This window comes from Danio rerio, chromosome 7 (genome assembly GCF_049306965.1).
Source record: "Danio rerio strain Tuebingen ecotype United States chromosome 7, GRCz12tu, whole genome shotgun sequence".
NCBI classification, from domain to species: domain Eukaryota; kingdom Metazoa; phylum Chordata; class Actinopteri; order Cypriniformes; family Danionidae; genus Danio; species Danio rerio.
In genome coordinates this window covers 29516966-29805323 of record NC_133182.1, presented here as the reverse complement: position 1 = coordinate 29805323, position 288358 = coordinate 29516966, and the positions used below count along the sequence as shown (strand labels likewise).

At 35.9% G+C, this 288358-nt stretch overlaps 10 protein-coding genes and 1 long non-coding RNA gene across 43 annotated transcripts in view; 4 read left to right on the top strand and 7 right to left on the bottom strand.

Moving 5' to 3' along the window:
* The window catches only part of LOC137496078 (serine/threonine-protein kinase pim-2-like), a 7140-nt gene extending 1825 nt beyond the window's left edge, over positions 1-5315 (bottom strand). The window contains exons 1-9 of the mRNA XM_068222443.2: positions 2929-5315; positions 2635-2787; positions 2230-2421; positions 1973-2064; positions 1717-1767; positions 1196-1574; positions 919-1095; positions 695-783; positions 1-612 (exon numbers count right to left, since the gene is read on the bottom strand). The exon at positions 1-612 is cut by the window's left edge and continues 1825 nt beyond it. Of these exons, the coding sequence (XP_068078544.2) occupies positions 538-612; positions 695-783; positions 919-1095; positions 1196-1574; positions 1717-1767; positions 1973-2064; positions 2230-2421; positions 2635-2787; positions 2929-3247 (1527 nt within the window). The 5' untranslated portion in view covers positions 3248-5315 and the 3' untranslated portion in view covers positions 1-537. The remainder of the gene's footprint in view (positions 613-694; positions 784-918; positions 1096-1195; positions 1575-1716; positions 1768-1972; positions 2065-2229; positions 2422-2634; positions 2788-2928) is intronic.
* Positions 5316-14865: 9550 nt separating this feature from the next.
* LOC137496096 (serine/threonine-protein kinase pim-2-like) lies at positions 14866-19664 on the bottom strand. Its single transcript, XM_073908576.1, has 9 exons — positions 17422-19664; positions 17109-17261; positions 16704-16895; positions 16447-16538; positions 16191-16241; positions 15663-16041; positions 15386-15562; positions 15162-15250; positions 14866-15079 (listed from the first exon to the last, which is right to left on the bottom strand). Exons 1-9 carry the CDS (start codon positions 17738-17740, stop codon positions 15005-15007), a joined length of 1527 nt encoding a protein of 508 aa, XP_073764677.1. The 5' UTR covers positions 17741-19664; the 3' UTR covers positions 14866-15004.
* A 13139-nt stretch (positions 19665-32803) lies between these two features.
* LOC137490286 (serine/threonine-protein kinase pim-2-like) lies at positions 32804-37945 on the bottom strand. Its single transcript, XM_068218410.2, has 9 exons — positions 35379-37945; positions 35055-35207; positions 34650-34841; positions 34393-34484; positions 34137-34187; positions 33609-33987; positions 33332-33508; positions 33101-33189; positions 32804-33017 (listed from the first exon to the last, which is right to left on the bottom strand). Exons 1-9 carry the CDS (start codon positions 35692-35694, stop codon positions 32943-32945), a joined length of 1524 nt encoding a protein of 507 aa, XP_068074511.2. The 5' UTR covers positions 35695-37945; the 3' UTR covers positions 32804-32942.
* Positions 37946-47953: 10008 nt separating this feature from the next.
* On the bottom strand, positions 47954-53047 carry LOC100538327 (serine/threonine-protein kinase pim-2-like). The gene is made up of 9 exons (XM_068222628.2): positions 51101-53047; positions 50784-50936; positions 50379-50570; positions 50122-50213; positions 49866-49916; positions 49338-49716; positions 49061-49237; positions 48830-48918; positions 47954-48746 (listed from the first exon to the last, which is right to left on the bottom strand). Exons 1-9 carry the CDS (start codon positions 51414-51416, stop codon positions 48672-48674), a joined length of 1524 nt encoding a protein of 507 aa, XP_068078729.2. The 5' UTR covers positions 51417-53047; the 3' UTR covers positions 47954-48671.
* A 4070-nt stretch (positions 53048-57117) lies between these two features.
* vps13c (vacuolar protein sorting 13 homolog C) lies at positions 57118-153371 on the top strand. Of its 24 annotated transcripts, none has more exons than XM_021477840.3 (86): positions 57118-57351; positions 62189-62232; positions 62558-62600; positions 65960-66055; positions 69096-69197; positions 74281-74343; positions 74580-74648; positions 74815-74924; positions 75056-75115; positions 75210-75269; positions 75357-75437; positions 79204-79261; positions 80110-80237; positions 81279-81385; positions 81463-81637; positions 82657-82719; positions 82816-82945; positions 84055-84149; positions 85706-85848; positions 86705-86897; positions 87218-87332; positions 87430-87566; positions 88566-88698; positions 88775-88892; positions 90039-90174; positions 91740-91821; positions 91939-92039; positions 92751-92904; positions 92990-93069; positions 93179-93238; positions 93932-94082; positions 94398-94514; positions 95558-95661; positions 95750-95917; positions 96136-96171; positions 98999-99303; positions 101975-102122; positions 102217-102325; positions 103131-103258; positions 103353-103509; positions 103981-104060; positions 104568-104627; positions 105290-105443; positions 105544-105663; positions 105957-106060; positions 107926-108093; positions 108175-108479; positions 108684-108831; positions 112596-112728; positions 112825-112952; positions 113062-113222; positions 114743-114996; positions 116051-116289; positions 116937-117029; positions 117831-118286; positions 118587-118742; positions 119769-120027; positions 120444-120604; positions 120748-120869; positions 121823-122120; positions 123729-124118; positions 124986-125090; positions 125273-125434; positions 125533-125658; positions 126030-126163; positions 127419-127545; positions 127630-127865; positions 127997-128138; positions 129737-129877; positions 129976-130057; positions 130150-130219; positions 131103-131214; positions 131341-131454; positions 133946-134079; positions 134199-134280; positions 134434-134547; positions 136507-136582; positions 136682-136845; positions 136964-137009; positions 138278-138401; positions 145531-145542; positions 145788-145902; positions 148840-148931; positions 149024-149147; positions 150021-150104; positions 150419-153371. In XM_021477840.3, exons 1-86 carry the CDS (start codon positions 57252-57254, stop codon positions 150515-150517), a joined length of 11265 nt encoding a protein of 3754 aa, XP_021333515.2. In that variant the 5' UTR covers positions 57118-57251; the 3' UTR covers positions 150518-153371. The 24 variants fall into 24 exon arrangements, with proteins under 24 accessions (XP_021333515.2, XP_021333517.2, XP_021327607.2 ...); XM_021477842.3 differs by having other exon boundaries at positions 91737-91821; positions 116066-116289; XM_021471932.3 differs by having other exon boundaries at positions 91737-91821.
* A 2876-nt stretch (positions 153372-156247) lies between these two features.
* rorab (RAR-related orphan receptor A, paralog b) lies at positions 156248-242556 on the top strand. 3 transcript variants are annotated; one of them, XM_009303216.5, is made up of 11 exons: positions 156248-156545; positions 199764-199793; positions 221183-221268; positions 223363-223504; positions 226611-227027; positions 229882-230003; positions 233150-233282; positions 233398-233505; positions 234776-234886; positions 237145-237257; positions 239775-242556. In XM_009303216.5, exons 1-11 carry the CDS (start codon positions 156392-156394, stop codon positions 239937-239939), a joined length of 1581 nt encoding a protein of 526 aa, XP_009301491.2. In that variant the 5' UTR covers positions 156248-156391; the 3' UTR covers positions 239940-242556.
* LOC141375378 (uncharacterized) lies at positions 195284-219542 on the bottom strand. The gene is made up of 4 exons (XR_012383324.1): positions 219396-219542; positions 199004-199084; positions 197084-198859; positions 195284-196859 (listed from the first exon to the last, which is right to left on the bottom strand). It is a non-coding gene; the product is annotated as an uncharacterized lncRNA (long non-coding RNA).
* Positions 242557-247331: 4775 nt separating the features above from the next.
* On the top strand, positions 247332-256716 carry anxa2b (annexin A2b). The gene is given in 13 exon segments (NM_001105600.1): positions 247332-247339; positions 248237-248291; positions 248621-248714; positions 249569-249663; positions 249797-249910; positions 251127-251217; positions 251293-251372; positions 253227-253286; positions 253462-253555; positions 253630-253725; positions 256075-256133; positions 256242-256364; positions 256442-256716. Coding segments are annotated over 12 exon segments (1017 nt in total). The 5' UTR covers positions 247332-247339; positions 248237-248240; the 3' UTR covers positions 256502-256716.
* A 2083-nt stretch (positions 256717-258799) lies between these two features.
* itln4 (intelectin 4) lies at positions 258800-263198 on the bottom strand. Its single transcript, XM_073908896.1, has 9 exons — positions 263144-263198; positions 262047-262994; positions 261792-261884; positions 261568-261702; positions 261105-261352; positions 260556-260714; positions 260349-260469; positions 260099-260202; positions 258800-259841 (listed from the first exon to the last, which is right to left on the bottom strand). Exons 3-9 carry the CDS (start codon positions 261859-261861, stop codon positions 259689-259691), a joined length of 990 nt encoding a protein of 329 aa, XP_073764997.1. The 5' UTR covers positions 261862-261884; positions 262047-262994; positions 263144-263198; the 3' UTR covers positions 258800-259688.
* Positions 263199-265431: 2233 nt separating this feature from the next.
* On the top strand, positions 265432-267659 carry LOC141375458 (uncharacterized). The gene is made up of 2 exons (XM_073908915.1): positions 265432-265593; positions 265713-267659. Exons 1-2 carry the CDS (start codon positions 265432-265434, stop codon positions 267657-267659), a joined length of 2109 nt encoding a protein of 702 aa, XP_073765016.1.
* A 14760-nt stretch (positions 267660-282419) lies between these two features.
* The window catches only part of LOC799640 (intelectin-like), a 6355-nt gene continuing 416 nt past the window's right edge, over positions 282420-288358 (bottom strand). For 2 of the 8 annotated variants that reach the window (XM_073908551.1, XM_073908548.1), the window contains exons 2-9: positions 285866-285988; positions 285625-285714; positions 285385-285540; positions 284494-284741; positions 283942-284100; positions 283719-283839; positions 283488-283591; positions 282420-282887 (exon numbers count right to left, since the gene is read on the bottom strand). In XM_073908551.1, coding sequence (XP_073764652.1) covers positions 282735-282887; positions 283488-283591; positions 283719-283839; positions 283942-284100; positions 284494-284741; positions 285385-285540; positions 285625-285694 — 1011 coding nt within the window. In that variant the 5' untranslated portion in view covers positions 285695-285714; positions 285866-285988 and the 3' untranslated portion in view covers positions 282420-282734. Of the gene's footprint in view, positions 282888-283487; positions 283592-283718; positions 283840-283941; positions 284101-284493; positions 284742-285384; positions 285541-285624; positions 285715-285865; positions 286056-287758; positions 287870-288087; positions 288146-288358 lie in introns of those variants that run through there. The other 6 variants (XM_073908550.1, XM_073908555.1, XM_073908553.1 and 3 more) reach the window with 5 other exon arrangements.

Below are 288358 nucleotides of genomic sequence, written 5' to 3'. Positions count from 1 at the left end.
AGACATAACAATTCAACAATGTTCATAAAGAGAGCCATTAAAGCAAAACTATAAACATTGTATTAATCAATTCTGTGTAGGTGTAAAATTTAACAGTCTTTACCAGTCCATTATATTTCCATGCTGTCATACAACAGACAAAGTTGTCACAGGTCTCTCAAGTACACTGGTTTTAGACGAGACGGTCAAAAACTGTGCTTCCTACCAACACTGTCCTACTCCATGCAGTGAAGCCACAGTTACAAAGTCTTCTACTGACACCTTGTGGCCAATAGCCAAAATACAATGTATGGCTCCTACACCTGTACTAGTTATTAATCATGGTCTTACTAGGCTTAATGCAAACTCCAATTCTAATTCAGCAAATAAATGGACAAAAACATGACAAACACAACTGTTCAATTGACACAATTTTATTTCAATTCAACAATACATTTTAGGCAGCAACACCGCAAGATGCAAATATTGCTGCCGCAAGCTCTGACACCAGACATTAGCAAGAAGCAAAGGACTGGAGAGGTGGTGAGGCCACTGGTGTTAGCATGCCTGGCTAATCAGCTCTTCCTGCGTGACCAGGACCGGGCGCTCATCCTCCATGTCTGATGGTGAGATCTAAAGCAAAACAAAAACAAAATCAGGTTTATTGTCCCCCAAAAAACTGACATTTTGAAAAGTTTTTGTAGATCATAGGTACCGTAAACCAGTCGTGGAGAAGAATCTGCTCCAGTGGTATCCTCTCGCTGGGATCGGGATGCAGACAGGCATTTATGAGATGACTGCATTCTGAAAGACAGGATTAATGTTTTACTATTACTTTAAACATCCTTTACATCTCCTGATGGCATTTTGAACAGCTGAGCCAAGTGGCTTTGTCAGACACTTTTTTGTATGATTGTAACAATTTTTTCAAGTTCTTACCACAAGACAAAGACGGCAGATACCAGAGCCAGTGCTGCATCTTTTCCCGATCTGTGTAGTCTGGCATATATCCGCACACCATAGTGTATAGCAGCACTCCAAGCGAATACACAGTTGCTGGCCGTGCCAAGTATTTGCCCGTTTCGAAAAATTCCGGAGGGCAGTACATCTCTGTGCCTGGAGGAAAGAGATTTGCATGTCTGAGTTACAACAGTTTGTTTTTACTGTATTCAGCAGCTTGTGTGTCATGACACTAAAGTTTTAATACTGTACATACCACTAAAAGTGTGGTACTCTGTTTCATGGAACAGGTTCCCACAGCCGAAGTCAATCAGTGTGACATCCATGGTGTGTGTGTTGATGATCAAGTTCTCCAACTTGATATCTCTGTGGAATACTCCTCGCCGGCAGCAGGTCTCAGCTGCCTCGATAACCTGGCGCATCACATACCGAGCAAACCTTTCTTCAAAGATGTTGCCACAGCTCTCCAAAAGCTTGAACACACTCAGGCATGGTGAAGGACGCTGCAGGACCATTATATAATGGTCTGGAAAGTCCTGCCAATCCAGCAGATCGATTATGTTGGGTGAGCTGGGACCCTTGTTTGCCATAAGTGTGAGGCCGATTTCAAGTGGTACAAGTTCTGGAAGGCCAGGCTAGTGGAAAGAGTTTTTAGGATGGTTAAATTAAGGTGGTTTGCACAACATGTTTATAATTTGTTTATTGAGAGATAGTTTGCTGTCTATGATTAACACTGTTGAAAATAAAAACAGAGTTAGAGGAGATGAGTCTACTTACAACGTAGAGATATTCCATGCCCTCCATTTTTTTGGCAAACTTGATTGCCACCTGATCAACAAAACAGAATTTAACAGTTAGCACTGGATTTCTTCAGGCCATTCTTTAATCCTTGTTGAAATTCTAGTCATGAATTTGTAGCATGTTTGGTGAAGTTGACCATTTATCAAGCACTCTAATTGTGTTACAAACGACAAAGCATAACACATAAATATAGTTTGTTAGGTTGATCATGCAAAAATATATGTAAATTTACCGGAAGACCATCATGGGCACGGACACCAGCATATACGGCACCAAATCCTCCTTCTCCCAGTAGCTCACCCATGTTGTAGGTCCAGCACATGCCTGTTCAAATATAATTAGTTTTAGAGACAGATTCATATTCTACAATGTAAGATTAAAACTTTATTACCACTTTATACACCATTACGTCACTAATACATAATGCAGAAACATCTAATCCTTTCAAAAAGTGAAAGCATCAAGCAGCCATAATTAATATGAACTTACTCCCAATAATCAAGACCATGTCTTGGCTTGGGTTTTCTGCCAGAGGACACACAGTTTCTTCCTCTGACAGATCATCTGGAAACTCCTGGATTTGCTCGTCAACAGTGAAGAGAGGAATCTCAAAACTACTGTTGGGAGTGTTCTGAGGACCATAACTCTCTACAGAAGATATGGTCTCCACTGAAGTTGGATCTAAAGAGAAAAATTTAACAATTATATATAAACACACAAACATTTCAATACTGCTACAAATAATACATTTATAGTATTTACAAAGACAAAACTGAAGAGTTCAGATACACAAACATCTGCACATCTGAACATTTGAACTCTGCAAATGTTTAAAGCTATGATGATCTTCTTTAATGATTAAGTTCAGTACAAACAAAATATGAAGAGATTTACCATCAGTAGACGTTTCTTCCTCCTGCTCCACATTCTCACACTGTTCCTGTATTTGCAGGTCAATGATGGAGGAAGGAACCTCAAGGCTGTTAGGAGCTTGCTGGTAGTCATGATGCTCAACAATTCTTGAGATGTTTCCTACTGAGGTTTGATCTAAAGAGGGGAACATACATACAACGTTTCAATCTTTTTACAAATACATTTGCAGAGACAATATTTTAAAGCTATCATTTTTAAAGTGATCATTTTTATAAAAAAAAAATTTCCAGTCACAGAAAAAATAAAGGGATTTACCATCAGTAGAAGGTTCTGCTTCGGTGACTGGCTTCACCCTCTCACTGTCCACCTGCTCCACCTTTTCACTCGTTCCAGTTCTTGGACGTGAAAAGCGGAACAGCTTTCTCCAAAAACTCGATTTTTTCTTCACTTTCTTTTTCTCCTTTACCAAACTCCCTACTCCATCTTCCTCACAAGGAACAACACGGCTCTCATCAAGCTGATGGTTTTCTTGACGAGGCGTGTCATTATTTAACTGAAGTGGTGTACTAGGATGTAAACTGTACACACACTCAGACTCTGTCGCTATATTCAGACAAGAAATTCGCTGACCCATGATAAAACAAACGCACTGTCTCACTCCAAACTACCCACTAAAACTAAATTACCGTCAAGCCTTAACATTCCACTTTGAAGTTCTAATTATGACATCAAATAGAATGTCCTTGAGATCGATTTGTTTTGTTTTAAAATTTGCTGAATTACATATTGCATACATAATACCTGACAATTATTATAGTAATGCCTAAAATAAAGCTAAAATAAATATTAAATCATATTATAAATGTAAATCTACTTGTGTTAATACTTGTTCAAACACTTATATAAATATTTAATTCCGTACTTCTGCAGTATAATGCTGCATCGCTAATACTTTCTTATTGGTTGAATTCTCTTTCTCAACCACTTGAGGGCGGCAAATATCATGGTATCTGAACAGAACTGATAGTCCACATTACTTCATGATCTCAGTGGGAGTAGTCTTCTTGAAGAGTTTCTTTTCTTTTTGTATGTATATTTAATATATAAAGAATTAAAGTCAGAAATGAATTAGAGTAAAGATGTGTGGATGGGATTTAAAAACATAATAATGTGAATCTACTAGTATTTTCCTTTCTTTTTCCTTATAGGTTAGAGGACGTGTGTTTTTCAGGAAACAATTTTAATTAAATAAAATATATTTCAAAATGTTTGTTTAAATTATGAAGCTCGGCCTGGTTTTGATCTAACTTGTAACGGGTGTCAACAATCTCCAGCCACTCTTTTTCACACTTTCTGGCTTTGTCCAGCACTAAGCACTTTTTGGGCATCAATTTTTAAATCAATTTCTGAATGTTTTCTTTTATAAGACCATGATTGCATATAGCCCATTTTTTCAAACTCTACCGAAAACACACACCAAGTCCACAGAGCACACTCTCTCTCATATATATTCACTCGAATATATGATTTCATCTCAAAACACTATGGATTTGAGTGTGTCATTTTTTTTTAGTTATCAAGTGACCTTGAATTTCATGTTTCATATGATTAACTAGGCTTGAAACTACACTCTACAGCAGTTTAAGTTAAAAATTCTGCTGTATTTAAGCAGCGTTTATACCCAAAACCAAAAATCCTGTCATAATGTATTCACCCTTTACTAGCTGCAGACCTGTTTGACTTCTTCTGTTGAGCAGAAAGGAGGATATTTTGAAGAAAGCAGGAAACTTGTAACCCTTAATTCCATGTTTTTTTTGCTATGGAAGTCCATGTGCACAGGTTTTCATTTATTCATTCCTTTGGCTTAGTTTTTTTTATTTATCAGGGGTCACCACAGCAGAATGAGCCAACTATTACAGTATATGTTTTACACTGCGAATGCCCTTCCAGGTGCAACGCTGTACTGAGAAACACCCATACACACTCATTCTCACACACTCACATACACCAAGGTCTATTTAGTTCATCCAATTCACCTAGAGCACACGTCCTTGGTACCCAGAGGAAACCCACGCGAACCCACGCGAACACGGGGAGAGCATGCAAACACCACACAGAAATGCCAACTGGCTCAGCCGGGACTCGAACCAACAACCTTCTTGCTGTGAGGCAACAGTGCTAACCACTGAGCCACCGTGCCACCCTATAGGTTTTCATCTTTCTTCAAAATAGTCTGTAGTGTTCAATAGAAAAAAGAAACTTGTCAATGTTTGAAACCACTTGAGGGTGAGTAAATAGAGTGTAAATTATAATTTATGTGTGAACTATCCCTTTAAAGGTTATTCTATCTAGAGGATCAGAACAAAAAATAAAAACATTGTGCCACTGAAAAATAACGTATTAGAAGAATTACATCTTATAACACAAACAGATGTTTCAACATTATATTTTTATGAATAAATTAATGGTTAGGATGCTCACATTGCTTGAGCTGAACACCAGACAATTGCATCCATTATGTGGCCAATAGGCTATGAACAGCTAGTGTTTTTCAGCCTTTTTTATTGCATAACAAGAACAATAGCATACAAAAATGAGGAATACAATACTTATATTTTTTCACATCAAAGGAACAAATCAGTAGAGCAGGGGTCACCAATCTCGGTCCTGGGGTGCCGGTGTCCCTGCAGGGTTTAGCTCCCACTTGCCTCAAAACACCTGCCTGGATGTTTCAAGTGTACCTAAGACCTTGATTAGCTTGTTCAGGTGTGTTTGATTAGGGTTGAAGCTAACATCTGCAGGACACCGGCCCTCCAGGAACAAGTTTGCAGACCACTGCAGTAGAGAATAAAAAAACAAACAAAATAAATTACAGGTATATATAAACCACAAAAAAATTTTCATAAGAAAATGAATCCATAATTGCACACATCCTTGAAGCTTTTTTATGTTTTTATGACTTTTAGGGTTTCAATATAATGCTGAAAATAGTTTTTTTAAACAAATCAATATCAGGCCTATCATTGGACCATTTTTGTTTGTGTACATGGTACTTTGTATATATTATCATTAAATTAATAAACAAATTTTGCTCCAAAGTTTTGTTATTATTATTATTGCATATAAAAAAATATATATATTTACAAGAAAACTGAATTTTTAATTTTGTAAGTTTAGACACAAAATATTCAACATCAAACCAAAACATTCGGGTATATGTGCATTTAAAAAAAGTCTCAAAAAAAATTGTAACAACTTGTTTCATTGGATAAATTAGATGTATTAGTTTATATGTCACTTCTTTAACTTTATTGGTGAGACTGTATTTACTAGGTAAGTTTTAAACTTTTTTTCCACTCAATTTGCTCAAATAAGGAATTTTAAAAAGGTTTGCATTTAGGCAACAATGTAGTTCTGCAAAACCTTTTGATGTAACAGTTATTCAATTTATTGTCTATAATTTTCACACCATTGATACTTAACTGATTACTAAGTAAAAGATTTGATTCAGTGAATAAATTACAGAATAAGAGCTGAACAAGTCCACTAGAAATTGCATCAAATACTATTGCAAATTCTTTAGCAGTTATGGGGATCTTGTAATTGAAATAAATTCACAATAATTAAAAGTTTTCTATTACTTTTGAATAACTGTATCATCAATATAATATCATTATTTTGTTTTATTAAAAAAAGCATTTTAAGGTCAAAATTATCAGCCCCTTTAGGCTATATTTTTCAATAGTTTACAGAATAAACCATAGTTATACAATAAAAATAAACAGCGGGGCTAATAATTCATTCATGGGGGCTAATAATTCTGACTTTAACAGTTTATACTAAACGTGACGAAACTTGTTTTTGCTAATAATGTTTTTCTTTTAATTGACAAATCTCTCATTAACCATAAGTTTAATGTTTGTTTTGTTTTCTTAATAATTGGTGTAAAATTCAGATTACTTCTCTCTTTTTGATCTTTACAATTTTTTTTTTACTGGAATACCATATATATTAGTATCATTGCATATTTTCAGAGAGAACACCACACATTTTTAAATATTTAAACATAAACCAGATGCAGATGAAAAAAGATTGAGGCAATCAATAGCAGTTTTAATTTTAATTTCATTATTTAGAAAAATGTCAGTGTTGTCAGTTAACTGAGAACCTTTTACTTCTGTCTCTAAAATTCTATTACCTCAAAATCTATCTCTTTTGATATGCAGGGCCATAGTTTGTGTTAACAGTAAGAAAAGAAAGGGTGAAATATAGGACAACCTTGACGTACTGTATGCTCCTCTTGATTTCAAATCTTGATGTTTTTCCATTTGATAATTTAATTTAGTTTAAATAAAGCCTTTATAAAATAATCTTCAAAGCCAAAAAATAAGAGTCTTAAACATAAAACTATGATCAATTGTATCAAATGCAACAAATAAAATAAAACTATTATCCAAAAATTAATTCATTGTAATCAATCAAATCTAAAATGAGTCTTATATTACTGGAAATGTGTCGCCCTTTCATAAATCCTGATTGACATACATCATTAATAGGGTCTTTCTGCAAATACAAGCAAATATTTTTGGGAGATTATCATTTATTTGCGGGCATCCGGGAGTGTCTATGCATTTCAGGGATACTCCCGCAACTTCCGGGAGACTTGGGATGTCTGAATTACTCACCTGCTGTTCTAAGTCTTTGTCTACCTATATACTCCTCCAAACCCACACTCCACCCAGTGGTCAAAAACAGCATTTTAACAAACATAATGGCTCTTACACCCCGGCCCCTAATTGTACATGGCAGGTAGACATAACAATTCAACAATGTTCATACAGAGAGCCATTAAAGCAACACTATAAACATTGTATTAATCAATTCTGTGTAGATGTAAAATTTAACAGTCTTTACCATCAGTCCAATATATTTCCATGCTGTCATACAACAGACAAAGTTTTGTCACAGGTCTCTCAAGTACACTGGTTTTAGTTTGTATTCGCACAGAACGAACAAGTCCATTTTTATCTGGAAAAACCTCCAGAATTCGCCCCATTAACCAAGACCCTCGAGGGGCAGACGAGTCCACAATGACAGCAATGTCAGCAGGAACAAAGTTTCTCCTTTCCTTATTCCATTTCTGCCAATCTTGAAGCAAAGGCAAATATTCATTTGTCCATCTTTTCCAGAATAAGTCAGACATATACTGGACCTGTTTCCATCTCCTCTTGCTGTATAATTCAGATTTATCAAATAATCCAGGTGGTAATACGTTTACCTTTCATCTGAAGAAGATGGTTTGGAGTAAGTGGCTCCAAATCATTAGCGTCATCTGACAACTTAGTTATTGGGCGATCATTTAGAATGGCCTCAATTTCACATAGGACAGTATGGAATCCTTCATCATCCAAAATCTGCTGATGTAGGATGGAATTCAAAATTCATTTGACCATTCTAATTACACGTTCCCAGATTACACCATAATGCGAACCTCCTGGAGGATTGAAACTCCACTGGACACCTTTCTGGAGCATTGCCCTTTGAATCTTGTTTTGATTCCATGATCTCAGTGATTCCTTTAATTCCTTTTCTGCGCCAACAAAGATGGTACCATTATCTGATCTTATTTGAGTTACTTGCCCTCGTCTGCAGATAAATCTTCGAAAAGTGTTGATGCATGAATCAGTGTCCAACGAGTAGGCGACTACCATATAAACTGCTCGACTTGCCATGCAAGTAAAGATGACTCCGTAACGTTTTACAATAAAGCGTCCTCTTTTAACTTCCACAGGACCAAAATAATCCACCCCAACATTCGAAAATGGAGGCAAATTGGGAAGGAGTCGTTCCTGCGGCAAGTCTGCCATCTTCTGCTCACATTTCTCAATCGTCCTCCTACTCTCAAAATACAGTCTTGATAGACAGGATCCAATTTATACAGCTTGCTGTCTCGGCTTATTTTTAAAACAGGTAAAACTTACAGTTTTTTTTTTAAACTGTTGCCTTTGACTGAACACAATAATAGCTACTTCAGCTTCGTTCAAATCCTGCTTATGGCTATGATTTAGTAATAATTTTTATTTATTTTTATTATGTTTTTAATGAAATTGGTCTTACAGTTCATATTTTCTGTAGTATATTTATTAATTCTGGTACTTTTACCATAAACCAACATCTCAACCATTTGGTAGAGGCTGATATTTTAGAAATAATGTGATGTGTTGAATAAAAATGCACGGATTGTGTTAACTAGTGACATTAGGAGTTGCAATCAAAAAAAATTCTATTGCTTTTGTCTTGGTGTGACAGTTAAAGGGCTTTTTGTAATAAAATTTTGTCCTTTAATACAGCAGTCAGATATACGAACTGTGCCCTTAATTTGACCTGCTCAAAGAAAACACTATTCCTGGATGTATCAAACAAAACTCATGCACAGAAGACAGCACGAGCATTTACAGCTAATAAACTCATGTAAATATTTTCCGCCTACTTTTTGAGAGATGACAGGCGGGTCTTACACGGCTATGATTGGTTATTGTCCTCAACAGAAAGGGCTTTAGAAATATAAGCGCTGTTCACCCATGGCGGGAAGAATACGCGATTATCACAGGTAATAGACACAGTGGAGAAAACTTGGCACGCTCATGTCTGGATCCACAGCTTTAACAGCTAAGAAGAGAGGAAAAGTTACCTTACAAACTGGCCAGCGGGTCAAATGTCCAAAGTGAGAGAGCGAGAGAAAGGCAGAGGTGAAGTTTTACAACATTTCTCCCTAATAGTGAACTAGCGGCTGGTATGCTGTGCCGCCTCGCCCTCGCACCTCCGTCCTCCGCCATAGTATTGCGACATCGCTCATAGGAGATAAATGACGTCATCACGTAATAACTGGGTATGACCTATTACTGAACTGATATCAATCATTTTGACACCCCTAGTAACGAGTAACGATGCAGCACATAAAAAATCTATCGGAGTAAAAGTATTAAACTCATGTAAAATATGTACTTAAGTAAAAGTGGAAGTAGGAGAAAAAAATAATACTCCAGTAAAGTACAGATACTGCCTTTTAGTACTTAAGTACAGTAGTGAAGTAGTTCTACTTCGTTACTATACATCTCTGCATGAGTGCTATTTACACACATGTTCCTCTTGACTTCAGGATCATCTGCTTTGAGAGTAGAATCAAATATTTGTGCTGGCCATTATTCCACTGGTTTCCACAGATAACTTGGTCCATTGATCTATTCTCTGTTTGTTACCAGCTGGTCTGCTTTCAGACCTCTGGAGCAACAGTCTGCTGGATTTTGAGACGTATGTAAGTATCGCCACTGTAACGGTGTTGTAATTTCTCTTATTGCAGAGATCCTGTTGGCGACAAAGGTAAGAAAACGTTTGTCCTCATTTTTTATTTATTTGAACACGGACATACTGTCTGTCCAGAATACTGAATCCACCAATGGAAACTGCAACTCTGCCCTTAACATTTTGTCCACTCGAGCAGCAAGCACTCTTTTAACCATAAAGACCACTGCCTTTGGAGATTTGAGGGTAGCAGATCATCCTATCCACATCTTATCCTACATAACTCTTGCAGGAGAATTTTTGCCTTAAGAGTGAATGGTGCCAAAAATCCTTAAGGATCATAAACAGAGCATACCTTTGACAGAACACCACACCTGGTGCAAGGATGATCTTTGCTAGTTATTTTAAAATTGAAAGTGTCGGATTCAACACACCACCACAAACCAAGAGCTCTTTCCATTGGCAACTGGTCCTCGTCCAGATCCATCATTTTTATGCCCTGGGCTCTTTGTTCTTCAGGAACACTTTGTAGCACAATATGGCTATTGCTGATCCATTTTGTTAACTGGAAACCTCCTGCTAAGCAGACATCTGTGAGATCCTTGATCATCAAGATGGCCTCTTCCTCAGAAGGTACACTTTTCAAACAATCATCCATGTAGAAGTTTGTGTGAATTGTGTCAATTACCTTTTCAGGAAAGTCAACTTTTTGTCAACTGCAGTACGTAAAGCATAGCAAGCACAACTTGGGGACGACACAGCACCAAACAAATGCACTTTCATCCTGTATTCCACAGAGTCCTGATTGATATCACCATCTGGCCACCATAGGAAACGAAGAAAGTCAGTATCTTCTGCTGCAACTTTAACCTGGTGAAACATTGCTTTTACATCAGCCATAAATGCAATTGCCTCTTGTCGAAACCTCACAAGAACTCCCAACAGTGAATTTGTCAGATTAGGACCCTGCAGAAGCTGATCATTCAATGATGTACCTTTAAAGGCAGCTGCAAATTCAAACACCACTCTTAATGTTTGCTTCTTGGGGTGATAAACCCCATGGTGAGGGATATACCAAACTTTCCCTTCATCCTGTTTTAACTGATGTAACGGTACTATTTCAGCATAACCGTGTTGAATTACCTCATCCATGAAATCTTTATATTCTTGATGGAAAATCTTGTTTATTTAAAAGTTTCTTTTCAATCCAATTAAGCGCTGTTTAGCCACACAAAGGTTGTTTGGCAACATGGGAGTTTCCATCCTAAAAGGAAGATTCAATTTATAATGTCCATCTTGAAACTCAATTGACTTGCTTACCTTTTCCATAAATGCATGCTCTTCTCTTGACATTTCCTTCTTTTCAACAGCATTCTCATTAAAGTCATGATTGTATTGTTTACTGAGCATATCCTCCAATTTTCTTACAGAAATCCTGTTAACAGTCACACCTGAACATTTGACCTTATTCCTGCTTCCTTGGAGTGGTCCATTTACAACCCATCCCAATAGGGTTCAAACTGCATAAGGTCCATCTCCATTTCTGTTTATAACCTCCCAGGGCTCCATTACCCTGGAAGCATTTGCTCCAATTAGCAAATCCACATCAGCAGGAATTTGAGGAATCTCAACACCTTTCAGATATGGCCAATTTTCCAAATCCCTTTGAGTGATAGTGTTGTCTCTGGATACAGGCATTCTTTCTTGAGTGAAGACTTCTCGAAGACTATAAAAGGTGTCATCAAGAAGGTTAGACACTTCCAATCCAGTCAAAACCGTGCTATTAACAGCCATTTGATTGCCCATTGTTTTCAAAACAATATTAGTTTGCTTTCCCTTTAATTTCAAACTGTGCATTAAGCGTTCTGAACAAAATGTGGCAGAACTGCCAGGATCCTAAAATGCATAGGTTTAAATTACCGTTTGTCCCTTACTGGATTTGACTTGAACTGGTACAATTGATAATGCACAGACTCCATCGTCACTGGCCACTGTTTGACCACATGTTGTAAGTGCAACATGTGCACTACTTTAAGATAAATGACGTTGTTCTTGAGTGCACACTTTTGGCTTGCTTACCTTTTCCTAATGAACGATCGACATGAGGAGATGTTGGAAACGCTATCATCTGGATTAACATCCTCTTGACATACCCTTTCATCAACACCAGAACACGAAACTTGACTTTCAGCGCTCAACCATTTCTCAACATCATCTACAAACTCATCGAAAATCAACATTTTTCCATTGAACCATGTTTGTTGTTTTTCCTTTTCTTCACTGGGCAAAAGAACCATCACGGAATTGTGCATTTCCTTTGTTTCGTCTCTCAATTTGATGAATTTCTCAAAGGAACACTGCACCTTTTCAAATTCTTGGTTGGACATAAAATCCTTTATAATAGCCATTAAGTTCTTTGCCTTGCTTAGTTTACACTTTTTTGTCTTTTGCAGAGTTTCCAATTTTTCCAATAATGCCTAAGAAGTGAGCCTAAGGAGCCGCTTTTCCCTCACATGCTCTGTTTCAACCTTCTCAAACAGCACAATAGTCTCTGTCTGTTCACAGGTAGCCGCACCATCATCATCACAATTCATTAAACTCATATTTACAAATTAAAATCATTTGCCTCCTTAGCAACTTTAAAACTTAAGCAACCAATGCATTGGATTTACGCTATTGTGTGCACACAAAGTCATTCATTAAGTAGCGCTACACATACCTTTGTTTCATTCATTCAGTTCATCACGGCTGCTCCTCGAGAAAGTCCATAAATGATGCATGATGATCCACAAAGAAGCCATTTTTTTTGACAAATGTAGTGACACAAATGACCATTTTGTCACTTGAGGTGTTGTAGGGTTGTTTCTGACGCGTGAGATCTCAACAAACGAATAATCTTCCAAATACTGCTTATCAGGTTTATTTTTTTTAACAAACAGTTCTTACTGTTCCACTCACAGTTTGGTACATAAATGCTCATAAAAATTACATTGAATGCCTCCACAAAGATCTTTCACGGTCAAAAAATGTTGTGCTTCCCTCTAATTACACACCTGCTGTTCTAAGTCTATGTCTACCTATATACTCCTCCAAACCCACACTCCACCCAGTGGTCAAAAACAGCATTACAACAAACATAATGGGTCTTACAGACCTGAATGGTGTATTTTTGTCTGAACAATTTTCCCTTTGAATGAACCTGTAACGAGGAGTCTGACACAGAGGGATCCATTTGCAGTATATTTATTAAACACAGTATAATAACAAGCACACAGTAAGTACTGGTGTGCAAACTCACATCAAACGTAGTAATACTGGGTCGATAGGCTGGCGGCTGGCTGTCAAAGATAGTGATAGCAGGCATGGGTCAGAGGCAGGCGGCGTGGATCAAAGTCGAGGTAAAAGGCAGGGTTAAGGGCAGTCAGCAGGCAAGGCAAGGCAAGGCAAGGACAAGAAACAGTCCAGGTAATAATGGGGAGGTCAGGCAAGGAGATGAATGCTCAGTAATGTCAGCAAGGCAGAACAAGACTTCGCACTAAAGTGATTGTTTGGGCTGCTTATATGTGTGTGCGTGGGTAATCAGTGAGATGTGCTGCTGGTGTGTTGCAATCAGTGTTTGAGGATGACGTAATGTTAGAAGTCCGGTGATGGTGACCTCTGCTGGCCAGCCACGGGAATGACTGGGACCAAGTCGGTGACAGAACCTCTCAAAATTGCAGCACCTGCTGCGCGATTACTCCCATATGACATCCATATATCATCCCCTCACTGGCTTTTCCAAGTTATAGTCTGACAAGGATGCAAGTGTTTCTTGAATAAAATAAAAATAACATTTAAATTTCCGAAAAACAAAACAAAAAAATGGCTTTCGTTTTTTAAAACTGACAAAACTAGCAACATGCTGTAATATCAACACCTAAAACTTGCCAAAAAAAAGCAACCACGTTTCCTGCACCTCATAATATAACTATTTCTCAAACCAGCCAACACTAGTTACTTAAATACAGATAATCAAATAATAAACAAAGATCAATATTCATAAACTAAATTTTGTGTTAAATGTATAAAGCAAATGACGACTGCATTTAGAAATCAGATCTTAAACGCAGTGATTTTGTATGGGATGACAATTAACCGGAAACCCTGGGGCTGGCTGACTGAAATTAAAAGTCTGTGTGCTTATAGCCCATTTGTTAACTGACCTTTGTGTTAAACATTTTCAACTAAAAACTTGAGATTATAATGAATGTTTTATTTTATGAGAGACGTCTCTACCACATACAATCTTTTAGAAGGACTCATCCCTATGGCTTAATCAGCTTGTTCTCAACCACATTCCTTTTTATTTTAAAATAATTTTTATTATTCTGCTAATACTTCCAAACATGCTTTTTTGTTGTTGTTGTGTTGATGCAGATATTGAATTATCTATAGATCAATGCTTCCATCATTTTAAAGACTGATATGTCTCTTTCAGTGACACAAGTCAGCAACCAGGGCATCATGTAGAATGCAGTTTCTCACTTGTATATATTCATAGTGCAGAAATATCACAACCACAGCCATATCACCCTGCAGCCCAAGACCAGTTATTCACTGAAGCTCCACCAAAAGCTGGTGTGCGGTGAGCGAACTAGCACCATTGTCCTGTGGCTGCCATCGCATCATCCAAGTGTATGCTGCACACTGGTGGAGGTGAGGAGAGACCCCCCTCATGATTGTGAAGCTCTTTGGGTCTATGGTCATACACAATAAATGTGCAATATAAATACACATTCCTTACTGCTTACTATGTCCAATCCAGCTCCTGGAGGACCACAATATTCTTTTTTTAGCTTCTTTCATAATAAAATACACCTGTACTAGTTAATCATGGTCTTACTAGGCTTAATGCAAACTCCAATTCTAATTCAGCAAATAAATGGACAAAAACATGACAAACACAACAGTTCAATTGACACAATTTTATTTCAGTTCAACAAAACATTTTTGGCAGCAACACTGCAAGACACAAATATTGCTGCCTCAAGCTCTGACACTAGACATTAGTAAGAAGCAAAGGACTGGAGAGGTGGTGAGGCCACTGGTGTTAGCATGCCTGGCTAATCAGCTCTTCCTGCATGACCAGGACCGGGCGCTCATCCTCCATATCTGATGCTGTGATCTAAAGCAAAACAAAAACAAAATCAGGTTTATTGTCCTCAAAAAAACTGACATTTTGAAAAGTTTTTGTAGATCATAGGTACCGTAAACCAGTCGTGGAGGAGAATCTGCTCCAGTTGTATCCTCTCGCTGGGATCGGGATGCAGACAGGCATTTATGAGATGACTGCATTCTGAAAGACAGGATTATTGTTTGACTATTACTTTAAACATCCTTTACATCTCCTGATGGCATTTTGGACAGCTGAGCCAAGTGGCTTTGTCAGACAATTTTTTGTATGATTGTTACAATTTTTTCAAGTTCTTACCACACGACAAGGACGGCAGATACCAGAGCCAGTGCTGCATCTTTTCCCGATCCGTGTAGTCTGGCATATATCCACACACCATAGTGTATAGCAGCACTCCAAGCGAATACACGGTTGCTGGCCGTGCCAAGTATTTGCCCGTTTCGAAAAACTCCGGAGGGCAGTACATCTCTGTGCCTGGAGGAAAGAGATTTGCATGTCTGAGTTACAACAGTTTGTTTTTACTGTATTCTGCAGCTTGTGTGTCATGACACTAAAGTTTTAATATTGTACATACCACTAAATGTGTGGTACTCTGTTTCGTGGAACAGGTTCCCACAGCCGAAGTCAATCAAGGTGACATCCATGGTGTGTGTGTTGATTATTAAGTTCTCCAACTTTATATCTCTGTGGAATACTCCGCGCCGGCAGCAGGTCTCAGCTGCCTCGATAACCTGGCGCATCACATACCGAGCAAACCTTTCTTCAAAGATGTTGCCACAGCTCTCCAACAGCTTGAACACACTCAGGCATGGTGAAGGGCGCTGCAGGACCATTATATAATGGTCTGGAAAGTCCTGCCAATCCAGCAGATCGATTATGTTGGGTGAGCTGGGACCCTTGTTTGCCATAAGTGTGAGGCCGATTTCAAGCGGTACAAGTTCTGGAAGGCCAGGCTAGTGGAAAGAGTTTTTAGGATGGTTAAATTAAGGTGGTGTGCACAACATGTTTATAATTTGTTTATTGAGAGATAGTTTGCTGTCTATGATTAACACTGTTGAAAAAATAAAATAAAAACAGAGTTAGAGGAGATGAGTCTACTTACAACGTAGAGATATTCCATGCCCTCCATTTTTTTGGCAAACTTGATTGCCACCTGATCAACAAAACAGAATATAACAGTTAGCACTGGATTACATCAGGCTATTCAATAATCCTTGTTGAAATTCTAGTCATGAATTTGTAGCATGTTTGGTCAAGTTGACCATTTATCAAGCACTCTAATTGTGTTACAAAAGACAAAGCATAACACATAAATATAGTTTGTTAGGTTAATCATGCAAAAATATATATAAATTTACCGGAAGACCATCATGGGCACGGACACCAGCATATACGGCACCAAATCCTCCTTCTCCCAGTAGCTCACCCATGTTGTAGGTCCAGCACATGCCTGTTCAAATATAATTAGTTTTAGAGACAGATTCATATTCTACAATGCAAAAGTAAAACTTTATTACCACTTTATACACCATTACGTCACTAATACATAATGCAGAAACATCTAATCCTTTCAAAAAGTGAAAGCATCAAGCAGCCATAATTAATATGAACTTACTCCCAATAACCAAGACCATGTCTTGGCTTGGGTTTTCTGCCAGAGGACACGCAGTTTCTTCCTCTGACAGATCATCTGGAAACTCCTGGATTTGCTCGTCAACAGTGAAGAGAGGAATTTCAAAACTACTGTTGGGAGTGTTCTGAGGACCATAACTCTCTACAGAAGATATGGTCTCCACTGAAGTTTGATCTAAAGAGGAAAATACAACAATTATATATAAACACACAAACATTTCAATACTGCTACAAATAATACATTTATAGTATTTACAAAGACAAAACTGAAGAGTTCAGATACACAAACATCTGCACATCTGAACATTTGAACTCTGCAAATGTTTAAAGCTATGATGATCTTCTTTAATGATTAAGTTCAGTAAACACAAAATATGAAGAGATTTACCATCAGTAGACGTTTCTTCCTCCAGCTCCACATTCTCACACTGTTCCTGTATTTGCAGGTCAATGATGGAGGAAGGAACCTCAAGGCTGTTAGGAGCTTGCTGGTAGTCATGATGCTCAACAGCGTTTGGGATGTTTCCTACTGAGGTTTGATCTAAAGAGGGGTACATACATTCAACATTTACTTTAATTAAAACACACAGAAACGTTTCAATCCTTTTACAAATACATTTGCAGAGACAATATTTTAAAGCTATGGTGATCATTTTTATAAAAAAAAAATTTCCAGTCACAGAAAAAATAAAGGGATTTACCATCAGTAGAAGGTTCTGCTTCGGTGACTGGCTTCACCTTCTCACTGTCCACCTGCTCCACCTTTTCACCCCTTCCAGTTCTTGGACGTGAAAAGCGGAACAGCTTTCTCCAAAAACTCGATTTTTTCTTCTCTTTCTTTTTCTCCTTTACCAAACTCCCTACTCCATCTTTCTCACAAGGAACAACACGGCTCTCATCAAGCTGATGGTTTTCGTGACGAGGCGTGTCATTATTTAACTGAAGTGGTATACTAGGATGTAAACTGTACACACACTCCGACTCTGTCGCTATATTCAGACAAGAAATTCGCTGACCCATGATAAAACAAACGCACTGTCTCACTGCAAACTACCCACTAAAACTAAATTAACATTTCACTTTGACGTTCTAATTATGACATCAAATAAAATGTCCTTGAGATCAATTTGTTTTGTTTTAAAATTTGCTGAACTACATATTGCATACATAATACCTGACAATTCTTATAGTAATGCCTAAAATAAAGCTAAAATAAATATTAAATCATATTATAAAGGTAAATCTACTTGTTTTAATACTTGTTCAAACACTTATATAAATATTTAATTCCGTACTTCTGCAGTATAATGCTGCGTCGCTAATACTTTCTTATTGGTTGTATTCTCTTTCTCAACCACTTGAGGGCGGCAAATATCATGGTATCTGAACAGAACTGATAGTCCACATTACTTCATGATCTCAGTGGGAGTAGTCTACTTGAAGAGTTTTATTTCTTTTTATATGTATATTTAAAGTATAAGAAATGAAGTCAGAAATGAATTAGAGTAAAGATGTGTGGATGGGATTTAATAACATAATAATTTGAATCTACTGAATAAAGTATTGAAAACATGGTATTTTCCTTTCATTTTCCTTATAGGTTAGAGGTAGGGTTGTAACGGTATGAATTTTTCACGGTATGATAATCGTCTAAAACAATACCACGGTTTGACGGTTTCGCGGTATACGGTATGTTACAAATGTTACAAAATAATAGAACAGTGAAGCAAATTTGACTTTTTCCAAATAATATATTTTTAGTTACTATAAACAACACCACTTACAATGAACAAATAAAAAAATAAGAAAATAATAAATAATGTGTCAAAGTCCAAATAAAGTCCAAATAAACATGGTGCAAATCCTCAGTAAAAAATAGATATAAATATTTACTATACTATAAATAGTTACATAACGAAACTAGATTCAATATGGAACATCCTTAGGTTTTATGTGCCAGCATGGATATGGTTGTCTATCGATATGGATTTGGATATGGTTGTCTGCAATGCAGACAAACAGCTGCATCTTCATTTGCGTCTTTTGAAAACAGCAAGAGCAGCAGTTCGTCTTTGCTGTGTCACTGTTTTGTCATGTTTCTGTGCTGCTGTGCATGCAAAAGTACTTAGTATGAGAATTATTTCATGCAAAACTTTTTTTTTTTGCGTTTTATTTAGCCGCGCATAAATGTATGCCTATCTCTCATTCCGTGTTGTTCAAAAAGCTTGGTCCACAAACAAAAGCGAAACCTACGCTTATTGGTTGTGATATAGCGAGTTTGAACCAATCTGGGCATGGAGGAGGGACAATGCATCAATGTATCATGTCTGATTTGTCGGGAGACACAGTGACGAGCGTTTCTTTGTCAAATCAGCGTTGTCAAATGTTGATGACGTAACCGCACTGATTCCGGAGCCTCTGAAAGTCCGCGAATGTTATGTGATACAGCACTGGAAAGCTGAGATTCTCTTCTTTATGCCAATCTTTGAATTGTATGAATCGGATCAGCGGATCAAAAGTTATTAAACATTTAAGAGCAATACTTATTTTTAGCCGCGGGCGGCTGTCTCGGTCTTTAAGGGTTAAAACCGTTGATATGCAATTGTTCATGGTATGATAATCGTGCACGTTCAAATCGTGGTAAACCGTCATACCGGTATATTGTTACAACCCTAGTTAGAGGTCGTGTGTTTTTCAGGAAACAATTTTAATTAAATATAATATATTTCAAAATGTTTGTTTGAATTATGAAGCTCGGCCTGGTTTTGATCTAACTTGTAATGGGTGTTGTTATGTATGTGTGTCTTAGCATCAAATATTAATTTATAGATCGCACATACTTCTGAATTAAATCAGCCACGCATGTTAACATTTTACCACCACTCTTTACTTCTCTTGTGTGTATAAACTCCATAACATTACAAAACTTCCCATCTTGCCACCTGTTTCCCGTTTTAAAGACACAGATGCAATTATAGTACATGACATCCCCCCCCAAAGTTGAATAAAGACTATCAATCTAAGTTGTCTTACTCTTACTCAAACACAACATATTTAAACATTTAACTAGTAAACACTAGTTTTTTGGTAAAAACACTTTTTTTGGTAATCTTCATTCCTTTTTGGGCTTCTCATATGAGGCATTTTGTTCACACTCTGTTGTAGACACAGGTCTAACTGATCCCTCTAGCAGTTTCTTTTGATTTGTGTCCCCAGAACAGCCGGCATCTTCTGCTTTTTTGTTACCCTGGCTGTCTTCTGTTTCTTTCTCCACATATCTCTTCACAAATGTTGTATTGCGGCTATATTGATCTCCAGTTGGTGATTCGACAGTTATTTGGTTTCCAGCTCTTCTGATTACTGTGTGAGGTGTTGCACTGAATGGTGTGGTAAATTTATCAGTCTTGTCCTGTCTGATCAAAACTCGATCTCCAACCTCTACACATGATTGTTGTGCTTTGCTGCGTTCATCTGCGTACAGTTTGTATTTTCCTTTTTTCTCAGCATCATAGTCATGAACTTCGAGATCTGTATCCACAGATGTGAGTTCAGGTAGCTTGCCTCTCATTTTCCTTTTAAACAAGAGTTCAGCTAGACTTTTTCCTGTTGTGTTGTGTACAATTCCTCTGTATACTGTAACATACCTCCTGAGTTCCTTTTGCCAGTCCAGTCCCTCAGACTGCGCAATTCGAATACGTTTCATGATAGAGGCATTTTGACGCTCAACTTCACCGTTAGCCTGGGCCCATTTAGGTGTTGTTTTCAGGTGTTTAATTCCATTCCCTTCACAGAAAGCTTTGAATTCGTCTGACCTGAACTGAGGTCCATTGTCTGATTTGAGTGTTAAGGGAAGTCCATGTCGGCTAAATATGCCCTCTAGGCTGTCAATCACGTTTGAAGTTGTGGTGGAGGTCATTAAATCATACTCATAATACCTGCTATAATAATCCACAACAACCAAAATTGAATGTTTCTAAGGAAAGGGCCCCAGCAGATCCACTGCTAAATCTTGCCACGGTCCATCAGGTAATGGTAAAGGTCGTAGTGGCTCTGGAGCATTAGGACGAGAGACAGTTTGACAGCCATGACATGATTTACAGTGTTTCTCAGCAGCTCTGTCCATGCCAGGCCACCATACTTTGGTTTTGAGATGCTGCTTAGTTCCAACTATACCTAGATGTCCCTCATGGGCAAGTGCTAGTGCTCGTGCTTGTAATGCTTTTGGAAGTACAATACGTGTTCCATGTGTGATGGTGTAGTGCAGCTGATTGATATGAGTAACCAAAATGTGATGGTGCTGTGCAGCTGATTGGCATTGACATCGGCCAATCGGCACGTAGCACCGCCTTTTTAAACCTGATTGGTCGGTGCTTGGGATACGTCACGTCCGACTCCGACGCACTGGTTTGGGTGTCTGTAGCCGCGGCTACAGGTAGAGGCTCTGCGCTCGTTCTGAATTTTGTAAGTTGTTTGAATCGACCCACGTTAAGCTCTCTTTTGGCATTGTTCTAGTGCATCGTGTGGCGGTGGCTTTTCCCTTGGCTGTGGTGGCTGGATGACTGTTCAGTTGCAGGTATGTGATGGCTTTGAACTGGCTGAGTAATGGGGTTTAGCCGCATTTTAACCTGCGTGTTTCATGCTGTACAGCTATTAATTCCGGCACCTCGCTGTATTGTATCGACCAACGCGTGATTAGAACGTGTCTGAGTGTGCGCCCATTGGTAAGTGAAGCACGTATGATATGTTGTGATCATTTAAAGGACCATGTTAATGGGCTTGTTTGCGCTTTTCCTCCTTAGGATCCTCCCTTTTCCCCTTTCTTTCTCTCTTACATCGGATCTTCCTCTGGTATCATTTGCTTACTAGCTCCCGTGTTCATCGCTATTGCCGTGGTTACCGGAGACCGTCTGCAACTGCTGCTAATGCTAACGGCGGCGTATTGGCTGCCGCTTGGACACCACCAATGCAGCTGCTAGCAGGGACTGCCTGCAATAACTCTTAGCGTGCTGCTTTGTGCTCCCCTTCATTCTTTCATTTGTTTATTTGTGTTGGATAATTGATTTGTCAACATAAGCATTCTTCTGTTTTTTTTTGTTGTGTCTTTATTTATGCAAAGTATTGATTTTTGTTTTTCGTTATTAAGAGTATTCTTTTGTGAGTTTAGTCTTATTTCTAGTAACAGTTAATGTTGGGTCTAGTGTAGGTCAGATGGTGTAAATACAGCTGCAGCTATCTTTCAATTAGATCATGTAAAGTAGGTGTTGACCTGATTGACCCACTTATTTGTGTTTTGTTGGTTATTGATTTTTATTTTTATTTATTTCAGGAACTGAGGTTTCCCCCGGTGGATGACGGGTCACTTTCCACTGGTGGTGGTGTTTCTCTATCGTGTGCTGTGGACACTGAGTGCGTGATAGCGTGATTTTTGAGTGCACTGTGGTGTGTGCGTGTGCTGGGGTAAAGTCTGTCCACTCGTACCCAGTCAGTGGGAACCTCCAATCCTGGTTTGGTTTTGTTTATTTATTGTTTCTTGTGTTTAATAATGAAGTGGGAGTTTTTGATGTGTTTTTAAGAACCGTTTTATTCCAAATAAATATTTTTGTACTTTTTCATTAACTCACGTCTCTGTGCCTTTCTGGGAGAAACGAACCTGTGTCCTTTTTCTAATAGTTGTTTCCCTGGGTAACTCCTGGGGTGGCGTAGTCGGTTATTTTTATTTAAAAAGATTTAAACCCTACTCTATACCCTCGTCACATTCTGGCGTAGTCGGCAGGACTCCCCCTCATTGTGTGCAGAGACGTGTGTTTGTTTTTGTATATTTTCATTTTTGTAGGAATTGAATTGCGGCAGTCTCCCTCCCCTATTCTTTTTGGTGAGTCAACAAACGTTGACTTTTCGCTTGTACGTTGTAGCAATGGAAGATGAATTGCGTGAGTTAAGGGAGTTGGTAACTCAATTAAAAGCTGATAATGAGCGACTACGGCAAGAGCAGGTGCCAGCTGCACTGCCGGGTCCATCTAATATTTCTATTCCTGTTGTTTCAGATCCTCCCCTCATTGATGCTGGTCCCTCGTCAACCGAACGATTTGTTTTCGTTCCTCGAGACCGTAAATGTCCAAAATTCAGTGGCCGGTCCGGAATTGACATCAATGAGTGGGTGGAAGAAGCAGAGGCTTGTATGCGTCTTCGCCATTTGTCTTCAGCTGATCGGGCATTTTTCTTGTTTGATCACCTGGAGGGAGAGGCAAGAGAGGAAATTCGTTATAGGCCACAGAGTGAAAGGGAGGATCCAAAGCGGGTGATTCAGGTATTGCGCGATCTATATGGCTGTACTAAGTCTTATGTAGCTCTTCAGGAGTCATTCTTTTCCAGAAGACAGCAGGAAGGGGAGACTTTGGTGGAGTTTTCCTTAGCCCTGATGAGCCTTCTGGAAAAGGTTAAAGGTCAGTCACCTCATGGCATGCCTAATGCAGAAATTTTACTGCGAGATCAGTTTGTGGAAAACGTTAATGATTGCACCCTTCGTCGTGAACTTAAGCAGTTTGTTCGGCGTCAACCTACTGCCACATTGGTTGACGTACGTGGTGAAGCACTTCGGTGGGAAAGAGAGGGCATGCCTGGGGGAGCGCGGGGCCGAAGTCAGTCTGTTCCATCAGTTTATGGTATTCAGTATGGGGTGCAGGGGAATCGAAGTGTTAGTAGTGGGGCAAAGTCTGAAATGACTGAATTGCGGGACATGTTGCTGAAGCAGCAGCAACAATTAAATCAACTAGTTCAAAGTATGTCTCTGCTTCAGAGTTGTTCACCCAGTTTGCCGCCACCTAAAGTTAACCCTGTTATTTGCAGAAGATGTCGTCAGCCAGGCCATTTTGCGAGAAATTGCGATGGTGGGCGGATGTCGGTCCGTGCACTATCAGCCCAAATAACTTCTGCTTTAACAAGACGCGAACAGTCATCCTCCAGCCAGCCGTCGGAAAACTAGTTCCCACCAAGTTACAGGGCCATAACTTGGTTGGGAAAAGGGTAGGCTCTAATAATCATATGCCGTGTTTAATGTCTACATGTCCGAAGCTCGTTGTAACTATAGGTGGGGTTCAGGTCCCTTGTTTGGTTGACACCGGCTCCATGGTGTCCACCATTACTGAGAGTTGTTTCATGACTAATTTTGGGCTGTGGGGTCAAGAACAGCTTAGATCATGTCATTGGTTACAGCTTAGAGCTGCAAATGGTCTTTCAATTCCTTATATTGGTTATTTGGAATTAGATATAGAGCTTTGTGGGCGAGTAGTTTCAGGCTGTGGCGTGCTGGTTGTTAAAGATCCTCCTGGGGGCATGTGTGCACAAACACCTGGTGTATTGGGTATGAATGTGTTGAGCCGCTGCTACCAGGAGCTATTCGGCCAGCATGGTACAGGCCTTTTTGATTTACCGGCAGTATCACAGGCCCCTAGTTTTATCTTTCAGGCCTTACAAAATTGTCATCAAGCTGGAGTTCAGCCAGTTAAAGATGCAGAAGGACAAGTCAGAGTGCGTGGACGTCGGGCGTGTCGCATCCCAGGTGGCACTGTAAAATTTGTTGCTACAACTTGTTCGGTGCAGTATTCTGGTAATGCTGTACTGTTTGAACCTCCAATTTCTGGTCTCCCTGCAGGTTTGCTGGCCTCTCCTGCGCTCCTAAAGGTGGATGGTGGTACGGTCTATGTGCCCATAGTCAACGTGGGCACTATAGATGTGGTATTGTACGCCAGAACTATTGTGGGCCTTGTGAGTAAGGTTGATGTAGTTACGTTACCCCCAGAGGTCGCAGAGGTAAACATGGTGGCCGCTAGGGTAAGTGCACAGTCTTCTCCTTCTGTGCAGGAGCAAATAGCCACTTTAGACCTGTCAAAACTGCCTGAGGTAGAGCAGGGTAAAGTTAGGGCATTGCTGTTGAAGTATTTGCCTGTGTTTTCCAGTTACGATGGTGATTTGGGTTGTACAAACCTGATATCTCACGATATACCATTGTTAGATGAGATCCCTGTCAGGCAGCGGTTCAGGCGCATCCCTCCGTCTGAGTATGAGGTGGTAAAGGCACATATCAACCAACTGCTAGAGACCCAGGTGATAAGAGAAAGTTCCAGTCCTTATGCTTCGCCCATTGTCCTGGTTAGGAAAAAAGACGGTGGTCTGCGCATGTGTGTAGACTACCGTCGTTTGAATGCGAAAACCAGAAAGGATGCATTCCCTCTACCACGTATTGAGGAAACTTTGGACTCGCTGGCTGGGGCCTGTTGGTTTTCCACCATGGACCTAGCCAGTGGGTATAACCAGGTGCCTGTAACTGAGAAGGACAAGCCTAAGACTGCCTTCTGTACCCCTTTTGGCCTTTTTGAGTGGAATAGGATGGCGTTTGGACTGTGTAATGCCCCAAGCACCTTCCAACGATTGATGGAACGGTTGTTTGGGGATCAACAGTGCCAATCCCTCCTCCTGTATTTGGATGATATTATTGTCTTTTCCTCCTCTATAGATGAACATATGGCACGGATGGAGGTTGTCCTGAGCCGTCTGCAGAGGGAAGGGTTGAAGGCCAAGTTATCCAAGTGTGCTTTCTTTCAAAGGGAAGTGCGTTATTTGGGTCACGTTATTTCGTCAGAGGGGGTCTCTACCGATCCAGGTAAAGTGGAGGCAGTGGCCAATTGGCCTTGCCCGACCAGCGTTACCGAGTTGCGCTCATTTTTGGGGTTTGCTAGCTACTACCGTCGTTTTGTGGAGGGGTTTTCCAAATTGGCTGCCCCCCTCCATAGGCTGGTGGCTCAGCTTGCAAACCCAAAACAGCGAAAGGGCAATGCCCATGACTTTGCGGCTTCTTGGTCCACAGAATGTCAAAGTAGCTTTGAGGGGTTGAAAATTAAGCTAACTAGTGCTCCAGTGTTGGCCTATGCTGATTTTTCTCTGCCTTTTATTTTAGAGATCGATGCCAGTCAGGGAGGCTTGGGGGCAGTCCTCTCACAGGAACAACAAGGCAAGGTGCGACCGATAGCATATGGCAGCCGCAGTCTTAGGCCCACCGAGCGTAATCCATCTAATTATAGTTCAATGAAATTGGAGTTTTTGGCACTCAAGTGGTCCATGACTGAAAAGTTCAGGGAGTATTTGTTAGGCCAAAAATGTATAGTCTTTACTGATAACAACCCCCTTAGCTACCTGAATTCTGCCAAGTTAGGTGCAATGGAGCATCGTTGGGCTGCTCAATTGTCCGCATTTGACTTTGAAATAAAGTATAGATCGGGTAGGAGCAATCGTAACGCAGACGCTTTGTCCCGGCAGAACTTTTCCAGTACAGGAGAAGTTCAAGGCCTGTGTCCAGGGGTGGCTGTTCCAGCTGTGTTGCAGCAAGTGGCCCCAGATGGATTGGTGACCCAGGTCAATCAAGTTACCGCCTTTCCCTGCCCCTCTGGCAGTGACATGGGTGCTCTGCAGGAAGCAGACACAGTCATTGGTGAGGTGTTGGTGTTTTGGAGGCGTAAGTTGCTCCCTACCTCGGAGGAGCGTAAGCAGCTCTCTCGCTTGGCAGTCATCTTGCTTCGCCAATGGGGCCGCCTTGTGGAAATTGAAGGGGTGCTCTATCGGCGTGTGTCACGGCCGGATGGCGGAGAGGAAGTTCTCCAGGTGTTACTACCAGCCGTCATGAAGACTGAGGTCTTGACCCAGCTGCATCAGCAGCATGGACATCAGGGGGTTGAGCGTACTTCCCAGCTGGTTCGTCAGAGATGTTACTGGCCGGGTATGTTTGCTGACATTGCACGCTGGTGCCAGGAGTGTGAGCGCTGCCAGTGTGCTAAAGGCACCCCCTCTGCTCCCAGTAGTTTTATGGGACATCTTCTGGCTTCTCGGCCTAACGAGATTTTAGCTCTCGATTTCACTTTGATGGAGCCTTCAAGATCTGGCCTAGAAAATGTGTTGGTCATGACTGACATATTTACAAAGTACACCTTAGCTATACCCACTAGAGACCAACGGGCCGAGACTGTAGCCCAGGTCCTTGTGGCCGAATGGTTTTGTAAATTTGGGGTGCCAGGTCGCATCCACTCCGACCAAGGTCGTAATTTTGAGTCCACTTTGATTCAGCAGCTGTGTGGGTTGTATGGAGTTGTAAAGTCCCGTACTACTCCATACCACCCTGCTGGAAATGGTCAATGTGAGCGTTTCAATAGAACGTTGCATGATCTGCTGCGTTCTCTTCCACCTTCTAAAAAGAGTGATTGGCCACTTTGTCTCCCTCAGGTTCTCTTTGCGTACAACACTACTCCTCACCAGTCAACTGGAGAATCCCCGTATTATTTGATGTTTGGACAGGAACCTAAACTTCCCATTGATTTCCTCTTGGGTAGAGTTAAAGAGCCGTCAGCCGGCAGTGTTCATGGGTGGATTGTGGAACAGCAAGATCGGTTACAAGTCGCTTTTGAAGGTGCTCGTGAGCAATTGGGTGCCGCAGCCGACCGGCGGAAGGCCCAGCATGATCTTCAGGTAAGGGAAGCACCACTGAAGGAGGGTCAACTAGTTTACCTTCGCCATCATAGTGTGCGAGGTAGATGTAAAATCCAAGACCTGTGGAGCTCAGTGGTCTACCAAGTCCTAAAAGCACCTACTGAAAGTGGAGTAGTCTATACTATTGCTCCTGTTGCAGACCTCAGTAAAACCAAACATGTACACAGATCCTTGTTGAAGGCCCAGCTTGGTCCGAATCTGCTTCCTAGTCCACCTGAACCTGCAATGGGTGATGGCATGCAGCCTTCAGATGAGGAGTGTGATGGAGACTTGCTGGTTCTAGTTCCTGAGACACCAGAGCTTAGAGGAAGGTCAAGGTCACAGGGTGCTGTCCCCCCTGTTCCTCGGGTGGTAGACGAGGAACTGGAGGGTCGAGCAACTGGGGAGACTGTGCAGCCTGAAGTGGTGCCCTCTAACCCTGTAAGAGCAGCAGAAGTTGTGGTAAGGAGAACTGTGAGAAGTACGGCGGGTCAGCATTCTAACCTGCACCACCTCCCACGAGCTGTAGGTACAGGGACAGTGTCCAGTATAGCGACTAACCCTTTTGGTACATTCTTTCGCCCTTGGAATTAGGCTCTTCGATTAATGATGTTTAGTTCACCGTCGGGGCGACGTTGCAGAAATTGGGGGTGGAATGTGATGGTGTAGTGCAGCTGATTGATATGAGTAACCAAAATGTGATGGTGCTGTGCAGCTGATTGGCATTGACATCGGCCAATCGGCACGTAGCACCGCCTTTTTAAACCTGATTGGTCGGTGCTTGGGATACGTCACGTCCGACTCCGACGCACTGGTTTGGGTGTCTGTAGCCGCGGCTACAGGTAGAGGCTCTGCGCTCGTTCTGAATTTTGTAAGTTGTTTGAATCGACCCACGTTAAGCTCTCTTTTGGCATTGTTCTAGTGCATCGTGTGGCGGTGGCTTTTCCCTTGGCTGTGGTGGCTGGATGACTGTTCAGTTGCATGTATGTGATGGCTTTGAACTGGCTGAGTAATGGGGTTTAGCCGCATTTTAACCTGCGTGTTTCATGCTGTACAGCTATTAATTCCGGCACCTCGCTGTATTGTATCGACCAACGCGTGATTAGAACGTGTCTGAGTGTGCGCCCATTGGTAAGTGAAGCACGTATGATATGGTGTGATCATTTAAAGGACCATGTTAATGGGCTTGTTTGCGCTTTTCCTCCTTAGGATCCTCCCTTTTCCCCTTTCTTTCTCTCTTACATCGGATCTTCCTCTGGTATCATTTGCTTACTAGCTCCCGTGTTCATCGCTATTGCCGTGGTTACCGGAGACCGTCTGCAACTGCTGCTAATGCTAACGGCGGCGTATTGGCTGCCGCTTGGACACCACCAATGCAGCTGCTAGCGGGGACTGCCTGCAATAACTCTTAGCGTGCTGCTTTGTGCTCCCCTTCATTCTTTCATTTGTTTATTTGTGTTGGATAATTGATTTGTCAACATAAGCATTCTTCTGTTTTTTTTTGTTGTGTCTTTATTTATGCAAAGTATTGATTTTTGTTTTTCGTTATTAAGAGTATTCTTTTGTGAGTTTAGTCTTATTTCTAGTAACAGTTAATGTTGGGTCTAGTGTAGGTCAGATGGTGTAAATACAGCTGCAGCTATCTTTCAATTAGATCATGTAAAGTAGGTGTTGACCTGATTGACCCACTTATTTGTGTTTTGTTGGTTATTGATTTTTATTTTTATTTATTTCAGGAACTGAGGTTTCCCCCGGTGGATGACGGGTCACTTTCCACTGGTGGTGGTGTTTCTCTATCGTGTGCTGTGGACACTGAGTGCGTGATAGCGTGATTTTTGAGTGCACTGTGGTGTGTGCGTGTGCTGGGGTAAAGTCTGTCCACTCGTACCCAGTCAGTGGGAACCTCCAATCCTGGTTTGGTTTTGTTTATTTATTGTTTCTTGTGTTTAATAATGAAGTGGGAGTTTTTGATGTGTTTTTAAGAACCGTTTTATTCCAAATAAATATTTTTGTACTTTTTCATTAACTCACGTCTCTGTGCCTTTCTGGGAGAAACGAACCTGTGTCCTTTTTCTAATAGTTGTTTCCCTGGGTAACTCCTGGGGTGGCGTAGTCGGTTATTTTTATTTAAAAAGATTTAAACCCTACTCTATACCCTCGTCACACATGTAAAACCAGATAGCCTATTGTGCACAGCTCATTAGCTATGGCTGCATAAGACATACACTTCTCAAAGTGTCCACTTTCAATAGCTCCTTGCACTTCTGTCAGTTCTGCATCTTTTTCTGAAGCCTCTTCCACCTCCCTTGTGGTTAGGGCTTTTGGAGTGGCACTAATGGCTACAAATCTCACAAACTCATCTGAGTCATGTGAGTGTTTCTCTCTCATTGCTGTGCTCCCCAATATTTCTCTTCCTGAATCATAGACAATCTTAAAGTCATATGGTTGGAGACGTAAAACGCACCACTCTATGCGGGCACATGGCTTAGAACGTGGACCATATATTGACTCTTAACGGTTTATGATCTGTGAGCAAGTCAAACTGTCTCCCATAGATATACACGTGAAGCCTTTCACAAGCCCATACAAGAGCGAGGGCCTCCCTCTCTGTCTGGGAGTACCTTTCTCTCACAATCTGATAAACTACTGCTGATTTAGCACACTGGCACCATTTGACCCATTTGACACTGTGTTAGTACTGCCCCCACCCCTACAGGGCTCGCATCAGCTATAACCTGGGTTGGTGCGTCTTTGTCAAAGTATGCCAAAGTCCCTGCTTTTGCAAGTTCCTCCTTTAGAGCATTAAATGCCCTTTTCTGTTCATGTCCAAGACAAATTCTGTTTCCTTTCTGGTAAGATGTCTTAATGGCTCCGCCAGTGTTGCAAATTGTGGAATAAATCTGCTACTGTAAATGACAAGTCCGAGAAAACTTCTAATTTTAGAGACGTTTTGTGGTTCTCGGGCTTCCACTACAGCCCTGACTCTTTCTTCAGTGGGCCCAATCCCTTTCTGAGTCAGCAGGATTCCCATGAAGTTTAAGCGATCTATGCAAAACTGACATTTTTCCGGATTTAAAGTCAGTCCACATTCTCTTATGCGCTTCGTGACGGCATGTAGGCGTTGGCTGTGTGTTTTTTGGTCCAGAGCATGCACAATTATATCATCAGAGATGTTTTCAACTCCCTCTATTCCAGTAAGTGCAGCAGCTATCTCATGTTGATATTGCTCACTTGCAGATGATACTCCAAAAATGAGACGCTTATATCTGTACACTCCATTATAAACTGCAAAAGTTGTGATCTGGCGAGATTTTGGTGTCAGCTCTAACTGATGGTAACCCCATTTCAGATCCAATTTGCTGAAAACCATTGATCCATTCATACTTTGTAGAAGTTCATCTACTGTAGGAATAGGGTATCGTTCTCTGATGATTGCTCGATTGGCCTGCCCCATGTCAAGACAAAGTCTGATTTCAGAATTAGCTTTTGGCACAGTTACAACAGGATTAACCCATGGAGTGGGTCCATTTACTTCTTCTATAATGTCCATCTCTAAGAGTTCTTTTATTTTATCCTCCACAGGACCTCTCAGATTAAATGGTATTCTTCTTAAGGGTTGGGCTACTGGCTGGACTGTTTGATCAATGTACAGACAGATTTGCTTAGTTTTCAGCTTACCAACTCCCTGAAACACTTCTGGGTATTGGGACTGGAGTGATTGTTTAAGGTATGTTACCGCTGCAATATCTGTCCCAATTTTGAGTACTCCAAGCTCCATGGCTGTATCTCTTCCTAGCAGAGGTTCACCAGTCCCTTCTATAACAATAAACTCAGCATGTACCATCCGACTGCCTATTGTTACATCACATTTAAATGCTCCCTTTACCGGCAAAGGCTGATCAGATGAGTAAGAGAACAAATTTTTCTTTGTATCTAGGATGTACGAATGACATTTAATTCTCTGATTTCAGTTACTCCCATGTTTTCTCATCTATAATATTGCTGGAAGCACCTGAGTCTACCAGCATCCTCAGATGAACATTTCCCAAGCAGACTTTCAGTCTATCTGTATCCTTGCCATCATTTTGAATGACAAATGCATATTCAGTCTGTCCCTCCACTTGATTAACTCTCTGTTTTACAGTTTTGGTTTTGCACATTTTTGAAAAATGATCTCGTCCCCTGCACTTATGGCATATTTGACCTCGAGCAGGACATTTTAAACCTTTTCCAAAAAGATCTGTGTTTCCACATCTATAACACTGTTTATTCAACTTACTGCTTTCTGCTTGGTGTTTTCCCTTTGTATATTTCCTCCTTTTTTCCAGACTCGATTCACAGTTTCTGTAGCATTATCAGATTTTGATGCATCACTCACTGATGACGCAGACATCTGTTCCTCAATTCGTTCACAGAGATCGGCAACTTCCAACGCGCGATCAAGACTGAGATTCGGTCCTCCCTCCAACAATTTACGCCGCACATATGTTGATGAGCCTCTGTCTACGACGGCATCTCGAAGCTGATTATTCAGGTCATCTGCAAATGCACTGTCTCTCGCCGCTTGTCTAAGACGTGTTGTAAACTGCTGAACAGTCTCGCTGGAGTTTTGAGAAAGTTTATAAAAGGACTGCCGTGCGTATGCAGTATTTACTCGTGGCACAAAGTATGCATTTAAGGCTGCAACTGCCGCATTAAAGTTATCACCATGTCCCGTATTTGGCAGTGTGGAGAAAATATCTTGGACATCAGGTCCCGCATGATGCAAAAGAAGTGCTCTGCGTCGTTGACACCTTCTTCTATAATAAGTCCTTTTCCATCTGCATAAAGTTCAAATGATGTTAGCCATCTTGTCCATCTTGGCCCAAAAGTCGCGGGATCTTTGTAGCACTCAAATACAGAAATACCTGACTTTTCCATCACATGTGTGCTCACCATATCCCGGCTGCATCCTTGTCGCCAATGTTATGTATGTGTGTCTTATCATCAAATATTCATTTATAGGTCACACATACTTCTGAATTAAATCAGCCACACGCCGGTTAAGATTTTACCACCACTCTTTACTTCTCTTGTGTGTATAAACTCCGTAACATTACAAAACGTCCCATCATGCCACCTGTTTCCTGTCTTAAAGACACAGATGCAATTATAGTACATGACAGGTGTTGTTGGTAGAGCAAGCAAGTTTTGTACACGTAAAGTCAGAGTCTGTAGGCAAAATAGATGCAAATAAAAAACGTCTTTATTTTCCAATCAACTTCCAATCAACAGAATTACTTAATCACTTTCCTTAATCTATATGCACACTTCTCTGTTACCTTGAGTTACGTTACGCTCAGTTACGAGACGAGACGGTCAAAAACTGTGTGCTTCCTACCAACACTGTCCCACTCCATGCAGTGAAGCCACAGTTATAAAGTCTTCTACTGATACCTTGTGGCCAATAGCCAAAATACAACGTATGGCTCCCACACCTGTACTAGTTATTCATGGTCTTACTAGGCTTAATGCAAACTCCAATTCTAATTCAGCAAAAAAATGGGACAAAAACATGACAAACACAACAGTTCAATTGACACAATTTTATTTCAATTCAACAATACATTTTTGGCAGCAACACCGCAAGACGCAAGTATTGCTGCCTCAAGCTCTGACACGGGACATTAGCAATAAGTAAAGGACTGGAGAGGTGGTGAGGCCACTGGTGTTAGCATGCCTGGCTAATCAGCTCTTCCTGCATGATCAGGACCGGGCGCTCATCCTCCATGTCTGATGCTGTGATCTAAAGCAAAAACAAAAACAAAATCAGGTTTATTGTCCCCAAAAAAACTGACATTTTGAAAAGTTTTTGTAGATCATAGGTACCGTAAACCAGTCGTGGAGGAGGATCTGCTCCAGTTGTATCCTCTCGCTGGGATCGGGATGCAGACAGGCATTTATGAGATGACTGCATTCTGAAAGACAGGATTACTGTTTGACTATTACTTTAAACATCCTTTACATTACACTTCTCCTGATGGCATTTTGGACAGCTGAGCCAAGTGGCTTTGTCAGACACTTTTTTGTTTGATTGTTACAATTTTTTCAAGTTCTTACCACAGGACAAGGACGGCAGATACCAGAGCCAGTGCTGCATCTTTTCCCGATCCGTGTAGTCTGGCATATATCCACACACCATAGTGTATAGCAGCACTCCAAGCGAATACACAGTTGCTGGCCGTGCTAAGTATTTGCCCGTTTCGAAAAACTCCGGAGGGCAGTACATCTCTGTGCCTGGAGGAAAGAGATTTGCATGTCTGAGTTACAACAGTTTGTTTTTACTGTATTCAGCAGCTTGTGTGTCATGACACTAAAGTTTTAATACTGTACATACCACTAAAAGTGTGGTACTCTGTTTCGTGGAACAGGTTCCCACAGCCAAAGTCAATCAGGGTGACATCCATGGTGTGTGTGTTGATTATTAAGTTCTCCAACTTTATATCTCTGTGGAATACTCCGCGCCGGCAGCAGGTCTCAGCTGCCTCGATAACCTGGCGCATCACATACCGAGCAAACCTTTCTTCAAAGATGTTGCCACAGCTCTCCAACAGCTTGAACACACTCAGGCATGGTGAAGGGCGCTGCAGGACCATTATATAATGATCTGGAAAGTCCTGCCAATCCAGCAGATCGATTATGTTGGGTGAGCTGGGACCCTTGTTTGCCATAAGTGTGAGGCCGATTTCAAGTGGTACAAGTTCTGGAAGGCCAGGCTAGTGGAAAGAGTTTTTAGGATGGTTAAATTAAGGTGGTTTGCACAACATGTTTATAATTTGTTTATTGAGAGATAGTTTGCTGTCTATGATTAACACTGTTGAAAAAATAAAATAAAAACAGAGTTAGAGGAGATGAGTCTACTTACAACGTAGAGATATTCCATGCCCTCCATTTTTCTGGCAAACTTGATTGCCACCTGATCAACAAAACAGAATATAACAGTTAGCACTGGATTACTTCAGGCCATTCAATAATCCTTGTTGAAATTCTAGTCATGAATTTGTAGCATGTTTGGTCAGGTTGACCATTTATCAAGCACTCTAATTGTGTTACAAAAGACAAAGCATAACACATAAATATAGTTAGTTAGGTAGATTATGCAAAAATATATGTAAATTTACCGGAAGACCATCATGGGCACGGACACCAGCATATACGGCACCAAATCCTCCTTCTCCCAGTAGCTCACCCATGTTGTAGGTCCAGCACATGCCTGTTCAAATATAATTAGTTTTAGAGACAGATTCATATTCTACAATGCAAAAGTAAAACTTTATTACCACTTTATACACCATTACGTCACTAATACATAATGCAGAAACATCTAATCCTTTCAAAAAGTGAAAGCATCAAGCAGCCATAATTAATATGAACTTACTCCCAATAATCAAGACCATGTCTTGGCTTGGGTTTTCTGCCAGAGGACACACAGTTTCTTCCTCTGACAGATCATCTGGAAACTCCTGGATTTGCTCGTCAACAGTGAAGAGAGGAATCTCAAAACTACTGTTGGGAGTGTTCTGAGGACCATAACTCTCTACAGAAGATATGGTCTCCACTGAAGTTGGATCTAAAGAGGAAAATACAACAATTATATATAAACACACAAACATTTCAATACTGCTACAAATAATACATTTATAGTATTTACAAAGACAAAACTGAAGAGTTCAGATACACAAACATCTGCACATCTGAACATTTGAACTCTGCAAATGTTTAAAGCTATGATGATCTTCTTTAATGATTAAGTTCAGTAAACACAAAAGATGAAGAGATTTACCATCAGTAGAAGTTTCTTCCTCCAGCTCCACATTCTCACACTGTTCCTGTATTTGCAGGTCAATGATGGAGGAAGGAACCTCAAGGTTGTTAGGAGCTTGCTGGTAGTCATGATGCTCAACAGGGTTTGAGATGTTTCCTACTGAGGTTTGATCTAAAGAGGGGAACATCCATTCAACATTTACTTTAATTAAAACACACAGAAACGTTTCAATCCTTTTACAAATACATTTGCAGAGACAATATTTTAAAGCTATCATTTTTAAAGTGATCATTTTTATAAAAAAAAAAAAATTCCAGTCACACAAAAAATAAAGGGATTTACCATCAGTAGAAGGTTCTGCTTTGGTGACTGGCTTCACCTTCTCACTGTCCACCTGCTCCACCTTTTCACCCCTTCCAATTCTTGGGCGTGAAAAGCGGAACAGCTTTCTCCAAAAACTCGATTTTTTCTTCTCTTTCTTTTTCTCCTTTACCAAACTCCCTCCATCTTCCTCACAAGGAACGACACGGCTCTCATCAAGCTGATGGTTTTCAAGACGAGGCGTGTCATTATTTAACTGAAGTGGTGTACTAGGATGTAAACTGTACACACACTCTGACTCTGTCGCTATATTCAGACAAGAAATTCGCTGACCCATGATAAAACAAACGCACTGTCTCACTCCAAACTACCCACTAAAACTAAATTACACCGTAAAGCCTTAACATTCCACTTTGACGTTCTAATTATGACATCAAATAAAATGTCCTTGAGATCAATTTGTTTTGTTTTAAAATTTGCTGGACTACATATTGCATACATAATACCTGACAATTCTTATAGTAATGCCTAAAATAAAGCTAAAATAAATATTAAATCATATTATAAATGTAAATCTACTTGTTTTAATACTTGTTCAAACACTTATATAAATGTTTAATTCCGTACTTCTGCAGTATAATGCTGCGTCGCTAATACTTTCTTATTGGTTGAATTCTCTTTCTCAACCACTTGAGGGCGGCAAATATCATGGTATCTGAACAGAACTGATAGTCCACATTACTTCATGATGTCAGTGGGAGTAGTCTACTTGAAGAGTTTTATTTCTTTTTGTATGTATATTTAATGTATAAGGAATTGAAGTCAGAAATTAATTAGAGTAGAGATGTGTGGATGGGATTTAAAAACAATAATGTGAATCTACTGAATCTAGTATTTTCCTTTCGTTTTCCTTATAAGTTAGAGGACGTGTGTTTTTCAGGAAACAATTTTAATTAAATAAAATATATTTCAAAATGTTTGTTTAAATTATGAAGCTCGGCCTGGTTTTGATCTAACTTGTAACGGGTGTCAACAATCTCCAGCCACTCTTTTTAACACTTTCTGGCTTTGTCCAGCACTAAGCACTTTTTGGGCATCAATTTTTAAATCAATTTCTGAATGTTTTCTTTTATAAGACCATGATTGCATATAGCCCATTTTTTCAAACTCTTCCGAAAACACACACCAAGTCGACAGAGCACACTCTCTCTCATATATACTTACTTGAATATTTGATTTCATCTCAAAACACTATGGATTTGAGTGTGTCATTTTTTTAGTTATCAAGTGACCTTGAATTTCATGTTTCATGTGATTAACTAGGCTTGAAACTACACTCTACAGCAGTTTAAGTTAAAAATTCTGCTGTATTTAAGCAGCGTTTATACCCAAAACCAAAAATCCTGTCATAATCTATTTACGCTTTTCTAGCTGCAGACCTGTTTGACTTCTTCTGTTGAGCAGAAAGGAGGATATTTTGAAGAAAGCAGGAAACTTGTAACCCTTAATTCCATGTTTTTTTTTGCTATGGAAGTCCATGTGCACAGGTTTTTATTTATTCATTCCTTTGGCTTAGTTTTTTTTATTTATCAGGGGTCACCACAGCAGAATGAGCCAACTATTACAGTATATGTTTTACACTGCGAATGCCCTTCCAGGTGCAACGCTGTACTGAGAAACACCCATACACACTCATTCTCACACACTCACATACACCAAGGTCTATTTAGTTGATCCAATTCACCTATAGCACACGTCCTTGGTACCCAGAGGAAACCCACGCGAACACAGGGAGAGCATGCAAACACCACACAGAAATGCCAACTGGCTCAGCCGGGACTCGAACCAACAACCTTCTTGCTGTGAGGCAACAGTGCTAACCACTGAGCCACCGTGCCACCCTACAGGTTTTCAGCTTTCTTCAAAATAGTCTGTAGTGTTCAATAGAAAAAAGAAACTTGTCAATGTTTGAAACCACTTGAGGGTGAGTAAATAGAGTGTAAATTATAATTTATGTGTGAACTATCCCTTTAAAGGTTATTCTATCTAGAGGATCAGAACAAAAAATAAAAACATTGTGCCACTGAAAAATAACGTATTAGAAGAATTACATCTTATAACACAAACAGATGTTTCAACATTATATTTTTATGAATAAATTAATGGTTAGGATGCTCACATTGCTTGAGCTGAACACCAGACAATTGCATCCATTATGTGGCCAATAGGCTATGAACAGCTAGTGTTTTTCAGCCAATGAAAAAGTGTTTCAGCTAGTGTAGACAGCTAGTGTTTTTCAGCCTTTTTTATTGCATAACAAGAACAATAGCATACAAAAATGAAGAATACAATACTTATATTTTTTTACATCAAAGGAACAAATCAGTAGAGCAGGGGTCACCAATCTCGGTCCTGGGGTGCCGGTGTCCCTGCAGGGTTTAGCTCCAACTTGCCTCAAAACACCTGCCTGGATGTTTCAAGTGTACCTAGTAAGACCTTGATTAGCTTGTTCAGGTGTGTTTGATTAGGGTTGAAGCTAACATCTGCGGGACACCGGCCCTCCAGGAACAAGTTTGCAGACCACTGCAGTAGAGAATAAAAAAACAAACAAAATAAATTACAGGTATATATAAACCACAAAAAAATTTGCATAAGAAAAATAATCCATAATTGCACACATCCTTGAAGCTTTTTTATGTTTTTATGACTTTTAGGGTTTCAATATAATGCTGAAAATATTTTTTTTAAACAAATCAATATCAGGCCTATCATTGGACCATTTTTGTTTGTGTACATGGTACTTTGTATATATTATCATTAAATTAATAAACAAATTTTGCTCCAAAGTTTTGTTATTATTATTGCATATCAAAAAAATATATTTACAAGAAAACTGAATTTTTAATTTTGTAAGTTTAGACACAAGATATTTAACATCAAACCAAAACATTTGGGTATATGTGCATTTAAAAAAAGTCTCAAAAAAATTGTAACAACTTGTTTCATTGGATAAATTAGATGTATTAGTTTATATGTCACTTCTTTAACTTTATTGGTGAGACAGTATTTACTAGGTAAGTTTTCAAACTTTTTTTTCCACTCAATTCGCTCAAATAAGGAATTTTAAAAAGATTTGCATTTAGGCAACAATGTAGTTCTGCAAAACCTTTTAATGTAACAGTTATTCAATTTATTGTCTATAATTTTCACACCATTGATACTTAACTGATTACTAAGTAAAAGATTTGATTCAGTGAATACATTACCGAATAAGAGCCAAACAAGTCCACTAGAAATTGCATCAAATACTATTGCAAATTCTTTAGCAGTTAAGGGGATCTTGTAATTGAAATAAATTCACAATAATTAAAAGTTGTCTATTCCTTTTGAATAACTGTATCATCAATATAATATCATTATTTTGTTTTATTAAAAAAAGCATTTTAAGGTCAAAATTATCAGCCCCTTTAGGCTATATTTTTCAATAGTTTACAGAATAAACCATAGTTATACAATAAAAATAAACAGCGGGGCTAATAATTCTGACTTTAACAGTTTATACTAAACGTGACGAAACTTCTGTTTTTGCTAATAATGTTTTTCTTTTAATTGACAAATCTTTCATTAACCATAAGTTTAATGTTTGTTTTGTTTTCTTAATAATTGGTGTAAAATTCAGTTTACTTCTCTCTTTTTGATCTTTACAAATTTTTTGACCCAAATATTTTACCATCTTCTTTACTGGAATACCATATATATTAGTATCATTGCATATTTTCAGAGAGAACACTACACATTTTTAAATATTTAAACATAAACCAGATGCAGATGAAAAAAGATTGAGGCAATCAATAGCAGTTTTAATTTTAATTTCATTATTTAGAAAAATGTAAGTGTTGTCAGTTAACTGAGAACCTTTTAGTTCTGTCGCTAAAATTCTATTACCTCAAAATCTATCTCTTTTGATATGCAGGGCCATAGTTTGTGTTACCAGTAAGAAAAGAAAGGGTGAAATATAGGACAACCTTGACGTACTGTATGCTCCTCTTGATTTCAAATCAATGTTTTTCCTTGTGATAATTTAATTTAGTTTAAATAAAGCCTTTATAAAATAATCTTTAAAGCCAAAAAAAAAGAGTCTTAAACATAAAACTATGATCAATTGTATCAAATGCATCAAATAAAATAAAACTATTATCCAAAAATTATTTCATTGTAATCAATCAAATCTAAAATGAGTCTTATATTACTGGAAATGTGTCGCCCTTTCATAAATCCTGATTGACATACATCATTAATAGGGTCTTTCTGCAAATACAAGCAAATATTTTTGGGGGATTATCATTTATTTGCGGGCATCCGGGAGTGTCTATGCATTTCAGGGATACTCCCGCAACTTCCGGGAGACTTGGGATGTCTGAATTACACACCTGCTGTTCTAAGTCTTTGTCTACCTATATACTCCTCCAAACCCACACTCCACCCAGTGGTCAAAAACAGCATTTTAACAAACATAATGGCTCTTACACCCCGGCCCCTAATTGTACATGGCAGGTAGACATAACAATTCAACAATGTTCATACAGAGAGCCATTAAATCAACACTATAAACATTGTATTAATCAATTCTGTGTAGATGTAAAATTTAACAGTCTTTACCATCAGTCCATTATATTTCCATGCTGTCATACAACAGACAAAGTTTTGTCACAGGTCTCTCAAGTACACTGGTTTTAGTTTGTATTCGCACAGAACGAACAAGTCCATTTTTATCTGGAAAAACCTCCAGAATTCGCCCCATTAACCAAGACCCTCGAGGGGCAGACGAGTCCACAATGACAGCAATGTCAGCAGGAACAAAGTTTCTCCTTTCCTTATTCCATTTCTGCCAATCTTGAAGCAAAGGCAAATATTCATTTGTCCATCTTTTCCAGAATAAGTCAGACATATACTGGACCTGTTTCCATCTCCTCTTGCTGTATAATTCAGATTTATCAAATAATCCAGGTGGTAATACGTTTACCTTTCATCTGAAGAAGATGGTTTGGAGTAAGTGGCTCCAAATCATTAGCGTCATCTGACAACTTAGTTATTGGGCGATCATTTAGAATGGCCTCAATTTCACATAGGACAGCATGGAATCCTTCATCATCCAAAATCTGCTGATGTAGGATGGAATTCAAAATTCATTTGACCATTCTAATTACACGTTCCCAGATTACACCATAATGCGAACCTCCTGGAGGATTGAAACTCCACTGGACACCTTTCTGGAGCATTGCCCTTTGAATCTTGTTTTGATTCCATGATCTCAGTGATTCCTTTAATTCCTTTTCTGCGCCAACAAAGATGGTACCATTATCTGATCTTATTTGAGTTACTTGCCCTCGTCTGCAGATAAATCTTCGAAAAGTGTTGATGCATGAATCAGTGTCCAACGAGTAGGCGACTACCATATAAACTGCTCGACTTGCCATGCAAGTAAAGATGACTCCGTAACGTTTTACAATAAAGCGTCCTCTTTTAACTTCCACAGGACCAAAATAATCCACCCCAACATTCGAAAATGGAGGCAAATTGGGAAGGAGTCGTTCCTGCGGCAAGTCTGCCATCTTCTGCTCACATTTCTCAATCGTCTTCCTACTCTCAAAATACAGTCTTGATAGACAGGATCCAATTTATACAGCTTGCTCTCTCGGCTTATTTTTAAAACAGGTAAAACTTACAGTTTTTTTTTTTAAACTGTTGCCTTTGACTGAACACAATAATAGCTACTTCAGCTTCGTTCAAATCCTGCTTATGGCTATGATTTAGTAATAATTTTTATTTATTTTTATTATGTTTTTAATGAAATTGGTCTTACAGTTCATATTTTCTGTAGTATATTTATTAATTCTGGTACTTTTACCATAAACCAACATCTCAACCATTTGGTAGAGGCTGATATTTTAGAAATAATGTGATGTGTTGAATAAAAATGCACGGATTGTGTTAACTAGCGACATTAGGAGTTAAGAAATGCAATCAAAAAAAATTCTATTGCTTTTGTCTTGGTGTGACAGTTAAAGGGCTTTTTGTAATAAAATTTTGTCCTTTAATACAGCAGTCAGATATACGAACTGTGCCCTTAATTTGACCTGCTCAAAAAAAACACTCTTTCTGGATGTATCAAACAAAACTCATGCACAGAAGACAGCACGAGCATTTACAGCTAATAAACTCATGTAAATATTTTCCGCCTACTTTTTGAGAGATGACAGGCGGGTCTTACACGGCTATGATTGGTTATTGTCCTCAACAGAAAGGGCTTTAGAAATATAAGCGCTGTTCACCCATGGCGGGAAGAATACGCGATTATCACAGGTAATAGACACAGTGGAGAAAACTTGGCACGCTCATGTCTGGATCCACAGCTTTAACAGCTAAGAAGAGAGGAAAAGTTACCTTACAAACTGGCCAGCGGGTCAAATGTCCAAAGTGAGAGAGCGAGAGATAGGCAGAGGTGAAGTTTTACAACATTTCTCCCTAATAGTGAACTAGCGGCTGGTATGCTGTGCCGCCTCGCCCTCGCACCTCCGTCCTCCGCCATAGTATTGCGACATCGCTCATAGGAGATAAATGACGTCATCACGTAATAACTGGGTATGACCTATTACTGAACTGATATCAATCATTTTGACACCCCTAGTAACGAGTAACGATGCAGCACATAAAAAAATCTATCGGAGTAAAAGTATTAAACTCATGTAAAATATGTACTTAAGTAAAAGTGGAAGTAGGAGAAAAAAATAATACTCCAGTAAAGTACAGATACTGCCTTTTAGTACTTAAGTACAGTAGTTGAGTAGTTCTACTTCGTTACTATACATCTCTGCATGAGTGCTATTTACACACATGTTCCTCTTGACTTCAGGATCATCTGCTTTGAGAGTAGAATCAAATATTTGTGCTGGCCATTATTCCACTGGTTTCCACAGATAACTTGGTCCATTGATCTATTCTCTGTTTGTTACCAGCTGGTCTGCTTTCAGACCTCTGGAGCAACAGTCTGCTGGATTTTGAGACGTATGTAAGTATCGCCACTGTAACGGTGTTGTAATTTCTCTTATTGCAGAGATCCTGTTGGCGACAAAGGTAAGAAAACGTTTGTCCTCATTTTTTATTTATTTGAACACGGACATACTGTCTGTCCAGAATACTGAATCCACCAATGGAAACTGCAACTCTGCCCTTAACATTTTGTCCACTCGAGCAGCAAGCACAGCAGCTGTCAGTTCAAGATGTGGAATAGTTACTGATTTCAAAGGTGCTACTCTAGCCTTACTGAGTAGGAAAGTTTTGTGGACATCGTGTTTTGTCTCCATCCTAAGGTACGTCACAGTGCCATATCCTAGTGTACTTGCGTCAGCAAAATGATGCAACTGAACGTTGGCAAGTTCATCCATTCCTGCTGGTTTTAGACATCTTTCCATCTTGAAATCTGCAATCTTCCCAAACTCTTTTAACCAAAAAGACCACTGCCTTTGGAGATTTAAGGTTAGCAGATCATCCCATCCACATCTTATCCTACATAACTCTTGCAGGAGAATTTTTGCCTTAAGAGTGAATGGCGCCAAAAATCCTAAAGGATCATAAACAGAGCATACCTTTGACAGAACACCACGCCTGGTGCAAGGATGATATTTGCCAGTTATTTTAAAATTGAAAGTGTCGGATTCAACACACCACCACAAACCAAGAGCTCTTTCCATTGGCAACTGGTCCAGATCCATCATATTTTTGCCCTGGGCTCTGTGTTCTTCAGGTACACTTTGTAGCACAATATGGCTATTGCTGATCCATTTTGTTAACTGGAAACCTCCTGCTAAGCAGACATCTGTGAGATCCTTGATCATCAAGATGGCCTCTTCCTCAGAAGGTACACTTTTCAAACAATCATCCATGTAGAAGTTTGTGTGAATTGTGTCAATTACCTTTTCAGGAAAGTCAACTTTTTGTCAACTGCAGTTCTACGCAAAGCATAGCTAGCACAACTTGGGGACGACACAGCACCAAACAAATGCACTTTCATCCTGTATGAAACACAGAGTCCTGATTGATATAACCATCTGGCCACCATAGGAAACGAAGAAAGTCAGTATCTTCTGCTGCAACTTTAACCTGGTGAAACATTGCTTTTACATCAGCCATAAATGCAATTGCCTCTTGTCGAAACCTCACAAGAACTCCCAACAGTGAATTTGTCAGATTAGGACCCTGCAGAAGCTGATCATTCAATGTTGTACCTTTAAAGGCAGCTCCAAATTCAAACACCACTCTTAATGTTTGCTTCTTGGGGTGATAAACCCCATGGTGAGGGATATACCAAACTTTCCCTTCATCCTGTTTTAACTGATGTAACGGTACTATTTCAGCATAACCATGTTGAATTACCTCATCCATGAAATCTTTATATTCTTGATGGAAAATCTTGTTTATTTAAAAGTTTCTTTTCAATCCAATTAAGCGCTGTTTAGCCACACAAAGGTTGTTTGGCAACATGGGAGTTTCCATCCTAAAAGGAAGATTCAATTTATAATGTCCATCTTGAAACTCAATTGACTTGCTTACCTTTTCCATAAATGCATGCTCTTCTCTTGACATTTCCTTCTTTTCAACAGCATTCTCATTAAAGTCATGATTGTATTGTTTACTGAGCATATCCTCCAATGTTCTTACAGAAATCCTGTTAACAGTCACACCTGAACATTTGACCATATTCCTGCTTCCTTGGAGTGGTCCATTTACAACCCATCCCAATAGGGTTCTAACTGCATAAGGTCCATCTCCATTTCTGTTTATAACCTCCCAGGGCTCCATTACCCTGGAAGCATTTGCTCCAATCAGCAAATCCACATCAGCAGGAATTTGAGGAATCTCAACACCTTTCAGATATGGCCAATTTTCCAAATCCCTTTGAGTGACAGTGTTGTCTCTGGATACAGGCATTCTTTCTAGAGTGAAGACTTCTCGAAGACTATAAAAGGTGTCATCAAGAAGGTTAGACACTTCCAATCCAGTCAAAACCGTGCTATTAACAGCCATTTGAATGCCCGTTGTTTTCAAAACAATATTAGTTTGCTTTCCCTTTAATTTCAAACTGTGCATTAAGCGTTCTGAACAAAATGTGGCAGAACTGCCAGGATCCTAAAATGCATAGGTTTAAATTACCGTTTGTCCCTTACTGGATTTGACTTGAACTGGTACAATTGATAATGCACAGTCTCCATCGTCACCGGCTCCTGTTTTGCATGAGGAGATGTTGGAAACGCTATCATCTGGATTAACATCCTCTTGACATACCCTTTCATCCACACCAGAACATGAAACTTGACTTTCAGCGCTCAACCATTTCTCAACATCATCTACAAACTCATGGAAAATCAACATTTTTCCATTGAACCATGTTTGTTGTTTTTCCTTTTCTTCACTGGGCAAAAGAACCATCACGGAATTGTGCATTTCCTTTGTTTCGTCTCTCAATTTGATGAATTTCTCAAAAGAACACTGCACCTGCTTTTCAAATTCTTGGTTGGACATAAAATCCTTTATAATAGCCATTAAGTTCTTTGCCTTGCTTAGTTTACACTTTTTTGTCTTTTGCAGAGTTTCTAATTTTTCCAATAATGCCTTAGGAGTGAGCCTAAGGAGCCGCTTTTCCCTCACATGCTCTGTTTCAACCTTCTCAAACAGCACAATAGTCTCTGTCTGTTCACAGGTAGCCGCACCATCATCATCACAATTTATTAAACTCATATTTACAAATTAAAATCATTTGCTTTCATAGCAACTTTAAAACTTAAGCAACCAATGCATTGAATTTACGCTATTGTGTGCTCACAAAGTCATTCATTAAGTAGCGCTACACATACCTTTGTTTCATTCATTCAGTTCATCACAGCTGCTCCTCAAGAAAGTCCATAAATGATGCATGATGATCCACAAAGAAGCCATTTTTTTTGACAAATGTAGTGACACAAATGACCATTTTGTCACTTGAGGTGTTGTAGGGTTGTTTCTGACGCGTGAGATCTCAACAAACGAATAATCTTCCAAATACTGCTTATCAGGTTTATTTTTTTTAACAAACAGTTCTTATGGCTCAATTTCCACTCACAGTTTGGTACATAAATGCTCATAAAAATTACATTGAATGCCTCCACAAAGGTCTTTCCAAACACGGTCAAAAAATGTTGTGCTTCCCTCTAATTACACACCTGCTGTTCTAAGTCTATGTCTACCTATATACTCCTCCAAATCCACACTCCACCCAGTGGTCAAAAACAGCATTACAACAAACATAATGGCTCTTACAGACCTGAATTGTGTATTTTTGTCTGAACAATTTTCCCTTTGAATGAACCTGTAACGAGGAGTCTGACACAGAGGGATCCATTTGCAGTATATTTATTAAACACTGTATAATAACAAGCACACAGTAGGTACTGGTGTGCGAACTCACATAAAACGTAGTAATACTGGGTCGATAGGCTGGCGGCTGGCTGTCAAGGATAGTGATAGCAGGCATGGGTCAGAGGCAGGTGGCGTGGATCAAAGTCGAGGTAAAAGGCAGGGTTCAGGGCAGGCAAGGCAAGGCAGAGCAAGGCAAGGCAAGGCAAGGCCAAGAAACAGTCCAGGTAATAACGGGGAGGTCAGGCAAGGAGATGAATGCTCAGTAATGTCAGCAAGGCAGAACAAGACTTCGCACTAAAGTGATTGTTTGGGCTGCTTATATGTGTGTGCGTGGGTAATCATAGAGATGTGCTGCAGGTGTGTTGCAATCAGTGTTTGAGGATGACGTAATGTTAGAAGTCCGGTGATGATGACCTCTGCTGGCCAGCCATGGGAATGACTGGGACCAAGTCGGTGACAGAACCTCTCAAAATTGCAGCACCTGCTGCGCGATTACTCCCATATGACATCCATATATCATACCCTCACTGGCTTTTCCAAGTTATAAGGTGCGTTCGACTTTATGCAGCGCTGCGCAGATCGATCGAAATCTGTCTTAAAGCGGTGCATTCTGGTTAGAAATCTTGTTCGGATTGATGCTGCGCCGACGCCACGTGACTGTCACATGTGGCATCAAAGTACCGCGACAGCGCTCCGAGATCAGACGGCAGACTCAGACCGTGCAGCTTCTGAAGAGCGACTGCAGGAGCTCTGATGACGACACCGATATTACACGATTGGCCAAGTTTACTACATGACAACAAACACGTGTATTTTGGGTTTATGTTTATACATGGACAAATTCCGATTCAAAAGTTTCAAAACAAACAATTCACTTTTCACACCCTCTCTTTCTTGCACACATCTTGCTTATTAAAAGACCACAAATATTTTACTGCAGTAATCATCTTTTGTTAAATAATCTGGTTATAAAGGTTAGCTTGTTTGCACAGGTTTATTTTTAACTTTTTTATACAGACTATTTACTGCATTCATCTCCATGAACGATTTAAATGATATATTTTAGTGTATATTTTAGTGAATAACCTAAATATGAACTCAAATAAGTCTTACAGACTTGAAATAAGAAAATCATCATCATTGATCCTGCCAGTCTGCCACCCTAAAGCTCTCTTAACAAATTAAGTTAAAGAACTATTTTACTAAATAATTATAAAATGGTTTTATTATTATAATATAAATATATATATATTATTTCCTGTCTAGCAGTTTAAAGGCTACCTGCTCTTTCTGGGAAACTTCTACATAGCTCACTTATTTTACCTTTTGTTCTTTTCAACACAATCTTTTTGGATTAAAACGCTTTTTTGAAAATGCTTTCATTATCCAAAATAATCTCATTTATTAAGACCTAATCAAAACACCTTGTTTTGCTTTTTACGTTGGAAAATTTTATATCTATAAATGTACACATATGTAAACCCTTTTTTAGCATATTCAAACAAGAAGTATTAGCCTAAAGATTGATGTTTAACTCCTAGAATTTATACTTATTACTATGTATTTAATAGACCTGTTCGTTTTTATGTTTATGTTAACCTCTCATTTCCTCTTATTTCTCTCATGCATTTGTTATATGTTATTCATAATTCTCCCTTATTGTTTAAAAAGGAACTATAGTTTGTAGAGACTGTTTTCTGTTTTATTTGTAAATGTTTTGTTGTAATAAATGAAAAAATAAATAAATGATGATGACGCCATGTGATCGGTCATCATGACTGCAACAACTTTGATAAAAAGATCAATATTCATAAACTAAATTTGTGTTAAATGTATAAAGCAAATGACGACTGCATTTAGAAATCAGATCTTAAACGCAGCGATTTTGTATGGGATGACAATTAACCGGAAACCCTGGGGCTGGCTGACTGAAATTAAAAGTCTGTGTGCTTATAGCCCATTTGTTAACTGACCTTTGTGTTAAACATTTTCAACTAAAAACTTGAGATTATAATCAATGTTTTATTTTATGAGAGACGTCTCTACCACATACAATCTTTTAGAAGGACTCATCTCTATGGCTTAATCAGCTTGTTCTCAACCACATTCCTTTCTATTTTAAAATAATTTTTATTATTCTGCTAATACTTCCAAACATGCTTTTTTGTTGTTGTTGTGTTGATGCAGATATTGAATTATCTATAGATCAATGCTTCCATCATTTTAAAGACTGATATGTCTCTTTCAGTGACACAAGTCAGCAACCAGGGCATCATGTAGAATGCAGTTTCTCACTTGTATATATTCATAGTGCAGAAATATCACAACCACAGCCATATCACCCTGCAGCCCAAGACCAGTTATTCACTGAAGCTCCACCAAAAGCTGGTGTGCGGTGAGCGAACTAGCACCATTGTCCTGTGGCTGCCATCGCATCATCCAAGTGTATGCTGCACACTGGTGGTGGTAAGGAGAGACCCCCCTCATGATTGTGAAGCTCTTTGGGTGTATGGTCATACACAATAAATGTGCAATATAAATACACATCCCTTACTGCTTACTATGTCCAATCCAGCTCCTGGAGGACCACAATATTCTTTTTTTTTAGCTTCTTTCATAATAAAATACACCTGTACTAGTTAATCATGGTCTTACTAGGCTTAATGCAAACTCTAATTCTAATTCAGCAAATAAATGGACAAAAACATGACAAACACAACAGTTCAATTGACACAATTTTATTTCAATTCAACAATACATTTTTGGCAGCAACACTGCAAGACACAAATATTGCTGCTGCAAGCTCTGACACCAGACATTAGCAAGAAGCAAAGGACTGGAGAGGTGGTGAGGCCACTGGTGTTAGCATGCCTGGCTAATAAGCTCTTCCTGCATGACCAGGACCGGGCGCTCATCCTCCATGTCTGATGGTGAGATCTAAAGCAAAAACAAAAACAAAATCAGGTTTATTGTCCTCAAAAAAACTGACATTTTGAAAAGTTTTTGTAGATCATAGGTACCGTAAACCAGTCGTGGAGGAGAATCTGCTCCAGTTGTATCCTCTCGCTGGGATCGGGATGCAGACAGGCATTTATGAGATGACTGCATTCTGAAAGACAGGATTACTGTTTGACTATTACTTTAAACATCCTTTACATTACACTTCTCCTGATGGCATTTTGGACAGCTGAGCCAAGTGGCTTTGTCAGACACTTTTTTGTTTGATTGTTACAATTTTTTCAAGTTCTTACCACAAGACAAAGACGGCAGATACCAGAGCCAGTGCTGCATCTTTTCCCGATCCGTGTAGTCTGGCATATATCCGCACACCATAGTGTATAGCAGCACTCCAAGCGAATACACGGTTGCTGGCCGTGCAAAGTATTTGCCCGTTTCGAAAAACTCTGGAGGGCAGTACATCTCTGTGCCTGGAGGAAAGAGATTTGCATGTCTGAGTTACAACAGTTTGTTTTTACTGTATTCAGCAGCTTGTGTGCCATGACACTAAAGTTTTAATACTGTACATACCACTAAAAGTGTGGTACTCTGTTTCGTGGAACAGGTTCCCACAGCCGAAGTCAATCAAGGTGACATCCATGGTTTGTGTGTTGATGATCAAGTTCTCCAACTTTATATCTCTGTGGAATACTCCGCGCCGGCAGCAGGTCTCAGCTGCCTCGATAACCTGGCGCATCACATACCGAGCAAACCTTTCTTCAAAGATGTTGCCACAGCTCTCCAAAAGCTTGAACACACTCAGGCATGGTGAAGGGCGCTGCAGGACCATTATATAATGGTCTGGAAAGTCCTGCCAATCCAGCAGCTCGATTATGTTGGGTGAGCTGGGACCCTTGTTTGCCATAAGTGTGAGGCCGATTTCAAGTGGTACAAGTTCTGGAAGGCCAGGCTAGTGGAAAGAGTTTTTAGGATGGTTAAATTAAGGTGGTTTGCACAACATGTTTATAATTTGTTTATTGAGAGATAGTTTGCTGTCTATGATTAACACTGTTGAAAAAATAAAATAAAAACAGAGTTAGAGGAGATGAGTCTACTTACAACGTAGAGATATTCCATGCCCTCCATTTTTTTGGCAAACTTGATTGCCACCTGATCAACAAAACAGAATATAACAGTTAGCACAGGATTACTTCAGGCCATTCAATAATCCTTGTTGAAATTCTAGTCATGAATTTGTAGCATGTTTGGTCAGGTTGACCATTTATCAAGCGCTCTAATTGTGTAACAAAAGACAAAGCATAACACATAAATATAGTTTGTTAGGTTGATTATGCAAAAATATATGTAAATTTACCGGAAGACCATCATGGGCACGGACACCAGCATATACGGCACCAAATCCTCCTTCTCCCAGTAGCTCACCCATGTTGTAGGTCCAGCACATGCCTGTTCAAATATAATTAGTTTTAGAGACAGATTCATATTCTACAATGCAAAAGTTAAACTTTATTACCACTTTATACACCATTACGTCACTAATACATAATGCAGAAACATCTAATCCTTTCAAAAAGTGAAAGCATCAAGCAGCCATAATTAATATGAACTTACTCCCAATAATCAAGACCATGTCTTGGCTTGGGTTTTCTGCCAGAGGACACACAGTTTCTTCCTCTGACAGATCATCTGGAAACTCCTGGATTTGCTCGTCAACAGCGAAGAGAGGAATCTCAAAACTACTGTTGGGAGTGTTCTGAGGACCATAACTCTCTACAGAAGATATGGTCTCCACTGAAGTTGGATCTAAAGAGAAAAATATAACAATTATATATAAACACACAAACATTTCAATACTGCTACAAATAATACATTTATAGTATTTACAAAGACAAAACTGAAGAATTCAGATACACAAACATCTGCACATCTGAACATTTGAACTCTGCAAATGTTTAAAGCTATGATGATCTTCTTTAATGATTAAGTTCAGTAAACACAAAAGATGAAGAGATTTACCATCAGTAGACGTTTCTTCCTCCAGCTCCACATTCTCACACTGTTCCTGTATTTGCAGGTCAATGATGGAGGAAGGAACCTCAAGGCTGTTAGGAGCTTGCTGGTTGTCATGATGCTCAACAGGGTTTGGGATGTTTCCTACTGAGGTTTGATCTAAAGAGGGGTACATACATTCAACATTTACTTTAATTAAAACACACAGAAACGTTTCAATCCTTTTACAAATACATATATTTGCAGAGACAATATTTTAAAGCTATGGTGATCATTTTTATAAAAAAAAAAATTCCAGTCACACAAAAAATAAAGGGATTTACCATCAGTAGAAGGTTCTGCTTCGGTGACTGGCTTCACCTTCTCACTGTCCACCTGCTCCACCTTTTTACCCCTTCCAGTTCTTTGGCGTGAAAAGCGGAACAGCTTTCTCCAAAAACTCGTTTTTTTCTTCTCTTTCTTTTTCTCCTTTACCAAACTCCCTCCATCTTCCTCACAAGGAACGACACGGCTCTCATCAAGCTGATGGTTTTCTTGAGGAGGCGTGTCATTATTTAACTGAAGTGGTGTACTAGGATGTAAACTGTACACACACTCCGACTCTGTCGCTATATTCAGACAAGAAATTCGCTGACCCATGATAAAACAAACGCACTGTCTCACTCCAAACTACCCACTAAAACTAAATTACCGTCAAGCCTTAACATTCCACTTTGACGTTCTAATTATGACATCAAATAGAAAGACCTTGAGATCAATTTGTTTTGTTTTAAAATTTGCTGAACTACATATTGCATACATTATACCTGACAATTCTTATAGTAATGCCTAAAATAAAGCTAAAATAAATATTAAATCATATTATAAATGTAAATCTACTTGTTTTAATACTTGTTTAAACACTTTTATAAATATTTAATTCCGTACTTCTGCAGTATAATGCTGCGTCGCTAATACTTTCTTATTGGTTGAATTCTCTTTCTCAACCACTTGAGGGCGGCAAATATCATGGTATCTGAAGAGAACTGATAGTCCACATTACTTCATGATCTCAGTGGGAGTAGTCTACTTGAAGAGTTTTATTTCTTTTTGTATGTATATTTAATGTATAAGGAATTGAAGTCAGAAATTAATTAGAGTAGAGATGTGTGGATGGGATTTAATAACATAATAATGTGAATCTACTGAATCTAGTATTTTCCTTTCATTTTCCTTATAGGTTAGAGGACGTGTGTTTTTCAGGAAACAATTTTAATTAAATAAAATATATTTCAAAATGTTTGTTTAAATTATGAAGCTCGGCCTGGTTTTGATCTAACTTGTAACGGGTGTCAACAATCTCCAGCCACTCTTTTTCACACTTTCTGGCTTTGTCCAGCACTAAGCACTTTTTGGGCATCAATTTTTAAATCAATTTCTGAATGTTTTTTTTATAAGACCATGATTGCATATAGCCCATTTTTTCAAACTCTACCGAAAACACACACCAAGTCCACAGAGCACACTCTCTCTCATATATATATCTCAAAACACTATGGATTTGAGTGTGTCATTTTTTTTAGTTATCAACTGACCTTGAATTTTATGTTTCATGTGATTAACTAGGCTTGAAACTACACTCTACCGCAGTTTAAGTTAAAAATTCTGCTGTATTTAAGCAGCGTTTATAGCAACCTTCTTGCTGTGAGGCAACAGTGCTAACCACTGAGCCACCGTGCCACCCTATAGGTTTTCAGCTTTCTTCAAAATAGTCTGTAGTGTTCAATAGAAAAAAGAAACTTGTCAATGTTTGAAACCACTTGAGGGTGAGTAAATAGAGTGTAAATTGTAATTTATGTGTGAACTATCACTTTAAAGGTTACTCTATCTAGAGGATCAGAACAAAAAATAAAAACATTGTGCCACTGAAAAATAACGTATTAGAAGAATTACATCTTATTACACAGACAGATGTTTGAACATTATATTTTTATGTGAATAAATTAATGGTTTGGATGCTCACATTGCTTGAGCTGAACACCAGAAAATTGCATCCATTATGTGGCCAATAGGCTATGAACAGCTAGTGTTTTTCAGCCAATGAAAAAGTGTTTCAGCTAGTGTAGACAGCTAGTGTTTTTCAGCCTTTTTTTTGCATAACAAGAACAATAGCATACAAAAATGAGGAATACAATACTTATTTTTTTTTCACATCAAAGGAACAAATCAGTAGAGCAGGGGTCACCAATCTCGGTCCTGGGGTGCCGGTGTCCCTGCAGGGTTTAGCTCCCACTTGCCTCAAAACACCTGCCTGGATGTTTCAAGTGTACCTAAGACCTTGATTAGCTTGTTCAGGTGTGTTTGATTAGGGTTGAAGCTAACATCTGCAGGACACCGGCCCTCCAGGAACAAGTTTGCAGACCTCTGCAGTAGAGAATAAAAAAACAAACAAAATAAATTACAGGTATATATAAACCACAAAAATATTTGCATAAGAAAATGAATCCATAATTGCACACATCCTTGAAGCTTTTTTATGTTTTTATGACTTTTAGGGTTTCAATATAATGCTGAAAATCATTTTTAAACAAAAAAATATATGGCCTATCATTGGACCATTTTTGTTTGTGTACACGGTACTTCCTATATATTACCATTAAAATTAATATTTAATATTGAATAAATTAATATTGTTATTATAAACAAATTTTGCTCCACAGTTTTGTTATTACTATTGCATATTAAAAAAATAAATTTACAAGAAAACTAAATTTTTAATTTTGTAAGTTTAGATATAAGATATTCAACATCAAATCAAAACATTTGGGTATATGTGCATTTAAAAAAACAGGTTTTATCAATTCCTCCTCTAATTCACAAAATGTGCACGTAGATTCTAAGTCTCAAAAAAATTGTAACAACTTGTTTCACTGGATAAATTAGATGTATTAGTTTATATGTCACTTCTTTAACTTTATTGGTGAGACAGTATTTACTAGGTAAGTTTTAAACTTTTTTTCCACTCAATTCGCTCAAATAAGGAATTTTAAAAAGATTTGCATTTAGGCAACAATGTAGTTCTGCAAAACCTTTTAATGTAACAGTTATTCAATTTATTGTCTATAATTTTCACACCATTGATACTTAACTGATTACTAAGCAAAAGATTTGATTCAGTGAATACATTACCGAATAAGAGCTAAACAAGTCCACTAGAAATTGCATCAAATACTATTGCAAATTCTTTAGCAGTTATGGGGATCTTGTAATTGAAATAAATTCACAATAATTAAAAGTTGTCTATTCCTTTTGAATAACTGTATCATCAATATAATATCATTATTTTGTTTTATTAAAAAAAGCATTTTAAGGTCAAAATTATCAGCCCCTTTAGGCTATATTTTTCAATAGTTTACAGAATAAACCATAGTTATACAATAAAAATAAACAGCGGGGCTAATAATTCTGACTTTAACAGTTTATACTAAACGTGACGAAACTTCTGTTTTGGCTAATAATGTTTTTCTTTTAATTGACAAATCTCTCATTAACCATAAGTTTAATGTTTGTTTTGTTTTCTTAATAATTGGTGTAAAATTCAGTTTACTTCTCTCTTTTTGATCTTTACAAATTTTAGACCCAAATATTCTACCATCTCCTTCACTGGAATACCATATATATTAGTATCATTGCATATTTTCAGAGAGAACACTACACATTTTTTAATATTTAAACATAAACCAGATGCAGACGAAAAAAGATTGAGGCAATCAATAGCAGTTTTAATTTTAATTTCATTTTGTAGAAAAATGGCAGTGTCGCCAGCTAACTGAGAAACTGAGAAACTTTTAGTTCTGTCTCTAAAAATCTAATACCACAAAATCTATCTCTTTTAATATGCAGGGCCATAGTTTGTGTTACCAGTAAGAAAAGAAAGGCTGAAATAGGACAACCTTGACGTATGCCCAGAAAAATAGCTTTGTGGTCTGTAAGAATAGTGGGCAATATAGAGACCTCATCATTAACTATGGAGCTAATAATATGCCAAAACAATCTGAATTTGAATTGTGTTCATTTCAACTATCATTAATTGTATTTGAAAAAAAAATGAATTTTTATATGCCGCTAAAAAAGTTTAGTTTGAATTTTTTTTATTTGAATTTCATAACTTGAATATTATTGAACATCTGAAATTTAAGAAAACTTAATTTTTCAAGGCTGAATTCTTTTGTAGACGTATTTTCAAACTTTTTTGTGTTCTGAATTCCTAGACGGCAAATATCCAGTTTGTAAAAATACAGTTTCAAATTGTAACAAATAACATCTTATCTAATTTGCTGAAAAAGTGTGTGCATGCAAATATGTCATTTACCACAGTTGTAAAATGCTGGGACAGTTTGAAAGTGCACCTAGAAAGAGCTTGAAAAGTCTTTAAATGTGACTTTGGTAAAGTGTAAGAGCCCTGTGTCTGCTGAAATAACCCATCAGAGGTTACATTATAAAGGTAGGCCCACACGGAATCTGCAACTGCAGAATTCCACAGAATTATGCAGATTTTTAGCCCATCATTGATTCGGTTTATTTACTTGTGTAAATGTGTGTAAATTTATATTTATTCGGTTTTTAAAATAATTTCAGTATATTCAATATTTGTCTACAATATAGTTTGTAAATTCATATTATCTGTCTTTCAGCAGATATATTATATAAGAGACTTGCTTTGTTTACCAAATAATGTGGATCTAACTGGATTTGCATTGTAAACATTAAATATAAGTTATAAAAGTATTATTTTTTATTTCATATATTAAGGTTTTAGTTATAATACTCCTAAAATCATACAGCATAAATCTGCAGATTTTCTACAAAATTCAGTGCAGAAATAGCTATACTCCACAGCTCTGTGATTGGCCAAAGTGCTTAGTTTGACTTTTCTGTGATCGTCTACTCTTCCCTGTTGTTCACCACCTACTTTCTGCTAAATATATTTTTTTATTATTAATTTGTTTTCTTTTAGGCTTAGTCTCTTTAACTATTGTCAATAATTCAAATGAACACAATTCAAATTCAGATTGTTTTGGCATATTATTAGCTCTATAGTATGGTAGGAAAGAAGAGCTTGTGTATTTCAATATCTAATAATTAAAGGTTTGAGGTTTAAGACAAAATGTTTGGACTTAAAACCTTCAGCACAAACACAAAAAAGCCTCTATGTGCTCAAACATCATAAGATCAACTTGTAAACAGATTTCAAGCAGACCACGTGCACCAGAAAGAGCTTGGAAACTTGTCCCTAAAAGAAAACCACAGCCAGAAGACAAATAGGAGAGTGTGACAGAAAATAAACGCTATCACAGTCACAGTCAGGTCCTTAAATCTAAATTTATGCAATCAATTTTGTATAATCAAGGCATTTTTTATTAAATTATTTAAAGCCATATAAAGTTGGTAGTGATTATTATGATTTATTATATAATGCATGTGAGAAATAAGATATGTATTCATTTTGGAGCATTTATTTAATGGATAGTTCACCCAGCATTGAAAATTAAGTCATAATTTTCTCATCCTGTACTTGTTTGAGTTCCTTTTTTCTGTTGAACACAAAAGAAGTTAGTAGGAATAACATAAACGGTGGAAATCAACGGTTTCAAGTTTATAACAATTTTCTAAATATTTTCTTTTGTGTTCAGCTGAAAAAGGAAACCCATAAAGGTTTGGAACCATGTGAGGGTGAGTAAATGATAAATACATTTTCATTTGGGGGTAAAATATCCTTTTAATATTTTCAAAAATGAATGAATTATGGGCAACGTGGTGGCGCAGTAGGTAGTGCTGTCGCCTCACAGCAAGAAGGTCGCTAGTTTGAGCCTCGACTGGGTCAGTTGGCATTTCTGTGTGGAATTTGCATGTTCTCCTTATTATAATGTTCGCGTGGGTTTCTTGTATTTTTAATACAACAACAACAGAAAGAGAAACTTAAATAACTTTTAATAATTTCCACCACAAATGACATACAAATAACAAACCATAATGCTAAATATTAAAACCATATTTTAATGTTTTCTTTTATAATTTGGGACATATATAACGTATATCATCAAACGTGTATCTTCAGTACATACATTTACATCTTGGTAAACTATAACTTAAATGTATTATCCTTAAGGGAAAACAACTAAAGCAAACAGTAATGATATATCTTGCACATAAATCAATTAATCAAATATTCTAAAGAGTTTCTCATTTGGTAAACAAATGACTATGAGTTACCTCACCACACTTTCGCTTTGTGATCCACGTTCTTGTATCAACTACTCAGCCTGTTAATGATAAGTGTTCGGAGACCCCTGGCGCAGACAGTGTGAGTGGATCGCCGGATGAACCGATCTCGTGAACGCCTGTCACACTGCGAGGGAAGTAACCTTAGCAAATGCGGATTGTGTCATTTTAGCGTGTTTTCTGCGACAGGGTCGCTGTCGTTCTCGACTCATCATGGTCTTCGAGTCTTTAGTCAGTGATCTTTTAAACAGGTTTATTGGAGATTATGTGGAAAACCTGGACAAGTCGCAGCTCAAGATTGGCATATGGGGAGGTAAGCGTATATTCGTCAAACTGCCTGTAAACATCAGTGCAAACAAACGCGTTTCCCTCTCTGCGAATTATTGTTTATTACAAAATGTCATGTGTCGATGTTCAGTGCACGTTAATACGGACATTTTTTACAGTGTCCACAAATGACTATCGGTCATAATTGTTTCTGTTCTGTAAGATTGGCAGGCTGTTAAGTTGCTTGCTTTCTGAGGCGAGGAATATAACTGTTAACGTTATTTACATTGTTTGCTTTTAATATTTGTAGTGTTTCCCGCCCTAACTGTGTAAAAAAAAGAGCTGTCATGGTCATTACTCAAGTTCCTGCTTGCATTAGATAAATGAAACGATTGTCTTCTTGATAAGACAAACAGAAAATGGTTCAAGACGATTAGCTGAGCTGCTGAATGCAAGCAGTCTGTATTGTAGGCTTGTTTTGTTTGTTTTGTTGTGATGAATGTGTGCAAGTAAAGCTCAAGGTGAAGTGGACCACACCTTGAGGAACAACAAAATAAATGCCATACAATTCTCTATGAATTTCTGTGCTGCACACTTACCCACTTAATCTGGGAATTAAGTTCTGGAGCCATTAGAAACAGCTGCTAAATATCACTGAAACGCTTCTAAATAACTGCTTGAAAAAGCCTGATGCAGGATATTATTGCAGATTTATCCCATTGCTCCTCTGACCCACACTATTAATGTTCTTATTTTAGAGATACACAGTGTCAAACATTTTACATTAGAATTATTTGTTATATATTATTTTGGGGAATAAAAGGAATTTTATGCACTTCTTAACTTATGCAACTGTAATATTTGTAATAAATGAATCAAATTCATTCTTTCATTCATTTTCCTTCAACTTAGTCCCTTTATTAATCAAAGGTCGCCACAGCGAAATGAACCGCCAACTTATCCAGCATATTTTTTACACAGCAGATGCCCTTCCAGCTGTAACCCAGTACTGAGAAACATTCATACAGTACACGCTCAAACATACACATGGACTATGGCCAATATAGTTTATTCAGTTCACCTATAGCGCATGTCTTTGGACTGTGGGGGAAACCGGAGCACTCGGAGGAAACTTACGTCAACACAGGGAGAACATGCAAACTCCACACAGAAATGCCAACTTTTCCACCTGGGAATGTGTCTTTGTGAGGTGACTGTTAAGTCACAGTGTCGCCCATGAATCAAATGAGTTAGCTATAATAAATAAACAAACAATATTGGTAATAACTGTTTATTATTGCTCTATGCGAAATACATATATTACTATATGAATTTAATTTCAGCAGATGATTTAATAGCTCTAATTGGAAAGATTTCTTTAATATAGATCGACTGGAATGATCAAGTCTTTTTCTGTGCAGTGCATCAGCATAAAATTTCACACATAACAAGCATTTATAAATACATCAGAGCAAAAATAAAAGCAAAATAAACAGTGCTTTATGGTTTTATGGTGTCAAACTGTATACAGGATACACAAATTGAGCAATTAAATGTAAAATAATACGGTCATCATTTTATAAATGATTAAAATAGTTTTTTTTTTGTTTTAAATATCTTTGTCTTTTCATCTGAATCTAATCCTGCGACTATTGCAGATACACAAACTCCGATATGGATTCTTAAACGATATATTGTTCAGCCCTACTCTGGGATATGACCCTCTGAATGTCCCATGAATTCTATACTTATGGTTAATGTTTATTTTTTGTGCACCATTTACTGTCAGCGTTTGTTTGTTTATATGCAAATATGGCTGTTTGCTCTGTTTATCTTCTAGTTAGTATACTTTAATTGGAGTCACATATCAAACTTTCTGATGTGTCATTGTAGTCACTTAGCTGGATGTTTCATGGCTGAAACAACTCCACCTAGATTCTTTAATTTACTGTAAAATTAAAAGGAGTGTTCGAAGCCATGCTCATTTAAATAACCAAAATCCTTTGGATTAAAAATAGGTTCACCTTTTCTCTTTGGTAAATGCATGTTGTATTTCAAATTATGATTGATACAGCTCTGTGCTTCCAATTTATCCTGACATCGTAATAAACAAAAAATCAAATTAGATCCTCCAATGAAAATGAAGGACTTCTTGATGGTGTATTATGCAGGATTTCTTCATTCATTGTGTCTGCTAAAACTTCACCCCTGCAACATAATTTTCTTTTATAATGCTCATGTCTCAATATCAAATCTAGGGATGCTCCGATACCATTTTTTTAAATCAGTCTGATCCTGATACCAAAATTCTGAATATTGACCGATACAGATCCAATCCCGATACTGTGGCTCTTTTTTTACGTAATGCTGTTTCTATAGTTCTGCTAATAAACTCTAATAATATATCTTCATTTGTACAAAATAAACAAGAAGAACGAATTTGAGGTGAAATTCAAAACAAGGGCCGCTTATATGCTTCAGCACCAAAACCCAAACAGGTCTGTTAAATAAAAAACTAATTTAAATAAAATTAAAGTGAAATATTCACTGTTTCAGAAAAGTCTATATTAGGCTAAATAATGTATTGTTAATGACAATCCATATTGAGCCTGTTAGTTTCATTTTTATTAACTGAATAAACTTGACCACAATGAGCTTTACGAACTATATACAGCACTGAAAGGTTTCCCCTCGGAAAAAATAAACTCAGTCGGAAGGATGAGAGAACAGAAACTCATTGTGACACTTCCAAAACAGCAGCATAAAGGGAGCAAATCAGTGCGTTGAGGATCTGTCCAATGTATTTGGTTATTGAGCCTTTTCTAATTTAAAATTTCAGTTAGGCCTACTTTGTATGAGGAGCAGGTAATAACCCTCTATACTCCAGATGGCCAATACCCAATCCAGCAAAAATATGTGATATCGAACCAATATCTGATCCAAGTATAGGGATCGGTGCATCTCTAATCAAATCTATAACCAATGGATTAGAAACAAGAAGACCTGCCCTAGATTTGTATCTTTATCAATGACCTATTACCATTAAATGTAGGTCACGCACTACGGGGGAAAATGTTAATTTTTCATTTAATTTAAAAACATAAAATGGTCAGCAGCAGGTGTTAAAATGAGTGAATGAGTCGAGGGAGTTGTTTTAATCCAGCATAATGAACATTCCGCTTTCATAGGTGTGAAACTCCACAGGGGTTTAGCCAGTCCTCGGCCAGATCAGCACGAGCACGCTGTTATTTTGTCAGCATGCCGTTTGATATGGTGACACTTTTATCTCAGCATCAGATAGGCTGCTCTGGCTGACATTTATTTCCTTTCTGTAATGCCAGTGCAATTATCCTCAATGTCAAAAATGGCAAATCATATTTTAATGAATGTCTTTATGTTATTAATGGTAACATTTCTTATCTTTGACACTGGTGAAATTACAAATTTGGAGTTAGATATTTAAATGCTTGGATATAGTGCATGTAGACCTATATTGGAACTAAACATACAAAAGTGATTAGCTTTTAATTGTTAATCTCACAGTACTGATTTCTTTCTTGCAATTCTGAGTTGTCTCACAATTATGAAATGAAGTCCTGAATTTCGAATACACACATCACAGTAGTGAGTTTGTGGGCTGTGTTGTGGTTTCCTGCAGTTCTGATCTCAGATAAATACAGCACTGTGGGATATGAACTCAGTTGTGATAAAGTGTTGACTGAGATAAGTCAGAAAAAAGTTCAGAATTATGAGAAAAACATGCAAGAACAAAAATCTAAATAATTTCACACTCAGTACCTCCGATATTGAATTTGCACTAACCGTTTTTGCCTTTTTTCTACACCATTATCACATGCTGGGAGAAGACTTTTAAAATGATGACCCTAAAAGCCAAATGTAGTGTTGATCTCATTGATGAATAGTGTTAGATAAAAACAATAAGTGCTGGGCAAAAATGAATTGCAATAATAAAAGAAAATCCAAAATAAAAGATTGTTTTGACATAATATACAGTATGTGTGTGTGTGTGTGTGTGTGTGTGTGTGTGTTTTATCTATTTATGTATATGTAATAATACATACATTTATTCATTCATTTTCCTTCGGCTTAGTCCCTTATTTAAGGGTCCCTTATTTTAACTATTCCAGCATATGTTTTTCACAGCAGATGCCCTTCCAGCCGCAACCCAATACTGGGAAAACCCATACACTCTCACATTCACACACATATTCATACACTACGCCAATTTAGTTTATTCTATTCACCTATAGCGCATGTCTTTGGACTGTGGGGGAAACCGGAGCACCCAGAGGAAATCCACGCAGGAAGAAAATTCCACTTAGAAATGCCTACTGACCCAGCCGTGACTTGAACCAGCGACCTTCTTGCTGTGAGGCGATAGTGCTAATCACTGAGCCACTGTGATGCCCTATAACACGTACATAAAAACAAACCTATACTCTTTTTTTTTTTGTCACATAGATATACAAATTTTTATATAATTTGTTACATATACAATATATATTTTACATCTAAATATAATTTTTTCTCAAATATATTCATGGGTGTGTGTGTATTTATATATTCTGTATAAATACACAGCGCACACATGTATATTTTGTGAAAAAAACAGTTACTTTGGATTAGATTAATGATGATTAATCTTCTCCTAGCACTAATTATAATTAATATGTAATAATTGTAAAATATAACAAAAAAGCACAGGGTAAGAAAATGTCAAAAGATTTGCAATTCTGACCACATTTTTTTATACCTTTTGCTACAATTTTATCACATTTTAGAAACAGCCATTTATAATGTTAACCCTAAAATCAAAATTGAAGTGTTTTAACATTGAACGTAGAATTCATTTCTATTTTCAGGAAATGTGGTGTTGGAAAATCTGAAGGTGAAAGAAAATGCTTTGGTAAGTATGTACTGGACATTAATCATATTTAAATGGAATAAGTTTTATTCATTTTTGACATCAATTTAATGTATATTCATTCAGAATGTAGTTAAAACACATAAGAGAACTGCATCCATTTTGAAAAGAGAGAGTGTGCATGTCTGTGTACAACACATGTGGTTAGTGGTTGATTTTTAACCATCCGTAGCTTTTGCTGAATAAAGAGTGTGTGGCAGAATGTGATTTGCTGATGCTAACCCAACTAAATCACTAGTTTTTTTTTAAACAGTTGCTTTAAACATGCATTTAAAAATAATTTCTCCAATTTATCTTTGCTTTTTAGAGTGAACTTGATGTCCCTTTTAAAGTGAAAGCTGGACAGATTGGTGAGTATCCAGCCTCGTGGTTATCAGGCAGTTGTGCAACATGGAATATGCATTGTAAAAACTTATCAGAAAAATAAAAACTTATCAGTAAAATCATGACAGAAAATGCTTTTATGTTATTTTAACTTAATTTAATAAGTCACCAGCATTGTGTGTCCAGAAGTTCAGCTTTAAATGTATGCAGATGACACATTAGTACTCGCGCAAAAAACAAAGAACAAAGTTACTACTGCACTCAAGAAAGTTTCTGAATGGTCATGTTGTTCATGTCTTATGCTAAATGTAAGTTAAACTGTGTAAAGGTTTTTTTCAATTAAGACAAATGAGGAGCATTGCTCAGATTTTTTATTTAATGGAGAAGTAAAATATATTGTTGATCATTTTTTAATATTTAGGTATAATTATTGACTCTAAACTAAATTTTAAAAAACAAATTAAGAGTGTTTGAGCCTGAGGATTTATAGAAACATCAGGCTGCTGCAAAACTTTTTATGAAACAATGATTTGCCCTCATTTATCTTACTCTGCTAAAAGCTGGTCCCACGCAAGCATTACAACAATAAAATCATTGTATGTTATCTATAAACAAGCCATAAAAATTTGAGCTAAAAAGCCAAGGAGCCATCACTACTGTAACTGTATTGAACAATATAAATTACTAACATTTGACTGTTCCCTATTTTTGCTGATGTGTGTTTAATGTACAAAATATTTAATGATCTTGCACTACCAATTTCAAACAATGTGTGATAATCTGCAAGGACAATATTAATAAAAAAAAATTCCTTATCTTTGAAACTGGTGTAATTGTGAATTTTCAGTTTTCAATGCTTGAATATACTGCAAAGAGGCCTATAATGGAAGCTAACATAAAAAAGTTAATTGCTATTTATTTTTAATCTCACAGTAATTTTTTATTGCAATTCTGTGTTTGTCTCACAATTCTGAAATAAAGTTCAGAATTTTGACTACACACATCACAGTAAGTTTGTTGGTTGTGTTGTGATTTCTTACAGTTCAAAGGTCCATTCTTCGTCCCTCACTTAAATGATCTAAGATAATTTGGCAGATCCGGGATCTTTTAAAGTGATCTCTGGCTAATTTATTTTTTCAAACAAGTTTATGAATCGGATTAAAATGTCTGTAAGAACTGATCTGAGATCGGTGCAATTAATGTGAAGGACAGATCTATCTATCCTTAAACATGATCAGCAATGTATTGACTGATGGCACAGCAGCGTAATGACATCATCTGATTAATTTTCAAATATCCATGTGAGCAAAATTACATAAAATTTGTAGAATGGTTTGATAAATATGAGACGCAGTAACTTTACACATTTGCTGTAGGCTGCAGGCTTTACACTTTCAGTATTTAGTCATTTTACTTGGTTTTACATTTAGAGCAGATTTTCTTTATTATAGTAGGCCTATTCACGTTTCTTAATCGGCGTAAGGAATAACTGGCTGTTAAAATTTATTTTAACAATAAAAAAGCAGTTTGATATCTTTTGCAAAACATCAAATCACCTTCATATTAGCTGGTCAAACATGTGCATGACTGCATAAATGATTGTTCCTTAAAAAAAATAAACCAAACAAACAAGTAAAAAGAAAAACAGTCCAATTTTGTGCATGTCTATTAGTATACAAAACTATACTAAACCTGATTCCATAAAATAGTATCTGTATTTGAACCTAAAAATTCTCTAATAATAAACGCTCTCTTTGAACCCCTTGTGGAGAGAAGCCCCAGTGACAGTCTTTGTACTTTTTTTTTTTCGGAGTGCAGATTGCGTTTAGTTTTAAAACTTCTATACTTTTTAAACTTAAATGATTCTGGATCATGTCAACTCGACAATAACCAAATCCAGCTAATTGAGCAATCCACATATGAAGAACGGACCCCTGATCTCAGAGAAGGACAGCATTGTGAGATGTGACCAAACATGCTCTTATGGTACTTTAACTTAATTTAATTTAATAAGTCAATCAGATTTAAACAAAAAATGTAGCTACTCAAAGTTTAACAATATTGTGAGTCTGATTTAAGATGAGATGACTAAAGTTATTTTGATTCTACGAAAATACTTGTATTTAAGGCAGGAAGATGTATTTTTTGAGTCAAATGTTTCCTGACATTCTGCTGATAGCTTGTAACCAAGAAGACTGAAGTAGAACAGTTTTATTCTTCAGATTGCTGATTTTCACTTCCTATATTATTCTGCTAAAGACTGATTGTACTTTGCAGTCAGTGTCAATAAAAGTGAACTAATTTCTATTGAAGGATGACCATTTTTCACAACTGAAGTGTCAGTTTGCACAGATACTTCTATTCATCTATGATGAAATATCAAGTAAGACTAGATGTTGTCTTAAAGCAATATTAAACTATACTGAAACATTTTAAGTTGAAGTGGCTTTTTAGAAAAATGAAATCCCTTTCGGTTCATTTTTCTGCTGTTCAACACAAACCACAGGACACTCTTGGCAATAACAAGAAGCCTGTTAAAACGGTCATTTGTCTATCCTCACATGACCCAGTCAGATGACTGTAAACATCTGCTGAACAGTGGCCAGGATGTCAAGCAGTAAAAAGTAATTGGTTAACAAGAGCTACATGCATTTTCTGAATAGTTCTGTGAAATTCCCTCCACATATTCTACATTTTAGTGCTTGTTTTACCTATTATATGTGCTTGATCTAAAAATATTACCCAGTTTACCACCATTTTCATTACCCCCACCCCCCCGGCCCATTTTACTATTTAATAAAGTAACGTAATGACATTTCTTTTGTTTCTCCTACAGTTGAAGTCAAAATTATCAGCCCTCCTGAATTACTAGCCACCCCTGTACAATTTTTACCCCTAATTTCTGTTTAACTGAGGGATTTTTTAACACATTTATAAGCATAAATTTACTAACTACGTTCTAATAACTGATTTCTTTTATCTTCTCCATGATGACTGTACATAATATTTGACTAGATATTTTTCAAAATGCTAGTATTCATCTTAAAGTGCAACTTAAAGACTTTAATAGACTGATTAGTTTAACTAGGGTAATTAGGCAAGTCATTGTATAACAGTGGTTTGTTCTGTAGACAGTTAAAAAAAATTGCTTATGGGGGCTAGTAATTTTGATCTTTAAATGCTTTTAAAAAATATTCTAGCTGAAATAAAACAAATAAGACTTTCTCCAAAAGAAAAAAAATATTATAGAAAATACTGTGAAAATGCCTTGCTCTGTTAAATATTATTTGGGAAATATTTGTAAAAGAAAAAAGTCACTGGATGGCTAATAATTTTATCTTATTCATCAGTATAGTCACACTGAGTTAAAATGTTTGCTCTTCAGGTAAACTGACTCTGAAGATCCCTTGGAAAAACCTTTACAATGAGGCAGTGGTGGCAACATTGGATGGATTATACCTTCTAGTGGTTCCTGGTGCAAGTGAGTGCTCAATTTAGCTTAACGTTCCCTTTTTGCAGCATATTTTTTATGTATGTGGAAGTTACTTTCTACCATGATGCCACATGCTATACATTTCATGGCCCTGTGGGTTTTCTCCAGAATGCTTTCATTTCTTGTTAGAACATCTTAAGAATAACCACATGATTTATTTATAGCCTAAATGGATTTCTGTCCTCTTAAAAGAAGGAAGTATAATGCACAGGGACAGAGTTAAATTGTCAGTAGAGATCTTACAGTATGCATTACACACAAAATACCATATACCAGTATGATGCTATGGGAAAATGTTTGAAATTCTTAATTGGCTGGATTTATTAGATTTGGGTTTGAGGAAAAAAAAATAGTATTGTTTTTCTGTGAACATTTCTTCCAAGTTCTAAATGAAAATATTGTTAAATGTGTATTTTCCTGAAAATAACAAGGTCGAAAAAAAAACAAGTGAAAACTTTCACTTGTTGTGATTGAAAATCAGGGTTATTTCAACAAATGTTGATTGTTTAGCTCTTTTAAAGTTAAAATAGTGGTATTGTGTTGTCTAAGATATAAACATGTCTGAAAACATGTAATTTTTTTGGTTATTTTAATCATTTGTTACACATTTTTGTTTGCAATGTTTTATTTTGTAATTAAAACATTGTAATATTATTTTTAACAGTATTAAGCTACCTTCTTAAATTTTTGTACCAAAACGCTACTAAATAAATACTGGATTTCTATCAAAATTTAAAACTTAACTGTATTTTGGTTTGTTTTAATAAATGTTTTATTGTTATTTTTAATTTCATAAAAAAATGTCATCAATAATAGAACATGTTTTTTACTCAACTACAAAATCTTAAACAATTTGTTTTTTCAAGTGATCTCTTTTTTTCATAGTCTTAAAGGATTGTAGAGTGTCTTTTAGTTTTGTAATTAAAATAACTTCTAAAATTACTTATTAAATGTATAGATTCTAAACGAGTCTTGCACATGCACTGAAAGTTTATGAAAAAAATAAAATGTTTCACAGCATAATTATTTTAAGTTATCTGAACATTTTATGAGGGTATTATATTTTGCCTGTTATTGTAGCAGTTGCAAATATTTTGAGTCGCTGAGCTTTTTTTGAAACAGTATATTGTATATCTTCTATACTTGGGCTGCTTAGACTGACACTGTCTTTTACGTGTTGCAGTTGAGTCTAAGTTATTTTCCTCATCTTACAATGGTAAGCCAGAAGGTGGGTAGAAGGTGGGTAGCAGGGTGGTGGCTTGGGACTGCAACTGATAAGCTCTTTTGAAAGTCTCTAAGACTTTTTTTTGAACATTATGAAATTAAATGATTTTTTTTACCTTCTCATATCTTATCATACAAATACTGGTGTTTATAGAAAGCATTCAAAAGCATGTTGACGTTTCTCAATCAAGTGTTGGTTCAAATTTCTCTATTGATTTTGGTTTTTCAATATTTCTTTATGATTTTCCATATATTGTTGTCTGATCAATTCTGTGTAGTGCATGTAAGGAAATGTAGTAGTAAAGTGATCTTAAAGCATGAGCATCTGCATTTTTGTTTGTTTGTTTTTTTGTCCTTCTCTTATTTAAATCAAATATTGTGGGTTGTAGTTACATGTATGTCAGTGACATCAATGTTCTGGATTCCACAGTTGCCCAAAATAATTATTCTCAAGGTCCAATTCATTCTGCTAAAAATGTATGTTATAATTTTTAGAAACTAAATATTATTATATTATTATTAATAATATTTTTATATAACTAAAATATTATTTGAAAAATATATTTTTTTTTTAGCTTGTTAATGTTTTATGCTCAACAAGTACATACTGTATTTCTATCAAATATTGATTTCAAAACTGAACTTTTTTTATTATTGTTATTTAGTTGTATAAATATTATATTCATTTTTGTGTATAAAAGTTATTTTTAAATTATATAAAATTGTTTTATTGCAATTGTATGTTTTTGTTTATTTTAAGTCAAAGCATAGAATAAATAAATAACCTGTTTGGTGTTTTGAGCAGAAATTTCAAAAACACATTTTATAAACTTCTGACACTTGCATGTTGTAAAAGAAAAATACAAAAAATAAGTCCCATTGTTTTATTTTATTTGTTCATTCATTTTTATTTCAGCCTAGTCCCTTTTATTTTTAATTTAATTTCTTTAATTTTATTTAATTTAATTTAATTTAATTTAATTTAATTTAATTTAATTTAATTTTATTTATTTAATTTAATTTAATTTAATTTAATTTAATTTAATTTTATTTTTTATTAAAATAATCCTCCACACATTTCCTGTACCCCAGTGAAAAACAGGTCTAAACAAAGCTACTAAAAGTTATACTATAAAGTTAAAAGTTTAATATTTCAAAATTAGTTAATAGTAATATATATAATATATATATATATATATATATATATATATATATATATATATATATATATATATATATATATATATATATATATATATATATATATATATATATATATATATATATATATATATATATATATATGCCTTACTATCTCCCCAGACCACTTTTGATCTCTAGAGACCAAAAATAGCAAATTGCCATTTCTTATCAACCTTTTTTAATCAACCTCAATAGTCTCATTGAAGAAAAAATAAACAATGGCAGCATCTAAAATAGCACTCATGAGCGTTTCTGCTACTGGCTTGGATTTATCTAAACCGGTCCTTCCTGATAGAGTTTCACTCGTGTTGCCAAATATGAACACTAAATGAAATCTAATATCTGCCTGAATGAACAGCATTATACTGTAGCTACTTAAAAGCCACAGTTCAAAGCGAGAGAGAGAGAGAGAGGATCATTGTATGTGACTTCTCTGTTATTACATGCTTAGCTGAGCTCATAATGATCTATATTTGGTTTATCCACATGTAGATTTGGATAGATATCACCAGTTCCTGACAGTATATTAAAAACTTGTGCATTTAAATCATGTAAATGTTGTTTGTTTGTATCTAATTACATGTGTTTTGTGTTCATTAAGCAATAAAGTATGATGCGGTCAAAGAAGAGCGGTATCTGCAGGAAGCCAAACAGAAGGAGCTTCAGCGCATTGAGGAAACCCTGCAGCTGGTGGCACGCAGAGGTGAGAAACCGCAGATCTGATTGTAGACACTACTTTCATAACCTACACGTCATTTTAAGGATACGATAGTATGATATCATATGATAGTTCTATACTTATAGTCAATCATGTACAATTATTACACCAACAGATGTTCAGTAGGTCATTCATCCTGATCCATTCATACCATAATGTGTTTTTTTAACCTTATTCATTGTGTGTTTTTTTTTATTTATTTTAATTTATGGTTGTAAGTCAAATCTAAATATGACTGGGTGATCGCGGTGTATTAAATATGCATATCACTGGGTATCCGTGGGATCTTAAAACAGCATATCACTGTGGGCTCTATTTTGACGGTCCATGCGCAAAGCGCAAAACTCAGTGCGCAAACACTTTCAGGGCGTGTCAGAATGCATTTTTGCTAATATAAGGATGGAAAAATCTGCTTCGCGCAATGGCGCATGGTCTAAAAGGGTTGAGTTTATTTTCTTAATGAGTTATAGGTGGGTTTTGAGAATAAACCAATCAGAGTTTCATCTCCCATTCTCTTTAAAGGGCCATGACACCCCCCTCTTTCGGTTAGAGTCTACTTCAGAATTTTTTCAAAAGATGCATGATTAATGGGCGTGGAGCTCCGCGAGCATCGGGCAGGAGTGGGCGTGGCCAGCAGGGGAGAAGGGGAGCGAATAACTGCTGTTGTCAGTTAGCTCACAAAATGAGACACAAAGAGGAGACGCATGAGTTTATAGTTTACAAAGTTAAAATGCAAAGAAATGAACAGTGATTTAATGCCCTGCTACATTTGTTATTTGTAATTTCATATACAGACAACAACAATTTATATCATTATAAAGATAATCGTGTTCATGTAAACACTATAAATGAGGATTCTCCCTCAATCCCCGTATCCAGCAGACTCAGTGCAGCAGGTCATCTGACCCGTCTATTTTAACCATTAGCCCTGCTAGTAATCTGGAGGATTTAGGCAAACACAGCAGCACAGTGATGTGTCTGAATGTGAACGAACTCCTGATGAAAGACAGCGTCCGCCATTCTCTAATTCTCGTGCTGCTCTCCCGACAAAAATGCTAGCAGCACGCACACAGCTTTGCTGTATGATCGGCCCTGACAAGATCGCGGGGGAAAACATGCAACAAACCCCGTGGATGATGGAAACAAACGCATATTAGCCTTCATGAACGGCTAAATACTGTGCCGTGGTTTCCGTGTCTCTCAGCTCGGGCTTGACACTGGCAGGTCTGGCAGGTCTCATGAATAATTAAGCAGCCGGCTCTTCTCATAGGATAAGAAAACTCCGCTATGAATAATAATGAGAAACCGGCGTGTCATCATTGCACTTGCAGTTCTGCGCTACGTCGCCGATTTTGATCCCGCCCCAAAAATCATTTTAAACCCGGAAGCTGAAACTAGCTGACAAAAGCTCAAAATTATCCAGTTTTCCCCACAATTAAAGCTGACAGGTGCTAACATTGTCTTAACTGATGCTCAACACACACACATCTGTTAATACAAAAAAAAAAAGTTCTCCGGGGTGTCCTAAACCTTTAAGAGTCAGTTGGGTCGTGCCATAGTGCATTTGCTATTTACATGAAGTAAAGTAAGGATAAGTGGAAAAACTGAGCATTTCACTAGCAAGATAACAGTTAAACAGAGCATCTACAGCGCAAGAATGAGAGATAATCGATCTACTGGTCTTGGATAGGGAAACCTTTATGCACAGACATCAATTTTATTTCATTTGTTAAGCGCAAATATTTGTTTCAAAACTATTTCTAAATTCAGTTTTAATTTCCAGCAAACGAATAAATGAACAATAATAATGAGGTGTGTTCAAAAAACTGAGTTATATCCTAAAACACAGGCTGTGCCCCATATGGTATAAAACCTGCAGGTGGGCAAATCTAAGCTTGCTTTTAATAAAACAAATATAAATATGGATATAATGAATAAAACTGCTAATAATAATAATAACATTAAACAAAAGCAAATTGTTATAAATAAACTGAAAAAGTCTCCCGAGATGAAGAAGGGATAAAAGCAGTGGTTTTTCATATTTATGTAGGCTAGAAAATAATATGTTTTGTAATATATTAATCCTTTATATTTATATCCTATATATATGTTCTTATTATATCCTATATATATATATATATACTTAATATTTAAATTTTTTTCATATGTAAAGATACTTGCGTATTGCTCTACATCTTGTGTGTATTAAGCAGTGCGTAAGCGAGGCGCAACTGTGCTGGACTTTAGACCGGGTTTGTTTTGGTCTATTGAAAAATCTATTATAGTTTCTCAAAATAGCAACACGCCAGCGGTTCGCCTCCGAACGCCTTCCTTTTTAGATCAGAACGCCTATGGGCGCACATATGAGCGCTAATGCATTTGCTATTTAAACTGCGTGGTGCAACGCCTCAAAATGACTCTTGCGCCAAGCTGAAACTAGCAAACCACTATTGCGTTGCGCCTTGCGCCCTATTGCGCCAGGTGTATGATAGGGCCCTGTGTGTCCACGGGGTCTTAAAAGGCTTTAGAAAGCCCTAAATTTACTTAATTATTGTGTTGTGGGTCTTAGATAATTTTAAACGGGTCATAATTTCCTTTTGTTGATGTAAAGAAACCCAATCAGGGCTACAATCGCCAACAATCACTCTCAATAAAACTTTGTTAAGTAAAACATAAGTTATTTTAACTTATTTATTAACTCTATTTATGAATATTAACTCTAATAACTCTTAATTAATTCATAATGCTGTTTTTTTATGTAGATTATTGTCTAGCATTAACCTAAAGGGACTCTTCTTTAAGAATACATGTGGGGTGAGTTGCTGTATGTGGGTAGCTTTATCAAAAATGCAACATTGGCTTTTGCGAAACTGCAAAAATGTCTTTTAACATACATTTGACTGCAGTTTCTAAATAAAATACACACTGAGGGGAAGTTTGACACCAACACCTTTTCTTCCTTTTGGCACTAATAATTTTTGGAACATATTATCAAAGAATAAAAAAAAATATTTTTTATATTTTATTTATTATATTTATTTATAAATTTGCATAAAACAGAAAAACAAGCAGTCAACAACAACAACAACAACAAAACAAACAAATACACTAACAAACATCCCCAACCTTATTTGTGCGAAAAAAAGCCACATAGCTAATAGTCTGCAAACATTAGTCCTCAAAAGTCACACAAACGCACAGCAAGTGTACGTATAGAGTGCAGCAGCAGGATCTTTTGTAATTGTATGAGATTAAATATCCTCCTGCTCTAAGATTTGTCAATTGTCGACGTATGTAAGAAAGGGAGACAATGTATAGAGAAGAATTAAACGCTTTGCCAATAGCACGGTAAAAGTAATTACTCTAAAAATTTCTTCTTTAAGCACAATATTTTTGGGACTAGTTCCAAAACTTGCCAACGTGGTTTAGGTTAAAGGGTTAATTTTATGGTAAAAGCAACGTAAAATCAAGTTAAAACTACTTGATTGCAGTTCACTTTTCTCTTACTGTACGTTTAAACTGAAGGCAGTGAAAAGCGTCAATGTTCGCTCTGGCCACCTTCGTGACAATACTGTCTGCCTTTACTGCTCTGCTGTCGAGAGAATCAAAATTTGCTACATTGATCTCATATTTAAAGGGGTCGTTGTAGCATTTCAGCAAATCTGTTACGCTCCCGCATAAAAACATGCTTTCTAGCATGAAAGTGTTGGATGCTTTTTATCAAATTATTACGCAATAATAAAACACTTGGGAACAACTGTGGTCGGAACCAAAGTTCACAGTGACTGTGTTCTCTTGAATCTCTTTAGTGGTGGACTTTCTGAACATTTTGATTGCTTGGTGCTGAACCTTTTATAGCTCATTACCATAAAGTTGACTTGATTTCAACTCTCCTCGACACCCACACTCACAAAGATGCATCCCGCTTCTCCTCCCTGCTTGCACCTTTGACACTCTCGCCACTTTTAGTGTAAATGCACATGCATGTTACAATTGCATTTGAAAATATTCACTGGTCTAGATGATCTGACAAGACCTGCCTTCACGTGGACATGTACTGTACAAGAATGCTGTGTATCTGAAACATACTACAAAACATAGCACCCTCTAGTGGATTTGTCATCTGAAATGTGCAATGAAATGTTAGTTGCCGTGTTGTTTGCTCTATATTTTACTATATTATACAGTCCATATTTCCTAATTTTATAATTACAATAACGGGGTAATAACTAGATAATAAACCGAACCAAAATGCTGTGTGATGTGCCTTACATTGTGTGACTGGGCAATCAGCCTTTCACCTTCAGTTTACATAAGGCAGCAACCACAAATTGAAAGAGTAAAAGCACATACCAAAATAAATATTTATCAATTCTACCTACTGAACATTCTAATACTATGGTGGGCAATTTAATAAAGAGTTTTAAAATGTTATAATATGTAATAAAAACATTGTAGTTTTAAATAGTATACTGTACTTTTTTTTGCCAAAATGGAGCTTTGGAGAATTTAGAAGAGAATTTACCATGGTATTTCATTGTATTTTTTATTATTATTATAATTAGATTTTAGATATCTGTCAGCAATGCCAGGTTAAAAACTATTTAAAGTTCAGAAAATCAATAGAATTTCCATATTGGTGCATTCCTGTATAATTGAATGGACCATTTAATCAGTAATACAGTAGTTTAGTACACCAAACACCCATGCTTGTTTGGTATTACTGTACTATGTTAATAACAAAACAGCAAAAGCCTAACAGACATATTGAATAGCCTAAATTAAATGGGGCTTTGAAACTCAATTTTTCATTACAGTTTCATTATTCAGCCATAACCTTTTAATCTTTACATTTACAATTAAAATATTACCATAGGCTATCAATATTGGCCGGACTTTATCCCAAACCATCAATCCATCTATCTGTTTGTCCATCCATTCTTCTATTTTGACCATTTGTCTATCCTTCCATCATTTCATCTATCTTCCATCTGTCCATCCGCACATTCAGATCTCTCTTCCTAACAGCTTTGTGTGTTTGCTTTGTGCTGCACCTGATGGACGGCAGACTCTCAAGCTGGAGAGTTTGTGTTTAATCTGGAGAGTTATGTGTATAAGAATCCACCGCGGGGTATGTACAGACCCATTGCTATAGAAGGCCACTTGCGCCCATCATACATTTGTTTGTTTTTGATAGTTTCATTTTAAGTGTGTGTTGAGAGTGTTGATTTGTTTTCCTCAGCACTGCTTGGTGTGCTTTTGTGTACATTTCTGCGAGTGTGTTTTTATTGCAAGTGTGCGTGTTTAATACTTTTCTATTCTTTCTCAACTGACTTTTCTCTTTTCCCCAACGCTGCGCTCTGTAAGACAAAGGACGTAAGGTTAAAAAGCATAAAAAACCCTTTAGGAGATCAAAAAAGTATGAACATAAAGCAGGTGGGTGGTCAGAAGCGACTGTGATCGACTCGTCACGGCAAATATTCACAATAGTTACATTTTATTTGTTAGAATAAAAGCATTTATTTCCATGGTGCTAGATTAAGTCATTAGAATTGCAAATGTAATGGACTTGCTTATAAACCCTTTGTATTTAAAATTTTAGAGAAGCCTCAGGAAGAAAAGAAGGACACGTTTGCTGAGAAACTGGCAACACAGGTTATCAAAAACCTCCAGGTCAAAATCACAAGCATTCACATCAGATATGAAGATGATGTAAGTGTTGACTTGTCAAACATGATGTCAGCTCTTCAGTTATGTGCATTTCTTGAATGTTTGCATGAAATAATGATAAGGACGCGGCTTTTATTTGATGGTATATTTATTAATGGTATATTGTGCCTCAGGTGTCCGATCCTCAAAAACCTCTTGCTATGGGTTTGACCCTTTCAGAACTCAGCCTACAGGTGCTCTCTTCAAATACATTCACAGAAATGTCTCTAAGTTAAGATTAGTTGCGAAATTTGTCTAAAAGTATGCACTTTGTCCTTTCTTGTGAAGACAGCAGATGAAAACTGGAAGACTTGTATTCTTAATGAAGCAGCCAAGATCATCTACAAGGTAAAACACCAAAATGCACGCCATATTTATTTTTATAATGATTATGTCACATTAAAATATTGTTTCTGTGTGTATTCTCTACCTAAGCTGGGGCGTCTGGAGTGTTTTTGTGCCTATTGGAATGTAAACGGCCCAATCTTCTACAAAGACTCCTGGGAGGGGATAGTGGTAATGTGTCTTTCTTATTTTTCTCTCATAAGTTAGCCATCCTGTTGTGGTCATTTTAAGATTGAAGATGGCTGTATTCAAGGTTTCCACAGTTCAAGGAATTTTTGAAATATCATGGAATTTCAGAATGTCTAATCCAGACATTGTATGTAATTTTTCTATCCCATATATAGAATGGTATTGCGCTGTTTTATAACTTTTGTTGTGATTGAGCAATTTTCAGCTGCTTGAGTCCTTTCACAGTCAGCAACTAACAGTTAGTCAAATGCAGTGACCGGATTGTACCTGTTAACTATGATTAACCTGCCAGAAGACTTTGACTTCAAAATGACCACTTTAGAGTAGATGATAGAAAAGGTATGGTTAGAGGAAGCACTTTGCAGCAACACAAACAGTTTTCAAGATCTGAAGTAAATTAGCCAACTGTTCTTTTAATAGTGGCTATTAAAGTCCTACAAAATTATATTCAAGCTAAAACTATTCTAATATTATGCAAAGCGCAACAATGCCTGTTTTATTGTTCACATAAACTCAGCTTTTTAGGAAGTAAAACTCAGGAAATAGTTTTATAGAAAATAATTGTATATTTTGCCAATGGAAATATTATAGTTTATAAAAAAATAATTCTGTCATCAGTCATAGAGTAATTCTAAACCTGTAATGTTTTTGTTTATAGTAGGCTTGTTCAGACTGAAGGCAAATCAGTTTTTTCTCAGATAAGATGTTTCAGGCACACTACAGAATAAGCATAATTAATTGCAAGTGACCGTCAAATTTGTTTGTCTGAACATAATTAGCCTTTTTGCAAGGATTGAATTGGTAACAGCTAGGGTGTTTTCACATATGTGATAAGGCTTTCAAAATAGACACATAAATGAAGGTGAATTATCTCACTTTCTAAATAAGTGCAAGGTTGAGTCACACTGCAACTCCTCTAATTTTGTACTGTAATCAGTATACAGTATGCTGTGTTGTTTTGTAGTTATGACAAACTTCAAAGTGTATGTGTGTGAATACCTTGTATTCCTTTTGTTGTTGGGACCAAATGTCCCCACAAGTATAGCAATACCAGTAATTTTTTACTTTGTGAGGGCATTTTTGGTTCCCATGAGGAAAATAGCTAATAAATAAAACAGTTAAGTTTATTCAATATTAAAAAAAAAACAGATTGCTTACTTTGAGGGTTGGGTTAAGGGGTAGTGGAATAGAATATTCAGTCTGTACTGTACAAACATCATTACATCTATGGGAAGTCCCCGTAAGGATAGCTGTGTGTGCGTGTGTACTTTTATTTGTGTGCATCCATGCATGCATGTATGCGTGTCTATGTGTGTGTGTAAGTATGTTTGAGTGTTAGTGTGTGTATGTACATCAGGCATTTTCCACTGGTTTTGACATTGTCATTGCACATTGCATTTTGTTAATGACTGGACAACCAGAGCATCAAAACTAAGATGCATCTTTACAAATATTCATTCAAATCACCTCGTAATGTAGTTTAAATTAGATAAAAATTATAATAATAATTTCTTTGGCTTGCTGTCTAAACATAGCTTTAGAGATGAAAAAAGAGCTGTTGTTAATTCCACTTTTAAATCATTCCTTACATGCAACCAGAAGCTGCCATAAGAATTGAGGTGTTTAGAAGAAGCACCTGGATCATGTTCATCCTGTCTTACCCAGTAATATAAGCAAAACAACCTATCTGCTTTAGCTTGTGTGTGCAGACACAGTGGAACATCTGCATCTGCTCACAGACAGCCAGCAGTAATGTTCTTTGCGCAATAAAAGTGTGTTTGAAAACCTTACATATTTGTTTGGTTGACAATTATATTGTAAAATTAATAATGCAAAGAATTTAGTAGCAATAAGAAAGACATGGCAGGTCGATAAGAAGGGTTGTTAAAATCCATTAAAGTTCAGATGTATGTGATACTTCTAACTCAATCATTATTAATTTATGATTGGATCAGAAATAAAACATGGTAAAGTTTATCTTGAACACTTGCATTGAAAATCTTTGATCTTGCTGACATGAAGTCTTTAGCTGGAGGCTCTGGCTAAATGCTTGACTCATCTCTTATCAAACCTGTGACATCGAGTCATTGCAGTGATGGTTAACAGCGACTGGCTCCTAGAACAATCTTTTAATCACTTCCTCTCACTTTTAATCTCTTTCTTTATATCTCTTAATCTTTCTTGCCTTCTCAGAGGGGCAAAAGAAAAAAAAAAAGGTTTCATTTGCTCTCAGTAGATTTCACTTCCTCTGCTAGACTGCACAGTATAGGCCTGAATGTGCAATGTAACTGCTATTAAAACATGTACTATACTGAATTTGATTGTTTAGGCCCCGCTTTTGCCTTTAGAACTATCTTAATCCTTTGTGGCATAGATTCAACAAGGTACTAGAAATATTCCTCAGAGTCTTTGGTCCATATTGTGATGATAGCATCACATATTTTCTGCAGATTTATCTGCTGCACATCCATGATGCAAATCTCCCTTTTCACCACATCCCAAAAGTGCTCTTTTGGATTGAGGTATCGTGACTGTGGAGGCCATTTGAGTACAGTGAACTCATTGTCATGTTCAAGAAACCAAGATGATTCGCGCTTCATGGCATATTTATCCTGCTAAAAGTAGCCATCAAAAGATGGGTACACTGTGGTCATACACCACCACCACCACTAGTCTGAACTGTTGATACAAGGCAGGATGGATCCATGCTTTCATGTTATTAACACCATATTCTGACCCTACCACCTGAATGTTGCAGCAGAAATCGAGACCCATCAGACCAGACAACTTTTTTTTATCTGTTGTCCAATTTTGGTGAGCCTGTGTGAATTGTAGCCTCACTTTTTTATTCTTAGCTGACAGGAGTGACACCCAGTGTAGTCTTCTGCTGAAGTAGCCCATTCGCCTCAAAGTTTGATGTGTTGTGCGTTCAGAGATGCTGTTCTGCATACCTCGGTTGTAACAAGTGGTTATTTGAGGTACTGTTGCCTTTCTATCAGCTCAAACCAGTCTGGCCATTCTTCTGTGACCTCTGGCATTAACAAAGCATTTGCGCTCGCAGAACTTTCACTCATTGGATATTTTCTCTTTTTCAGACCATTCTCTGTAAACCCTAGAGATGGTTGTACGTAAATATCCCAGTAGATCATCAGTTTCTGAAATACTCTGACCAGCCTGTGTGGCACCAACAACCATGCTGCATTCAAAGTCACTTAAATCACCTTTCTTCCCCATTCTAATGCTCAGTTTGAACTGCAGCAGATCATCTTGACCATGTCTACATGCCTAAATGCATTTAGTTGCTGTCATGTGATTGGCTGATTAGAAATTTGCGTTAACGTGGAGTTGGACAGGTGTACCTAATAAAAGTGAATGTATTTACAGTGTTCTGCTCCTGGTCTGTATTTTAAAAAAATATTGTAGATTTAGATTTTTCAGAAAGAAAGTCTTGTTTTTTGGTTTTGATTACAGGCAAAATATAAACAAATTAATTTGCTAATACTTCAGTCTGTCTGTTATGAAGTATGTAAAAGGTCTGTGTATATTAAAGTAGAAATCAAAAATCTAGTGTTTCTGAAGGTATCTAACAAAAAATGGTATTTGTTCGAATTTTAAATAAAAAATATTTTGGAAATTAGAAATGTCTAAATAACTAGTCGACTTTAACTTACCACTTTTGTATTCATATTTGAACATATGAAAAAATACTGCTCAGAATCTTGATATTGTTTTGTGTGTGTGTTTGCAGGAGAAGTTAAAAGCAGGAATAAGCACAAAAAATGAGGAACTGCAAGGCTATCAATACAGTATGTACTATTCACATGAAATTCATGGCTGTGTGTTTTATCAGTATCTGGCCTGGAGCTGTTTAGTATAGCTTTGTTAGTATGTGTTTATATTGTTCTTTGCTGAAGAGGAAATAGAAGATTATAAATAATAAACATCACTGAAAGACAGAAAAGAACAACATGGATATTGTAAGCCTTTGAAACTATACATTTTATATAGTCAATTAAATATTAAATGGCAATAAAATGACTAATAATGTATCACATTCCACTTATGTAAACTCTGTTTTTTCATGTGATCACTACACTTCTGGGTGTGTGTGTGTGTTACCTGCCACGGCTTTATGAGCTGTTTATATAGGCTATGTGATCTCAAACTGCACACATGACACACCTCTTTATAGCACACAAACTTTAAATTATTATAACATACACATACTAAAAATAAATCAGAATACATTGTTGTAATTAACATACAAATGACTGGACTGGACTTGTCAGTATAATTAAGTTATTTTGAAGGTTAAAATTTAAATTCTTAAAAGTTATTTACTCAACCTTGACTTGTACCAAACCAGTTTGACTTCTGTTGAACACAAATGAAGGTACAGTATACTGAAGAATTTTGGAAACCTGTGACATAGCATTTGTTTTTCCTACTATGGACTTTAGTGGTTACAGGTTTTCAGCTTTCTTCAGAATATCTTCTTTTGTGTTCAACAGAAGAAAAAAAAAACTCAAACATGTTTGTGATTGGATTTTCATTTTTGTGTGAACTATTACTTTAAAGGATTTATGTCCAGCATAGTGTTAGCATTATAAAGTATACCATGATTCATAATGAACTCATATGTTTCTTCATATAGTTTTCAAACCAATATTTGCCTCTGCAAGGATGTGCATCAACCCGAATGCCGAAGTTGAGCTCAAGTCACCCAAAGCTAACCTGCACCTGGAAGTTCAGAACATTGCAATTGAGATGACTAAATCGCAGGTATATCTCAGTACATGTATGGCTGCTATGTAATCAATCAATCAATCAATCAATCAATCAATCAATCAACCTTGTCTGTCTGTCTGTCTTTCAGCCAGTCAGTCAGTCAATCAATCAATCAATAAATCAATCTATCCATCCATCCATCCGAAAATACTTGTTATTAAAATATAGTAGTTACAATGAAAATTGAATGGCTAATATTTCATTAAAAAATCAATGGCATGGCTACAAGAGCGACCAACCTTAAACAATTGGATAGATGCAACTATTGAGATCTATACAATGGAAAAAATCACTTCTGTAGTTAATTTAAAGAAGGATATATTCCTTGGATAATGGAGGAAACGGGTTAAATTAGAAGACCTGATTTTGTTGCTATATAAACAAATAAAAGATGTTTAACTAATAGATAAATATATACTATTGTGTGTATACATATATGGTTATATATATTTATATTGTATTGTGTGTTATCCCCTTGTGTATAATGAATACGGTGATTTGAGATTATTCTGGAAGGAGTTATATTATGTCATGTCTTCTCACCCTTGATTTAAATAGACTTTTAATTTTTATTATTTTCTTTAGTTTATTTGTGCTATTTTTCTTTTTATAATTTAACAAAATTTGATTACTATGTAGAGTATGTATAGTGCATATGTTAGTACACACTGCCTCGCCCTGAGATTCAAATGTACCTTGAAATATTGTATGATTGTACTCAATCAAGTGTTCACAATAAACATAAAAAAAGAAGAAAAATGAATTACGAAAAAGTTACATTTGTTATCAGCAACAATAAAATAGTTACTAGTCACTATTAAAATAAGTACCAGGATCTAAGTACAGTATTTAAGGAAAATATACAGGACCTCTCTTCTGTGTTGCATACATAACATACAGTAAATAAAGATTGTAGATTGTAGCTCAAAACATACATTAATCTGTTATATACTATAAATATCAGGACTGAGGAGACAGAACAGGTCTTGGAAGAATGCAAGGATATAATAATGCTCTTTTATTTTTTGATTCTAGTACCTCTCTATGGTGGATCTACTGGAGTCTATTGACTGTATGGTGAAAAACGGCCCTTACAGAAAGTTTAGGCCTGATGTTCCAGTCCACAGAAATGCAAGGCAATGGTAAGTAATGTACATTTGATTTGTTATTGAATTGATTCGAGCTTGGTGTTTCTAACATGCCTTCTCTGATTGGTTAGGTGGAAATACGGCATCAGCAGTATACTGGAAGTGCATGTCAGGCGCTTCAACCAGATGTGGAACTGGACGAACATCAAGAAGCACCGACAGACGCTTAAAGCTTACAAAGCAGCATACAAAGTCAAACTAACACAAAGTGCGAAAGTGCGAGAAGACGCAGATAAGCAGATTCAGGTATTAACAGCAGATCTGGATCACATTTCTGAATATTTCAATTATATTATCAATTTCAATGTCATTATTCTGAAAAAATAACTTGTGTAAATATATATCTTTTGTTAATGTATTGAATATATTGATAAAATTAATCTGTTTATTAGCCTTTTACAAAAATAGTAGGATAGTTTTATAGGGAAATAAATGACAAATATTTTTTCCAACCCTTCTCTCATAAACTAAATTAAATGACAGCTTCACACAAAAATATACATCAATAGAAAATGAATAAACTAATAAATAAATAAATAATTGCCCATTTTAAAATCACAGTGTCAATTATGGATAAAATAAGTGCTGGATTGTTCATATTTAAAAATAGCCCATGTACAATGTACACATGCACATCAACAAACAGAATTTATAAGCATATCATCCATAGATACAATATACTTACAGTGGTTAAATTTATCCTTTAATTGAAAACCCCCTAAGGCTTAGATTGACAGTATGTAGAAGCACTCACGTACTCTAAATGGGTACCGTGCCTCAGAGAAAGTAGTAGAATTACCATTCATTGTAAACCAAATTTTGTTTAAATGAATAAAGCATCCAGTTGTTAAATGTTGGAGGAAATCTTCATTTCTATAGTAAAAGAACGCATCGTCTTGCTGACAGTCTCAAAAATGCATTTGCAGTACAGCTAGATAAACATTTAATATTCAAAGGAAGTCCAAAAAGTTCAACCAGAGGACGTGGCTTGATGTGCATCTTTGTCACAGAAGAAAAACATTAGACAATTGATAACCAAAAAGAGGTTATAGATGGGCAAATCCAAAACATATGTACTCAATCTGCAGGGGCTTGCTTGCAGTGATCGCATATAGGGTCAAAACCTTAAATTATATTTGCAAACCTCTCTTTTTTCCCATAAATTTGAAAAGACAATGTGCATAGATAGAGTGATTAAGATATTTTAAATGAATAAAATGTTTGTTCACCATTATTTCTGAATGTATTTATCATGTTTCTGCCAGGAGCTGGAGAAAGGCCTGGATGTGTTCAACATTGTATTGGCCAGACAGCAGGTTCAGATGGAGGTGAGATGACATGTGGCACAACAGAAAGTACTAATAATCTGATTTCATTATATAATATACTGTAGTATTATAACTTCTCTTTCACTCTCTCCACAGGTGGTTCGATCTGGACAGAAGCTGGTTGCCAAAAAGGCTGCCACTCAGAAACAGAGTGGAGGAGGCTTCTTTAGTAGCTTTTTTGGCAAAAAAGAAGGAAAAAAGGAAGAGGAGGATAAAGAACCTGAGAGTGAGGATTTGAACTTTTATATGAGGGGAACCCAAACCTGCTCCTGGAGGACCAATTTTTGGTGGAATTCAGTTCCGAGGTGTTTGGACATTTCTAGTCAGTCTTCAGACCAAGCTGGTTCATGTGTTTTCTGAACTCTCCAAAAAAGTGGTCCTCCAGAAATTGGTTTGGACACCTCTTCTATTTTATCTTTTCTATTTGCCTCTGAATAAGGCTGCATTTACACTGCACCGTTCAAGTGTCTCAATTCTGATTTTTTTTTCTCACATGTGGCACAGATCGAATATGGCCCGTGTACGTGTTAGCAGGAAAAAATCACATGGATTCCGATTTACTCAAATCAGATTCAGGCCTTGTTCATATGTGGAAATTTATCCGATAGGAATAGAATCTGTGTTCTTGGGTCTGCAGTGTAAGCAGGTAGATCGGATTTTCACCTGTCAATGCGAGTCGCGCGTCCATTAAAACCATAGTGAATGACGTCAAGTCTGACGCTTTCATTTCAGTACAGACTTCAGCAGTCCCAAACCTTAAATCTCATACACGAGGACTAAATATGCTTTTATATTTTCACATAGCACGCGTATTTAAGCTTGTAAATGAGAGAAAGAGAGAGCGTGAGAGCGCAAGATCCGCCATGTAACCATAAACTAATATAAAACTGTTGCATACATCACGTGCATAAATCACGCCATAGACATTACATTAAGATGCCTCCTGGTTTAAAATGTCTAAGATTAAAAGAAGATGGTCAAATGAGAACTTTTCTGTCATAAGCTATAGTAAAACAACAACTTGTCCATAAATTAATGCCAGTGAACAAATTAAATACAGGAATGGAGAAAATGGCGCTCTTTAATTATCAGCTGTCAGGAGCCCGCTCCTTTTTTCTGGTCATTGTGTATTCGCCGTGTGCAGTGTAAATGCAGACGATAAGATATGAGTCACTTATAATGTATATTTAATAAAAATAATGTAAGCAGGTCAGCAAAAAATTGGATATAGTCACAAAATCGGAATTAACCATCAAGATCTGCAGTGTAAATGTAGCCTAAATGACTCTTCTACATATTTTACATGTATGTTTATGTACATGAATGTGTTCACAGGTATTGATTCCATCATGACTGTTGAAGAGAAGTCTAAACTCTATACAGCCATTGGCTACAGCGGGAGCTCGCATAACCTTGCCTTACCGAAACATGTGAGTGGAAATTATACATCTGCTACACTGGAAAGGAACTGTTTCATTTGCAATTGCTCTGCTAATTCTCTGCTAAATGTTTAGTAAATAAATGCATACATATATAAATTAAGTTAGTAAATAAATAAAAGTAGATAATAAATAAATAAATTAATAGAAAAAAAATATGAGTGACATACATAATACAATTTTAATTAGATAAATAAATGCAGAATAGTAAAAATGAAGTAATATAGTAATTATGATTAATGTTGATTACATAAACACGATGCAAAATGTGATTAAAATAAATACACAAAGGTTAGATTGAAGCAAAATACACTACAGTGCTCAACATGAGGACACCCCTATTTAAAAATGAATATTTTTTTCCATTCTCAGTGAATATAGCCCATAATGTTTGGTGAAAATCAAACGTTGGTCCATTAGTTGCTCAGTATTTAGGAGTAGAAATATAATACATTTAAATAAAATAATTAATTGAAAAAAATACAAACTACAAAATTTCAAATACATTTGATATATTTATGTGTCTTGATTTTTTTTTCCTCTTTATTAAAATGTTATTTAAAAATTTTCCCTAACATATTAATTTGGATGTACTATTGTTTTGACTGTGATCTTAATTTATTATCTGATTAATTAATATTATTTTTTGTTAGATTAGTTCCAGTTTTGGCTTTGGTACCGACTAATCAATGTATATACACAAATATATGATTGTAAACCGTCCTGTTGAAAAAATGGCTTTATTTGCACACAGTGCCACCTGACGGCCAAAGAGGGTAAAACAAGCAGATGAGTTACAGATGGCCTGATTTGATATGTGGCTGTATTTTGCACCAGTTACGTCTTATAAAGAACAGTAAAGAAAAGTCAGTTTCCACAAAGACTAGATCTATTAAAAAAAAAAGTAAAGTATGTTTAGTTTTTGTTGTTAATATGTAAAAAAATAATTGTCTAATAAATGAATCTGCTTGAAATGAATGGGGCTGCTCTATTTCGGATTCTAACGTACATGGTTCATTTACATTCATCTTGACAAACTAAGTGGTGCAAAAAATGTTTCAAAGCACATTTTGAAGATGTATATTTGTAATTGAATGTGCAGCACAGTTATTTACGTAAACTAAGACTAAAACTATTGCTCAAAACTATTTCTTAACTGCAATAAAATAAAAAAATGAATTGTTTACCTCTGTTAAATTAAAATGACTAAACCAAAAAATGAAACTAAATATATGATAGCTAAATAGAAAATTGTTCTCAAAACAAAAACTAAACTAAAACTAACAAAACCATTAATAAAATGAACTAAAACAAAACTGAAGTTAACTTTTTTAAGTATCCAAATAAAAACTAATTTAAAAGTGCTAAACTATAAAAAATATATATATATAAAATAAAAATAAAAACTTTGCAAATTGTTTAAAGTATGTCTTATCAAACACATTGCACCTTAACAAAACTAAAGATGTGTAAAATATCAAATTTCTTACATATCCTTTTTAGCCTGGACTGAACACTCAAATATATGAATGTACATTTATGTGCAGTATGTAGCTGTGATTGTCAACTTTAAACTGCTGAGCACTTCGGTAACGTTCAGAGAGGAGCCTGGAGTTCCAGAGATCCTCAAAGTGCAAATGATTGACCTCAGTACGTCCATCTCACAGAGACCAGGAGCACAGGCCATAAGGTACGCATCATGTATACCTTAACAGCAGCCAACAAACACATCTGTCATACACTTGATAGTGTATATACATATATAGGGCAAAATATAAAGTATACAGTGGGATTCAGTTTGATCTGATGTAGTAAATGCTGTGTGCTTCACACCTGTGACGTGTGTGTGTGTGTGTGTGTGTTTGTGTTTATGTTGTATGTGTGTGTTTATATGGTTAACGAGGACACAAAATTGTATATTGACATGGGTATGGCCTAGTTGTAGTCTATTAAGGTGTTTTATGAGGACATGTCTTGTGTCCTCATAATTCAAAACACTTAAAAGTCATACTTGACGGGTCCTTTTGACATTGCTTCGAGGTTGGGTTTAGGGTTAGTGGTTGGGTTAGGCCATATGATAAGTACAGGGTTCTTGCTGGTGCTGGAATTCTTTGAAAATGCTTGAATTTTTATTTAGTATTTTCAAGGTTTGAGAAGTGCTTAGATTTTGGATATAGTGCTTGAAACTATTTGAAAATGCATTTGTGTTGCTTTCATAATAGTTTGTTGCTAAATCTAAAATTATAAATAACTTTTTAAAGGAATAATTTATCTTTTGGATAAAATGAAAACTGTTATATAGACAATGCTATAACACATATAATGTAATGAAATATGTCTATAGTGTAGAGTATGTCTATGTAAATATGTTAGTTGCCACACTTGTAAAGTGCTGGAAAAATGTCCAAATGGATCTAAAAAAAGGGTTGAAAATGCTTAAATTAGACTTCTCTACTGTTATTCTCTAAGTTTCTTTACTGTATAAAATACATTACACCCATGAAGAGTGCTCATAAATCATATTTACAACAATGTGTGTTGCACAGGGTGGAGGCTAAGCTGGAGCACTGGTATGTGACTGGTCTGCAGCAGCAGGGTGAAGTGCCGTCCCTCATCGCATCACTCGGGGATTCAGACTCTTCTCTGCTCAGTGTGCGTTTCGAGATCAATCCAGAGGACAGCCCTGCTGACCAGCTCCTCAGAGTGCACTCACAGCCTGTAGAGATCATCTATGATGCTGTAAGACAAACACAATCGCTGTCATTATAAGGTTGAGGGTAACTTATATATGTTACTTATATTAAGTACTAAGCACTATTTTTATATATATCAAGTACTAAGCTAATTAAAGTGTGCTTTCAATTGATATTCTTTCTATGTGCGTAAAGTCAACCAAAATTAGGATCCCGTAAATTCTGTACACCATGTGAGGACTTTATCATGTTATAAATTAAAAATACAATAAGAAAACTAATAATCTATTTGTAATGTGTAACAATGTAATCATGTTTTACTTAAAGTAGCATGATTAAATATTTGATATTTTCTCTGTATTGTAGCTGACTGTCATCAGCATCACAGAATTCTTTAAGACGGGTAAAGGAGTTGATCTAGAGGTCATCACTTCAGCCACGCTCAGCAAACTTGAGGAGATCAAAGAGAAAACCGCTACTGGTGAGACAGTCCTCCTCTCCCATCATCCCCACAGACATATACTCATTCTGAGAAAGAGTGTGTGATCTAACGCTTTCTCCTCTTCTTTTGAATCGAGGCTTGTCTCACATCATCGAGACGCGCAAGGTGCTGGATTTGAGGATTGATCTCAAACCCTCATACCTGCTGCTGCCCAAGTCTGGATTCTATGATGGCAAATCAGAGCTCATGATTGTTGATTTCGGTTACCTGCAGGTAAGCGAGGAAACAAAAACATATACACATAAGACAAGACACTGCAGGCACAATTTTTCTTTTCCTCAACATTTTATTGAAAGTTTTTTCATGAAACTTAATGAGTTTAATCTCGCATTATAGTATTTTATTATTATTAGGGATGCTCATAATAACCGATTCACCGTTAACCAAAAGGGTGCATTTTTAACCGATTAATAGTATCAGTTAAACGCTAATTTTTTTTTTTAAACCTGACTTCATCCACTGCTCAGATTCTTTTAGAACACGCTTATGCAAATGAGTGCATATTTAATAATATAATGCCTCATTTGCACATTCAAACAACATTTTAGAAAACCCGTACATTCATATAGATGATTATACAGTTGAAATCAGAATTATTAGTCCCCTTTTAAACATCATAGTTGCCAAATGATGTTTAACAGAGCAAGGAAATTTTCACAGTATGTCTGATAATATTTTTCTTCTCGAGAAAGTTTTATTTGTTCTATTTCGTCTAGAATAAAATCAGTTTTTATTTTTTTAAAAACCATTTTAAGGTAAAAATTATTAGCCCCTTTAAGCTATATTTTATCGATAGCCTACCAAACAAACCATCGTTATACAATAACTTGCCTAATTACCCTAACCTGCCTAGTTAACCTAATTTACCTAGTTAAGCCTTTAAATGTCACTTTAAGCTCTATAGAAGTGTCTTAAAAAATGTCTAGTAAAATATTATTTACTGTCATCAGGACAAAGATAAAATAAATCAGTTATTAGAAATAAGTTATTAAAACGAATATATTTAGTAATGTTTTAAAAAAAACTTCTCTCCATGAAACAGAAATTGGGGAAAAAAATAAATAGGGGAGCGAATAACTCGGACTGTAACTGTAGCTTTTAGTGAATGTTTTACTCTAATCACCTGCCACATCTTAAGATGGAACTCTGCTTTTTTTTTAGTAATGTCTGACTAATAAAAATGTGTGTTTTGTTTTGTAAATGTGTGTGTAGTTAAACAGTGTAGATCAGGGTGGCCATCAGCAGGTTTCTGCCAGTTTCTCATCTTTAGAGGAAATCATGGACAGAGCGTATGAAAGATATTCACTGGAGCTGCGCAGTGTCCAGATACTCTACAGCAGATCAGGTAAAAACAAGTCCTCACAGCGTGAAAAGGAACTGCCTACATTAACTGCTGCTTTAAATGCTTTCTCTTTTTGAAGGAGAGAAATGGAAAAGTGCTTGTCATGAAGGCCTTTCCCATCAACACATCCTGCAGCCAATGGACTTCACACTCCAACTGGCCAAATGTATGGTGGACAAGGATGCACGAATGCCCAGGTTAGTGCTCCATCTCTATTTTACAATAAAGAGAGTTAAATTGTTAGAGTTAGAATAAAAAAATAATAATAATAAAAAAAAATTAACATCCCATTTCGAAAGTGCATATTTTTATGTGGGTCATATATTTTTGGTGCAGCTATGTTTATTAAAATAATATTTTAGTCAGCAAACATCTTTAGAAATAAAAAGATTTAAATTCATATTTAAGTTTGAAATAGTTTTATATTTTCTAAAAGTTCACATATTTTTTGTTTTTTTATTAAATAATTTTTCCTTACATATAAATTTGGGCTACTAATTTTTGGATCTTTATCGTAAGTTATTTGATTTGGCTTCAGTATTGACTAATCTAATGTATAGAAATGTTATTATTATGTGTAGAAAATAGTTATTTAAATGAGAGATTTTAATTCATCTAAGTACTATATAAGATATCTGACCTGCTTTTAAATGTTAAATAATATTTAAAATAACTCATCTTGATTAAAATAACTATTTACTATTTAAAATGCACTTTTAAACACATATAGATTTATTTTCTTACATTATTTAAACAATTAAATCAATCTGCCCTTTCAGAATAATCAATCTCTTTTGTTTAATTCCTACATGAACAACACTTTTGAATGGTAGTGTATTATAGTTTGCTTAAAATTATGAGTGGTGACATATATGATTATATATTAGAATGATTACTGAAGGATCATATGAAACTGAGTATGAGTAATGATGCTGAAAAGTCAGATTTGTTGTCACAAGAATTGCATTTAGCATTTTATTCAAATGGAGAGTATTTTTATTACAATAATATTTTACAATATGTCACCTGTGTATTTTTGGTCAAATAAACACATCCTTGATAAGCATAAGTTTACAAAAACAGAATTATTATTCATTTATTCATGAACAATTATTATTAATTACTATTGTGCATCTCTCAATTCACAAAACATTTTGCAATGTATACATTTCAGTTTATAAAGTACATTTGTTAGATTTTTTTTTAAAGCTGTATTAATATTGTACTCAATCGTGTCAGTTTCTAAGATAATTACATGAAATTTAAAATTCTGAATATTTAGGTGTAATGGATTAAAATATACAACAACAACTCTTTCAATTCACAAGTCTATGTGTTTTCAGGTTCAAAGTATCAGGTGAGCTGCCATTGCTTCATTTGAAGATCTCTGATCAGAAGATTCAGGGTGTTTTGGAGCTGGTGGATAGTATTCCTCTTCCTCAGACTGGCTCCTCTCCTCCCAGCAGCCCCACTGGAAAGGTCAGAAAACACAAAAGAAAAAAAAGACACTCTCTTTATACTGGATGGCGTGTTGCTTTATATCCCACTTAATGAGTCACAACTTATGAATGGTATTTTTTCTGGTAGAACGACACAGGTATTTCATACCATTGTCGTTGTTGCTTTTCTGAATGCCACTAATATTTAAAGCCTTTAAATCAAAGTCACATGCTTTCTCTGAATTCAAAACAAAGAACTGCTTGCTTTTCTACGCAGCTTCAGTCTCCACTGATTACACAACTCAACACAGACATTATCCACAATCCGCATCATTGTCTGTCTCTCTCTCTCTCTCTCTCTCTCTCTCTGTGAGGGATCTTATTAGTGGAGTCTCTGTCTCAGTAAATAAAAGCTCTTACTGGTTTACCTTGACATACTAATGCAAATGATTGATACACACTGTTGTTGATTGGTTATTATATATATACATTACATATATTTTCTTCTTTTTTAAATATTTTCCAAATGATGTTTAACAGAGCAAGGAAATTTTCACAGTATGTCGGATAATATTTTTTCTTCTGGTGTCTTATTTGTTTTATTTCGGCTAGAATAAAAGTAGTTATTAATTTTTTAACACTATTTTTAAAATTATTATTCCCTTTAAGCTATATTTTTTCTCGATAATCTACAAAACAAACCACTGTTATACAATAACTTGCCTAATTACCCTAACCTGCCTAGTTACCCTAATTAACCCAGTTAAGCCTTTAAATGTCACTTTAAGCTGTATGGAAGTGTCTTGAAAAATATCTAGTAAAATATTATTTACTGTCATCATGGTAAAGATAAAAGAAATCACTTATTAGAAATGAGTTCTTAAAACTATTATGTTTAGAAATATGTTTCTCTCCAAAAAAAAAGAAAAAAAAAATTTCTCTCCATTAAACAGAAATTGAGGAAATAATAAATAAGCGGTCTAATAATTCAGGGGGGCTAATAATTATATATATATATATATATATATATATATATATATATATATATATATATATATATATATATATATAACTATACAATATACACAATTTTAACCTTTAATATGGTTTCTAAATGTTTCATAAGGAATCAGATCAGCGTATTACAATGTTTTTTGAGTCATCATTCTTTAGACATGAAATCATGAAATAAAACTTTAAACATGCAAACATTGACACTAGACTTTTAAATATCAGCATAAATGTTTTTTTTTTTTATATATAATGAATCCTTTCAGAAATGGCAAAATGTTTTTTTTTTTTTTTATGTGTGCTGTTTAAAATGCAGCCAGTAATAAATAGTTGTATCCAATGTGAGTGTAGAATAGCCAACTCTATTTATAATTTTTACATTAAATGGGTAGATTTTACTGTAAAATCGCCACAAACAACAAGCTTTCTGCACACCTACCAGATTGAGAATATATAAAAAACATTTTGTAGAAAATGTTGTATTTTATACTGAAATATTTCAGCCGTAAGAATTAGCTGGAAAATGATTTTGCTTTTTGCTAATACAGTATATTTTAGCGGTTGAAAAATGTTAATGCTGATGTTTTTCAGAAGGTGTTGGGGATGCCGCTGTCTAATACCAGGCCAAAGGTCTTGGCTTTAGACCCCACAGTTCTGTCCTATGCTGTTGAGTCAGGTCAGAGAGAAAGAGTAGAAAAATCTTACAATAATAACCACATACTATAAATTTGTTGTTTAATTGACTTTATTCACCGGTAATGCATACAGTATTTGACTGTATTTATGCATTCAGAGTCTGATGAAGACACTAGTGAGAAGTCTGTGGATGAAGAATCTCTCAGATCAACCTTGGAGGAACTGACTGAAGTGCAGTTTCAGTTTGAAGTCAAAGCGGTACGCTCATCCTTATCACTTTGTTTAAACCAGGGTTTCTCAAAGTCTGGACTCCACTCTGGATCCAGACCCACCTCCATTTTTAGGTTTAAGAGCACTAATTTTGTGTAAGGGATTAAAAATGTGGAAATTACTCCTTTCATAAACATGTTACATTTGTAATCTTGTTTGTTTGGGATGGTCTAAAATTAAATGTAGGCGATAGTTTTTCTGTGTGATGTTATTTTAAAATATGACGTTTGCCACAACACTTCCAGAAAATAAAAGTTGACGAAGTAAATCGAGTTTTCAAAGATGATTTGTACAGAATATGCATTCATTTTGCTCCAGTCCAGCACAATACTGTTCTCTGTTTAATTTGTAATGAGACCATGTAATTTGGATTGGAAATGTCAAACGCCAGTATAAAACAAAAATACAGACAGATGGTGCTATTTCTCATATTAGAATAGTCTGTTTTTTTGCCCCATCTTACTTTTGACCTATAACTAGTAGTTTTTTTGTACTTGGTTATATGTATTTTTGAATGCCACATAATTTTTTAATGGTTGATTTATGTGTGTGCATCTTTATTTAAAATTTGTTTTAAAAAGTTTTTCTGGACCTTTGTCCTATCAATGTATTGTTGTGGATGTCAACGTGAAATAAATTAATTTAATTTCAAAGTACATTGCAGTTATTTTGGTGTATGATTCCTTCATATATGTGTAGGTGTTGTTTGAGCTCACAAGGCAGGCCGCTCAGGAGGATGTTGTATTGGCGTTCAGTGTGTCTCAGCTGGGTGCAGAAGGCAGGATTCGAACATTCGATCTCAGTGTTACATCTTACCTCAAAAAGATCAGCTTGGATTACTGTGAGGGAAAAGGTACACATCCGCAGACAAGTGCAATCAGTGATTTGATGTTTCACGTACTTGATTTTGTGTCTCTCATTCTTGTATGCTTTAATAGATGCACAAAACCAGCCACTTCACCTAATTACCTCTTCAGACAAGCATGGCTCTGATCTGTTGAAAGTGGAGTACATCAAAGTAAGTCTGAGCATTAAACTCTCTTCTAAAGATTGTCTTCAATGGGTTGTTTGTTTTAGATGAGTGCTTTAATTTGGGCTGGTCTGTGTGGCCTTTTTGTGTCCTTTAGGCGGATGTGAATGGACCCAGCTTCTGCACCTTATTTAATAATACAGAACAGACACTGAAGGTATGTTTACGTTTTTGTACAATACAATAAATGAAAAATTAAACGTTTTTTAATATATGTAATCTACTGATTTTTTTATTAAAGCAAAGTTAAATAAAATAATAAAATAACGAGATAAGCACATATTTAGTCATATATATATATATATATATATATATATATATATATATATATATATATATATATATATATATATATATATATATATATATATAATTTAAATTAATTGTTTTCATTTCTGTATTTTAATAAATCATGTTGTATTAAATAAAGTAAAAATGATAAAATATTGATATATTTATTTAGTCTGCCAAATTATTTTGTCATAATATAAAATTATTAATTGTTTATTCAATGTGTTTAAAAAAGGAAATTAATATGAAAAAAAAATGTTAGTTGTATATTTAATAATTTATTTATTTATTAAATACTTAAAAATAAAATAAACTAAGATTTGTTATTTGTATTAGAAATGTTTTAATCTATCTATACTCTTTTGAAAAAATACATGTCCATGCATTATACATTTTTATTATGTAAATGTGATTTATTCATCTTCTAAAAAGCCTTTTAACAGTTGGAATCATGTACAAAACATTAGTAGTTATCCTTAGTTTCAGAAAAAAAGAAATAATATTTATTTAGAATTTATTATACTAAATTTAATCATTGTTGATTTATTTTATTGCACAGGTGGAGTTTTCCTCATTGGACTTCCTGCTACACACCAAAGCTTTGCTGTCTACCATCAACTACATGAACTCCGCAATACCACAAGAGCTCACAGCCAATAAAGAGAGAGAAACCAGGCGACGAGCGGACCGAGCAGCAGCTGGGAAGACAGGTATGGACAACACATACTATAATATACACACTTCTTAAAATGAGTGAAAACTAATGTGTGTTGACTGATGTCAAAGCAAGAGGTAAAACCTGAATGCTCATCCGTCTTTGTGTTGTCTTTGTCTCTGTCTTGTAGGTTTTTTCATGGGTAACACATGTTTTTTTCATTGACCTTTGCACTGATCATGTCTTGAAACGCTAAAAGGGTTCTGAAGCAGAAATTGTTTTGCTTGTGCTAAAGCATGTTTCAGACAGAGCTGGTTTCAAATTGTGTGTTGTTTGAGTGTTTTTAACTGGAGTATCTCTGTTCTTGTAGTGTCCAAGGGTTCGAAAGATGCTGGTGTTGTGAACTTTAAGCTGTCTGCAGTGCTGGGATCCTTCAGAGTGGCTGTCTGTGATGACAGAAGCAACATCGCTGATATACGGGTCCAAGGTAAAAAAAAATGCACTAGTGTTATTTTAGCATCAAATGGCATCATGCTTTCATAGCATCATAGTTTAATGTTTATATTTTTGTGTTGGCTAAACATATAAAGAAGCTTTTAATGCTAATGTTGTGATATCCATGTAATAAACATGCTAGCAGTGTGTTAATTTATAATAAAATATGCTAACACATAAATTCATGCAGAAAACATGCTAGCAGTAATACTACAGTAGCAACCCAATAATTATTGTTAGCAACATGTTAATTAATCTTTAAAACATGCTAGCAACATGCTAATATTATGCAGTCAACATTGCAATTCATGTTAAAAACATGCTAACTCTTGCTAGCTACACATTAATGACATGCTTAACATTAAAACATGCTAAATGCATTGCTACATGCTAATTTATGTAAAAATAATAGAAACATGTTATTTAATGATAATTATGTAAGAATCTTGTGAATTAATGCTAGAAAAATGCTAACAACATGCTAGTTATTGGTAAAAGCAGATTAGCATATTGTTATGTTGTATATTATATAATGTTTTATGTTAAATCATGCTAGCAACATACATCTTTGTCAAGCCAACATCAACATTTGTCAGCAAACTTTACTCGTCTTTAATTTTTTTTTCTTTTTACTGTTTGTGTGCTTTCTGTCACTTGTTTTTTTTTTATGTCTACATAGTTTTCACTTTTAATTAGTTTGACTTTAGAGCTATAAACATTGGTATTCGTTTAAGTTAAACTTGAGCTTAATATTACTAATGTTATAAAGTTAATTGTATTAATTAATTTTCTTTTAAAGACAAACATTTCTCACTGAAATAATGTCAATAAATATATTTTTTTATTTATGTATTTATTTATTTTAAATAACATGTATTTGTTTTATTTAAAGTAACATTTTTGAGGGCTGGCTTTACTTAACTATTACACATCTGTTCTTCAATGTCAACATATCCAGCATTATACAGAGTCATCTGTTTTCCATGAGACCATATTATGCAAGTTAACCAAACATCTTGCTTTCATTTATGTCAGGCATTGATGCGTCTGTGATGGTTCAGGCAAAGGAAACAGATGTTTTCGCCCGTCTGCGTGATATTGTGGTTCTGGATGTGGACCCTAAGACCATCCACAAGAAGGTGAACTTTCAGCCATTTTGATTTCAGCACATTTGAAAATGGTACATTAGGTTCTGTTTTCCAGTCATGCTTGTGTTAATACTCCCAGGCGGTGTCCATCGTTGGAGAGGAAGTGTTCAGCTTTAAGATGACCCTATACCCCGGGGCCACTGAGGGGGATGGCTACACTGACACCTCCAAAGTGGATGGCAAAGTTATTATGAGACTTGGCTGTATCCAGATCGTCTACCTGCACAAATTCCTCATGTCTTTATTGGTGAGAATTTATGTAAATGCACTTACCAAATATATGTTGTCGTCTATATTACTCAGCCGTCTTATCTCTTATTGCAAAGTTTTGAAATCAGTATTTCTCTGTGCCTTTTTATATGTTGTATGGACATTTTCTTTTTGTCTCTTCCTTTGGTTTTGTTTTTGGCTCTGACTCCTTTTCCCCCTTCATAGTTTCCGTTAACTGTGTCTTCCTCTTTTCAGGACTCCTTTAGCTATCAGTACCCCTCTGCTGATGAGGTACAGGCTTGGGCATGATGCATTAAAGTCCTTCGCTTTGCAGCTTAACTTTAAATGCACCTTTGCACACACTGAAATGTATTTTTTCCTTTCTTAAATGTAATACTGCTGGATTTATCATACATGCATTTAAACCTTTCATTTTCAAGCAAGACTGAAGTTTTAATCTAAGTTAACAAGGTTCATGGCAATGTTTATGTCTGCCATTGTTTTATTTCTAGTGCAGTGGTTCTTAATGAAGGAGTCAGTGGGACTCTATGGGCTTTAGCAAACTTCTATGATGATTTAAAGTTATTTTTATAAATGTATTTTTATATAAAGATGCTAATCACATAATTTTAGGCTAAAGAGAACAATGTGATCATGTGATTACATAATTGTTTTATATAAAATTGTTTCACATTTTCCACGTTCATGTGTGTTTCAGTTTTCAGGTTTTACAAATGCTCCACAAATCATTTTACAGTGAATATCATGTGACATCATGTCACATGATATTTACTTTTTTACTATAATCCTGCATTTATAGAAATCACTAGAATCAGAAATTAAATTGTGGCTAATTAGTTTAAAGTTTAAACCTTTTTAGTTTCTCTAAGTGAAAATAAACCGCTTTTTCTTAATTACACGAATGCAGAAAATATCATTGGAAGTTTTGTGTTGGCCCTTGTTGAGAACCACTGCTCTAGTGGCAGGTTACTACTGTACTAAAAATCAATGCTGATTAAAAAAATAAATGTGATGAAAAATATATATTCTTTATTCTAAAAGCTGGAAGACCCTATTACTACCCATTGCTGCATAGTCATGTACATTTCATTAAATTTCAACTAAGCAAAGTAATCTTAGGGTTTCCAGTGACTAATATGTTAATACATTCAGTATATATCTATACACTCACTGGCCACTTTATTGTGTGCTCCTAGTTAGTATTATTGGGCTTAGAAACCCACATTAGTTTATCAGTTAAATAGACTTGAGCATTCATTTAGTTGTTAAAGCATAAAACGAGATGAAAAACCGTTTACATGCACTCGCTGTCAGGATCAGCAGACGAGAGCAGAAACTCTATTGAAAATACTGAAGTAAAATAAATGTTGATATTTTTAAGACATGGCACAGAAAATGGAATTTCATGCAGTGTTTCTTGTACATTCAAAGACCCACTTTATATCGTTTATCAATCAGGAAATGTTTGATAGTTAATTTTTAAAGAAAACAGATTCTTAACGCTCCGATTTGGAACTGCTCTTTAGACATGTCATTAGGGTCAGATGCTATTCATGGAGGCTGCACATTCATGATGTGAATCTCGTGTCCCAGCACATCCCAAAGATGCTCTTTTAGATTGATATCTAATGACTGTGGAGGTCATTCGACTGGAGTGAACTTATTGTCATGTTCAAGAATTCTAGTTTTTGGATGATTTGAGCTTTGTATCATGCTGTGTCATCCTGCTGGAAAAGGTGTTCACTGTTTACTGTGGTCATTTCCAACAACAGAGTCACTTTCACTCCATTTTTAGACATGCACTTGTGAACTTCCCTTCCCTTGTTCCCTTGGAGGAATCCCCAATGCCATTTTGAAGTGTGTTCCAGTTCATCAAGTGAACGAGGGAAGCTTACATAGACATAAACTTATTCCCTTGATTTGGTCAGAGGTAGCGAGTCGGCTTCATATGTCTGCTCCAGCACTTATATGTCCCAGAATGCAATGTGATTGCGATGTCACATTTAAACCTATTCAGATACTTGTATAATGTATTGAATGGCGTATATTCAAGGGAAGTTTGCGAGTGAAGAACATAAAAATTGGAGTGTAATGCAGCCTTTTCTACATGCCTAATTGTTCTGAGATACATCCATGTGATTGGTTAATTTAATATTAGCATTATTGCACAATTGAACAGGTGTACCTAATAAAGTGGCCAGTTAGTGAACCTTTCTTTGTTAAAAATTGTATAAATTGTTTGTTGTTTCCGCTTAAAAAATGGATTAAACACATCTCCAAAGATCTCTCTTCTATACTTGAGAAATATTAAATGTACATTTCATAAAGACATTTGTTTAAACATTAAAACTGCAATAATAGTGGCACCAAACAGAATTGTGTTATCGGTCTTGGTTTCTTCCATGGTCAATAAACAGACCAGATATACTGTAACATTTCTTGGGTCAGTGTTGCTCAACAGACCACAGTTCCAATTGCTGCCACTTTTGTTGCAGAAATGACATACTAAGGACTTTTGTTAAGGAGTAATTTAACGTTAAAAGATATTCATGTTTTAACTGTGAAATATTATTAAGGAAATAAAAGTTAGGTTATTATTATTTAATTAGATTTTTACAAATTGACTCTGATATTTACCAATAGAGTAAGACCTAGTGTTTTTAATTAATTTGATTGTGTATATGCAGATTTGCATGTGTGCTTGTGTCTCATACTGCTTATTAAAGTAGAAGTCCAGAATTTGAGATGGAATCTGCGCACGATATGGATGCCTTGATTTGACTGGTTTTAATATTTATTCTCGACATGCTTAATAAACAGCTCACCTGCCATACCTAGAAAATGCGATCATCGACTTTCCTATTTTCTCCCACAAAACAACACTGTTTCACTCCAGCACTGCCTTTTCCACCCCTTTACAATTTGCAACTTTTTGTTGTAAATTTGGCTTTCAGGTGTTCAATTCGAAAATATCCCTGCATGAAACATCCCTAATTTGGATCCCAAGATTTTTATATTGAAAGCTTCCCTCACATCTACTGAACTGCCATGTCATGCCACATCAAGTTTTCATTAACCATTGCTTGTCTTTCCATAGATGTTTGTGGATAATTTCCAGACAGCAAAAGAGGCTCTCAGTGCCGCTACGGCTCAAGCTGCAGAGAAAGCAGCTTCCAGCGTGAGGGATTTTGCACAGAAGAGCTTCAGACTCGCTATGGACATCAGACTGAAGGCCCCCCTTATCATAATCCCCCAGTCCTCCACATCCCACAATGCATTTGTGGTTGACCTGGGTCTCATTACAGTGGGAAACCGCTTCTCGCTGCTGGCAGCTGAGGGCTTCCCACTGCCGGCTGTTTTGGAGACCATGGACATAAAACTCACTCAACTCAAACTATCCAGGTAATAATGAAAGCTGGAAATCTTATAATTTTTTTTTATTTTTGTTTTATAGTATCGTTTTAGTTAAAAGTCATTGAATTGAGTAGAAATATTATTTTAGTAATAATCATTAACTATTATAATGCTTATTAATATTTTAAATCCGAGTTTTAAAAGTTACCTAAACTATTTTAGTTTAATATATTCAAAAAAAAAAAAAAAAAAAAAAAATATATATATATATATATATATATATATATATATATATATATATATATATATATATATATATATATATATATATATATATTAGGGCTGTAACGATACACCAAACCCACGATTCGGTTCGTATCACGATTTTTGACCCACGATTCGATTCGTATCACGATTTTTTATTTTATTTTTTTCGTGTGGGGTGGGAAAAAAAAGATTTTTAAAACTATTTTTAATTAAATAACATTTGAAAAATCTTTATAAACTAAACATCAAAGAACAATATTAACTATGCAAATTATTAACAATATAAATAGCAATATATAAAATAAATAAATAGCCAAAGATCACTTCTGTTTTCTTTGTAACAAAATACTGTTGAAAAACCAAACAGAACTAAACTCCATTGTTTAGATGGTTCAAGCATGTTGAAAATTATTTTTCAATCAAGTTCTCTTACAAAGAAAAAGTAAATTAAATAGCTAGGGATGCTCATTTAGTTAATTTTGCTAACCGACAACCGCCGCTCATTAATCGGTTATTAACGTTTAACTGGTCAGATTACTATTAATTTTATATTAAACAAATTGACGTGTCTATTTTGTGTATGACACATTAAATATTGCATTTTAAAATACTGATTTATTTTTATATATTAATAGCGGAACAGAACAACAGAGCATCTACACGCACCTACAGTGTTTAGCACAGAAGAGCAGAATAATCTAAATAAAATGAATAAAATAAATAGGACTGCCCTAAATTATTTTCACTTAAATAATTAATTTATATTACAAAACGAAAATACTGACTGATTCTTTTTAATAACCGGCATAGGCTTTTTTTTTCAATCATATGTTTTTTTCTTCCGTCAAATAAAAATAGCTGACTTCCTCAAATTGCTTGCTCCACGGAAAATATGCATTTATTTAATACCCCGCTGTTATTATTATAATCACAAAACCTTTACATTTTTAATAGAAATCATTATTTTAAAGATTATGTCCTGATATAGCCTATGGTTTCCTCTCTCTCCCTCGCGGTTCAAGTGCGCGCTGCGTGATGAAAAGAGAACAACAACACGCGCGCATATGTAGACTTTTTGTAAACAGTTTGTTTAAATATGATATTGCATTAATCTGCGTACATGCTTTAAGCTGTAAAATAAAAAGTAAAGCCTTTTTGTTGCGTTTATTACGCAGATCCAGGTCAACATAAGCGCTGGATTAGTATCAACAGGTCTGTATCAAACAGCAATATTCTTCTTCCATTTTGCTTCTTTGGCAAATGTGTATGTAGGCACGGGTAATACGTTATCGTCCTGCAAATTAAGTATGCCTTGCAGTTAAACAAGTGGCCGAAAACGAGGCGCACCTCACTGCCTTTATATGTTGACAAGGAAAAAAGAAGAGGCGCGGTCCTCTTAAGAAAAGACTGAATCAGCTGGGTATCTTGTGCAAAAGTGTTGCTGTCTGTGTTGTTACAATTGTAATATTTAATACTTAATCTTGATATTCAAGATTTGTATATTCATACAGCTCTGGATAACTTAAAACAACGATTAGACCTTCAGAGCGGTGTTAATGCGTCCTGAAGTAAAGCGAAACGGCTATAAACTCCAGCAAGATAGAGTGATTATATGCAGAGCCATATACCTTTATCTCTAAATAAAGTATAACTATAGAAACTGTGTTTATTTTAACTGAAAGCTTCGTCGTGTTTTCTGACCTCACGCACCTGTCAGTCAGCACTCTCAAAGGTTCAAACAGAAAGCGCACAGCACGGTTACAGAAAAGTTTGCGCTGTTACCTGACATCTGGTGAACGCCCATCCCTCTCTGCGCAGCCACATTAACAGTGTGAGCAAACCATCGTATATGCGCTGAAAATCCGGCCGCTTTGACAGCATTGGCAATGTTTCTGGCGTTGTCGGTTGTCAAGCGGGGTTAAGTTGGTTTTGTTTTTGATATTCTTGACACATTCAGCACACACAGCTTCGTGCAAGCTCTCCCGGCTAAATATTGCGAGGGCTTAAACGGAGCAGTGCTTGTAATGTCGAACGAAAAAAGTGTTAATTAGCTCAACTTTTGCAGGCACGCGTGACGTTATTGGAAAGGTATCACGGGGTGGGTGTGTCGCGATTCTCCCTTATCACACCGCGACACAGGATCGTAGATCTGAGTGTTGCGATTTCGATTTTATATCGTGTATCGTTACAGCCCTAATATATATATATATATATATATATATATATATATATATATATATATATATATATATATATATATATATATATACACAATATGAAAAAAAATTATATTTACTTTACCAAATTAAAATAAAGTTCTAGTATTCTCCTTCAATTTTAAAAAATTTTTCACCAATGAAAATTGTCTCTAGTCTTCTCAACCTCTCTTAAATTTACTAAATAATTCAGTAATGTGTTTCTAACTCTTATTAATTTAACATGGTTTCCTCAGGACTGTCCTGAAGCATGATGCTGATCATCTAGATATTGAGATTTTGGAGCCCATAAATCTAGAACTTTTAGTCAAGCGTAATTTGGCTGCCACCTGGTACAACAAAATTCCTGGTGTGGAGGTCAATGGAGTGCTCATGTCAATGAACGTAAGTCTTTCATGAAATGTTTGATTTAAAATAAGACCCCACACTTATTGCCTGGAGAGAAAACTAAAGGTCTATATTTATCTGGTGTGTGTAGATGTCTCTTGGACAGGAGGATCTCGGCGTCCTCATGAGAATCCTAGCAGAGAACATTGGCGAAGGAAGCAAGGCTGCTGCAGTGGAGGGAACAAAAGCTTCTGCTAAAGGTATAAGCAGGATTTTGTGATTTTGCGAACTCAGAATTTAATGCAAAACAAAATCCTACTTAATTTAGAGGAGCTTAAATGATTTTAAATTAGTCCATTGTTAAAGTATGTAATTGTTATTTTTTTAATTAGTTTAATACACCTAACATCTCAAACAAGGTGAAGTAGCAACTGTAATACAATTGTTATTAATTACAAATGTAGGTAAATTCTATTTTTACACTAGTATTGTGGACTACTTGTAAATAATCGAAATAATCAAGAGTCTTTACTTGGATTTAAGTGTACAGTAGGTTTTAACTGTTTAATAGGATTAATGTGTTTAAATTTATGATGAAAGCTCACAATGCAATACAGAAAACCTGCAATAAAGGTTGATTTACCGATCAATTACATTATATTTGCTAAATACATTTTCACATGATTTTTCTAATGCTAATGAATTTGCTGATCAAAATGATCATTCTTTTTCAATTAAGTTTATTTTGATCATTTAGTGTCCTTTCAGTATTAAATATGATACCGTATGCTTTATAGGGTTAAAAGATAAACACTTATGTCTCTCTGTTTTTTTTTCAGAGTTACTGTACAGTTATTGTTACAGAGTACAATGGTTTAAGAGGTTAAAAAATACAATTTATTGCTTGTATTTTTGCAGCACAACAACACAAGAAATGCAAAATGTTGTCCCATATTTTAATAGACTTTGTCATTTTAGGCTGCAAAATTCAGAAAAATGTCCTACAAAACCCTGGACTGACTGATAAGTTTCTAGGGCTTAATTTGACCCTGTCGTCTTCTACAGTTGAAGCGGTTATAGATGAAGGACTGATGCAGACACTTCCAGTGGGTATAGGGAGTCTACCTGCGTTGACCAACGGTGCTTTCACTGAGAATGTTGTCAATGTGCTGCTCAATTTTGAAATCAAGAAGGTGGTTCTTACTTTCATGTAATGTCCAACAGACAACAGCTTTGTTGACTAGGCTTCTTGTGTGGGCTGAAAACCCTGTGTTTGTCTTCTTGTAGGTTATGTTGATGTTGAAAAAGTCCAAAAATGGGGACGAGAGTCCTTTTTTGGTTCTCGATGTATCTCAGCTTGGAATTGACACCAAAGTTCGAAAATACGATATGGAGGCAACAACATACATCAAAACCATCTCCATGAAGTGCCTAGAGTTTCCTGGTTTGTAGAGTTTGGTTGTAAACCAGCCAAAAAGGGTTTTATGTAGGGCTTAAAAAGTTCGACCTTTGATCATTTTAGGCTTTAAATATTTTAAATTAGAGTAAAAAATCTTACATTTTAAAATTCAAATGAAATAAATGTTGCATACACTGCAAAACAGCAGTATTTTTGTTTTCCTATGCAAATATTTAAAATTCTTCATTTATTTTGCATCTGAAGTTAAATTAATTTTGATTTAAGCCTTATTTTCCATACAAATATACATTTTAAAACTTTGATTTGCTCACACAACTAATTCAATATTGATTTATGTGTTCTCTCTAAATGATTTAGTCAATATGTTTATCTTCATAAAATGTACAAAACCCCTTGCATTATAAATTAACACAATTTTAGATTTTATCATATTATTTATATATTAAAATAATCATATTTGTCCACCAATAAACATGTGCATATGTCTTTTTGCAGATTCAAATGGAGAACCGCTCTGCATAATCAGTTCTTCAGCAGAATCAGGAGCAGATCTTCTTGAAGTCAAATATTTCAAGGTAACTCTCAACATGATTTATACATGCATGTATCTTTAATTATAAAATGCTTTATGCGGGCATCACTCAAAACTTATTATTGTGTTGAATGTTTCCATTTTAATGCATGCTAGAGTTAACTAGTGGCAGAGCATTTCATGTCTAGGCAGGCTTTTAGCTCTTTTAACTATTAATTTAGGTCAGTACATGAATTCATAGCACGATCAAGGCATCAGGGCAATTGTAGCCAGCCATTGTGCTCTTTAATGTTTTTTAAGTGGTTCTTATTTTGGGTCCTTCTGAGGGCCATTTCCTCATTGAGACTGTCAAACAAGTATACAGCTAAAGGACTAGATATATGAATGCATACTAATTGTGGCCGGATTAAATGCATAGCTGTTGTGATTAACAAACTTTGATTATAGGTTGTCTATTATTGATTTTAGGAGAGATGTCTTGACACAGATGAAGCAGGTGTTCCACTTTATGAATGGAGATCTTAATCTTGTTTCTTTCTTATCTTTGTAGGCTGATCGAAATGGGCCAAACTTTGCAAGCCTTTACCAAAATACTGAGCAGAAGATGAACGTAAGCATCTGAGCATCATGTAATCTTATGCAGTTTTTAGATTGAGGTTTTAGGGCAAAATAATTGCAAGTGTATAGGGTTAAAAAATAGCTAAAATTTACTTTATTGCCATAATTCCCTGGTGGATTGATTTACATTGAAAATTGCTTAATTTTTTGTTGCAAGTTTTCTGAAAGATTTTGTTTTAACAAGCAAATCAGGCATTATTTATTTAAAGAAGCACTTATGCATGTGTTTGAATAAAGTAATGTTCAATGTTCACTTAATTATATATATTTATAAATATTTAATTTTTTTTCCAAAAGATTTTATAGAATAAAAATACAATATTTTATAATCAGGCAAAAATATTACCATGAATATTTCTATGTAAAACCCTAATATCTTAAAACCCTAAGATATAAATAAAACTGTGAAGTTTAGTGTATGTAAATGCTGCTGAAATTTATAGCTGAAAGCAGAAGAAATTATTATCTTTTAGAAATATGTACTGTAATTTATTACAGAATTCTGCAGCCACAAAGAAACACTTGAATAGGTATTTGGATGTTGTTTTGTCCAAAAAAAAACCCCACTGTGAATCAAAAAGCCAAGCAGTGTTTTTGTTTATTTAGTGTCTCATCTTAACTTCAGAAGAACTTCATACTGATGTGTGTCTTCAGGTGGTGTTTTCCTCGCTTGACTTGATGTTGCACACTGAGGCTCTGCTATCTACCATGGACTTCCTGTCTGCCGCTCTGTCCACCAGCAGCCTTCCCTCACCTGAGAGAGAGAGCAGAAAGTCTGAAGATATGAAAACTACCTCAGCTAAATCCAGTAAGCACACACAGACAAACTTAACGATTAAAGCTGACAAACTCAGCATTGGTCTTTGAAGTATTAAGGATGCAGTAATGAAGGATTGTTTGTGTCTCAGCTGCACTGAGCTCTCCATCTGATGGTGACATCATTGACTTGATGGTGAATATGCAGCTCGGAGCATTTAACGTGTTAGTTTGTGACCAGAAGAGCAACATGGCTGACATCAAGATTCAGGGTAAGAATATAGTTTAGTTTTGAAAATGTAAAACCTCAAGATGCTATATACTGTAAGCTTTTAGCGTGTCAGTAAACCGTAAAATTGTGAAATATAATTCCAATTTAAAATAACAGTTTTTAAAAAACATTTATATTCTTAAATGCAATTTATTCCTGGAAAAGTTGAGTTTTAGCAGCATTAGCTCCATTCCTTGTCACGTGATCCTTTAGAAATTATTCTAATATGCAGATTTTTGGCAAAAGACCCTTTTATTTACACAAGACCCTCTTTTTCTTTCTCTCCTTCTGTAGGATTAGACGGTTCTCTTCAAATGAAAGGAACTCAGACGCACATGTTCACACGTCTGCGTGACTTCATCGTCATAAATGTGGATTCAAAAACAATTCACAAGAAGGTAAGTTATTCTGACCACAAGACATTTTTTATTTTGGCTTGGGTAAGCTAGTATACAATGATGTACTATTTAATTTTCTCCTTTTCCCCTGACAGAATTTGTAAAAAAAAACAACATTGATTATTGCTAATAATGTGTTAACCATGTTGGAAACATTCTAGCAACATGCTAATACATGTTAGCAACTTTTCAAACATGCTAGCGGCTTGTTTATTAAACAATGTTAACCATTTTTGAACCACGATAAAAAAGTGCTAAGGCAATATATTAAAAACATGTTAATTATTTTAATTCTGTTTTAAAACATGCTAGAAACATGTCATCATTATGCAGATTCATGCTTGCATAGTCTTAAAACATGTAAACAACACAGTGACATTGTTAGAAACAGGCTAGCAGCATGCAGTTTGATGCTAGCATAGTGTTAAAACATGCTAACAACACATTATGTTCTAAACATGTTAATGACATTCATGCTAATACATGTTAGCAACTTTTCAAACATTTGGAAACATGCTAGTGACTTGTTTATTTAACAATGTTAACCAATTTTGAACCATGATAGAAATGTAGTAAGGCAATATATTAGAAACATGTTACAAATGCTAACTTTGTGTTAAAACATGTTAGAAACATGTCATCAGTGTGTTGACTCATGCTTGCATAGTCTTAAAACATGTAAACAGCACAGTGACATTGTTACAAACATGCTAGCAACATGCAGTCTGATGCTAGCATAGTGTTTAAAAGCGCTAACAACGCATTATGTTCTAAACATGTTTAGACATTCATGCTAATACATGTTAGCAACCTTTCAAACATTCGGAAACATGCTAGCGACTTGTTTATTTAATAATGTTAACCATTTTTGAAACGTCATAGAAATATGTTAAGGCAACAAATTAGAAACATGTTAAAATGCTAACTCTGTTTTTTAAAACATGCTAGAAACATGTCATCAGTGTGTTGACCCATGTTTGCATAGTCTTAAAACATGTAAACAACACAGTGACATTGTTGAAAACATGCTAGCAACATTTTGTTTGATGCTAACATAGTGTTAAACATGGTAACAACAGATTATGTTCTAAACATGTTAGCAACATCCTTGCTAACATGTTCATTTATGCTATTAATGTGTTAAACATAAACAACATGTTAGTTTATGCTTTATAATTTACAATTTACTTAAGCATAATATCAGCATCTCTGTTTGACTCCCAGCCTGTCTAGGCTAGTCAAGCACATTATAGCTGGTAATTTCAGTTGGTATCCCAGCCCAATCAGCTAATGATTTGGCCAAGCATTAACATGTTGTTACAATAAAATATGACAGAAATGTGCAAAAGCATATTGGCAACAGTGTTGGATAAAAAGTAATATATTAATTTTAAGGATAACAAAAAAACCTTGCTAAAATAACATGCACTTTCACATTCTTTAAAAAAGTAGCTATTTAATACAATTAGTTACTTTTATTAAAAGGTGTCTTAATCTATTATATTAGTAATATTTTACTGTTTTCACAACATCGGTTTGCAAAATTCTAAAACATGGTAGCAATGTGCTAATCTTATTAGCAATGTCAATACCTGCTAACAGTGTGTTAAGTGTGCTATCCAAATGTTAAACATCTTTTATAACTTTATTTAAACATTTCAGGCTAGTCTTTTTCTAGCCAACATCAAAGTTTTTCAGAAATCTAGTTACTGCATCCTTTGTTAATCATTTCACCTTTGACCACTGTCTGTATGGCTATTCGTTTTTCATTACTTTATTATCATTTTATTTAATTTTAAAGATTTACTTTGGCTTTTAAAAAAAGTAGAGCTGAAGTGTATAATCTGTTATTTGTGGTTCTGTAGGCCATCTCCATCGTAGGCGATGAGGTGTTCAGCTTCAGCATGAGTCTGACGCCCAAAGCCACTGAGGGGGCCGGCTACACAGACACTTCAAAGGTCGATGGCAAAGTGAAACTCAACGTGGGCTGTATTCAAGTGGTCTACCTTCACAAATTCTTCATGTCGTTGCTGGTGGGTTCGAACTGCACACATGACCTCTGCGCCAATTCGATTCGAGCACACTAAACCTACATTTGCTTTCTCTCTTAACAGAATTTCAGTAATAACTTCCAGGAAGCGAAAGAGGCTCTCAGTGCTGCCACGGCTCAGGCTGCAGAGAAAGCAGCTTCCAGCGTGAGGGATTTTGCACAGAAGAGCTTCAGACTCGCCATGGACATCAAACTGAAGGCCCCCCTTATCATAATCCCTCAGTCCTCCACATCCCACAATGCTGTGGAGGCAGACTTGGGTCTCATTACTGTGGGAAACCGCTTCTCACTGCTCCCAGTGGAAGGCCGTCCGCTGCCTGCTGTCATAGATAATATGGACATACAGCTCACTCAGCTAAAACTGTCCAGGTAGCACATTGCCACGTGGCTTATCTAGGATTCTCAGACTTGCTTTTCGAAGTATAATTATATCCAATATGTGTCTATTAAAAGATCAGATAATTAAATGAACAGAATTCATTTAATGGGTTTTCAAAGTCCAGATTCTAGCTAGCCATTATTCTCTCCTATGTATGCTTTTCCTCTTATGCACACTTGTTTTGGTGTCCTCAGAATTTCCATGGAGCTGGACTCAGATCAGACTAGCTCGAAACTGTTGGAGCCTGTTAATTTGGTTCTGTCGGTTAAACGTAACTTGGCATCATCGTGGTACCAGAAGATGGCTGCGATAGAAGTGGATGGAGATCTGAAGCCAATGAAGGTCTGTTCACATCTTTGCAGGATGTATTCTTTAATTTATAGACAAAGCCGTATTGTGAGCAGAAGGTTTTCCACTCTGTGACATACTTCTGAGCGAACTTAAGGATTTACCAAAAAATAAAAAAATCACACAAGTCAAAATTACATTTGTGTTTAAGCAAAGACCATAGAATACACAAGATATGTCACTTGTATCTTTTATATAGGGAAAAGTTTAATGGTCAATATGGTGAATAAAGCCCTGCCTACTAGTAAAAAAGCCATTCATTGTTCGCTATATGACATATAAAACCCTCCTTCTAGTACAGGAGCCAATCATCCACCGCTGTAGACTGACGATACTCTGGGGGTGGGGCTTGGTTTCTGCAGATTTTGTGTGATTATAACGTTTAGAAATGAAACTAAATTGACAATTGTTGTTTAATTTTATTAATGAATCTTAAAGTCTGCATGAACCAGAAGTTGCTAAGACTCTTTTATTTTAACATGTTTATGTACTTCTATCTGAATTAAATATTGAGTAGGGGGCGGGACTTTCTTTTTGCGCATTGTTCCATCATAGCAAACTAAGGGCACACTCACACCAGGTACAGGTGCTTTGAACCGTGCCGAAGTGCAATTGTGCCCCCTTCCCTCTCCCACGATGGCCTGCACTCATCCTGCATTTTGCTTTCCTAGCTGGAGCACGCTTACGTCATTGATGATGCGACTGTTCAGTTTAACAGGAAGAGCAGTGCTCTCGCTTGGACACAGTGGAGATTGCTTTAGTTAAATTGTTTTAGTCGTTTGGGATGCAGTTACATGCAGTGAAATATTTTGCCGAACAGATCCACTACATTGATATCATAAAAGTCATTGCGCTGCACATATTAGGAGGTTTGCTGAAGATGCAGCTGATGTGCAGCGAGGGGTTTGCATCTTTAACAAACTATGACAGTTCTCGTTCAATGAAAAGTAAGAATGATTAATAAATCCATATGAAACAGTCCCTTAAAAGTAGGGGTTTCAAAAATAATTTTGGTGAACCATGATGCAGACGCAGGCAATTCGGCATCGGTTCAGTAATAGATCATAACCGGTTATTATGTACTGACATCATTTATCTCATATGCTCTGTATTGCGGTAGCTTACTATGGCGAGTCGGGCGAGTGTGAGTAATGAAATGGCTTCAACAAATTAAAAATGCAGAAACTGCACATTTCACTGCGTGTGTATTTGCTGGACAATCTTTCACTAAAACACAGCTGAAGCCCCTGCTATGAAGAAAACTTCATTTCTGTCTCTCTCTCTTGACCTTTGACCAGCTGGCGTGAGGTAACTGTGAGGTAATTGTGTATGGAAAGAATCGTCAATGCACTGTGATGCACCGAGTTATTAAATTGAACCGAATTGATGGCATAATAATCATAACCGAACCGAAACGTGAGACCAGTGTAGGTTCACAGTTCTATTTAAAATTAATGTCGTGTCTTCAGTTTAGGGCTTAGGCGCACTTTGCACTCACACTACAACCATACTGAACCTGCACAATGAGACGCAAGACGCTTTGCAAATATTGTTTGCTAGTTTTAGCTTGGTGCAAGAGTCGTTTGGACGTTTTGCACCACGCTGTTTAAATGGCAAATGCATTTGCGCTCATACTGTATGTGCGCCCATAGGCGTTCTGGTCTAAAAAAGGAGGCGTATTAAGGCGCATTGCTGGCGCACTGGTATTTTGAGGAACTAAAATAGTCGGTTTAATAGATCAGATAAATGCAGGTCTATAGTTCAGTGCAGAGCACGTTATTTGTGCACCTCGCTTACACATTGCTTAATACAGACAGGATGTACAGCAATATGCAAATATCTTTACAAATAAAAAAGAATTAAAGGATTGAAATATTACAAAAATGATTATTTTCTAGCCTACATAAATATTAAAACCACACTTTCATGCCTTCTTCATCTCTGGGGGCTTTTTTAGTTTATTCATGACAATATGCTTTTGTTTAATGTTATTATTATTAGTAGTAGTATTTATTATATGCATATTTATATTAGTTTTATTAAAAGCAAGCTTAGATTTGCCCACCTGTCAGGTTTTAGACCAAATGAGGCATAGCATGTGTAGGATATAACTCAGTTGTTCTAACACACTTCATTATTATTGTTAATTTATTCGTTTGCTGGAAATTAGGACTTAGAATTTAGAAATAGTTTTGAAACAAATCTTAGCGCTTAACAAACAAAATTAATTATTTATAGGCTAATAGATGTCTTTGTGTACAACATGTTTCCCTATCCACGAGAGTGAAAGTGAAAGTAAAGAATCAATTCTCGTACTGCAGATGCTCTGTTTACCTGTTTTCTCTTTAGTGAAGCATTCAGTTTTTCCACTTACAAAGTTCGTCATGTAAATAGCAAATGCACTATGGCACGACGCAACTGACTTAAAGGGAATGGGAAATGAGACTCTGATTGGTTTATTCTCAAAACACACCTATAACTCATTAAGAGAATAAGCTCAACCCTGTTAGTGGTTTTTTCCATCCTTAAAATAGCAAAACTGAATTCTGACACGCCCTTAATGCTTTTGTGCCCTGCGCTTTGCACTCTGCGCATGGATGGTCAAAATAGAGCCCAAGGACTGCCGCTCCAAACAGGGAAGCAAATGGACAGATTTTGGTTGAAAATTGCCAAAACAACTTTTTTTTTTCAGTAAATTAACTTGCACAGATTAATTTGTCACCTAAAGAAATAGTGTGTGCCAGCAAAATAAAAAATGTAAATTTTGGCTTTAAAGTGACAGTGGCTTACAGTAAATAAACAGACTGATGTCAATGTTAATTAAGAAAACAAAGACACAGAGTGATTTTCTCACTGCTTTTTTACAGATGTTGTATAGTTAACAAACATGAATCTATATTTAATTCATACAGTGAAGACTTATAAATTGACTGTTCACTTGTCACTGTTAAAATTACCATTGTGATGTGCACTGAGGCTCTATCACAAAAATGTGCACCAGACTGACTTGCATTTTAAAATGTAGAGAAAAAAATACTTAGAAGAACAGATTTTATGTCCCAAATGCAGTGGCAATTTTCTCAGTGTAATCTAACAATAACATTTAACATCAATATTGGTTATTCGTTATTACTGCATCAAAGTTATACATTCGACTATCATGTCAACACTGTTTTGCCATATTATCTTTAAAATGAAAATTGAAAGCTAACTTTAAAATTTAAGAAGATAGTGGCTCAGTGGTTAGAACCGTCGCCTTACAGCAAAAAGGTTGCTGGTTCGAGTCCTGGCTGGGTCAGTTGGCATTTCTGTGTGAAGTTTGTTCTCCCCGTGTTGGCGTGGATTTCCTTTGCGTGCTCTGGTTTCCCCTACAGTCCATAGACATTTGCTATAGGTGAATCGAATGAACTAAGTTGGCCGTAGTGTATGTGTGTGAATGAGTGAGTGTATAGGTGTTTCCCAGTACTGGGTTGCAGCTGAAAGGGCATCCGCTGTGTAAAACATATGCTCCTCATGAATAAAGGGACTAAGCCTAAGGAAAATTAATAAATGAATGGTTGAATCAATCAATCAATAAATCAATCAAAAAATCAATCAATCAATCAGACCATCTAACTGTCTGTCTGTCTGTCTCATATTTTTATCCTTCCATATTTTGTGAGATCTTGTTCTAATAAATTTAATATGTAATTATAAATTTGGAATGGAATTGTGAAGAAAATTAATCAAGATCCTTGTGTTTCCTGCCTGTGTTCCAGGTGGCTCTGAGTCAAGATGACCTGAGCGTCCTGCTGCGGATTCTGATGGAGAACATCGGCGAGGCGAGCGACATTCAGTCTGACACAGCACTCAGACAAGAGAATGTGCTTGTCAGAGCTCGTACAGCGACCGGTGAGAGCAGACAAACACACAGATGTTTTAGTTTTTTTGTCCTGAAAAAGAGCTCAATAAATGTGGATGATTTGTGTATGTGTGTGTTTTGCGTAGGCTCTGAGATTCTTGAGGAGAAGCTGTCGGAAAGTAAACTGAAGGAGACAGAACTGCTGGAGAGTGTCAGATTCAGCTTTAATGTAGAGTCTCTTGGACTCACACTCTATAATAATGACCCTTCACAGGTCTGTATGAAGCCAACAGGACATCGGTGACTGTTTACAGTTGCACTCCATTGATAAAGAAAGTTTGTGTATGAGAGTGTGTTTTATATATGTCTTTCTCTCTTTGTAGCCCTGTGTGCATGAGGAGAAGTCGTGTTTAGGTGAATTTATGCTGTGTAAAATGAAGATGTCTGGGAAAATGCTTAATAATGGCAACATGGAGGTTTCCACAATCCTCACAACATGTACACTGGATGACAGAAGGAGTGGAATTCAACGAGTCACGTCCAGGTGATTTACATATAAAATAGATGAACATAATACTAACTAATATAATTAGTTTTTTTAATGAAAAAAAAATTTATTTGTTCTGAAATAAAATGTAATAAGCACTTCTGAAATATACACACTCACAATTTAATACTTTTAAATAGATTTTTATATTTTTGAAAAAAAAAAAAAAAAAAAAAAAATATATATATATATATATATATATATATATATATATATATATATATATATATATATAGCAAGGAAATTTCCACACAATATGCTTTTTTTTCTTCTTTTTGTTTGACTGTAATAAAACAGACAGTTTTTTTAAAATGTATAAAACAATTTTTTAGGTCAATATTATTGGTCCCTTTAAGTTATTTATTTATTCTTTTGCTACAGAACAAACCACTGTTGTCCAATGCCCAATGTACGATGAACTACCTACTAGTAAAATATTATGTACTGTCATCATGGGAAAGAATCAGTTTAAAAATGCATTTCTAATTAGTAATTAACTTTCTGTTTAAAAAAGTTTTTATATGTTAAAAAGCACTTTTATTTTGTTTTATTATTATTTTTAAAATAATTAAAGTAATTATAATAAGTTTGACCTCAACTTCATATATTATAGTATGATAGCATGTATACACTGCAAAAAATCTTATTCTTACTAAGAGTTGTTTGCCTTGTTTCTAGTCCAAATATCTAAATGCTTTTTAAATCGAAGCATTGAAGCCAAAAAAATATGGCTTTGTTTTCTGAAACTTGTAATTTTGTAATTTTTGTAATTTTATGGGGAAAAAAGTACAACTTTTTTTGTACTTTAATATATAATTCATAATATAACTTGTTGTAATATACTTGTTGTAATAAACATTAGTTTACAGGCCTATTTTCTTTATGAAAGAAGAACTATGGATTTATAGATGTGCATTTTACTCATGCATCAAATATGCGCTCTAAACTTTTTCTTCATTGATACATGTTGAATTCTTCCATCATTTGTAATGTTTCCAAAAAATGTATAATTTTCAGTAAAAGTGCTTCAACCATTACACTAAATAGTTATAAGAGACATGTTTAAGGGATATATTCAGCATCTTTAATTAAGGAGATATCTCCACTTTATCATACTTGAAGGGAAAATGCACTTTATGCAATAGCAAAGTTATATAAAGCTTGAAGCATCAGAATCGATACTTGGTATCGGCCGATCACCAAGACAAGGAATCCGACATCAGCTGCAAATATCCTGATCGGAGCATCCCTAGTATAATCATAGTATACTATTATGTTTGTTACTTTGCACTAAAAAGCTCTAAATCACAGGATTATATTGTAATGTTACGGTTATTATATATAAGAAATGCTGTAAGTATTTTTTTTTCTTTTTCTTTATTGTTTGAAGTACCTTACACTCACCAAGCTAGCACATATTTAACTAAAAGTAAACAATGAATTATTAACCTTGCATAGAGTCATGTTTCTTGGCTTCACCCCTCTTTTCTGATCACTGATAATATTTTCCCCTGTAGGATGCTTGGAAGGCGTGATGAGGAGACATCAGAGCCCATGATTGATGTGACGTATTCTCAGAGTGTGGATGAACGTTCAGTGGTCGCTGTGCTGCAGAAGCTCTATCTGTGTGCTAGCGTTGAGTTCTTGCTGGCTGTCGCTGACTTTTTTGTACAAGCCTTGCCCACGAGTCCACCCACACAGAGAGAGAAAACCAACCAGCTGCCACTCAAATACGTCTCTGAACCTAAAATCCACACTGAACCTAAAGCAGGTGTGGATGATACTGTTAAAGATTCAGAAGTTACAGGTTAAATATAAGATAATAAGATAATGAGTAAAGCAAGCTTAGGACCTGAAAAATTGTTGTCAATATACAGCTATGGAAAATATTAGGAGACCACTTGGCTTATTTTTAAAAACACAATAGCAATGCCTTATATTCAAACGAGTTAACCCTGTGCTGTCGCCCCACTGTTTGAGCATAGATGTATAAATGTTCAAGCTTAACTTTAATTGGTGCATAGATTTAAACTTGGTCTCATTTTAAACATGACAATTTTCAGATTTTAGCTGAAGTGAAAAATCTCAATAACATAAGTTATGTGCCGTGAAGTTTATAAAAACAATAAAACTATACATTTATATTTTTAAATATTATATAGAACTTGTATTTTACAAAACATATATTACCTTAAAAGTGTCAGAAAATTAAAGCTAAATATATGATCAAATAAAAATCCAAATTTGAAGTTTATATCTCAAAAAATGACTTTTCATTAAGATTTTGTTTGGGCGCAGTACCAGACATCACCACCAGATAACATTTCCATTGATGACCATATAAGAATATCCACTATTTCTTTATTGTGTATGGTTTGAGCAATTTTAACATTTTTTTATCTTACTTTTCACAATATTTGTAAATAGACAACACATTCTTCTGGTATTTGATTTGAATGTAGCCTTCAAAAATGTTTCATTCGATCAATACTTGAGGGAATAACCCTGATTTTTAATAACAACAAGTAAAAACACTTGTTAGTCTGATCAATTTTTATTTCCTTGGGAAAAAAATGTTAACTACTATGGGAATGTTTTTTTTTATATGTTATCAGAAACTTTATGGAATAAAATGCATAATTAAATTTTACTCAAGCATATCTTATAACTTCAGTCAACCCAGAGAACAGAATTGTCAAGTGGTCTCTTTAAAAATTTTCATTAGCTGAAAAAAAATTTTCCTCTTAAAAATGAATGTTAAATTAACTGGTCAGACAATATGTGAATGTTTTATATCAGAAAGGATTTGAATTTTTATTTAACAGTGTATCTATCATCAGTCCCAGCTCAGAGAACCAAGCTACGAGCAGTTGTGGTGGACCCAGAGGTTGTGTTTGTGGCTAACCTCATGAAGGCAGATGCTCCTGCGCTGGTCGCCTCGTTCCAGTGTGATTTCAGTCTGCTGTCAGAAGAAGCCGGTCAGACCATGAAAGCCAATGTCAGGAGCCTGAAAGTGCTCGCCTGCCCCTTCATCAGAGCAGAGGGTGACATAGCTGTGACCACAGTATGTTTACTTCTTATTATATATGAAAAAAGTATGTTTACTCGAAAGTTTTAAGCTTATTTTAAAGAAATTAGTGAAAATACACTGCTTGGACAAAAAAGGCCTTTAAATTAGCAAATGGTCCGGAGTTTGATTAGTTTATGATGAGTGTGTTTTTAGCATATTATATTTTTGACAGCAATTATTTTATCTCTAACTTATGTACAGTAGTATGAAACTAATTAATCTTAAAATTTTAAAAGCATATTTTTTTTTGTAGTGTTATAGGAAGGCAATGATAAAATTTGTAAGGCTCAAATTGTGCAAAATAGTTGAGAGAACCTGAGAGAGAAATCACTGTCACACATGATTTTGCCACCACAAATACCTTAAGTCCATTGAAAATCCCCAATCTCCATTGTCAATATGTTGGGTAAAAATGTATGTTATTTGTAATTTAAAAAGGGGTATTGTGTTGCGTAAGATTCCCAGTGCCACAATGAATACCCACTGTAATCCAAAAAAAGTTGGTCCAGCTCAATATCATATTGTACAATATTTTTCTAGTAAGGCGGTATATATTATTCGTCATGAAACTTTCTTTGTAAAACCTACACTTATCTCTGAAATGTGTCATTTGTAATGCAGATTATTTGTTTTCGCTGCAGGTGCTGAGGCCGTGCTCTGTTGAACTTGAGACCAAAATGCCAGCCAATGCCCCGTTAGCTGGTTCAATGACTGTGGAGGAGGTCATAGTGAAGGTGGTTTTCTGTTAGCCATAATGATTTAATGTGAAATAGTTCAAAATCGTTTATAATTGAAATCTTTTTTAGAATCTCATAAAGCCACATTTGATCACAATATTCTTGCTGAATAAAAATGTTAATTTATTTGATTAAAACCTAAACTTTTAAACAACAGTGTATAATATTTGATCCTTAAACTGCACTTATTATGGCTTTACTGTACAAAGCTGCTGTTACTTTGTGTTAAGATCATTTTTTACTATTATTTTTTGTAAATATACAGCTATAGAAAAATTAGGAAACCATTTTTCTGATATTTAGATATTTTTTTGCAAATTTTAACATTTGCGATAGTCATATGTTAGAGCAGGGGTGTTCAAGCTCGGTCCTGGAGGGCTGGTGTCCTGCAGATTTTAGCTCCAGCTTGCCTCAACATACCTGCAAGGATGTTTCTAGAAAGCCTAGTAAGAGCTTGATTAACTAGCCCAGGTGTGTCTGATTGGGGTTGGAACTAAACTTTGCAGGACACTGGCCCTCCAGGACTGAGTTTGGACACCCCTGTGTTAGAGTAAAACTATTTTATCTCATTTTAAATCTGAAAAAAATAAAAATCTAAAATGTTTATATAATAAAAAATTGTATTATTTGTACTATTAGTACTTTAAAAACATTCGTTAAACCTCCAGAAAGGGAAAATTTGAAGCAGTCTCTTTATTTTATTCATAGGTCTATATAGCATTGTATTATTTAAAATCTTTTGTTTTCATCATACTCATAATCAAGCAAAAATGCTTTTTCCCTATCTTGCTATATCAGATTTCTCCCATCATTCTCAACACCGTCATAACCATCACAGCAGCCATGGCACCCAAACCCAAAGAAGAGCTGTCACAGCAGAAGTCTGGTGACCAGAACAGCCTCTGGTCTTTGATGAGCGTCGCTAATGCGAACTACTGGTTCCTCGGAGTGGACACAGCTTCTGAGGTCACCGAGAGCTTCACAGATGTGGACAGCAGTAAAGATGGAGAGACCTTCGGATTAACGGTGAAGGTGGTGCAGGTTACGCTTGAGTCCGGTTTGGGCCATCGGACTGTTCCTCTGCTGCTTGCAGAGTCGTCCTTCAGCGTTACGGCTCAGAACTGGTCATCATTGCTCAGTGTTTCTGCAGATATGACACTAGAGGTCAATTACTTCAATGAGACTCATGCAGTATGGGAGCCACTGCTGGAGAGGGTGGACAATGGGAAACGCAGGTGGAACCTCAAATTGGACGTGAGAACCCCGCAAACACTAAAACTAAGAAAATATCTTTAAAGTTTTTACGTCGCCATGTTAAACATAGGATACAATTGAACTTTATCACAACACAGAACAGATGTCACAAAGCCCAAATCAATTTTGGCCAAATGCATAGTCAATGTGCTTTCCCTTTGGATGGCAGATTTATTTGTCATATGCACAATTGTGGTGTTTTTTAGTCTGCTTTTCTGTGACTTTTTTTTTTTTTTTTTTTTGGAATGAGGTTTGCAATGTGTTCTGTTGGTCATTTTTTGCATGTGTTTCTGTGTGTAGATGAAGAATAACCCTGTACGAGATAAAAGTCCAGTTCCTGGGGATGATTTTATTATGCTGCCAGACCCTCGCACAGCCATCACCATATGCTCCAAAGACACCATGAACATCACAGTGTCCAAGTGCTGCCTTAATGTCTTCAACAACCTGGCTAAGGTAAACTGCTCTATCCCGAGAACAGCATTCATGTAAATTACATGCATTTTCTCAAAATGATAAATGCTTTTTATTTGCCTTTCCAGCAGTAGAATAGAATTGTGGATGTAATTTTTTTTTAGTTTTTCAGAAAATGACAATTGGTTAAAATAACAAATGTTTTGATTTGTTATGACTGAAAATATTATGGTTTAAAAAACAGTCCAAGCATTTTTTAAAGATTGATAATAAATCAGCATATAAAAGGTTCTGTTAAGTACTTTGAAATGTGCATTTCTTATTTAATGTTTGATGTAATTTTAACTGAAAATAGGAAGAGAGGTTGGGACAAAGTAACTCCTCCCCTTCTATAAAAACAACCAATAGTGTTTAGTTTTATCACAGCTCTGCCTGTGAGAGTGGTTGAGTTTAAACGCATCAAATGAAAAGCATATGAGCGGGGCATGTCAGATACTAGAGAGAATTTGATTGGTCAAGATTTGATAAAAAACTGAAGTATGAGGTGATGCGAAAAAAAAAAATTGATGATCCATTTAGTTGGAAGTGACAAGCTGCAAGCTTTGGATATTTATTCATCATTCATTCGTTTTCTTTTCGGCTTAGTCCCTTTTTGGCTTAGTCCCAAGCGGAATGAAACACCAACTTATCTAGCAAATGTTTTTTTTACACAGCGGATACCCTTCCAGCTGCAACCCATCTCTGGGAAACATTGGATATTTATATTGGATATATATATTCTCAATGTGATTTTTGTCACTGTTTTGGAGCACACTAGCTAATAGATATTCTCAAATCTAACTGACTGAAACTAACATCTAAAAAAAAATGTTAATTTCAATGGACCAAATAATTTATGAAGGATTAGAAAACACATAAGATAGTATTGGCTGCTAAAAATTCAGCATCACTATCATAGGAAAATAATTACATTCACGCCCAAACCTTTAAATGGTTGTGTATACGTGTAACATTATCAGAACATTTTTTATACACATTAAATTTGTTTATGCATTTGTCTCTTGGCAGGCATTCTCAGAGAGCACAGCCTCCACATTTGACCATTCCCTGAAGGAGAAATCTCCATTCACCATCCGCAATGCTTTAGGCGTTGCTCTCATTGTTCAGCACAGTGCAAACCTACGTGTGCCTGGCTCATCCACACTGGGCAAAGTGCACGAATTGGCTGTGGATAAAAGTCTGGATTTAGAATATTCCTCGTTTGAGCGTTCATCACGACAGTCTGCCCTGCAGAGGCAGGAAAGCTGCTTATTCAATCTCAGCATAGGTGAGTAACACAGACAAAAAATATCTGCACACACACCTAAATGAAAGTTAGATCTGCAGATATGGAAACCATTAAGAGACTACTTGAAAATTCTTAGTTTCTCTAAAATTACTTGTATGTGTTGGGGTGAAATGTTAACATTTGTTTAATATATTTGTCTACTTTCAAATTAATAAGTAGTCATTTACAGAATAATAGTTTCTACTAGTAAATATTATTATGTGTTACAATTGAAAATCAGGTTTATTCCACCAAATATTGATTTCTTAACCATTCTGAAGTAAATGCATTGGTTGTGTTGTCTAAAAATGAATTTAAACACCTGTAAACAAGACTCTTTGGCATATACTCCTTGGCTGTATATGTTATGTTTTAGATATATACCCTAATCCAAATTCTAAATGTCTCGTGTGCAGTTCCGTCAGGTTACAGTGAGATTTCGAATATTCCTCTGGGCAAGCCGGGCCGCAGACTCTATAATGTCAGACAACCCATGCAAGAAGAATCGGTGTCTGTGCTGCTTCAGATTGATGCCAGCGAGGGCAACAAGGTCATCACCGTACGCTCCCCCCTACAGGTCCGTCTGCTCACATTACCTGTAGAGAATATACATCTGTGCACCTGTCTGGATGAAAAAATAATCATTCATGAAAATGACCTTGCTTAAGTCATATCTATTTCTATTCATTTTTTCACTACATGCTAATTGTGTGTTAACAGATAAAGAACCATTTCTCAGTTCCTTTTGCCATTCTGAAGTATTCCTCTGAGCTTGGCGGAATGGTGAATGTGGGGGTCGCTGAGCCTGAGAAGGAGTGCCATGTCCCTCTGGAAGCATACAGGTGTGGATGCTTCCCGCTTTTTTTCAGTGAATCTTTGCATTTTGTTTGGTATTCAAATGAGTCAAATATAATAAGTAGCAACTGTAACAACAATCTGTAACCATATATCAATTTAATAAATATACAACTATCAATTTAATAACTATACAACTATACTATAGCATATGCAATTATAGTTTAGAACTTTAATTTCCTTTAATCTGATCCAAATGGAAACCAAACAGGAGGCTAGTTTTTCACATTTGAAATGTGCTTTGAATAATTTAATGCTGTTTAATTTAATGCTGAATAATATATTCAATTTAACGCATACTATCAAGTATGATTGATTCATGTAAAGTGTGCATATGGTGTATTTGAATTCAAGCCGAAAGTTGAGTGTTTCATAGCTTATTCATCACATTCCAAGTGTTTTGCTTTAAATACATGTTAAGGCTTGACATTTAAAGTGTATGCTATTATCATTTCTGTTTGTTTGATATATATTTTTCGTTCTGTTGACATGTCCTTTTTGAAAAAGACCAGATTACACTTGATAAAAAGATGTTATCAGATCACAAGTAGACACAGCGGAAAATGTATCTTAACACTAGGTGTAAATAGAGCCAACAGGTATAATACAATAAATCAAAGGGAAAGTTTACCCACCTTTCTTTCTTACACATAAGACAATATTTTGAAGAATGTTGGAAACTGACTGTCATTGATAACTTAAAGAGAAATATAAATATATATAGAGAAATATATATATATATATATATATATATATACACACACACACACACACACACACACACACACACAAACCGAACATTTATTATTGTTGTTCTGTTTTCCTAATGAAGTATTTTACTTCCTAGAATCTTTAACACCTCTCCACTGCACTGTAAAATCATCTACTAGTGCTGCTTTGCTTCATGTTATAGTCTTCTGTGCAATATGTGTTTCTACAGGAGTCAACTGTTTTTGCTGCCCGTTGGTCCTTTGGAAAATCTGTATCGTGCGTCGACCACATGCATCGCATGGAAAGAGAAGGTTCACGTGAGCTCAGAGGTTCATGCAGTGCTGCAGTGTCCTGCAACAGAGAGCAACTTCTTGCCGCTGGTGGTAAACACACTGGCCATGCCTGATGACCTGAGCCACATCGCCAATCATGGGGAAGTGGAATGGGACCCTGCTTACCTCATCCATCTGCACCCACCTGTCACAGTCAAAAACCTGCTACCCTACTCGATCCGATATCTGCTGGAGGTGTGTGCATTATTACAGTTACAGTATTCTAGAACACATTTAATATTTAAAAGTTAAGGGGCAGCAAGCTTTTTATTATGTTTGTAAAATATTACATTTAAAAAAAATAATAATTTAAGTATCATAATTTAATTAAATAATATTTTTATTATAATAATTATTTATTTATTAACTTATTTAATTAGTTTCTATATTTGAAGTGCAGTTTAATACTGTGGTGGTAAAACTAAATTTTCAGCAGCTACTTCAGTGTCATGTGATCTTTCTGCACTCATTTACTACACATAGATTTACGTTTACTTTTTTACGCATTTGGAAGAAGATTTAATCCAAAATTGGCATACACTGAATTGAAGATACACTTATTTTAATTGGTCCTTGCTTTCCTTGAAAATTAAATCTGCCAAGTTAGTGTTGATAGCATCATGGTCTATTATTTGCAAGTGGTGCTCACTGCAGAGCTACAGTACTTGGGCAGAGCTGAGCTGAGCTCCAGCAAGTGGAAACTTGAGCTCCAGCTAGGCTGTACACATTAAAACAGCTTTTAGGAGGAGGAGTCCCCCCCCCAATTTGAGGCCAAGTGGCATTGCAGCAAGCAGCATCTCACTATATAAACTACAAGAAAGCCTGAAATCATTCTGATTTAGTGCTTAAGAATCTTTTGTATTTTAATATCAATATTAAAGGGATAGTTCACCCAAAAATGGAAGTTCTGTGTTTCGTTGATTTTTGAGACAGAAATTCATTGTTTTAGATGAGTTCTAAGAGCTCCCTCATACTCCATAATGTATGTAGTAACGGTCTTAAGATGTTCAAAGTGTAGTAAAGATTAAAGGTTCAACTGTAATAGGATAAAGCTCCAAGAACACGTTTGTGAGCCAAAGTGACTTTGTTCTTCTAAATCAGTCAGCAGCACAACACACAAACACTGTATTTCCCATACAGTAGTAAATGTTCATCTTGATCTAATGTAAAGGATTTTGGCAAACAAAAAGTTACTCAAACAAATTTTTGTCAAAGGGGTTCTTCATATGATTACAGTTGAACCACTGAAGTCACATCGAATGTTTGGACAATGTTTTGGGTTCTTTTTCTGGACTTTGGACGTCTAGGGGCCATTTCTGTCTGTGGAGGATGAGGAAGCTCTGATTTAATCCAAAATATCTTAATTTGTGGTCAAAAGACGAATGAAGGTCTGTGGGGTTTGGAACTATATAAGGGTCAGTAATTAATAACAAAAGTTAAACGTTTGAGTGAACTAAGACTTTTTAAAAATAGTTGCCTAATATTTTGTGGAAATTATGATAAATACTGTCAGCATTATCTGACAAATAGGAATATCAAAATATGATTTTTTTTTTTTATATCTACACAATCTTTTGTAGCCATATTATAGTTGTTACTGTCAGGTTTTACAGTATCTAATTCCAAAAATGCAGCATCTTTGTTTTATAAAAGTATTCATTTGTTACAGCAACAACAAAAAAAAACTATGGTCAATTTTTTCAGTGTGAAACACTCCTATTCTAAAAACGTATTTTTTGAATGAAAATCAGTTTAACATTCCACAGCCAGTCATTTATCAAAACTCCATCACGTCTCCTACAGGGTTCTGCAGACATCTATGAGCTTCAGGAGGGCAGTGCAGCAGATGTGCTGAACTCGAACGTTAGCGGTGAAATAATGGAGCTTATTTTGATCAAGTACCAAGGTCGTAACTGGACTGGCCGTATGAGGATTAGCAGAGACATGCCTGAGTTCATCACCATCTGCTTCAACTGCGACACCGGAGAGGCACTGACCGTGGATGTGTGTGTGCATGTGTCCCGTGTGAGCGGCAAATTCATCCTCTCTGTTCATAGCCCATACTGGATCATCAATAAGACGTCCCGTGTGCTGCAGTATCGAGCCGAGGATACCTTTGTGAAACACCCGTCCGACTTCAGAGATGTGATTCTGTTCTCTTTTAAGAAGAAGAATATCTTCAGCAAGAATAAGGTTGGATTGGGTTCTTTAGTAGTTATTTTAGCAAATAAAAAAGTGTTAAATTGATCATGTCATGCCAATTTAATAGGGAGAGTTGATCCTTTGTTGATCAAAAGGGAAGATATTTTTGAATATTGTTGATCGCCATTGATATTCAGAGTAGAAGAAAATACAATGGAAGTCAATGACTACATTCTTCAAAATATCTTCTTTTTGTGTTCAACAAAAAAGTAAACCCACACAGGTTAAAAAAAAAGATGTGTGGGTGAATTGTCCTTACAAATTGCCCCATTATGCATTTTTAGACATTTTGGATAGTGCACAATACTTCCAAAACATAGAATCAATTCCCGATACACAAAAACCAATCTAGAGTGGCACGGTGGCTCAGTGGTTAGCACTGTTGCCTCACAGCAAGAAGTCCTGACTGGGCCAGTTGGCATTTCTGTTGTCAGTTTGCATGTTCTCCCTGTGTTTAGGTGGGTTTCTTCCGGGTGCACGGGTTTCCCCTACAATCCAAAGACGTGGTATAAGTGAATTGAGTAAACAAAATTGGCCCCAGTATATGAGTGTATGGTGTCTCGCAGTACTGGGTTGCGGCTGGAAGGGCGTCCGCTCCATATAACATATCCTGGAATAGTTGGTGGTTCATTCCTCTGTGGTGACTCCTGATAAATAAGGGACTAAGGTGAAGGAAAATTAATAAATAAACCTATGTAGTATTATTATGTAGTATGTATTAAAATACTGCATAATGCAAGCCTGTGGTCTTCCTGCAAATGGAAAAACAGAAACTTTATACTTTTTTTAGTACTTCACATTTTAGTAGAAATTATTCTCGTGGTTCTTTTTTATTTTACATTCTGCTTTTTGTTTCAGTTGCAGCTCTGTGTGTCCACCAGCTCCTGGTCTGAGGGCTTCTCGCTGGACACCGTTGGTAGCTATGGATGTGTGCGCTGTCCAGACAAAAGCGGAGACTATCTGGTAAATGCTTTAAATGGTTAGAGATGCCATAAAAAAGGGAAAATAACTCTTTAGGTGTTACTCTGCATGTGAAGTTTGACATCTCAACATTCTACTATAGAGTCCAAAAATGTTATTAATTTTAGGATTTGATTTTACAGCTTTCTATTAAGGAACAACATGTTTCTTGTTTGATGTTTTAGGTTGGGGTCAGTATCCAAATGAGCAGCTTTAATCTGACGCGGATTGTTACCATGAGCCCCTTCTACACACTCGTCAACAAGTCCTTGTTTGAGCTGGAGGTTGGAGAGGTGCAAAACAACAATGGCTCCAGCAACAAGTGGCACTACATTTCCTCCACTGAGGTCAGAGCTGAATTCATCTTTTATCGAAGGCAGCAGTATTCATGTTGTGTGTGTGTGTGTGTGTGTGTGTGTTGACTCTGATTATGTGTGTGTTACAGTGTTTGCCTTTCTGGCCTGAATCCAGCACAGAGAAGCTGTGTGTACGGGTCGTGGGATGTGAATCGAGCTCCAAATCATTCTTCTTTAACAAGCAGGACAGCGGGACTCTGTTGCGCATGGATCAGGTGATCATGCTTTGGCTGTGAATGTGATGCCTAATGTACTGTATTAAAGGAATAGTTTACCTGAAATTTAAAATTCTGTCATCATTAACTCACCTTTCACTTGTTCCAAACTAGTTTGAGTTCATTTTTGTTCTGAAAAGAAAAGGATGCTATAAACCTGTAACCATTAACTTTTATAGTAGAAAAAACAAATACTATGGAAGTCACTTGTTACCAGTTTCCGACATTCTTCAAAATATCTTCTTTTTTGCTCAACAGAACAAATAAGCTCAAGGTTTGCAACAATTAAAGGGCGGGTAAATGATGACAGAAATGTCATCTCTTTAAATCATGTTAATAGCTCTATTAAATCTAATCATTGTTTTCATCAGTATGGTGGCGTGATAGTGGATGTAAATATCTCAGACCACTCCACTGTCATCAGCTTCACTGATTACTACGATGGAGCGGCACCTGCTTTAGTTGTGAATCACACACCCTCAGCCACGGTCAACTTCAGACAGAGGTCAGCACTGCTTCACTCTTTTATATCATTAGACTGTATGAATTGTCTGAACATATAAATACAACAATTGACCATGAAATAAGGTTAATATTCTTTTACCAATTTTGATACAGCAAAATTATATTGAAAATGAATATTTTCATCCATTTCTCAGTGAATATAGGTATTTTGTATGTATTTTGGTGCATTTAAAAAAAAACTGATTTATTAAACAGATATATTTAGTAAAATTATATTTTAGTCACCAAAAATATTTAGAAATATAAATATAAATATTTTAATATTTTAAAATATTTAAATTGAAAGATAACACAATTAAATTTAAGCAAAATATTGAAACATAATTACAACCAACAAAATTTCAACAATTTTTCATATTTTTCTGCTTCTCTTGATTTTTAAAAATTGTATTTAATATTTTTCTATAACATATAAATGTGGGTTTACTATTTTTTTTTACCATTATCTTAAATAATATTGTTAGATAAGCTCTAGTTTTGGCTTCAGTACTGACTAATCTAATGTACATGCACAAATATAATATTGCATAGCTTCCTATTAAAAATATTAATTTAAAAGAGAGATTTGTAATGGGTATACTTATATGTGAGCACTGTATATAAATTGATATATATTCCAGAATAGGGCTTGACCCAGCACAGTTAGAATTACCAGTGATGTAAATGGGGAATGATAGGGCGAGTGCATGCCATTCAGGACTTTTGCAGCACAGAATTTATTAGTACAATGCATAAGCATTAACATCAATTAAGCGTTAATGTCATAAACTGTTGCCAGTCTCTGCAGGGTTGTATTCTTGTCTCAGTCTCCATGATATTTAGCCCTTCAAGTTGTTCAAGTTGTGATGTCTGCATTCCTTGTCTCTTATCACAAAATCCATGACGTACAACAAAATAATGACTCAATTAAAGACCCAACTCTGACCCCTTCATGTTGTTGAATATCACGCTTAATCAATGTCACTGTCAGGCAGTTTACATCATTTTTTTCTATGGTATAAAAAAAAAACTCTGGTATTGCAAATACAACCAGGAATACGGTCCTGGGACAACCACAGCGGCTAGTTCCTATAACTGAGTTCTTTTAACTACCCGATGGCATAGCATTTATTTTGAAACATTCACATACAGTATGTCAAACTGTAGGATCAAAGTATCTGGTGTCAGTGAATGTATGATCATACTCTTATTGAGTGTTTCTGAGTGTGTGAATGTGTATCTGTGTGCTTGTGCAGAGGTTGTGAGGAGTGTTGGGCTCTGAGGCCAGGTGAAGCTCAGCGCTTTGCATGGGATGATCCAGCAGGGGTGAGGAAGCTTTGTTGGAGCTGTCAAGACCACATTGGAGAACTGGACCTTGTCAAGGTTAGAAAAAGATTGAGCGTTAGTGAATCTACTGACCCTCTTACAGCCATGCTCATCACTTCCTCTCATGCTCTTTTATTTTAGGATGAGTGCGGGCAGTTTGCTTACAGCAGCTTGGTTCAGATTCACTGGGTGTCTTTCCTGGATGGCCGGCAGCGGGTGCTGATCTTCACTGAGGATGTTGGCATAGTCACAAAAGCACGGCAAGCAGAGGAGCTGGAGCAGTTCCAGCAGGAAGTCAACGTCTCATTACAGAACCTGGGCCTGTCACTCATCAACAATGACATCAGGCAGGAAATTGCATATGTTGGCATTACCAGGTAAATAATCCACACCCAGCAACAACCAGTGTGACTATTAATTTATAATAATTACTAAACCGTTAAAGAGGGAGCATAAATGCCACATGATTGTATAGTTGGTGACGTGATGATTGAATCCCCTTTTAAAGTTCTGGTGTGGTTTGGGAAATGAGACCGAAGAACCGCTGGAAGTCCTTTAATCACAAGAACATTGGACTGCTAGAGAAAGCCTACCAGAACCACATCAACAAGAGTGATCCAGGCTGGACTATGCTTGAAACTGGCATAGAGGTAATTAAATACTTCACCACAAAAAGTTTGAACATGTAAAATGTCACAATTATTTAACACTGACATGAAAATCCAAATTGAAAGGGATATGTAGGTTTCTTTCTTAAATTAAACATAAATCTGAGACTGGTCATTCATAAAATAGAATCAAAGGCTACCTGCAAATTGAGTGTCAGTAAAATATTTAAACATTTACAGAACTACTGTATATATGCTGTACTATATATAAACTTCTCTTTTTCCTCAACTGCTCCTATCACCTAACTTATATATTTTTTAAGTAAATCAGAAGCTTTGCACTAGTAGCACATGATGTGAGTACTGTCTTTTTATGATCAGTCGTTTGATGTCATTCTCATTGTAATTTGCTTTGAATAAAAGTGTCTGCCAAATGACTAAATGTGAAGATAAAGGTTAAGTTAAATTGAGGTCTTATAAAAAGAAACAATATTGTGCAAGAAACAAGAAAGTATTCAACGCATTACATTACATGCAATCCATAGCCTCTGCAAACAGTCCTAAGCATGTTCTTCACAGTCTGCCATGCAAGATTCCTGTTTAAAAATGCAAGTAAATTAAAAGCAAATGTTTACTTTTGAGTGAACTATTCTTTTAAATAGTTATAATTCAAGGTTGGTCTTTTAGTGTAAAATATTCAATGTTTAATGTAAACCAAGGGTAGTAACATATTACGTTTTCCAATATTTAATCTTTTATTTTATCTATAAATATATATTTTTAAATACACTGGGCTTTAAAATTACTAAAATACATCTATTTCTGAATTTGGAATCCCAACAGGTGATTTTAACATTTCATTAATAATTGTAATAATAATGATAAAATTAATATTACTACCGTCACAAAAGTCACCCGATACTAGGTCTGTCACAATATTCAATATATCGCACAACACATGAACATGACCTTATTAATTTTTGGTGATTTAATATATATCGCCTATATCTAAAAACCAATTCTAGCAAATTCTAGTTGGTTGTGCCTCAGTTACTTTTTACCTTGCAATTTTTTTGAAAACATTTATTATTATTTATTTAGGATATGAGTTTTTACATTCTGATTCCAATGCAGAGTTGTTAAATTGTTAAAATTACTATAATAAAATTAAATATTCTTAAGAATAACATTTTTTGTGTTCTTTGGAAGAGTGTACTTGCATTGTAATGCTACAATGTTGTCATTCTGGCATTAAATAATGAGTGCCATAAAATGGTCTTAAAATTATAATAATATCATTTATTGCATTATATTTTGATGTAATATATTGTGCAAAACAAAAAGATATCTTGACAGGCCTAGCAAATACTAAATCTTCCATGTCAGACCTTTCAAATTATTATTTTTTTTCGTCAAAATGAACTTTTAAAATTATTTTGTATATAAAACATGACCTAATAGGTGAAAAATAACCCTTTGTAAGATTGCATTTTTTTAAAAATGCAGTTACCAATGTTAAAAGGATTTACATAGGATGAATTTCTGAGTGTATATTTGAATAATAGTTATAACAAAAATGTCATTAGACATTTTATGATGCTTGGATTTCATGGTATTCTTTTTCGTCTTCGTTAAAACAGGTGAACTTTGGAAGAGTGCCCATGTTAATGAGACAGCCGTTTTCCTGCCAGATAAGGAGAAACTTCCTGCCTGGCATTCATGTTGAGCTGAAGCAGTCACCTCATCAGAGGAGTCTACGTGCACAGCTCTATTGGCTACAGGTAACGCATACACACTTCTTACAGTACTTGTTGAATGTCACACTTCCGTTGCTTTTGGCCGCCGTTCAGTTATTATGTGCACCATTTATTTGTTCCAGGTGGATAATCAGCTGCCAGGAGCTATATTTCCTACTGTGTTTCATCCTGTTCCTCTTCCAAAATCCATTGTTCAGGACTCAGGTACAAACAGTAGCTAGCATGTGAAGACTGTGTCTCAGCTAATAGACTTCTGAGTGCACATGCGAAGTGAATGAACTATTTTTCATCTTTAGAGCCAAAGCCATTCATCGATGTGAGCATCATCACGAGGTTTAATGAGCACAGCCAAGTCATGCAGTTTAAGTAAGTGATGGCCATTGAATATATTACATTTACTAATTGTGTCACAGTCTCAGCTGTGCTAAGCAGATTCGTTTCTACGTTGTTTAATAAACAAAAAATTTTAAGTATTTGCCATTCCAGATGACTTTTTTAGTAAGTTATTTGAGTCATTGCAGAGATGGATGGATGCAGTCCTTCAAGCTCATGGGAGTCATGCACAATATTAATGCTTTTTCCACTGCACCATGACTTTATATTCAATACTGTACATTATTTATGTTAGGTGACAAGACTTTTGTCCAAGCAAACTCAGGCTTTACTGTCCTACTTAAATAATTAAAAATCAAGACATAATCATATTTTATTTTGTTAAAATGAGCGTAATCTAGAGGCCTTTGCCTTTCATTCAAGCACCTTCTGACACCAAATAATCAACTAAAAGTCAAGTTATTATTTGTTGTTCCTAAAACTTGGATTAGAGACAAGAGTTTTGTCAGGTTGTAAACAGTTTGGAGTCATTTTATGACAGATTTACATTTTTATTTAGTAAGGATGAATTAAATTGATCAAGAATTTGAGTAAAATAATAATAATATATTTGTATATAGAAAGAAAAAAGGGACATCCAGATATACTCTGTTTGCTAGATTTGTGCAATCTTTGCAAATATCTTTAGAAATAACAAAATGTTTCCATTTGTTAAAACATTGGTATTGTCTAAAAACTTATCTAGGTATTATTACTGTTTCTGCCAAGTATTAAGCCATTAGCTTAGAAAAATATCTTTAAAACAGACATTTTTAAACTCCCGACAATGGATTTTTTTTCTTTATATTTTCTGTCTCTACATAATTGTTATGAACAGTAATATTCAAGATTTTTGACTTTGTTTGTTTCTCTGTAGGTACTTTATGGCATTAGTGCAGGAGATGGCAGTGAAGATTGATCAGGGTTTTCTAGGGGCAATCCTTGCCCTGTTTACTCCAGCCACTGACTCCCAGGACAGTAAAAAGAAGGTACTGTATCCACCACATCTCCACATTCTCTGTCATTGCATTCTTCTGTATTTGCTCGGATCACGTGTGGCTTTATGTTATAGTAATGAAAGGGAAATTCTTTAGACTTGTTCTTCTGTGTTTCAGAATAAGCTGATACAGAAGGATCTGGATGCCCTGCAGGCTCAGCTAATGGAAAGCTCTCTTACAGACACCTCAGGGCTCAGCTTCTTTGAACATTTCCACATCTCACCTATTAAAGTAATGAACCAGCTTCACAACCCTCTCTAACAACCCAGCACACAATCACCTCAGGATCACATCCAAAATAGCACCTTTACTCCAGTTTCAGATGCTATTTAGACTAGTATATTTTTGTTTTAAAATCTTGTTGTGGTTACGCCTGGTGTCCACACTACTCTGACATCTTCAAGCCATGTAAACAGAGCATTTTGAAAAAGCAGAAGTTTGAAAACGTCAGTGTTGTGTTTCAGATTAGATGCAGACTTTTGAAAACGGAGAAACAATCACTCTTTAATTGGTCTTCTGAACTATTGCATATTGTTCCTTTATTCAAACACCTGTCATTTGATCACTTTGCCACCGGTAAACAGCAAGTACAGATGTCGACAAGATATGCGCATGCCCAGTAAGCATGTTTGGACAGAGATATTTTTTCTCAAATGCAGTAAAAACGGCAGAATAGACAAGCATTTTTATTGTAAATGCTGTTTTAAAATGAAAACGCACCTTCAGTCTGCCACATGGAAGCATGGAAATTGGAATTGAAGTGCAGGGAAATTATAATTTACAATCTTTAACAGGCTCCTTACTTGGCAAGTCATGCTTTTTTATATAACAAAATTTGATACAATGTTTTAAATTAAATCTTTTTCCAATTTCAGACGCTGTTTTTACAAAACTAAACCTTTTTGAAAATGCTGTACAAAGCGAATAAATTTGCAAACAACGTTTTCAAGTTGCAAGACTGTGAAAATGGAGGCTTTTGAAAACTGATGCATTATAGTCATGTGACGCAGTCATCTGACCAATTCAGCTAACATGGTGGACAACATTGTAAATAGGGCTGTGCGATTAATTGAAATCTAATCACCATCACGATTTGAAACATTGCTATTATCTTATCACATGAGGCTGCAATATGAAATATGTATGTATTACTTAAATTTCCCTGCCCAAAACAAAAAACAAAACTGCCGTCTGTGTGTGATAGTCTTACTAGCCAATTGTGAGCACACTTTCGCTCTGCCCTATCAGAATTGCGCAACTGGACTATGCAGAATGCCCACAATAAAAACACAAAAAAAAAAAAAAACAACAGGAAAGCATGGACGAGTGGGATGATGGTGTTTGCCGCTTCAGAAGCATTAACAGACTAATATCAAAAGAAAAACAGAACATCAGTAATATGGGAATATTTTGGTTTTAAAGTCACCGACACTGAACAAAAACAGGTAATTTGTTAGAGCCGCATAGAATTGTTGCCAAAGCATGAGGAAATACATCAACCAGCACCTAAAAAAAAACACCACAGGGGGCTATATGAAGAGTGTCTTGCTAAAAATCAACTCAAAGTATTGCCAGTGACACTCAATCTGTAGCAAGCAAAAGCAAAGTACAATTTCAGAGTTGTTTCAACCATGTAAGTTTGCTGAGTGTTCTGTATTTATGTAATAATTATTTTTTTGTTTTTATAATAAGCTACACAATCTCCCTTATTTAAGTTGTACTTGTTTACAGAAAGGTAAGGTTGTGTTTTTGGTTTGCTCAAGAGAAAAATTAATTTCATTTCTGAATATTTAAAACTAAATAAAAAAAAAACTTTAAGTAAGTTAGTATCTTTTCAGTTTCTCTTTTTAACTAACACTCACTAAATTTAAGCAGTAAGAAGCTACGATACAGATTTTTGAGCTAAAGCTTGACTACAAAATTAAATCGCAAATCAAATCAAAATCACAATATCTGTCAAAGGAATCGCAATTAAATATTTTCCCCAAAATCGCACAGCTCTAATTGTAAAGCAGATGTTTTGGATGCTTAAAGATTAATGTCAGTATGTACATGTTCCATATTGCCTCTCTTCATAGGACAGAGAATATTTACTAGAAGCTGTTGTTCAGTGGCGGAAGCAGACCACAGTTGCGAAAAGAGATGGAAATTAAATAAATGTCAGGCAGATATGACGCAGGTGAAAGTGTCTTACGTTTGTGCACATGCGCAGTACTGAACGAAAGTGTTTTCAGTCGTTTTAATGTGCATGATGGAAGGAATTTTTAAAAGAATTGTGTGGACACAAAACATTTTTAGACAAACATTTTTTTTTTCATTTATCCAGATTAGTCTAGATGGAGCCTGACACACTAGGTTCAATATTTGGTGTGTCTGTTGTGATAGTAATATTGTGACAAAAATATAATTATTTGTGACAGAAAAATCCATGAAAAATGTCAATAGAATCACCCGGTGGGAATTTCAGTTAAAGCACCTAAACAAACTTCATTGTTTATTTTTTATATCAATTTTAAATTTGGAACATAACTTGGGTAGACATATTTTAGTAAATTTAAACTCTTAACATTTAGTTTTTTTTATTATTATTTAAATATAAATATATATATATATTTGCTCATTAAGAATATAAGAAGATATTTAAAAAAGAATGATGACAGACTTTTAATTTGGGTGAACTATCCCTTCAATGTCTGCTCTGTTTGTGTGTGTTTTTGAATAGCTGCATTTGAGTCTGTCTTTGGGCTCCAGTGGAGATGAGTCTGAGCAGGGTGATATGGTCGCCATCCAGTCTGTCAACCTGCTGCTCAAAAGCATCGGTGCCACACTTACTGATGTGGATGATTTGATTTTCAAGTAAGTCAGACATGCACATTCTCAAATACTGGTTCATATGCTTATATGAAAACAAGTTTCACACGGTCACCTATTGACATTTTCCTTTCTCTTTTTTCCTTTCCTTTCTCTTTTTTCAGACTGGCTTACTTTGAGGTGAAATATCAGTTCTACCGGCGAGATAAACTGATGTGGGCAGTAATCAGACACTACACTGAACAAGTGAGTGATCCAAGTACAAAATAATACAAAGTCAGAATTGGTTATATGTGCAAACGCTCTTCAACATCCTCATATTTTCATATCATGTCATTGTATGGAATTTCAGATTCAGATTCTTCTGATGGAATTTCAGATTCTTTTCTCTCCTCATAGTTTCTGACACAGATGTATGTGCTGGTTTTGGGTCTGGATGTTCTTGGAAATCCATTCGGGCTGATCCGGGGCTTATCAGAAGGAGTGGAAGCTTTCTTCTATGAGCCCATTCAGGTCTGAAACGTTCAGTTCATTTATCTCTCCATTCAGGCCCCATCGTTTAATTCACTATGGATGTGAGAGTGTTATCACTCACAAAAAAAAAAAAAAATAATTCAGACAAGCACATTCACATAAAATGTGCATATCAAATATTATTACATTATTAGGTCAACTTCAGTCACCATTGTATGTATATCAATTTCATATATGCTTGTAAACTAAAATTCAGAATTACACACACATAATCACATTATTACATGTTACTGTTCCAAATGGGTTTGTACTCGTAAAACATTTGTATTTGTAAGTAGATTATGTAACATTTACATAACATAAAAAGCTCTTTATTACAGTTTTTACATTTTCACAGGGCAATATTTTCATTTTATAAAAACTATCAGTAATAAAATCAATAATGCTGTGTGCCATATTATACATATATAAGTTGAAGTCAGAATTATTATCTACCCTTTGAATTTTTCTCTCTTTTAAATATTTCCCAAATGATGTTTAACAGAGCAAGTAAATTTTAATAGTATGTATGATCAAATTATTTCTTCTGGAGAAAGTCTTATTTGTTTTATTTTGGCTGGAATAAAAGCAGTTTTTAATTTTTAAAAACCATTTTAAGGTAAAAAATATCAGCCCCTTTAAGCTATATTCTTTTCTACAGAACAAACCATCGCTAACCTGCCTAGTTAACCTAATTAACCTAGTTAAAGCCTTTAAATGTCATTTTAAGCTGTATTCAAGTGATAGCAAAGATAAAAGAAATCAGTTATTAGAAATGAGTTATTAAAATTATTTATAACTATGTTTAGAAATGTGTTGAAAAAAAAAATCTTCTCTCCATTTTTTTTTTTTAATAGATTTATTTTATTTATATACTTATTTATTTATTTTTATTTTATGGCCACACAAGTATATTGAGTGAATCTTTTTTTGTATCCACCTAATAACCAAACATCCACGATTGATTAAGAAGTGGAAAATCTTCTCTCATTTATCCGTTTTATTTTGTGTGCATGAGACCTTTCAACACTGCCACAGAGAGCCTCACGTGCTCTGCAGTCTCAGATGTGCGCCTTTTTGGGACGCAGAGAGACGTGAGAGAGAGAGACACATCAAATAATTAATTTTTTTAATCTAAACGACTCCGAAAAATTTTACTATATACTCAAAGAGGATGAAATGACTAGTCTTAATTGGCTGCAAAATATATGTACACCATTAAAAATGATTAATCAGTGCCTTATTTAAATAATTTACAGGTTTAATCTTTCTATTTTTATAGATATTGTCTGTTTTTATTCCTTTTTCTGTCATTTCTCATTTGCTGATTATTTCATTAATTTGATGATGTTAATATATTACGTAGGCTATTTTATACACATACATAAAATGCTTTGGCATTCAAGTTTGCTTTGAACTTGAAAGAAAGAGAATCAGGCCTGTCAGTGAGTACACATGGCTGCTGAATAGCATAAAAGTAAGAGATACCGTCTTTTTTTTAGTTTACCCCATTGAAAAGAAACAGTGTTTAATAAATTAAATTATTGTTAAAAATTAAATGATTTATTGTTTGTTGCATATAGTTAACTATTCATGTGATTTGGGTAAATTATGTGTTTCAAAAATATATATTCATAAATATATATAAAAATTGTCTTAAAATGATTTCACATTTCATGCTTATAAATTTCAGGGCATTTTAAAACATCAACAAAAAAGAAAAGTTAAGCATGTTAGCATTTCATATGTGCAACTCACATTATTACATTATTATAAATATTTAATCCCCTGTATATAGATGTATGCGTAATATGAACTATGTTGATTTTGGTCCGTTTCGTCAAATTTTTGTTTATTTTTTGAGTAATAATTCATAAGTCTGACAACAAAGTTATGACATAATGATTTGTGTGAGCTTATTTAAGACTAGTGACATTTAATATATTTGTGTGTGTTTAGGGAGCTGTTCAGGGACCTGAGGAATTTGCAGAAGGTTTAGTTATTGGTGTTCGAAGTTTACTGGGTCACACAGTGGGTAAGATTCCTCCAGCTGTTCTCACTCAAACCCACATATATTCACCCTGGATCCTCACTGCTCATGATTGGCTGTTTCTAAACCGTATAATCTCCCTAGGGGGTGCAGCTGGCATGGTGTCTCGTATAACTGGCTCTGTGGGTAAAGGCCTGGCAGCCATCACTATGGACAAAGAGTATCAGCAGAAACGGAGGGAGGAGATGAACAGGCCCACCAAAGACTTTGGAGAGAGTCTGGCTAAAGGAGGAAAGGGCTTCCTCAAGGTACTGAACACACACACTGACAAAAAAACCTTCCTTTTGTATTAAACGAACATTTACAGCAGAGCTCCATTGTGTACAGCATGAATTGACTTTTTGTCATGCTCATGTTCTCCTTCAGGGAGTGGTTGGTGGAGTAACAGGAATTGTGACCAAACCGGTGGAAGGTATGGCGGTTTACTGCTGATGCAACACTGGCTTGAATGAATTTGATCTCTTTTTGTGATGGCAAAACTATTTGTGTAAAATGCAAACAATAACAGTTTACTGGAAATTAAAAATGCACAAATAAATACAGTTGATGGCAAAATGATTAGCCCTGCCTCCTGTTAACCTTAAATTCTTTTTCAATTATTTCCCAAGTGATAACAGAAATTTTCTAGACATTATTATTTATTATAATATTTTTTTCTTCTGATGAAAACCTTGTTTCTTTAAATTTGACTGTAATAAATGCAGTTTTTCAGTCTTTCAAATCAGATTTTAGGGTCAATATTATTATCTCCCTTAAGAAATATAGCATACTGTATCACTGTTCTCCAGTGAATTACTTAATTAACCAAATTAACATTAGCAGCACATTTTAATTGCAATTTAAGCTGAATACTAGTATCTTGCAAAGTTACTAAAATATTATGCACTGTCATTGCAAAAGACAAAACAAATTAGTTATTAGAAATGAATTATTTACAATTATTTATTATTTATTGACAAGTATCTTAATAAAAGGTAAAGGATGCACACAAAACACTTACTTATTATATCTACTACATTTACAGGGTAAGTGTGACGTGGGCATGGCGGCCTGGGCATTGCACTGCACTGATCCATGCTGCTTGTCATACTTTTTTAATGCATCACACAGCAACTGACAAACACTGTTCACTTTAAGGCTGATCTTATAACTTCCACCTCCTAAGTTACTATTAATGTTGTCATTGTTTTCATTATTATTATTATCAACGTGAGTTTTTTTTCTTTATAGTTATTACATTTATCCGTCCACCTCTTGAACTTTCAATCTTTGTTTTTTCCTCTTGTTTTTTTTATTAGTATTATTTGTACTTTGTTTTCCTTTTCTTTGTTTGTTATTATTTTTATTGTAATATTGTTTTAGTTCCCTCTTGTTATTCTTCTTATTGCTTTGTCTTCTGCATCTTCTCCTTTTTTACTTGTTTCTTCTCTTTATTCTTATTCTTCTATTTGTTTTTCGATGTGTTCTTCTACTTATTACTATTATTATTATTATTATTATCATTATTTCTCATCTTGCTGGTTTCCCATCCTCCTCCCAACTCCTGATTATCATTATATAATATTTGAAAAAGACTTTTTACAGGAGAGCTTATCATTTTGCCATCAACTATATAATGCCAACCGTTCACAGCAGAATCTGTATAAGATTTTAATATTTAAAAATCTCTGGTGGATTTAGGGGCGAAGAAGGAGGGGGCTGCAGGCTTCTTCAAGGGCATTGGGAAAGGCCTGGTAGGAGTGGTGGCTAGACCTACAGGGGGCATCGTAGACATGGCCAGCAGTACTTTTCAGGGCATTCAGAGGTGAGACACACATGCACACGAATGTCTAAATATAAACACAAACACATATACTGTATTCAGAGATAGATTCACATGGACTATTGTTCAAATCCTTTGGGTTGGAAAGATTTTTTTCATGAAATATGCATTATATTAATCAAAAAAGACAGACATTTAATGTTTGATGTTAAAAAAAATTTAATACTTCAGCTAAAATAGCACAACTATTTTCAAAGATGGCAGCAATGAAGAAAGTAATGAAAAAATTTCTATTGCGAACCAAACTAGCTTATTGATTATATTCAGGGCTTGACTTTATTTTTCTTTTATCACCAGCCACTGTGGCTAGTAGTTTTCCAACATTACAAGCCACTCTGCATTTTGACTAGCCGCAATTTTGTTGTTGGGAAAATATATGTATAAATTTGACTTTTGCAGCCTAAAATTAATTTAATTAATTTAAATGATACGTTATGTGTTGCTTTTTTTTTCTTGTGACCTTGGTCGATGAGCATGAGTAAATATGTTGGGGTTTCATAGTGTCGCGTTGTAATTATTTTTATTTCACGTAACTTTTTAGGGCTCAACTCTAAGAATTCACCAATTTTCTCATTAGCCACACCAAACTAATTATTTCTTTGCCACAAAGGTTAAATAATGTGTAAAATATAGCAGTATACATACATTTTTATTTAACAAAAATGTTCTTAAAAAAACTATTCTTATGTCTAAAACTATAGCCAGTAGTTTTTCCTGGCTGAAGGTCCCAGATCACCAGTTAACTATGTATAAATGGAGAGTTAATCTCCTATTAAAGCAAAGTTATTGCAAAGGATGATTATTAAACCATATTAATAAAAATACCTGTAAGCAAAAGAAAACATGTGAAAAACTTTCTGTGTGATAATGAAAGGATGATCAGGCGCACACGGTTAATGTTATACATGGTTAATAGACATATTAATAATCTATTCAAAGAATGGTTAAAGTGAAAGTTGCAACAGCGGCTGCATACAAAGAATCTTGAGCTCTCGAAGGTAGCAGGACTTTGGGTGCACAAGCACCACTTTTTCCAAATCTATTTCAAATGGAACCGATTGCACCATTTGCATCAGTCAAAGGAGCTATCCAGCACTTGCGCGCATCACATCAGCTGTGAGCGCGACATTAAAGCCCTCGTCAGTGAGTGAGGATTGCCTGTGTCTCACAGCGCGCCTGATTATCCTCTCATTCGATATTGGCCTGCTTTCTTTGCTCACGCGAACAATCAGTCATGCTGCTTCTCAATTCTAAAATCACATTTGCACCGCATATTGTCATAAAATTATAAACTAAAATTAACATTTTTTGTGACGAGCCAGCAATAGCAATTTAAAAATTATTTTCAACCAGCCAAAGTGGCTAGTGGGAGTGTCTGTCTATCCTCCCACAAATGAAGTCTATCCGCATTTGGCAGGTTGGTCGGTGTTAATGTCAAGCCCTGTTTATATTATATTAGCTTATATATCATATTATAATGATTTTTAAAGTATTACTGACGCAGAAAACTCAGGTGTTCAGACTGGAATGAATGTTATATATAAACTATTATTGTTATTTGTAATAACATTTCTCAGTTTGTCTGTGTTTTAATACATTTTTTAATCAAATTGATGCTGCGTTGTTGAGAAACATTTCCTAAAAATGTTTTAAAATTCCCAAAATTTTAACCAACCTCAAATATTTAACTAAAGTATATTCACCAGTTCCTACTTTCAAATTGTTACGCAATATTATTCGACCCAAAAACACGCATAGTAATTCCACAGGCGGTTTTTAGGAGGCCCACACTCCTTTTTGCAAAGTGGAAGTTGTGAGGCCACTTCCCCCAACCCTAAGTATAGCTTGGAAATCTTGTCTGCTTCCTGCTAGGCCAGAGAGAATGTTTTCATGTATCGTATTATGTAAACTCTGATGTCATTGCACTCTAAACTAGGAAACAAATATTATCCAAGCACTTCTCTTTCAGAAATGGGAATATTTTTGATGGAAAGCATGACAAAGATTTTTAATGAACCATTTTCTTTGGCAGTTATCATAGGTCATCACTTGAGATGTATATAAATGTGTCTTAATTTGTGTCTCTTTGTCTTTGTTGTCATTTTATTTCTCACATTAGTGTTGCTTTTGTTTTCCTGTGCGCCAACTAATTTTGTGACTCTTTCTTTCATGTTTTTCATAAGTTAATTCCTGGATGTGTTTGTTCTTTTTAGTTCAGTGAGTATTTGGATGCTCATGAGTGTGTATGTGTGCAGGTGTGCGTATAAACGTCTGAGTGACTGATGCGTGGTTGTGTATGTATTTATGTCCATGTTACCCAGAAAGACAGTGAATGATCCCTCTGCATTCACTCAGTCAAATTTGCTTGTTTTATGGGTTCAGAAAGGAGTGAATTTGGCCGCATGGATGAATTTATTTTGTAATCTGCAGGGTGTGAATGGTTGAACGGTAAGTATTGCATCGTGGGAAGCAAAGGATGTGGGCTGTAGCGCAGAGCATTCTGCTGTAATCTACAGTTCAAGAAACCCCTTATAACTGGATTAATTAATCAACATGTGCCTATTTTCCCCTTCATTGTAACATTTGCTTCTGATCTCCACACTCCCTTTCACTGGTGCATTTTGGGGCCAATGGAAAGTCTGATGAGCAGAGCAGCACAGACCGGAGCAGAGATGGTATAGAGAGGAGCGGATGTACCAGATGTTTTCCGGATAATAAGTCGTACAATTTTAAAATTGCATTGACAGAATAATAATAAAAGATAAATCTGCCAAATTTGACTGGTTAAAGCTTTAACACTTCTTAACACTTAAAAGTAAAAAACAATCAAACTAACTAAGCAATACTGACACAAAACATAATATCTATATCTGCAGCTTCAGCATGTGATTTAAACAAAATAAAATAAAACAAAAGTATTTGCTAACGCAAGATTAACTATTATCAATTAAATGTACTTTAATATTGAGGTACAAAAACAAGACATAAAAACAAATCAAATCATTCTTACCTGGGAAAGTTCTTACATTTCTTGAGGAATTTAAAGTCTGTGTGAACTGGAAGTTGCTGCAGATCTTTATTTCAATATGATTATGCATTTCAAACTGACATGGAATATTGAGCAGGAGGTGGAGCTTTATTTTTGTGCTCCTCCTCTCTTCTTTCACTTGCAGCAAACTAACAGTTGGAGGGGTGTGGCTTAACATTTTTCACCCAGAGTGATGTCATTATAGAAGGTCTGCCAATCCAGAGCAGAAGCAGATAGTCAGATTTTGATGAAAGATTACCAAAACAAACAGGATTTTTGGCATGGATCAACTACCATGGATTAATTGTTCGTCTTCGCACACGTTGTTGGATTTATCAAAATGAACATTGTAAATTTTGATTTCAAGATGACTTTAAGCTTGTCTTTATACTTGTAATTCACTTTTCTTGGTACATATGGCGATTCAAAAAAGAAAAAAAGTGCTTCTATGATGTGTTTTTAGTGACAAAACATATCAAAAATCTAAAACATCAGTGTGCAGAACTAGACATGCTCATTTTATTTGTGTACATTGTCAGCTGAGAACTTATGAAATATGTTAAGGAGTCTTTCTAATGCCTGTATTGAACAGCAGAGAGCAGGTTCTTGGCTATAACAAGAGAAAACGGGTATGATTAAGTATTTTGTCCTTTTTAAGTTCAAATCTTGGTTACTCTATTTGTCTTTTTACCATGTTGCATCAAATTTTAACTGAACCACACCAAATTTGGAACTAGAAAGTGGACATTACTCATTTTTCTAGCAGACAAAGACTTTGGTTGACACCAACGTTCTGATGGCAGTGTTTAGACTTCTTCAAATAAAATGCAGGGTAATCGCTCCTAAATCAATGTCTAAAACTTACTGAGTTAACACATTGATTGTAATATGATCATGGACCTGTCTAGCATTTAGATGGAAAAAAATGTGATTTATATTCCGGAAAACGAAATATTTATTGGTACCTGTTTTTTTTTATGTCATTTAAAGGTTTGAAAGATTTAAAATGTACAGTACATAACATCCTAATAACAAGCAAAAATGTAAGGGGGTAGCCCAGAAAAAAAACAAAACAATTTATGACCATTTTCTCACCCTCATATCATTCTTTACTCTAACTTTATTCAAAATATATTTTGTGTTTCACAATCGTATTGTGTTTCACAGTCATAAAATTTTTAAAACAACATGAATATAAATTAGTTAACGTGTTTTGTTTTTCACATTTGATGTCGCCCCCCTGTCCAGCTGCTTTGCTTGTCAGACCACGTCCACTGCACGAGCTCACTGCACTGCTGACTCTATGATAGAGCACTGTCTAGTGCAGTGGTTCTCAAACTGTGGTACGCGTACCACTAGTGGTACGCGGGCTTCCTCCAAGTGGTACGCGGAGGAACCGCTGAATAATGAAAAAAACAATTAACACTTTTAATCCTTTAATGCGTAATATAACATCGATGTGATCAGCAGTGGCTGTTTTGTGAAGCGTACGATCACAACGCTGTGCTTAGAATGTTTATTTTAGTGCATTGTGTCATAAGCTGCTGAAAATCAGTATCCGAAGTTTAAGAATTGATTCTGAAGCGTGATTTGACTGACATGAAAAGTAGCCAATCACAGTCGACCTTGTCTAGTTGCGTGAAACGTAAGGGCGGGACAAATGCTTTCTGTGTTGCAGAGACAGAAAAAACAACTTAAAAACAAATGTTTTGTTGGAATAATGCTTCTCGGATGTTTTCACTATAGAGATGTCTAGCAGAGTAATTAAACCGCGGACATATTTCCTGTCTTTTTGATGATCTACGTTTCGGTTTCGCTCTCCGACAGCCAGTCGACTCGCCTCTCACCTGTCACTCCTCTAAATACAGTCTGAATGGCGGCGCGGGATTGGAGGTATTGCGCAATTACTAATTTCTGCAAATGTTGCAAGTGCTCTATTTTAACACGACAGCGCAGTCATGTACGCAAATCGCTAAAACAGACATGCGAGCTCTTAAATAGGCTTTTTTCAAATGAACTGCAAGTCCTCTCATGATCGCCTGCGTGCTCAGATTGAATATAATCGCGATCTCTCCACTATTAAAGTAGACATTATTTATCTTTGCTCCTTGACTAAATTTAGTCAAAAGTATTCAAAGTTATCAAGTATTTAGAAATAGATTGATGCATGATCGATGACAATGCTAATGGTCTTCTTGTTTGGCTGTGTTGTAAAGTGAAACTTACTTTTAGCAAAGGTGGAATTTTTTTTTGTTTCTTTACGACAAAATAATTATGCTGGAAATGTTTCTGGGTGAGGTATTTGTGTGATTTATACATTTAGCTGTATTCTGATCCGTCTTAAAGCATTACAGGTCAAAGCAATCCGTTGTTACTTGTTTATTTATCAAAATTAACAATAAGACTCTTAAAGCACTGCTTTGATAAATGTATTGTTGTCACATTTTAAATACCTCAAGTAAAATTAAGCCATTTGATTTATTTTTTTACTGACAGTGTACTTGTATTTTTTTTAAGTTTCTATTTTAGATTAAGATCAAGTGTAAAATAAAATCTACATGTGATGAACAGCTATTTAAGAAACAAATTTGCCATATTGTAAAGAAAAATAGTGTAACAAATGTAAATAAAAGGCTAAATTTAAATCTTTTTACCATATACTTTAATTTAACCTTTCAAAGCTTGAAAATATCGTTTAAAAAATGGGCAAAAAGTGTCTCTATGGCCTTTAAGATTATGTGGTAGTTTTACCAGTGCTTTTGAAAAATATTAATTGTCATGAAAGGAAAAATTGACCATACTTCCTTTGTTAGTGCAAATTCCTATACATGTAGCTTTGGGATTTAAGCAATTAAACCATTCAATCAGGTTTAAACTTAAAAAAAGTGATTTCATAATGAAAATCTGATTTTTTTTTTCAAAAGTAACCAACTAGTACTTTTTAAAAGAGTACTTTGTACTTTTACCTAATATTAGTATTATTTACTAAAATTTGTGTTATTTTAGCAGTGTAATAGTATTTTTACTTGAGTACAAAAAAGATATCACAAGCATTTAGTGCAGGTTTATTATATTATTAATATATGATTAATACATATTATTATTAATGGTTTTTATTTGTATCTATTCGTATGCAATGTTTTATGGGTTGCTGAGAATACATTTCAGGTCTTCAATACATAACATGTCAGTCTTGAAAAAAAAATTAGGTGCTGGAAAAAGTGCTTAAAATTCATTGATTTTCATTAGGCTGTGCCTGTATGAACCCTGTCATATGTACATTTAACATATATTTCAAGATTTGTCTGAAAGTGTAGGAATATGACATATAGCCTATATTCATAAGGTCCAAGCAACATCTCCAGCTTTTGATGAATAGGCTACTATGAATACTTTAGATTTAAGTACAGCAGTTTTCTTTTTACTTTTTAAGAACAGGTAATTTTTAATGAACTTTTAAAAGCACATTTTAACTAAAACTTTTTTTTTTATCTGCAAGCACAGTTAATGTTCAGACTTTTAAAAATGTTTAAAGTCATTGACAATAATACATATTCTTAATAATAGGAATTAATTTGCATCATTTTTAAACTGCGCACACCTGTAGCTGCTTAATTAGGCCTACGACGCTATTTTTTAATACTGGTTAAAAAATAGCGTCGTAAGGTGGTACTTGGAGAGACTATTTTTTTCTAAGGTGGTACTTGGTGAAAAAAGTTTGAGAACCACTGGTCTAGTGGAACCAGGTGCTCTTGGCCCATAGCTAAACAAGAAAACAGTCTTCAGTATGACCAGGCTAACCAATCACATTGTGCACCCATGCCATTAATTCTGCCCTGGAAAGACGAGTTGGCAAATCAGTTGTGTTTTACGGTGTTCCCACCCTTGGCTTTTTTTCCATGCCAAACCTTTCACTACAAGCTGGAACAGTGATGCCCCCCTTTACCCCTTCAGTGATTCTCCAGCACATACGCTCAATCATCCATCCATTGGTTTACGCTTTCCATCTTATACTGTACACCTGAGTCGCTCAGCACTGTCTGTATAAACTAATCTCGTTGCTTTTCCATGCTCACACTGTAGAAGTAACCAAAGGTGAGCGAGGGCTTAAGGAATCAGACACTGCACGCAATAGCACAAAGAAACCTTGATTTTTTTTAAATGACTCTCGAGGCTGTTCAGGCATGCTCAGATGAAGTGTAATTGAGCAGATTCCTGTTGTTAAAGAATGACTCATCCATTGCCTACTTATTTAAACATAGATATGAAACACAAGACCACAGGATGACGGCATGTTTGTGATAGTTATCTAATGTGCTGTCGTTGATTTTGATTGGCAGGGTGGCAGAATCCACTGAGGAGGTGACTAAATTAAGGCCAGTACGTCTCATACATGAGGACGGCATCATACGGCCCTACGACCACCATGCGTCGGAGGGCTATGACCTCTTTCAGGTGAGGTCATGCCCAATCACTGACCAGGCTACTAAGTACCAATGGGAAGAACTTTAATCAGAATAATTTTGGGGTTTTAATTTAACATGTACTAACAGACAGATTGTTTGGAAGGATTGGAGTCAGTTTGACAGATTTAGTCAAGAAACTACTGGCAAAACCAACGTTTGAATTAAAGAAAGACTGGTAGGTTTTGAGATTTTGGAACCATCCATAACACATCCATACAGTCTTTACTGGTAAATTGGGAGTTTTTTTTTTATTTTAACTTAAAATTGATTTAGGTTCATTCAACTTACATTTTTAAAAACAAAAGGTATCTTAATCTATTTGTGTTGGGACAACTTGAAGGAATTGTGTGGAACCCATTTTTTATTGCAGCGTAATGAGCAGTGTAATGCTGCCAGTAAATTACCGTCATCATACAATGTATAAACAAAAAATAGGATTTGGTTGGTATGAGCGTGTACAAATGTAGAATTCACTGAAGAAGAAAAAAGCTTTGATTGAGCTTATCATAAAGTGCTGTCAGATGTTTCAGTGCTTCCCACACGTAGACTTTACTTGGGTGAGCCGCCCAGGTATATTAACGGCTGCTCAAGTATATTTGGTGGCATTTGTTTTTGTATTATTATCTTTTTTTTTTTTGTATCCACCATATAGCCAAACATCTGCGATTTATTAACTAGTGTAAAAGATTCTGACGCTATGATGACCTTGGATCAAAATATCACAATTTCACGGTATGACGATAGTGATTACTGCACTAACATAAGTTCTTTTTAAATGTCTGGGTAGAAAACAAAAACTTGTTCCCTCTTTAAACAAAATATATTTTATTTTGAGAAACATAATATTTTGGAGCAGTAAACATGTCAGGCTAAAATATTTAAATAAATAATTGACTTCTGCTCATGTTTTAAAAACACAGATTTCTTTACAATTTAAAACGGCATCCTTGGATATGTTTTATGCTGAAGATACTGTTGTCCTAAAAAACAAACAAGCCAAAAAAAAAAAAAAAACATAAATAAAAAATCTTACACATACCTTAGGAACAGTATAGCAGAAAATTTGGGCGGTTTTAAAACCTTGACTTTTCCAAACCACGGTATACCTTGAAAATGGTTATCGTCCCATGCCTATTCAACACTCTCTTATTGACAATCTCACATGCGCCCTTTTGGGACTTAAAAATGCATCTGTCTGGTGGTTCTAAAAATTTGGCTTTTGGTTTCACTTTCTAAGCTGTTGTCATTTTTATTTTATGCCTGATTTAATTTAGCTTGGCTTCGCCGCTGAAAGCATGTGCACAGCCACAAGACAAAGAAAACATTATATAATTAATTCTTTGATTCAGACTCAGATAAACTTTTCTATTTACTCAGAGAGTATGTCAGAATACAAAGATACAAAATTACTGTCAACTTTTAATTACATTTAAGTTTAATTGACTTATAACTGTTATTCTGTTTTAGGAGCAAGCTTTAATATTTTCTGTTTTGTGCGTTAATATTTTTTGAACGATTCTCCAATTTAGTAGCACTTTTACTGTCTATATTCTGGAGATTTTTAGAGCGCTTTCATTCAAATTACTTATACTTCATTCACTTGTGTTTTTGATGATGGTGGTAATATTTTATTTCATATTTAAAAAAAAAACTTTTCATAAAACTTGCAATATAAAACTTTTATGTGGTTTAAAGAGAAAATTGTGTAAATATTATTTTCCTCCATCCATATTTTCCCTAGTAGTCTCTTGCCTTTAAACTTAACCAAATTCCAGTGTCCGCTTATTAAATTTCCTGTTGTATCCTTCATTAAAACTGACCTTAAACTCAACAGTTGAACTGACTCCAACCCTGACTCCAATTTGTGGAAAAACAAATTCCCGTGTCCTACTAATTTTTTTCTTTTTCTCTGTCCTTTCCCACATGCAGCCTGAGGAGATGTAAAATGGGAGTGGGAGATGGGATTAAGATTTTTTTTTTTTTACTTAAAGATCCACGCTTAATGAAAACATTTGTGAACACAGAGATATTGTAGCACTTAAATGAACCAAACTGGACATTCAGCACTAGATTCAGTCTAGTCTAGTCCACCTACAATAGAATGTCACATTGTTGTGTTTAGGAAATGATATAATATCCTAAGTCTGCATCTGAAGTTGTCTCTCTTGTGCACTTTTACAGCTTTGCTACTTTTCTATTCTAGAAAACATTTTTAATTTCTCTTTTAATTTTATGCCAAAAATTATTTTAGCGTTAAACTTCAGACATTTTAATATATTCAATAAATATCAGTAAATCTCTTATTTTATATTAGTTAATGCCAAATATATCAAAACAACCTCATTATAGTCATTTTTTTCCCTAAAAGAAATGTATTGTTTGAAATGTAAGCAAACAATTACCGCTTTTCATTATTAATATTTAAATAATTATTATATTTGTTAGAAATAGGATGTGACAAAGTTGATCTATTTTTCTAAACATCATCTCAGTTTCTTTGAACATGTGTCTGTAAAAACATTTCCATGCATCTGAAATCTGAAGAAAATTACAGTCTATATTAACAATATATTTATTCTTAATCAATGTCAATACATGAAATGTGCATATTGATTTATGCAAACGTATTTATATGCAATAAATGGGCATTTTAAAGTGCATGCTGGAATTAATGTCTGATGTATTTTCCTATATACTTTATATATTGCATTAATTGTCATGTAATCATTTGTTTTAATGTGTTGTAATTGAATTATTAACCCAAGAGCTTGTCAGAGTCCTGTGATTGACCATAATAACCATGTGGAATAAATCAATACTCCTCTTTAACACGATCATGATCATTTCTATGCATTGCAGCTGATCGGTACATTCAAAAAAAGCCTATACGGGTGTGTTGTGGTGTACAAGTTTGTGTGTTTTTCAGAGATCTGAGATTAAACAGTTGGACGGTGAAATCTTCAGAGAACACTACATGTACCCAGGACACAGAAAAACAAACATCATGATCACCAACAGGTATTTCAACAACAGAACGAATGATTGAACTCTGGCATTTCCCACTTTTTCCATATGTTCTTGCTGTATGTGTTGGTTTATTTATCGTGCAGGAGAGTGATGTGTGTGAAGGAGATCGATGTGATCGGACATTTCAATAAAGAATGGGAATGTCAGTTTGAGAGTTTCCAGAGGCCTCCATGCACAGAAGGAGGAGATCTGAAGATATATTACCGGGTACATGCTATAAAAACTGCCAGTGTTAGCATTAAAACATAAACAATAGTATGCTGTTTTTCTAGGGCTGCACAATATATTGTTTCAGCCTTGATATAGCAATGTGCAAATTCGGAATAGTCGCAGGATGTCAAGTTGGGATAATAGTTGACCAGATGCTACAGTTCAGACCATAGTGCCCAGCATTTTTGTTTTTAAAAGATGTCTAATAGACGTCTAAACATAGTCGTCTAGGCTAAAACAAGGCTAAATTTGGGCTTAGATTAGTCATCAAATAAACAAAAAATGAATGACTACACATATAAAGTCTGTCTAATCTGTCTATTTCTTTAGGGCTATTCTTAGATGTCTATTAGAATTTGATTATTAAACACAAAATTGTTTGCTAGGTTGAGTCATTCAACGTGAGTGTTTATGATTTTACTGTGTTTTTAAGGCCTGTGACTGTGAATAATTATTGGCCTTGCAAACAATTATTAATGCAATGAATATATAGTTTTATTCTACATTCAGTTATTACATTTCTGTCTAAATACTGTTAGATTCCTCCCCAAAAATATAAAGCACCATTTATTTCAGTTGTATCTTTGCTCTATTTTATATATCTTTGCTTTTAATATGCTTATTGTACAGTATGCAGATATTCTACTCTACAAAATCATCCCAATCAATGTAAATTTATAAAATCCAACCAAATAGTCATGTGGTAAAATTGTATTCGTATTAAACAATATTGCAATTTTGCTTTTTCCAATATCGTGCTGCCCTAGCTATTACTTTAAAAGTAGTAGCTGAAATTTGTATAGCTTTCTAACAGTGGTCTGTAGTGAATTAATTAACATTGCTTGACAAACAAAATGAATGTTGGTGCAGGAACACAACAAATTGAACCTCATTAGGAAGGACGGACAGGCACAAGTCAGAGTGATACACATGAAACATCCTGACATGGCTGAGGTAAATGTATTTATTTTATTTTTGTTGTGTGTCTATGTTGAATCTGCTGTTATGTAGCTTTTAATGATTACACTTTCAGTTTCAAAGCTACCTAGCAAGATGTTAAAAGCAACTGTTTTATGTTTAGCTTGCCATTTCACAGATGCCAACTTGCGATTAAGCTAGTTACACAGGTTGCACTAGTTTTATCTTATTAGTGTACACATGCCATTACACTGCGTAGAAGTACAGAGCTATCAAAATGACTGCATCTCAACATATTAAAAAAACAAATGCTGGCCTTTTTATGGACTATTTTGTTTCGTTCTTCGCAGAGACTGCGAGAAGGAATCGACAATGCCCAGTTTGCACGCAAGCAACATCAGATGGCGAGGCAGAAATCACAGCGCTTTATCAAAATGGGCAACAGTTGAATCATGCCTAGCATTCAAAGCATCATATATATTTATATATGTTTTGCTTAGAAATGCAGTATATTTAGGCAAATGTCTTTTTTAAACTCGCTGGAGTTTTGAATGTATCTCTGAGTTTTTTGGAGTTATCTCTTTTTTATGTTTCAATAGATTTAAGCACTTTGATTTTTGCTGTCATGTTTGATGTATTGATGTAGGACAAGTTGAATATCATGGTAAGAGATTTTTGTGTTGCTATAAAAGAAAATCACTACAATATTCAACTATAATATGCACTGTTTAGATTAATATTCTACCAACCTCGATTACAAGAAATCTGGCCCACACCCTTATCTTTGTTTCTAGATCATCCTTCCCCTGACGTTGCATAAATGTACTCAAAAATGGTAGAAATGATGCATAAACTTTTTCTCCAGACATGAGCTCTGTCCGAAATCACATAGCCTTAGGCGTAGCTACTTATTTTCATAAGGATATTTTATATAATATGTATGTGTGTGTGTTTTGAATGTTATCTTGATATACATTCATCCATGTTATTATGTTATCACTTACCAGCATCAGCTGCATCAATAGACTGTAAAAACAATGATGGCCAACACGTCACCACTTTTGCTTTTACTATAGAAAAGAATGGCTGCTGTCACCTTGCACCAATGACGTCATTAAGAGCCTGAATGCTGATTTATACTTTTTGCTTAGGTGCATGCAAATCTGATGTCATTACAGTGTTAGCAATCATTAGATTTGAGTTTGCACAGCTCCATACTTAAAGATGTACAACTTGGAGCAGAGTCTTGTCGTGCTTGCTGTTTTTTTAGCAGCTTTAGAGAACAAAATGCACTTATTTTTATTGTATATAATGTTTTGCATTACGCATGCAGTTAGCATTGATGAAAAATGTAGCCTAAATTACTCATTAACACAGTGCTAAAAGCATACATTTTAACGAGTGTTCTCTTAATTCATCCTCAACCTGTTCATTTTATATATAATTAAATTCATTAATTCAGCAACTCCACTTACTAACTTCTTCACCACTATTTCGTCATGAATGTTATTCCGGGTCGCCCCCTGTTGTTATTAATAATAGTACAGCAATGACCACTTCAAATCTGAAAGGGTTAGTTCACCCAAAACTGAAAATTCTGTCATCATTAACTAATCCTTCTCGTTCCATAACCATTGCTTCTCTTCCTGAAAACAAAAGAAGATATTTTGAAGAAAACTGAAAACCTGTTACCATTGACTTCCATAGTATTTCCATACTATTGACTAAGAAAGTCGATGGTAACAAGTTTTCAGATTTCTGTAAAATATCCTGTGTTTAACAGAAGAAAGAAACTCTTAAAGCTTTGGAACCCCTTGAGGGAGAGTAAATGTTTATATTTCGGTGAACTATCCTTTGAAGGACCCGCAATTTGCAGCTGTGGGGCCAGGTGAATGTATTATTCTAACTTATGTTAACCCAGTGGTGATCATGAGTTGGAGCTGCAGTATTAAAGTCCTGGCCATATTTACAAAACAAAAAACAAGTGCACAGTCATGGAGGCACACCCCATATTTATTTCAACTAATAACTAACAAACATCAGCATTATAAGAAGCACCCAAAATCCAAATTAAAGCATTTGGGCGAATATTGTATTTGAATTAACGGTGAGTGGGTGGGGATTATGACTAATGCAGCATCCAGCCACCAGGGGGCAATCTGTTTGTTTTGTTTTGTTTGTTTGTCTGTTTGTTTTTTGGCTTTACGTTCCAGGGCATGTAAAACACTGTCTTACGCGATCCCAAATGACATCCTGAACTCTTGTGGTGTTCTTCTGTCTGCACTTCCGTGACCTAATGCTGCTTTGAGGTCAAAGCTTGCTACAATGTATCGACAGTGCACAATGGCTGCAAATGGGGTGAGAGCTTCAGAGAGCTTAACATTGCATTTATGTTCAGTAGACTTAACAGTCATACTCATACATTGGCTATTGTATGTCCACAAGACTGTAAGTGCACAAGAAGTGTGCCATTTTGAACTGGGCATTGCAATTCACAAATCCTCGTCCACGGCCTCATGGGATTGTTCATAGTTTGCACACTTCAGAATCTTGCCAGCAGTATTAGGTCATCTGGGTCCTTTGTGCATACTCTTTTATGATTACTATGAACTCAGACCTACTTCTTTTGTCCCATACTGTTTTACACCTGCTATATACAGTAAATGGAAACTATGTGATTTCGGATAGAGTCGTGGTGGACTATGACTATGCAATAAAAGTGCAGTTTCTGCTGTTCCACAATTAGTTTGATTAAGATATGACCTTAACTCTACCTCTTCTCAGTTTTCCCACAATGATGTTCAGAGAATATGTCAAAGCACCTGGCAATGGATTCTCTCCATGTTGCTAAGAAACTGGGCTTCCTGTATGTGGGTGCAAGTGACCCCTGTTGGCCTGTTGTGGGCAGGAAAGGAGAGGTTGGTTATCCCGTGCCCTCCACCGTGGCTCTTTCCATGTCCTCCTATTTCCTATGCATCAGTAGACCCGACATACACCCACAGGTCAATGCTGCTGTGTGTAGACAGCTGTAACGGGCAAAGACACCAAAAATGTCATAAGTAATCTCCACTAATCCAAAGCAAACACTAGGAATGTCAGGCTTTATATAAGAATTTCCTCTGCTTTACTGCATGAAAGATCTTTCCGGAAACCTAATGTGCTGTAGTCATGATCATACATCCCATATTGTATTGAAATCTACTGTAGCTTGATGCTGCTGTACATAGAAACTATAGTATTGCACTCTAATTGCATCTCCGTTAAACTTAAATGCACTAAATAAATCACATTTGGTTAAAATAATCATTGTGACCTCATTAATTATGAACAATATAAAGTGAAAGTGAAATCTAACTGATAAAAGTGTCAGTGTTCTATTTATTCTACTATGAATATACAAAAAAAAAGCTTTTTAATGCACTTTTAATCCATAAACTAATTCCAGCTAAAGATTACTGTACATTATGTAATGTAGAAATGTTTAGTTTCCTAATTTTTTCCCCCTAAATTTGCATTATTTTGAAAAATACCAAGAAAAAGTATCACACATCTGTTATTTCATGACCTTCTTATACTGATTCACTAACATGAGATCATATTTATTTCTCCATTGAATATTGTTTTTTTTTTAGTTGGATATTGTATTTTTTATTTATTTAATGCAAGAATGATACATACAAAACAATGCCAGAGGTATACAAAATTAAAGGTATATAGAAAAATTATATGGAGATACAAAAATTTTATAGGTAAAACTAAATAAAATAACAGAAAAAAATTACAAATAAATTATTCTAGGTCTTGCTAATAATAACTAAAAAGTGTCAAACAAATATACAGTTTTAACAGCTTTTTTGTTTGTACTCTTCTTAATGGTATTTAAATAAATATTTAGTTCTTTTAGTACAACTAAAAACAGGTTTGTAATAGCTGAATTTACATTGATGGATATGAAACTTGGTTAGTATAATCAGAAGATTAATAACACGAGCTTCATTTTCCAACTTTGTATCATAGTTCAAAAAAAAAACAAAAATAACATACTCGTACAGTTAAAGAAAATTTGATAGCACTTTATCACTTATAAATTTAGATATCTTCCCCCATAACCATTTTGTACACAGGCAATGGCAGAAAATATGCGATACTGTTTCTGGTTATGATGGACAGTTGACATCCATGTCTTTAATAAATCTGGTTTAAAAAAAGGCTTAGCATGGTAACATTTGTGTAGTATCTTAAATAAAAATCCTTAGATTTTATTTGTAATTAGATATTTATTAGGTAAAACCCAAACTTTCTTCCAATCAATATTTTGAGTAATCTTAGACGAATAGAACATAACATGGTTTACTAACCAGTTCTTTTTGGAATAGTAGACGTATGTTCTTATTGTTATTCTTTTTGCTTAATGAAAAACAAATTTGGCCACAGAAAGTATCAGCAAAAATCCAGCTTAAACCGGCCTGTTTGGCTGGTTTTAGCTGGTCGACCAGGCTGGTTTTAGAGGGGTTTTGGCCATTTCCAGGCTGGTTTCCAGCCTGGTCTTAGCTGGTCAGACTGGAAAATGACCAGCTAAAACTAGCTTGACCAGCCTGGTTTTAGCTGGGCTTCCAGCCTGGCTAGGCTGGTCATCTCCCAGCCTGACCAGCTAAGACCAGGCTGGAAATGGCCAAACCCCCTCCAAAATCAGCCTAGGTTTAAGCTGTTTTTTTCAGTAGGGGGTAAAGAAAGGATGCATTCTTAGAGTATAAAGAAACAATACTAGAAGAGATAACTCCAATTACCGAGGCGTATTCCTTTGGGGTTACTGGAAAATCAAAGTATGAAAGAAATCCCCCATATGTCATCAGGTATCCTTTAATGTTAAACAACGCTCCTATTAAAAGAATCCCTTTATCAACCCAAGTTTTCATGAATATACTCTTGTGATTAGAATATTGTAATTATTCAGATATAATATTGTTGCGGGGTGTAATTGTGCTTGTAAATTAACTTCATCCCACATGAGATCATATGAAATACATGAAAATACTTGTGCACGCTGAGGTCCACGCGCTGCGCCTCCTGCAGACTGCGTTTAGCGGAAATACGTCAGCAGCATGTTCGCTCATCACATGTCAAGCATGCTGTGTGTGTTTGTGTGTGTGCGCGCGCGTTAGGGAGGGAGCAATGCAAGTCTAGACCAGGCAACATTAGAAATGCTGGGAAAATGCATGCGTTTACTCATAAGACGTAATGAGCGTTGGGAAATATTTAACGACAAAACAATATTAACAACGCACTAATGTTGGACTAATTCTCAAGTTAAAATGTCATAATGAATCACTCAAATTGACCTTAAATATTGATGACGTGCGCAATAGTCGAGCAAGTAATTCCTGCCAAATAGTGTTAATGCGCATGAATGAACTCTCGTTATTGAGCTTCGCTATCAAATCGTGTTCGCATCTTTTAACTTGATGAAAACAATAGTAAAATAATATTTTCATTTGTATCCAGTCTCGTTTTACAAGTACATTGTCTTGCTGTTTGAGAAATTGGCTTAATTATAAATATTTATCTTTTAAAAATAAATTTTACATTTTTTTTGCGGGACATTCAAACATCTGATAGCGCTCATTTGCTCAGAGCTCTGGTCAATTTGAAAGCAGTAAAACTTATCTCTGTCCTTTGTCCTCTGAAAATTACATCATTGTTGTTTCCCTGTTACCCTAGTAACCTCTGTGTGTACTTTTTCTTTGTTTCTGTGTCTGTGCTGCATTAATGTTTTCTACTTGCCTTTGCTTCATAAAATTCAGTCGCCAGTCGAATTGAATCAGCGTTAGCGGTTTGCGAATGTTTTGTTTGCGTCTCGCTCACCAGCTTGATGAATCATTGAAGTAGGGTACTCTAAGTTCAGTTTTAAGAAAAAAATTAACTCTTAACTTTTGCATGTTTTGTGTGTATTCTTACTACAAAGAGCTAACTATTGATATTTGTTGATAATGCAAATTATATTTAGGTTGTATAGTTATGTAAGCAAATATTGGTTGCACCAGCCTGAATTTGGACGCAATAAACTGTCATGTAAACGTTAAATGTGCTCCATATGCCTTTGCTGGAATGTTAGAGAGTGTGTCCGTGTATGTTTGGTGTGACCATCATGTCTCTCGCGCTCAACAGCGCTGTCTGTGGACAGAAGGGCCACACCCGCTCTCATGAACACTAACAGATCTGTCACACGCTCAAGTGCAATCCGCACCAAAAGACGATGTAAAACGAACCCGAGCTGTTCTACAAAGCGATTCCGTTGTATTAGTAACTGAAGCCGGCAAATTAACATGGAGTCTCCGCCAGAGCCCGAGACGGTACCGCGCAAGAGTGCTTCTGAAGCGGGCGCCTCGGTGGAGGACAGCCCGGTAAAACCGGACAGCAAGCCTGAAACCGACAAACCAGCACCAGTTCGGCGGCAGAGTTGCTCAAGTACCAACAAGGGTAAGCTCGAAGAACCCAATCGAAACTTGCTTGTGGATTATTTTCCTGCTCAGCCAAGTTCACGGAGATCAAATTTGAGCTTGATCTTAAAACTTCAGTCCTTGCATGTGGTCAAGCTGTTTCATATTAGCACTGAATTTGCAATAGATAAAACATCATGGTATTTTACATATATTGAGGCCTGGTGGTGGTCCAGCGTACACATGCACGCCTAGTGCAATTGAACTAATAATAATACACACATTTGTAGACTAGTCCGAGCATTCCTGGCCACTGACTACCTGTCATTTCTGATCTATTGCTCCCATGCTGTTTGCTAGTTAATGAAACAGTGCTGTCATTTTTCACGCCTGTCAGCTTTATATACTCCTTTTCTCATTGTGTGTTCATTTAAGTCGATTTCTGTGGTAACCGTGTCCATATGTTGCATCTCCACTAGCAGTGTTTAAGGGCACCAGACACATTTGCATAGCAAAGTGGTGATTTCATATTGTGTAAATGAGCGCTTGTTTTACATGAGACAGCCACACCCCTTCTCTGTGATTTAGGGGTACAAATCAAAGAAATGTCGGTTAATGTGTCATTCGGTGGACCATCATAGTTGACACAGTTTAGGACGTCGGAGCAGATTTCAGGTCCGCTTGGCTTTGGCAGGCTCGTCTGTGGCTGTGTTTCAAAACCTGGTTGAGCTGCTTGCCTGTGCAGCGGTTTTGCCACAACATGTGCGACTGTGTAGCCTTCACATGCTGTCTTAAAAGGCAGCTTGTTTGGTATGGAGACACCGCCCGAGTGTCTGGCAGGCGTTGCGCTGTGCTTGCGTGTGTGTGGAGAGCTGTTATGTAACAGGTTAAGTCACACACAGAATGAGAGGATATGAAAGGCTATTTTAACGTCTTTACTGCTTGTGTAAAAAAATTGGTCTACATGTCTGACCACTTAGTTTTTTTGATGTAGAGTGTTATTTTTCCCGTGTTCACAATCACACGTTTGCCGCGTTTTCTCTTGGCGGACTCACGCGCTCTCGTCGCCCTGTTATGTAACCAGAGGACGGACGGAGGCAGGTAAACCATTATGGATCCGGCCGCTTGAGGAGTTTCTGTTGGACTTGGAATAATGGTCTGACACTCCTAACCCGCTAACCCATTTTCTCAAATACCCCTGCTTGGTTAAGATAACTTTCCCAGAGGTTTTGGTCATCTCGTTCAGTATTAAAGAGCAATGTCATGGTGCGCGCGAAGAAAACATGTAAACATCCTTTTACATCATCTGAGGTTGGAATGTAATCAGGCTTGACTGATTAACATGTTCATTAAAAATAATTAACAGTAAACCACTTTGTGGTCAAGCATTTTAAAGGGATAGTTCCTTCAAAAATGAAAATGTACTCCGTTTACTCACCCTCAAGTGGTTTCAAACCTTTGACTTTTTTTTTTTTCTGTTGAGCTCAAAATAAGTTATTGAACAATGCTAGAAACCTGACTTCTGAGGTAGGAACAACAAATACAATGTAAGTCAGTGGTTACAGATTTCCAGCATTTTTCACAGTGTCTTACATTTGACAGAAGAAACTGAGATTTATGAAGAAACAAATTCATGACTAGATATTCATGACAGAATTTAAAATTATAGGTGAACTATCCCTTTAATTAATCAGCCACTGCAATATATGCTTAACAATAAAACCACTTGATCTTTACATGTGCTACCACATGCCAAATTCACTTGTGAGATATGGTTTTGGAGCATTTTCATGTGAAGTGCATGCAATCTCCAGATGTGGTGATTTTCATGTAAAACAGAATTGTGGGAAAAAGTATAATCCTGCGTACCACACAATAATCACTGTAATACATGAAATAATTATAACAAGACTCCAGTTCTGTTCTTGATGCGAACGGTATTTGAGATGTCAATCTGAGTGAATAATTGAATCCAAGCGCACTTCTGCTGTAAAAAAAAGTCCCTAATTGGTCTTTACTCATCGTTTCCCAATCTAAGCTTCAGTGTTTTTATTATTAAGCTCTATGAATCATCGTGGGTCAAGTTTCATGTTGGGCTTGTGTGAGTAGACACTACCTGCTTTATATAAATATGTGATCTACTTTGTTGTACTAATGTTCGGTGAAAAGGCCAAAAAGCGACATATACTGTACGTATATATACTGCATATACAAATGTATAAATCATGGTATTTTTTGGTGCCTGCCTGAAACAGTTGTTGTTATGCTAGACCTTTTTGATGAGATTTGACTGAAGATTGAGTTGCAACGTTTTTATTTTTAGTTCATTTTCAGCTCATGGTTTTGATCTTTTTGTCTTTCATCCATAAAAGAACTGTTGTTTTTAACTATCAATATCTAAGTCCCTATTTTTATCTTAGATATTTTTAAATGATTTTCCTTACTTTGAGAGTACAGACAGAGGTCCACACTATTTCAACAAGATCTGATCACTTTAAAATATCTGGCCAGTGAATCATGTAAATGAGCGGTTTAGTTTTATAATTGTTATTATATTCACTGTAAAAAATGTTGGGTTTGACTTGATTTCATCATGTTGTCCCTACACAAAGTGGATTCAACATAAAACAGTTAGGGAGTCCCAAACACAACTTCAGAATTGTGTTGTTTTAACTCATTTTAAATGAGCAGTTTGAACAAGCAACAATAAAAATTTAGTCAGTGTTTTGTGATCACATTTCGTTGATCTTAATTTAAATCTTATTTAATGTTAATCATGTTTATCATTCATTCATTTTCTTTTCGGCTTAATCCCTTTATTAATCAGAGGTTTCCACAGCGGAATGAACCGCTGTGATTGTTTAATATTTAAGAATTCTCTGAACTCACAAATAGATTACATCACAAAGATTTGATCTGTCATATACCCAGGCCTAAACAAAGACATTCTTTCATCATTTACTCACTATTCCAACCTGCATGACTGACTTTCTTTAACGTTCTTGAAAACAGCTTATATCATGTGTCATATTTGACTGAACTCGTCTCCTAAGGATTCTCCTTCAGCCTTAGAGACTCTTCCTCTCAGCAGTCCCTCTAAAAGCTCCATGTTTTTAATAGCACAGGGACTACCAACCCGTGCTGATGTTACATAACACTGCCTTTGCTCAAATTCTGCTCCCCATTGGAGTCGGTGGGCCTCGGGGTGGACGAGTGGCTCCACACTAGCGCTTAGCCAAAAAATGTGCAAGGCCATTGCTGAGCATCTGATGTCCACTTGAGGCTGTTGTGCAGTGGGGCGCAATGCTGTTCCTGACTCACTGCTCAAATGCAAAAAGCAAACAAGGAAAAGAGCTGTATTCCATGTCCAAGCAGACAAAATGGGTTTCTGGTGTATAGGTGAATGATGAGTCGTCTCAACCGTGTCTACTTGAATCGAAGTGGGAATTCTGAGTTACATCAAAGCGCATTTATACTATGCTGGAATTGATTATACAATCCTTAGTAAAGTATTTGTAGATCTGATTATAGCGTGTGAGTATAAATGCTCTTATTGACACCAGCTTTTAGCAAAATGTTGTAAAGCAGATATTTCTCTTTAATAAAATGTTATTACTGACTATTGGTCATGTTTTTGTAGTTTGAGGATAATTTCTAAAGAATGTTTAAGTCAATTAATTGAAATAATATCTAATTTTCTTCTAAATAAATTAAATGTTTATTAAGGCAGTTGCTGTTGCTTGTCATTTTGTAGTTTTGGTTATTGATTTGTTTTGACATTCAAAGTGTTGCCATAGAAATGCTTAATTGTGAGTCACGGGATGTAAACACCTCCAGGTTGTCATCTAGTAATTATGGTAATTATGATGACATGGTGTGAACACATCAGTAGTTTTAAAATTCGCTGCTTTGAATAAGAAGAATAAATGTTATATTTTCTGCTAAATTAAGCAGTAAGTATCTCTATATATAGCATTTTTGTGCAGAATTGAGGGTCAAAGATGACCAGGTTCTTTTTAAAATTCATAAAAGTGATTTCGATTTTTGTAAAAAGCATTAAAGTTGGCAGGAAACAGAAGATAAGAATTTTTCCTCCGGCTATCGTGTCATATATTTTATTGTAACGGTTTCTTTAATGGAAATAAACTGTAGTTAGGTGCTTGAGTTCATTCTTTGGAAATGGAAATTCAGTTATTGGTAGATTGGTATTACTAACAACATGGAGGAAAATTTGAATGGCAGTTTGCACTCAGTTGTGGTTTTTGGTTTATAGTAATCGTAGTCGGCACCCTCTGCTGCAGAATGTTGTCAGATGCTTGACGATGACAAGAAGGATGAGGTAAATTTTATAGATTGAATGGTATCATATTCCTTTAAACTATTGCCTCCTATGAACTGTGCAAATGTTTGACATGCACTAATAGCCCCGCCCTAAAGACATTCCATGTGACCAGAAGTGAAGAAAAGTCATTTAAAGTGTAAGGAAGGTTATATATTTGATTAAAGATTATCGATTATTCATTCTTTTATTTTCTTTCGGCTTAGTCCCTTTGTAAATCTGGAATCACCACAGCAGAATGAACCGCAAATATATCAAGCATATGGTTTTTTTAACGCAGCGGATGCCCTTCCAGCTGCATCCCATCACTGGGAAACACCCATACACTCTCACCCGCACACATACACTACAGACAATTTAGCGTACCCAAGTCACCTGTACGCATGTTTTTAGACTTTTGGGGGAAAATGGAGCACCCCGAGGAAACCCACGTGAATCCGGGAAGAACATGCAAACTCCACACAGAAATGCCAACTGACCCAGCCAAGGCTCAAACCAGAGACCTTCTTGCTGTGAGGCAACAGCACTACCTACTGCACCACTGCGTCGCCTGAGGATCGATTATTCATTCATTCATTTTCTTTTCGGCTTGGTCCCTTTATTAATCAGGGGTCACCACAGCGGAATGAACCCCCAACTTATCCAGCAGGTTTTTACGCAGCGGATGGCCTTCCAGCCGCAACCCATCCATGGAAAACATCCACACACATTAATTCACACTCATACACTATAGACAATTTAGTCTACCCAATTCGCCTGTTCACATGTGTTTGGACTCTGGGGGAAACCGGAGCACCTGGAGGAAACCCACGCAAACGCAGGGAGGACGTGCAAACTCCACACAGAAAAGCAGAGGATCTATTAATTGTTACAAAAGAATAAAGTGCACAGATGCATCATTTATAACAAACACAGCCATTTTAAATGATTAAAAATTTCTTTCTGACAATTATAGGATGGTGGCAAAAATGTAGAAATATGAAAATGCAGTTCATTATTTGTGGGTTTCACTGTGAACCTTAAATAAATATCGGTATGTAAACAATTGTTAACACCAAATAAAGCTCTCCGTAATGTCATTGTGAAATATATAATGGGCTGTACTGTTTTCTCAGGAAAGGTCAAATTATAAGGAAGGGAAATTGTTGAATTTTTTTATAATGGTTTTATTATTATATTATAATAATTTGTAATATATTATATTGTTTTCTCTCATTGTTTGCCCTAAAATGTTTTGTTAAAAGATGGCATCAGGTGACTGCTAATATCTTTTTTTTTCTTTCCTTTTTTTCTTTTTTTAAACATGAACTGAAGCATGTGAGGAAAGTATCTGTAATGTTGGGTTTCCAATGGAATGAACATGGTGCCTTTAACAAAATTAACAGGAATACGAAGTTTCCAGTGTCTGTTTTTTTTTAAACCTGGCTTTGACAAGTCTTATCTGGAATTATGAAAAAACACAGAAAAATAAAGACAAATAGGAAATGTACAGTATTCACAAAGAAACAGAAAACTATTGTAGTCTGGCTTTTTGTACATTGTTGTAGTGTTATTGAAGTGGTAACAGGATTAATTGGCAACAGGTGTGACAAATCTGATGATGTCAGCCAAAGTATTTCTCACACCCTTAAAAACAGTTGCCAAATTGCCATAGCATGACTTTGGTGAGAGAAGGTGTTTCCATCATACGAATGTAGGAGCTTCCCAAACGATCTGCTTACTTCGGGCTAATTAGCTTTCTCCACTGAGCCTCACTGTAATCTGAGAATTGCTGTGGATTTAGAGAGTTCAGAGGTACAGAACATTTAAGTGATTGTAAATGGGGTTGTTGAAGAGCACTTCGAGAAGATACGAATCATTAACGGCTCCTTTTAGGTGGAGGAGAAATGCGTTGTCCATCTGGTGGAATATTTGATTACATGATACACTCTTGTTGTTTGGAGTCTCGCTTTACACTCATTTACCACAGTCAGTAGTTCTGGAGAGTTATCCATTTGCCAGGTACACTTCCAATTTAAAATAAGGTTGTGTGTTTTATTTGAAATGCTAAATTAAATGATAAATTACCCAAAAAATGACAATTTCTCTTTTTTTTTTTGGAAGACATCCATAGTAGGGAAAAAATATGGTATTTAATATCTGGGTTTCCAGCATTTTGAAGTTTTGCATGAGAAAGAAATTGTGGAAATGCCAAATTTACAATAACAATAGCATAATTCTAGGAACATGATCATTCACCGTGAGCCGGTTAACAATTGATTTAAATATGTGACGATTCAAACCTGTAGATTAAATCGTTACATCCCTGCGTAATTCACAAAAAAGGTTTTTTAACGCTTGCTTGAGGTGCCTTTGGACTTGTGCAAAAAAGGGTTGATGTCAGTAATGAGAGATGGAAATGCATTTGTTGAATAAACTCCACAATGCTTGGCTTGTTTACTGTTGGTTACTAGGTTACCAATACTATAGTTAGCCACTCTAATGATGGGTTCACATTAAACATGGAGCACCACATCACTCGCTATAGTTCAAACATCGCAGGATGTTTTTACACCTGAAGCAAAGATGTAAATTCACACTTTCACAGCATTTGTATTGATTTTTTTATGTAATCTACTACATATATATATATATATATATATATATATATATATATATATATATATATATATATATATATATATATACACCCTCACCGGCCACTTTATTAGGTACACCTTACTAGTACCTGGTTGGACCCCCTTTTGCCTTTAGAACTGCCTTAATCCTTCATGGCATAGATTCAACAAATCTCCTCAGAGATTTTGGTCCATATTGACATGATAGCATCACGCAGTTATGGCAGATTTGTCGGCTGCACATCTATGATGTGAATCTCCTGTTCCACCACATCCCAAAGGTGCTCTATTGGATTGAAATCTGGTGACTGTGAAGGCCATTAGAGTACAGTGAACTCATTATCATGTTCAAGGAACCAGTCTGAGATGATTTGTGCTTTATGACATGGTGCGTTTTCCTGCTGCCATGTGATTGGCTAATTAGAAATTTGCGTTGACAAGGAGTTGGACAGGTGTACCTAATAAAGTTACCGGTGAGTGTATAATCTATATATTTTAATATAATTAATTAAATAATTATATTTTAATATTTTAGAATATTTTTACTTTTAATGTGTGAACCCAGCTTAACAAGGTAATGAAATTGCACTTGATTTGTGTTTCTCTTTTCAAACTTTTAAAAGATTCACTTCACGATAGGATGGAAACACGGCTTATGACTACTGATTTTAACATTCTTTAAAATATATTCAGAATAATGATACTTAACAGTTAAAGAAGGACAGAGGTTGAGTAAATAATGACCAAATTTTTAATTTTGGGTGAACTCTTTTTCTAGGGCTTTTGCTGTCTGTATGTGTCCAAGTCAAAGTTTCTTCATGACCTACCTTGTAAAGCACTCAGAGAGGAACATGTTGTTAAGACGACATTCTCAGAATTGCTGTTTTTACCTTCTTGCTCAGTGAGATTCCTGAGGAAAAGGGGCAAAGCGTTCAGACTGAGTACGCCACACTGTACTCGATGTACTCCCTGCTGGGTAACCGTGTAACCGTGTTTTGGGTCCCGCCACTCAGCCTCATGTTTCCCCTCCAGCATGTACCAGAGAGTTACTAGATTGTTTACGTTCAGAGCAGCAGCTCCACCTCTCAGGTTCCTCATGAATCATTTGGGGAGGTTGTGTGATAGGGTGATTTGATTAGTAGGTCAAAAAGTTCAAGTTTGTGCCGTAAAGGAGTGGAGTTAATGGCTTAGTGAGGTGAACCAGCTTAGGAGGTTTTAAAGTAGGGTTTAACTGCTTCTAATGACCACCTAAAATGAGTAGTTATTAAATTAATTAAAATGTATTTACTGTGTCAATGGCACTAGATTTTTAACATGAAATAAATGAGCTAATTGAATTCAACAGGGTTTTATTACCTTTATACATCTGATCTGGTTGTGTGTAGGAAAAACACAAGATATGCTCTCTAGTTAGTAGCATTTACAATTTTTTTCACAAGGATTAAATATTAATTTAAGCCAAAGATGAGAAGTTTTCACACATCAAACAATAAAAGTGTAATAAATGTTATTTATCTCTGAGCAAGATATAATGACTCTCATTGTTTTCTATTATTTACAGGAGACACTAAAATGCAATTAATTGTAACATTAGTAGAACATCCAGTTAATAGATCATCCTTTAAACACTATTTGTCAAAATTTGTCAGCAAGAAATGGTTTTGAATAATAATACAAACACCTATTAATAATGAAAACCATGCTTGTTGTTTAATTTTTACATACATCTATTTTATGCTGAATGATTAAGAATCATTATTTCACTGTTATTTAAAACATTCAAGTAGACATTTTGCTTGAAATGTTATTTTATTATAGACAGAAAAATTAGATATCTAGTCTTTTGTTCACTCAAATTGTTAGATATCATTTGTGTATTATTATTACATAAAACCTTCTTATTACATAAAAAGCATCAGCAGTGTTGTTGTAGGCCTGAGAGGTTTTTAGTTTAACATGCAGGTCCTACAGATTCTTGATGTGTTTGTATATTTTAGCCCTAAAAGTACTTAGTCTGCCTTCGATTGTTAAATAGTATATGCATAGTTAATACTTAGTATAGTTAGATTACCGCTTCAGTATGTTAGTTATATAAAGGTTTAAAATAGCTCTTACATCCAGTGTTGCTCATATTTAGGATCATGTTTGTTTATGTAGCAGCGTAGTCCAGGGAATCGCAATATTTAGTTCCACTGTATGTCCACACATGTAGCAGAATGACAGTAAAGCTCGGCTCAGCTTGACTAATAATTTGACGAATTCCACAGTTACATAAAATAAACCACTGATTCTAAAGCAGGAAGCAGCTGGTTTTGTCACTTTTTGGGGTCCCCTGACACGATCCTGTTGTGGTTTGCACTGTTTTCAGTTCATTTCTGTATTTGCTTGTGCTTTGTGATAATTTGTATGCATGTGTGTTGTCAAATTGATGGAGATGTTTTTCTATTTGCTTGTATTTTCTTAACTTTGGTTCCCTTTGAACCATCTTAAAGTGAGAACTTAATACTGCAAATGTACACTTTGAAATATACACTTTTTAATGCTTTTTGAGCATTAAAATGTAGGGATGTCCTGATCAGGGTTTTTTTTTTTTGCCTTTGAGCCCGAGTCATTTGATTTTGAGTATCTACCGAAACCAGATCCGATACTTCTATAATACATAAAAAAGAATAAAGAAGAGTGAAGAAACAGGATGTTCCTTATTTTTTATTTAATTCACCTTATTTTAACATTCAACAACTCTGTTTCCAAACAGAGCACTTCTGTGGCATATCTTGAACAATAAAGTAATAAATAACATTGATTCTTCACTTTTGGACTTTAGTGCAACAATAAATATAAAAAAGTCAAATATAACAACGAATAGCACCTCAACTTAAATCCCAAGTTTACATATCTCACAGTTTGTCATGGAAATGTTGTTGTCATCAACTTTATAATACCTCCAGACCGCAGACATACTCGTGCTTTCTGCTTCAAACTGCTTCTGTGTTCTACTTTACTGGCATTTAACCAATAGTGTCTCTGCAACAAAGTGATGTCATGCTTACTGTTTCTGTAAGAAAGATCAAGAAAGTCAAGAAAGATTTCCCACTCTGTGCTACAGGCTACAGCATAACTATACATGTGTTAAAAAATAATGCATACATGTATACACCTATATTTTCGTGTTCTGATCGGACGGTTACATCCGATTGAGTCTGAAATGATGTGATCGGGCCTGATTTCCGATCATGTGATCGGATCTGTACATCCCTAATAAAAAGTAACATTTATGAAAAAGGTTTATGTAAGGTTTTGCTTTGAAATGGTATTTCGGTATGGATTTTGTAAGCAATGTCTGAGATTTCTGTATTTCCCCGTTGAAGTAAACAGGAGTTGGTCTTGCATGCCCAAAAGAGCTGCCCAGAGGAATTGCATATATGGCCGTTGAATGAACTCACTTTTCTTGAAAGGAACTTTAGCGGAAACCAGACAACTTCCAGCACACAGCGTTTCCTTGATACTTTCTTGTCAATTAGTCACAGTGGTTAGTCAGCCAACCTACCCTCTAGTCAAAATATAAAATGTTGCCTAATTACATAACAGATTAGTCTATTTTTTCAGTCATTCTGACCCATCAGCTTTAGAAATGTGTAATTTGCATATCCCTACTGTTTTTGCACATTCTTTTCTCAACAGGAATGTTCCGTTGAGTGGCTATTTCATCACCACTGATAATGTGACAGGAGCTGTAGTGCTCGAGTGTAAATAAATCATCTGATCTTTTTTTATTTGATAAATTGTCTGAACGCGAACTGACCTTCCAAGAGGAGAGCTTGTGTTGAATCGTGTTTTCCAGTGAGCCGTGTTCCAGTCTAAACAGTGTGATAAATTTGGTATCATTTGTCAGGGTGTCATGTCAAAAGAGCTGGACAAAACATCCTCCTTTCTCTCGTGCAGCTGGAGAAACACACACACACACACACGCAGTGTCTCTCACACACATTCCTGGATGGATGCATGATTCGTGGCATTGGCAGAAAGTTACACTTTTGTTGAATGATGTCAGAGCAGCTGGCAGACAAACTATAATCTCAAACAGCACTGAGGAGTGAGTGAATTAAACATTCAGGATGCATCCGGTTTTCCTTTAATGTGGCCTGTGATACAGCTCCTCCACAAGGGCAGCACTTAATGGGCTTTACAGATGCTTTAGTCCAAAGTGACAAACATTGCATAAATTTTATCATGCGTTCCCAGGAAAATGAACTCATGACCTTGATGTTGTCAGCACCATGATCTACCGTTTGAGCTTAAAAAAATCACTGCAGTGCATATAAAGAAACCTGTAAGAGACTTTTAATTTAAAATGAAATGCTTAGTGCTTGAATTATTGGGTGTATATATTGTATATAAGGACTATAGGTGGCGGCCCATGAGCCACATCCAGCACGTTTTCAGTTGTGAAGTCACACGATCCATCATTATGATGGATGTACATTTTAGCTAGAGAAGTCAATGCTGTATAAAACAGAATAATACTTGATCTTTTTTAGGTGAGTTATGTTTTTGTCTTAGGTTTGACTGACTTTTATCTGAATGTCCTGTTATAATTGGACATATCTCTCATGTGAAACATTAATTAACACTTTATTTTAGTTCCCTTTATATCAAATGTTAACAACTTTGCTGCTTCAAGACAACTATCAGTAATGGTAGATTGTCTGTTATCTGTTTATTGTTAACAATGCTAATATCTGGTCATTTTCATTTTGTTTTGAAGGTCCTGTGAAGTGCTTTAAAACCTGCATTTTTATTTGTTGTTTGATGTCATTTCAACTGAAACATGAAGAGAGGGTGGGACATTAAGTAGCCCCTCCCCTTTTTATAGAACAACCAATAGCGTTTTGTTTTATCACTGCTCTGCTAGTGAGAGTGGTTGAGCAAAAGCACATTAAATAAAAACAAATGAGAAGCGTCTTGAAGGGGGCGGAGCATGAGTTACTGGAGAGCCATTGATTGGTCAGAAAATTTGAGGCAGAGGTGACAGACTGGAAGATTAGGATGTTTATATCCGGTTATATCTTGTAAATGCACATTTTGCCACTGTTTTGGTCCACATTACCTTATATATATAGTCTTTAGAACAATATACTAACACATGGGTGTCCAAACTTGTTCCTAGAGGGCCGGTGTCCTGCTAAGTTTAGTTCCAACTTGCTTCAACACACCTGCCAGGAAATTTCTAGTATATCTAGTAAGAGCTTGATTGGCTAGTTCAGGTGTGTTTGATTAGAGTTAGAGCTAAAGTACAACGGCCCTCCAGGACCGAGTGTGGACACCCTTGTATTAACATCTTAAAAACTTCACAGGACTTTTAAATAAGAACTTCAGTTTGCCTCTCTGCAATAGTAGGAGTGTAAACTCAGTACGAAATCTTGTCATCTTGGCACTTTTTGCCAATTTTTTTTTTTCTTATGTCACATGTTGTTTTCCTATCTACTACATAGTAGGGAAGGATGTAACATTTGAATTTGGTCACTTCCTACATTTATTCATTCATTCATTTTCTTTTCGGCTTAGTCCCTTTATTAATCTCGGGTCGCCACAGCGAAATGAACCGCCAACTTATCCAGCATATGTTTTACGCAGCAGATGCCCTTCCAGCTGCAACCCATCACTAGGAAACATCCATCATACACTACGGACAACTTAGCTTACCCAATTTGCCTACAGCGCAGGTTTTTGGACTTGTGGGGGAATCTAGAGCACCCGGAGGAAACCCACGCGAACACAGGGAGAACATGCAAACTCCACAAAGAAACGCCAACTGACTCAGCCGAGGCTCGAACCAGCAACCTTCTTGCTGTGAGGTGATTGTGCTACCCACTGCGCCGCCGTGCTGCCCACTTCCTACATTATGTATCTAAATTAATTAATACTAATGAAAAAAATAATATGTTCAGCAATATATTGCAAATTAATTTATTTGCTTTTTATTTTGCTGGTAAACCAAAAGACATTTTACTGCCTATAAGTAACCTTTAACCTAGCCACCTAACAGTCACCTATAGTAATTTGGCATTAAGTAATTTGGTGACAGTAATTTAGTGAAAAATAGTTGACTTGTTTCTAAATTGCTTATTAATCATATTTAACAGAATGTCTAAAGACACTATCAAAAGAAAGTAAACTATACAGTAACTAAACATTATATAACAGGTAACAGTTGAAGTATCAATTTACACTATTTACTACTGGCTTATTACATGCTTATGGTTAAGATATTGGCTGTTTATTAATACGTATGAAGTATGATCTTATTCTACATCTCTATTCCTACCCAAAACCTACCACCTTACTGTTAGTAAGCAGCATATTCGTAGTTTGAGCTAAAATGCTTAGTTAATAGTGTGACCAAATGATGAATACATGGTGTATTAAGCTGCATCATATAGCCTTGTTATCTGTAGATAGCTTTTCAATATGAAACATTCTCCCATGCCCTGAAGGATTTTTCCATTTGGCTGCCTTGTTGATGAATACCTCTCCTGTACAGTACAGTTTTTTTTAACATTATATCAAACAACTTATTATCCATGCATGAAAGTTACACACAGCAGTGTTCTGTAGCATCACCACATGAATGCATTATATTTCATGTTGAATCATTAGTGATTTTGTCCAATTATTATTTCATTAATTATTTGAAAGTCTGTGCATGTGGGTTTTGTAAATATTATTAATATTTTTTAGTGATGCAAAAATGTCAAGAATATCCACACACACAGGCACACACAAAATCAGTTGTTAGCAAATCTATTATTATAATTTTGAAAGTAATTACACATGCTGGCTCAACTGAAGGTCCTATTCTCCTCTCTTCCTACTGAATTGTCCATTTGGCCATTATGCTTGGCCTCTGCCAGGTAAGGGTAAACATCTCATTCATTAAGCTGCTGGACTGAAGCCAGGCTATTAGTCTTCCTTGACAGTTTTCCCACTGGTTAAGGCAGGTGGTTCAGCACCCTGACGCAGCACATCTGCAGATGATGTACTGTAGCAGAAGTACAGTACAGTGGAGGAACATCTGCTTTTCTGGTAAGCGGGGACTTTAATTTCCTGGTGATCAGTGTTGTAATTTATCCGGTTATCAGTTGTGTTAGGACTTTGTAATTAGACCTTTAAACGGCTGTCTTATCTTGATGAACTGAAAGACCGGTGTCAGACAGGAATATTTAGTGAACCAACAATGAACCTTTATGCAGCTCATGTTGCTTTTTTTATCCAGTAGCAGAACTGATGTTATTTAGCTCATCGTCTGGGTTGTTACCACAGACCTTCGTGTTGAAGTTATTCTGTAACCACAGTGACCTTAGAGAAGTACTAGTTCAGCTTTTGAAAAATGTTCAATGTCCTGTTCTCGTGTTCTTGTTTTGTTGTTGATCAGCAAATGTTCAATAGTGCGGGGAAAGTTAGGAAAGCTCATCCCAACTGGAAACTGTATGTGAAAATATATGTATATTATAGGTTATGTTAGGTCATCTTATAGTGATATCACAGTGATATTTTATAACTAAGAGCTAGGGTTGGACGATGTTGACCAATTTGGCATCGTACGATGGCTAATGTAAAACATTGCGATGGACGATCGTTGTTGCAGTGGTGAATTAATTGTTTATGCCTACTGTTTCAACTACTTGACCCGTATGGTCTTTGTTTTACCCATAACCAAATCATAAATAAATAATTATGTTACACACAAATGACCACCTGTCAATCATTTTCTGCAGGACTCTGGCATGAATAGGCAGAGTGATCTTTGTCAGTATAATTTCGTCGACAAACTTGGTTGGTTAAAAAGGTGCACAACCAACAGCAACCAGCCAACAGCATCTGAGACTTTGGCTAAAATTACTAAGTAAAAGCGTGAAATCGAAAGATTGAAACAGTTTACTGACGCTGTAACACAATACCCGATAAGTTCAAAAGACAGAAGAGTCGATAGATTGGGACAAGATTAAACAAATATCATGTTTACCAACTATAATTAGAAGCAATCCAGCAGTACATCCTTGATAACCTGTCTGACGTGCACTGCTCTCTGGGGTTTTGTGCTCAAAGCACCCACTGACTGCTTGGAGCTCAGACGTCCGCATATCCTGTAGCTCATGACAGAGTGTGTGTGTGTGTGTGTGTGTGTGTGTGTGGTCACTTGATGTGGGTTTTAGCGGTATAAAAGGAGATCTTTTCAGAAATGCTAGGTGAAACGCCAGTGTGGACGTGGATTGTTTTTATTCTAAAATGCCATTTTAAAACTAAGACGTATTAGTGTAAACGTGCACATCGAGACGTTTTTTTGCTCGCATTTTCCGTCGACGTTTAATGCCTCGTGACTTAAATAAAGGGCGTCAATGTCACAATGTTATTGTGCACATCAACGAGCAAAACGCCAGCCACAAAAGCATCATTTGTAAAAATCATGCTCGTTTCTTTGTTTTGACACACCACGTCAAAACCTTCTCCACCAATCAGATTAACACTGAAGCTGCTAAAGTAACAGTAAACCTCACTTGGAGGCGCTCAAGCGCAAAAACTGTCAACGCGAGCGCACACTGAAAAAGATGACCAGAGGCGATATGAACGTGGAGCTGCTTATTGCACTAGTAAACAATAATAATTTCTTCATCGCTAGAGCTGGAGCTGCCGCTTGAACCATGCATAACAACAAGCGTGTCAACTTTGTCTTCCTCTTCTGTGTAACAAGCGGGTGTCAGAAGCTCAAAGTTGTGTAGCGCCATCTAACGTCAAGGAGTGATTTTGCATACTCCTTTGCTCGACGCCAGTGAAAATCGCTTGGGTTCGAATCCGGAGGCAGAGGATCATGATGCCAGCTCAGCCGATCATCTATTAACCTAACCCTACCAAGAGCTGTTATTTTTGTTTTTTTATTTATAATTTTATTTTATATTTTAAAATGTAAACCGTTATTAAAATCATTTTATTGTTTTTTGAAAGATTCCTGCTTACTAAGTCTGCATTTATTTGATTAAAAACAATGTAAAATGTTATTACAAATGAACACACTTTATATTTTATTATGTTACATAATTAAATTCATATTTGTATTGACAAAACAGAATTTCAATACTTAAATTTAAAAATCAATCTAATATGCTTATTTGGTAGAGTCATTGAACAAATAGTGGAAAAAGCATGTATGTTTCACAGGTTTCTTTGGCTAGTAGTACATTAAAGAAGATTAATGGATTGATTAAAAGTTTAAGAAGCTTTTAAATAATTTTATAAATACATTTATATAGATGTTTCTTTTTTATAGAAACAAGAAGTCTTTCTAATCTAATTAAATGCATATTTTCTGACAAAGGAATTAATTTTTAAACCAGGTAAGAGTGCAATCCCATAAAAGTGCAGATTGGAGTGTAAAGTTTAGTGAGTGACATAATGACAATGACAGCTCATTTCCATAATGATGACACCATTAAGCAAGAGCAGTGCAAATTAGATTACAAATAAGCAAATGCCATGAACTGGAGTGCAGGTGATCTACTAAAACACAGGCACAAAATGGGTTAATGACTTGTTTTTTTTCATCAATGGTAATATCAGTAAATGATTACCCTTAGTATAGCATGATTTATTGAAATATTCTTCCATGATTGTTGCATTTGAAATGAAACTCCTATGTATTGATTTTCTCTGATTGAATAACTGTGAGATATGTGAAAATAAATTTATTTACATTTGGCCACACAAATGTGTCTGCTAAACTGATATGATTTCTATCATTAAATCCTGTGACAGAAAAGTAAGCTAAATATCTTATTCAGCATATGAAAGAGTCTATGGGCTCTATTTTGCCGATCCATGCGCAGAGTCCAAAGTGCAGGGCGCAAACGCATTAAGGGCAAGTTGGAATCCACTTTTGCTATGCACTTTGCGCCGTGGCGCATGGTCTAACAGGGTTGAGCTTATTCTCTTAATGAGTTATAGGTGTGTTTTGAGAATAAACCAATAAGAGTCTCATCTCCCATTCCCTTTAAGAGCCAGTTGTGCTGCGCCATAGCGCATTTGCTATTTACATGACTGACTTTTGTAAGTGGAAAAACTGAATGCTTCACTAGAGAGAAAACAGTTAAACAGAGCATCTGCAGGTGAGAATGAGAGATGAGCCTCCTCATTGTTTACTTTCACTTTCACTCTCGTGGATAGAGAAACATGTTGTATGCACAGATATCCATTAGCCTATAGCCTACATAATGAATTTTGTTTGTTAAGCGCAAAGATTTGTTTCAAAACTATTTCTAAATTCAGTTCTAATTTCCAGCAAACGAATAAATAAACAATAATAACAAAGTGTGTTCAAAAACTTGAGTTATATCCAAATACACATGCTATGCCCCTAATGGTCTGAAACCTGACAGGTGGACAAATCTAAGCTTGTTTTTGATAAAAAATATATATATATAAATATGCATATAATAAATAATAAAGCTAATAATAATAACATTATACAAAAGCAAATTGTTATGAATAAACTGAAAAAGCCCCCTAAGATGGAGAAGGCATGAAAGTGTGTTTTTTATATTTATGCAGGCTAGAAAACAATATGTTTTGTATGATTTTAATCCTTTAATAACTCTTGCGCCGAAACTATGAAACTAGCAAACAACAATTGCGTTGCGCCTTGCGCGAGGTGTATGATAGGGCCCTATATGTTGGCTAAAGGAGGCTTTGTACTTCACTCATGTTCCAGTAAAACATCATCACAAACACGCAAAGCTATTCTTCTCCTTATAGGCTAAATCAAACATGTATGTTTTATTATACAGATACATGCAAGACATTTTTTAGAATAATAAAAGTACATTTGCTTATAACTTCCACCAAAAACGTATACTTCCACCAAAAACAAACACTTTATTCGTCTATTATTTTTGCCACTGGTGTTTGATATGTCTCTGTTGTTTAATATGTCATTTAATATGAACTTAACATTCTAAAAAAATTACTTATTGATTAATTATTGCACAATAATACAATGAAACCATAAAATAAAGTCGATTTTTTATGGAGTGTATCCCAGACCACCTCCTGAAGTGGTTTGAGCGATAAGATTTATATCCATCTCCAATCCATTTTGGAGGGGATATACACCTGTCATTTTTATGATCAGATTGCTCTAGGATCAGAAAAAATGCCTAAACAACAAACTGGTCTGAGTCCTTCTCTCATATTGTCTTTCAAACGGCTTCTTACGCTGACATTCAACAGAAGATGTGAGTGGAGAGCTGAGTGGGTCTGTGTCTGTGTACACAAGGAGAGCTTTAGGTGTGACACTGGCCACATCTCCAAACAGGGCGAACCAGTTGTCCACATCAGTTTAAACTAGGCATTGTTTGCGCTGCGGATCTATCGTGTCATCAGGTGACATTTGCATTGTCATTGGTCATTGTTAATGAAAGAAAAGTGAGAGCTGCCCCTAAGATAACATCTGATTCAAATGCTGTTTGAGCCGATGAGCAAACTTTGATGAATCTCAGACGTGAGGGAAACAGACAGACATGGTGACTCTGTGGCCCAGGGAAATCTGCATGTGGAGTAAGAGCGATGTGGAATTTTAAAACGGAGATGACGTCAATAAATCCATTACATTTTTCCATTTAACTCATCCTCGGTTCTGTTTAACACAGCGGCCTTTACTGAAGCTTCCAGCTGCAGTTATAAACACATATGCTTCCTCCTTCAGCGACTAGTTTGTCAAATAAACATCTTTCGAGTGCGATTGAGCAGAACAGCTCTTTAAGAAGCTTCATCACCGTGTCTGTCACTGTTAGGTGTCTGCTTGAATTGTAATGTTATGGCTGGATGTCGTGTGTGTGATTTGGTGACTCAGATGCATTAGCTGCTCTCGGTTACACCACTTCCCTTTAATAGGGGAAATGGCATGCTGCAATTATTTACCTGGTATCTACCGGCAGGTTTTAGGATGGATTTGTAGTTTTTGAAATGTTATATACTATAGGTCTGCTTTTGCCGGCTTGAGTGGAATCCTGGGTTGTTCTTCCTCTAAAGAAACAATCCTATTTACAAAAAAGCTCCACAAGAGTTAAATGGCAGATTTTTACTCACTCCCGGGGCTGTTTTTATCAAAGTTGATATTTAGCCGCACCATGTTGGTGTTTCCTAACATCTAATTTTTACAAGGTGGGTCGTTAACCCAACGCTCAACTCCCAACCTGGAGGACCAGAACATGCAGTTTTGCTTACCCAAATCACTTTAAAGCGCATGTCTTTGGACCTGTGGGGGAAACTGAAGCAACCGAAGGAAACCCATGCAAACATGAGGAGAACATGCAAACTGCACACAGAAATGCCAACTGGCCCAGCCTAGTCGAACCAACAACCTTCTTGCTGTGAGGCAACAGTTCTATCCACTGCGCCACCGTGCTGCCCAAACAGTAGAGTTTTACCACTTTTAAATCCAATCAGCCTTCTCCAGGACTGGTGGGAGCATTTTTAGCTTAGCTTCGCATAAATCATTGAATAAGATTAGACCATTAGCATCTTGCTCAAAAATGACTGAAGAGTTTCTGATTGGTTTAATGCATGCTGCATCCAAAACAGACTCATAACTCAAAAGAATAAGAACAAACTTAGTTGAACATGTGCCTGCCACCGACTGCTTTTTTTTTCCTTTTGAAATTCATTTTTCAACCAGTGTTTCTCAACCACGTTCCTGGAGGACCACCAGCTCTGCACATTTTCCATGTCTCCTTAACCAAAGACAGCTGATTCAGATCATCAGCTCATTTGCAGAGACTGATAGACCTGTAATGGGTTTGACATACAAAAGAAACATCCAAAAGATGCATTGTTGGTGGTTATCCAGGCACGTGGTTGAGAAACACAGCTCTAGACTATGTGCTCAGATTGCTTAACTAGAGCCCAGGATGTCAGTATAGATTTTTTTTTTAATTAGGTAGTTATTGAATATCATTGTTTTGTTTCTAAATGATTCAGCGTATTTGAACAAATCACATGAATTAGCAGTTTCATTAATAAAGACAGTCATTTCTTTCCTGAGTAAACAAATATGAGACCAATGTAGAGTATTTTGACGCTCTCACAACCAGAGCTGATAAGGCAGACAGCGTTGTCGCCAGGGTGGCCAGAGCAAACTTTGCTGTTTTGGCCGTGACATGCAATAAACTAATCAGAAACTTGTCGGTCGTTTTTGAGCAAGACGCTAATGGTCTAATCTGATTCAACAATTTTTTCTATGCTAAGCTAAAAATGCTTCCACCAGTCCCGGAGTTGGCTGAATGGGTTTAAAAATGGTAAAACTTTACTGTTTAGCTCTAGGGGAGCTTTTTGTTGTTAAATAGGATTGTTTCTTCAAAAGGAGAACAAACCTGCATTCCGGTTTATTAGGTACACCTTACTAGTAACACTTTAATAGGTACACCTTAGTAGTACCAGGTTGGACCCCCTTTTGCCTTCAGAACTGCCTTAATCCCTTGTGGCATAGTTTCAACAAGGTACTGGAAATATTTCTCAGAGATTCTGGTCCATATTGACATGATATTCACTGCACACCAATAAATCTCCCATTCCACATCATCCCAAAGGTGCTCTATTGGTTTAAGATCTGGTGACTGTGGAGGCCATTTGAGTACAGTGAATTCATTGCTCAATCTATATCTTCTCTTTTTCGGACCTTTCTCTGTAAACCCTAGAGATGGTTGTGCGTGAAATTCCCAGTAGATAAGCAGTTTCTGAAATACTCAGACCAGCTCATCTGGCACCAACAACCATGCCACTTTCAAAGTCACTTAAATCACTTTTCTTCCTTATTCTGATGCTCGGTTTGAACTGCAGCAGATCGTCTTGACCATGTCTACATGCCTAAATGCACTGAATTGCTGCTATGTGATTGGCTGATTAGAAAGTTGCGTTAACGAGCAGTTGGACAGGTGTACCTAATAAAGTGGCTGGTGAGTGTATGGTTTGATTGAGTGAATCCATCCATGACTTATTAAAGGCGAGTTCACATTTATAGATTGGTTATCTTGGTTCAGGTGATCTAGAGTGATCTAGAGATCTAGTTCACCTATTGCTACTAATCACAATTTTTTGATAGAAACTAGTAATCCAAAACAATGCTGAACATACTCATCGTATATGCTTATGTGTGTGCCGTGTATAGTATTTCTATTTGCCTAGAACTCATTAAGAGCTTGTAAGATGTGTGGAGAAGTCAGGACAGCTCCAGGAATTACTCTGCTGCATGCAAATGAAGAACTGCTGCAAAGGTACTTGTTTCTGATGCCTGTATTAAACTGTAATGAGCAACATTGTGACTATGACAAGAAAAAAAACAGGCTTGCTTGAGCATTCTGTCCTTTTTATGTTCGCATCTTGTGACATCATGTGCTGTTTTTGGTTGGCTTAGATGTCTTTGGTCTGTGTTACTTTCATATTTTACTCAAACTGCACTAGCGTATGTTTGTAAGCAAATCAAGACCTTTTGATCTGGATCTATATGTTTGGTGTGCATCAGGGTTCAGGCACTGGCATACACATTCAAATAGACTGCACAAACACTATATGACTGCTTTTGTTAGTTTCAATCAAACTAAACCTGCCAAATTGTACAAAATTTTTATATCCTAAGACTAGCTGCCTTCTACTGTTGGTTTTAGTTTTACATTTTCATAATTCTTTATTCAGTGTATTAGTGTTTTGTTCAGTGTTTTGAGTCATGTGAGTTGATTATTTTAAAAGCCTTCTATACAGGTTAGCAATTGAATCATGAATGAATCAGTTGAATGATTTGAACTGTATTACCAACTGGCAGTTTTACTTTTTGTGGCACACCTTAAAGCTTTAGGTCTCCCAAAACAGATAAATATTGAGTCTGCTTTTTGAAACAAGCCATGAAGTAGATGTAGATCATGAATCAATAAGCCATTTACAAAGACCACAGTCCTGCAGCCATTGCGACTGCTATGATTCAGGCAATTTGAATGAATCGGTTGATTAAGTGAATCAGTTACTTGCTCATTAAGACCAAGCAGCAACCTCCTGCTCTCCTTTGTAAAGCCAGTATGGAAGTAACTGAAACTGCATTTCATCGACTCGCCTTTAGGGGGCTAGCTTCTAAAAGCCCAGATGTTCACTGACTACAATGATAAATTGGCCAATTTTACAACTGATAAAAACAGGTTTACACCCTGGTACAAAAAAAATTGTTTTGGTGCATATAGCTAATATTAACCTTCATGACAACTGTTAGGGGGTGAATTTTTTATAATTCATCCATTTCGTTTTTATTAAGTTATATTAAGTGTGCATAATTAAGGACGTGGCCACTTGAGTGACAGCTGGGTCTCGCTGATCGCTGTCTCATCACCTCAGCTGATTCCAGCTGATTAGCCGCTGAGCTTGGCATATACATCATATTTTTGTGTTGTTTTATGTGGCTTTACACAATCAATTGCCTTTTAGAATTGTTACCTTTTTTGCACTCTTTAGAAACCAATGTGTGATGTAACGAATAGTACGTCCATAACTTTTACAGTCTATGATTAAGACACTGGCAGTGTTCGAAATCACCTATTACTGAGTAGGTACTGCATTTGAATTTAAATGTACTCAACCATTAGAAAAGTATGTTCTGTCGACGCAATAGCCTAGTGGTTAGTGCGCCGACATATGGTGCGATAGTACGTCAGGGCGTCACAAGTTTGAATCCCGGCTCGAGGACATTTCCCTACCCTACCCCCTCTCTCTCTCTCCCACTTCGCTTCCTGTCTCAATACTGTCCTCTCTAATAAAGGCCAAAAATAAATCAAAAAAAAAAAAAGTATGTTCTGTATAGTACGAATATCAGTAGTATAAATAAAACTCACATGTACTACATCTGCCATTTTGTCATGATCATGTGACCTACTTACGTCAGTTGCATCACTTCACTCCCATTCATGAATTCTCTCACGGTGCATTATGGGATAGCTTAGCGTCCATCGGATGTGCCATTCAGAGTCTCGCCGGAAGTAGTAGGTCATCCGGGTACTTCTCACCTACTGTTTTTTGAATTTGATAAATTATGACAAATTACTCTGTTTGCATACTGTTTTTATATAGCATGGAAGGATGCAATTTCAGATTTATTTTATGATTAATGCAGCTGGTTAGTCAGTGATTCAATAAAGTATTATAACTATTCAACTTTTTGAAAAGACAGCCTCACTTTTCATACTAGGGTTGAGCAATGTTGACCAATTTGGTGTCATATACGATGTCTAATGTGAAACATTGAGATGGATGATTGCATCTTTGTCATAGACGACGGTAGACTAATTATTTATGAATAATTAATTAATTCATAACTAATTAATTATTCATAGCCTACCGTTTCAACTACATGACCCGCATGTTCCTTGTTTTACCCACAAATAAATAAAGATAAGTTACACTCAAATTACTGCCTGTCAATTACTTTTTCCATGGAAATTAGGCAGAGTGATCTGTTTTATTATAATGGCGTTGGTAAAAAAAAAAGGTGTACAACCAACAGCAACCAACAAACAGTATCTGCGGTTTTTGCTGAAATTATACAAGCATGAAGTGAAAGATTTAAGCAGTGTACCGATGCTGTGACACGTTACCTAATAGATTTAAAAGACCGAAAAGTTGTTAGATAGAGACAAGATTTATTAAATATCACGTTTAACATCTATAGTAAGACGCGATCCAGTGGTACATCCTTGGAAAAACTGTCCGACGTGCACTGCTCTCTGATGATTTGTACTCAAAGCACTCGCTGACTGCCTGGAGCTTAGACATACGTATATGCTAGAGCGCATGACAGAGAGTGTGTGTGTGTGTTTGTGCATTTTCAGCGGTGTAGTGTGGACAGAGGGCTTTTCAGAAATGCTAGATGAAACGCCAGTGTGGACGTGGGTCGTGTTCGTTCTAAAATGCCTTTTTAAAAGTAAGACGTATTAGTGTAAACAGGGCCTAAATGGGCATTTTTTTCGCAAGTGGGTTGCTGCTGTAATAGGGGGTGGGGTGGGGGATCGCGATGCCGGCTCAGCATTGTGATGTCTGTGGGCAATCGGTGATGGATGATCAGTGATTTACTTATTAAAATATTTAGCACTTAGTTTTAATAAACAACATTAGTAATGAATAAGCTCAAATTAGTTATTTAAAAAGGCTGACTCTTGCTTTATTTATGAAGGAATCGCTTTCATGACTTTCATGAAAATTACTTCCGACCTGCCATCACCTACTATCAGGAATAATAGATAAATATGAATCTTTTTAAAGCTTATTCATAATAGATTTAATAAGTCAACATAGATAAAATGTTCTTATTTATATAAATATCAACTAAAAGACAAAATTATCACAACATTTTGATCAGTTGTCAGTTTCATCGCTGCATCTTGCAAAGTTTCCTCTTTTTGGTGATCTAGAAATGACCACCATTATTTTTTTATTAACAAATGTCAAGTGTATATGCAGTTTGACTGTTAGCGTTCTCAGGATTACACGTTTAATTTGGTTCTGGAGTGAAAACAGGAGCGCTGGTCGTTTGGAGAGCAAGATGCTCATGGAATTGTTGTTAGTGGAAACCTGGCAGTTGCTGAAATGAGTAATTTGACAGATGCAGCATCCGGATGGGAGGGAGGAGAGAGCTGAGCCGTGGGCTTATGTAAGATGAAGCTAATCCTTAGTGATTGGGATTATATAAAGTCTACATTCAAAGTGTATTTTATTCTCTCTCTCTCTCTCTCTCTCTCTCTCTCTCTCTCTCTCTGCTCTTTCTCTCTGTTATAGTAGCTTCTGCTGTCTTTCACCCCCTACCATCTGCATTGTTTTTATTTACATGTAGAAAGTGCATCCTCGTCTGAAGCCATTACAAAAAGACCAGCTTTTACATATACATTTCCCCACTTTATTATTATATCATATTTATTGCTGCTCAAAGAGAAAGAATCAGTCAGTGGGTTGGACTGATTATATGCGTTGATTATATGCGTTATTTGTATGTGCCATGAGGGGGCGATAGTCTTCATAGAGCTGACATCATGACCTTCTTCTCATGCTGTGAAGTGTGATCAAATCTTGTAGTGCCGCTGAGAGTGACATCTCGTGGGTGATTCATAAAAGCGGCATATTATGTAAGAATCTATACTGACGTCTGCCCGCTACGCATCTGTACATTAGCAGATGGTTTTATGAACAGATTATTGACAGAACAGCAGTTGCTCTTAGCTTCAGCATGCACACAGTGGGGACTGAAAAATATGAGATCATGTTGAAAATATGCCATTTAAACCCAGTTTCAGTCTGGAAATAAGCAGGATGTCTGAGGGTTTTAGAGTATTATGATGTAAAATGATTAATGCACAATTCACATGACTAATGACTATAATTAATTGAATTATATTTAGATCTTTTGTATTTTATATTTATATATTTTTATGACTACTAGGACTAGGCATGGGATGATAACTGTTTCAAGATTTAGGTTTAGAATAGTCAAGGTTTTAAAACCATGTAATAACATTCCTACGATAGAAAATTGTTTTTTTATTTATTTACATGTTTTGCAATTATTTTATTTAGTTTTTTTAGGGCTACAGTATCTCCAGCACAAAACACACCAAAAACTACTGGTAAACCCAAGATTAAGGAAACATTTGAAAAGCTAATCACTTATAAACCAACATCTAAGCATGCTGTAGCATTGAACAGTGCAGTGGCTTAATATCCAAAGACTAGAAAGATATCCAAAGATTCCTTCTAAAGATGTAAAGAAATCTGTGTTTTTGAAGTCAGCAGAAGTGATTTATTTTAATTATTAAGCCTGATATATTTTAATATATATTTAAATGTTCCTAAAAATAAAATATACTTTGTTAAAATAAAAAAAATAAAAAAGTTATTTTTAAAAGTCTGGGTAAAACGACAACAACTGTTTTTCCCAGACATTGATAAAGAACATATTTTAGAGAATACCGTTAAATTGTGATATTTTAGCCAAAGTTATCATACCATCTTCTTATAGTAGCCCTGTGAAATCGGGATATTTTTATCCGACATTTTCATATACCAACCCAAGCCAAACTAGAAGCTTAAGAATTTACCATGATAAAAAGAGAGCTTCACTAAAATATCATTCAGTGTAACAATGGATTTTATACCCCCCAAAATGTGAATTATATTAAAAACAATAACATTTTGATTACGTATTAGTAATTTGTTTAAAGATCCCCGTCGCAATAAAGATTATAAAATAAACTTTTTCACTATCCTTCAAAAAAGTACTAATTGAAGAAAATATAATGAAATTTATTTTGTTTATTATTCTTTTCTATCTTTAATTTCAGAATAAGTATATTTATTATTTTTTTCATAACTGAATCTGTTACATTAAATTACAGTATAACACCGTAAAACACCGTAAAAAGGTAACTTAAACCATTTGAAGAAACCGATTGCAACAAACCATTTAAGTTCAAAGTCTAATCCTAATGAGTACTGTGAACTTAATCCATTTGAGTAAACGAATCAATTTGAAACCCAATAGTAAAACGTAAAAATTAAAACCCAATAAATGAAGAGAACTTAAACCAACTGAGTACTGTAAAACCCAGTAATTGAAGACAACTCAAATCGTTTGAGGAAACCGATTGCAACAAACCATTTGAGTTCAAAAACTAATCTATATGAGTACTGTGAACTTACTCCATTTAAGTTGAAGTAATCTCTTCATCACTGAGTTCAAAACTCTTTTCAAATGAGGTGCATTAACTTTCAGTGAATTTTGAGTTAACTATACATTCATTTCATGTTGACTGATGATAAAGTTGACTGTTGGGTTTTACAGTGTAGTTTCTCCATCATTTGGATGGATTATTTTTACAAGTATTTAAAGCATTGAAGTGCACACTTGCATTTAATAGGCTTTCAATAAAGCAGAATTTTTGCATCTATATTGCAACGTGTACATTCACAATAGTCACATCGTAAAGATATGCAATGTCCAGCCTGAATTATAGTTAAACATGAGATACTGAATTGTATTTAATCACTGTGATTATACATAATTTATTTGATTTATACAAAAAAAAAATTACCTAGAATTTTTGTCTTGTTTTTAGTGTAAATATCTTCATTTCAAAGCGGAAACAAGATTATTTGACTTGCCCTACTGTTGGATATTTTAGCTTGTTTTAAGGAACAACTTTTAATTTTGATTCATTTCTTCTGATGGTGAAAACAAAACAATATTTTTACTTTCTTTAAGAATTTTTTAAATATTTGGACTGGAAATTAGTCAAAACAAGGTAAGAAAAGCATTTTTTTTTGCATTATGTTTATTTAATTTATGTACCAACTGTTAGACTCTCCAGAAAACCATCAAATATTAAAATCATCTTGTGAAACTGTATACATATCACAATATTTATCGCACAAAAATAAAATATCGCAATGTCAGATTTTTCCAATATCGTGCAGCCCTACTTTTGATGCATATAAAACTCACTTCTGTTATTTAACAAAGGCGTGCAATTACATATTTTGACAGGCAGGTCAGATCACAGCCTATCACAGTGTTCGGACCGAATATTTTAAGGAGACAAACTTCACTTGGTCCTACACCTTTCCCAGGATATTAATATACATGTAAATATATATTTTTATACTATATACTATATATTACTATATAATATATTTATATATATTATATACTTTATTCAATGATTGCAGTTCATTCAGCTGTGGCAACCTCTAAAATAGAAATTAAGCCAAAGAAAAATGAATGAATTAATAATTTAATCATCGCTGTGAGACCTTCAACTAGCACTACAAAAATTGTTTCTGAAGACAATCTCTTATTGACATAATATTTTTGTTTTTACTGATAAACCTGAAAAAATCTGCATTTCTCCAACTGTTGTGCATGGCTAAACCTTTGAATTCACATATCCCAGAGTCCTGGAACCAGATTTTAATAATCCCTTTGGAGCTTTAAGCTCTGTTATCCTGCTGCTAATACACACTCTCCATGATCTCTTTATGTGATCTCTCGCTCACTCTCTCCCTTTGGCGCATAACCGCTATTTTCCTCTCCGCAGTAGGAGCCGAGAGCCCCCTCATTACACCCGGCAGGGGAACATCAACATGCTTTTTTTACTCTCCGGGATTAACATGCAGAGCTGGTCATGGGTGCCGGTGGTGGCAGTCCACTTCACGACCGCTCCTTCTCGTCCCTTTATCTTCCTGCTTGTCTTCTCCTCCTCTCTCGTTCCTCCTCAGAGTGTGTGTTTGTTGTTCTGTGTAACCCAGTACTGCTCTACTAACCCAATTTGGCATAATCTCAGTGCTGTGCTGTAATTCACAGTGGGAGTGTTTGTGTAAGTGCTGTCTGAATCACTGTGGGTGTGTGTCTGTGCGCGAGTGTGTGTGTGCTCGTATTACGTAAATGTGATCATCATCTCTTTTAAGCCTGTCAGCCAGAAATAGACTGATGGAAAAATACAAAAGAAAGAGTGGTGTGTGTGAAGGATGTGAAAGAGGAAAATGGACTGGATGAAGGTGATTAAATATGGTGTGAAACTCGAGATTGGTGTCGACGTTCTCCATTTCCTCTGAAGCGCCGCGTTATGGCATTAGTTCAGCTCAAATAATGAAAACGTCAAAATAGTGTTTAAAAAAAAACAACAACAACAGCCGCAGGGTTGAGTGGCAGAAGTTGCTTTGTTGGCACGTGCTCAATTCCACATTCTAGTTCAGTCCGAAAGGAAAATGCTGTTCATTTGTTTTTTTTCTCCAAATCCATAAGGATTTCATTCATTTTTTGAAACACTTGAGAAGATATTTTTTCATTTTTCGTCAATGGAAGGACAGAAACCCCAAACCTACACACAGGACATACACACGTACACTACAGTCAATTTAGTTTACCCAATTCACCTATAGCGCATGTCTTTGGACTACTGGATAAACCAGAGCACCCAGAGGAAAACCACAGGAACATGAGGAGAACATGCAAACTCCACACAGAAATGCCAACTGACCCAGTTGGGGCACAAACCAGCGACCTTCTTGCTGTGAGACGATAGCGCTACCCACTGCGCCACCGTTCCACCCCCCATTGAATGTCTACTCACTCAAAACTCAAACAATTCAAAACATTGGTAGAGAGATAAATCTATATGAATAAAGCGGTTTAATCCAAATCTTCTTAAGAGACTCGACCGCCTTATATGATGAACGGATTTAATTTTGGCTTTTGTTCACAAGTAAACATTGATCAACGAAACATAAGCTAAGCTCAACCATGCATGCTTGACATGCAAGGGCAACCTCATTGGCTTGTGCAGAAGCTCAGGCGTGTTAAGTGATATGTAAGAATGCACCTCATTGGTTCTCTTTCATCAAGCAAGCATGATTGAGCTTTAAACAATGCTGTAAACATTATTCAATGGTCAGTTTTGGTCAAGACTTAGATTTAAGCCCTTAATCCATTCATTTTTACTAATTTTTTTTATCTATGAATTTATCAGGAATTAGATTTTTGATCTTTTTATAAATGTTTTGAAGTGTCCGTTTTGGGAGAATTCTCTTTCTGTGGCACAAAAGTCTAGTTGATTTTTATAAACAGCCTTTTCTACATACAGAAAAGATGGACTGTATACAAACTATATGATATCTGAATAAACGGCATTTGCACATCCATAGTTCTATCAGCTATTGTAAGCAGATTGTAAATTATTGAACATTTTTGCCTCACTCTGAGGCCCTTTGAATTGGTAATGGTGTTGGGTGTAATTACTTACCAAGTAACTAGTTACTATGATTAAATTACCACTGATAGTAAGAGATTACTTTTAATTTTAGGAAATTTAATTACAGTTACATATGTACTTTCCTTGAAAACTGTACATAAGTTCAACAGTTCTGTATAACCTAATTTCGAGAAGCAGAAGAATAATTGAATTTCTGTTTACAGATGTATGTTTGTTGGAGAGTTGAGATAAAAATGTTTATCGAGACGGATTCAACTGCTTAACCTTTGAATTGAATCAGAAATTAATGACAGTATACGCTATGTAAAAATAAGGTGTCATTACTTTAAAACATTTAATGTTTTGATAAGTATAGTGTTTTGAAATTTTCTTAAGCATAACATTTTTTTCCATAAAAGAAATATAAAAGGCCATGTTTGACTTAAATCTTTAATTAATAAGGAGTTTAATTTCTAATGTCTATGCGATATCTTTTGAGATTTATGCGAACTGTAATTATCATTGAGTCAATTAATTAAATAACTTTTAAGACAAAGTAATTTGAAAACTGATTTAGGTTTCTTTACACTGGTGCGTTTTCGTTTTAATATGACATTTGACCATGAGAACGCTCATTGTCCGTTTTGCCATTTTAACGATTTCAGAAAAACAATCCTTCTACACTTTGCTACCTAAAACTATGTTTTTACATACAGTACAAAATAAACCTGATTTAACATCCATAAACAGGGAATTCTCGCATAGCCGCTATGCGGCTAATTCCAGCGGTTATGATTTACACAGCAAATTGTCTTCATTACAGACTTTTAAAAAGCTCATTCATGAGGTGCAGTTGATCACAGAGAGTTGGAACAGATCTTTTAATCCCGGTTTCTTTGCAAATCCTGTTCTGTGGACATGTGCATGCATACTATGAAGACATGTTAATACGTATCTGTCAATATATATTTAGTGGGTGGGGAAGTCGCACTCCTACAACAGGCTGCGGTGGGCTTCAATATGGCTAGGATTTGGATCATTTTTTAAAGTCATGAAATTTTAAAAACAAGACTTGTAGTGTTTATATCACTCCAATATGACAGTAGACACACTATACCTATTGAATCAGTTCTGTTCAAACTGCTTCCAGGAGTTGATTTTGCATCATGGGTGCCCTTTAATAATGTCATTAGTTGTACGTTTCTAAAGTAATTTACCCAACACTAGCGCACACTGTTTATTATACATATGTATCTTATATTATGAAATGCATAGTAATCATCAACAAATAATTAAACTAATCAATAATATCTCATTATACATTCATTCATATCACTATTCTGTGTAAACTGGTTCAAAAGTATATCCATTGTTCAAAGGTGCTTCAAAAGTACCTGTAAAAACCTGGCACATTAATATGGATCATATTGTCACAGTAACATGTTTATCTGCTTTAACAACGGCTTACAAACACAGTCTGAACTCTCCGCTTTATTTTATTTCTTTCATGCTACAATGATTTGCGCTTGACTTTGATGAATTGAGGGGTTCGTGATTATGTTGGAGCCGCGGGGAGTGTGTGTACAGCCAGTGTGAGGCCTGTCATGCGTATCAGTGTGATCTTCAAACCGAAGAGAAAACCTGTCATCGTCGTAACTGACAGCCACTGATGCCAGCACCGTTAAAAGAGTTTAGAGAAGCACTGAAAGAGTCACACAGAGTGCAAAAGAGCGACTGACTGAGCTACAACAACTTTATGAGCTGCATTCCTGTCTCATCTCATGGTCTAGAAGATCATGGGTGGGAATAGTTGGTCCTGTGAGCATGTGCGTTTGAACTCTCTGACCCCTGGATTATCCTCAGTCTTGGAATACATTATATACAGTGCCTTGTTTGTTCAAACATGCAGTCAGATTGTTACTCGGTATTCTGTTTATAGAAGAATATAAACAGCCTACTGTAATGTGAGGTTTTGAAGCCGTTCTCTTAATAAAAAATGTACAAGCTTAATTATAATTATATAAAACATATATTTACGAGTATTTCCTAAGTGTTGTGGAAAAGAGTTTAATTCTTTCATTTTTCTTTGGCTTAGTCCTTTTATTCATTAGGTGTTAAGTCACTACAGCAGAATGTACCACCAAGTTATCCAGCATATGTTTCACACAGCAAATGCCCTTCCAGCTGCAACCCAGTATGGTCAATTTAGTTTATTCAATTCATCTATACTGCATGTCTTTGGACTGTGGGTGAAACCGGAGCACCCAGAGGAAACCCATGCAAACACAGGGAGAACATGCAAACTCACACAGAAATACCAACTGACCCAGCCGGGACTTGAACCAGTAACCTTCTTGCTGTGAGGCAACAGTGCCAAGCCAGAGCCACCGTGCCACCCGAAAAATAATATTTTGAAAAACGAATTTCTAATAGCTAATTACTTATGTCTTTGCCATGATGACAGTGCAAAATATTTCAAGCTTAAAGTGCAATTAAAAGGCTTAACAGGGTTAATTAGGGTAACTAGGTTAATAAGTTAGGTTAAAAAGTCGTTGAACAACAATTGTTTGTTCTGTAGCCAATCAAGAAAAAAAATTGAGGGTGGGCTAACAATATTGACCTTTAAAATTATACAAAACTGAATTTATTCCAACTAAAATAAATAGCACTTCTCCAGACTAAAAATGTACAGTATATCATTTAAATTCTGGGAAATTGTCCTTGCTTTGGTAAACACCAGTTGGGAAATATATTTTTAAAAAATACAAATTTTAAAGGAAGGTTATTTTGCAGAATGTTCCAAATAATTTCAGGTTCAAATAAATTTTATGTCAATACTGTTCACAAGTTGATCACAAGGTGATTTGTCTGTTTTTAGTAAGCACTGTATACCTAAGACAGACACTCTGAGTCCAAGATGTTAATAGGAAAACTTTATATAAACTTGAAACATGACATATATGACGAGCAGCAATCTGGGAGTTGGATGAAACCTGTAGCGTGTTGTTGCTACCCCACTCACTTCCCTCCTCCAAACACGTGTGTAAGTGTGTACGGTCCGCGTATATTTTGGTCATTGGATTTTCATGTTAGAAACAAAAAATGTTTTTTGATTTTCGTTTTAAAATTTTAAAACAAAAATGAAAAATACGAGGTGTTTTTCTTTTTCTTAATAAAAACGGAAAAGCTCAGTTTAAAAATGATTTGATTTAAAAAAATTTTGTTTGAATAACAAAACATAAAATTGCCAGAAAACAAAAACAAATAAAGGCGTGTTATTTATATTCTGAAACTAGATAGCTTGACTTATTCACAGTGACGCAATGCTGCTACACACTAGCTACTATGCTAGCTACAATAGGCTATTCTTTTTTCTACTCAATTACGTTATTAAAATGTATATTCTTGTGATAATATTCTTGTGATAAGAGGATTTTTGTTATATTTCCCTTTTGATATATACATATATTCCTCATTAAAGCCGGTTATGTTTATATTAATAGTTATATTTGTATTTTGCTTGTTTTAAGGAAGACTCTCAATTTTGACTTAAAAGTAAAACAGTATTTTACATTATTTATTAGATATTTGGAGTAGAAACAAGTCAAAGCACAATAAGAAAAGCATTTTTTGCTGCGTGATTATTTAATTTCTGTATCTGAATATTGTTAAACACCCCATCTTATGAAACTGTATTCTTATCGCAAAATTTAGCACAGAAAAATAAAATATCACAATATCAGATTTTTCCAATATTGTGCAGCCATACATCAGAATATTACTAGATTTCTGTTGCAAATAAATGCTAACTCTGGATCTTTATTAAATCAAAGTGTTAATACTAGTGCACTGGTAATAAAAAGAAATGTTTTTTGACCAAATCCGCATAATAAAATAATTTCTGAAAGATCACAGCACTAAAGACACTACATTTATGGCTGCTGTAACATCAGCTCAGCATGAGGAGAAATATGAAAATATTTTATTAAAATTCAAACAATACAATTTTTTACAATATTAGATTTTAATCTATGTTTAACCAAATAAGTGCACCTTTGAGAAACTCAGATCTTACAGACACCGAATGCTGGTTTGTACAGTAGTGCATGTAAAATGTATATTCATTTTTTATACAGTCCATTCATTCACCGGTAAGCAGCTTAGGTTGTAGAACTGTATAAATTCAGCGTATGATGGTGAAGGTTTAAGGATTTGCATTGTTTGTTCATAAAATAAATCTTTGTGTAACATGTTTTTGACTAAAGATCCTTCTTATCGTAGCTTTGGTGCTTTCAGATCTATAAATACTTCACAATTCACATCAAACAAAAGAGTCCCCCAACAGCGCTATACTCCATAAAATACAAAAGCTGTTTGTCTAAAAATCTTTGCATTTCTGATGGCGACATCAGTTCTTAAGCATTGTGAGAATACCAGCCCAGCCTGATTAAACATTAAGCCAGAACAATAAATAAAACATATCAGAATCCCAAGTGTTTCCAAGTTAAAACCTCAAATATTTATGCACCAACCCCCCCAACACAGCAGCTCAGATGAATAATGATATCTGTTTCAAAGTGCAACTCTAACCGCCAGTCATAAGCTCTTCAATTGGTTTATAGAGTCACTGTGTCAAACTCTCATTAGGTTTCTGACTCCGAACGACTTTGACAACCTATTACTTCTCAAATGAGCAGGGCCTCAAAACTATTCGCAGTGTTGAAACGAACTCACCCAACCTCGCACGAACCCATTCAACTTAGGACAACATGATTACCAAGGTGTATTTGCTTAGATATAATCAGTGAATTAAGTCATCAGTCCCTCGAGGCTTGAGCAGAAGAAACCATCTGTTTATTTAATGAAAACATCAGTAGCACAGTCATTGTCAACAGTAGCGCTTATTAATTGTTACAAGTCAAATTGACGACTGAAGATCTATCTATCGTAAATTAATTTATTGTGCACTTTATTAGATGGTCTGTCCTCTCAGCATCCGGTTTAAACCAGATTGAGAAAATAACAGAGCGAGTAGTTTTAGCTCAATCCTGAGGCGGTTTCTGTGTCACTCAGCTCGGACTAATCTCTCAAAAAGATTGAAGGCACACATGTTCTCCCCTAAAAGCCATCCTAAAAAATTTAATAACCCAGTGTGCCCTGCCAACTGACACACATTTATAAAGCCAGTGGGTGTGTTTTAGCAGTCTGCTTCTTTTGCAAGCCAGTAGGTTTTATATAGCATGTGTAATTATGCTGTTAATACTCTTTGATGAGGTCTCGGGTGAGATGATTGTGTCAAAAAAATGCTGTCAAAATAAACGCTTGGTTTAACTACTATTGTATGGTAAAATATACTTCTTTTACAAATAATAATAACAATAATTTAAAGCATAAAGTACATCCAGGCAGTTGTTAACGCTGAATAAAGCACAAAAACAAAACAATCGCCTGGATGTACTTTATCCCGCTTATTACACAGCTAACTGCCACAAAACGTAAAAATAAATCATTGTTATAAGTCCTTTTTTTATATTGTTCTAAGTAATAGTTCATTCATTCTTTAATAGCAAAGTTGACTGAAGCGAAACTGGTTGATTGGAGCAAGATGGCACCAACCAGTCAACAACAGTAGGCTGCTTGATGTCATGCAAAGCGGCTTCCGGGTCCAATCGCTCTATCAAACTGTATGGGGAGACTTATGAAATTATGATAATAAACATTTACAAAGCTATGTAATACTTTCGAAAATCACGATTGCAATATATATGTCCATGCCTAACATCTGATGGCCAGAAAGTGATAATTTTTTTTAATAAATTGTTAAAATTTTGGTATTTGTGATGCAGCAAGCCCAGAGATTGTTGTGTACACTATGAGTTTATATAAAATTTAATGTGTGATATGAATAAAAAGTGATCATAAACTAATATTTTCTCAATTCAATTGAGTGGCGGCTTGGACCCGGAAACGTCACCAACACGTCATCACTTAACAAGTGGATTATTAGTTTCAGGGGTTGTTATCTGAGAATAATTTGACCAATCCAAATCAAGTTTTTCAGACAACCGTGTAATAATGTAAGTTAATGTATTTACCAACTTTAACTAAGAATGACCAAAATGTGTACAGCATTTATTAAATGAGGTTGATGTTAATTTCATATTTTACTAATGCATTATTAAAACCCAGAGTTGTGCTTGTTAACATTACTTATTACTACACTTCAAGTGCACCGCTGCTTTGTTTACAGCTCTAACAAAATATTACGATTTATATGATATCATATACTGTAAGCACCACCTGCTGGCAGAAAGTAAATCTGCTTGAGTGCTGCTTCAGATGTTTTGGCCCAGTCCTAATTGGCCGCAACCGTATCCAATTTAGATAGCCAAACCAAAGAGTATGATAATTTCCCAAATTACACCATTTACGGCAGCAGGGCTGCACATGGAGGTCAGGAGACGCACAAGTGAGTAATTTCTTTTTTTTTTTACATTATTACAAATAATGTCATTATTACAAATTTTTACAACAAGCAAGCATGTTTTAATACATTCATAACCGAGTTTGTTTTATCGTCATGCGATAAAAAACCTGATAAAGGTTGCTATCTATAATTCCAAATAATAACTTCTGTATAGCAGTCCCACAACCTACTTTCACATTTGTCACTCAGTGACACTCAAATACCTGGTAAAAGTCTGGTGACTGGGAATTACCTTTTTACAGTGTCTGGTGTTGGTTTTTTTAGATAAATATGGCCATGGTGTAAATGCACAGTACAGTTCTGATCTTATTGCCACATTATATTGTTATGATAACATGATATCTTTGCCTTCAGTGATGTTCTGAAGATTAATACCAAAAAATAAAGCAACTGGAATAACTACAGCAGTCGCCATTGTTGATCTCATTTGAAGCAAGAGATCGCGATGACGTGACGTGTGCAAGTGTTGTAGTGTTATCCCATTTCTTAGGGGTAAGTTTTGAAGCCCTTCCTCCTGACACTCTGTTTCAAGAGCCAAGGGGAAGGGGTAGGGGTTCAAAAATAGAATTGGGATTGGGCCATTATGTAGTAGTCAACTGTAGCTGTTTTAACTTTATAAATAAACTTTCTTTGGAAATGCAGTGGCTGCCTCTAATTTTAAATGCAAATAGCTCCACAAACTTTGTTTATTTGAAGATATTCATTCATTCATTCATTCATTCATTCATTCATTTTCTTTTCGGCTTAATCTCTTTATTAAGCAATTCACCTATAGCGGAGCCAGGGACCCAGCTGGGGCTCAAACCAGCGACCTTCTTGCTGTGAGGCGATTGTGCCACCCACTGCCCCACCGTGACACCTTATTTTTTATTGAGGTTATTTATTAAACAGCCCATATTATACATGAAATAGGGTCATATCTTGGTTGTAAGAGTCTCCAACAACAATCTAATATGCATGCAAGGTCAAAAAACACTTTCATGGTCTTATAATCTGCATTTATTTTTACCTAATTATCCCAGCGACTCCTGTATGAATCGTCCAGTGATTCATTTGTTCCCAAACCCCTCCTTAGCGCGGAGCTAATCAGCGCTGATTGGACCGATGACAGTCTGTCGCGATTGGTCGACTGCCTTCAGTCAGAGAGGGAAATGGCCAATAGCTAATCAGCAATTTAAAAAGTAATCACAGTTCATACACGCTCGATAGTGTAGGCGTGGATTTTAGCTGCCACACTATGGCGAGTGGATAGTGCCACGGATAACCGAACGAAGGAGACAGTCGTGTACTCGCCATACCACACACACACAAAAACACACACACACACCTCCGGATGACAACGCTCCCGCTTCCGCCCGCACCCGCCAGGTTTTAGCCTGAGAACCCGCTCCGTTTTCTGCCCGGTCCCGCTAGAGCGGAGAACACAACCAAAAATCACCCAGTATACAGTCCAGACAGCCAAGCTGTCTGTATAAACACATACACACAGCACAAAGCTCGTTCGTTCGTTCGCTCGCTCTCTCTCTCTCTCTCTCTCTCTCGCTCTCTCTCATACCAAGCAGACTCTCTCTTTCTAATTCACATAGCAATATCCGTGATATTGCTAGACAGCCCGCTCCCGTCCCAAATTAAACCCGTTACCGACCGCTCCCGCGATTTATTTGGAAATTTATTCCCGCGGCTGTCCCCGCGCCAGATTTCTGCGGCGCGGGAATAAATTTCCGAATAAATCGCGGGAGCAGAACTCTAGCACGGAGCTCCATAAACAAACAGCACGCGTCGCGTTTTTAACGTGACTTAGCACGCGATAAGATAAAATATCCAGTTAACCTGATACAGTACACGCGGTTACAAGTAACAAATCACAACTAAATACATTTGCAAGCTAGAGTCAACGAGGCAACAACTTTAACCGCACGTACTTACACTTGAGAAATGGAAGAAACCCATCCTGACGTCCATCAGTTACTCTTTACTGATCCTTCCTTTAACAAACTCAGATGAAGTATTCTTTGTAGCATGTAGCTTCCAGAAGTTTCCAACTGCTTGGTTATAATGCTGAGGTTTCATCTTTGGGTAGAGACTCAATATATCCATCTGCAGTGTGACTTCAATCAACCGGCATGTTTGTGTGTGTGTGTGTGTGTGTTTGTGGGTGTGTGTGTGTCTGGGTTTCTGCGTCAGAGGGCGGGGCCTCAGGTTTGAAATCTCCCGGGTTTGCGCGTGCACGTGAATAACTTGGTTTCGTTCGTACGTCATGGCGAAACACCTAATGAATCGTGATCAAGGCGACTCATTTGAAGCACTATGAGTCGACTCTTTTATAGATGAATCAACAGTTTTAAACACTGTATTCTTACAGATTTAAGCTTTAGCTGGATACTTCACTTCACTTAGAGCTGTGTTACACACTACATGGAGGGGAATTTTCAAAAACCCATAATATGGGCTCTTTAACTTTTTGATTTAGAATTTGTGTAACAATGTGAGTTTAGGATTTTTGCAGCAATAGTCTTATAAAAGGACACTCATTTTTTACTGCAATGTTCTTAATGACGATTCATTTTAATAAAATGTGAGATTGAATTTTTATTATTCAAAATCATTAACTAAATCGAATCATGAGTTCAGTGAATCATTTAGTGAATCAGTCAGTGAATCAGTTTATCCCTAGTATGAAGATAAATATGTGATGCATGTAATAAGTAAGTCTTCGTTTATTGTATATCTGCATCATTTCCATTAGAAGAATACAATTGTTGTTTTCCTTTCTCTCATGTTTATTCTAGCTGGAAACTGTAGTGAATCACATGTAGTATAGGTACATTTGTGGAATGTTACACATGTTAGATGAGATGCGTTTTGCCTTAGTTCATATAAAATGGATTATTCAATTGTGATTTTTTTTAGAGGAACAGAGCGCAGGCAATTATCAATGCAGAGATCAAAAAATCTCCCAGCAAGTCAATTTTACATGGTATGAATCTATCCATCTGACTTTTGCTTTGCTTTAACGTTATTGCAGTCGAATCCTCTCAACCTTCAGCCATTTTTGTCTATGAACATCCACATGCTCTCTGTTCTTCGGAGCCAAACTCAGCATGGAAGAAGAATTACAGGGAAATTTCAATGTGAACAGACAGAAACAAAGAGACTCAGGGGGAGGCTGTTAGAGACTGAGACCGAGGAGTTAAACCAATTAGGAATGGATGGAAAGAACAACGACTTGTCATTTGGCTGCTGAGCATCATCAGATCTGAAGCCCCTTCTTTTTTAGCATTGAGAAGATGGGAGGGAGACAAAGCGGGATCTTTTTTTTCTTCTTTCTTTCTGCGCCTCTCCTGTTTCATTTCACAAATAGATGGATAAATAAAGGTTTGCAGTCAGACTCGCTCTTTTCATCATCCTGATTTTCAGCTGGAGAGGAATATTGAATGTGCCTCCTCAAAAGCCGCAAGCCAAAACGTTTGTTCTGGTCCGGCTGAAAACGAGCTGAGAAATGAAAAAGCTTTCCCTCATCAGTTTAATGAATATGCTGGTTTAATTAGAAGCTCCTTCTTAAGATCATGCAGTCATTTTATGTGTACAATATATAGATTTTAATACAGCTGCTTAAGATTTTCAACATTATCACTTTAATATTCACAATGAAACACACAACGTCTGACATCTAAGTGCTCATCATTTTTTACATTATTAAATCTTTCGTGAAAATATCAATTAGTTATTTCTTTTCCTCATGCTATGTATGTGCTGTGAGTTAGACATAAACATTTTTTTAATCCTAATTTACATTCAGAAGGAAATTAATTTGCCATAAATTGCTTGTTGATGCTTTGTTGATTGGCAGTTGCCATTTACCACTTGTATCTGGTTTCGACAGTATCACTAGTCATGATAGATTGTATTTCTCTCAGATGGACATTTTACATGACAATGGAGCTGGCTGGAGTACAATAGCCCTGATTAAAGGGAGTGGATGGATTAATGGCGATTGACTGCGCTGACCTGAGTAACCCTGAATGTTAAATTATAAACCAGGGCCTTTTAAATAAACTTCGCTCTGTCATTTTATTCACTACATACAGTACATGTACTAAATCTTTGTTATAGTGTCACTTTTATTATATTTATTTACGTCACAGTACATCAATAACCGTGATGATTAATCAACTAATGTTTGGCATTTTGTGATTATCAGCTGCTTGCTTGTTACCTAGCTCTTCAGATAGTAGCATGGCGATGACTTATAATCAATGACATTCTGTTCACATATAATATACATGCCAAAATGCGCAAATCAGCACTACTTGTTTAAACTGAGTGCTGCACAGACCATTAGTCTGCTTGGTTAAATAAAAAACAATTAACGACTACTAAATAGAATATGAAATACATTGATAAGCAAAGCTGTGGGAAGAAAATCTCAAATGGATCAATTCTGAGATTTCCAAAATGATATATTAGGCTAGATTTAAGCCAGGGGTGTCCAAACTCGGTTCTGGAGGGCCGGTGGCCTGCATAGTTTAGCTCCAACTAGCTTCAACACACCTGCCTGGAAGATTCTAGTGTATCTAGTTGGAGCTTGATAAGCTGGTTCAGGTGTGTTTGATTAGAGCTAAACTCTCCAGGACACTGGCCCTCCAGGACAGAGTTTGGACACCCCTGATTTAGGCTAACCATACACAAACGCTCACCAGGAAGAATGATTGGGCGTTCAACCAGAAACAATAGACGTTAGTTCACTCTCAATACTGTGAATGGGGAAAAGTGTGACGATCAGTATGGCCGCCACAACGAAAGAACACAATGGCATTTGTTTACTAACATGACAGAACTGTGTTTCTGATCAGTATTTTAGTTTTTCTTTGCTTTCTTAAACAAAACACTCTTAATTTTCTTTGGCCGGTCTGTCTTGGACAGGGGTGCCAAAACTTGGTCCTAGGGGGCCGGTGTTCTATATAGTGTGTTAATTTAGCTAATCCTAATCAGACACAACTGAGCCAGGTTACTAGGCTTGGTAGAAATGTATTGGCAGGTTTGTTGGAGCTACTGTAAACTCTGCAGGACACCGGTCCTCTAGGACCGAGTTTGGGCACCCCTAGTGTTGGTATTCATGTTGGTATTGTTTCTATATTAGGCTGTTTCATCCTATAGCAAAGTCCATTTAAGGCAAGTCATTTTACTCGGCGGCCAACTTTGATACGTCTCCTGGGCAGTATGCTCAGGCATTATGTTTTAATGGGGAAACATCAAACTCTCCAAAACTTTTTGCCAAGCTTACGATTAAATTATATTATTGGAACCACCAATAAGATTAAACAACAACTATCTCACAACTTTCATTTTTAAACGTCTGAATCAATCAAAATTATCATATTTTCAGGTTGCCCTAGCTAATGCGCATGCATACTTGAAAGAAACGAGTTCACAACACCAACCCATTTCATGGCATTTTTCCACTTAATTCGGATAATGCTTTGCCTGATTGTGCTGCTCTTCTGAAGTAACCCAGAAATTGGTCTTGATTGTGAATCTCCTCCAGAAATGATAGCGACTCTTTGTTTACAAGTTTGTGGGCGTTTGAGTAATTGCTGTCTTGTGATGTGTGTTTGAAAGGATGGACTGCACCTCGCGTTCATTTTATGCTGATTAAAAAAACAAAAAAACTTCTGTTATTAAGTGCGCTTTGGTTCATTTAAAAGTACAGATTTCAAGCTTTATGTGGATATATTTCTTATGTCTGTACAGCAAGTATTTGTTGAGATTCCAATGCATTTGTTGACCACCAAATTGTTGTACTGTAAAAGCACACATCTGATCAGAGAAACGTCAGTCTATAGCGATCAATGATTGGCCCCCTTTAGGCGGGGCTTCATTCGCCATATTGAACATTATACTTTTCCTCATTCAAATGTAGAGTCTTAACTCACAATTAGCTTTTGGCTAACTTTACGTACAGCTACTAAGCTGCTTTAAAGCATATCGCATATAGCATATAGCATATCGTGTTCTGCTCATTCGGAATTTCTAGATATGTTCATCCTTCTTCTGGCAGGGGAGGAGTTTTTAGGTGACCGGAGGCAGAACCGGTTGCTGCAACAACAGAATTCATCTAGTTAAAAGTTATTCCACCACTAACAATTTTAGAGATGTTATTCATAATGTGACTTCAAAAAGTTTAGTATTTTTGTTTCATGGTGTTCTTAAATGTGTAAATTGTATGGGCTGCTTAATTACTTGGTTATAATAGGTCCTAATGCAGTCCCCCCAGAAAGGTGTGTGTACTCTCTGTTGACAGCCTTAATCACAGCACACAAACTTTAACACAAAATTTAACACAATTTCAGTATCGTCACATTAGAAATGTATGTCTCAGTCTACATTTTTACAAAACGTAAGTTATGGTACGTTTGTATTGTCTAGATAGGTTTTGTTGTACATTTCAGAAAACAAATCCACTAGAGGGTGCTCTCTATATTTTTGTGAATCTATAATATGTTACTTAGGGTACATTTTGTAGCACGTTTGAGATGCATGTCCTTCTTAGACACATCTGCAAGGAGGCTGGGCTTGTTTCACAGATCACCTTGTCAACCACTGACCTCAGCTCTTCCCTTAACCCAACCAATAGTGTTTTTAGTAGCAAAAGTAAAAGAAAAGTGCACTGGGACCATGTATTTTTCTTCATTTCTTTTGTGAACCCCCAGGCTCTGCATGGCACGCCACCATACAAAATTAGCTACCGAGCAAACTAAAAAGTATCATTAGTGTGAAAAGGAACAAATTTTGTTAGCATCATACTTCCTCGTAGCATTCATTTTACCTAGAAACTGCAGTCAAATGCATGTTTAAGTACGTATTTGCAGTTTCACAAAATTGTAGGCTGAAACTTGTATTTTCAATGAGCATGTGGTACAAAATTTTTGTAAATGATTTTTAGGTTGTATAAAACACATCACAAATGTTTAAAATGTATTTTACTTCTTGTCTTTTTTAGATGTGTCCTCTGGAAAGAAAACGCACACTTGTAAGTATGGTCTTTATGCAAAAAAAATGTTTTTGTCACATATTAAACTTGCCTGTGAGATCAAACGATAAGGAAAGTTGTTACAAAACCTGGTGAACAGAGGAGGAGACCCGGAACTTATAGAAAGTTAAAAACAAAAAGGAGAATGTTGATGCTCAGATTGGCATCCACCTCTCATTGCTTTATTCAGATTCTTTGCGTTAATGTGCAAAGTGACAGTTAATGCTTTGATGTTGAAGAGAGCACAGATCAGATGACACTGATGATAAATGTTGGCATAAAAAGCAAATATTTCAGTATGATTTTATTTCCTAATGAGTTCTCGTTACACCGACTGTAAGTTCCTTGTGAGATTTCTGTGTAACTGCTTTTTAAAGTTGTGTTTACCAGTTTGTCAGTGGTGTAACTGATCTTTCTCACCTCCTCTCACCCACACCATGTTTACACACTGACTGTAAACATCATCATAAATCATAAAACATACACTTCATTTTATATATATATATATATATATATATATATATATATATATATATATATATATATATATATATATATATATATGTATATGTATATATATATATATATGTATATATATACATTGTGTGTGTTGGCTTCTGACTGTTTCTGTTTTGTTGTACGATGTATTGCACCAAAATATATTGCAATAAACCAGAGGTGTCCAAACTCGATCCTGGAGGGCCGGTGTCTTAGAGAGTTTATCTCCAACTTGCTTTAACACACCTACCAGGAAGTTTCTAGTATCTAGTAAGAGCTTGATTAGCTGGTTCAGGTGTGTTTGTTTAGGGTTGGAGCTAAAATCTCCAGGACATCGGCCCTCCAGGACTGAGTTTGGACACCCCTGCGATAAATGATATTATTGTCATTTTATGCCTCTCATTATACCAGAATAATAATATAATATCATCTCAATGCAAGTACACTGTTCCAAAGAACAAATACTATTTTATTCTTAATGATAATACATTTAATTATAGTCATTTTAACAATTTAATAACTAGACATTGTAATCATAATGTGAAAATGCATATTCTAAGTTAATAATAATAAATGCTTGCACAAAAACTTGCAAGGTAAAAAAGTAAGACGCTGCGATATCTGCTACCAGGTCTATTTTCAGTTATCAGACACCCACATGAAAATATACTGCAGTAATTTATAGTAAATACTACAGTGTTTTTTTATTCATACTGACACCTCCAATAGAGATAGAGATGTTGCACGATCAGCTAAAATGTTGCTAGAATTTTATTTTTTTTTAATGTATGGGTGATATATTGCATCACCAAAAATGATTGAGTACATCCTATGTGTGTGTGTGTGTTTATGTGTTTATTTTATATGCAAATTATACCAATATATTTGTAGAATGTTATAATATACAGTTGTGCTCAAAGTTTACATAAGTGTCCACAGAGTTTACAGTTCACATCAGGAAACACACACAGTATTGAAAACCAAGGGTGTGTAAGCATTTGCACTGGGTTATTTTAATCATTTCAGCTATGTTTTTGTTTTCTGTTCTATATGTAAACATCTTTTATATAAAATATCTTACTCAAGATCAGTGTTAAGGTAACGCATTACAAGTCATGCGAGCTACATAATAAAATTACTTTTCTAAGTAACGAGTGAAGTAATGCAGTTCTTTTTTTTTTTTTGTTATTGAACTTTTTTTATTTTATTTTGAATTTTTATACCCACACAACATAAAAATTACAATACAAAATCAACATTCAAGAAATAATGTAATAAAAATAATAGCAAAACAAAAATTATAACAAATATAAAATAATACAAAACAATATAACAGACAGTCAAATTGACAACTTTTCAATTTTCTTTTTATGTGCTCTCCAAATATTAAGTAATGCCTTTCTTAAAAAAATTTAAGTTAGAATATTCTGTGACTTTTTTGACTTTTTAGTTTAATTAATATGCTTTTAAAAATTGTTTGCTGAATTACAATTAGTGTAATCACATTAAATCACACTCAATGAGACAATGAGCTTCCAGCTGGAACTGACAAAAACCAAGATGGCAGAGCCTTACATTTCTTTGATGGAAGAATTCTCATTATTTTGAACACATTGAAGAAAGGGGGATTGTCCCAATTAACAATGATTTTATTGAACAAGTGAGACAAAAACACAAAAGTAGCAAACACATTGCTTTCAACTTTCATTAATCTGAGTATACAGCATGTAAAACATCAGTAAGTTCTCAGAATGTAACAATATTATACATTTTTATTATTCATTTTTTAAATATAAATGACAGTGTAGGTTATACACTGCACCATTAAATGCAGAGCTCGTCTATTCAAAAAAGAAGAAGAAAACTGCAAGTTCTGAAAAAATATATAATATTGTAATGCATTACTTTCAAAAGTAACTTTCCCCAACACTGCTCAGGACAGTACTAAATAAAGAATAACACACATTTTGTATGATCTTTCTTTTATGTTGTTAAAATTATGGAGTATGTAAACTTTCGAGCACAACTAAATATTCACATAAATATTGTACTTATATTTTGAAAAGATTTAGAATAACTTGCATGGTTGAATCCTTATTTACTCTAAATCTAAAGCAATCTAATTGTTTTAAAAAGAAAATGATTTATATGTTATTTAAAAAAACAAAGCAAAAAAATAACATGCATTACATAATGATATTACTGTGTTCTACATGTCATTCCAAAACGAATAGTGGCTGTTTATGGCAACAAAAAAGAACTGTTTCATATATATTGGTTTCATGCTGAAAGGTTTCGCCAATATGACACAAAAACATAGGTCAAGGTGAGAGAAGCTGCTCAAGAAAATGACTGCACCCCAGTGGGATGCTTGTGTGGTTTACCAACAGAGACTTCCTGTTTGTGCAGTAAATGATTTGAAATCCCCTTTACAGTCTAAGATGTGTCTTGAATACTGACATAAACCAAGTGTTAATATGTGAATGGTTTTCACACTCCTCTAAAGTCCCCTTTAGTGGTTGCATCCCTATGGGGTTCAGGTTGTATTTTGGTGCCTTTTAAAGGAATAGTTCTCCTAAAAACAAACATTTACCCTACATTTACTCACCCTGAAGTGCTTCCAAAAGTTTATGAATTAGGTTTTTGTTTTCTGTTGAACACAAAAAATATGTGAATTTTTGAAGAATTTCCCAATAACCAGTGAATGACATCCATAGTAGGAAAAATGAAGAATACTATGTAAGTCAATGGTTACTGGTGTCCAACATTCTTCTAAGTAACTTCTTTTATGTTTAACAGAGGAATGAAATTCAAACAGTGGGGCGTGGAGAGAAGTGAATAATTTTTGGGTGAACTATCCCTTTAAATGAGAGGTTTTGGTGTGATGGAGTGACTGAGGGTGTTTGCACATGTGTGCCTGTGTGTCTTGATGTTTGTGTTGGAGACGCCAAGCAAACAAGCAGCAGCTGTGAGCATGTATGAGCTTGTCTATCCTGCTGAAGTTAAAGCTTGCGTTCAGGATTGCGGAGGGATGAATTTCTCCGTGGAGAGAGTCTCACACAACACGAGCCCATCCTCACACTGCTGTCAGGCCCGTGAAACACGAGACCAGCAAAAGCAGCTCCAGCATCTCTATTTCAACTATTCAAGCCTCGGTTGGGCAGCATGTGGGTGATGTTTCTAGAGGGCACAGGATTTAAAGGATCGGGTTTAGAGCAGTGCTTCTCAGAAGAAAGGCTTTAAGGTGTGAGATAGATGTGCACAATTGTGGATAAACTGAGTTTCACACTTTTTTTGTAGGCATATTGGCGGCTAAATCAATATCGGCTAATAAATGCTATATTTAATGTTATTGTAATCAGTCTGATAACAAAAAATAGATCGAAATCTGTAAGCCGATAAATTGACCCTTGTCACACTTCCGGGTTTCTCAGTAGCGGAAGTCGTCATAGTTGGAAAAACCTGTGCAGTGAATGGGAATGCTTTTTTACAATCTTATTTGCTTAAATCATAAAATGAAAACTTCATGATGGTGTTATAAAGGCGTTCAGAAAAAGGAAAAAAATTGTGTGAGACTGACGTTATTCTCTTCTCTGGCTGCCATCATCAAATTTGCTGTCCTGTCCCATAGACGCTGCATTAGAAACACCTCATTTTTTTGTCATTTGAAGCAAAGATAATTTACTACATACATAAATACATATAAATGTTTATACGTTTAAAAAAAAAATATATATATATATATATATATATATATATTCAAAACTTTAAAGGATTTAAAATGCTGATGACTATTAAACTCATCATAACAGGCTGGTAAAAAGGATCCATTTCGTGCTGGGTGAACCTCTTCATGCTTGCAAGCTGCCTTTTTTCTTTATGTTTGACTGGTATTTTGATTTTGGTTAATGTTCTGTGACTTAGTTGTATGTTGAAGTTTTTTATCAAGCAGTAGATTTAATGTATAAAGAAAGCAGGCCATAAAAAAAATTAATTGATTCTGAAATTTCAGAGCTTAGTTCAAACTTTTTTGTTTTGAGTTGGGGTTATAAGATAGGGTTTTAAAATAAAATCAGTTGCAGGTGCAAAAGCATTAAGGGCATGTCCGAATACTTTTTCTATTTTAAGGATTAATAAAATTGTGGTTTGCACTGCAGCATATGGTCTAACAGGATTGTGCTTATTCTCCTAAAGAGGTATCGCTGTGTTTTGAGCATAACGTGCATTAAATTGATCAGATTCTCATATTTTAATCCCTTTAAGAGTTGCGTCACGCTGTGGTGCATTTGCTATTTACATAGCATCATTGTAAGTGAAAAACTAAGTGTAAAAACTGGCCTTTTTACTTTCTCTTTACTCCTTTATTTTCGTAGATAAGGAAACGGTGTACGCACTCCACTGCAGACATCCATCAGCCTACTCAATATGTTTAATTTCATTTGTTAAGCGCAAAGATTTGTTTTAAAACTATTTCTAAATTCAGTTCTAATTTCCAGCAAACTGATAAATGCACAATAAAAACAAAGTGTGTTGAGTTATAACCCAACACACATCCTGTTCTTATGACCCATATGGTGATGCAGATTCCTCCAAAACCTGACAGGTGGACAAATCTAAACTTGTTTTGATTAAAACAAATATCAATATGCATATAAAAAAAATACTGCTAATAATAAGAACATTATACAAATGCAAATCGTCATGAATAAACTAAAAAAAAGCCCCCGAGATGTAGAAGGGATTCAGGCAGTGGTTTTTATATTTATGTAGAAAATAATAATTTTTGTAATGTTTTAATCCTTTAATTCTTTTAAATTTGTAAAGATATTTTCATATTGCTCTACATCCTGTGTGTATTAAGCAATGTGTACGTGTTAAGGCGCACAATTAACACGTTCTGCGCTGGACTTTAGACCTGCTTTGAGCTGGTCAGTTGCACAGTCTATTTTAGTTCTTTAAAGTAGCAACGCACCAACAATGCGCCTTAACACACCTTTTTTCTAGACCGGAGCACCAATGAGTCCTCAACAACGTGGCAAAAAACGTGAAAACTAGGGTTGCGCTGGTCTGAAACTAGCACCAAATCATGCCAAACACGTCTTGTGCCTTACTGTGCTTGGTATATGCTAGGCCCCTAAATGTGTTTGCCTTTTTTTTTGGAAACTTAAAGATAGAAAACAAAGAAAAAATAATAATATGTGCTTTTATTGGCTAATATATCAGCTATCTGCCCCCAAACTAGTTAACATTAATCTAGTTAGTTGTATCGGTCAAAAAAAAAATGCATATACTGTAGGTGAATCATACTTTTTTGTTTAAAATAGAGACAACTTCAGAGTTATAAGTAAGTTACTTGAAATTCTGACACAAATATATATTATAAAAATACTGTATATTTTAAAGAATTTATTCGAATAATCTTCCAAAAGATCAGTGACATACTCATGAAGACTTGAATCAGTGTTTTTAACTTTTATACATGTTGGTTTTATAATTATATGTTTAACCAAGGCGACGCTGTGGCGCAGTAGGTAGTGCTGTCGCCTCGCAGCATGAAGGTCGCTGGTTCAAACCTCTGCGTTTCTATGTGGAGTTTGCTTGTTCTCCCTGCGTTTGCGTGGGTTTCCTCCGGGTGCTCCGGTTTCCCCCACAGTCCACAGACATGCGGTACAGGTGAACTGTGTAGGCCAAATTGTCCGTAGTGTATGAGAGTTTGTGTGTGTGGTTGTTTCTCAGAGATGGGTTGCGGCTGGAAGAGCATCAGCTGTGTAAAAACGTGCTGGATAAGTTGGTGATTCATTCCACTGTGGTGACCCCGGATTAATAAAGGGACCAAGCCAAAAAGAAAATGAATGAATGTTTAACCAATTAACTTAATGTGATTGGCACAACATAGTGATCCAAAGTAACCTGATGTGCATTATTTTGATCACTGCATTGGACATCACTGTTTATATCTGAACCATTAACTGTTATACCAGTACTTTTGTGAGTAATTTAAATGCTTGAATCAGAGAAATAATTCTCTGTGGCCGAAAAGATTGAACTGGTTTCATAGCTATAAATCAGCAGATTTCTCTGGGTCAAACGTAGATTTGACTTGCAATTGCACTTGTTAAAGGTTTAACAAACCAGGAAATCACAGTCACTGAGGACTATGTTCAGATTTGTTTTAATACAATTGTATGATTCTGAATAGAAAAGTCTGAACTGTAAGATTTGCATGAAATAAGTTGCTTTATGTTTTATTTTATTCAGAAACAAGCTTCCATTCAACTCTGTCTAAAAAGGGTAACTTCACCCAAAAATGATCATCTGTATGAATTTCTGTTTTGTAACGGACGAGAGACACATATTTGGAACAACTCACAACTTAGTAAATCGAAGACAAAAAAGGTCATTTTAGGGTGAACTGTGTCTTTAAGGCAGATTGAGATAGTTGACACATGTTGCCAGATGAAGTTAGCTAACAGGTTCTTACCTTGAGCTTCAGTATTATGTAATATTTCACAACCACAGAGATGGTTTAACATGATACTTTGATCAGTTAGCTGTGTGTCGTCTTAGCCTAGACCTTTTGGCCGCACTGTGTCAGAGACGGTGTTGTGTGTTTTGCTGGGCTCTGGCCAGATCATTAGCATTCAGATGGCTCCGTTCCCCTCAGATTCAGCCAGACCTGTATAAGGCTGAATGTGGGTGTGTTTGTACCCAACACACATATGGGTAGCATTTCAAATATGCCAGTTATCCTGTAGGCAAACACATGGAATTTAAAATCCCTGTTGTGCCGCTGATAGCTTAACTACATATGGCTTTACTATCAGTCAATATGGTCTTTTTTCAGTGGCAGATGATGGTGTTTGTAGATAAAATGATAAAAGTGCATATTTATAATATGGAATTTGTCATCATTTATGTTTGTAATATACATATACGTATTTTAATTAATTTAGGTTAAACTATTTTAAGTATACACACTGTTGGGTTGACCATACATAAACAGTTAATTAGTGAAGAGTGAAATCAAAACAAGATGTAATTATTTTAGTTTGTCAAATAAAAAATAAAAGTTATGCGATTTAAGGAAATTGTTTTAATTGTTTTGTTAACGTTTGTTAAGCTAGTATTGTGTATATGTAATGAAATACACAAAAAATGAAATAAATCTATTTATAAGTTATATTGTATTATATAGATATATAAATATATAAAATTTAACAGGCGGTTCATTGCTCTGTGGCAACCACTGATGAATAAAGGGACTATGCCACTATAAAAATAACTTATTTGTTATTAAAATAATAAATTTGATAATAACTTATTTATTATTAAAATAACTTATTTATTTAACTTATTTAAAAAGATTTATTTTTAATTTCTCTGTCTGTCTATCTATCTATCTATCTATATATATATCTATCTATCTATCTATCTATCTATCTATCTATCTATCTATCTATCTATCTATCTATCTATCTATCTATCTATCTATCTATCTATCTATCTATCTATCTATCTGTCTATCTCTCTGTCTCTCTGTCTGTCTGTCTGTCTGTCTGTCTGTCTGTCTGTCTGTCTGTCCACCTGTCCACCCTTCCATCCATCTGTCCGTCCGTCCGTCTGTCTGTCTGTCTATCTATCTATCTATCTATCTATCTATCTATCTATCTATCTATCTATCTATCTATCTATCTATCTATCTATCTATCTATCTGTCTATCTGTCTGTCTGTCTGTCTGTCTGTCTGTCTGTCTGTCTGTCTGTCCGTCTATCTATCTTTCTGTCTGTCTGTCTATCTATCTATCAATCCATCTCTCCATCTGTCTGTGTGTCATACACAATTTACTTGCAGTAAGTTAAATGAATCAGTATAACCTTGGGTAGCTTGATAACTAATGTTAATTTCCAGAAAGCCATAAAATCTCCAAGGTGAAAAGTTCATTTTGAGCTGCTCTCAAAACATTTATTCAGCCCATTGTTTATGTCTCTGGCTTTTCAAGCTTCCCAGTAATGTGTAATGTGTTAGGTAATAATAATGATGACGTGCCACTAGAGATATCAATCATTACAGATGGTGTGATAAGTATGACAGTAGGTAGTCAATGCCCTGTGTGTTACATTACAGCACTCTCAAAGAGGAAGGAAAAGTCTTTTAGCTCTGTACCTGCAGACGACTTCCTGCACACAGCAGAGTAATACCAAAAAAAAAAAACACACACATTGCAGAGCAGTGCAAGGTGAGCCAACGCCAACCCTATTAACCACACAGACTCACTCACTAATCCCCCATTGGATGACACGGCTGTCACTCAAGGCCTGAGTGGGCGGGAAGAAAGGGTTTAGTCCTTATGTCACAGTCACATGGATTCTCATGCGGTAGAGACGAGAGGCACAGCAGCGCTCTAGTCAGTCAGTCAGAAGCTCAGCGTTTACGTCCAAATCTGCACATGCTCCTCTGACGCTCCTCTGCATGGCCACTGAGCCTCAGGATGTACTTAATGATCACAGCAATGAAAGGTATAGGGATTTCTAAGTTTGCCATGTGTTTGTGCATGAGAATGTTCATGTTTCTGTAATGTTTTGATCCCTTTTTGCATGTACAATGTGCTTCCAGAATGTCTGTTTTGCATGTTCATTTGCATGTTTTGAATGGGAAATGGGATCTTTTGTGATTTGTTTTAATGCGCATTGTGAAACATCATGCGAAACTGCCCTGAGCATAAGTTAATAAGTCAGCAAGTATGTGATGTGATGCGATGCGATGGCGTCTTTCTTGACAGCTCATACATGGGCGGCCATGTTGGCTGTTTGGCATGGCATGGGAATGTTGCCATGCTGGATGATTGGGGAATGTTGTTCCACTGACCTATTTATGGCAGGCAGGGGTGGACTGCCATAGGAGCGCCTGGCTGTTTATTCCACCAACGGCTGTGTCTTACTTAATCCCCCCACCCCCTACTCTGATTCACCATACACACACACACTCACAGGCAATGCAAAGTCTTGCTGGCAGCTGTCATTATCTATTAGCGATAAGGTATAGGGCAGTGGAACATCTGTGCAAGCCTCCGCTGCTTCTCTTTCAGAGAGATTAGAGATTATTTCGGCACATTCTGATGTGTCCTCCCACACTGTTCTACAGATCAAGCCCAAATGTTTGGTCGTTGGTGATGTTTATTGTCTTGTTGTGAAAGTGCCGCTCTTTTCCTTTGGCTGACCCGCTGACATCATGACCAGAGGTTAACGAGATTGAAGAGTTTCGCCCTGAGTAGACATGACGGGATTGTGAATAGAGCAAACCCATGGAAAAACATAGGGTTAATATAGACAGCCAAGGGTTAACGTTCATCCCATTAGTGATATAATTATGGTATTAGGGAGCTTTTTGGTTGAAATGATTGCAGATTTACGCTTGTGTGTTTTAAATTGTCGCTCTTGTTCTGTTTCAACCACTCTCTTAGTGGAAGGTCTATTGGTGTATGCATGAGCTTTTTCTGATCTTCTAGTGTAATGCTGGAAAATAAGATTACGGAATTCACATATGAGCGCAAAGGCAAGATGGCGGAATAAATATGGAGATTTCTGAAAGCAGAGTTTAAATCTGGCTAGTGTGCTTCAAAAACACGTCCCATAATGTTTAAGAATTAGGTCAGTAGACAGACAGAGGGTACTGTAGGTGGTCTTTTGTGCCTGTTTGTACGCAGTCGAGTACATGAGTGTAAACACCCTGAAAGCAATCCAGTTGAAAGTGTTTTTGAAAACCACTGGAAATCTTTGAAGGTGGACAAGCTTAAAATATATTTCTACAGTGTGTGCATTTATTTAGTGTTACACACTTGAGATAGGATTGATGAACGTACATCTCAATACCAGGTGTAAACTTGCCCTCTTTGAGAGTCTGTGAGCAGGTGTATTTTTGGGCTTGGTATAGTTTGATCTATTATAAAAAATAGACGTGTTAATTTAACATAGAAATGCAGAATGAGACTGCAGAAAAAAATATGGAGTGCAGCAGCTTTCATTTTAGCTTAATAATAGAAAGACTGTGCCAAACACTGTTGTTGTGATAAAATCAGCACTGTTTTTTAAATGTTTTTTCTCCTTCAAACCTAACTTCCCATTTCAGATGGCTAAGTTTAAATCCCATCTGGTTGGTGCACTTCAACAATGCATCTCATAATGTTTTATAATTTAATTTAAGTAGGCTGCCTTTTGTGGCAGTTTGAATGCATTTGATCACGGAAGAGTTTAAACCGACAGATCAAATGTGTTTTCATCTACCTCTGATGGTCAAAAGTAGACAAGCTTGAAACGGATCAACAAAAAACGTTTTCTTTAAATGTTTCTTTGTTTAGTTTTTTCACCTTCAAACCAAACTGGGCTTGGTTTCCCCAAATCATCACTAGCCAACTAGCAAGTCCTGACATTACTAACATAGTTCAGCGTTTCGTGTTTTCCGAGTCCATTGTTGCAACCAAAATTCACAAACAGCATTTCAAATTTTAGTGGTAAGAACTACACCTCTAGACTGTGGTTAGAAGCATAGTACCTGCATTCTATTTTGAGTTATCCCCCTTATGCCCTTTCACCTAACATTTTACCGTCCACTTTCAATTATTTTGAGAGCTTTAAAAAAATCTTGCTCAGATTTGATGTACTTTGGTCTCAAAGTTTTTTTTTTTATATTACAGTTTAGTTTAACGATCTTCCAATTGACAATTCTGGTCCCTTCTTAGTGCACTCAGAAAAAAATTCATGCCATTTTGAACGCAGCAGACTTTTGTTTTTTACATTACAAGCGATAATCTGTTACATTTCTGAAGATTGAAAAAACAAAACATATGGTATAGTTCATGCATATACACACATACAAAAAAAAAAAAAAAAACTGAACTACACTGTTCCAGTTACTATGACCATAGTGTAAAGCTGCTTTGACACAATCTACATTGTAAAAGTGCTGTACAAATAAAGCTGAATTGAATTGAATGGTTTTATTTAGATTTTAAAAATAGGCCTATATTTATGCCAATGTATATGCAACATTTCACTTTGTGAAACATGACACTTTGTTAAATGTTATGTCTGCTACCAAATGTAGCTTTATAAACAACAAATAAATAAATCTATGTTTTTATGCATATCATTGTATGACCATATATCTGATTTGTGCATGAGACTATGTTTTGGTGAGTGCCGTTCCAAAAATATGGAATATTCTCAATAATATGTGTTAAGGAAATGAAATCGTGTTTCAATTAAGCATGGAGGATAAAAGATAGGCCAAAGCAAGCAAACAAGCAAATAGTTTATTACTGATATGGATTAAAAAATAACTCACTCAATCGCTCACTTTCCTTGGTTTATTTCCTGCTTTGTCATCGCTCACCACAGTGGAATGAACTGCCAAATTCTCTAGTAATTTAAATTTTTTTAATGATAAATAAATATATATTTACAGTTGAAGTCAGAATTATTAGCCCCCATTTGAATTGTTTTTCTTTTTTAAGTATTTTCACAGTATGTCTGATAATATTTAGAAAGTCTTATTTGTTTTATTTCAGCTACAATAAAAGCAGGTTTTAATTTTTTAAAAACCATTTCAATGTCAAAATTATTAGCCCAGATAAAACAATTTTTTCGATAGTCTATAGAACAAACCATCATTATGCAATAACCTGCCTAATTAACCTAGTTAAGCCTTTAAATGTCACTTTAAGCTGAATACTAGTGTCTTGAAAAACATCTAGTAAAGTATTATTACTGTCATAATAGCAAAGATAAAATCAGTTATTAAAAATATTAAAAACTATTATTAAAACTATTAGTATTATTATTTCTAATATTATTAAAACTATTATGTTTATAAATGTGTCTTTGTTAAACAGAAATTGGAGGAAAAAATTAACATGGGCTAAAAATTCAGGGGGGCTAATAATTCTGACTTCAACTATATATGTATATAAAGGGTTCATAGTCGGGTTGACGAAGATGAAGACGGGGGAGTGTTGGTTAGTTGGGGGCCCCAAAAAAGCTTTTAGAATTATCCTAACTTACCCCCTTACCGGTGCCCCTGTATACTGTATATGTTTGGGAAAGCACCACTGGCTGTTTTAAGACTGCAAAGTTTAAATGTCATCTGGATGATGGCTGTTTGAATGGATTCAGCCACATAAAACTTTACACTACCAAAATGTGTTTTCGAAAAAACCTGTTAAAGTGTCCAAACATGGATGAGCTCAAAACAGTTTCGACTTGCTTTGCACCTGTATTTTGTGTCGCCCACATCAGTTTTGCAGAGCAATGTGACCACACCTTTAGCCATGAATGTTAATTGTGTAGAAATGAAAGGGCTTGGTCACATTCATTACTTTACTGGAGCAATTTCATTTTTAAGTGTTTGGATTTCACGCTGATTATAGATAATGACAATAATGAATGAATATGTATCAGACTTATTAGAAGATAATGATATAATTTCTAGGTGTTTGCAGAACGCTTTTATGTTTGATGGTTCAGTTTAAGACTAATATGCGCCACGTTGTTCTTTTCTCCTTTGTTATGATGGAGTGTTTATCTCTACCCGATGTGAGTCAGTGTTGTCAACAGATTACGGCAGCCCCAAAGGGTGGGAGGTAAGGGGGAGGGAACGTGTGTGTATGTGTGTGTGTCTGCTGCGAGTGTCTGTATTGGATCTATGTGTGTGTATCATCTGCAGACTTTGACTTTGGTTGGGCGCTGTGTTTTATGTTTCCTACTTAGACAGCATATCAGCACTTTCACACCGGGAGAGAAACTAAACATGTTAAAACCACAAGCTCTCACGAGGAGGAAGCGACACAGAACAAGAGAGTCTTCTGGGGTGTGAGAGTGTGTGTTTGCGGATTATGGTCCACACTTGGTTGGTCTGTTGGTGCTCGTCTGTAAAAAAACTGATTCCAAAAAGATAGAAATAGCAGCAGTTCAGTGTTGTGGTGTTTATGCAGAGATGTGGCTAATAACCATTGACTAAAAGCATTATGCGATATAAAATACTAATAATAGTGTATATTAGTAATGCATCTTATAAACAAATTGAGATTTGGATGTCCGGTATAATAAACATTCATTCATTCATTCATTCATTTTCTTTTTGGCTTAGTCCCTTTATTAATCAGGAGTCGCCACAGTGGAATGAACCGCCAACATATCCAGCATATGTTTTACGCAGCGGATGCCCTTCCAGCTGCAACTTATCACTGGGAAACACCCATACTTTCTCATTCATTCTCATACACTACAGACAGTTTAGCTTACCCAGTTCACCTATAGCGCATGTCTTTGGACTGTGGGGGAAACACCCAGAGGAAACCAACGCAAACACGGAGAGAACATGCAAACTCCACACAGAAATGCCAACTGACCCAGCCGAGGCTCGAACCAGCGACCTTCTTACTGTGAAGTGACAGCGCTACCTACTGCGGCACTGTGCCGCCTATTAAAAATATAACACATTTAAAAGATTGTCTTATATTTTTATAGTATATAGATAAAATAAAAATGCATCAATGTTTGTACAGATGAATATATATATATCAAGATGAAGGTAATTATTTTCTAAAACATACAGTTAAAGGAAAAATTATTTGCCCTTATGTGAAATATTAATCCTCAAATATTAATTTTCAAATTTTTCCTTAGTCCTGTTTTTTTTATAATATTTTTTAAAACATAATAGTTTTCATTTTGAACTAATTTTTAATAACGGTTGTTTTGTCTTTTGCCATGATGACAGTACATAATATTTGAAAGTTAATTTGCAACATACAGTAGTAATCAGTTTAATGTGCAATTTAATAGCTTAACAAGGTTAATTCATTAGGCAAGTTAGGTTAATAGGTTTGTCCCAAATCGCATACTTGTGCACAATTCTATTCTATTTTGTAGTACATAAAGTGTAAGTAGTGCGTTCACACTAAAAACTATAAAAAAAGAAAAAGTTCACTGGATGATTCAACCATTAAAATGAAATGTTGAATGTTGGACACTTCACACACTCAACAACCTTTGCTTTGCTCAAGTAGCGGAAGGGGCGGAGCTTTCAGGCGCTCATGTTAAATTACTTTATTTTGTGACAGCAAAATTCTTCTATGAGGGTGACTATAGCGCTTCTTGAGGGTGAATGAGGGTATACTCATGGCAGGGATTATTTGATCGATTTGTCTTTTATTTCGCTAATATGGCAACCGTCAAAAGTCATCTGGGAAACGGTTTGAATTTCCACTTAGTAAAAATGTTTTAGTGTTCCATTTGGGAAGGCACTTCATTTAAATACTATGTTGTGAGTGTGTAAGTGCAAAAGTACAGTGCATAGTGTGCCATTTGGGATGCAGCTAATCAGTCAAGTCAAACAAACAGCTCAGGGAAGCTAATAATATTGACCATAAAAATTTTATTCTAAAAAATGTAAAAAGTGCTATTGGCTGTCATGGTAGCACAGTGAGTAGCACGATCGTCTCACAGCAAGAAGGTCGCTGGTTCGAGTTCTGGCTGGGTCAGTTGTCATTTCTGTGTGGAGTTCGCATGTTTTCCCCTGGGTGTTTACATGGGTTTTCTCCGGGTGCTCCGATTTCCCCCACCGTCCAAAGACATGCAGTATAAGTGAATTAGATAATCTAAATTGGCCTTAGTGTATGTGTGTGACTGCAGAAGTGTATGGGTGTTTCCCTGTGTTGGTTTGCAGCTGGAAGGGCATCTGCTGCGTAAAATGTGCTGGGTAAGTTGACAGTTCATTCTGCTGTGGTGACCCCTGATTAACAAAGGGACTAGGAGGAAAATGAATGAATGAATGAGGGTGCTTTCATTTCAGCTAAGCTAAAATATATATATATATATATCTATATATATATATATATATATATATATATATATATATATATATATATATATATATATATATATATATATATATATATATATATATATATATATTATATCCAGAAACAAATGATATAGTAGGAAACACTGTGGAAATGTTCTTAATCTGTTAAACATTATTATACATATATTTGAAAAAGCAATGAAAATGTCACTGTTGAGCTAATAAATTTGCATACATAATATTTTTTTTGTAGAACTATTCACTCCTGCATTAAAAAATGGAGGGTTCCACACAATTCATCCATTGTGTCCCAACACAAATCAATTAAGTTTAACAAATTTAGTTGGATTGGATATAAAACAATTAAGTGGAGCTGAAATCTGTAAAGTTGTTTTAGCTCATTTTAATGAAGTAGCAAAATATTTGAGTGCTGTTGTAATTAAAACTCCTTTACAGAAACATTACAGACAGCAAAAGAGAAACAGTCGGTCTACACCCATTTTCAGTTTCACAAAAGCATTTCCTTCTGCTGTTGTCCAAATGAAAATCCCAAAAGGCCATATACTGTATCATCGCACTATTGAAATGAAAAACGTCCACCACAATCAAACCTCCTTCCCCCATCCCTTGTGTTGTGCTGCACAAATAATGCATCCACAATCCTCATCTGTAAATGGCCTTGATGAGCGTTTCCTCTCTGTTCTCTGAAACAGCAGCTTCTGCGCTGCGCGTTCTTGCATCAGCAGCACCTACTGCTCCAAGACTCTTCAGCGGCTGCTCTGGGAGAATCAGCCTTTGATGTATTAATCCATAATTCAGACCAGATTAGCGTCTTGTGCTTCAGAGTAACTAATTACTGCCGATTGGTTTTACATATCTAATGAGAGCGAGCAAGGATGCCCTTAATGAATAGAGCAATGCAGAACCAAAGGGGATTAGCCCTTTCTGTAATCATGAGAAAATAGTCAATTCTCAAAAACTGATGCCTTTGCAAACAGAGCCGAAAGAACGTGTCGTATGTGACCGAGAGAAAGAAAGAGAGAGAGAGAGTGCTCTGATGGTGATGAGATGCGTTTTACTTTTTCATCCTGTACTGTATGCGCCTCAGGGCTGCCGGAACGACTGCATCGCTCTTCTCTAAATGGATTTCTCCTCCTGCTTTATTCCCCCAGCACCCCTTTCAACAGCACACCATCTCTGCATGCTCTTCCACAACCAACCACAGTCCAACTGTGGTCCACTAACGGCACAAAATCCAGCATACACAGATGCCATCGCCATCTCCAACTCTGATATTTACCAAAATGCAGCACATGGCAGTGGTGGATGATGTGCATAAATTAAGCACTTGACAGATACCCCAAAAAAATAAATTAACTTAAGTCAAAGAGCAAAAGTGTGATTAAAGGGATAGTTCACCCAAAAATCTAAATTGTCATCAGTTACTTATTCTTGACGTACTCTTGTTTTCACTATAGATACCAATGGTTTCCAACATTCTTCAAATTATATGCTTTTGCATTTACAAAACTAAAAAAAACAGCTGATTTGGAACAAGTCAAGAGTGTGTAACCGATGTCAGCATTTTCATTTTTGGATTTATCCTTTTAAGTATAAATCTAAAAAGTAGTTCTGAAACACAGGAAAGGAATATTTATGAGCGTCCATTTCTGTTATTCTAATGATTTATGGATATTTTAGTCCCACTTCTTGTATTAAGTGGCCTAAACTACTTTTTTAAAAATGCTTTGTAGTTATTGAGTTTATATTGTATTACATAACAGTAAGAGTTAAGTGTAAGGTGAGGGACAGGTTTTTTGGTGTGGGTAGGTTTAAGGATAGGTTAAGGTGTGTGGAATGTGTCAACAGTGTAATTATAAATGTGATTACATAAACTAGTTACAGATGTAATTACATGCAGGTGTTATTAATATATAAGTACAATCTAAAAAAACATTTACAGTATGTACGTAATAAGTGTATTGTACCAAATAATGAATTGAAATGTAAGTAAATCTTAGTTAAAGACACTTAAGTGAATTGGGACCCAGTCAGACATGTGAGCTTAAACAGATCAACCTTTGACAATAGATTTACTTCACAAACAGCTGACGTTCATGAGCTAAATGGGATTTACATTAATAAATTCAACAATTTAGCATTAAAAGCTGAAATTTGATGCCCTCAACTAATCATATGAATCAGGGAATTTATAATTCAGACATGCTATAGGGTATATGCAGAAGTATGCAGAAGGAGTTTTAATTTGTCAGTAATCTGGCTCAATCGCTTCCGGTGAACTGTATACCAATACAAAATCTGCGCATTTAGGGTCTGTTTTCTTTAAAAATAAGTGATCTAGCTGAATGACATCCAATATAAAGTGGGTCTCAGATTATACAAGAAGCACTGCATTAAATTATATTTTTCTGTGTCTAACTTTAAAATATGAACATTTATTTTACCCGAGTATATTCAATGGAGCTTCTTTGCTAACCTTCTAATCCTGACGGGTGCGTGCGTGTAAAAGGCTTTTCATCTTGTTTTACGCTTGAGCAACTAAATGAATGCCAAAGTATATTTAACTGATTATATTTTAATTACATTACAAGATCGATGCTGTAAAAGGAACCGTATGTAATGGAAAAAAAAGTCACATTAACTGTTCACCGGAAGTTTATTATCATTTTAAATGTAGTGAAGTAAAACTGACGTTCATGAGCTAAATATGATTTACATTAAAAATGTGAAAATTCAACGTTGAAGACTTAAATTTGATGCTTACCATGCATTTCGGTGAATCGTTCACCGGAGACTTGCTCAGAATTAATTGTTTTAATTGTTGAATTGTAAACTGGAGAATCACTCTGAACGAATCATCTGAATCAGTGAATTTTTGAATCAGACATGCTATTGCTTCTCTAAGCTAATTAAAGTTTCTGCATGTCAAAATAACATTTTCATTTGCAGCATTTATGAAATAAATAGTGGAGTAGAAAGTATCATGTTTTTTTTTAATGTAGTTAATTAAGTAATACTGATATTCATGATCTAAATGTGATTTTTTTTTTTTTGAAAATTCAGCATTAAAAGTTTAAATTTGATGCTCGCCATCCGTTTCAGTAAGTGGATTTTATACTGTAGACTCACTCTGAACGAATTATCTGAATCATTGAATTCATGAATTGGACATGCTATTGCATCTTTAAGCGGATTACAGTTTTTCTGAAAGAAATTCAATTCTTCAAAACTTCACCAAATGGCAAAAGTGAAGAATTAAAACACCTCGAGAGAAACTAGGCTCAGTTGGGCACAGCCATTTCTCCTATGGCCAAATGTCTTGTACAAAGCTGCAGTCTAGGTGCTAAACAGTGGAGTAGAAAGCACAATAGTTTGTTTTTTGAAATGTAGTGAAGTAAAAGTAATACAGCTGATATTCGTGAGCTAAATGTGATTTATGTTAATAAATTCAAAAACCCAGCATTAAAAGCTTAAATTTGATGATCATCTGTTTCAGCGAATCGTTAACTGGAGACCTGCTCAGAATAGATTGTTTGAATCAGTGAATTGTAAACTGTAGACTCACTCTGAACGAATCGTATGAATCAGTGAATTCATAAATGGGAAACTCTGTTGCATCTTTAAGTGGATTGCAGTTTTTGCAGGTCAAAATAACAATTTAATTTAGAACATTTATGAAATGTAGTAGACCGTTTTATGTTAAATAAAAGTAATAGTTTCCTAAAACAAATCATAAAAAGTACTTAAACTCTGTGTGAACTGAAAGTTGTTGCGTAATGTTTATTTTAGTATGTCGATGTACTACATGCTGAAACTGAATATTTAATAGGGGGGGTCTTTTTTTGCGCATAATTCCCTCATAGCAAACTAATAGTAAGAGGGGCGTGGTTAAGTATATCATGGCTGAAGACTTCAAAAGTACTTAAAGAAGGACCACCACTCCAAATGAGGAAACAAACGGTCAGACTTTAATCAAAGATTTTTTCAGTGGATTAACTTGATTATTTGTTCACCTTAAGACTAACAATGTGCACTAGCAAAACAAACATTGTAAATTTTATTTTCACACATACTATAAGACGCTTAAAATTTGACTTAAATGCAGTTAAAAACACAGTAAAAGCATTAAGCTACTGTCCAGCATTGACCACATGGCTGTTGAGAGAGGATGTCTGTAGTTACACAAATGAATGTCGGCTGTTAGGAGAGCAGATTGTACTTACAGATGATGTCACTCCCGTGGGTGATTTCGACAGTCATTGCCATTTTTTCTGCTTGAATAAATGGAGTGTTTTGTGGGGGGTTTTGTACCGTTTCTTTACCGTAGCTAAAGCCTGAGGTTACTCTCTACACAACAAACCTCAAGTACTGTTCTCTCTGCATTAGCTGACTCAAAGGTCAGGAGCTGTGGAATTAGTCTTGATGTGATTATGCTCTCCTCTAATCAGTTTAAAGGAATAAAAGAGTATGTTTTCAAGGGTCAAAAACACATGTGCTTTACAAAACAGCCTTATTGATTTGAGTTTTATAATAGTTTTTTTGTGGTTAAAGAGCTCTGAGAAAAGGCATTTTGAATGTAATTTTCAAAGCAATAAATGGAAGAGGAATAATATAGGAAAAAGTTAACCTTACGTGGAGTTGTGCAATATTTTTTGTCAATGATATTATCACAATTGTTGTTTTAAACCTATAAATAAAATTATGAAGCATATTTATAATAATGAAAAAATCCATTTGTTTTTATAAGATGAATAAATTGTTTCAAACCTGTTCGAGTTTCTCCTGATAAACACAAATTAACATTTTAAAAATGTAAAAAATTGCAGCTATTTATATTATTTTGATTTATTTATTTTAATTTTTTTATTTGCCAATGATTACTGGTTAAACATTTTTCTAAAATAGCATATTTTGTGTTCAACAGAGAAAGCAAGTCTCTTACAAAATAACGTACTTCAAATAATGTTGTAAATTAGTAGACATCTATAGTATTATTTATTTATTTATTTAAAAATATTTTATTTTTAATTGTTTATTTATTACAAAACAATGTACCTTAAAATTGTCATAAATTACTAGCCATTCATAGTATTATTTATTTATTTATTTGTTTATTTATATTTTGTTTAATTTTTTATTATTTATTTGTTACAAAATAATGTACTTCAAAAAATATTGTAAATTAGTATCTTTTCATAGTATTGTTTATTTATTTATTTTTCTTTTTTATTACAAAATAATGTATTTCAAAAAAAATTTGTAAATTAGTAGCCATCTATAGTATTATTTATTTAGATTTTATTTTATTTTTAATTATTTGTTACAAATAATGTACCTCAAAAAGTTTTGTAAATTTATCGCTATCCATAGTATTATATATTTATTTATATTTCATTTTTAATTAATTTAATTAAAAAATTTTTTTTTACAAAATAATGAACCTCAAGAAACATCATCTATAAGTAGACATCCATAGTATTGTTATTTATTTTTATTTATTTTCTGTCAATGGCTACTGGTTTCAAACATTCTTCTAAACAGCATATTTTGTGTTCAAGAAACTCATAAAGGTTCGGAGCCACATCACGATGAGTAAATGCTGAAAAAAATTGTCATTTTTGAATTAACTTTACTTTTAAGAAATTTCAGATGAAAAATCTCCCTGAAAACGTAATTATAAGATAATGATTTTATTCAATACTTTGGGTAATATGTTAATACTGAGCAAGTTACAATAGTTAAAACTGGCATTAAGAACAATAACCTGAGTTCAGGCACAGTGTGGAAAGACGTATATGACATATTCAAAATAAGTTTCCCAAACAGCGTTTTTGATTGAACTGAGGCATCAAGTCTGATGCAATTGGCTTAGAAGTGTTGCTGTGCTGGGGATGTTGGGTTGCTCAAACAAACAGAGCAACGTAACATATCTCAAATGCCTCTACATGTTAAGAAAATATTGCAGCATAGAGTGTTTTTGTTCTGAAAGTGTCTTTCTGTCTCTTTGTAGCTCAGATTGAGAGTATTCCCTGTAAAATCTGTGGAGATAAATCATCAGGCATTCATTATGGCGTAATAACCTGTGAGGGATGCAAGGTAAGACAACCAAAACACACATACATCTCACAGTCATGTCTAATCAGTAGGATGAAAGAGCAGTGGTCCTTTTATAAGTTTCTTTTAAATGCATAATTAGGACTGTCATAATCATCATTGTAATCACTACCAGTTTAAAGTTTGAGGTCGATAAGATCTGTAATACTTTTACATAGAATGAGCTGAACAAAATAATTTTTCCATTTATGTACTGTATACTTCATGAGAAAATAATAATCTTTGGTTGAAAAAAATCTAAGTTACACTTTATTTTAAGGTGACATTGTTACTATGTAAGTCTTAATTTAACTACTGAGTAATATTATTTATTTACATGTTTTTATCATGATTGGTATTAGATTGTGGTTTAGGGTAAGTTACATGTAATTGCAGGCTATCTGCAGGTTCTTAAAAAGTCTTAAATGTCCTTAATTTCAAAAAGAAAAATTTTAGGGCTCAAAAAGTCTTAATTTCACTGAAATCTTTTGTTGTAGGTCTTCAATTGTTTTAAACAGGTCTTAATTTTTCTTTGTCCAAGTAAAGCTACATAGTCGGGCCGACATCTATTCAATCACCAACAATACATCTTAATAAAATCAAGGAAAGAAAACTAAAACCAATTAGTTCATCATGATAATAATAAAATAATTTATCCCTTTGCATTATCTTCCATTCATACAAAAACTATGAACAGATGTAGGGGCGAGTAGACATATTATTTATAAATAGGCATGAAACTTAAGGTTTTATTACAGAAATGTGTTAGGTTGAATAGGAGTTAAACTCAATTAATTTGGACCAAAAGATTACTGCATTATTATTGGATTTTGATTATTCATATAATTGCCTCCACGATAAATATCATTTTTAACAATGTTAAACTTGTCATAAAAAAAAAAAAAAGATTATGTTGAAAATAGTGTATACAACTAAAGTTGTCTTGTTTTGACACATTGGATTATATCGCTAAAAAGTAATTATTTGATTTTTGATTTTATTTGTGGAGGGCAAAAAAATTTAATTGGCTTAACTAACCTTTAGAAATAATCACTAGTTTTAAGCCCTGTATAAAAAATTTAAAAAATGTCATTCATGTTGGTCCTAAAAGGGTCTTAAGTCCTAAATTTGACTTGATGAAACCTGCAGAAACCCTGAGTTGTGAATGATTTATTGTCATTACTATAGTAAGCTCATGGAACATGTGTAACTACATCACCTTAAATGAAAGTGTTCCTAAAATCTATTTAAAAAATCTGGAATCTGCGTGTTCAAAATATATCAAAATACTGAGAAAATCACCTTTAAAATTGTCTAAATTAAGTGATTAGCAATGTTTATTGGTAATCAACAATTTTGGTTTTGATATATTTACAGTTTCTCTACATTATTACATTTTATATCACCATAAACCTTTACATTTTCACTTAATAGTCTAATGATGTTTGGCATAGATGAAACATTTATCATTTTAACCCATACAATGTATTTTTGGCCCAAAATATACCTGCGCAACCTAAGTTTTGCAGTATATCACTGACCCTAAACCTTTGACTGGTTTTGTTTATTATTATTATTAAAACAATTATAAATATTTCAGTTATGAATGTTAGGACATAATTCTTCCATTTCGGTCTTATTATTATTATAGCCTAAATTATTTCCCATTTACACCAAAATAAAGATTCAAGTGAAAGCAGAGCGTTTTGCTTTCTCAGTGCATGGCGAAGCCTCGTTTTCACTTTGATCTGAGTGTAGCATGAAGCAGCACAGAGAGTGCACGAGCACAGCAGAGAGCTCTAGAGGCATTTACACTTCATGCATTCTTCATCTGGAGCTCACATAACGCACCACTGCACTGGGGAGAGAGGCATACAGATGCACATTTCATGACATATTCCCTTATTTGGATGAAAATATGCGACTGCAGTCTGATGTGATGTCACCAGATATTACAATAGGCCATGTATTATTTAGTCACAGTTCTGATGGAAGAGTTATTAATTCAGTCTAAAACCAGCTGCAATCCAAGCATCAAAGCTGAATGTAGAGGTGACCTATGCTTGTGTTCCCTCTCTCTCTCTCTCTCTCTGTCAGGGTTTCTTCAGGAGGAGTCAGCAGGGCACTGTGTCATATTCATGTCCTCGGCAGAAGAGCTGTCTGATCGACCGTACCAGCAGAAACCGCTGCCAGCACTGCCGTCTGCAGAAATGCTTAGCAGTGGGCATGTCAAGAGATGGTAGGCACTCAAAACTCGCAGCAGTCTGAGTGATGTGCACACGGCTGCCGGTGTGTCTAATTCTGGACAGAGTGTGTGACAGTAGGGCTTTTAATGCAAAAAATAATCTCATTCCTTTTCTTCAGCGAAAATCTTTGGCTTGTGCTTTGATGTTTTTTTTTTTATGAAATGGTATATGCTAATGTCTTCGCATGTATTAGAATACTTTGATATTTATATCAGTTTCATCTTTGTGCTGCTTCAACGCTAGAGTTTTCAGTGTTATACATGACACATACTGTAACACCAAATCGACCACGATATATAATAATATATTAAAGTAATTTGTTTAATAAAGATTTCATATGTACTGTTAAAAACGTATGTTATAAATGAGTCTGAAATATTATTTGAAAAACATTTTATGTTTAACATTTTTATTTTATTATATATTATAATTATTATACGTGTACTTTTTTATGTGGTTAATGAGGATACACAATTGTATAATGATATGGGTATGACCTTGGAATACAGTATTAAGGTGATTTATGAAGACATGCTTTGTGTTCTTGGGATTTAAAATGCTTTAAAATCGTACTTAATGGTAGAGCTGTGCCATTAATTGAAATCAGTTTCAATTAGTTAATCAAAAGAGGCTGCAGTATGACATATATATGTTTTACTCATTTCCCCCGCCCACTGCAGTCTGTGTGTGACATTCTTACTAGCCAACTGAGTGAGCATACTTTTGTTCTGACCAATCAGAATTGTGCAACCAAACAAACAGGAAAGTGCGGACAAGTGAGATAATGGCGTCTGCTCCTTCAGAAGTATTAACAGATGAATTAATATCAAAGAAAAACAGCATTGTGATATGGGAATATTTTGGTTTCAAAGTCACAGACACCAAACAAACAGGTCGTTTTTTCTGCCTGTCGCAGAATTGTTGCCATGACCTACAGATTTTTGAGCTGAAGCTTGACTACAAAATTAAATCGCAAATCAAATCGCAATATCTCTCAAAAAAAAAATTGCCATTAGATATTTTCTCTAAATCGCACAGCCCTATTTAATGGAATCTTTTAAAATTGAAAAATTGCCACAGGCTTCCAGTAAGGTATTGTTCTGTATATACTGTAATACATTAGTATATTACATTAGTAGTGTTACTTGAAAAAAATGATATGGAACACGTGGGAGAGCACGTGAAAATTTTCAGTTTGTCAGGATTTACTGAGTTTATAGGTGTGGGTTTTAGTACAATGTTTTAAAACAACTTTAATCTACACAGATCTGATAATATTACTTCCAAATTTCACATACAGTGCTCAGCATAACTGAGTACAGCCCATTCTGAAAATGAATATTTTTATCCATTTCTTAGTGAATATAGGCAATGTATTTTGGTGCATTTAAAACAACACAGATTTATTAAACATAAATATTTATTAAAATAATATTTTAGTCACCAAACATATTTAGAAATTAAAATATTATACAATTAAATTCAAGCAAAATATAGCAAAAATTACAACCTTCAAAAATTTTCATTTTTTGCTTCTCTTGATTTTTTTTCCTCTTTTTAAAATTTGTATTTAATATTTTTCTCTAACATATAAAGTTGGGTGTTGTAGGTTTTTTTTACCGTTTTCGTAAGTTATTTTGTTAGATAAGCTCCAGATTTTGCTTCAGTACTGACTAATCTAATGTATATGCACAAATATAATATTGTATAGCTTCTAATTACAAAACTGAATTTAAAAGAGAGGTTTGGGAGGGGTGTACTATATATGCTGAGCCCTGTAAAAAATTGTCCTTTCTGGGAAATTATTGATTTATTTATTTTTTTGTTGTTGTGATAACATCAGGGTTATTATACCAAATATTAATCTCTTAAAAATGTCAAGGTTAAAACATTGCTACTCTCTGAAAATTTGATTTAAAATATTTAAAAACATGTCACTATTTGTTATTTTAAAAATGGGGAAAAAATGTCATTAAATTGCTTTATTCAAACACATAAAAACCATCCAAGAACTTTGAGGACAACACATACAGTACACTTAATACACAAATACACTTAATTAAACATGCACCCAGACATCACCTTTTTTGAAGAACACTATATACTGTTTACTGCAGATTAACTGTGTTTATACAGTTGAAGTCAGAATTATTAGCCCCCTTTTGATTTTTTTTCTTTTTTAAATATTTCCCAAATAATTTTTAACAGAGCAAGGAAATTTTCACAGTATGTCTGATAATATTTTTTTCTTCTGGAGAAAGTCTTATTTGTTTTATTTCGTCTAGAATAAAAGCAGTTATTAATTTTTTAAAAAACATTTTTGGGACAAAATTATTAGCCCCTTAAAGCTATTTTTTTTTCGATAGTCTACAGAACAAACCATCGTTATAAAATAACTTGCCTAATTACCCTAACCTGCCTAGTTAACCTAATGAACCTACTTAAGCCTTTAAATGTCACTTTAAGCTGTATAGAAGTGTCTTGAAAAACATCTAGTCAAATATTATTTACTGTCATCATGGCAAAGATAAAATAAATCAGCTATTATAGGTTTTTAAAAAAATTATGCCTAGAAATATGCTGAAACAATCTGCCCTCCATTAAACAGAAATTGGGGGGAAAAAATAAACAGGGGCGCTAATAATTAAGGGGGGCTAATAATTCTGACTTCAACTGTATATAATGTCCACCCTATACACAACTTCTTAACATTTCTGATTCTGATAATGGTAATAATAATTCCGGTAATGGAATAATGTGCTCATTTTGTAAAGCTGCTTTAACAGAAATAGTTATTGTGAAAGGCGCTGTACAAATAAACCTGAATCAAATTCAATAACTGTAAATCACAAATGCATTTCCTGGTTTATTTTGTATCAAAATATATACATTAACTAAAGTTTTTAATTTAAAAAAATCGTATCTGCCTTAAACATGGTCCAAGTCCAGTATTACTGTGTTTTTTTTTTTTTATATGTAATTTTCTAAATCGACCTGAAAAGCTCAGATATGTTATTGTAAAAAGCCATTGTAAAGTGTTAGAGAGACTTTAAAACCCAATATTTGATTATAATGTGTTAAATGTGTGCTCACCCACAGCTGTGAAGTTCGGGCGCATGTCTAAGAAGCAGAGGGACAGTCTGTTCGCAGAGGTTCAGAAGCACCGTCAGCAGCAGCAGGATGACAAAACCGGTGACGAGTCTGAGAAGAATCAGGAAAGTCAAGCTCCAGGAGAAGCAGAGCCACTCACACCCTCATACGCCCTGTCCAGCAGCGGGGTCACCGAGATCCCTGATGACCTCAGTGGATACGTCAACGGCCAGACCCAGGAGGAGGGCAAGGCAGACTCTGCTATCGGGGGATTTTACCTGGACATTCAGCCCTCTCCAGACCAGTCAGGTCTAGACATGGATGGCATTAAACTAGAACCTGTGTGTGACCTCAGCTCAGACTCTGGCCTAGATCAATACTGCTGCTATAGCAATGGAGACGCTTCACCTCCTCATGATGATTTAGGTAACAGCAGGATGTCTTTAGGCCATAAAAAGTCTTACATTTACTGAAAAATTGTGTTGTAGATTTTTTTAAAGGGGTCTTAATTTTCCTTTGTTTATGTAAAGCTACTCAATCTGGCCAACACCCATCCAATCACTAACAACTTATATCAATAAAACTTTTAACTCACAAAAATACAGCAATTATACCTAATATAATATAATATGATATAATATAATATAATATAATATAATATAATATAATATAATATAATATAATATAATATAATATAGGCGACATAGTGGCTCAGTGTTTAGCACTGTCGCCTCACAGCAAGAAGCATATTCTCCCTGTGTTGGCGTTGGTTTCCTCCGAGTGCTTCTATTTCCCTCTACAGTCCAAAGACATGCCCTAAAATTGTCTGTAGTGTATGGGTGTTAATGAGTGTTTATGGATGTTTCCCAGTACTGGGTTGAAGCTGCAAGCGCATCCGCTGCATAAAAGTGTTAATAATTTCAAATATTACAGTTTTTCTCAGACGCTTTGGTGCATTTCTCACAACACTATTTACATTTGCACAACAGTTAATGCAAACTGCAAAACAATTAGTGCAAACTGCAAAACCTAGCTGATAACCTGCAAAAGCGCATCACTTGCTCAAAATAGATAGCTCATTCCTCAAAAGCAAGTACTGATGTCAATCAAAGTGACAGTATCATCAAGATGAAAAGTCCTGACACCAATGTTTATGAACAAGATAGTCAAATGGCTTAGTCATGTTTTCATTATGACAGTTTACTCTGTACATTTTTTCAATGAAAAAAAAGTCTGATTTTGGTGACACTTGCTGAAAATGCTCAAGACAGCACTGTATACTATTTGCACAGCCATTTGAAAACTACAGTAAAGTTGGACATCACTGCATTTAGTAAGGTATCTGAGTACAAGACACTGAATATGTATGTTTCACATTTGTACTGCACATGCTCTTTACAATCCAAATTTATTCACAGCATTGTGCAAAATAATAAATACACCCTTATTTACAACAAACATAAACTCCCTTTGGGTAGAGCTGGGCACAACTGTAAACAATATTGCAGTACATATTGAAACTGAGCCTACAACATACACAGGTCTGTAAATCATTCATCAAATTGTTCAATTTTAAAGACATTTTCAGGAAAATAAAGATTAAATTGTTTTTTTATAAAGTTTGCTTGACCGATTTTGACATCAAGTTAAAAAAAATTTTATGTAATGACTCAAGTGATGAAATAAGAGCTGTTAGTTTTATATTGAATGACTATTCAGCATTTACAAGTTTTTGTTTATTTTGACTGACATGACATAAGCAAATGATAATGTTATAAACAGCAGAGAGTTGTATGAAAGCAATTGATGCATGTCCGAAAGCATTTGCAATTTGTTGAAAGGAATGAGAAACTGCTACTAGGATGTGCACAAATGACTAATTGTTTTGGAAATGCATGACCTGTTCTGCAAATGTAAATAGTGTTGTGAGAACTGCACCAAAGCGACTGAGAAAACTGTAAAATGTTTAATTATAAAATGATTGTTATTGTATTATTACATTTATTTAATTATTTTTTAAAAGGTTGATAGGGCAAATAAAAAAATATTTTTCAACTGGGCCATTCGAAAAACCAATGTGTTTAGCCCTACTCTATATGAAATTTCTTAATAATGAATTTTATTCTTAAAATTAAATTTATAATGGTCTTAAAATTGTCTAACAAGTCTAAATTTAACCTGCAGAAACCCTGAGCAGTTATAAAATGTAATTTGCATAAATATATACAAAATATATATAAATATATTAGATGCTAATTTTTCAATAGTTTAATATATCGTAATGAACATGCACAATATCGTTATCATAGCACTTCAAAATTTTGTGAATAATAATTTATTTCAACTTTTAAAGTTATTTTGAAGAAAATTTGCATTGTATCGCTGTAGTGTTCATAACCATGCCAAATGTTTGGTCTATTGGTTATCTTTATAAGATTTTCAGGTTAGTCTGGTCTACTGCTTCCCCCGGATGCTCCAGTTTCCCCCACAGTCTAAAGACAGGCGCTATAGGTGAATTAAATAAACTAAATTGGCCAGTGTATGTGCGTGTATTGGTGTTTCCTAGTACTGGGTTGCAGCTGAAAGGGCATCCGCTGTGTAAAACAAATGCTGGATAAGTTGGCGGTTCATTCCGCTGTGGTGACCACAGATTAATAAAAGGACTTAGCCGGAGGAAAATGAATGAATGAATAATATTAACATTGGAAATATCATAAACTCAAGCAGCTATGACAAAAATGAATAACACATTTGAGTTTTAAATTATTTTGAATTAGTTTTATATTTATATTTTATTTTTATGATATTACTTATGTATTGTGTGAATTTTTACATTATTTCCCTAATTTTCGCATGCAAATGTTTTGCTTTGTAAATGATAGAACATCTATTATGTTGGCATCATTTGGTAGGTAATTGCAAAGAAAGAAAATATTATCTAATTAAATGACATAGTTTTCCTCTAAATAGTTCTAAAGACTTCCGGCATTACGGCCATGATTGACAGCTGTGGGGTTTGAACCAGCAGGGGTCTGTGAACCCGCCTCCATGGCCCATTGAACATGTCATTAGTATGAAGTGCCTCATTAACACAGACCAGTCAAAGAGCAGCAGACAACGTACTTGCTTTTGACTAAAATGAGCCTTAATGATTTTATTTTCGTAAATATAACGTGGCAGTAATATATACAGCTTTGGATGTGTCTTGTGTGCGTTTTACAGAGCCAGGAATGTGTGTCAGCTCCAGCTGTTTGACTCTATTTGTGTGTTTCTGACACAGAACATCTGTCAGAGAACATCTGCAAGTCTCACCTGGAGACGTGCCAGTATCTTCGAGAAGAGCTTCAGCCCAGCAACTGGCAGACAGTCCTACAGAGCAACCTGGAGGCGTACCAAAAAAAGGTGTCTGCTTATGTCTGTCTGATGCTGTGTGCACCTGGTATTAGAGATCTCATGGGTCTTATCGCAAGTGGTCAACTGAGACACATCGTCTCAATGGTTCTGGTATTAAGATGTGTTTTGGTGGAGATCATTTCCTCTAGATAAAAGAGACATTTTCCCATTTACATCTGGTATTTTAATCTGTCTAATTTTTTTTTATTGCTGTCTAATTTTTATTATTCGACCACTTTTCTGATGACTATTGGTGGGAGCATGTGCAATGTTATATACGTTACAGAGGGCCTATATTACAAACATGTGATTTCAGCCATCAGAAAGACAGGCAGCCTGTGCTCAGCAGTAGGGCTGCACAATATTGCAAAAATGTGACATTGCACTGTTGTTTTTTTCCGCTATATATATTGCGAAATGAATACAATTTCACCTGATGACTTAAAGAGCTCAGTTTAGTAAGATAATGAATAATTAAATTTAAAAAAATAGCACAACATAGCATTTTTATTATAACTTAATTGACTTAATTGTATAAGTAATTTAATAAACTATTTTTTAAAATAGTACAATTCCTTTAGTCTAAATGCATTAAACTCTTTTGATATGCTTGTAAAGCCTTTAAAAGCATGTAAACAATGAACATTTGCTCCATTATGGTAAAGCAGTCTCTCCTGGTCAAACATAATCCCAATTCAGCATTCAGTTCCTGCGATGTGACTATTGCGAATGCACACTGCAATATCAATGCTAAAACGATGTATTGTGCAGCCCTGCTCAGCAGCAGTTATTTATAGCTCTGAAAGCATTCACTAGCATTTCAAAGCCATTTCAGTCTGCTGATCCTTCCATTTGGTCAGCTGATAGACGTGGCTTTCAAACGCTCCTGCATCCATGTTGTTCAATGGAGAACATGAATCATTGATCTAGCCAATAACAGATCTTTCTGTTGAGTGCGTAAACACAATGGTTAAGCCGTCTCTTACTCCCTCATTGGCTGCACATAGTCTTGAGTGGGCCGATTCGTCCAGACATTTGACATACTAGATATTTGCTTTTTGTTTCAGCGTGCCTCTTGATGGGTCAATGAGTAATTTGCACATAAAGATCGTCGATTGATTTTCTTCCGATCACAGCCCAAATCAGGCTTAAAATCCTGTAGTGTCAACTAGGCAGAAGACATAATGTTGTTTTGATATTTACTTCATTTGATGATGGAGGTATAAAAAGGCAACATTTTGGTACAGACACCTGTTATTTACACTATAAAAAGTTTGTTGAAACTAGAGGTCTGCGCGAGACCTTTTTTAGTTCTGCTCCTGCAAGATTTTATTCCCCACCCGACCGCTCCCGCCGTATATTCAGCTTTTGTTCTGGAGGTTGTGCAAGGATTGTAGACTAAATGTCAGTTTTGTTTGCCCTTTTGTGATGAGACATGAGTGCCGCCTTAAATCCTTAAGTCTTGTGACTGTTAAAGGGTAAAACTTTGAGGTATTATCACATCGCGCAAAGGTAAATTTGTTTCCATTTGCGTCTATGACTCATGAAAAAGACTCCCATACATCAGACTATGTGGGTTTCCTAACATTAAACTGGCCCGTTTTCTAATGCAAGCTGAAGGACATTGCATCTTCACACTCTGCCATTGTAAAGCCCGCTCTGAGGACTGTTATGCAGGTGTTCACGCACAGACTGTGCTAAAAAAAAAGTATGTGCAGAAAGCACTGGTCCATCTGTTCATCATGTGTAACATTAGTGAGAACTGGTTGTACTGGTGCTCAATTAGAATAAGGAAATCACAAATATGCTATTCCAAAATAATGTTGGGACTCGGGAGCGATATATTGTTAGACCGCCCGCTCCCATTCTAATTGCACCAGAGTTATTGTTGCTAGATTGGATACGGTTGCAGCTGGAAGTTAATGAGAATTATTTATATTATTTATTAAATTTTCCATTTATTGCATTTTATTGACGTCTACCCCAACCCTAAACCCAACCGTCACAGTAACATAAAAACAGTGGTTGTACCGAGTATTATTTATGTTATCTATTAAATTACCCAATAAATTGAATTTTTAAAGCCTACCCCTAACCCTAAACCCAACTGTCACAGTACTGTAAAAACATTAATTATTGTTATACAGTGTCATAAAAAATGCTACTATATTTATGTGCAAATCACACTTCCAGTTGGCCTCGTATCCAATCTAGACTTTACCATTACTGCCCGCTAACGTGTTTTATTTAGAAATTTATTCCCGCACCACAAGAAGTCTGGTCAGGTCCTGCAGTCCATGCAGACCTCTAGTTGAAACCGAGCATTGAAGAAAATAGTCAAACTCAATTAGAAAAAGTGATTTACATTTAATTGAAAAACCCAACAATTAGGTTTGCTCATATATGACTCATAATGGATCATGACAACTTATATATAGTAATATAACTTTATATATATATATATATATATATATATATATACTGTATATTGTTATACACTTAAAGATCTTTACAGTCACTAGGGCCCACATACTGTAGATTGCAGGTTGAGCACCCTCTGCTGGCCTCAGTAACACCACTTCTAGTGGCAACCTAGCTTACTTAACATGGCTCAACCCTGCTTAGCTTTAGTGGGCTGCAGAGATTTGGCTGTGGTGTGACTGTGTAATCGGCCTCATGGATATGCATCTTAATTTTAGGTGTAAACAGGGCAAATGTCTCAACACCCTTATTGGCCATTTTAAGGAATGTAAACAAAAACAGTGGTCCCAACGAATTTCCTTTTTTTTACGTTTTTAATTTCTATAGTTTCAGAGAATCCAAAAAGAGCCACCTATTGGTAAATAATGTTATGAGAGTTGTTTTAACATTAAGTTATGATTGAATTGCCTCTTGTTGCAGTTATGGAATAGATTGATAACAAGCAGGAAATGTTCATGGGCCAGTGACTTGACCACATTGAAATGGTCTATAATCCACTGAAGATAATTATATATAATTAGTTCTTTTTTTTCTCCTCAATCTTTCGATGCTGTTATATGTACAGTACATATGAATGGATGGACAGGCAGGTGCATGAATGCACTAAGGGGAACAGTCAGGTGTGTGTGTGTGTGTGCGCGTGTGTTAACATCCTCTCTCTCTGCTCCATCTAGTCTCAGGAGGACATGTGGCAGCTGTGTGCGGTGAAAGTCACTGAAGCTGTGCAGTATGTGGTGGAGTTTGCCAAGCGCATCGATGGATTCATGGAGCTCTGTCAGAACGATCAGATCGTGCTGCTCAAAGCAGGTGCACCTCACATAAACCTCTATCCGAGTGAAAATAACCAGCAACAGCACATCAGTGGACTGACAAACTGCGGCAGGACTACTGACTTATGAGCATGTTTTTGTCTGTTTCGCAGGTTCTTTAGAAGTGGTGTTTGTGAGGATGTGTCGGGCGTATAACTCCCAGAACAACACTGTCTTTTTTGACAGCAAATATGCAGGACCGGAGGTCTTCAAAGCATTGGGTGAGCAATAAAGTGTTTTTTACCTCGAAGAAAATTCTTTCATAAATTACAGTGTCATTTCAAACCCAAATTAGGATATTTTGAATGAATCTGAGATAGGGCTGCACAATATATTGTTTCAGCATCGATATCGCAACGTGTGAACTTGCAGAAGTCACATTGCAGGATCTGCAATGTCAAGTTGAGGTTAATATTACATGACGTAATCATATAGTGTGAAAGATTTTTTATTTGGATGTGTTTTTAAGGCATGTGACTAAGATTTCGAATTAATTTAAACCATTTGGGCACAGAAAAGTTTTCCAATTTAACAAATAGATCAATTGTGTTCATTATTTAAACAATGAGGACTATATGGTGTTATTTTACAATTGATTATTGAAATTAATTTCTTAACCTCAATACTGTTAAACACCGCCAAAATCTATAAAGTGCTGTTTATTTTATCTTTTACTGTTGTTTTCATCTGTGCTTTAATTTATTTAGTATATTTTTTATATAATTTTGTATATTTTATGCGAATGGACTTACCTTCAAAATCATCCCAATCAATGTAAAACTATGAAATCTTTCTAAACAGTTACTCAAATCATCTTGTAAATTAATATTCATATCGCAATATATATCGCTTAAAGACAGAAAATTGCCTGTTTTTTTCCAATATCTTGCATCCCTAATCTGAGAGCTCTCTGACCCCCTCCATAGACAGCAGGAGTTGCGAGACATTTAACGTTCAGAAAAAAAACAACAACATCCTCAAAACAGTAGGGAGAGAGCGCTCCAAAAGCCAATGTGTGTTTATTACGTTTTTATCTTACAGTAATTTAATTATATTAAAAAAGACCAGCAGTGGCTTCTCCAGCATATCCAGTTTTACGCAATCATCTAATTAGCATATTTGGATGTAAATATTGCTACAGATGGGAAGAAACTTTTGAGTAAGGTTGCTATTTTTAGTTTTATGTTTGTACAAAAGTATTCTTATAGCTTTATAACATTACAAATTGACCAATCTGGACACGTGGACTTTTTTTTAGTATATTTCTAAACTTTAAGGTCTTACGACACTTGCTGTCTATGGAGTATCATCAAAAACATCTTAATTGTTTTCTGTTTATGAATGGTCTCAGGGGTTTGGAATGTTCTTAATGACAGCATTTTTATTTTTGGCCAAACTATCCTTTTAAGATTGACTTTTTAATGTTTTTTTAAGGAAAAGGAAATACCAAATGGAAATGCAAAGGTCTAACTAGTTTTTATGCTTTTCTAGGCTGTGATGATCTTATCAGCTCTGTGTTCGAGTTTGCTAAGAGCCTGAACTCTCTTCAGCTCAGTGAAGATGAGATCGGCCTGTTTTCAGCATATGTGCTCATGTCTGCAGGTAAGGGAAGAGATTCTTTCATGGGAGTTGGGATTGCATCAGTTTCTCTGAGTTTTATGTTTTTTTATGTCTTTCAGAGTTAAATTAAGAATTGGTTCAAAATTCCAGTTCAGCTCCTGGATTTGAACTTAGGTACCAAACGTAATTCCAAACAGTCATTTGAAAAACATTCTTAAAGAGCACAAATGTTTAAAATAGCAGGCAACAAACCTGCATGATGTTTTTATAATGAACAGAACAATATAAATCAAAGACCATAGACATTCACTCACATTACTGTGTTCAGTTCTACCAGTGTTTCGAACTGTGTTTTCTGGTTAGCATTGAAAAGCCCTAATGGAGATTGATGTCATGCCTGTCTTTTTTCATCAAAATTTACAATGTTTATTTTGCTAGCACACATTGTTATTCTTTAGGTAAACAATTATCAGTGCAAGTTAAACCAATGTAAATTATCCACAGAAAAAAGTGTAAATCAATCTACTGAAAAAAAAGTTTGTTTTGGTAATCTTTAATGAAAGTCTGACCATTATCTTTTGCTTTTGTAGTGGCAGTTCTTCTCTGTTGGCATCTATTTGCTGGCTTCAGTAACAATAATCTAAACAACAACCTTTTACTATTAGATTGCTACAAGGGAATGATGAGGGAAAGTCCTGTCCCCGATTCAGTTTACTGTTTCAGTTGGAATACATCAACGTACTGAAAAAAAAGTCTCAGCAATTTAAAAATAAAAGTAAAAAATAAAACTAAAAATTTGTAAACAATGCAGACTTTTTGAAGACTTTTAAAGAACAACAATAATAGGACAGGTTACTTCAGATTTTGTAGCTGATTTGAAATATGTCATTTATTTGCGAGTTTAGCAAGGAGTTTTTGAGATTTCAGGTTTCTTTAGCGCTATCTCACAGCAATTCAAAACTTCTTGATTTATTGGCTAATTCGTATAAATGTGTACATTCTCGTTCATACAATTCGCCCATGCCTCAATGACAGTTGGGTTTAGGGCTCGGATTTGGTGTCATGTCTTTAAAAATCATACATTTTCATACGACTGGACATGAATGAGTTTGTACGAAGTTTAGTCGCTGTTTGTCTAACACAATTGCAAGTCATTTCCTACTATTTATTTAAATTTGTATTTGTGGTTAATTTTTGAAATAACCAAATTATTTAATGCCCTGGAGGTATTAAACTGTACCTTTTGTGTAAATATGATAATACAGATTTTTATAAATTAGCCTGTAAAATGAAGAGATTACTTGTTATTGGTTTTCTATAATAGATATATGTGTTGAATAAAATATTTATGCATTATTTTATTAATTTTTGATAACATGTCTACACAATTTCAAATAAGAATTATTAGCATTCATTTTCTGTAAATCATAATAGATCAAACAGATAAAATGTAAAAGATTTATTTTTCCTTGAGATCAGGTTAGATTCCCTGATTTATTTAGATAGGACTTTGGCCTTGGATGATCTGCCAAGGCGGTGGAAGTATGGCCGCAGACTGAACATACATTCCTTAAAAAGGACTTTGATATTAATATAGTTAATATAGTTATCACTCTTGGTGTGAGTGGGGCCTTTAGTACTTTCCTGTGTGTTTTATGGCAAGCCAAAGAAGTCATAATTATGCTATTAATCAATCACGTTAACAAACAAAACGCCACATTTAATGGGTTGTTGCTCGATAAGATATGGTTGCGGCTGGAAGTTAATGAGAATGATTTATATTATTTATTAAATTTCCTATTTATTGTATTTTATTAACGTCTACCCCCAACCCTAAACCCAACCATCACAGTAGTGTAAAAACTGTAGTTGTACCGAGTATTATTTGTTATTTATTAAATTACCCAGTAAATTGTGTTTTTTAATGTCTACCCCAACCCTAAACCCAACCGTCACATTACTGTAAAAATATTAATTATTGTTATATAGTGTCATTAAAAAAATTGCTGCTATATTGATGTGCATATCACACTTCCGGCCGGCCCCAAATCTGAGCTAGACTTTACCATTTAACGGTGCAAATAATGCCTTTTTAAACAACAGTAAACATGCCGTACTTATTGCAAATGGGCAAATCATGTTTTTAACAGCGTTTTAGTGTTAGTAAAACACACAGCTTTCAACGTGTTCCACTTGCCACAGGACGGCGTTTAAAACACCATTTTGATCCCACAAAAAAAAAAAACGTGAATCTGTACAGTGGCTAAACTCTTTATATATATGTGTAAATGTGTGTGTAGATCGCTCCTGGTTGCAGGAGAAGACCAGAGTAGAGAAACTCCAGCAGAAGATCAAGATCGCCCTGCAGAACCTTCTGCAGAAGAACCAGAGGGATGAGGGAATTCTAACTAAGGTAACATGCACACCTGAATGGGCATTTACAGTCATTTATTGCATCAGCTTAAAAATTTCTTACTATTTACATAAGTTTGTACGCCAGGAGGCGTTATGTTTTTGAGAGCGATTTCATGCTTAGTTTACTTCAACCTTTTGTGTTAATCCGATAATACAGATTTTTACAAATTAACCTTTAAAATTAGGAGATCACTTCAAACTTATTATAGGTTTCTATATTTTCATAAATATGTATGCCTTATGGAGTTAAATGTTTATGTATTCTTTTATAAACTCTTGATAACATGCCTCTATCATTTCTAATTAGAATTTGGAGCATTCATTTGCTGTATATTACAGTAGATCCATATGAATTATTGGTAACACTTTAAAATTAAGGGCCATTAGTTAATGTACTTGAGCAATTCCAGGGTTATGGATGTGACATTTGCAGTAAAAACCTAAAGCATGAATTCATAGAGAAAGTATATGCTAACGTTATGTTAAAACGTCTATTTATATTTTCCAAAATAACTCACCACAGAGTCATAAGTGCAAAAAATAGCAATCTGTTAACATATTTTAAATTAAAAATATATTTTTTTATTCTGTGAGTTTACAGTATGAAACATACTTTGTTGAATTTCTGTGAATTAAACTGCACAACCCCCAAAGAAATAATGCTAATCAAAATGCTAAGAGTTGAGCTCTCTATAAAACAAACATGATTGATTTGATATTTTTCTACATTTTTGCATTTATGAGGGAAATGCTTCATTATGGATGTGACAGACGTGAAATTGCCACTTTTGTGACTTTTTAAAATCAAATATAATTGTCTGAAAACATTGACAGACATTTTTGAGTAGGGAAGCGCGGAGCACAAAGTAACGTGGGGTTTAATGTAACAGAGCTTTAGCGTATTTGCTCAGGGTTAGCCGGCAGCTAGCTCTCTGCAACTCTCACATGGTCGCCCACTGAAGCTAAGCAGGGCTGCGCCCGGTCAGTAACTGGATGGTAGACCACATGGGAAAGCTAGGTTGCTGCCGGAAGTGGTGTTAGTGAGGCCAGCAGGGGGCGCCCAACCTGCGGTCTGTGTGGGTCCTAATGCCCCAGTATAGTGACGGGGACGCTATACTGCTCAGTGAGCGCCGTCTTTCGGATGAGACGCTAAACCGAGGTCCCGACTCTCTGTGGTCATTAAAAATCCTAGGATGTTCTTCGAAAAAGAGTAGGGGTTTAACCCCGGAATCCTGGCCAAATCTGCCCACTGGCCTTTGTCCATCATGGCCTCCTAACCATCCCCATATTCAATTGGCTGCATCACTATCTCCTCTCCACCAATCAGCTGGTGTGTGGTGTGTGGTGTTTGGTCTGGTGCAAAATGGCTGCCGTCGCGTCATCCAGGTGGACGCTGCACACTGGTGGTTGATGAGGAGATTCCCCCCACTGTGTAAAGCGCTTTGAGTGCCCAGAAAAGCGCTATATAAATGTAAGCATGGCATGGTTCTGAGGTTTTCACCACAGTGTCGGCAGACGTCTTCCTGCCAATTATTGTTAAAGTTAACCAAATTTGGATGAGAAACCATTTTTGCAGCATAAAAGTATTTTTTATTACAGTCAATATTTTTTTGTTTTAAAAATATCTGTGAAAGTATGTATGTAAAATATTATATTGTTGTGATTAGTTTTCTAGGCTAAAAGATTAAACCATTTTGAAAGTTAAAGTTAAAAAACACAGTGACTGCTAGCCAGTTTTGAGGAAAACATGACACAGTGGGGTTATGGTGTTACTATAAACCACACACTGTTGCACATCAATTAAATTAACATTATTATTTTTTTAAATTTTGAGTGTAATGTTGAAAACTTTTTAAATAAAAAAAATATTTTATTTCTAATAATGCAAATAAATGCATTGTATAATAATGGATAAATGGATAATAATGCAAATAGATTTAAATCTGTTTATCCAATAAACATACTGTGCTATGCAGAATAAAAAAGAAATGAGCCAATTACTGAGGAAACCATTTAACTACTATTTAAAGTAAACAGAAATTAAATTAACTGTGTGAAATCTGCCTTTGGAAGCATGTGTTACAACTTGCCCTGCAGGTGGGGTAAATAGTAACATTTTTACTCCTGGCACTTTTGGCAATACTGCACAGAAACCATAGGTCCGGCGATCATACAACCAGTGCTCATTTGTAGGAAAGGCTTGCGTGGTAAAAAATATGGTTTGTCTAAGCCCATTACGCCCATTACTTTCTCTATTTTTCTCTCTCCCCTATTTTTACAGTACTGTTAAATACAAGTCTAAGCTAACAACGTAGAAAGGGTTTCACTATTTAGCTAAAATCTTTTTTTTTTCATGGAAATGTTGAAATTTGCATGGAATTGCTCATTTACTAACTTAAATTAAGTATGAACAGATATAATTAATTCAATTTGTGAGTGTGTTTTTATTTGTACTGAAGTATTTTTCATGGTCTTGCCTGGTCAGTAATGCTTGTATTTTTGATGTTCCCTTTAGCTTGTCTGTAAAGTATCCACGGTTCGGATGTTATGCCGCCGCCACATGGAGAAACTGAGTGCATTCAGAGCTCTTTACCCAGAAATGGTTCACACACGTTTCCCTCCGCTCTATAAGGAGTTGTTCGGCTCAGACTTTGAGCAGATTCTGCCTCAGGAGGCCTGATAGAGACTTAATACTGCACAGATTCAGAGAAAGAGAGATGAAGAGAGAGAGAGAGATAGAAAGAGAGAGAGAGAGATAATACTAACATGCTGACGAGAACTCTTAAGCTCACTTCAGCCTCAGTTCATGTACACTGCATTCTCACAAAGCAGTCCAGCCACACTTTGCCCCAACGGGACGGTCTGAAGATGCATCAAAAAAACAAAACTTGTAACATGCATCCAAGCATTCTTCAATGCTCCAGTGTAATCTTTCAGTCTACAGTTCTGACTGCATGAGGACACGCCCACTGCGTTTGACTGACACACAGTGCCCTCTAGTGGCAGCTGTATGGAAATGAACGTCTGGAGCTGTCTTTTTTTCTCCGGTGGCACAATAAAACAGCCCACGTTGGTGCTACCATCACAGCACTGCCCTTTACCGACCTCTTCCACACTTCCAGCAGGGACATCAATTGGCAAAACCACTGCCCAGCCCAAGGAGAAGACACTCGCTCGCATGACATGGGACTCAAACTAAGAGACCTGAATCACTCTCATCACCATCAAAATGACATATTCTGAGGCAGTGAGCTCAAACACGTGCATATATGCTTGTTAGTTAAATCATGCAATGTATGATGTATAGAATCTAAGGAAAGGTAGCACTTTGTGTTTTTCCCAGCAATAAACGATTTCAGTTTAATTCGTGGAAAAAAGCTGAAGGAACATGCTGTCAATTTAGGTCGGTGAGATCTGAAATACTCGTCTGTGTTTTCGTTAAAACTGTTCAAGCCAGCTCGTTTCGTCTAGCCGGTGGTGTGACGCCCTGTTGTGCCATAGTGATTCTGTAATTAGATTTCCATCAAAGAGAGAGATGATGGACAGATGAGGGGCATGTGTTGACATTCCAGGGGATCTAGCGCTTCGTATTAAATGTCATGGGGATGAAGGTGGTTGGTGTGGTTCCTAACTGATCCTTTTTGAGAGACGTCTAGATGTGTGTGTGTGTTTTATTTCTTTGCACCTAATAATGCAAGGACGAGTTGAGAAGTTAAAAAAAGTCACTCGTGTTTTTCAATTCTTTCTTTAATTTGCAGCGGTGTACACAGGCTTGTTTTTTAAAAGATGTTCTAGTTTTGTGTCGACACTTTTGTGCCCCAAACACTCGCATTTGAACCAAATTGAATGCATTTAGCACGCAGCCTACATACAAGAACAAGCAATAACCTTAGTAAAGATCTAACATCTTCGTTTTGTGTTTTTGTAAGGGCTGGCACTGTAATATTTATACAGTATTTACCTGTAGTATTCTTGTTCGTACCTGTTCCGTGAAAGACAATCCATCAAATATCTGACCTCATTAATGGGTATTTTGGGACTGCTCAGGGAAAACTATAGTTTTATAGTTGAGGAGGTGAGTGAACGTGTCCGAAACTGCAAGGAGAGTGGTTTGAAAAAAAATAATGTGTAAAAATAATAATAATGAAATATTGTGAAATTGTCCACTTTGAGCATCAGGGTCAGGTGTGTAAATGAAGATTTATCCAAAACAATTCTGAGCAGAAAGCAATAATAATAGCATAATCATGTTTTGAAAATGAAAACTGCATGCAAATGCTTTAAAAGCAGAACTGTCATGTGTTTTTGTTTGTTTTTGAAAAAAAAAATAGCTTGTTTTGGCCTTTTCCCATGTTCTGATGTCTTTGTTCTTTTGTTTTTTTGGCCTGTGTATTCTCTGTGTATACCTTTTAAGCTATCCTTAATCCCACTCTCTGTGCTGGTTATATCTAACTTTTTGGTTGGCTGTTGAACAAGTATTATGGCACTTAAATGGTTAGCAAATTCATTTCTTAGGCCCATCAATTAAACACATTGGTTTCTGGCCTTTTAAAGGTTCGGTAAGGATTCTAGTTGTTTCATATTATTATGACATGTATAACTTGTGGTGTTATCTGTGTGCTAGTCCAGAGGCCTGGAATGTTCTTTCTTTAATTTGCCAATTATCCTTTAAATGTCCATCACTAAGGCAGTATTGTATTTTCCTCTTGCTTTGGTTTTGGGGCATGAGTACTTAATCTTTCTATGTATATGTTAAGGCAAGAGTATCACAGTGACACAGTCCCTTTTAAGGTTGTCATATTTTCACTGACAAATGACCAAATGTTTTGTATGATATACACACACACAAACACACACACACCATGATATGCTAATTTGTGAGTAATGCTAATCATTTGAGTGGATCACACAGTTTTTACTGAAGAAAAACTTCCTTTTGTTTCGCAGACTTTGGGTTTTTCCTCTGTGCGTTTTCCATCCTTGATTTTTAACAGACTAATGAACAGTCTTCTTTTGTTTTAATCCGCAAGCACTCTTCAACTAGTTCTCCAGTAGATCTGTAGAAATAGTCTATTTCTTCCTGTTTGTTCGTTTTGAGGTATTTTGCCTTTTTTTTGTATATACACCTGTACAAAAATGCAAAAGTATTGTTTTCTTTGAAATACGGTTTTCATCTAATGTTGTGATTTTTGTATTTAGAGGTTTAACCCCCTAAATTACTTTTATTAAAAGCGCATGTCACACATTGACAAATGGTGTGTTGAACGTGCTGATGACAATAAAAGAAAAATCCCACAGCTTGTCCTGAAAATTATGCTTGTCTTTTTTCTCTTGCTCTATTTTTCATGGCAAATTGGATTATTAAATCATGCCAGATCAATGGCTTAAAGTTGCTTCTTGAAAATAACATTTGTTAATTCTCATGATGTGAACGTCATATTGTAACTGTTGGATGCTGACAACGGAGTTGAGGATTTACATGCAGATTTTTATTTTATCAATCAGGCAGGCAATGGTCAAACAGGTAGCAAGCAGGAACATAAAGGTAATCCAAGATCATAGTCAAAAGCAGGCTTATGGTCAGTGCAGGCAACAACAAAAAATCTATATAAACAATAAATAATGATGGCTAACTTGAAACTGACGTTTCGAAACGGTATCGAGATTCTGAAGCGCAGGTGTTTCGAAACACTGCATTGAAGCATGATCTGAAACACCCAGGTCACGTGACTTGGGTGATTCAAAGCAATAGTCATTTCCGAAGAGTTTCGAGGCCTGGTGAATCTGCGTTTGGAAGACAGGTTCGGTGAAAACTCTATCTCATGTAGCCTAGTGGACCGTGCATGTACACAGAGTACAAGCGGTGTAAATGGCCCGAGTTCGAATCCGGACCTGTACCAGTCCTCATAAATTATGATTTAATGTATTTTAATAATGTTACTTTTTATGAGCAAAACAAGACATATTTATTCACAAAGTGTTCATTCGGATGTCAGACCAATGTTAAAAAAACACGTTACAAAACAGAGCATTTAAAAACTTCATTCTGGATTTGAACCCTTTATTTCTATATGCTATATCTATATCTATATCTCTCCTCTTTACTAAATCACTTAAAACATTAACTCTACAATGTGTGGTTCAATACCTTAATTTGCTTTACTGTTTCTTTGCTGAAACTGTTCCAGAGCAATACGTTAAAAAATTGACCACTAGGTGTCACTGTAGAGACGGGTTTTGAAACTTTTCATTTGCTTCGACTGTTTTAGTGTTTCCTCGCATTGTCCACCAGTGGGCAATGGTCAAACAGCTAGCAAACAGGAGCATAAAGGTAATCCAAGATCATAGTCAAAAACAGGCGAATGGTCAGTGCTGGTGGCAAATAATCAATTTAAACCATAAAACAAGACAGGGATCAAAACACAGAAAGATTAGAAAGGAATAACACTTTTTCAGCAGTGTGTATGTAATGAGAGCTGTTTATAAGGTCCTGGTAATCAGTTCATCATGAGCTTCCAGCTGTGTGTGAGTAATTATAGGGAATCAGGAACTGGTGTGTGTGTGTGAGGTGCATGATAGTATTTGTAGTCCAATACAGATTTTTGATTTATTACTTGTCTGCTTAAACGAGTCCAATCATTGTTTTGTAAAACAATCATGACTTTTTTTTAGTTAAAACAATATTGCATCTGACAGATTTTAAAGGGATATTACTTAATTTACTCCTTTTTCATTTACTACAAATGAAACACACCCAAACTTTGATGCAATATATTCATGTTTATCAATTCAACTCAGACCCAGATTGGTTGAGAAATGAGTGAAAGTCTCAAATAATGTTTATGATACCAATAGTATTGGTAGTATACTATATAGTAATAGTATTTTTGACACCTCATGGTAATCCATGGGTACACTGATCCAAAGTGAACTGAAAATTATTTTTTAATGGTTATAGGAAATCTGAGAAAATGTATTAATGGTCTTCATATTTTTCTGTAGTTTTCTGATCTTTGTAAAAAGTTTGAAAACCTGAAGTTCCCATATACTGCCTTGGTTCTATTAGTTAAATTGTTCTCTGACTTCTAGAGAGTAGGTATATGGCTTAGGTAAGTTCAATCTTACCTTAGGTAAGTTCAATCCTCTAGAAATAGCATTATATGCTCATTTATTACTCCATGAAATACCCCTAGAATCTGAAAGACCATATTGACCATATTTGGATCACCAAATGGCAGCCTGAGCCATTATAATTTACTTTTAATGTAAAATAAAAATGTGATGCCTTTTTGTACTGTTTTCTGAGCCCCTGCAACATTAGTGTCCTGTTGTTAGCTGACAGGAGTGAATGTAAACATTAAAGACATATAAGTGTCCAGCCAAAGGTGATCCACTGCATGGAATATATGCCAGAGTAATTGGTGGTTTATCCGCTGTGGTAACCCCTGATAAAATTCAGGGACTAAGCTGAAAGAAAATGAATGAATGAGTGTCCAAATAATAGATTTAGTTTTCCTTAAGGATTCATGTGTCAGATTAATTGCCTGTAGTCTCATAGCAATTGGTACTGCTTAATCAGTTCAAACTTGGATCAAAATTTAAATAGTGAGATGGTGGAATTTGGAAGATTGACTGACCCTTAGCTATGCATATGCAATGAATCACCTCATTATTATGGTACGGCATTGCTTAGTGCTTCATGCATACAGTCTGTTGCCATAGATGAAAGTCTAAAACAATGATTGCAAAGGAAGCAGGTGTGGCTAAAACAGGATTTGTTTTTGCTAATATCTATTCTGAGCTACTGTAAGTCACTATCAGTTTGCTGTAGTTACTTTGCTTTTGCTCGAGCATGACACTAAAGGTTAAATAGGCATTTAATAGATTATTAACGGAATATTTCACCCCAAAATTGATCTCCTCACCGTTTCCTCACACTCAAATGGCTCTAAACGTTTATGAATTTATTCTGTTGAACACAAAACAAGATATACTAAAGAATGTTTAGAAAAAGCAGCCATTTGACATACAAAGTAAAAACACAAAAATACTACATAAGTCAATGGCTGTTTTTTTTAACATTCTTCAGTATCTTCCTTTATGTTCAACTTAAACAAGTGGAGGATGAGTAAATGATGACAGCATTTGCCTTTTTGGGTGAACTATCTCTTTAAAAAGATTATTAGAGTCTTCTATAGTGTGAAATGTGTGTGTAGATGTCAGCGTACTGTTGCTCTGTCTATAAAACCCAGCCCTCTGTTATCAATGCTACAATGACTGAGATCAGTCACACATTGGCAGAGAGTCTGATGACTGAGGAATGTTTCTCCACCTTCAGCAAACACACATCCTGTGAATCCCTAAACTGCCCTTGCTGTGCCAACACAAGTGGTTTAGTGCAGTTATACATCCAAATATGTCCAACATTTAACTTTCTCTTCTGACAATTCATCAGGGAAAGGCTTATCCACTTTATCAAGTCAAATATCAATGCTGATCAACTACTGAATGGCAAATGCATTGTCATTTTTGTTATTATCGAAATAATTTTTTTTAATATAAAATTTGCTTTTGCTAACCTTTCTTAGATCAGTTTTAGAGGTTTTTTTTTTCATTTTTGTGTTCACTCACACACGCTAACCTATATATTGCACATTTTTGTGCTATATTACAGCCATATCACCTAGATATAGTACATGCATCTTAACCCTTTTAAGAAGTTTCATTGGTGTGGTTACCTCACGTCTTTAGCTTTCATATATCCTTCTAAATGACATAGTTTTGTCCGAAATTGAGATTTATTTTTGTTTGTTTTTTTGACACGTAGATAGGCACATTTATGTTGATGAACAGAAATTCCTTCACAGGTCTGGAACCACGGACACTGAAAAAGATTTATGCATGTCTGTGTCAAATGTAATTGGTTTGTGATTCACACAAGTTTTATTTTTAAACAGTTTTGAAAATGTAACCAGTTTCTTTCCTGTTTTCTGCTTTTTTTCACTGCAGGTAACATTTAAAAAGAAAGATATTAATTATGTGGGTGTGTTTGCATGCATATACAGTTTTTGCATATATATACACATATATAAGTTTGTTTTTATGTATATTCTGACAAGCTTGTGTGTCAGTGATGGTTTTATTTTTTGTGACACTGCACAAAAAAATGCAAAAAAAAAACTGTATGAAGAATAATACTTTTATACTTAAAAATGACAGTGGTGTTATTTAAACAAACTGTTACTTAAAGGTTTATATCCTAATATATACACACACACACACACACACTATCGGTCAAAAGTTTTGGGTCAGTTTTTTTCTTTTGAGACAATTATTCTGTTCATCAAGGCGGCAATTAATAAATGTATATATATATATATATATATATATATATATATATATATATATATTAATAATTGCTTCTTATTGTATTTAGTTTTAAATGAAATTATTACTTCAGTCATTATTGCTTATATTACTATTACCAATAATACTAATACTACTAATAATAATAATTAATAATAATAATAATAATGATAATAATAATAATAACTAATAACTAATAATAACTAATAATAATAATAATAACTAATAATAGAGTGATTTCTGAAGGATCATGTGACTGGAGTATTGAAGCTGAAAATCACTGGAATAAATTACTGAATTAAATCATAAACTACTTTTGAATAGTAATTTTATAGTGCAATAACATTTCACAATTTTACAATTTGTACACTTTTTTTTTTTCTAATGCAGCCTTGGTGAGTAGAAGCTCGTTTTAAAACATTTAAAAATCGTACTGACCCCAAACTTTTGACCGATTGTGTATGTGTGGTAGTTTAGTTTGACAATACTAACCTTAACAGTAGTAACTTTGATATTTTGCCAATGAAATTACAATAAATGTTATATGGAATGTGTAGTTCAGGAAATGATTAACAAATAAGTGACTTTCGGGTCTGGATCTTGAGTGGGTGTGGGTGTTGATCGATAGGAGGAGACGGTGAGTCATTGGCTTAGTTCATTTAAAAAGGAAATCCCATAAAGAAAGATACACCTTTACACTCTACAACAACTAAGGTAAGACGCTGGTACTCTGTTATGATTCTTTACTGATTAGCCTGAAAATATCAACTGAATCAACTCCCTGCTGCAGTTTTAAGAATATTATTCATTTTGTTATTGCTGATTGCACGGCTTCTCATTTTAGTTCAGCATAATCTGCAGAAACAGTAGTGGTCTTGCTCTATGTGTGCATGTGTGGATGGGTTTACTGGTGTATGTATTGAGTGTGTGTTTGCTGGGTGTGACTGAACAAAAGTCCAGCAAACCTTTCACATTTCAGCTCATAATATAAATTTCAGAGAGACAAATAATGTCTTTTTAAAGGTATAGTTCACCCAAAAATGACAATTTACTCACAATTTACTCACCTTCAAGCAGTTCCGAACCTTTACGAATTTCTTTTTTCTGTTAAACACAAATGAAGATATTTTGAAAAATGTTTAAAAACTGGTAATCACAGACATCCATAGTAGGAAATAAGAATTATTATGGATGTCATTGATTACTGGTTTCCAAAATATCTTCTGTGTCAACCAGAATAAAGAAACTCAGGTGTGTGACTAGTGAAGGGTAAGTAAATGATGGGTTTTGGGTGAACTATCCCTTTAACCACTGTCCTGTTGCTAAGGGACAATAGTACAACAAAAAAGGTTGCTAGTCGGTCATATCTTAGTGACTCCCTTATGGGCCATAAAAATGCTTATTGACTTGCATAACAGCCTGTGATGACACTGAATTGGGCCTTTATCTTCTCAGTCCTATTAATCACAGTGTCTATGACAACCATCAGTTAGACCTTTGAAACTAAGGGTGAGGTTTTATTTTACAGTGGCTTAAGGTCTGATTGTATCTCCTGTTTCATCTACTCATCCTTCACCTTGGTTGATTATAAGTGTTCTCTGTCCTCTGCAGAAAAATGGCTTTAGTGTCTGAGTATCTGTCGAAGCTCACACTGAGTTATGGAGGGGTAAGTATTCAAATGCCATTTTAAATAAGAAACAATTTCACTCAATAAATTACATATCTATCTATCTATCTATCTATCTGTCTGTCTGTCTGTCTGTCTGTCTGTCTGTCTGTCTGTCTGTCTGTCTGTCTGTCTGTCTGTCTGTCTGTCCGTCTGTCCGTCCGTCCGTCCGTCCGTCCGTCCGTCCGTCCGTCCATAAGTTTATTTGCATGTTTGATAAAATGTAGTATCAACACAAATGCAACAAAGTACATATGAGTCCAAAATATATTTTTGTTCTAATCCAAGAATTATATATTTCTATATCTATTTTATGTTTTCTCCCTCAGGAGAGAGAACCTAAGTGCCCTACAGTGGTGGCAGCTTATGATTTTAACCCAGAGGTGGATGCAGCCAAAATAGAGACCGCCATCAAAACCAAAGGTGCCAAAATCATCTCATTTGCAGAGAAACCTGCACTATAATATGTTGAGTGGAACACATGTTCAGTATAGTTAAACTGAACCATCTGAATTATTGTTTTTAATATTTGCTTGGCAAACAAAATTCCCATTGTTCTTCTGTTTGGCTTCATTGAACAGGATGTGCGGTCCTTTAAAGTGATAGTTCACCCAAAAATTTTAATTCTGCCATCATTTACTCACCATTTGCTTGTTCCAAACCTTTCTTTCAATTGTTGAACACAAAATAGTAATTTTGAAGAAAGCTGAAAACCTGTAACCATTGACTTCCATAAATGTTTTTTCCTATTATGGATGTCAATTGTTACAGGTTTTTAGATGGGTTTTTTTAAATATATATCAAATATATTATTTTGTGTTCAACAGAAGAAAGAAACTCATAAAGGTTTGGAATCAATTGAGGGAGAGTAAATAGTGTTAGTTTTATTTTTATTTTTGGTGAACTATCCCTTTAAGACTCTTTGTTAAATAGGATTGTAAATAAAAACTGCACGTATATTATGAAAATGCATACGTCTTGCACGTATGCACGTATGTTATTAAAATGCATGTATCATATTAGTTCTAGTTTAATATGCCGCTGAATAAAGTTGTGCATACAAGTGAGGGGGTGTGTGAGTGGAATTGTGCACTCAAATGTGTGCCAGTAGTGTTGGCATCAAATTAACTATTGATGACTGTTTAATGATTTTATACTAGGAAATAAAAAGGTGCTATTAGTCCTTCACACCCTTATCTTGATGTTCTCTGTCTTTCCTTGTCAATCATTATCATCTTTCTCTTTTTTTTTTTTTTTGGCTGCATTTCTTCATTCAGGTGTTGACGAGCAGACAATCATTGACATTCTGACAAGACGCAGTTACTTACAAAGAAGCGATATTGCATTTGAGTATGAAAAGCGAGCAAAGAAGGTACAAAAATGTGTACTATTTGTTAAAATTGATAAGTTAAATAAAAAGTTCTGTATTTGAAAGTATGTTAATTAATGTTATATTATTATGTAAATGTATATGCGTAAATAACCTGCTTCTCTTTGGGATGTAGGATTTAGTTAGCGCCCTGAAGGGGGCGCTCTCGGGATCACTGGAGCATCTGATTCTGGGTTTGATGAAGAGCACACCACAGTATGATGCTTTTGAACTAAAAGCATCAATGAAGGTACGTCTGCATTTATCTCATTTTCTTGATTTTTCTATTCTGATCATTCATTCGGATTTGTGCTGCTGTTGAAAAGTATGGGGTCCGAAAGGTTTCCTTTAATTTGTCAGAATTACAGTACAAATGATCATCAAATAAACAATTTACAATCCTATATAACTTGAATAGATATTTAAATTTTACTATGGATGTCATGTAAAACTTCAGGAGTAATTCTAAATGATTCTGGATTGGAATATTTCTTCTTATTTATTTTCACAAATGAAAACAATTGTGTTGCTTAGCATTTTTGAGCAAACTGTGTGTTTGTCAAACTGCCTATTTAATGACTAGCCTATTTTAGACTATTGTTTTGGACATCAACTAGATTTTCACTGACAGCCCAAATTTATTCAATAAAATGTGTTTTTTACAAGTAAAAATATGTGTACTATTTGTTTTGTTATCCACTTTAAAAATAATCTTGGTGAGTGGACTTGATCAACCACCTGTAGGACACATTCTCATCTCTGTGTGCACCAGACACTTTCTTATCAACACTAAAAAGACATATTATATATTTAATAGCTTACACAAATCGTAACATTTATATACAGCTACTCTCTGATGATTTAAATTCTTCTTTTATCCTCACTTGTAAATCGTTTTGGATAAAAGGGGAAATTTACAGCATCACATAATAAAATTATTAATTTGTGAGTTTATTTAGGATGCAACTTTATAAATAATCTGGAGACAGCTGAGACATATCTTACAGTAAAAGGACATAAGAAGATACCCTTTAAAATATTTTAGATGTCTTTTCTGTCACTTTTGACATATGCAATTGATTTTTGATTAGCTGGTAGGGGCGTAGCTGGTAGGGGGAAAAGAGGACAGAGTACAAAGGCCTTGGCATTTTAGGGGCCCTGCGATAGTAAGCCCCCCCAGCCAGACTAGGGGGACTCACTAACAGTTTTTTGTGCATAGGGCCCAAAATATCTGGCAATGCCCCTGAATCAATGTATTAATGTTATTTAAAAATCGTTCTGACCTCAAACTTTTGAATAAGTGCAATTGTATATATTATTGTGAAGCTCATTAAATTGTTACACAATTGTTGCTTTAATGGTGTGAAAGAGTTATCTGTCTGACATCTGTTAGAATTAGATGGCTATACAAGTTGGCACTGTCAGTGACATACAGTTATATTGATTAACTACATGGTGTTTTACAGGGTCTGGGTACCGATGAAGAGAGTCTGATTGAGATGGTGTGTTCTCGCAATAAAGAGGAGCTGGCGGAGATCAAGAAGGTTTACAAAGAAAGTGAGTGACACTAGGCTTTAGAAAACATAAAAACATGCAGACACTGGTATTCATTTATCTACTTGTTTTTCCCAGTGTTTAAGAAGGACTTGGAGAAAGATATTTCTGGAGACACATCTGGAGATTTCGCGAAGCTGCTCCTGGCCCTTGCACAGGTAGATCAAACAAATTTAAACAATAAATGCCATATAACAGTTTTTTTTATTGTAATCCTAATTATAGTGATAATTCACCCAAATATTTAAAGATGCAGTATATGAGTTTGACACCCAGTGGTTTAATTAGGTATTGCATTGCTGGATCAAAACACATGTAAGTGCAGGTTGCCAGATTGAGGACCAACAGGAGCGTGCCTGACTATCGAGCCTAAACACTGATTTAAGGCTGATTTCATTTGTGTTCTCAATAAAAGCAAAGGCTCGCAATAGAAGGACTATTTTCATATTAAAAGAAGTTTTTGCCCAGTACCTGGAATTTAAATTTTAGAAACAGCTTCTATTTTTTGCAGCTGAACAACAGAAAACTTGATGACATGAGCACCTCTGGTATACCTCATGCGCTTTATTTAGTGTTAAATGCTAACAATGTGAGTTTGACTTCCATGTTACATGACATTTAATGAAATACTACTGAAAGCAGCAGCAGATAGTTCACCTCAGATCTTGAAAATAAAAAAAAAAAACATTTGAAATATAAACTTTAGATCTGTGACTTAGTCCAAACCAACACATATTAGTGACTCAGCATCTATATCTAATAATGTTAAAGAGGTTTAATATGTGTTAATTGGATTATAAACTTTACAATTTTTGTAAGTGCATATTCGATGCTTCTGAATGGCTGTATTTAAATTTCTGTGGTATTTGGACTAGTGTAAACAGCCAAAGTGCTTATGCAAATCACGTCACTTAGTGTGTTGTTAGGACACAGGGTTACAATGTAGCCTGCTCACCTAATGTTTACGTTCATAATATTTATATTTTTATTTATTTATTTATTTATTTATTTATTTATTTATTTATTTATTTATTTGATTGTTTATTGTTTATTTGTTTATTTATTTATTTATTTATTTATTTATTTATTTATTTATTTATTTATTTATTTATTTATTTATACAGGGACAATGTACAACATGTTGTGCCAGAGTTAGCTATAAAGCCAATCTGTAGTCCCTGCTTCTTAAGAACCTCATGTGGAACTCTGAATCTGCGTCTCATTTCACAGTCTGCTACTGTCTACCCGAGGTTGCATTTTCCAACAAGGCAACCCAGGGTGCTGAAAAAGGGATTGGTTAATGAACCAACACAAAGACAGCGTTCCGGCACATAACTCACATTTTCAAAGCAGAATAACTGACTTTTGTTTTACAGATAAACAAGTGTTTACTTGGCATGTTTTTTAAATATCTATTATAGTATTTTTTTGCTTTAGAAGAGTCAAAAACTTACATGCAGCACCATTTCTGTCATTATTTCCTCACACTCAATTGGTTTTAAACTTGAATAAATCTGATAATCTCATGAAAGAAGATCATTGACATCCATATTATAGTCATTGACTTCATTTAGTATTTGTTCCTACTATGGAAGGCCATTTTCCAACATTGTTTAGTGTATATCTTTTTTAATCAAGAGAAAAAAAGGTTTGGAAACATAAAGATTTGGGACCACTTTTTTATTTTTGGAACCAACATTTAGTTTTTTTGGCAGAACTATCCCTTTATATTCAACATTATAATTGACTGCTTCTTTGATTTACCATTTTTTTAAAGGTTAGTGGTTGTTAACAATTTATTTGGGCTAAATCTAAACAAATAAATGAAGTTGAACATCACTAAATTCAATTTGTTTGTATAAATTCAACCCATATAAATTTTTGCAACAATTTTGCAGAAATCATTTATTCCAGTGTAGTTTTTCTCAATTTCAATTGTTTCGTCAAACTCCAACTCAATTTGTGAGTTGCAGATTCTATATTTCAGTGCTCACATGTATTTATGTCCAAAGGGCAAGAGAGAGGAGCAGAGTAGCGTTGTGGACTATGAGAAGATTGATAATGATGCAAGAGTGAGTATCACTTTAATCTTAAGAAAACCAATCCATTTACTGTCACAGGTGTTGAACATTTCTGCATGTTTACAATATTAATAAATTGTTGTGCATTGATATAATCCATGTTTAAAATTCTTGAATACAAAAACTATACTTTGTGAATTCCTCTGTCATTTGTGTTCTAATTTAGACTCTTTATGAAACCGGAGTGAGGCGAAAAGGAACAGATGTAGTCACCTGGATCTCCATCTTCTCCGAGAGGAGTGTTTCACACTTGCAGAAAGGTGATACATGAACAGAGATGTTTTTTAAAGTCAACTGTCATGATCATCTTCTAATCACAGCCTCTTTGTGTCAGTGTTTGAAAGGTACAAGAGGTACAGTCCATACGACATCAAGGAGAGCATTCGAATGGAGGTGAAAGGAGATCTGGAGAAATCCTTCCTCACACTAGGTACTGTATCTATGGGCTGTCTGTTCTTCACATCAGCTGTCAGAACTCTGGGATGTAGAGGTGCAGAGGTGAAAGATTTGATGATGGTTTCACCTGCTGGCTCAATTACTCTTTCACACTCTTACTCCCTCCATGGAAATCCATCTTCGTGTCTTATTAAGCTTGATCACACACATACATATGTTCGCGTTTACTGATATTCGAAGTACAAGGCGATTTTACTGTCTTTATTACCAACATACTCTCTTTTAAAAACGTTTTAAACTTATAAAAATCACAGAGAGTTGTAACAAATATTTTTAATCCCAGTTTATTTGCAAAAAATATATATACTTTGGACATGTGTATACATGTTATTATAGAAACATGGCACCTGTCAATCAAGTCGGCAAAGGGGGATCACTGGGATTTGGGTCCTATTTTAACGTCAGGAAAATTTAAAACTGAGACTTGGGACTTTGGGTTTATATTACTCGAGTGTAACAGTGGACAAACTATACATACACACGGTTCTGTCCAAAAAGCTTGCAAAAGTTGATTTTCATCATAATTGCCCTTTAAGTGTAATGTTTATGCATTTATCAGTTATACAAACTATACTGATAGGAAAGTATATTTGGTGTATAGGTGTGCTCACTGTTTTGTTCAATATATTTTTGCCACTGTAAAAATAAAATGTTGTAAGTAGTAAGTATTTAAGGGCTGTATATACAAATACATTAAGGCTTAATAACAGTATAAGTGCATCATTTGCATCAACAGTAATTTACTGAAAATATACTCCAAAATGTACTTTTACAACTTAAAAATTAACTAGTAAACAATCAGTGTACTCAACTACCAGTATAGTAATAGTACTCAAAGTATATTACTGGTTCACTTTTTTTTATTATTATTTTTTAGGGGTTTTCACCTTTATTGATAGGACAGTAGAGATATAATGGCAGGAAAGTGTGGGGAGCAGAAATAGTGGAAGGATCAGCAAAGGACCTCGAGACGGGAATCGAACTTGGGTCATTGCGAGCACCTCGGTGCTATGTGTCTACATACTAACCACTAGGCTATTGGCGCCGACACTACTGGTTCACTTTAAACATACTTTTATAAACTATACAAATGTATCCCATGTGATTACAGTTTTTCTCAGTTGCTTTAGTGCATTTCTCAAAACACTAGTGCATTTTTGCACAACAGTTAATTCATTTCTCAAAACAATTAGTGCAAACTGCAAAACCTAGCTGATAACCTGCAAAAGCGCGTCACATGCTCAAAATGGATAGCTCATTCCTCAAAAGCAAGTATTCATGTCAATCAAAGTGACAGTATCATCAAGATGAAAAGTCCTGACACCATTGTTTATGAACAAGTTAGTCAAATGGCTTTGTCTTGTTTTCATTATGAAAGTTTACTCTGTACATTTTTTTCAATGCAAAAAAGTCAGATTTTGGTGACACTTCCTAAAAATGATCAAGACAGCACTATATACTATTTCACAGCCATTTGAAAACTACAGTAAAGTTAGACATTACTGCATTTAGTGAGGTGTCTGAGTACAAGACACTGAATATGTATGTTTCACATTTTTACTGCACATTCTTGCTGCAATTCTAATTTATTCACAGCATTGTGCAAAAGAATAAATACACCCTTATTTACAACAAACAGAAACTTTTTTTGGGTAGAGCTGTGCACAACTGTATACAATATTGCAGAACATATTGGAACTCAACCTACAACATACACAGGTCTGTAAATCATTTATGAAATTGTTAAATTTTTAAGACATTTTCCGGAAAATAAAGATTTAAATGTTTTTATAAAATTTGCTAGACAGATTTTGATAACTAGTTCAACATTTTTGTATGTAATGACTCAAGTAATGAAATGAGAACTGTTAGTTTTATATGGGATGACTATTCGGCATTTACAAGTTTAGTTAATTTTGACTGACATGACATAAGCAAATGATAATGTTATAAATAGAAGAGAGTTGTATGAAAGCAATTGATGCATGTCCAAAAGCATCTACAATGTGTTGGAAGGAATAAGAAACCGCTACCAGGATGTGCACAAATGATTAATTGTTTTGAGAAATGCATTAACTGTTGTGCAAATGTAAATAGTGTTGTGAGAAATGCACCAAAGCGACTGAGAAAAACTGTAAATGCAAGTACACTGATATTAGTATACTTAAAAACAAAGATGTTTCTTGGATTTTACTTATACGCTACTTAATAAATGGAACTTGAAGTATGCTTATTTTTTGTGGGTAGGAAACAGAGGAAAGACTTCTGTATGGAAAACAAAGAAATGTTACCTTGCTTTGTTCTTATTTCTGTCTTTCTGCAGTTGAATGCTTGGAAAATAAACATCTGTATTTTGCCAGCAGACTCAATGACGCCATGAAGGTGAGTTTAACGTAAAAAGGTGAAACTGGCTGAAACTGAGTAGTGCTGGTCAGTTTCTTCGGTGGAAAAGTGTGTCTAAAACGGAGCTTTCATTTTTAATGTTTGCAGGGTAAAAGTGTGAAAGACAAGATAATAACCCGCATCATCGTCTCCCGCTGTGAAGTGGATCTTATGAAGGTCCGCATAGAGTTCAAGAGGAATTTTGGAAGATCTCTGCACCAAACAATTTCAGTAAGTGTCCAGTTATCTGTCTTTCTCATCTTTTCTTTTCTTTCTGCACTTCATTCTCTCTGTGTTTTTGTGTTCAGGAGCACACCAAGGGTGACTATCAGAGAGCTCTGCTGAATCTCGTAGGAGGAGATGATTAAACGTAATCAATAATCATCTGCTGTATGTGTCTAGCAGTGAAGACCTTCCCAAACAACTCAACACAAAAAATGCAGTATTACTATGTTCATGCTTTGTTTCATCTTGTACCAGTATGATTTAAATTCCAATAATGGAATGCAAAATTTAGAATTATAATTGATATTATAGTAAAACATATAATATGTTGATATTAATAAAAACAATTGTTAATACATGTGGTTTGAACTGATATGTATCCATTGAGTAAACCAATGACTCTCTTCTACCACTAGATGTCACTATAATTATAATTATAATTATATAACTATAATTTCTACACTATTGGCAATGAACAATGTACCTTTGTTGTCTGTGATTTTTAGCCAAAATTCAACACCTTAAGAATGTGTTGAGTATGCTTTCTTTTCTGTGTTTATTATTATTATTGTACAATGATATCTTGGTCAAAAGATCTCTCATTTCACTCATACCATGACTGATAGCAGTTTCTGGATATTATAATTATAATTTTTTTTGCTAATTTTTCACTACAATTTGTTTAAGCTTAGTTTAAGAGGTCAGATCTTCCTTGCATTATGTGTTCTGCTTCTGATTAAGTGTAAATACAGAGTATTCCTTAATTTTAGACATATCCAAAGTGTTTTAAAAACAGGTGTAGGAACTCCTTTTGCAGCCAATACAGCTTCAAATCGTCTTGGGAATAACAGATACAAGTCCTGCACAGTTGCCATAGGGATTTTGAGCCACTCTGCTTGCAGAATAGTGGCCAGGTCACTATGTAATGCTGGTGAAGAAAAATGTTTCTTGACTCGCTCCTCCAAAACACTCCAATGTGGCTCAATAATATTTGGATCTGCTGACTGTGCAGGCCATGGAAGATTTTCAACTTCACTTTCATGTTCAACTGTCACCAGTCTTGCTATGTGTATTGGTGCATTATCACCCTGATACACGGCACTGGCTTCAGAATACAATGTTTAAACCATTAGGTGTGTCCACATGAACCTCCACAATGCTTCAGTAGTCTTTGGCATTGATGCGCCCATGTGACAGAGCAGGCCTCAGCTCGCTCTGGTGGGAAAAACTGGGTTCGGGGACCACACAAAAAAATGATGGCGTACTCGATAGCACTCCAGTGCACATTGTTTTATTTACAGTGCTGGCAGTTGAAACAGTCCACAGTGAAGAATATATATACACAAAAGTGTCCAAATACCAAAAATCCAAAGTAACAAAGTAATAACAAAACAGAAAAATAAAGATGAATATATATATATATATATATACATATATATATATATATATATATATATATATATATATATATATATATATATATATATATATACATACAAACTAAAATAAGTATCCACAATATACATACGGAGGGGTTTTGCTCGAGGTACCACTGTAATGCTCTCACAGACTTGGTTAACAAGCAACTGGTCTTGGGGTTTGGCCGCTGCTTATATAGGCCAAACTCCCGTCTTTTTTTGGGTCCTACCACTTTAGGTAAGTATTAAGTACAAGTACTTCCATTTTCAAATGTAAACACCTAATACATAAGTACAAGTATTGGGCCCAGGGAATGCCATGATAGTGCAGCCTAAACTATCACTGATCTACCCACATGCTACCCACAATACATGTTGATTCACATTGTTCACAGCCCAAGATTTTTGCTGCCTGGCACCATTGAACTTGATGTTTGGCCAAAGGTTTGGATATAGCAGTCTGGCCATGAATATTGACCCTGTGAAACTTCCGACTAACAGTTTTGTTGGAAACAGGACAGTTGAGGTGCACATTTAATTCTGCAGTGAGTTGGGTAGCTGTGGTTTTAAGTTTTTTTTTGGATACAATACGGGTTAGCACCTGGTCATATCTTTCAAACAGCTTCTTTTTGCATCCACAGTTACTCCTGTTGGATGTGGTTTGTCCTTGGTGGTATGGTGACATTAGCCTAGATACTGTGACTCTTGATATATCACAAAGACTTGCTGTCTTGGTCACAGATGCACCAGCAAGATGCACACCAAAAATTTTGTTCTCTTTTGAACAAATATGTCACATAATGTTGTGTGCATTGCATGTTTTAAGCAAAACTATTACTATTACTACACAGGCAAAACTATTGCTATTACTCTGCTAAATAAACCTTCAAACTCTGCTCTTACTGGTGGAATGTGCAATCAATGAAGATTGGCCACCAGGTTGGTCAAATTTATCCATGACACCCTCAACACTAAGTTGGCCAGTGTTAAGTTTCATTGTCCAGCCCTTGTATGCTAAACTTACAGTTTACAAAAAGTTTACTGTGACACTCAGAAATCTTCCATGTGTGGCCAAAATAAACATTATGACCCTAAATTGAATAAAAAAATACTAGGGGAAGCATGTCACATTGGGAAGAAAGTCAATGTGTGTGGCTTTACTTATTCTCCTTGACAGACTAGATATTTTTATTTTCCAAACAAAAAATATTTTTACTCTACAGTGCTGTAAATCATCATGCACTCTCAGAAAAAGGGTATGTGAGTCACTGGGGTGATTTCTTTTTAAAAGGTACAGATTTGTACCTAAAAGGTCCATAGTAATACCTCAAAGGTACATATTGGTACTTAAAAAGTACAAGAGTGTTCCTCTTAAAATTCTCAGGTTTTAATATATACGTTTGAGGTATCAATAAGGACTCTTTAAGTACAAATGTGTTCCTTTTGAAAAAGTGCCACCCCAGTGACAGCTTGCAAATATTTATTTCTAAGAGTGTAATCATGTCAGATTTGTAGTCAGAGATTTAGTTTGTACCATTTATTTTATGTAGAAATATACAAAACAAATATGGAAAATATCTTAATGAAGTTAATATATTACCACTAAACAGGATCCACTTGTTTTATTTGAACATTACCTTTATTTGATTCATTGGTATACACTTTTGAACAGCAGTAAGAAACAAAAACATTTGAGTGAAAGTCCAATAATGGTTAATGTTAGAGGCTAATTTCCTTTTACAGTTTTAAACACCACGACCACATATTTGTTGATTACAGATCAGTATGGAGGATATAGCGTAGGATATGCTAAAGAAAAACATTTGAGCAAAAAATGATTATGCAACATTCAGGTGTAAATTTCTGTGGTATATCTTAGAGAGAAGGATATAATGAGGGTATTTTTAGATTTTCAGCGATAAAAGAGAAGTACAGCAGCCTCGGTTATCTCTTTGGATGCACTCCATCCTTCATTAGTACCATAACCATCCCAGTCAAAACCTGCAAAGTCTCCACACTGTCTAGGGGACGCCTCAGGAAAGAATCCACCTCCGCCAACACAGAACTGCAAGAATATAAGAACATTACTAAAAGTCCACTTTTTCAAAATAGATTGGTATAAAAAAGTACATTTGTGTGTGTGTGTGTGTGTGTGTGTGCGTGTGCGTGCGTGCTCGCGTGCGCTTCTTTTTCTGAAAAGCCACACACCTTCTATTTAGATACCAGAAAAATATATATTGCATATTGTATAAAAGTATAGCACTAATAATATGGCACTAATAATATGGCACTTTTAAATAACAAAGAAAAGTCTTAACTTACATGTTCAGAGTTACAGCCAGTCGGTTTAACACCTGAGCAAAGAGCCAAGGCAGCGTTTTCAGTATTGAAGACTCTGAATGTGATGTATCCAGGGTCAAAGTTTGCTGAAAAAAAATGAGTTGTATTTCGTTGAGATGTGGTGAGGCTTTTAAATAATATATCATGACTTATTCACATACACTGTTACATGGTGTATACATTTTCTTAAAAATATATATTTGAATTATTAGATTAAAAGGAGTTGCCATACTTCTTGAATAGGGACCATACAGCAGTTTGGTAGACTCTGTACTTCCAGTATCATACACGATTGGAACAGCAGGACCATTGTCGATGTTGCATGACCCTAATCCATACCTCACAGGGAATTTCTACAGAAAAAAAATATTTACAATAATTTGCCTGTATTTTTTTGAATACGTCAAACTCCAGAACTGGCATCTAAAGTGTATCTGACCTTGAATAAATTGAAAAGGTTTCCTCCATGTAAGGTTAGGAAGCGATTGTCAGTGTGGTATCTCAGGATGGAGGCAGTAGTCCAACGCTCCAACTCAATGTTATTAGGAACGTGCCACACAGACACATCCTGAGCCGGAATGTCAAAGTATCCAGGATTCTGTGACAGAAATGAAACATCTACACATCTGAAGTATATTTATTTTCTTAATATACTGGCTGCTAAATGCTTGATTCTGATTGGCTGATGAACATTCTTAGTTGTGCATTTATTTTCAGATAAACACACAGCTAAATAGTTCCAGGCCGGTCTTGACTGCATTACAGTTTCATATCACTACGCTGAATCATGTCAGTTATTTCACAGCCTACAACATCCAAATATCAGAACAAAATAAAAGACTATGGATAAAATGTCATTAAGTTTGGTAACCAACTTTGCATTGACTACATTACCACCTCTAGTGTTCATTATTTGCCAATAACTCATTGACCCACTATCAGTTATTCCTCTTTTTTTAAACTAGCGAAAAGTAATAATAATGTATACCTTATAATCGTCACTTGTAGAAGCCTCTACACTTCCAAATGTGACTGTATTAGCCCATGTCCCTTCACCATTAGGCCTGTTTGGATCACTGCCCTGCTCGCTAGACCAGCGGTCACCAACTGTACACTTTCCGTACAGGTTGTTTTCATGAACACTGGCCACCAGCGTCCAGCCTCCACCTGCAGTGGTCATGTCACAGTATGTCTGGTAAAGTACTCCTTTTGAGGAGATCAGGTAGTACAGGCCATCTGTGTGAACAAAGCATCCCTCAGATTAATCCTGCTGATGCTTATATATATATAAATATATATTTATTCATGTAAAACTGTTAAGTCGTCCTAATGAAATGTCAAGAATTGTGTTGTTTTAGCTCAATAAGTAGTTTAAACAAGTTAAAAATGTTTTTTGATAACCAACTTTGCATTGACTATATATATATATATATATATCATAATTAACTTACCATCGTAAACCTGATACTTGTCCTGAATTTCTTTGCAGCTTCGAGCAGCATATTTAATCCTGCCCTGAAGTTTTGCTATTTCAAGGTTGGGGCTGTCATCACTGTTTTTGCCGCATGGTCTATCTTGGTTATCCACTGCAATATGAGACAATAAATACTTAAAAAGTAATTTTTAGGATAAATTTGTTTTAGTCCAAACATATTATTGTATATATTATACTTACAATATATGATGCTTGCAGCCTCACAGAGCAATAAATTCAGTGAGAGACTGAGAAGGATCCTGAAAAACATTTTTGTTTTACAAAAAGGACAATCTGTGAATAAAAAGAGAAAAGTTATACACAGTTAAACTCAAAGCTGTAAAGCTAAAATTGTTAGGTTTGTGAAAATTCACTTATTAAAAGCATTAATTATTATTATTATTTTGTGTATACATTTTTAACATTAAGTTTTATTTGTTGTCCAAGAATTCTTACAGGTTTTTCTTTCTATCTTGTCTTGGGTTCCTCTCTTCTGAGTTGGCGAGGCATAGTGAAGTTCAGTATTTATACAAAATCAGACGCGGAACAAGGAAAACAAAGGAGATCTGATGACCACTTGAACAAGTATGGTTAGAGCCAAAAACAAATAGCTTAACCATATTAAGAAAATAAGTGATGTAATGAGTGAAAGGAGGAATCTGTTGACCTAGACCATTATGGAATGAGTGAAAAAAGGAATTTATTTATATTATTTTTCCATTAAAATTCATTAAACATTAGTACACAAACAGATTGTCGGTTACAATAGTATAAACTCTTTTGTATGACGTTAGCAGATTAACAGGTTTTAGATCCCTACATTCCACTGAGCAATTTACTGTATATTACATGTGACTGATAGAATAAGGAAAGCTGCAGATGGTGGCAAATATTGTGGGATGGTCATGCTGGACCTCCAAAACACATTAGATACATTTGGTAAAATTTTATCATGTGAATTAGGGCCAATTAATTTTAACGAGGAGTCTCTAAAGTGCCATCAGTTTTATCTGGATAATAGAAGCAAGAGAGTTGATATTAATTGTATATGATCTGATCCCTTAACATTCAAGAGTTCCACATATTTTAAACCCAATTATTATGAAAGATAAATTGCGAAACTCACAAAATATGTTCACTCAATTTGCCACTGATTTGCATACACCCATGCTATCAAGATAAATTAGTTTGAATAATTTTAAAAGTTCATCCTACGCAGTAAAGAATGAGAAGGATCTGGATGCAGATTCAGTGCAGTTGCAAGGTGAGCTGCAAGCAATGATTTTTTGATGTGCACCCCAACCCTCACAGTGACGTGACTAGCTCCATTGAGTGCATTGTGTCTGACATTGCATCTCTAGTATATGCAGTCTCAGGCTCAGTTTGCAAATTCAAGTCTGCATCCTGGCAAAAATGGTTTAAAGAATTAGTTTTGTTAACTGTAAGCAAGACTGTGTTTTTTAAATACTGTAGGGCTTGACACCTAAAAAGTGATTAATGTGGTTCCAAGTTATTTAGTAAATTATTTTCAAATGATGAGGGAAATAACATACCTATTTTACAAGGGGGTTGAATTTTAATGTGTCCATTTTAGTTTAGAACTTTGCTGTGGGAGAATATGTTTTTACACACCGATGCAATTATTGGGAATAAATTGGCAAAATCAATCAAAGAAATAAAAGATTCAGCGATATTTTAAAAAGTGGTTAAAAGATGATTGTTGCAATTCTTTGTAATAACAGTGAGAACCACATTGGAAATAAACTAAGAGTTTTTATCATCGTCAGTTTTCTGGTCGTATACTTTAAGTTGTACACTTGGAGGTGTCGTATACAAGAGATACTTTCTGTTTTTATTTACATTTTAATTCTTGCTTGTTTTATTGAACCTGTCAAATAAAATTCCTTTTAATTAAACTCAAAACAATGCAAACATGACAGATTTAATCCATAAAAGTGTTTTTATCGAATCCATGCTTGTGATACTCTCTTAAAGTTGTGATGCTTTGATTAATTCCACTGGTAGCAGGAAGAAACATGCCATGAGGAAACAGTGTGTCAAAACACACAAATGCGTTCTTGGCATTTCAAGAGAATGTGAGCAGGTAAACTCGTGCCAGGTCTGAAAGCTTCACGTGATGTTTAATGAACAAATTTCTTAAGGACAACATGCAGATGTTTTGATAAGGTTAAATTCATCATTGACAATCGTTCTATTATCCAGTCAGCATAAGACTAATGCCAATAATCAAGCATTATCGGATGTGTGTAGCCAACTAGCTCAAGGAGGAAATATTAAGAATTAATCATAATAAATTATAATATTTAGATAAGCTATACGCTTACACTTAACAACTTTAGATCAAGTGTTTGTTTGTTTAAAGAATATTTATTTCTGGGTCATATGAAATAACCTTGTTAAAATGTAAAACTAACAGCAAAAGAGGCATGATTAGGGACACCAGTTATGAGCAAATAATGTGCAACTTCAAGTGTGTTACAAATAAGGCTTTATTAACTACAATAAACACTTAAACTAATCTAACATACACACATTGAGTTGGTACAGGAAGAGGCAGTAAAGAGTAAAGAAGAAAAGCATCAAGTTATAGCAGTATTTGATATTCAGCAGATTTAAAGCCTGAAGAAAACATTCAGGTTTGTACCTCTATGATGACATTGTTTTCATTCATTCAATTTCTTGTCGGCTTAGTCCCTTTATTAATCCAGGATCGCTACAGTGGAATGAACCGCCAAATTATCCAGCACGTTTTTACGCAGCGGATGCCTTTCCAGCCGCAATCCATCTCTGGGAAATGACACTGTTCTCTTTCATCATCTCGTGTTCGAGATCCACCTATGGGAAGGCATCCGTGCCTGACCTCTGCAGAAGCATCCAATTGCACCAAGTCTGGCTTGACAGACAGAAGCGCGTGCCCAATGGCAGGTAAAGAACCGCCCCTTTACCTGTGCGCATAAATCATTCTGCACGCGCTGCTATTCCTCAGTTAACATTCTTGCTGACTCTGCAACTCTACAGCTCGGTTGGATTACTGCTGCTCATTTACGAGTCTTCAGGAGGACATATCTTTCGATCAGCCTCCACCAGACGTGACAGTCTGTTATCCGACCAGGTTAGTTGTGGTTTCGCATCCCGAGCTGCCCACGCTCCTCTTACACCTGTCCCTGTCCACGGCTGCCCGCCTCGAATATGTCACTTTCTAAATCTGCCGCTTCTCCCGAGCACTCATCACGGGCCTGCCCGGCCGCATGTGGCGCGCTTATTGCTGCAAAGGACCCCCACCCCTTCTGTGTTGTCTGCTTGGGCCTCAACCACGCTCAAGAGGCGTTGGAAACCCCGGAGAATTGCAGCCATTGTCTTAAATTACCGAAAAAGCTTCTGCGGCGTCGTACGAAAGTTGCAGCGACTCAATGTGTTGAATTTTCCGATTCGGATGGGGGACATGGTGACGACAGCGCGCAGGCGGGGGACTCCTGGAGCGCTATGTCTCTCGACTGGGCTGACCAGCCCAATCCTGCGTTCCCCGAAGAGGACATCTTCGTGGGTGTTCCGCCGTTCGCTGATGAACCGGCCGGTTCTGGCGACGATGACGACGCGGGTCTTCTGGGTGTTTCAGAGGATGAGGAGGCCATCCTGCCCTCTGGTGCTCCCCAGATTCCTAGATGTGTGTGAGCGAGCGGCCGCTCTCCTCAACATCGAATGGCCAGCTCCACAGAGTGCCACCGACCAGGAGAGGGACATTTATGATGGATAGTTGCTGGGGCCTCCACCAGGCCCGAGGAAAAAACTTTTTCCCGTCCTCCCAGCGTGTGCGAAGCACATGAAGCACTACTGGGGCGACCCGCTCAACCTTAAACAAGGTCTCGCGGGTCTGGAAGTTAAGGATATGGCATCGATCGGCATGGGTGACCCACCCGTTATCGAGCCAGAGCGCATTCTCTCTCTTCTGAATTGTCTCTCACAATTCAGGGAAGGAGCAAGGGTACAGTATCGTACATGTCTCAGACTACAAGGTCTCATGGCCTCGGCTATTCATGTTCTGCCACTAGGCCTTTTGAGAATGAGGGCATTCATGAAGTGGGTTTTATCTCTTCATCTCAGCCCGTTATGCGATCTCTCCCTTTATGTCACAGTCTCGCGCTCGTGCACAACAGCGCTGCACCACTGGAGGAACGCAGAGTTTTACGCTCATGGGAGTCCCCTCGGGGCTGTCATGATGCGCAAAGTGGTAACGACAGATGCCTCGCTGACAGGGTGGGGCGCCACACAGGAGGGCAGGATAGTGAACGGCGTGTGGTCTCACACACTTCACTCAGCCCACATAAATTATTTGGAGCTTCTCACTGTGTGGAAAGCTCTAAAACATTTTCTGCCCCGCCTGCAGGGGTATCATGTGCTAGTGCAGTGCGACAACACTACAGCTGTAGCACATATCAACCGCCAAGGGGGGATGCGATCCTCCAAGCTCCACGCCTTAGCTCACAAGCTTTTAGTATGGAGCAGGCAACATCATTTTCTGTCATTACGGGCGACGCATGTCCCAGGCGTTCTGAACAGGGGTACAGACCTTTTGTCAAGGGGGAACCCACTCTACGGGGAGTGGCATCTCCATCCTCAAATAGTGGGCCTGCTTTGGAAGAGATTCGGCCAGGCAGACGTCGATCTCTTCGCCTCGCGCAAAAACGGCCATTGTCCTATGTTCTTCTCGCTACAGGACGAGGATGTCCCCCTCGGCGTGGACGCACTGGCTCATCCATGGCCCAATGTGCTGCTCTATGCGTTCCCTTCTCTTTGCCTAATAACCCCAACCCTAGTCAGGGTGAAGGAACAAGACTTGAGACTGATCCTGATAGCACCGAGGTGGCCCAGGGCTCCATGGCTGGCAGAGATAATCCCTCTTCTGCATGCACAGCCATGGCCCCTCCCATTACGTACGGACCTCCTGTCCCAAGCGAATGGGGAAATCTACCATCCTCGTCCAGACAGGGTGGCTCTCTGGGCTTGGCCCGTGAAAGGGCAAACCTAAATACACTGGGGCTTTCTCCACGTGTTATTGCAACAATTCAGAACGCTAGAGCCTCCTCCACACGGTCCCTTTATGACTGCAAGTGGCGCATGTTTGAGGAATGGTGTGAGGAGCGCAGACTGATTTCATATCAGTGCTCAGTCGCTGACATTTTGGGCTTTCTGCAAGGCCTTATGGACTGTGGAAAATCATTTTCTACAATCAAGGTCTATCTAGCAGCCATCACTGCATGTCATGTAGGGTTCAATGACAGCATGGCTGGGCAACAACCTCTTATTCGTAGATTTATGAAGGGTGCCCGTTGTTCCCTTCCAGTCACTAGTAGAGTTCTTCCTGAGTGGGACCTCTCCATGGTGCTGGATGCTTTGACTCATCATCCTTTTGAGACCCTAGAGGCTATTTCTCTGAAGCATCTGTCTTTCAAGACAGCTGTGCTGCTGGCCTTGGCTTCAGCTAAACGTGTCAGTGATCTACATGCACTCTCTGTTCACCCCTCGTGCATTAAATTCTCCCTCAGTAGAGAAAAGGTTTCTCTCAGGCCTAACCCGGCCTTTTTGCCAAAATGCTTCCCTAATTTTTCTTGTGAGGGGGTAGAGCTTTCCTCTTTTCACCCTCCTCCATTCTCCTCCACTGAGGATCAGAGGCTTAATGCTTTATGTCCTGTGTCAGCTCTGTGGGCCTATATCAACAGGACCAGCTCTTTTAGAAGAAGTGACCAACTCTTCATTTCTTGGGCCCCCCCAAACAGGGGGAATCCCATTTCTAAACAACGCCTCTCTCATTGGCTTGTGGAAGCCATCTCTCTGGCATATGAATCTAAGGGAGTGCGGCCTCCAGGGGGCCTCAGAGCACATTCCACTAGAGGCATGGCTTCTTCTTGGGCTCTATTTAGATGGGTTTCCTTGCAGGACATTTGTGCCGCTGCAAGCTGGGCCTCTCCACATACATTTGTCAGATACTACCGTCTTGATGTTACTCAGACTCCGGTAGCTCACTCTGTCTTAGGTGTGGGCTCTTCGTAGCCCTGTGCCGTATGCCTAGTTGGTCTAACTTGGCTTAATTTTGTCCCTAAGTGTTATCATACCCTCACCTGACACAAATTATATACATTTTATATGTACAAATACATATATTGTATACATATATATTATATATGCTCCAGCATATTGTGTTTTCAGGTGTCCTCAAACGCATGTTACCACATGCTTTGTGATGTGTCATGCATCGCCTTTCAGGAGACCGTCCGCTGGCTTGCTGGGCCTCGCTGTGAGTGTATTGGGCAACCGGGGAGCTGTCAATATCTCCCATAGGTGGATCTCGAACACGAGATGATGAAAGAGAACAATAGGTTACTGTTCGTAACCCCGGTTCTCTGAAACATCGAGTGGAGAGATCCACCAAGTTTGCCCCGCTTGCTGCACGAGAAGCGAATATGCTCACTGAGGAATAGCAGTGCGTGCAGAATGATTTATGCTCACAGGTAAAGGGGCGGTTCTTTACCTGCCATTGGGCACGCGCTTCTGTCTGTCAAGCCAGACTTGGTGCAATTGGATGCTTCTGCAGAGGTCAGGCACGGATGCCTTCCCATAGGTGGATCTCTCCACTCGATGTTTCAGAGAACCGGGGATACGAACAGTAACCTATTGTTTTATAAACAATTTGTTGAATCTGTCTTATCATTTTGCATTGAAGCTTGGTACGGTAATCTGAGTCAAACAGGTTGAGTTGCCTGGTGAAGGTGGTGGGCAAAATCCTCGGTTTTAACCAAACTGGTCTGTGGGGAGGTAAGCATGATCGAATACCCAATAAGGGGGGAGAGCATGCTCAGAGCCCGGCGGCTAATCAGCAGGCCAATCAGAAATAATACATAACACCTGTTTATTTTAGTGATTGGGCCGGGGAGACACACTTCTTAAGGAGAACGGGAGGAACAGTCGGGAGAGAGAGCTGAGCGACAAGCAGCACCCCTTGATGCTGAGCGCAACACAGCACATTATCACAGAACATTAATAAAACATTGTCACTTACCTCAACGCCGACCCTGTCTTCTTCTTCCCACCCAAAGAACCTTGTTACATGGTCCAATTGTAATTTACCATAATTATGTTTTAAAGACAGTTTAGGGTATCCTTTGCACCCCAGATCATCCATTGTACTCTGTGTTTCAGCTGTTGCCATCAGGACGTCGTTTTAGAGTTCCTATTTGCAGGACAAATAGAACTAGAAATTATTTTATAATGGTGGCCATTAGGTCATTAAATGAGTCCAGTGGGAGGACTCATTTAAAATACATAATTTTAAAAAAAATTATGTATTGTATGTTGTGTGGTAATATTTTGGTAATGTGTACATGGAACTTCGACTCTGTTAGGGCACCTAGCTGCAGTTTTAATTTCCCTAAACGGGATAATAAAGTTGAGTCTGAGTCTGATACTTACAGTTGCCGTTTGAAAAGAGTGCTGATGCAGTTTGTTGAGGCTCCAGTTGATCTTTGCTGAAGCTAGTTGATGAGAGATAACCAGTCTGAGTAAGACAAGACCTTTCCATTCATTTAACTTACCTTTCCAAGTTAAGTTTTATGATCCTTTGTCCCTAAGCTTGGGGATTTGCATATGCAGGATTTATAGCAAGATTAGATTGAAATTGGTCATGAATTAGAAATATTTTTTAAAAATAATAATTTTAGGTTTGATCAATAACTTTCTTTTAAAACACTCAGTTTCCTTCTACTTAGTTCCTGGTTATCTGTTGCCACAGTGGGACTTGAACCAGTGACCTTCTTGCTGTGAGGCTAAAAAACTAACCACTGAGCAGCCATTTTTTTTCCTATTCATAATTGAAAACTCTAAACATGATGTATCCAGGCTCGAATGTTGCTGGGAAAAGCAAACATTAAATTGAGTAAATCTCAACAGTGGTGATTCTTTGTAAATAATATAACTTGCTGAATCACATACACTGTTATATAAAAAGATTATTGGATCAAGAGGAGTTGCCATACTTCTTGTATTGAGACCATGACATACAGACTCTGTACTTCCAGTATCATACACTATTGGAACAGCAGGACCATTATCAATGTTGCAGGACCCTAATCCATCCCTCACAGGGAATTTCTACAGAAAAAAAAGTTCCCAATAATTTGCCTGTATTCTTGTGAATGTGTCAATCTCAGAACTCAATGCCATCTGAAGTGTATCTGACCTTGAATAAATTGAAAAGGTTTCCTCCGTGTTGGATTAGGAAGCGATTTTCAGTGTGGTATCTCAGGATGGAGGCAGTAGGCCAATGCACCACCTCAATGTTAGTAGGAACATGCCACACCGACACATCCTGAGCCGGAATGTCAAAGTATCCAGGATTCTGTGACAGAAATGAAACATCTACACATCTGAAGTATATTTATTTTCTTAATATACTGGCTGCTAAATGCTTGATTCTGATTGGCTGATGAACATTCTTAGTTGTGCATTTATTTTCAGATAAACACACAGCTAAAGTTCAATTCAATTCAATTCAGCTTTATTTGTATAGCGCTTTTACAATGTAGATTGTGTCAAAGCAGCTTCACATAAATGGTCATAGTAACTGGAACAGTGTAGTTCAGTTTTTAGTGTTTAAGTTCAGTTCAGTTCAGTTTAGCTCAGTTCAGTGTGATTTCAAATCATGACTGAGAGTCCAAACACTGAAGAGTAAATTCATCGATGCGTAGCTCTACCAATCCTGAACCATGCAAGCCAGTGGTGACAGCGGAGAGGGAAAAAAACTTCACCTGATAGGAGTGAAGAAAAAAAACCTTGAGAAAACCAGACTTAGATCGGCACGACCATTTTAATTTCTCCGCTGGCCAAAAGTCTTGTGCGGAGCTTCAGTCACCGTGGTGGAGGCTAGAAGGTGGCCTCAGCAAAGACTCGTCTGTCCCTGGAGCGTCACTGGAATCCGACTCATGTTCTCCACTCCTCATGACCATCAGTGCAGCAGCAGCTCAGGATATGGCCTGGTCCCAGATATAAAAACCTTGGGATCATCTCGTCGCTGGGCTTGGATCCAGTCAGTGACTCCGCATAATCTGAGGACCTTGGGATGAGTATCCCCAGGTGAAAATAGAGAATAAAGAGAATAATTAGCGTAGCTGCTGTTCATAGTGTATATAAGCAAGATGTAGAAGCCTGTGTGGAACCCGCTAGGTAAGGCATTGAGTGTATGCTTTACTAAACAGATAGGTTTTTAATCTAGTTTTGAACTGGGAGAGTGTATCTGAGCCTCGGACGTTATCAGGAAGGCTATTCCAGAGTGTAGGAGCCATAAAAGAGAAGGCTCGACCTCCTTTACTTGATTTTTCTATTCTAGGTACAACCAGAAGCCCTGAGTTTAGAGATCTTAAAGACTGAGTTGGATTGTAGCGAGACAGAAGGTTGGTTAGATAAACAGGAGCTAGATTATTTAGAGCTTTATAGGTGAGAAGTAATATTTTTAATTCAATACGAAACTTAACAGGCAGCCAGTGTAAGGAGAATACAATTGGGGTGATGTGATCATATTTTCTAGACCTGGTGAGAACTCTGGCTGCTGTATTTTGTACTAATTGAAGTTTGTTAATAGAGGATGCTGGGCAGCCAGCAAATAGAGCATTACAGTAATCCAGTCTCGAAGTCATAAAAGCATGGACTAGCTTTTTTGCATCTGAGATGGATAGCATATTTCGTAATTTAGCAATATTTCTCAGATGAAAGAAGGCAGTTTTTGTGACATGGGATATAGGGTTTTTAAAAGTTAGATTGCTGTCTAATATGACACCCAGATCTTTTATAGTAGAGCTAACGCTAACTTTGTATCCCTCTAATTGTAAATTGAGTTGCGAGATCTGCTGTGTACAAGATTTAGTCCCAATAAGTAATAATTCTGTTTTGTCAGAGTTTAAGAGAAGAAAATTGTTGGTCATCCAGTCTTTATGTCTTTGATACACTCAGTTAGTTTAGACAGTTCAGACATCTCGTCAGGTTTAGTTGAAATATATAATTGAGTATCATCTGCACAGCAGTGAAAGCTGTTCCCATGTCTTCTAATAATGTCTCCCAGTGGTAGCATGTAAATTGTAAACAGCAAAGGGCCTAAAACTGATCCTTGAGGCACCCCATACTTTACTGGGCTGACTTGTGAAGGCTGTCCATTAATATTCACAAACTGGTAACGGTCAGTTAAGTATGACTTAAACCATTGAAGAGCCTGTCCCTGGACACCTGTAGACTTTAAGCGATTTATGAGGATATTGTGGTCAATGGTGTCAAATGCCGCACTAAGATCGAGTATAACTAATAGCGAGTCGCACCCTCGGTCAGCAGCTAAGAGTAACTCATTGGTTATTTTCACAAATGCGGTTTCTGTACTGTGATGAGCCCTGAAACCTGACTGAAACACTTCAAAAATATTGTTTGTCTGCAGAAAGGAGCATAATTGAGTAGAAACAACTTTTTCTAGTATTTTAGACATAAATGGAAGATTTGAAATAGGCCTATAGTTAGCTAAGTTGTTGGTGTCTAGTTGCGGTTTCTTAATAATAGGCTTAATAACAGCTAGCTTGTAAGAGTTTGGAACATGGCCTATAGATAAAGAAGAGTTGATAATGTTAAGAAGAGGTTCTCCTATAGCAGGCAGCAGCTCATTCAGTAATTTTGTTGGAATTGAGTCCAGCATACACGTAGCTGGTTTAGAGCTATTTATAATTTTATCTAGCTTTTCCTGTTCTATGATTTTGAAGCAGTGTAGGTTATGCAGAAAGTTTGTCATCTCCTATTTTCTGTCTAAAGCCTTCTATTTTATCACTGAAAAAATTCATGAAGTCATCACTACTAATTTGCGATGGAACAATTTGTTCCAAGGATGACCGGTTCTTTGCTAATTTAGAGATGGTGTTAAATAAAAATCTAGGATTGTTATGATTATTTTCTATCAGTTTGCGCAGGTGCTCAGCCCTGGCAGATTTTAGAGCCCTCCTATAGCTGGACATACTGTCTTTGTACGCAATTCTAAAGACCTCTAAATTAGTTTTTTTCCATTTACATTCCAGGGCGCGGGTTGCTGTTTTGAGCGCACGAGTATGACTAATATACCATGGTGTAGTTTTAATCTCTCTAGCCTTTTTTAATTTGATGGGTGCCACAGTATTTAGTGTGCTAGTAAAGATGGCATCCATACTGCTGGTTACTACATTAAGATCATTTGAGTTTGCGGGTGCATTACAAAATAGAGAAAGATCAGGTAAGCTATTTATAAATTCATCTTTGGTTGACGAAACAATAGTTCTACTAGGGCGGAGTATTGGAGCGGGTTTGCTAATTTCGGGTAAACACAGCTTATATATTAAGAAGTAGTGGTCTGTAATATCATCACTTTGTGGTATAATGTCTACATTAATAACTTTGATTCCATAAGACAGAATTAGTTCTAATGTATGCTTTAAGTGATGGGTTGGATCCACAACGTTTTGCTTTATCCCAAGTGAGTGTATTAAATCCATAAACGCGAGCCCTAATGTATCGTTAGCATCATCTAGGTGGATGTTAAAGTCACCTACAGTTAGCATTTTATAAGTTTTGACTAGTAAGTCAGAAATGAAATCAGAAAACTCTTTTAGAAAATTGACATAGGGTCCTGGGGATCTATATATGGTGATTAAAGCGAGAGATAACACAGGTTTTGCATAGTATCTGGAAGCTGAACATTAAGCGCTAATACTTCAAAGGAGCTAAACATAAGTTCGTTTCTCTGATTAACATTAAGGAAATCACTAAAGATTGATGCAACTCCACCACCACGACCAGTTTGACGAGCCTCATGTTTATATAAGAATCTTGGAGGAGTTGCTTCATTTAAGCTAATATAGTCATTTTGTTTCAGCCAGGTTTCAGTGAGACAGAGTGCATTAAGATTGTTTTCTGTTATTATTTCATTTATGATAAGTGCTTCAGGTGCAAGTGACCTGATGTTTAGGAGACCAAGCTTTACGAAGTTTGTATTTTCACTTTTTACTAATTTTCTGGTTTGATTCTTAATAGATTTTTTTCTGGAGCACACAGTACGTTTATTTCTTAATCTAATAATACGAGGAACAGACACAGTCTCTATAGGATTCGCCAGATATGCATTACTGATGTTTAAGTGGGACGAACAAGAGTCTAAGTGGCTATAATGTGAATTTTGTGAATTTTTACCTGCTAGTCAGATGGTGCCTATTTCCCGGCCGGTCTTGACCGCATTACAGTTTCAGAGTCTTTAAATGTGGTAAAAAAAAAACTTTGCATTGTGGCCACATCACCACCTCTAGTGTTCATTATTTGCTAATAATTAATTGGCCAGCTATTAATTCGTCCTTATTTTTTTTAACTACAAAACTTACAGTTGGGTGTTGTCATTGTGTTGTGTTTATGTAGTTGTCAGTTTGGGGCCCCATTTCAGAAAGGAGGTTAAGTGAAAACTCAGAGTATGCTGACTCTGAAATGAGAGAAACTCTGAGTTTTTAATCTCTCGGTAAGTGAACTCAGAGTTCAAGTTTAAACTCTGTGTTGGTTGAACCTCTAAACTGAAACAGACCCCAGGTGTTGTCTTTGGGTTGTGTTCATGTCATGTGATTCCCAATGTGCCGTGCGCCATGTGCTTTTGTGATCCTGTGATCCTTGATTTGTCTCACGCAGTTAAGTGATGCGATTTCGCAGGTCAGAGTTCACCAAGCTTGAACTTTGCACCACAGCGACCTGCGAAACTTGACGCATTACCTTGCGTTTCCAGTCTGACGCATTCACGTGCGCATGAATGGAAGTCTATGGGGTGAAAAGTCCAATGTGACCTCAGCTTTTCTGTGTGTAAATGATATTTAGTTACACCTGGGGCCCATTTCAGAAAGGAGGTTAAGTGAAAACTTAAAGCATTTTAACCCTGAAATGAGAAAAACTCTGATGCTGCGTCCCAATTAGCATACTTATACTACGCCCTGAAAGTATGTACTTTGTTTGTGAAGGAAAAGTTTATACTTTTGAGTGTGCAACAGAAGAGTATGCTAGCTTTGAGACATACTACTTCCTCTTTAACAGATCGTTGAGTTGCTTAGTATTGCACCCTGTCGGTTCAAGAATTCTTACAGGTTTTTCTTTCTATCTTGTCTTAGGTTCCTCTTCTGTGTTGCCGAGATCTGTTGATGATTCTGCCTTCTAGATGAGTCCAAGAGTAAAATGAAGACATAGTGAAGTTTAGTATTTATAAATAATCAGACACGAAACAAGGAAAAGAATGAAGATCTGATTGTGACTAAGCTTGAACACGTGAAAAGTATGATTAGAGTCAATCACAAATAATATAAATAGAATAAGTGATGGAATGAAGGGCGAAATCTATTAACTTTTCATTTTACAATAATACAAAAAAAAACTACTCAAATACTCAAGACTTTGCAAAGATAGGAAATTTTGGCTAAAAATCACAGACAATAAAAGTCTACTGTCAGTTGTCAATAGTGAAGTGATTATATGAATCACAGATCAAGCATAGATTAATTTTCATAAAGGCATCTTGCATTTAGTCTGCATGGCAGATTTGTGTGACCCACAAGAACTTCTAGCGTAATTTATGTGGGAAGATCTTCAATAATGCAAAATTCCATTAAAACTCATTAAACTTTGGTTCACAAACAGATTGTCAGTTACATTAGTAAAATATTTTGTATGAAGTTAGCAGTTAGGATTTAGATCACTACATTTCACTGAGATGTGTATATTACAAAAGGGAAAACTGAAAACGGTAGATGTTAGCAAGTATTGTGGGATTGTCATGCTGGACCTCCAGAAGACTTTTGATAATGTAGATCACACAATTTTATAATGTAAATGAAAGGCAATTAGTTTTGATAAAGAGGTCTCTAAAGTGGGTTCAGTTCTATTTGGATAATTGAAGCAAGAGAGTTGAAATCAATTATATATGATCTGATCCCTTATCATTCAATTGTGGAGTTCCACATATTTTAAGCCCATTATTGTCATTACAAAAGATAAATTGCAAAAGGCTTACAATAAATTTGCCACTAATTTGCGAACACCATCAAGTTGTTTAAGTGTATGATTTATGGTAAATATTCACAGAATATGCACAGAAATCGTAAAAAGAAAATTGTGATACTCTGATTAATACCACTGGAAACACAAAGTAACGTGCCACAAGTAAACACAAATGCATTCTTGGCATTTCGAGAGCATGCATGTGACAGGTGTCAGGTTCGAAGGCTTCACGTGATGTTTTATAAACAGATTTTGTAAGGACAACATGCGGATATTTTGACAAGGTTAAATTCATCACTGGCAATCATTCTATTATCTATTCAACATAAGCCCTAACCCCAATAAATAATTCTGGGTCATATAAAAAAAGTATTGGTAAAAGACAAAACTACACAAAGCATGTAGCTAAATAGGCATGATTAGGGACACCAGTTATGAGCAAATAATGTGCAACTTCAAGTGTGTTACAAATAAGGTTTTATTAACTACAATAAACACTCAAACTAATCTAACATACACACATTGAGTTGGTACAGGAAGAGGCAGTAAAGAGTAAAGAAGAAAAGCATCCAGTTATAGCAGTATTTGATATTCAGCAGATCTACAGCCTGAAGAAAACATCAGTTTCATAACTCAAACAGCTTTGCAGAAAAGTTTAGATGATGCTTAATGTATCTTTTACATAGACTAAGTTTGATACTTTCTGTCACCATTTAAAAAGAGTGCTGATGCAGTTTGTTGAAGCTCCAACTGATCTTTGCTGATGTTAGTTGGCGAGAGACTAGCAGTCTGAGGATCTTTGGTGAATGAAAAGACCAGGTCAAAGCCAGGCTTGGGGTGTGGTTGGAAAAGACTGTTCAACAGCATCTTTTCTTGTGATATCTGGTTGCCTGAATGAAGGAACTCTCTGGGAGGCGACCATGGTCACCAGCTTTTATAAGTATGGTGTTTTAACACCCTTAGTAGCTGAAGTGACCAATGGCAAAGTCACTTTCCCAGTGGAAGTTGTTTTAAAATCTTTATCCCTAACCTTGGTGAATTGCATATCCATTTAAACATTAGAGTTTCATAAAATGGTAATATGTTGCACAAGTATTAACATTATATATATGATAATTTAGCACACCAAATTAGCTCTGTAGGAACATCAACCTCAAATTATCTATGATCTTGTTTAAGTTTGGTAGTGTTAAACACAGATATACTGAAGATTATCACACAAGCAAGAGACTTGTTGCAAACACTTGATTTCACATAGAGAGGGAATAAACCATCACATTAAATCAAGCATATGTATTTAGTCAGTTTGCACAAGAGCATGATAATGTCTCTGTCTAACAGAACATTCCTTTCAGTGTCATGAATACATTTGGAGTTGGATTGCACACTGAAAATTGCTTTTGACAGATGGGAGAGGTAATTTGTGCATTATTTGTTAAATAACACAAAATTATTATGTGTCTGATAGGTGTCACAGAAGGAGGATTTGGACAAGGACTGAATGAATAAGTAGACAGTTTATTGTAACAGGTAATAATAATAATAATTTCTTACATTTATATAGCGCTTTTCCGAACACTCAAAGTGATTTACACATTAGGGGAATCTCCTCATCCACCACAGATGTAGTAATGGATGCAATGTCAACAGGTAAAGTCTATTATCTTTCAGATGGACAGTAGTGGAGCCATGATGGAGTGAACTAGCGACTGATGATGGTTGGAAGACCAGAGGGAATGCACACTAGGAAGAGACACAGAGAGTACTAAGAGGCAAGGAGCTGACAAGGTAAGTATTACTCATATGAACTTTAATAGAATGACCATTTTTTTCATTCTCGGTGCAACTAGGCCGGAAACGGAATGAGGGAGATGCAGGTATCTATGGAGTGGAGTGATGAGCATGGGATGACATGCAGGTGCACTAGTGATTAGTATTTGGGTGAAGGGGATCTTGCTGATTGCGGTGATGGTGAACGGGGTGAATCATGTGACTGTGAGTGGGGAGAACCTGGCCTGGCTGTGACATTACACCCTCTCCAGGGCGGACTCCTGGCCACCCTCTCCTATTATGATGTGGCTGTCTTCCAAGGCCTCTTGGAGGTGGACATTTGAGATGGGAACTATAAAACTCTTGGAGCAACGCTGGATCAAGTATATTTTCATTAGGAACCCAGGACCTTTTCTCGGGACCATAATTCTCCCAACGGACTAGATACTCCAGTCTACCCCATGCTGTCTGCAACTGATGATGACACTGACCAAGTAGATGGAACCTTCTTAAACCAGTAGAAGAGGAGGGGGTTCCTCAGCAGGTCCATATTGTATAAAGAGAAGGGGGTAGAATGGTTTTAACAGTGATACATGTAATGAAGGGTGAATTTCATATTGTGGTGGAAGTTGCAGACGATACATGACTTTGTTGATTCTTTTGATGATGGGGAAGGAACCAACGTTACGGCGAATTCTTGCAGGGCTGTTGGAGACGCATATCCTTCATGGACATCCAGCCTTTCTGGCCAATCTCAAAGTTAGAAATGGTGAAATGACATAGATCAGCGGATGTTTTGTTTTTCCGAACAGCTGAGTCCCAGACCTCCTTGCTTGCGTGGAACCAGTAGTCCATGCTACTATAATCTCTGATTAACTTCCAATAGGAGTTGGCAAACCCAAGGAAGCACTAGAGTTCCCTGATAGTATTAGGCTCTGGTCAAGAAGAGATGGCTTCCACCTTCCTCTCGTCCAACTTGCTGCGGCTGCTGAGATTATGAATCCAAGGAAGTGAGTAGTACACAAGGACTGAATTATAAAGAAAATCCCAAAGTATGTCATTCATAAAGTCTTGGAAGACAAAAGGAGCGTTAGCTCATCACCCTATATTCATAATTGCCATTAGCAGTGATAAAGCCTGTCTTCCACTCGTCACCTTCCCGGATTCTGATGAGGTCATGTGCATTTCTGAGGTCAAGTTTGGTGAGAATGTTGGCCCCTCGTAGATGTTCCTGTGCAGCTGGGATGAGGAAATGAGTAACAGTTTTTGATAGTGATGTGATTTAGAGCCCGATAATCTATACAGGGTCTTGAGACAAAGCCTCCTCTATGTAATCATCCATGGTCTTTCTTTCTGGAATAGAATGTGGATAAACACAGCCATGTAAGGTGGTAACTAGGTGGCAGAAAATATCTTGGAATCCCTTATAGCAGTAAGGAATCTTCTCAGAACAAAGTTCATCTGGACTTTCTATGGAAGTGAAACACAAAAACGTAGGATTAGTAATTTCTTGACTGGATATTCGGGAATACATCCTTTTAAACATTTTTTTTCTCATTTCAAGACCTCTCTGGTACCCCAAGTGAGCACTGGATTGTGCTTAACTAGCCACAGTCACCCTAGGATGATGTTCGCTTGTGGACCCCTCCAAGACCAGCAAATCGATCTTTTACACATGAAATATACCCACTTGTAGCTGGACTGAATCCACAACATGGTTGATATGAGGACGATTTATGGGCTTTATGATGATGAATTGTTCATGATAGCTCTTCTCTGAGAATCTGGTCTTATAGTGGAGCTGAAGACAGAGGGCGCTGGAGATGAAATTACCGTCTGAACCAAAGTCAAGAAGTGCAATCACTGGTAGAGAGATGTTGGGTGCAGTAAGCGTCACAACATTACTGAGGGGTAACATATTTTCTTACATAGCTTGAATTGCACTCACCAAGGGACATGTTGAACATATGGGGCATGCAACTCTGAAATGCCCACCCTTTCACAATATAAAGCACAGATCCCGACTCACCTGACAGAGCAGCTCTGTATCTGCGAGCCTTACTTGGTCTAGAATCAAGTGCTCGGGACCTGGGTCTGGAGGGGTCATGGTAACAGACTGAAAGAGAAGTAGGCTGGTTGTAAATCTCTCTGCTACAGGTTTCCATATAGGCACTAAACACAGAATGGATAACTTGATGAAGTTTTTCAGACCATATGTATCATCAAAGGCTGATAACTGAATTCTCAGTCGGGGTTCCAACCCATGACGTTAGGTGGTCATAAGCACCCTTTCATCCCAAAGGCTGCGAGAACGGGACATTAGGGAATATTCTTGAACAGGCACCATACTTTATTTTAGATGATATAACTGTTCGCCCATGGAAGCCTTTATGGAACCTAGGCATAAATATGGAAGCTACAGCTATGCCTATATGGAAGCTACAGCACCCTTTCATCCCAAAGGCTGCGAGAATGGAATATTAGGGAATATTCTATAACTGTTCGCCCATGGAAGCCTCTTCAGCTGAACAGGTGAACAACTGAAAAATCACCTTGAAATGATCGATAAACTGCTTAATGGATTTTGTTATAGGACCTCTTTGATCCCATATCGTTTCTGCCCATTGCAGCGCCTTTCCTGAAAGCAGAGAGATTATAAACGTGATCTTGGAAACATCAGTCGAATGTAATAGAGATTGCAAACACAAGTGAACACTGAAGAACAAACCCGTTGTTCTCCTCCACAAGGCGTGAGCAGGGCACTGGGCAAAGGACTGGCACTGACCTGCGTTGAAGAAGACATGAGAAATGCGGGGGTACTGGGTACCGGTGGTGGAGGTGCACGAAGCGCCTGCTTCAGTAAATATACATGCTTGGAATGGATCGCCACTGATAATTTTCGGTGATGGTCTGGCCCTCTGTTACAGAAAGAGGACGTGGACAAGATCTGAGTAAGTAAGTAGTTGTAACGGATGCAATGTCAACAGGTAAAGGCTATTGTCTTTCAGATGGACAGCAGTGGAGCTGTGATGGAGTTAACTGGCAACTGATGACGGTGATGAGACAACACAGGATCAGGAGACACACAACCAGAGGAAATGCACACCAGGAAGAGACACGGAAAGTAACCAAGAGACAAGGAGCAGACAAGGTAAGTATAACTCATATGAACTGCATAGACTGACTGTTATTTTCCATGTGACAAGACTGGAAACTGAGTGAGGGAGCATGCAGGTATCTATGGGGTGGAGTGATGAACAAGAGATGAAGTGAAGGTACGCTGGTAATTAGTATTTGGGTGACGGGGATCTTGCTGATTGTGGTCACGGTGAAAAGGGTGAATCATGTGACTGCGAGTGGGGAGAGCCTGGGCTGGCTGTGACATTAGGTCACATTCATTACATGTGGAAGAAATTGTTGATTGAGGTTGGCAGGACTTAAAGAAAGAATGTTAAAATGGATGAAAGATTTTCTTTGATTTATCTTTTAAAATGGTATGGGAATGAGATTATCTATCTATGCAAATAATGGGGCAATTTGAAAACAATGAAGGAAGATAAAATTTATTAAAAAAGAAATACAAGATGCCATCACAAAAGTTGGTCATATAAGTAGGGTTTAAAATTTTGTTGAAAAAAAAAACAAAGGCAATACTTTTTTCAAAATGCAGAAATGGCAGAGAGATTAGATTGAAAATATTTGGTCATGCAGTAGAAAGATTTTCGTGTTTTAAGGTTTTAGGTATATGGTTTGATGAAGAACTTACATTTAAAACACTCACTTTCTTACAACTTAGTCCCTAGTTATCAGGGGTCACAACAGTGGAGCTGGAACCAGCGACCTTCTTGCTGAGCAACTTTTTTTTTTGTTTTGTCTAACCTAAATCAAGAAAATGCCTTTTTTGAAGCTCTCAGCTAGTCTCAGTGCTTTTTCCGTTTTTCACTGCTTTTGGTCCCTTAATGAACAACAAACTTCAATAAGAATGAATGGGAAATGCTCGTTGCTGTACTCAATGTGTGCAGAGAAAATGCGCTGCCAGTAGTCTTATTTTTACAACTCCTAACCAACACCCCTACCCTTGGCCAACAACCTCTTCATCCAGCTCTTGCGTGAGGTTTCTCTACTGGCTGCTTAATTTAAGACCCTCCGCAAGAGGTACAAGCCCCAGTCCCCCAAATCCTTCCAAAGGTTTTGCCTGCCCCAGCAGCTAATACCACACTCAGGAACTTAGAACTCAGGATCTAATATCAGAGATCTCTTCACTTTCTTCCATCTATTCTTCTGTTTTCAACTCTGACGCCAACCCAAGACTCCATCACTTTTACATTTTCCCATATTTTTTTTCCTTTTAAAAGCCATGCCTCCTCCATCCTACAAACTCCCGGGGTTACACCTAAATATCTAAGCTTCACTACTGATACATACTCTGCTTCTAATTACTCCATAATTTACTCACCACCAAGCTCTGCTTGGTGTATAGTAATTTCCTCTTTTAAATGAACATAGTCAGAGTAGTTTTTATTTTTAATCAGCCTCTTTCATGCATTATTTTTATGTTTTGTTTTTATGCATTTTTATTATTTGTTTTTATTTTTATTTTACCTGTTTATTTTATTCTTGTTTATGTAAAGCACTTTGAATTGCCATTGTGTATGAAATGTGCTATATAAATAAACTTGCCTTGCCTTGCCTTGCCTTGCCTATAATGGTGTTGGGTAGTGGCTTCCAAAAGCACATGAATGCATTTTAAAAGGAATCAATTTACATCTAGTGTTAATGTGTCTCTTATAAAGGATATTGATGTGTTTATTGACAATATTTCTAATTTTAAAATGAATTTGAATCTATTTTATGTGTTATACATGACATAAGATGCATTCATAACATTTTATATTGTATGCCTTTTAAGAATCCTGATAATAGTAGCCACAAACATTTGGAAACATGCAGACTGTAAAAAAAGTGAAATAAGATTGAACAGAACCTATTATCTTTATTTGAATGCCATACATTTGTATCCACTTTTGAACAGCAGGAAGAAACAAACAATTAGAGGTTTTAGATCTAGCAGAAGCTCATTAAATAATTAATATTAGAGGCTGATTTTCTGTTTCAGTTCCAAACACCACGACCACATATTTATTAATTACAGATCAATATAGAGGATATATAGTATATGCTAAAGAAAAACATTCAAGCCAATAATTGCTTTTCCAACATTCAGCTGTAAACCACTGTGGTATGTCCTGGAGAGAAGGATAGAGTGGTGGTGTTTTTAGGTTTTCAGCGATAAAAGAGAAGTACAGCTGCTTCAGTTATCTTTTTGGATGCACTCCATCCTGCATTAGTGCCATAACCATCCCAGTCAAAACCCGCAAAGTCCCCACACTGTCTAGGGGATGCCTCAGGAAAATATCCACCACCGCCAATACAAATCTGCAGGAATATAAATGATAAAAATTCAACTTTTAAAAATATATTGGTGTAGTAAATGTACATTTTTAATGTATTACTGTAAATGTACTTCAGTTTCTATGCTCTACATTATGAAATATTGACATTGGTGAGTACCACTGTTACATTCTCCAGCTGGAATGCCTACGAGCTCCACTAAAGGGCATCATATTGAGAGGGGTCTGGATGCAGACCTGGTGCAGTGCAATCTGGGCTGCATCCAATGCTTTTTAATGGGCTCAACCCCACTCTTCACAGTGACGTCACTAGCTCCATTTGAGTGCATTGTGTCTGACATCTCAGCTTGCATCAAGCTCAGCTTGTATCATAAAGGCTGCATCCAAATAGTATTGATAATATTCTACAGTCTTACACTGCAGGGGTCTCATTTATAAACGAGGCGTGCACACAAAACAGATGGGCAAATAAGCACTACGCACACCTTCACTCAGTCTTGTATCATGGTACAGTATGTGTATTTCTTAACCATTCTTTGTTACCCAAATTGTTTGAAGAACAACCATCATGTCACAAATACTGTCTATATATTGATTTAAATAATCAAGAATAGTCTTAACTCACATGTTCAGAGTTACAGCCAGTCGGTTTAACACCTGAGCAAAGAGCCAAGGCTGCTTTTTCAGTATTGAAGACTCTGAATGTGATGTATCCAGGTGCAAAGTTTGCTTGAAAAACAATCATTAAATTAAATACATCTCAACATTGATGATGCTTTATAAAAAAAATATACATCACTGAATCACATTCACTGTTACATGGCAAAAAAAATATTGGATCGAGGTGTAGCCATACTTCTTGTATTGGGACCATACAGTAATTTGGTAGACTCTGTATTTCCAGTATCATACACGATTGGGACAGCAGGTCCGTTATCGATGTTGCATGACCCTAATCCATACTTCAGAGGGTATTTCTATGAGGTGAGAATAAAAATAATTTAATAACAATTTGCCTGTATTTTTGACAAATAGTTTTGTCAAATCTTAGCAAAACTCATAACTGGTATTTATCTGACCTTGAATAAACTGAAAAGGTTTCCTCCATGTTGTGTAAGGAAGCGATTTTCAGTGTGGTATCTCAGGAAGGAAGCAGTGGCCCAATTTTCCAACTCACTGTTATTAGGAACGTGCCACACAGATACATCCTGAGCCGCAATATCGAAGTATCCAGGATTCTGTTACAGAAAGAAAATGGACCATTATTTTGATTGTTACTCTAGTGTCTTCATTTTTTTATTATAGTACAGGGGCTGTTGACAACTTGGCTATTTGAATGGCTATGAACATTTTTAGTTGGGCATTTATTTTCAGAAAAACACACCGTTAAATAGTTTCAGGCCAGTCTTGACCGCATTACAGTTTCATATCACTACACTGAATAATGTCAGATATTTCACAGCCTACAACATCCAAATATAGAACAAAATAAAAGACTTTGGATAAAATGTCATTAAGTTTGATAACCAACTTTGCAATGACCAAATCACTACCTCTAGTGTTTAATATAATTCATTGGCTCAATGGTTATTCTTTACTTTTTATTAGCGAAAAGTAATAATAATGTATACCTTATAATCGTCACTTGTAGAAGCCTCCACACTTCCAAATGTGACTGTATTAGCCCATGTCCCTTCACCATTAGGCCTGTTTGGGTCATTGCCCTGCTCGCTAGACCAGCGGTCACCAACTGTACACTTTCCGTACATGTTGTTTTCATGAACACTGGCCACCAGCGTCCAGCCGCCGCCTGCAGTGGTCATGTCACAGTATGTCTGGTAAAGGACTCCTTTTGAGGAGATCAGGTAGTACAGGCCATCTGTGTGAACAAAACATTCTTCGGATTAATTTTGCGATTACTTATATTTAAAAATCTCTTGCTTTCTTTCTTTCTTTCTTTCTTTATATATATATATATATATATATATATATATATATATATATATATATATATATATATATATATATATATATATATATATATATATACATATGAGCAATGACACATGAGTAGCAGTGCGAAATGGCTGCATATCGGCACTGGTAGGAGGCGTGCGTTTGCCCCAGGCCGAGTGCCTTAGTGCCCCCACCAGTGCCGTTATACAGCCATATCACACTGCTATGAGTGTGATATTGCATTTATACAACAGTTTGACAGCATAATTATGTATATAAAAACAAAATCAAACATGGAGACTCTCAAAAACCCTTTTGTATGAGGAACTACTGAATTCAAATTAAAAGCTGACAGTTAAACAGCTGAGCAAGCATCTTTTAAACGACACTTTAGATCTGTAGTGTCTGCTTGTTGCTGGCTGAATGTGGGCGGAGTAATTCACAAAGGGTAAAGAGGCTGCAGGGGTGCTGATATTACTTAAATATATCACGGCTATCAGCCAATCAGATTCGAGAACCAGACAGAACTGTTGTATAAATATATATATCCATCATAATGAACATACCATCATAAACCTTATACTTGTCACGAATTTCTTTGCAGCTGCTTGCAGCATAATTTGCAAATATTTCAGCATATTTAATCCTGCCCTGAAGTTTTGCTATTCCAAGATTGGGGCTGGCTTCTCCATTTGTCTTGCATGGTATTTCTTGGTCATCCACTGGAATGAGACAATAAAGACATAAATTTTAAAATCTTAAAATAAATTTGTTTCAGTGAAAGAATATTAATAAAGATTACTTACAAAATACAATACTTGCAGCCTCACAGAGCAATAAATTAAATGAAAGACTGAGAAGGATCCTGAAAAACATTTTTTTCCAAGGAGGACAATCTGTGAATGAAAAGAGAAAAGTTATTCATAGCTGCATCAACACTGCAAACGGAAATTACCCTTCTTCCTTCAGCGTTTTTGTGAAAGATTATTTTTCTTTTTTTAATTATTATTTTACATTTTCACAATTGTAGAATGCAAGAATTCTTACATATTTGTTTCTTTTGTCCTTGTCGTGAGTTCCTTTCCTTTGAGTTAGCGAGATCTTTCGATGCTTCTGGTTTTTGGATCAATCCAAGAATAAAATTAAGAAGCTTGGTGTAGCCTATTTATACTTAATCAGGAGTGAGATATAAAAAAAGATCTGAAACTCTCATCTTATATTAAGCCAAGATTAAAGCCTATTAAATAAACATATGAAGAACATGCGTCATAGAATGAGTGAAATAAGGATTCTGTTGACCTAGAGATCATTGTACTATAAAAAACACACTGAACTTAAAGCATACTCAAATCTTTATCAGGGTGTGGATTTTTGGCTGTAGTTCACAGGTATAAAAGTTCATTGTTAGTTGTCACTCAAACATCTTTCTGTTAAACAATTCATTTGTATGATCAACAAGACTTTTTTGCACAATGTACTGTATGTGGGGAAATCTTGGCATAATGGAAAATTCTTGATTGTGTGGAGTTCTGTTAAAATGACTGGATTTCTCCATGAAAAAAAAAAAAATAAAATAGCTAAATATGACACACACACACCCAATAAATGACATTTGCTCTTTGATCAAACTATTTATTTAAAATGAGATGAAACACCACAATTCTTGATTCTTTAATTTTTGGGGACAGTCTAATAGTTTTTTGTTCACTTAATTAAAATTTGTAAAAACAAATAAATGTATTTAATTATTTACATTCAGCTTAATCTCTTATTTATCAAGGGTTGCCACAGAGGAATGAACCACCAACTATTGCAGTACATGTTTTACACAACGGATGCCCTTTCAGCCATAACCCAGAACACAATTACATTTACACATACACATACACATACACACACACACACACACACACACACACACACACACACACACACACACTCATGTGGGGGCAGAACATGCAAACTCTAGAAATGCCAACTGGCCCAGCCAGGACTGGAACCAGCAATCTTGCTGTGATGTGACAGTGCTAACCACTGACCCGAAAAAAGAACAAGTTAACCTAATTCCTTCATGTTATCCCAACACAAATCAGTTTTGTGGAAACCATTTTTTTACAGTGCAGTTTTAGCCCCAAAACAGCTTTTATCGAATTCAAGCTGATACATTTAATAGTCCTTGATTTAAGTGATAGTTTATCAAAAACAGAAAATGTACTCATTATTTACTCTCCCTCAACTAATTCCAAACCTTTATGAGATTTTTTCTTTTGTTAAACCCTAAAGAAAATTGTTTGGAAAATGTTGGAAACCTGTAACCATTGATTTTCATAGTAGGCTAGTTAAAACAAATATGAAGGTCAATGGTTATCATCAATTTTTAAAAAGACTAATATTGTGTTTAACAGAGTAACAGAGGGTTTAACATGGTTGAGTAAATGATGACAGATTTTTTGTGTGTGTGAACTATCCCTTAAGCAAAGCACTGAATCATCAAGTATCACAAAGATGATGAAAGATAGAATTGCAATGGTTTGATTGATGCCACTAGAACCGAGAAGTAACGTGCCTCAGGGTAACAGTGTGCCAAAACACACAAATGCATTCTTGGCAATTTGAGAGCCTGTGTACGTGGCAGGTACACCTGTGAAAAGCCTCACGTGCCCAGATATTGTGATATGCTGAGGAAATACAATTAAAGTTAGTTTAATTATGTATAAAGTGTTTATTGATATACAAACTTGTATGTATTTTGCTTTTTAACTTCTTTATAGCCACATTAAACGCACAATTAAGCAGAAACTGAGAAGTTTTTTTTTAAATCGAAGAGTATAAAATTGTGCAAAAGGTTTTGTAAACACGACAATTAAATGTATCATAATGGTTCATAATAAATTCTTCCCACACTCGCACTTAAATACTTGAGCCACAGAAATAACTAGCCTGATCTCACGAGGAAACGTTATGTTTTGGTACCAGCCTTCATGTAAGTAACCAATAATCAAGAGCAAGGAGAAGTGTGACTTGTGTATTTCCAAACGCTGAAAACCCACAACCCTATACTTTCAGTCTCCCAACTACTAACACATTCACTGCTAAGTTTTATATATATGTGTATATATATATATATATATATATATATATATATATATATATATATATATATATATATATATATATATATATATATATATATATATATTTTATATATATATAAAGTTTTACTGGTTAATTAAACTAAAACTCATTAGGAACTTTTGTTGATAAGTTACTTTTTAGAGCAGGAACCACGTGACTGAGTTGCGGCGGTTAGACTGTATTTAAATATGCAACGTTTATCTCGATGTTTATCTCGTTGGCACAACGAGCTGTTATTAAACGATATGATAATTATTATTTCTTCTTTGCTTTTAATTTTTCTCAAAATTTAAACAGAAAGTAAAATAAAAACGCCGAAACAAAAATGCCAGAGGGGAAACCAACAAACCGGTGAGAATTAAGAGCTGAATCAGCAACAGCTAAATTAAGTTAACGCTAACGTTA

Bases quoted from the DNA above. Each gene is read 5' to 3' on its own strand.
- LOC137496096 (XM_073908576.1), bottom strand. From the start codon at position 17,740: ATGGGTCAGCGAATTTCTTGTCTGAATATAGCGACAGAGTCGGAGTGT. The intron at 17,262-17,421 runs GTAAATCCCTTT...ACCCCTCTTTAG, and splicing joins AGCAGAACCTTCTACTGATG to ATCAAACCTCAGTAGGAAAC. The intron at 15,563-15,662 runs GTATGTACAATA...TCTTTCCTCCAG, and splicing joins AGAGTACCACACATTTAGTG to GCACAGAGATGTACTGCCCT.
- LOC137490286 (XM_068218410.2), bottom strand. From the start codon at position 35,694: ATGGGTCAGCGAATTTCTTGTCTGAATATAGCGACAGAGTCAGAGTGT. The intron at 34,485-34,649 runs GTAAGTTCATAT...ATATTTGAACAG, and splicing joins CATGGTCTTGATTATTGGGA to GCATGTGCTGGACCTACAAC. The intron at 33,190-33,331 runs GTAAGAACTTGA...CCTGTCTTTCAG, and splicing joins TCTGCCGTCCTTGTCCTGTG to AATGCAGTCATCTCATAAAT.
- LOC100538327 (XM_068222628.2), bottom strand. From the start codon at position 51,416: ATGGGTCAGCGAATTTCTTGTCTGAATATAGCGACAGAGTCGGAGTGT. The intron at 49,717-49,865 runs GTAAGTAGACTC...TCTTTCCACTAG, and splicing joins GCATGGAATATCTCTACGTT to CCTGGCCTTCCAGAACTTGT. The intron at 48,919-49,060 runs GTAAGAACTTGA...CCTGTCTTTCAG, and splicing joins TCTGCCGTCTTTGTCTTGTG to AATGCAGTCATCTCATAAAT.
- vps13c (XM_021471932.3), top strand. From the start codon at position 57,252: ATGGTCTTCGAGTCTTTAGTCAGTGATCTTTTAAACAGGTTTATTGGA. The intron at 128,139-129,736 runs GTAATTAAATAC...TCGTTAAAACAG, and splicing joins TGCTTGAAACTGGCATAGAG to GTGAACTTTGGAAGAGTGCC. The intron at 145,903-148,839 runs GTGAGGTCATGC...TGTGTTTTTCAG, and splicing joins AGGGCTATGACCTCTTTCAG to AGATCTGAGATTAAACAGTT.
- rorab (XM_009303216.5), top strand. From the start codon at position 156,392: ATGGAGTCTCCGCCAGAGCCCGAGACGGTACCGCGCAAGAGTGCTTCT. The intron at 233,506-234,775 runs GTGAGCAATAAA...ATGCTTTTCTAG, and splicing joins GGAGGTCTTCAAAGCATTGG to GCTGTGATGATCTTATCAGC. The intron at 234,887-237,144 runs GTAAGGGAAGAG...ATGTGTGTGTAG, and splicing joins ATATGTGCTCATGTCTGCAG to ATCGCTCCTGGTTGCAGGAG.
- itln4 (XM_073908896.1), bottom strand. From the start codon at position 261,861: ATGTTTTTCAGGATCCTTCTCAGTCTCTCACTGAATTTATTGCTCTGT. The intron at 260,470-260,555 runs GTCAGATACACT...TTTTTTCTGTAG, and splicing joins ACCTTTTCAATTTATTCAAG to AAATTCCCTGTGAGGTATGG. The intron at 260,203-260,348 runs GTATGGCAACTC...ATTTTTTTTCAG, and splicing joins GTATGGTCCCTATTCAAGAA to CAAACTTTGACCCTGGATAC.
- LOC141375458 (XM_073908915.1), top strand. From the start codon at position 265,432: ATGAAGCACTACTGGGGCGACCCGCTCAACCTTAAACAAGGTCTCGCG. The intron at 265,594-265,712 runs GTACAGTATCGT...TCTTCATCTCAG, and splicing joins AATTCAGGGAAGGAGCAAGG to CCCGTTATGCGATCTCTCCC.